At 35.2% G+C, this 265,493-nt stretch overlaps 12 protein-coding genes across 13 annotated transcripts; 7 read left to right on the top strand and 5 right to left on the bottom strand.

The window, feature by feature from the left end:
• Window positions 1-6,124: 6,124 nt before the first annotated feature.
• Window positions 6,125-7,751, top strand: LOC132548389 (uncharacterized). The gene is made up of 2 exons (XM_060212289.1): window positions 6,125-6,171; window positions 7,006-7,751. The coding sequence occupies exon 2, from the start codon at window positions 7,014-7,016 to the stop codon at window positions 7,749-7,751; it is 738 nt and encodes a 245-aa protein (XP_060068272.1). The 5' UTR covers window positions 6,125-6,171; window positions 7,006-7,013.
• Window positions 7,752-8,760: 1,009 nt separating this feature from the next.
• Window positions 8,761-15,576, bottom strand: LOC132546801 (uncharacterized). The gene is made up of 6 exons (XM_060210553.1): window positions 15,363-15,576; window positions 14,026-14,178; window positions 13,712-13,780; window positions 12,163-12,357; window positions 11,291-11,431; window positions 8,761-10,689 (listed from the first exon to the last, which is right to left on the bottom strand). The coding sequence occupies exons 1-6, from the start codon at window positions 15,519-15,521 to the stop codon at window positions 10,498-10,500; spliced, it is 909 nt and encodes a 302-aa protein (XP_060066536.1). The 5' UTR covers window positions 15,522-15,576; the 3' UTR covers window positions 8,761-10,497.
• A 4,441-nt stretch (window positions 15,577-20,017) lies between these two features.
• Window positions 20,018-23,933, top strand: LOC132550154 (trans-L-3-hydroxyproline dehydratase-like). The gene is made up of 4 exons (XM_060214210.1): window positions 20,018-20,489; window positions 20,750-20,902; window positions 23,361-23,500; window positions 23,676-23,933. Exons 1-4 carry the CDS (start codon window positions 20,018-20,020, stop codon window positions 23,931-23,933), a joined length of 1,023 nt encoding a protein of 340 aa, XP_060070193.1.
• A 3,413-nt stretch (window positions 23,934-27,346) lies between these two features.
• On the bottom strand, window positions 27,347-39,300 carry LOC132547294 (uncharacterized). The gene is made up of 7 exons (XM_060211094.1): window positions 39,235-39,300; window positions 37,370-37,533; window positions 34,997-35,143; window positions 31,988-32,056; window positions 30,971-31,171; window positions 30,466-30,606; window positions 27,347-29,971 (listed from the first exon to the last, which is right to left on the bottom strand). Exons 2-7 carry the CDS (start codon window positions 37,529-37,531, stop codon window positions 29,729-29,731), a joined length of 963 nt encoding a protein of 320 aa, XP_060067077.1. The 5' UTR covers window positions 37,532-37,533; window positions 39,235-39,300; the 3' UTR covers window positions 27,347-29,728.
• A 267-nt stretch (window positions 39,301-39,567) lies between these two features.
• Window positions 39,568-53,147, top strand: LOC132550243 (calpain-A-like). Its single transcript, XM_060214320.1, has 11 exons — window positions 39,568-39,795; window positions 41,693-41,830; window positions 42,440-42,580; window positions 43,337-43,530; window positions 45,650-45,818; window positions 46,442-46,522; window positions 46,666-46,754; window positions 50,139-50,308; window positions 51,290-51,406; window positions 51,596-51,732; window positions 52,935-53,147. The coding sequence occupies exons 1-11, from the start codon at window positions 39,568-39,570 to the stop codon at window positions 53,145-53,147; spliced, it is 1,677 nt and encodes a 558-aa protein (XP_060070303.1).
• Window positions 53,148-80,986: 27,839 nt separating this feature from the next.
• On the top strand, window positions 80,987-82,084 carry LOC132548285 (probable G-protein coupled receptor B0563.6). Its single transcript, XM_060212179.1, has one exon. The coding sequence runs from the start codon at window positions 80,987-80,989 to the stop codon at window positions 82,082-82,084; it is 1,098 nt and encodes a 365-aa protein (XP_060068162.1).
• A 14,559-nt stretch (window positions 82,085-96,643) lies between these two features.
• LOC132550437 (uncharacterized) lies at window positions 96,644-106,567 on the top strand. The gene is made up of 4 exons (XM_060214538.1): window positions 96,644-96,669; window positions 104,243-104,358; window positions 104,632-105,271; window positions 106,272-106,567. Exons 1-4 carry the CDS (start codon window positions 96,644-96,646, stop codon window positions 106,516-106,518), a joined length of 1,029 nt encoding a protein of 342 aa, XP_060070521.1. The 3' UTR covers window positions 106,519-106,567.
• A 15,105-nt stretch (window positions 106,568-121,672) lies between these two features.
• On the bottom strand, window positions 121,673-198,851 carry LOC132548201 (small G protein signaling modulator 1-like). The gene is made up of 24 exons (XM_060212063.1): window positions 198,839-198,851; window positions 198,705-198,748; window positions 182,241-182,316; window positions 181,872-182,037; window positions 152,664-152,795; window positions 150,340-150,407; window positions 149,934-150,094; window positions 147,780-147,941; window positions 147,428-147,558; window positions 138,939-139,006; window positions 138,158-138,322; window positions 131,590-131,736; window positions 130,702-130,870; window positions 129,217-129,281; window positions 128,860-129,005; window positions 127,125-127,173; window positions 125,089-125,913; window positions 124,672-124,751; window positions 124,376-124,500; window positions 123,522-123,604; window positions 123,126-123,235; window positions 122,685-122,781; window positions 122,301-122,468; window positions 121,673-121,761 (listed from the first exon to the last, which is right to left on the bottom strand). Exons 1-24 carry the CDS (start codon window positions 198,849-198,851, stop codon window positions 121,673-121,675), a joined length of 3,339 nt encoding a protein of 1,112 aa, XP_060068046.1.
• Window positions 198,852-199,503: 652 nt separating this feature from the next.
• On the top strand, window positions 199,504-214,270 carry LOC132545469 (vacuolar protein sorting-associated protein 33A-like). 2 transcript variants are annotated; one of them, XM_060209262.1, is made up of 16 exons: window positions 199,504-199,611; window positions 201,751-201,816; window positions 202,936-203,063; window positions 203,301-203,385; window positions 203,668-203,772; window positions 204,003-204,119; window positions 205,141-205,315; window positions 206,433-206,629; window positions 207,507-207,597; window positions 208,191-208,265; window positions 208,550-208,629; window positions 209,164-209,250; window positions 209,503-209,634; window positions 210,176-210,344; window positions 210,854-210,976; window positions 212,726-214,270. In XM_060209262.1, the coding sequence occupies exons 1-16, from the start codon at window positions 199,504-199,506 to the stop codon at window positions 212,827-212,829; spliced, it is 1,842 nt and encodes a 613-aa protein (XP_060065245.1). In that variant the 3' UTR covers window positions 212,830-214,270. The 2 variants fall into 2 exon arrangements, with proteins under 2 accessions (XP_060065245.1, XP_060065170.1); XM_060209187.1 differs by lacking the exon at window positions 212,726-214,270 and adding an exon at window positions 212,071-212,250.
• An 860-nt stretch (window positions 214,271-215,130) lies between these two features.
• On the bottom strand, window positions 215,131-228,140 carry LOC132548093 (nuclear cap-binding protein subunit 3-like). Its single transcript, XM_060211950.1, has 12 exons — window positions 227,922-228,140; window positions 226,819-226,881; window positions 226,175-226,272; window positions 225,659-225,816; window positions 224,734-225,060; window positions 222,390-222,898; window positions 221,555-221,744; window positions 220,805-220,876; window positions 220,472-220,499; window positions 219,476-219,633; window positions 218,879-219,266; window positions 215,131-218,286 (listed from the first exon to the last, which is right to left on the bottom strand). Exons 1-12 carry the CDS (start codon window positions 228,138-228,140, stop codon window positions 218,013-218,015), a joined length of 2,484 nt encoding a protein of 827 aa, XP_060067933.1. The 3' UTR covers window positions 215,131-218,012.
• Window positions 228,141-228,295: 155 nt separating this feature from the next.
• On the top strand, window positions 228,296-248,937 carry LOC132546596 (sphingomyelin phosphodiesterase 4-like). Its single transcript, XM_060210354.1, is given in 18 exon segments — window positions 228,296-228,331; window positions 230,877-230,960; window positions 231,237-231,452; window positions 231,838-231,958; window positions 232,073-232,289; window positions 232,412-232,568; window positions 232,920-232,991; window positions 233,301-233,351; window positions 236,602-236,747; window positions 239,053-239,143; window positions 240,807-240,928; window positions 241,267-241,390; window positions 242,553-242,592; window positions 242,776-242,960; window positions 243,437-243,658; window positions 244,710-244,874; window positions 246,813-246,941; window positions 247,284-248,937. Coding segments are annotated over 18 exon segments (2,517 nt in total). The 3' UTR covers window positions 247,623-248,937.
• A 3,500-nt stretch (window positions 248,938-252,437) lies between these two features.
• On the bottom strand, window positions 252,438-259,524 carry LOC132548697 (peroxisomal membrane protein 2-like). The gene is made up of 5 exons (XM_060212613.1): window positions 259,341-259,524; window positions 258,025-258,132; window positions 255,715-255,886; window positions 255,042-255,161; window positions 252,438-253,627 (listed from the first exon to the last, which is right to left on the bottom strand). Exons 1-5 carry the CDS (start codon window positions 259,451-259,453, stop codon window positions 253,544-253,546), a joined length of 597 nt encoding a protein of 198 aa, XP_060068596.1. The 5' UTR covers window positions 259,454-259,524; the 3' UTR covers window positions 252,438-253,543.
• Between the last annotated feature and the right edge of the window lie 5,969 nt (window positions 259,525-265,493).

Genomic DNA, 265,493 nt, shown 5'->3' with positions numbered 1-265,493 from the left:
TCTACCTTAGTTAGAATATCCTATTCTGTATCGCACAATCAAGTTTGACGGCTGACTACAGACATTAAAAATGGTTTATTTGATGATTTCACACTGATGAGTGATTAATTCCAAGTTTATCATCAGTCTTTGTAAATAATGCATCTGATTTCAACCTTATTTTCTGTACAATATTGTAGACAGGTTTAAATATTCAATGTGTGTGAGAGGGAGACTTTGTTATTTAATTGTGAGAGAAGACATGTATTTATATTCGTACATATGGAATCAAACATTTTGCTTGAAACACCATAGTTTCTAGTACTTAAAATGGATGTTGTATGTTGTCTTAAGGAATAAGATGAACTGAGATACACATGATAAAAATCAGATAGCATTTTTAATTCAAGGTGCTAAACACTAATTAGCTTAATAATACTTCAATCCGTCCAGTTCTAAATGAACAATAGTTTTCAATGAAACAATTGAACGATTTCCATTACTTAATCAACTCTTCATCTGGTTAATTTATTATATCAGCACAAACCAGCTTTGTATGATTGTATGAGATTTGCACAGGTCAATGAAGTTTAAGTATTTTTTAATTATTTTCTGCTTCAGTGAACAAAGCATCATACTCTGTAATATGAAACTCTATATGAAATGTTAGTAGGGTACTTTCCTCCATTGTTTCAAGATTCATTGAAGTGTTAAAAACCTCGTAAGATACTACATGATGTACATGTATTTCTTTTATCAGAAGTTTAGGATTTATTTAAAGAAATTATATCTTGACTACCTTTGTAAGTCACTAAGATAAAAAGATTCTTAAGATACTTAACTTTCAGTTTTGGTTCACTTGCCATTAATTTGGCCTTGACCTCTTGATGTCCATGACATTTACAAAGCAGGTGATTGATATGGCCACTTGGTCCTCTAGGTTTTCTTAATTCAAAATTCATTTTTATTTTTGTAATTTTTTTTATATTATTCTAGATTTGATGTTGCACTTTGTTTAATGTTTGTACTTTTGAATTTTTTGTCCTGCTAAATATATTGGATGGATATTTGTCTGGATTTAATTTTGTTTGGTGTGACATTTAACAAACTGTGTATATCATTTATATATAGCTTCCAATCCAGTTTGGATTATTTCAAGTTGTACTTCTGAAAAAAAAATTGCAGAGTTTTGTAATTGTTAATATATTTTACATTTCTTGTAATTAATGAATAATTTCTGTCTTCACAGCGTTAATAATGATGTTACAATGTCACACTACCTCACAGTGTAGTTTATAAATCTTTTCTGATCTTCTATAAGTTTCAGTTTATTTGGTTTGATATTTACAGGAGAAAGATTATAAATTCTGTGACTGCTTAGATAGTCTATCTCACTACATTGTTTTTACTTTTTCATTATAAAGAATAAATCTTGCGTGACGTTTATGGGGGTTTGATAACATGAAAGTAAACAGGAGGGAAAAAGCCATATTGTATATTCCTAACTTTGTTTTTGTTTTCTAAGAAATGTAAAAATAAAATTGGGCTTTTGTGCTAAATAAAAAATCCAACACATCATACTTTAGTATTAGAAAAGCACACACCTGCAATAACAGTGAATTTACCAGGTGAGTACAAAGATGTATAGACTTTCTGTCAGTTTATATGAAATATTTATATGAGAAAATAAAATTCCTTTGATTGTTATACTGTTTTTTGTGGGTAGCACCTTTAATTCAAATACTTTGACCCAGATATTTTTACACAGTATAAACTATGCATATGCATGTCTTGATGTCCTGATACAGATAAACTACATTTTACACGTGTCAAAATATTGATATGATGCAATTTGTTTTAGACTGTATATTTCTAAACACCCAGAAGTCTGAATCTTCTAGATTAGTTAAACAAGTCTAAAAGGTGATGCATTGTTGGATGCACTGAGATCGTAATTCAGCCTGTCTCCTGTGATAAAGACAGACCTGTCCTTCATTTCTACCAACTTGATTTCTTGTCAGTAACAGATTTAATACTTAACATCCAGTATAATTTTCCCTTTATTTTCTTAAAACAAAATCAGAGATAAATCTTGATCACGTGATCGTCATCCTTGAACATAAAATCCATGTTCTCTTTCCTTTTAAATGTAATTACGATTTTGTCATTAATGGATTTTTGTGGTACAATATTCAAAATTTCCTGATGCTTTGTTTCAAAAATTTTAAATGTAATGTAACCATGGCATCTAGAGCATAATTCAACTCTAAATGACTGGTAGTGGACATCTAGAATATCCAATGATTACACGGCAGGCACAATAAATACCCATACTTATCCCTTAGTTTCAAGAACTCTTTCACAGTTCTTAATAAAATACAATAAAATTCCTTTGAATACCCAAATTCAAAATGACCATTTTCAGCCATCTTGAATATCTTATGATGCTCAAAATGTAGCATGCAAATCTAGGACCAATCATGAACATCTTTTTCACTGCTATGCATACATTGCAGAAACACACTTTACGTGTCAATGTTGAAAATGCTGGTGGCAGCCAATTTAGATATCCAATATGGCCCCATAATATGAATGTTCATAGTATAAAAAAAAACAGATCACATCATTAGTTCTTAATGAATATCAGTAACAAACTTTAAATGTTAAAATTCAAAATGGCAGCTAAAGATCGTCTTGAATGCATAACAAAGATCTTAACTGAACACGTCAATAATCTTCGGAAATAGCGGTAACATACATTAAATTTCAAAATTGTGGCTGATATCCATCTTGAATAGCCAATGACGTTCGAAATGTACAATTAGGACGAATACTGAACGTGTCCATAAAGATTCGAGCAGATCGCTGGAGTAGTAATTGGCAGAAACAGCGGTAACAAAAATCATTCTTTATTGGTGGAACGGACGCACCATGGACGAAAAGTGATTTTAAAAGGCATTCGATGATAGTGCTGTAGAAGTTGTGTTCGTATTGGTATACAAAAGTAAGTGAGAAACTTGTATGATAGAAACTGGTTTTGGTTTATAATTTGAATTTATTTGTCATTTCTATCATTGTCGAACGTCGAATGTCTTTAGCTGGGCACAACACCAAGGCTAAAGGGATGTGTTTTAAGGAGGATGAAAGACACGTTACAAAGACAGAACGCAAATTCCGCAGCCCGCTTCACTTGTGTTAGGTTTTTCCTTTTTTATGAGGGGGTGGGACTTACGTGCTATCTAATAAAAAACAATCCGTTCATAAACAGATTTTACATAAACTTCCATTTTACTGAGCACCTCTTAATTACTACAATAAAAGCTGGTACATTGAAACACTTATCAAATTATTGAAACAATTCAATATACAGCTTCTCAACATTGTCACTTATTTCATCACGCGACCGGACATCTGGGGACCCCACTGATGGAAATCGTTCAAAATAACACATCCAAAATAGTCATCTTCCAAAATGGTCGTCGTGGTTGCCATATCAATTTTTTTGTTGCAGACGAAAATAATTATAACGACTTTGTCAATATCTGTCCCTTACCGTCCCCGAGAATTTTAGTCCAATGACACCAGTGGAACTAAGAAGTTTAAACTGTGGCTTTCAAGATGATGACTATGGTTGTCATATATCAGATTTAAGACTTACCCGAAAAATAGCAACACGTGACCAGGGCCGTCTCTGGATCATTTCAGGTAGATCTGAATTAATTTACAATTAAGGATCTTGTGAGGTGAAAGATGTGAAAGGCTTACAATGTTGGCGGTCGACTGATGGCGAACGACGATAAACGAAACACCGTGAATAAAAATCATTTAATCTTAAAAAATCGTGACTATTTTCATAAATCGTATATGTAATGGAAACGAATGTAACATTCAGTTGATCGCAAATGAAAACATTCTCGAAAGCAGTTATTAGACTGTTACAAATTTTAAATGGCGATATTCTCTCTAATCATCTTTTTTTCACGTCATAATGCTTGCGACGCCATAGAGTTGTGACGTCACAATAGAAACATTTGGGAACCGTTAAATTATATTTCACTTATGGTCTAAAACCTAACTCATATGATGGGATACCTGGGTGGTTATGTGATAAAACATGACTGAATATTAGAGTATCGAAGGGATATTATCTAAATCAATGATGTGACAGGCTCTTAGATGTGCGAGGAACATACTAAGCAATTATCAGATGCGAAGAAACCTACTTTGGAGCACAAAGAACGTATTTATTTAATCTATTCATGAAGTCCACTCAAACTGACCTTCTCATGACCGATTCAAACAAATTTTCACTAAAACAGTAACGGCCCAATCTAACCCACTCATGAGTACCGATTCAAACAAATCTGCACTAGAACAGCAACGACCCAAACTAACACACTCATGAGTACCGATTCAAACAAATCTATACTGCACTAGAACAGCAACGACCCAAACTAACACACTCATGAGTACCGATTCAAACAAATCTGCACTAGAACAGCAACGACCCAAACTAACACACTCATGAGTACCGATTCAAACAAATCTATACTGGAACACGTAACGACTCAAACTAACCCACTCATGAGTACCGATTCAAACAAATATGCACTAGAACAGCAACGACTCAAACTAATCCACTCATGAGTACCGATTCAAACAAATCTGCACTAGAACAGCAACGACTCAAACTAACCCACTCATGAGTGCCGATTCAAACAAATTTTCACTAGAACAGTACCCACCCAAACTAACCCACTCATGAGTACCGATTCAAACAAATCTGCACTAGAACAGCAACGACCCAAACTAACCCACTCATGAGTACCGATTCAAACAAATATGCACTAGAACAGCAACGACCCAAACTAAGCCACTCATGAGTACCGATTCAAACAAATATGCACTAGAACAGCAACGACCCAAACTAACCCACTCATGAGTACCGATTCGAACAAATTTTCACTAGAACAGTACCCACCCAAACTAACCCACTCATGAGTGCCGATTCAAACAAATTTTCACTAGAACAGTAACACCCAAACTAACCCACTCATGAGTGCCGATTCAAACAAATTTTCACTAGAACAGTAACACCCAAACTAACCCACTCATGAGTACCGATTCAAACAAATCTGCACTAGAACAGCAACGACCCAAACTAACCCACTCATGAGTACCGATTCAAACAAATCTATACTGGAACACGTAACGACTCAAACTAACCCACTCATGAGTACCGATTCAAACAAATCTATACTGGAACACGTAACGACTCAAACTATACCACTCATGAGTGTATCAAGATGACGCGGCATTAAGGCCTTCAGTAACAACGTAGAGTCTGCTGCTGCTGCTACAATACGTTTATTGCTACATCGAGCATGGCATAGACGCTTGAAATATGATCACATAAATGTTTGACTATTACAGTAGTACTAATTACTGACATATATCGACTAGAACTTGTACATAACAATGACATATTGTTACAATGAGTACCGATTCAAACAAACCTATACTGGAACACGTAACTACTCATACTTACTGATTTCCTAAGTGGATACTACAATAGCTCATGTAATTTATGTAATATGTAGTCGGGAGGTTGTTCACTAACTTTTCTACATCTGATAGCTAAAGATGTTTGATAAGCCGTAGTCCAGCATGTACTCTACATGATTATACAAATATACGGCATATGTGGTATTTGATGATCGAATTCTAAGGCAAAATGTACAAGGAGTGAACTCTAGGAATATTTTGATGCCGCGTTCATTGTAATAATCAACATCAATCATTGGAAACGATATTCGAAACAATTATGCTATACTCTGCATTACTCCATGTTTCGTCAGTTCAACATAGCACCAGGATTTGTAACAATAGCATTCTGTTTGTAAAATTTCCTGCAATGAGAAAAAAAGGAATAACAAATATCCTGAAATTTAAATTTTGGTGTAGACTTGGGAAAGGAATATCATTGTTTTAATCGGATAGCACGCTGATTATGACGTCACAAAGGTATGGATTCTATGACGTCATCGTAATTATTTGACTGGCCCTGGTAACCAAGATCGATGAGACCATTTTTCTTCAACTAACGACCATGTCCTGAGTTTAAGTCTCCGCTGTGAAGTTGCCATAGTATTACAGACGGTGACGTCCAGACGAGTCTAGGCTTGCTGCCAGGTATGTTATGGATAGTAAAGGAGGGGAAGGCTGTGAGAATGTGTAAAACCGCGGAAAGCGGGCCAGTGGTGTAATGGTGAAATTATCTCGATCATTAACAGGTCTAAATCAAATGTGTAATTTAGAGGAGAACAAGGAGGAACAAGGAGGGAGATATTGGTCGTAATAAATGAATAGCAATGTAGCAAAAAGTGAAAGAAATGTCGGACAATGTAACGAGACAATTACAATGACATAGACAACCATAGTCTGTCGGGAAAGTATAATGTCACAGGCGAATATTGTGTAACGGCAAAGTATAATGTCACAGGCGAACATTGTGTAACGGGAAAGTATAATGTTACAGGCGAATATTGTGTACCGGGAAAGTATAATGTCACAGGCGAATATTGTGTACCGGGAAAGTATAATGTCACAGGCGAATATTGTGTAACGGGAAAGTATAATGTTACAGGCGAATATTGTGTAACGGGAAAGAATAATGTCACAGGCGAATATTGTGTGACGGGACAGTATAATGTCACAGGCGAACATTGTGTAACGGGATAGTATAATGTCACGGGCGAATATTGTGTAACGGGAAAGTATAATGTCACAGGCGAATATTGTGTAACGGGAAAGTATAATGTCACAGGCGAATATTGTGTAACGGGAAAGTATAATGTCACAGACGAACATTGCTAAACAGCAGATGAACATTGTGTAACGGGAAAGTATAGTGTCAAAGACGGACATTGTATAACGGTGGAGTACAAAAAACAGAGAAACGTTATGTCGCATATTGCTTTGCAACATATAGACAAGGTGCATCATGTTAAATTGTGTTATTTCTAGGAGTTGCAATGGAAGATACCGGGCGATACTGGCCTGAAAAGGGCAAAAAGACGAATGAGGAAATTGTCTTCTTCGACGCGAAGGCCCTTGCTGAAAAGAGGGCCATGGATACGGAGAATGTGTACAATATTACACAGCTTCCTCCGCCATCGCCCGACATCTCTCTGAGGGAGATAAAACGACGAAACTCGAAAATAAAACGGGTTCAACAAGAGGAGAAAGAAATGTCCAGACAGATGGAGCAGCGCTTGCAGGACATCTCCAACATATATCGGGTCGCCATACCTTCTATGTCCGAGAGTTACAGCAAGCTTCCAAGTGGAAGTTCCGTCAGTCACCTGCCGCCGTTGTCGCCAAGCGGCAGAATGGTTTCGGCTTCTTACCTCCAGACGCGACCTCCAAAGGTTGCCGTTAATCCCCAGTTAGATAAAGGTTCTATGTTCCGGGCAACAATGGCGGGACGCACTCGCACGTCCAGTTCTTACCGGGAATTCGTCGGTCGTCTCTCCTACCTAATCAACCAAAGTAGAGAAAAAATGACCAAGCTGTACGGAAGCTCAGATTTGTCACTGGTCATGGAATTTCTAGGGAAGGAGTCCCCTGATCACTGCGTGTATCTCGACTCTAGTCCCAGCGACAAAATGGCAGCGTTCCGTCAGCAGCAGTTTTGTATCAATACCACAGTAAGAAAAATACTTCATAATGAAGCCAAGAAAAAAGGGCGTGCTCCTCATTCGATAAAGTAGTTGTCACAAAAATTAACTGAATAAACCTTCATGAGCAAAGAGAAAGTCCCATTATTTTTGTAGCTGCCGTTATGGATTTCCATGGTTAATTTAATGACCTAGTACCAAACGTGAACACAGTTTCTTGGGTTTCTGAACCCCAAACTCTGGACATTGACTGTTAATTTGAAATTCGTGGTTCGAACAATATTTGCGGCCGTCAACCTACTTCATCGATGTTTGAAGTTTACTTGGCGATATCCTTACAATAAGGTCAGATAATAATTCGACAGATCGGCGACCTCTTGTGTTACAGTAGTTGTCATAAACATATCTTATCCTATTAGAATCGCTAAAACGTTGCTTTTTACATATGATTTGATAGTTTTGTCTCAATCTCTCCCATTCTATTTCCTCTCCAACATCCCGCTATCTTAGTAGATTATTGTCACTAAACCCATGGTCTGCAGGAATGATTGGCTAAAAACAACTGGCCTAGCTTAATCATGTCTTGTTATCAGACTGTAGAAGTTTACAAGATCGGTCAGATATATATGGTCAGTATAATTGTTGAAATATTGTCTGACTGGGGTAGTAGCAGGCAGAGTTTAAATAACAGTACTACATTAATTCCTTAGTAAGGCAAGACTTGTTTTCTAGCTAGATTGTTTGAAAGGGAGTTGAATTTTTTTTAAATACCAAATAAACATCTCTTATAAATGTACAAAGGTTCTCATCCAACGCTCTATTCCCTTTCTGCAATTTGTGTAGTTGACAGAATTACGATTTTGTTTAAATTGTGTTATGAGGTAGGAGGCCGGGTATTAACATTGATAACATTGTTTGATCTAAATAATTTCCTGGTGGTAAAGAACCCATTGTAAATTATTTTGTCAATCACTGGATTTCACAATGACCAGAACATGTCAAGTTGTCAACATATTCATTTTGGGTGATTTATTAATACCTCTTAATATCCTAATGTGGTAAGTGTTTCTTACCTGGATATATATATAAAAAAAGTCACAAGTTAAAAAAAACTCCTTTATTGCAACAGGTAGTCTTCAAATACAAATATGTTATCTCTCTCAAATAAACATAAATGTCACAAAAACGATTGTTATACCTGATACATAAAGAGTGAGGTTAATTAAGGGACAATGATTCTGCTGCCAATGACAATGTACTTTTTTAACTGAAAAAAATGTATTACAGGAAAATACATGTTACCTCAATATCAATAATTCTGATGCATCAAAATTTTGGTTTATTTCTTATGCCTTATACTGCAGGAAAGACACTTCCTAGCCAAATAAGCATGCTTTACTAAAATAAACACAGGAGTATTTCCACAATTTTCACAAAGGAATGTTACTACCTTTTCATGTATTCAGTTTCCACACACAGGTTGTTGTGAAAATCAAGCAGAGGAAAAAATCACTGCCCTTATTCATAACTGCAAACAGATCACAGACACATGAACATCCATGGTCATTAGACTTTCTGTAGGAATAATGTTTAAAACTGTTTATGGACAAAGAAAAATTACACAATAGCAAAGAAATATATTTGACCAGCAGTAAAATCAAACTTCAAAGGATTATTATATGAAACTACAAATGTACATAAAAAATATTTGATATTATAAATCATCAAGCTAAATGTTTCGATTATTTTGCCAATATTAGTAGCAGCACTTGTCACATAAAGTACACGGAGTGTGGTAATATTACAAAGTAAAATGTCTAACAGATTGTAAAATAAATCTCATTCACGGGTAAGAAAAAATATGTGATAAAATGCCAAAATACAAACATAAGTATTTTGAGGGATAAGCCAGTTTTAAAAACTTCATGATGGTATATTAAATATGAAGCTATTTAAATATTGTAATCACTTCTGTTTTCAAACAGTAAAGCTATCCACTTTCCATTCTTTGTCACTCTATCCAGGATTTGTGACACTGATAACATTTAAGATTCAATAATCTTTTGGGCCAAGACATGAGGTCATTCATCATATTAACAATTTGCAGCAGACAATATATCATAGATATACCTCTGCAAATACTCTCCAGTGAAACATGACCATTCAAAAGTGACATTACATCTTGGATGAATCAGAAATAGCTTGACATCAAATTACATACAATTACCAATCATACTTTTAAAACATGATTTTTGTGCAAAGAAATTTGTATCAAAAAATGAAATCATTGTAACTTGAAAAATATATACTTGTGTCAATATATTTTACATTTGTACCTGACAGTCTAGTCTTAAAACAATGGTAACATCCATACACAGTAGGTGTCATTTAATCTGCATTTCACCTTCAGTTCATTCCTTCATTAATTCTCTTTTACACATTTCTATACAAAAACTCATCCACTTGACTTAAAAGTATAAAAATTGCACTTGTAGTACATTGAATGCTGCCTATTCTTATCAATGCTATTTAAAATAGCAAAATGATTATTTTCTCCCCACTGCGTAGAAATCTTGTAACAGGCTTCAACCTCTATTTTTCTAAAGCAAATTACCTATATCAAAATAAGTAATGACTTTTGAAGATCATAATATGATTTATATCTGAAGTGAAGGCAAGACTTTCATACACAACAATAAATTCATCAGAATATCATCTGTCTCTAGAAAAACATTTTACTTTAAACTCAATACCAAACAAGGTCTTTAACAACTTGAGGATATACAGAGGAAGCTTGAGATACATCCTGTTTTACATGTTGTGAACTGTTGTAGTCATATTACGATGCCTTTGATCTTGTGAAGTATGTTTTAGAGGTTATGGAGGAAGAAGAATCCTCTGCCAAGTAGTACAGTCCTGCAGCAGGTAAAATGCCGGTTAAGCAGCAACCCAGAAACAATCGTACCGTCTCTGCATTGATTGATCCATCATAGAAGGCACAGGCCACACATCCAAGGGTGAGGAGTATTATCTGAAAATAAAAGAAAATACATTCAAGCACGTTCTCCTGAAAAGGATCAATACTGATTTCAATCTGTTATGAAGAAAAGTGTATACAAAGGAATAAGTGGGGACATTATATTTACAGTAAACAACATGAATTGCTTTGTAGTTGTACTTCCTTGAACTTTTCATTACCAAAATTCTTCAAAATTTAATAAACAGATGTTGACAAATATGTGGTAAATACTTGTTTTGATTGTGAATGTATGTAAAAACCAAAAAACATTCTGATTGTTAAAGTATCAACAAATGTTACACAAACAGCCTGAGTTCTTTACATATATTATCCCAATCCTTATCAACAATAGAAGCTGTACTGCCACTTAATAAGTCAATCGAGGAACCAGATTGCCATATGTTAATTTTGTTTGAGACGCCAACCCATCACACGTCAAATGTCTAAATTTACATTTAATTAAACTGACACAGTTCAAACGACATACTAACAGCACAATATGAAAATAAAGAATAAACCCTGCGGATACACAATCATAAAAGAAATTCATACTGGGATATATCAAATCTTTAACAGTATGATGTACATAAAGTGTGGGAAAAGTCTAATTTACCGTGAGCTGCATGCAAAAAAACCTCCTTCTGTCCTCATTTTCTCTAAAGCTTGGGGCAAACCAGGCCAGAAAAATATGACCGAATGCAATGGCACCAGACACACGCTCTTGGTGGACTTGAAAGTTCTTGGGATCGTGTATCTGGAAAAAGATTTCAGTAATAAACCATAGGAAACAGTGAAATAAATTGTTTTCTGGCTCTCTGCCAGTTTTGATACATTGTAGTAAAGAATGGATGAATCCATTGTGTATGACTGCGAAAAAAAAGGTTTCTGGGTCTGAGCTAGTTTTGATACATTTTAGTATATAACAAATTGATCTTTTGTGTATGACTGTGAAAAAATTAGGTTTCTGAGTCTATGCTAATTTTGATACATTATAGCATAAAATGAATTAATAATTTGTGTATGACACAATATGGATTTAGAGTTTCTTTGTTCTGATATATTGTCCCTTGACCTCCAAAACTGATTTACTTGATGTGAAATAATGTGGTTTCACTCTTGTTAGTGAATTTAAAACACAGAACATGATATTGCCAGAGGATTCTTTGGCACATCATATGATCACATCTAAAGTACAGGGTTTCATAGTTATAAGCTGTTTGTTATATTCATCTAATCTGATAACCAATGCAGAAAATGCTGCAAGGCCATTCAGTTATTCAAAGTGATTCTAAATTAAAACTACTGTCCATCCATAGAAAATCAAATTTGAAGCTAAAATCTTAATTGGTGGTTGTCTCCTACTTACAACAAGTATTGATAGACAAAATTTTGTCAATGTATCTTCAATCAATATTGCTGAGTAAAATATGCAAATATGCAGCATATCTGGAGCACTGATGGTACTATGCTTCATTAAATACTTACAAACGACCCGATTGTCACCTTTGGGAAAGCCATTGTCGCTAACCCAATGATAAAAAGGAGCAGGAAGTCAAGTCGTAAGATAACACTGACAGGACCTTTCATTTCTCGTCTACCAACAGAAGGTCTTGTTCTCACAAGCTGGACAATATTGGTCACCATGATACAGCCAACACACAGAATGAAGAACCACATGTTCTACAAAACAATAGAAAAAACATAAACATAAAACTGGAACCAGTATTAAAACATATGTATGTGAAGGAAAAAAATGTACAGGAGGCCTACAAAAAAATGGTGGAGCTGTTTCTCATGTGTTACCTTTAAAAGGATATACAGGCCTTCATGTCTTAAACACTCCAGTCACGTTCCCATGCCTGATAATAAGCTCATTTATATTTGCATACAAACCATTATTCTGTAATAAACCTCGGAGTCAGTTTATTTATTGACACCAGGGTCAGATGTAAAACATTTTTATTTACACATTACCACATTTGGCAAACTTTTTTCCCCAACTGCATTTCATTATCTTTAGATCTTGTTATAACATTTAAAGTGACTAAATGATTAGATTGTGTAACTTTTTCCCATGCATTTGATTTTGGGTGAACGTTGCAATACTTAAAATTAGACTTTTCACAAAATCATAGCAGTTTTTGAGAAAAAATTGATAAAGATTATCAGCTTCAAGCTAGCAATGGTTGACAACCACTGTTGTGTCCACCGCTATTTTAGTTGAAAGTGGCAAAGTTCATTCTGTAATCTTTCAAAACCTCGATTAAATATGTAGCTTTATTGATTTCTAAATTCTCTTTCATCTCGAATGTAGAAATGTATTGTTTATACTCTCAAAATGATAATGGTAATAATAAGTGATTGGTTGCTCCTGTTTTATTTAAGATTTTTGTTGTTTTTAATTACATGATTGAGCAAACTTCTGAATATTGTAATAAAAAGAAAATGAGCAACTTTTAACAGGTTTAAAGGTTATAATGCTTTTTATCAGTCATGAAATGAAAACCAAACCATTTAGTCATTTTAATGAATTATTGGTAGCACAAGCACAATTAACAATCTATACATCTGACCAATAATACAATATAATATCAGGTGGATCTGCTTAATGTATATTATCCTTTGAATCACAGAATGCTTCATACTTGTGTTTCTGTTATCCTCACAATCTATTATTGTATTTGTATTAAGCAAACCCTGTATACAACTTCAATCATACGACTACAAACTGATTGCCACAGTCAGTATTTACAGCAGATTACTGTTTTATAAATACAGACGTGCTTTCTTGATTTAGACTTTGTCTACAGTTTGCTTGCCTTGCAGAAGTGTACAGGTGTAACATGATATTGTTGTAGACATCACACAGCCCAAATGTAATATCAATATCAAGCCTCCTCTGTCCCATCTAGCAAGGCAATGTAAATTATTGTCATCATCATTATAGCTAGCAGTATCCCCTTGATTTAATGACACTTAATATGCTTTCTAAACAATGTATTATCATTACATTCAGTTTGATAAAAATACTTACCCTGTCAGTGAAAGTCTTGGTGTAGGTAAAGTGTCCATGCAACATTACCATCAACAGTGGGAACAGCCCCTGTAAATATTGACAAGTCTTAATATCAACACCCACTGTTAAGTGTAGAATTTAACTTGGACGAACATGACCGAGGAAAATTTAACATTGAAATTTTGTTTAGTTTAAAAAATCAGTTCTAAAAACTGAAATGAAGATTACATAACATTCTAAATACTGAAAACCAGAGTTTAGTGGAAATTCCTTACTACAAAACCATATATATAGTGATCAGCTGATTTAGTAAATATATCAAAGAGTTTTACCAGTGTCCTGGACCACAGCATTGCTCCAATGACACTATCATCTCGTGATTTTCTGCAAGAGTACCACATTACCATAGGAGCCAAAATATGTACACCATACAAACGGTACATGAGGATGTTATTAGGATCCTTGATAGTCTTGTCGCTGAACACCTGCAATACAAACAAAATCATTTGTCAAAATATCACAAAGAAATACTTCAAAAATCGTAATTTGCCAAAAGATCCATTACCAACAATCTGCAAAGAACTATTTCATCAATACATCTGACATGGTCATATCTTCAAGCAGAATCACTTTAGTTACATGTATATCAATATTTCTCTTTGTGGTCTTAGTAAAGGCCTATTGACAAAATGTGAATTTTAAATCCACAGTGCCATCCTGTCACACTAAACATCTGCCCTACAGGTGGGACATTTAAGAACTGTACTTCCCATCACTTTTGTGTAATTCCTAACTGGCCACGGATTTCCTTCAATGACCATATCTGTTAGTAGGATATAAAGCAATTAGGAACCAAACCATATTGAACATACACCAAACCACAATAAATAAATGTCTTATTTCTTCACATTGTCACCAACTAGGAAATGATTACCTTCATCTGACACCAGTTTTTAAATTTCTGCACCTTTGGTAACATATTAGTTCATTTCTGACTACATAAGCTATAATTTCAGTGTGTTAAACTTCTTTAGCAATTAGTTCATTATTATTTAATCGACCACATATAGGATGTAAATTTTGATGTTATTGGCATTTTAAGAGGTGACTACTTTACAACTACATATTATCATATCCTCATCAGTACAGAGAAATTCTGAGTATAATTATGAACCCATGTGGACCCTCTCCATTTCTTAAACCAAGGGCAATAACTCCATCAAAATATCAGACTAAATCAATACATTTAAAATCAAAACTAGAGGTTCTGACATATTTTATAGGTATTACAATGTGCCTATAAAATATTATGCTGTACTGTATACGGACTCTGAACCATTTATTGAATACAACATCGCAACATTGAGTAAGAAACCCTTGTGCTCAAATCTAAACAGCTGCGCCTTCCATAGTTTACTATCATATCAGTAATAACATGCTACTGACATGAATCTGGCTACCGGTCCCTATTCTCCCAATCTTTTTGTTAAATGATAAGTCGACGTCCTCATAAATCTCAAATGAAGTCAAACGGTTAATTGCAACATTTGAAGTCGATCAAGTGGCAATATCTACCAAATGCGAAATGCAATAACGCACGCAACTAATAACACTGAAAATATTTAAGTACGTGACAATATTATGTAGAATCGTTTCGAAAACAACGCACCTGCTGACCCATGAAAAATTGTGGAAATAAGATTGCTCCAACGCCGAGCCATGAGGTGAATACCATATCTGCAAACATGGCAGTCTTCCTGTCTCCAAGACTAACTCCAAACCCCACCAAAAGAGCTAAAGCTCGTATCACGTCGTAAACAGGCACCATTTTTCGGTTTTCAGTTTAAAATTTTCAAAATATACAACCCGAAAATTTCAAACAATGCGCCGCTTTCCCAATGATGCGCCACCTGGAGGACGCGTATAGAGGTCACTCAGGAGTGTTCGACTAGACAAGCTCTAGGTGCGTTCGTTAGATATAAGCCAAAACTAAGCAGGGACAAGTCACGTTTCCTTATCGCCCATAAACGATTCTTACTCGACTTTTGATATACAATGTTGCACACAGATCCCATCGATGTTATTATTATGACATTTCAGTTTTGAAAACCGTATTTTCTCTGGTAGGAATGCCAAGGTAGTTTGATGTTGGGCATACCGACTTTTTAACAGTTAAGAAGAAATAATTTCAAATATCCTTTGGAATCAATCGACAGCAGAATTTAGGAATCGTATTTTCCATGTCTGACATTTCATGTCGAAAGAGAGAGCTCGACGACTGTGGACATAGTGGCTCTAAGTGAAAGATTTACAATGGAATAAAATGGACTAAAAGTTAATTTATAACTTATACTTTTTATGGTTGATTGTCGATTACCGGATGTTTTGAATTAGTGTCAAATCAAAAATTTTCTATTGTGTGGGCTTACAGTTTAGTTGATTATGTCATCTTGTCCATTCTTACATTCGTCGTTTTAAATTTGTATAAGCCGACGAGTACGATAAAGCTGCCAACTTCGTCTCCTGGTTAGATGTGCCGAGTTTCCATGACCATATCTATAAACATTGTGATACATCACCAGCATCATTAGGTAAGAACTATAATTTCATTTGCTGTGGTAACGGTGGGCTAATATTCATAGTCCATCAAAAACTTTGCTACCCTTTAGAAAGTATACCAGACAATCGAATTGTACCATCGGTATGTGTATTCATCGTGTTAATTCTACGCTTCCTTTTCTGATTGGGGTCTATATGTCTACACTCCGGTGTAAAGGAATAAAGTAAAGTCACATAGCCCATTGGAGGTTGCATCAGGTTCTATGCTGATATTATTGACGCCCAATATGATACACAGCCTATTTTGTATTCTGCGCGACGGGAAAAATCGCCATTTCATGAGCCAATCTCCTCAAACAACTTTATTCCAATCAACAAATTTGACATGTGTTCGGGACTATTTTACACTTTTACTCTTCTCTGACGAAAGACCAAATGATTGACTGCATCCAGGCATGAAGAGTCTGTTCCATTCCCGACACAGATATACCGCGCCTGACCACGCAGTTTTGGAATGTACAATCCGAGTGCAAGTGTTCCTTGACACCGCGTTTTCAAAACCTCCGTCGAACGATAATTGAGAACTTGCAATGTTGATAATCTAAGATAGTTCCAACTCACCGTCGACAACATACTACGGAAGCATCTAGACATCGACATAAATCAAAAGCAAGACATTGATTCATTCCATACTATAATCACAGATATTCTGATCAACTGCGCGCGTCACCTGAGGATGGAGTGGATACGAGACGAGAAATCGCGTGGCGTTCAGTATCCTTCTTATCCTCCATACGTCAACACATGTAAATTATCATAGGTACGGACGTAATCTAAAAACATTATTGGGGTCCATGCGCTATATGACAAGTCGAAGTGTAAAGATAAGTGGGGTACGTGCGCTATAAGACATGTCGAAGAAAAACAATAGTGTGGCACGTGCGTTATATGACAAGTCGAAGAGAAAACATTTAGGAGCGATACGGAAACGTTTTCTTACCTAATCTCGTTTTCAAGGGTTTCAACTTGCAGCCCTGGTGCTCGCTCATTAGCAACGCTGATGTGGGTTGTGCACGCGGTGATGTTACTGCTTATGACAGTGTCTATCCGATTTTCTGAATGTATACAAGAGCTATTTTAGCTCATCTAGTCCGAAGAACCCGCAAGTTTATGCTATAGAGCAGCGACTGTCGTCCGTCAATGTTTTACCTGAGAATCGCTACTAGTCATAGAGGACTGAGCGGATTTTGACCAAATTTGGTCAGAAGCATCCTTGGGGTCGAGAAACAAATTTTGCATAAAGGGTGGATCTCGACGCCCAGGGGATTGAAAGCTGGGCCACACTGGGGAAGTTTTGGCTGGATTTTGGCAAAATTTGGTGTGAAGTTTCCTTGCATTGGATGAAAGGGAACCAATTTTGTGTAAACGATGGGTTTTGGTCGTCTGAAGCGGTAGGGGTTGTGACCAAATAGGGGTATATAGTGAAAATTCTTTAAAATCCTACTTTTCCTACAGGAAAGACTGGATTTTGTTTGAAGCATTCTTTGGCGAAGTGGACTAAATTTGGTATAAACGACGGGCCTCTGCCCTCGAGGCTGGAGAGCGGGGTCCAATGTGACCTCGAATGACCTTTCCTGAAATTAATTCGTCGGATATTTGGTATAACCTGGTATTCAAAATCGATGTAAATATTGATCCATTCATTAAACATGTGTAATAGCTCTGTAATTGTCTAGTTCTTTAGGTTCATCTATGTTTTTGTTTTGCATATGGGTTTATTTATCTCAGTACTCCAACTTTCCGGTATTAAACCAGTATCTTGTATAATGTTAAACAGTTTAACGAATGTAAGAGGCATAATATCCTCTATATTATTATATATTCGTTATATACATCGTCTATACCGCATGCTTTGTTATTATCTAGTTTTTGAATCGAGTTTACAACTTCTTCGGGAATAATTGGACCATTATATATCATAGATACTGGCGTTCCTAATCGGTATTTCTGAAGACTTCGTGTTCACCGTTTTGAAGATTCAATTTGCTAAAACATTCATACAGTTCATCGATTTGGAAGTCATCTTTGTGTTTTCATTCGATTTATCGATTCTGTTCAGGATGTTCTAAAACAATTTTGGTTTATACAAGAAATTTTCCTTGTTTCTCTTACAGGTTCTTCATGAAACTTTAAATAATTTGCGTTGATCACGTTTCTGTACCATCTACCTTTCTTGTTTAGTGTTTACGGTTCGCAATACTTTTTAAAATAGTGTACCTTTTCTTAGCGTCATGAAATTCTTTTCGTTTCATGTGACATTCATGAATTATCATTTTTTTTACCTGTATAAGCTTCTTTTATTCCAAAGACCTTTTCGTCGTTCCTTTAAACATATCACTTATAAAGGTTATTAACTCATTTAAAGTGGACTTTCATATTTCTTGGGTGATTCCTTAATGCTGTCAATTTTCGTATTTATTTCTCGTAATTTAAATGGAAGGTTTGCTGCCTTATCCAGGTGAATTCACAGTTCACAATTTAATTAACGGGATGGGAAGGAGCTAGTCTTCGAAGCAATTAGCCAATATTTCTGCCAAATCCTCGTCCGTAATTATTTCTTTTTGCTTAACTGGTGAGTGGTGTTGACTCCGTCATTTTCCACATTTCGCTTGCAATAAAAGTAACCAAATCCTTGATGTTCTTGGACGTACGTAAAGATGATATTGTCCTTGACCCTGAAACTTCGATTGATGTTCGATCCTGGTACCTTGATCCTGAGAATATAACAAAAAGTGGTCAAGAGGGCTCTGACGTGACGCTTGGATATGCCTCTCGTCTTTCTTTCTCTGACGGTCAGTCCTTTGGGTTTCATTTTTTACCCTTCTCAGTATCTCGTAGGCAACAATTACGGCGCTGGATATTGTCACGGTCCTTGGTATGCTGACGATGTATGTTTTGGGACAGAGATCGATCGTCACTCTCGTGTTCGGTCTTGGACAAACTCGGCATTCTCTTGTCGTATTTCGAGTGACGCACACAGCACCTTCGCGGCAACTAGTGATCGATTCGTCCGTGCAAAACCCATACAAGCCGCGTTCGAAGTCTTCTCTCATTTCCGATTTGATGACGTCGTCTATACAGTTGGCAGTCAGGCCACGTACCTGTCCACCTGTACAAAACAAAACGATTAAAAATCTTCCTTATCGAGATCGACGGTGATTCGATCAGCCGTATCATGGTATCCTCACCCATTGGGTCCTCCTACATTTGATAAATCCCTTGAGGGGCAGGCCACTCGAGGAAGTATCCCTCGGGGGAGGGGGTAGCCCCAATAGGGGGATTACCTTTGAGGGGGATCTCTTAAGGGCCGGGGCATGGAACAGGAACATATAGAAGGGACTCGAGAAAGAAGTACATCCTATTCCACTTATAGCCACCATGTTTACACGTAATGCAGGCTACAGTCACATGTGTGACCACGTAATTATCTCCCTTGAACGGTATGCCATAGATTCGGGACCAGTCCGGAAACTCGAGTGGCAATCCAGTGTCCATGTGGACTAGTGGAGACTTTCGTGGAGTATAAGGACTGTAAGGTCGAAAAAATCCGATTTAACAGTGTCCCGGCTATGTTACTTGTCTTCTACACGTTTCTATGTATCGTCACGCTATCATACATACGACAACAACTGCAAGGATTTTAATAGGTTATCGCCTTACTTAGGTCACGAAAAGTACAAAGGTGTGTAGATTTTCCAGAGAGCAATGGCGAAGCCAATACCGAACAATGTTGTCATTAAGACCAGGGAGATGCATACGAGCGGAGAACCGTTGAGGGTAATCGAGTCCGGTTTTCCCTCCCCTCGGGGAGACACTTTACTTGAAAAAATCCGCTACACTCGGGAACATCTCGATCCTTACAGAAAGTTGCTGATGAGCGAACCTCGCGGCCATCTTGACATGTTTGGTGCGGTATTGGTAGAGCCGGATAACAAGGAGGCAGACATGGCCATCATGTTTATACATAATGCAGGTTATAGTACCATGTGTGGTCACGCGATTATCTCCCTTGGACGGTACGCTGTAGATTCGGGACTAGTCCGGAACCTTTCCAGTCCAGAAACTCGAGTGGCGATCCAGTGTCCATGTGGATTAGTGGAGACATTCGTGGAGTATAAGAATGGCAAGACCGGATATGTCCGATTTAACAGTGTTCCGGCTTTCGTCTTCGCAACAGGTAATAATGTGGTCATTGATATATAGGTAAACACTTCAGAAACATTCTATTTATAGGAGAAATATTGATAACATTTACTAGCAATTGTTGTTCAAAGTATATAAGAAGTTTGATATGATTATCTTGGCACATTTTGTATGTATCAGTACAAGGATAATGTAGATAGCTGGGCAGTATTCGCTTCCTGCAGAATGACTTTGGTAAATTCTAGTAATTGCAAAAGCAATCAATTTGTTTATATCAGTACCCCTGTGGTTTAGATGTGTCAGTGGATGTTCCCGGGTATGGTCATGTGGTAGTTGACATCGTGTACGGAGGTGCCTTCTTCGCCTTAGTGCCTGACTGTCAGTACAGCTTCCGATTGGAGGGTGTTGCCCCAGACGTCATCAGACGTGCAGCAGCGGCCACGACAGGTAAAGTTTCTCCTGGAATACGTGCCACCAGGGCAGATACTACGGGGAACAAGTATTCCAAGGATACACGGTACATTTTTTGGGGATTTCCGTAAACAAAAAATGCATATCGAAAAAAATCAAGGCAGTATGTAAGAAAAAGCAAATTTCACAAGTGTTCCCAGAGAACAAGCTCACTCGTTTCCATGCTTGCCACGGACACCTGTTAGCAGGCCATGATTTGCTAGGAAGGGAAAATGGGTTGCTAGGGGCACATATTACCAGACACGCGTGTTACCAGGGACGTGTGTTGCGTTAGTAGGGATATGTGTTACCGGGGAAACAGATTACAAGTACATGTCTGTTACCAAAGAAACAAAAGATCACGTACATTAGTAACCAGGGACTATGAAACATACAGTTGCAGAATCGCTCAACGTTACAAAATGTGTATAAGATCTGCACGATGTATGTATGATAGGAAAACTGGACGAAATAAGCTATCGCACTTCTGTGCGCATGCGCACGTTGCATAGATGTTCGATTTTATCGTGGTTGATATAAATTTTAAAATTCATTATAGATAAGTGTGGTACAGGGTTTATTTACTTTCTAAATATTAAGTACAACTAAGAATATTTCTTTGAGAAAGGAAGAGGTCTTCCGGAAAGCAGCGAACAAACTAAGAAGTAGAAAAAGCGAAGTTATCAGATACTCTTTCATAAATCTCACAAAAGAAAGGAAATTACACGGACATAGACCCATGAGCGACAAGAGAGCTGTAGACAGTGTGAAATACCAGGCAGGATTAGATAAACAAGACACGTACCCTATCAGAATAATTACATACAATTATATGACAGGTCAGGTAGATACTTGTTGATCAATACCTCTCCCGGACAGGTCATGAATTTAAATCATGTCGCAATATGAAGTATTCAGATATTTTTTCACTTTCTTCTTTTATAAAAAATGTAAAACTCCGGCATACAAACATTTCCCTTTGATTACCAGGGGCGGATTTTGAGGGGGGGGTGGGGGGCGCACGCCCCCCCTAAAATTGGCAGAGTAAGGGTGAGTTACGAATTATACTGGATGGTCTTGGTCTTATGTTATGACTATCACTGTTCTAAACAGCTATAGATGACTTAAGTTGGGCTAATTTTCAAGTATACAGTAACTTTATTATAGTTGATCACATAACGACAGAAAGAGTTATCGCGATTATAGGAACTCTTTCGAAAATGAAGGCCATATTAGAGCAAAATGTGTCATTGTTGACATAGTATGAAACTGTAACGACGGTACAGTATCTCGAATATGTTTCAAAAGAAAATTGTGTTTTTTTAAAAGGCGAGAGTAAGTATTTATGCCAAATAATTTCTTTAACTGTCACATGAACTGTAGACAAGCAGGCCTTGCAGCATCCCTCCCATCGCCCCCGCGGTGGATGATATACACACTTTTGTAGTAGCCTTGTGTCACCGGTTATGGCGCACTTAAGAAACGATCTTCGATTACAATTTCATTTTGCAATTTTGAACTAAAAACTGTTTGGATATATTGAAACATGTGTACTATAAAATGCATTCAACAAAACAGCTGTTGAAGCCTACAAATTTCTTAAAACAATTTTCTTTCATTTTAACGAAAATTCGATCACCCGTAATGGCCGGCATGTATTTTGGCGCAGCGGTGGCAAATTTTGGGAAATAGGTTAAAATTTCAAACTAATTTTAACTGCCTAGAGAACCTCCAGAAAAGACATGAATTTTCAAATTCTAGTTCAAATTGGTAACACTTTTCCGGCTTTGCACATAAAGAGTGTTAGTGTTGGCGTGTGTTGCATTTAAAAATTTAAAATACATGTAATTCTTGAAATACATAGCCCAAAAACGACATTTCTTTGTCATTCAAATTTTGAAGTCTTTTCTTTGTTGTGTTCATAGCTTTCCGTAAGTTAACGGTTTCCTTATGTGAAATTCACCTTATTTGTCCGTCTATCCAGAAGTTTAAAGGGTATTACATTTGTATATATTATAGAAATAACAGAGCATTAATAACTTCATACAGGCAGCCAGGCACATTGACGCAAATACAAGTGCAAATACAAAAACATATATCACAACGCTTATTAATAATGTCTAATGACATGCTCATTAGTAGCTTTTCTTACTCCTTACTTTTTTAGTTTTCCTATATATGTATTTTTTCGAAACAACGCCTCCTCAAGTCCCTAAAACCAGTCATTTCCTAACGGTTTTTTGGGAGGTTTAAACCTGTTTAAACCATTTTCCATAATTTCGCTGGCAGAGGGCTCTGCCCTCCCGCTGGGGGCCTAATTTGACAATTGTAAGTTAATTATAACGCCCCCCCCCCTAACTTAAATTCCTGTATCCGCCCCTGATTACAAGTTGATTTTAAGTGTATTGCATGTATTTTAATTAAGTAGTGTTCTTAACAATTAACCTCCTTACAGACGCCCTAAAGGCACAACTCAAGCTAACCCATCCGGACAGTGACGACTTGGCCTTTCTGTATGGAACCATTATTACAGACGGACAGGACGGACAAGCAGATATCCCGTCAACACATGTTTGTGTGTTTGCGGAAAAACAGGTAAGATTTCTTTGTGCCACTACTTTCATCGTGCAGCATCTCTTGGCTAATTAAAACCACTTTTGACTGAAGTCAAGAGCATCATAAATATCAATAAAACCTACCAGTCGAATAAACGGAGTTTGGCAAATCCTCAAACAGTCGACAACATCTAATTTCATCGTATTTCTTTCAGTTTGACAGATCTCCGTGTGGATCCGGTACCACCGCCAGGGTGGCACTTCTGCACCACAAAGGTTATGTCAAACTAGGCCAGTCCAGGAGCTTCAGGAGTCATATCAAATCCGAGTTCAAGGCCAAAGCGGTACAGGAAGTGACGTGTGGTGGACATAAAGCGGTCATAGTAGAAGTTTCCGGAAATGGGTACTATTGTGGTTCTTCAGAATTTTCTTTAGAGGAGGATGACGTCATCGGGCGAGGTTTCCTTTTGTAATTCATACCAAGTCCCCAGCAGTGTGCCGGGATTTATAAATCTGAGCTATGATGTTTGACAGGATAACGTAAGGAACACAAAATAACAAATCGTTAAATGATCAATCTTAACACTGTGTTAAAGTTGCATTGTGTACATGACATGTAAAGCTGTTTCCGAAGTTAATTTATAGGGATTCATTTTCTAATTTCGCTGGCAGATGAGTGTCCGACTGATAATTTGACAATTATGTTTGGTGATCAAAGTCTGTTTACAGTTTTAGGACATGATATAAAATGAATCACATGCCAAATTAAAGAGAGCGTATTGATCTATCAGACAACTCCCAGCGAGACATCTCTGATCTATCAGACCACTCCCAGCGAGACATCTCTGATCTATCAGACCACTCCCAACGCGTTATCTCTGATCTATCAGATTACTCCCAGGGAGACATCTCTGATCTATCGGACCACTCCCAGCGAGACATCTCTGATCTATCCGACCACTCCCAGCGAGACATCTCTGATCTATCAGACTACTCCCAGCGAGACATCTCTGATCTATCAGACCACTCCCAGCGAGACATCTCTTATCTATCAGACTACTCCCAGCGAGACATCTCTGATCTATCAGACCACTCCCAGCGAGACATCTCTGATCTATCAGACCACTCCCAGCGAGACATCTCTGATCTATCAGACCACTCCCAGCGAGACATCTCTGATCTATCAGACCACTCCCAGCGAGACATCTCTGATCTATCAGACCACTCCCAGCGAGACATCTCTGATCTATCAGACCACTCCCAGCGAGACATCTCTGATCTATCAGACAACTCCCAGCGAGACATCTCTGATCTATCAGACCACTCCCAGCGAGACATCTCTGATCTATCAGACCACTCCCAGCGAGACATCTCTGATCTATCCGACCACTCCCAGCGAGACATCTCTTATCTATCAGACCACTCCCAGCGAGACATCTCTGATCTATCAGATCACTCCCAGCGAGACATCTCTGATCTATCAGACCACTCCAAGCGAGACATCTCTGATCTATCAGACCACTCCCAGCGAGACATCTCTGATCTATCAGACCACTCCCAGCGCGTTATCTCTGATCTATCAGACAACTCCAAGCGAGACATCTCTTATCTATCAGACAACTCTCAGCGAGATATCTCTAATCTATCAGACAACTCCCAGCGAGACATCTCTGATCTAACAGACCACTTCCAGCGAGACATCTTGAACGGTTTAGCGACAATCACAAGTTTCCGGAGATTTACAAATCTTGTTATTAGTATGAGTGTATTGACAGACGAGCTTGGTACATGTATTGGGCTTGTAAAGCGAATTGAATGTAAGCAAGTTTATGTACATGGTTGTAAAATTGTCGGGAACAGTCTCCAACACAGAAACAGAAACAGAAACAGTCATAGATTGCTCTGATGCACGATGTAGCATATGGACACAGTAATAAAAAATGTCCCAGTTAAACTTTCATTACTATTTATATGTGTAATACTTAGCTTGATATTCGAGTTCAAAGCATGCGGCAGACTTTAATTAATAGGGTTTTACCCAACTCAATTATCTATTTTAGGTTTTTGGGAACAAGTTTTGGGGTAAGATGTGCACCCTGGTTCACACCCATGACAAGAATCATAAAATACATATAGGTCATAGTACAGACCATAGGTGACTTTTGGATTTTTCAAAAATACATTCTGGGGTACTATAAATGACATACAATAAAGATTAAATCATGAATCAGATATACCAGCTATTATATACACTATATTTTCAATCTGGTTTGTGTTACAACGAGTTAATAGCTGTCTTCCCGCGAAAACACACACATTAGACGACGGTGTGTCGCTGTTTCCGTCCTGTCCGTCCGTCACGATGGTTGTATATAGGAAGGCGAGATCATCATTCTCCGGATGAATTATCTTAACCTTCAGGGCATCTTATTTAAAGATAACATGATTAACGACGGTTAATACATACAGTCCAGGTATATAGGGACATAATACGATACCTAACACTAATATAAGGAGTCTTGCAATCTTGCTAAAATTGTATTCCTAAGTCGTTCTAAATTTCAACAGAATTCGATGAACGTTGAAGATCGACAGAGAGCCTTATGGAACGTGACAGAAAGTGCGAGTCTATCGTGATAATCGTAAGAGAACGTGATGAAATCAGACCAGGGTCGTGCTGACTTCGTAACAAATCGTTACAGAATGTGATAAAACGTATCGAGGGCGAAGAAAAGCGTAGAAAAAAAATCCTACAATAATTCATGGAATTCCATCGTTTTTTGGAGATCATGGCCACCAAGGCCTCTTTTTGTTGGGTCGTGAAGGGACTGGACTCGTGACTAAAGACGGCATTAGTAAATTCCTAGATTACATGACTACATGTAACACGATCACAGAGAGAAAATGGTTTAGTTATCACACGTCCATTCACAATTACCCATCGCATTATTTCTAGGAACACACTAGCATCACCGTGATTTTGTTGAAAATTCGATGAACTTTTATCAAAGCAAATAACTGTAACTGTCTCCGTTATTAAGCACCAATGTGTCCAACCCTAAATTTGTATTGAAAGGTGTTTTTACTTGTGTGTGTGTTTTGTATAATCAGAAACTCACTTGGTCAAAGCTACAAGTAACATACATATGTAGGTCAAAATATTTCGAACATTAGCCGTTTTTAAGGTCAACAAGTGGAAGTTTACCTATGAAACCAATTACCTACAATGGGGAAAACTAAGACATTCTACATCTGTGTCAATATGCTCACGGACATTACGTTCTAATCGTACATTTTTATAATACCAACTACATAAAAATCCAAAACAAAATGTGGATGACATATTACATATATTACATAGACGGTTCATTTTTTATATCAATTAATACTAGTATCGTGAAAAATTGAATACCACCTGTACTCCAATTTTCCTTCTCGGGTGGGGGGGGGGGGTGGAAACGAAGAATTTATTCGTTAGTGGGTTTTTTTCTGTTAGTGTACCTTAAATATCATAAGACACATAACCTGTATTACAGTGTAATATAAGATCACACCTTCAGTATGTGGTTTACACATGGTCCCCAACATTCCTGTGTAGTTTTACGGAAATCGATCCAGTAGTGTAGGAGGAGTTATCCACACAAATATTTTCTACTGACAGACAGGCAAGCTGATTCCAGTATCAGGGGTGTATGATGAAATAATTGCCAGACGAATGAACCAGTAAACCTACTATGATTTAGTCACATTAAGCTTTGGTAAATCAGAACATCACAAAAGCCAATCACATCAACAGTTTATTACTACAAAGAGTTAATTGTTATTACAAAACTAAGTAAAAAAACAAGAAATAAGAAAATCTCAAACAGAACAAAATCATGTGTTATTGTATAAAAATGGAACAGGTCTCTGGTCAGTAATTTTCAGTATAGATGTCTAAAGCCAACATCTCACAAATATCATTTTAAATGCATTGACAGATATAAAAAGTTCATATCAAAGTTAAATCCCTTCCAGGTAAAATACATTAAAACATATGAGACAGATACAATGGACATTATTTCATTTTTATTATATTTTTACCTTACTACCTGCATTGTTTATCAACTACTGCTAACTAGAAGACAAAATTACATGAGCTGGACAACTATCTATTTTCTAATTGTTAATTTTACTTGCCTTCAAATTCAAATTCTTTGTTGGTAAAATTGTCAATTACACCATAACCAAAAGAATTATGGGTGAATGTGTTATTACAGAATTACATACAGTAGCTCTGGCATCTACAAACACCTATATAACATATAAAACCCACTGTTTAACCATCCCTGGGTGACGGTAATCTAAACATTACATATAATGTACAGTAATTAATTGACAGAATGAAAGATACAGCTAGCTCTGATTAAATTATTTTAAAGTGCACAGCACTGTATCAAAAACATATTTCAACATTACATGGCATTATATTGCACTTACAAGGAAACATTTGGTGAGGTTACAGTCAGTCAGATGACAAGATATTAAAAGCAATAAAAAACATAATTTGCGTCCCAATAAAATTACTATGAGTAAACTGAAGACCTCCAAACTTTGACATACATTGGAAAAAAATGTTTATAATTTGGCAATGTTGAAACAGTGAATATGTTGTGCCACAAGAAAAGGAACATTTATGGAAGAAAGTAGAGCAACAGGTTAACACAGGGAGTCATGACTAAAGTACCAGTAGGGGCCATGCACTCCGTACCACTGTAACAAAGGGACATAACTTTGTATAGAACTAGATATAACACAAGACAAAAAGGTACCCGACATGTACTCCCTACCATCATAACAAAGGGACATAACTTTGTATACAAGTAGATATAACACAAGACAAAATGTACCCGACAGGTACTCCCTACCATTATAACAAAGGGACATAACTTTGTATACAAGTAGATATAACACAAGACAAAAAGTACCTGACAGGTACTCCCTTCCATCATAACAAAGGGACATAACTTTGTATACAAGTAGATATAACATATGACTAAATAAAAGAAGGTGACACAGTAACATACATTTGGGGACTAGTATATCAAGGGCAGAATTCTCAACATCATGTTGAAATTTGATTATAGTACAACAAAAATTGTGTTGTCTTTAATTACAAACACAAAGTTCAGGGATTTCCAAAACACACTCACACAAATATTCAGATTGTTTATTGTACAACAAACAGTTGTGATGTCTCTAAATTACAAACACAAAGATAAGGGATTTCCAAAACACATTCACACAAATATTCAGGTTGTTTATTGTACAAGAAACCGCTGTGAAGTCTTTAATTACATACACAAAGATGTCAAATACACAAACATCTAACATTATATACAACAAACAATTCTGTTGTTGTCTTTATCACATACACTGTGAACATGGATTACAAATATACACAAACTGTTCCATATCAGAACTTGAACCTAACTCCTTTTTTCTACCCTAATCCAAGTTTTCATCAATTTTTCGAAAATTAACTTATTATTAAATGCATAGTAAATAAAATTAGAAAACACTTTTTCAATGGATATAATGCTTGCATACAAGTGTATCCCTTTCAAATTATTAATGCATACATTTATTAAAAATGACTTGTACAAAGCCCTCATTCTATAAAAGTGTCTTGAATATAGGGAATAAATTGTACAAAGGACATACAAATGTGTTATACTTGACAGCACCACAATGATATACCTATATAGCTACCGTGGGACTGATGTAATACATTTCCGTGGGATATTAAATAGTTATGATGAAAATATTTCTTATCCAAACTAAAGCATCTTTGTAAGACATGAATACCCCTGCTCTCTGTGAATAGTAATCACTCTCTAATGAGTTTGAACAACAGATTATCAAATATGACCTTTGACCCTTTAACTTGGACTGATAACTCAAAAAACTTCAAGCGGAGTTACTATGGAGTTGATATGAAAATATGACCGTGATTTGGAAAAGGACATGATGAGAAAAATGGAAATGTGTAACACTATATCCCCATCCTCCCTCATAAAATGGTTTGGACATTGAAATAAGAACACCTGTCTATTAAGGTAATTTGTTTTAGGTTCCAACATAATATTGAGCCACCAGACTTCTTCATAAAGACTACCTGCCTATAGAAACATTCTCTGTGTCTTGAGCGATCTTTATAGATAACAGGTCTGACTTTTATCCAATAATTATACCACAATACATTTTATAAAATACGGAGCCTGCATAGTTATCTCCCTTTCTTGGCCTCCTCCTCTACAGTTTCCTTATCTACCCCACTGTCTGTTTCTGAGATCTCAGAACCTGTCTCTGGGGTAGTTCCTGTGTCGTTTCTGTATGTCAGAAGCAAGCCATTCATTGGCAGGAGTAACAAAGGAAGGTACATCATTGTCCACAAAAGAATTTCTTCACGTCCAAGGATCTTAGAGGTGTACTGCATAAAGGCTTTAGCTGTGTACACCAGTAAAACAGTCTGACAAGTAAGAAAAAAAAATCATTATCTATAGATTGGAACAGCTACACATGATATCTTCATGGGATAGAGACTCTCCCTACAGAGTTGGCAATTCTCCTACAAATATTTCTTTTACAGTTTATGTACATTATTATTGTTGACCAATGACAAATACTGAATCCGTCAATGTAAAATTTCACCATTCTGTCAATCTGTCAAAGTGAATTCCATGGTTATGTGTTTGAATTTGAGTGCACCATCATCAAAAAGTTTGCAATGTTTTTTGTAGAAAATAAGGTGAACATTCCCAAAAATACATTAAATCCAGTATCAATATCAGTTAGAAGGACAAGCATGATAGAAAAGTGCCTAGAAAGGAAATGTATTGTTTTGCAAATTATTTCTCAATGAAATCTGTTTCCTCAATATCTATGGACCACAACTTAAAACTATTACTCAAAATATGGGTGGGGTTTATTGCAGGACAGGGCATTTACTATCATATCACTTACTAAGACTTGTCCACTGAACACTGCCCTCACATCACGTTTGTTTACAAATCTTGGCACGAACCACATGAGAATGCTGAAGCCCATGGCAAGAGCCCCAGCACACCTGGCTGTGTGTAGATGGTACTTGTCCAGCTTTCTTCCCTGTATAACATCATAATAAATAGATCATGATAACTACAATTTTTGTTTATTACATGTAAATATCAATAACCAATAACAATAGATATGTAAGAAACAGCATAACAAAACTGTAAACACATGTATTAATTCAAAATCAGGGCTCTCACACCCCATTTTGGGACTGGGGCCCGGGGCCCTTAGAATTGAGAAAAATAGCGCATTTTCCTTAGAATTGGGAAAATTTGGGGCCTAATTGGGAAAAAAAGATACTATTTTGCATTTGGAAAGGGGCCAAATATCGGCTCTAAATCTGGCAGATCGAGAGTCCTGCTTAGATATATTCATGTGATTTGCCTAAAACCAAGACAATTTGAAACCAACATACCTTTACACCTGTTGTCATGAGTGGGAATGCCATAAAAGCTAGGGAAACAAGAGTCAACATCAACAAGTTCAAGTTACACACTAGAGTTATTCCCCTTGACTGTGCATAAGGCCCTCTGCTGACTTTGGGTCGAGACTTCAATAACTGTACAGCATTTGCAAGCCACCACAGAGAGTTACCAAGTACTCCAAACCATAAGTGCTGTAATAAAATGATACTTAATTTGTCTGGAACTGTATTGCTATGATTAAGTCCAAAGCACATTTATAACTGAAGTAATTGGTATTCCTACAGAAAACAACAACTGATTGCCAGGTACTATTCAAGTGACGTAAATATCTAGTCTGGCGATTACTTCGGCCAATATATTATCTATAACAAGATAAAATAAGTTCCAATGCTAACCTATTTTTATAGTTTATCAGTCCTGTAATGATTCTCATTTATTAATACTGTATTTCTAGTCCTGGCACTGCAATAGCAATCCAACCTCAAACATACCATATACTTCAAGCCCTTTTCTATGTTTCTAGTTCTACTTCACAGTTTGAATATTAAACTTTTTCTAGTTCTGCCTCACCATTTAAATATTATAGAAAGCCCTGAGGGATCTTGGCCCCAAACATGTTTTGATCTTTATTAGTTCTTTTTAAAGATCTGTCACCCTTATTTTCTCTTATTTCCTTTTTTTGCTCCTAACTTTATGAAATTTGAAGAAAAAGGAATAATAATCTTTTACTGACAAATTGAAGATAGTCATCTGTTAGCCATGTTTTTGGATCAGCCTTAAAATGGAAAGGGCACAACTAAGGACCAAGGTATTCTGAGATATTCTGAAGATCAACTTTTTTACATAGGTCTTGAGTCTGATTCCTTTGTATTTGTTTATACGATAACATTTGTTTATATGAAGAAGACATCAGTTATTTATAGAATTCTCTTAAAATTCTTTTTAATTTTATACCGTCACTAAATTCAAAAACTCTGACAATAACTTATCTGCAAAGTTTTACTCACCTTATCTGTAAAAAGTTTTCTATTTGCCAAATGCCCAGAAATTACTATGGAAAGAAGGCATATTATACCCTGCAAAATGAAGTTGGCAAAAAAATAATAAGAAATTAAGAAAAGGGAATACATGAAACAATAAGCTTGATAAAATTACTACATTATGTCCGGAGCTTTACAGGCAGAATTGGATAATATGAAGTATTACAACTAGGCTCATGGTAGTTTATTACAAGGATTTTAAAGTGTCAAACACTACAATCAGGCTTATAGTTGATCATTACAAGGATTATAGAATGTCACAAACAACAATCAGCCTCATGGTAAATCAGGGACAAGGATTATAAAGTGTCACATGGTACAATCAGGCACATGGTAAATCAGGGACAAGGATTATAAAGTGTCACATGGTACAATCAGCCTCATGGTAAATCAGGGACAAGGATTATAAAGTGTCACATGGTACAATCAGGCTAATGGTAAATCAGGGACAAGGATTATAAAGTGTCACATGGTACAATCAGGCACATGGTAAATCAGGGACAAGGATTATAAAGTGTCACATGGTACAATCAGGCACATGGTAAATCAGGGACAAGGATTATAAAGTGTCACATGGTACAATCAGGCACATGGTAAATCAGGGACAAGGATTATAAAGTGTCACATGGTACAATCAGCCTCATGGTAAATCAGGGACAAGGATTATAAAGTGTCACATGGTACAATCAGGCTAATGGTAAATCAGGGACAAGGATTATAAAGTGTCACACACTACAATCAGGCTGATGGTAAATCAGGGACAAGGATTATAAAGTGTCACATGGTACAATCAGGCTCATGGTAAATCAGGGACAAGGATTATAAAGTGTCACATGGTACAATCAGGCTCATGGTAAATCAGGGACAAGGATTATAAAGTGTCACATGGTACAATCAGGCTCATGGTAAATCAGGGACAAGGATTATAAAGTGTCACATGGTACAATCAGGCTCATGGTAAATCAGGGACAAGGATTATAAAGTGTCACATGGTACAATCAGGCTCATGGTAACTCAAGGACAAGAATTATTAAGTGTCACATGGTACAATCAGGCTCATGGTAACTCAAGGTCAAGGATTATAAAGTGTCACATGGTACAATCAGGCTCATGGTAGCTCAAGGTCAAGGATGATTAAGTGTCACATGGTACAATCAGGCTCATGGTAGCTCAAGGTCAAGGATTATAAAGTGTCACATGGTACAATCAGGCTCCTGGTAACTCAGGGACAAGAATTATTAAGTGTCACATGGTACAATCAGACTCATGGTAACTCAGGGACAAGAATTATAAAGTGTCACAAACTACAATCAGGCTCATGGTAAATCAGGGACAAGGATTATAAAGTGTCACATGGTACAATCAGGCACATGGTAAATCAGGGACAAGGATTATAAAGTGTCACATGGTACAATCAGCCTCATGGTAAATCAGGGACAAGGATTATAAAGTGTCACATGGTACAATCAGGCTAATGGTAAATCAGGGACAAGGATTATAAAGTGTCACATGGTACAATCAGGCACATGGTAAATCAGGGACAAGGATTATAAAGTGTCACATGGTACAATCAGGCACATGGTAAATCAGGGACAAGGATTATAAAGTGTCACATGGTACAATCAGGCACATGGTAAATCAGGGACAAGGATTATAAAGTGTCACATGGTACAATCAGCCTCATGGTAAATCAGGGACAAGGATTATAAAGTGTCACATGGTACAATCAGGCTAATGGTAAATCAGGGACAAGGATTATAAAGTGTCACACACTACAATCAGGCTGATGGTAAATCAGGGACAAGGATTATAAAGTGTCACATGGTACAATCAGGCTCATGGTAAATCAGGGACAAGGATTATAAAGTGTCACATGGTACAATCAGGCTCATGGTAAATCAGGGACAAGGATTATAAAGTGTCACATGGTACAATCAGGCTCATGGTAAATCAGGGACAAGGATTATAAAGTGTCACATGGTACAATCAGGCTTATGGTAAATCAGGGACAAGGATTATAAAGTGTCACATGGTACAATCAGGCTCATGGTAACTCAAGGACAAGAATTATTAAGTGTCACATGGTACAATCAGGCTCATGGTAACTCAAGGTCAAGGATTATAAAGTGTCACATGGTACAATCAGGCTCATGGTAGCTCAAGGTCAAGGATGATTAAGTGTCACATGGTACAATCAGGCTCATGGTAGCTCAAGGTCAAGGATTATAAAGTGTCACATGGTACAATCAGGCTCCTGGTAACTCAGGGACAAGAATTATTAAGTGTCACATGGTACAATCAGACTCATGGTAACTCAGGGACAAGAATTATAAAGTGTCACAAACTACAATCAGGCTCATGGTAAATCAGGGACAAGGATTATAAAGTGTCACATGGTACAATAAGGCTCATGGTAGCTCAAGGACAAGAATGATTAAGTGTCACATGGTACAATCAGGCTCATGGTAACTCAGGGACAAGGATTATAAAGTGTCACATGGTACAATCAGGCTCATGGTAGCTCAAGGACAAGAATGATTAAGTGTCACATGGTACAATCAGGCTCATGGTAACTCAGGGACAAGGATTAAAAAGTGTCACATGGTACAATCAGGCTCATGGTAACTCAGGGACAAGGATTATAAAGTGTCACATGGTACAATCAGGCTCATGGTAACTCAAGGACAAGAATTATTAAGTGTCACATGGTACAATCAGGCTCATAGTAACTTAGGGACAAGGATTATAAAGTGTCACATGGTACAATCAGGCTCATGGTAACTCAAGGACAAGAATTATTAAGTGTCACATGGTACAATCAGGCTCATAGTAACTTAGGGACAAGGATTATAAAGTGTCACATGGTACAATCAGGCTCATGGTAACTCAAGGACAAGAATCATAAAGTAGGTTACATATTTAATATCCTGATTGTCTGATATTATGAAGAAGCTTATATTAAGAGAGTCAACATACCATGACTCTTGACCACAACATTGCAGCTGTAACAGTACTGTCTTTGGATGATCGACAAATGCACCATATTACAGCTGAGCCAATCAAGAATGATCCAAACACTCTGTTTAAGTGACAATGGAGAACATCAATCTTCAGGTCTTGGGTCTACAAGCAGAAAGAAATGAAATGGATTTTGTCATTCAAAATTATATTTTGGTGGAAATTTTGATTAAATGTTAAAAAGAAATTGGGTTTATCATGTCAATATTATACAAATTAATGGGAGATTACAATAACACTAAAAAGCAAACACAACAAAAGTGATATACGATGTACAAAATTCAACAATTACCATACACAATGAAACTTTACATGACAGTAGTAAACTTTTTTTTGTTTAATTTTTCACATGTCGATTAAGGGATCTCTCCTGAACCTGCAATTTGTAAACATCAATATCAACAGACCACAACTAAGCCAGGCAAATTATATACAGTACAGGTAAGTTATCAGATACACAGCTAAAACAGAAAGGATAGAGTGCTATATTGAGATAGTTTTACAGGCTCAAAATTTCCTGGCAAGAACCAAAACTATGCATGCAAATACATTCATATACTGTATGATATGTATTAAGATAAAAAAAATAAAAACTCTATTCCAATAAATAAGAAAATTAATAAATTGATAAATGAGATCACAGAGAGATCTTGGTGCCAATGTTTGTTTGATCTTTATTTGTTCTTTAAATGATGGATCTTTTACCTTTTCTTTCTCTTCATTTTTCTGTTTTTGCTCTTAATTACAAGAAAGTTGAAATCCTCTATAGGTAATAACGGTAATAATTTGTACATATTAAATCCAAGATGGCCACTTGCAATCGTTTTTTTTTTTTTTTTGTATTGTAAATCCCAAAATCACAAGTGCACAACTTGGGACCAAGGAGAACTGAAATCTGAGAAAGATCTATTCACTATTTCCCAAGAAACAGTAGCAACAAACTTTCATTTTCCAAATCAAAGATGGTCGCACACATCTTTCAGCCATTTTTTTTTTTTTCAGTCCTAAAATCAAAAGTGCACAGATAAGGACCAAGGGGAATGTACATATGAAACCGGAGAAAGATCCAATCCATACTTTTAAAAGTCATGTCACAGTAAAAAAATCTTTTGGCTGTTGTTTTTATTATTACTACATACACATGTAACAAGTTTATCAGCTGATGAACAAAGATAGATGGTTTCTGCTGAAATATACACATAAAAACTAAAAGTTATAAAAAGAAAATCTCATGCCGTTGATCAACTGTCAGTATATGTAAATTTTTGTGTCATCTATGGATATGAATGTTCACATTACACCACATCAGTAACAAAAATGTCTTCCCATGTGAAACAGTCGCATAACTTGTTACGATGTCAGCTACAAAGTAAAGGATGGCCAAATTAGCAGGAAAACCCCCAGAATTTCCTTGGAGAAGCTTACCATTGCAGATGGTAACTTATAAGATGAGAGAGCAATCAAGATGGTACATGTATTCTGCTGCATTGGTCACAGCTTTGCATGTTGTTTATAATGTGTGTATGGCTAGAGAGAAACTTTCAGAGAAACAATGCTATTAGTATTACATTTTTCGTAATTCTGAATTAAATTTCAGTTATCAAGCAGATGTCTACTCATTCAAAACAAATTCAGGTGTCGAAAAACAGGTGTTTACATACGGTGTCACTACATTTCCCTCTGCTATCATTTACAAAGGAACTGTATGATTTTCAAAACTGTCATGTAATGTTATCAGATCTAAATTTACAAGGGGTTTCCAAAATAAATTGAATGGTCAAATTGGAGATTGTAAATTGACTGTGAATATCAGGTTAGCATAGAAATGTACCTAGAAGTGTATAAAACATACATAATCAATAAAAAAATAACATTTTTACCATGACGTCCCTTTAATAAAATAGAAGTAACAAACTTCAACTCTCAAAATCCAAGATGGCTACTAGTCAGCAATTTTGTCATTCTGATCCATTCCAAAGTTAAAAATGCACAACAAGAGATTGTGGAAAACCTACACATCAAGTTTCAGAATTATCCTTCAAGTACTTCTCAAGAAAATTGTGATAACAATTTTCAACTTTGATATCCAAGATGGCCACCTAATGGCCATATTGTTTTCCTTATCATATTCTAAATTAGATGGGCACATTAGCGATAACAAGGATTGTTTATGGATAAACAATGGACCACAGACATAAGGGAATTTGAATAGCCCATCATCATCAATGGTGGACTATCAAAGCAGAGGTGAATCAGGGAAAAAACAGTGAGGATCATAAACAACTGTCAACTACAGGTGCCACAATTCATGGTTATATGATTTTCTCATACCTGAAGTTGGATGGTGATCTCAGGCCTAATGTAAAGTCCAATGCCAGAGAATGCTGTGAATACTGTGTCAGCTATCAGCCAGGAGGGCAGACTCCACACTCCAAGAAGGAAGAAAGCCACCACAAAGGCTCCCCCTCTTAGATAGTCAAACTTGTCAGCCATAACTGAAATTTGATAAAAGCATTACAAGCTCTTTCTCAAAACTGAAAAATACTAGATTTAAAATGACTTTGCTGCAAGAAGATTTTTACTTTTGCTCTCAAATACCTTTATTTATCCTGTATCAAGCTCATGAGGGGACAACGTTTTATTCTGACCCAAAGTCATGGTGAACTTATACAGGGCAAACCATAGCATCAGCTTACATATCTGGCATCCTTCCTGGCTATTCAAGGGTTAAATCAGCTAACAAGCTGTTCATACTGTTAGGCGTATATATTACTAGGTATATGGTATATCACTTCTTGGACAAGTTATATATATGCATTCTAAATGATTCAGGTCATGATCTTGAAACTAGAATACATAGCCAAAGGCAATCTAATCTTTTAGTTACACAGAGTTATCTTCTCTTGTGAGTGTAACATCATGAGAAAATAATCAACACCTGCTGTTATGTATATCTTTATCATTTGTTGTGCCTTGTTTGGATAGGGACAGATTAATCAAGCTAGTTAGTTTGCTTTACAGTAATAGATAGCATTGCGAAGGTTATCAGATAAATTTTCAATCATTTGGTATACTGTTGAATGTCTGGGCTGTAAGCCAGACTGAAATTCATTAATCAAGAAATTTTCTAATAATTACATAAAGTTATACAAACATTTCACGCTACTTTTTTCTTTTTACACTGAGGAGATATTATGTACCCCCAAATACTCAATAATCTACAGGTAGCAAAATGCTTTTGTGTAAACATTTGGCCTGTTTCAGTTATTTCATTTCTTTACATTTACTTTAAAATAACATACAAAGCTTTAAAAACAAAACTTCATTACACAGTGTTTAATGGAACAGAGTTCAACACTTTCTCCCTCACATACTGACATCCAGGCCAACAAGAGTGATTAGTATAAATAATTTGCTTTGCAATTGTTGTACAATAAATAAAGAAACTTTAATTTAGAGAACCACACCATAGTGTAGACCTTAATACTTGAAATGTATCTGAAGATTTTTATGTCAATGATATGTGATGTTGTTAAAGAAAACATAACATAGATTTCCAAAATACTACAGAATGCCTATAACTTGTAACATAGAATAATTTTATAAGGACAACAGGATGTACATTCTATAGGGACAACATGACTTATATAATAACATGTAACATTTTATTAATTTTCAAAGAACATCAGGACATAATTAACACATCACATTGTGCTAATTTTGTGAACAGTGCTCAACTATAACTTAAAATCATTTGAATTTATATGATTTTTTAAAATGGGAGGTGTAATTATAGGTCTTTTTTGTGGCAAGAAAGATGGTTTGTTATGGATCTGCATGTACTTTTGTCATTTTTTTAACTACTCTGTCACGAACTATAAAACAAATTATTCTGTAAACAATGAAATGATTGATGCGTTGCCAACATGTATGCATCTTTAATTTAGTCTTGTCATATATAAAATCATCTGGACTTAGCTTTCCATCATTTTGATATCAAATACGCCACAAACACCTACAAAGAGTTTGCAAATGTAATAAAACATATCTAGAGAAGCACATGTACAAAATGTTTACTTCCATGATTTGAAATTGAAATAAAAACAAGCATTTGAGTGTCTATGACACAGTATAAATATTTCTGTGAGTCCAGCCAAATGCAGGTGAAGCAAAGGAATGCTGTGTATTTTGTTTACCTAGGATATATTCAGATATTAGCTCTGGGCCCAGTCCTCTTCCGCGTCAACCGCCGCCAATTTCACCTTGTTTCCAGTTAATGAATGAGAGTCGACGTGAAAATAAAGTTTTTATTTTGTGATATTAAATGACTATTAAAAGAAGCGTACACAAGACTAAGAAACTATTATTTCCAAATTCAGCCAATCAAAATCGGCTTTACAACAGGTGCTTGTTAGATACAAAATGGTTGCGGATGTAAACAACAGTGAACACTTTAATATCCGTTAAACTGATCGGCCTTATTTTCTGTCGTTTTCACCGAAGGGAAAAGGTTGATATGGGAAAGAAACATGGGATCAAGTCCAAGTAAACACAAGACAATTGTGAGAACTAAATCGGAACCACAGTTGCGGATTCCCCTAAACGGACATGTTCCCGTGAGGAGAGCGATCAGTGCGTTCTCGACTCAGAGAACAACTCTGCCCACGGACTCTTTCAAATTATCCCTAAAGAATTCTGAGGATCCTAATTTCGATATTCCGGAGGAAGAATACAGAGACGGTCAACTTGGCATTTCTGTGCGTAAATAGTCTGTGACCAAATAATAATTTTCTCAATCATGTCCGAATACATTGCATATTGTTAAGTTTCTGTTAATACAAGTAATCGATTCTCGGCATATTATTTCATAGAATGTAATTCTAACACCTTATACATTTCTATTTGGTTTAATGTGAATCAGGCCATGTTGAAAAGAGCACAGCTTTTGAATAAATACATTGTTATAATTACATTGATCAGAGACAGATGTATGTCTTGACTGTAACTGCTATGAAGTTGTATTTCATTTTCTCTTTTTGATATGCAGAACATTTCTGTCGATCCCTTACTTGGTGTCCAATTTCTTAAATAACAAGAGGGTACCTATTTGTCTTTCACACTTTTTTTGAGAAAAATGGCCTATATATTTAGATATCATTAAAGTTGCAATGTTTTGATTTCATTTTTAACAAAGTTTATGTTAGATGGATGAGATAACAGGCATAGCCTATATAAATCTTCTCCGTCTGTGATATCATAGATATTTATAAGTTATTTAATCATTATATAGTCATGATTATATTTTACTAACAAAACCATTCATACACACTTTTTCATTCCCGTTTGTTCATTTGACTCACTCATATTTACAAATTCATAACCTAACAGGTATAGAATAAGTTGGCTTAAAATTCTGCTGAACAAAAGCAACATCTACTGGATGTAGGTATTGTGACTGACTGCCCAGACTGGAAAAATATCTGACAGTGTTGTGAGAATTGATATACAAATATACAATATATAAACATTTTTTTTGTTTAAACCCTCTCTTTTTTGCATATAATGTGTTACCGGTTACCAAATATAAGCTATAAACCAAACAACTCTTTGGGATCAAAAACAAATTGAACAAAGAACATCGGGGGGTGGAGGCACAATGTTCCACAATTGATGATGTTTAGTAAATTCTTCTTGGAACTGCTGTGGATATAAGAAGTATACTGTGTCCTCACTAAAAAAAGGGTAGAATGTAGGTCAAGAGTGAAGACAACATGAACAGCTCATCCCAGATTCATGATTTATTTGTGCTTCAAGTTGCTGACATGTTTCGCATTCACTTGGATACATGTCTAAATTTGACGTACAAAAGCTTCCATATAACCTTGTTGCAATAAATGAAGAAATCTACCGAAAATCACAGCTACACAGACTCGACACAGCTCCGTCGGATACGACACAGCTCCATCAGACTTGACACAGCTCTGTCAGACTCGACACAGCTCCTTCAGACTTGACACAGCTCTGTCAGACTCGACACAGCTCCATCAGACTTGACACAGCTCCGTCAGACTTGACTTTCCAATTCCATCTATTAACCACTCTTCCTTAAAGCTGGCTGTTTAAATTAAATCCAGACTAGAATAATCTCTTATCAGACGTGGCAATTTCAGACATCCTAGAAGCCTTAAAACCATCTCCATACTTCTTCACAAGATTCATTTCTTTTTTGTTTGTTTATAGTACCTAATCTGTAAATTACACACCAATTTATTGATACTATCTTCCATATGATGAAGGAAGTTGATAAATAGTAGAAGGAGTTCTTAATAACTTGCTAAAATATATGACTTGCCCAAGGATAACAAAATTTACAGTCATGACGATTTGGTTGTGCCATGCATATGTGGCTGTCATAGATCAGAGTGGACAGAAATATCTTAAAGTGGGGATTCACACTATGTTTGAAACCCAAGCTAGTAATTCTAAGTGGATAATTCTATTATGGCATAAAAGACACCAAGTAATTACCATTTCAAATTTAGATTACTGCAGCTTAGGTCTGTAATGATGATTAGAGGAAAAGTTCAAAACTATGTAATTCTCAGTTGGTAGGAAAGAGGCTAGTCAGATTAACAATGTCACATTTTATTTCAGAATCCAAAGCATATAAAAAAAAAACTCCGTCGCCTTCGGAATGATGAGTTGTTTTGTGATCAGGACTTCCCTGCTGACCATAATGCCCTTTACTACAGTGACCGGTCAGACACAGGTATCCTGTGGAAGAGACCTAAGGTACTAACATTAATTGGTTTTAGACAAATTCAGGACACATTATTTTTTGTCATATAAAGTTGTTATTACGTAAAGATGAGTCGATTGGTTTTGATTTTTTAATGAAAGAAATAAAATTACCTTCGCTTCTCATAGTTGATTTAAACATATTTTACAAAAAGTAAGATATTGCTGGGGACTGAAGTTTGAGTACTTAATCATTGAATTGCTTTCAGTTGGCATTTTTAAGCATATGAATGCCAACAGGGTAAGGACAAATTCAATGAAGTGTTAGCACTTCATGATTAATCTGCCGTAATTCAGTTAACATCCATAATGCAGAGGAATCCTACATTAAGCAGTTTGAGGCTTATATTAATCATTTTTGTTTCTTGTTCTGTTAATAGTGAAAGAAACCCTGATGTGTTTTACATTACTTACAATATTCCTGTTGGCAGGTTATTAGCTAGCATATAGCAGTAGATATGATAGTATGAACTGTCAGTCTCCTGAATCTTCTTTTAATGAATGAAGTGATATGTGACCAAGGTAGATGATAAAGAGTGTTTACACATTATATATGTATCTATTGCACTAGATTGTCATTATAGCATTTCAATCTTTTTTCAGGACCTTGTTGGAGAGTGGCAGGAACCGTACCTGGTAAAAGATGGTGTTACCCGTGATGATATCAAACAAGGTATCCTGGGAGACTGCTGGTTTCTATCAGCTTGTGCTGCTGTATCACAAAGAGAAAACTATATGAAGAAAGTAAGTTGTCCATTGACTTTATAGCTATTTTACAATAAATGGATTGGTTTGTGATCATTAACACCATAAAAAAACTTTTTTTATCATACTTGCTGTTCCCTGTAGGAAGTTAAAATGTTGAAATGAAGACTTCCTAACACTCAAGAACGGTCACCATCTTCTTTTTCTGATCTAGATGGCATTGACATATTTTGCCTGAAATCAGGACCACTCTTACAACTTTCAGATGCCCTAAAGTACAATTTGTAACTCTCTTTTATATGTGATTGAATATATGCTAATTGGTTAACAAAAATACACTGCCACTGATGATAGGATACCATAGTTAATCATAACTGTCCTACAATGTTATGTATCCATCATATATCTATATTTACCTCACAGCTGTAACCATCTTGAGCTGCAAAATTGTACATGAGGGAGTCTTATGCTGTAAATTTCAAATTTTAAATGAGATGGCATCAGGCCTGACAGCAAAATGTTAAAATGAGGGTGTTTGCAAGCTGGATTAGGATTTAAGAAATATTTTAGACTAAAAATAGCAGTAACACAGATGCAGCTGATAGATTTAATATCAAGTCACAACTGAACAATTGCTTTAGTGTTGTTTTAAGTGATATTATTTCGTAACACCTGTTATCTTCATGAATTCCTGTATACTGATTACAGGGGACATAATTTACTATTAGTGTTGATTATAACTCTTCAGCAATTCCAACAAGAACTTGTTATATTCTTAAAGTACGATCTTGTTAGATTGTTCCTGGAGACCAACCTCTGTTTGGGGAGGGCTACAAAGGAATTGTCCACTTCCGTTTCTGGCGCTTTGGTCAGTACGTGGATGTTTATGTGGATGACCGGTTACCGACCATTGATGGGAAGTTGATCTATGCACAGTGTACAGATCCTACAGAGTTCTGGGTGGCACTCATAGAGAAAGCTTATGCCAAGTAAGTAAAGCTCCTAATTACATTTTTGCCTGTGAAATATAGGAATATAAATTATGTATCAATTTGGTACAAACTTTTATCATCACGGCAGTGATCGTATACAAAATCTGATGTCATCATCATTAGTGATGATCAAACTTTTCCAGTGATGATCAAACTTTTCCAGTGATGATCAAACTTTTCCAGTGATGATAAAACTTTTCCAGTGATGATCAAACTTTTCCAGTGATGATAAAACTTTTCCAGTGAAAAACTTTTCCAGTGATGATCAAACTTTTCCAGTGATGATCAAACTTTTCCAGTGATGATCAAACTTTTCCAGTGATGATCAAACTTTTCCAGTGATGATAAAACTTTTCCAGTGATGATAAAACTTTTCCAGTGATGATAAAACTTTTCCAGTGATGATAAAACTTTCCAGTGATGATAAAACTTTTCCAGTGATGATAAAACTTTCCAGTGATGATAAAACTTTCCAGTGATGATAAAACTTTTCCAGTGATGATAAAACTTTCCAGTGATGATAAAACTTTTCCAGTGATGATAAAACTTTCCAGTGATGATAAAACTTTTCCAGTGATGATAAAACTTTCAATGATTTGACCAACCAGAGCAGTGCTTTTTTTGTCACTGCATTGAAATTTGCTGACTTTCTTGTTCAGATGCAAATGAAGCTCAAGTTGAATAAGTTAATTTTCCATCAAATAATTCCTGTGTGCATTTCTGGTTTTCATGATTTGGTTGTTGTCAAGTGTAACATCTCATGTTAATGAAATTTTGTGTTTATTTTTATTTTGTGTTTATCTTTTTTTTTCCTTTAAATTTTTTTTTTTTTGAAAAATAATGGTTTCCCATTAAATATCATTTATTTTTCACTCTTATGACAAAGTATATATTTATACTTTTCAATCGTTGTACACAAACATGAAAATTATAGATGTTCTGTCATACTTGTGAAATAAATATGATATTAAATAGGAAACAATGAAATATCCTTTATCATTCTATATGAAATATAATTTGTTTTATGTATAAATTGCTAGCCTCGTTCCACTGAAGTAGACATTAGATTGACAAATTGTCCATTGATATATCTGTATCAGTATGTAACCTTGTCTCAGTCATATATCTCACATTTTCCACTGACAATCAACAGCCAAAATTTGCAAATGATGTACACCTAGATCCTGAGGCAGGCAAGGTATCACATACATCATGCTTATCATGCCCAATAACAGAGTTATGTCCCTTTGTACAACCTTTGTAAAACTATGTTGGACTTAATCATATATAACACAAGTGCTGACACACCCACAATTACCTAAGTCTTCATATGTAATGGACGTGTACCTCTTTGGATGATGTAGAACCTCACAACAAAATTCACTTGTTATTCCCTTCTCTATGGTTGTCTGTTTCCAGTGTGAAACCTCATTTGGGACATACAATTCATATGTTACACATAATACTTACATGCAATGGTCTAAGAGATGTAAAATGTTGCCAACTTTGATAAAGTCATGTTCTCTTGATATTGGCCATTTCATGACCTGTTCAGATTCTGAAAAATGCTAGAATTACCCAATATTTCTTTACCTTTGATCAGTGTTTACTATGTTTCAAATTCAATTTTTGGGTTTAATATATAGTTAAAATAATGTTCATATTTAACATAGAACATCATTTAACACATACAGATGTGACAACTTTACAATAGAATTGATCATATGGTCTTTTTACAGGATGACCATTTTAAATGCTCAGTCACCCTTGATTTTGAAGGCCATGACCAAATATATTATTCGATAAGCAGTTTGCAACACTGCTTATAACCTCACAATTTAATGGGTCAAATAGTGTTACCATGTCCCTCCATTCCATTGTATCCTGTCATGTTGTGTATTATGCCATTCTGAATCAATGTCAAATCTTGAGAACCTCTCAATAGATTTGGTTCATATTTACCACATAGTACTCTAACTTTAGAGTCTACACCTGATAAGATTCGGTTTTTTCATTGCAGTAGAGACAGTCATGTTTCATAGGCATTTGCTAGTTTCATATTACTATGCTTCAGTTTTTTTAGCACATGTATATTTTGTATGTTGCGTTACCGCAGACTGCACGGTTCCTACGAGGCTATAGAGGGTGGTCAAGCAATGAATGCCTTGGTGGATCTGACTGGGGGTCTAGCAGAGCGCCACGAGGTCATCAACAAAGATCCAGTCTTGTACCGACTTATCGATCGTGCAATCATGTCTGAGGCTTTCGTGGCATGCTCTAGGAAGGTCAGTGTTGTCAGTACAGGAACCACATGGTTACATACTGTACAGAAATAGCTTTGTGATAATAGTACCTATGGTAGATTGGAGTTCAGTTTGACACAACTGAACACTGGAATAAAATAGCAATGCCTTACTGAGGCATTTATGAATTTTGCTATGTAGTTTAAGACTATTTTACAAGATCTTTTGCTCATAGTCCAGCTTAATTTGTAGATTTGCCATTAATAACACCACACACTTGTAGACATGGGACAAAACAGGGAAACACTGGCTTTTAACCTTGGCATTTCAAAAACCCTGAAAGTTTCAAAAAACTTTATCCAATTATTTCAGGTTTGACATTTTCTGATTTTACACAATCTGAAAAGTTGAAAAAAAAACTGCATTTAAAAAAAAGTTTTAAACAGTACATAAATGGAATATTCACATAAAAATGTTAATAAAATATTCATATCTGATTTTTGTTTTTCAAAATCTATGTCAGAAACAGTTCAAAATGTAAAAAGTAATGAAATTAACACTACGTGTATATTCATAAACATCATTATTTTTAAAATGTCTGTTGAAGAAACATGGTTACCTTGATGTTTTTTAAGTGTTCCATGTATGTGTGTTTTGTGTGATAGGGAGATTGGAGATTAAGTACAAAAGCTGATCCTAATGGACTGGTGTCTGGACATGCTTACACAGTCATAGACATCAGGAAGGTATGTATACTGCATGTATCATCAGACATTGGAAATGAAGAAACACGACAAAAGTCTAATTCGTTAGCTGAGACCACTTGTCGTCTTGGATAAACATACTACCCAGTATACAACCATACTTATCTGTTAATATATTTTACCAGATAAAACATGAGAAAGGTGAGGAAAAATTGGTACGGATCAGAAATCCATGGGCAGACAGCAATGAGTGGAAGGGATCCTGGAGTGACAAGTAAGTACATAAGGCTTTCAAAATGATCTCATGTTTTGGATTTCAATTGTTTGTTTCTGATGATATTCACTGCACTATTCTCTATTGTCACTATATATTATTCAGAATATACTGACACTACAGGTAAATATCTATATAGTACTGACACTAGATATCAATAATATAACATAATGCTATCTAGGCCTACTATCATATAATGCTATCTAGGCCTACTATCATACAATGCTATCTAGGCCTACTATCATACAATGCTATCTAGGCCTACTATCATACAATGATATATAGGCCTACTATCATACAATGATATCTAGGCTTACTATCATACAATGCTATCTAGGCCTACTATCATACAATGCTATCTAGGCCTACTATCATACAATACTATCTAGGCCTACTATCATACAATGCTATCTAGGCCTACTATCATACAATACTATCTAGGCCTACTATCATACAATGATATCTAGGCTTACTATCATACAATGCTATCTAGGCCTACTATCATACAATGCTATCTAGGCCTACTATCATACAATGCTATCTAGGCCTACTATCATACAATACTATCTAGGCCTACTATCATACAATGCTATCTAGGCCTACTATCATACAATGCTATCTAGGCCTACTATCATACAATGCTATCTAGGCCTGCTATCATACAATACTATCTAGGCATGCTATCATACAATGCTATCTAGGCCTACTATCATACAATGCTATCTAGGCCTACTATCATACAATGCTATCTAGGCCTACTATCATACAATACTATCTAGGCCTACTATCATACAATGCTATCTAGGCCTACTATCATACAATGCTATCTAGGCCTACTGTCATACAATGCTATCTAGGCCTGCTGTCATACAATGGTATCTAGGCCTGCTATCATACAATGCTATCTAGGCATGCTATCATACAATGCTATTTAGGCCTGCTATCATACAATGATATCTAGACCTACTATCATACAATGCTATCTAGGCCTACTACTATCATACAATCTAGGCCTACTATCATACAATGCTATCTAGGCCTACATACAATGCTATCTAGGCCTGCTATCATACAATGCTATCTAGGCCTAATATCCTAAATTGATATCTAGGCCTATTATCATATAATGTTATCTAGGCCTACTATCATATAATGTTATCTAGGCCTACTATCATACAATGCTATCTAGGCCTACTATCATACAATGCTATCTAGGCCTACTATCATACAATGCTATCTAGGCTTGTTAACATACAATGCTATCTAGGCTTGTTAACATACAATGCTATCTAGGCCTACTATCATACAATGCTATCTAGGCCTACTATCAAACAATGCTATCTAGGCATGCTATCATATAATGCTATCTAGGCCTACTATCATACAATGCTATCTAGGCCTACTATCATACAATGCTATCTAGGCCTACTATCATACAATGCTATCTAGGCCTACTATCATATAATGCTATCTAGGCCTACTATCATATAATGCTATCTAGGCCTACTATCCTAAAATTCTGTCTAGGCCTACTATCGTACAATGATATATAGGCCTGCTATCATACAATGATATATAGGCCTACTATCATACAATGATACATAGGCCTACTATCATACAATGCTGTTAAGGCCTACTATCATAAATGCTTTCTAGGCCTGCTATCATACAATGCTATCTAGGCATGCTATCATACAATGCTATCTAGGCCTGCTGTCATACAATGGTATCTAGGCCTGCTGTCATGCAATGCTATCTAGGCCTATTATCATATAATGCTATCTAGGCCTACTATCATATAATGCTCTCTAGACCTACTATCATACAATGCTATCTAGGCCTACTATCATACAATACTATCTAGGCCTACTATCATACATTGCTATCTAGGCTTGTTAACATACAATGCTATCTAGGCCTACTATCATACAATGCTATCTAGTCCTACTATCATACAAAGCTATCTAGGCCTACTATCAAACAATGCTATCTAGGCATGCTATCATATAATGCTATCTAGGCCTACTATCATACAATGCTATCTAGGCCTACTATCATACAATGCTATCTAGGCCTACTATCATACAATGCTATCTAGGCCTACTATCATACAATGCTATCTAGGCCTACTATCATACAATGCTATCTAGGCCTACTATCATACAATACTATCTAGGCCTACTATCATACAATGCTATCTAGGCCTACTATCATATAATGCTATCTAGGCCTACTATCATACAATGCTATCTAGGCCTACTATCATACAATGCTATCTAGGCCTACTATCATATAATGCTATCTAGGCCTACTATCATACAATGCTATCTAGGCCTACTATCATACAATGCTATCTAGGCCTACTATCATACAATGCTATCTAGGCCTACTATCATACAATGCTATCTAGGCCTGCTATCATACAATAATCTAGGCCTTATTGATATCATAGGGCCTACTATCATACAATAATGGCCTACTATCTTGGCTATCTAGGCTATCATACAATGCTATCTAGGCCTACTATCATACAATGCTATCTAGGCCTACTATCCTATACAATGCTATCTAGGCCTACTATCATACAATGCTATCTTACTATCTTACAATATGCTAGGCCTACTATATGATATCTAGGCCTACTATCATACAATGATATCTAGGCCTACTATCATATAATGCTGTCTTTGCTTACTAGGCCTTATTGATATCTAGGCCTACTATCATATAATGCTATCTTGGCTTACTATGCCTTATTGATATCTAGGCTTACTATCATATAATGCTATCTTGGCTTACTATCATATAATGCTATCTTGGCTTACTATCATACAATGCTATCTAGGCCTATGCTATCTAGGCCTAGCTATCTAGGCCTACTATCATATAATGCTATCTAGGCTTACTATGCCTTATTGATATCTAGGCCTACTATCATACAATACTATGCTATCTAGGCTTGCTATCTAGTCATACATACAATGCTATCTAGGCCTACTATCATACAATGCTATCTAGGCCTACTATCATACAATGCTATCTAGGCCTACTATCATATAATGCTATCTAGGCCTACTATCCTAAAATGCTGTCTAGGCCTACTATCGTACAATGATATATAGGCCTGCTATCATACAATGATATATAGGCCTACTATCATACAATGATACATAGGCCTACTATCATACAATGCTGTTAAGGCCTATCATAAATGCTTTAGGCCTGCTATGGCTGCTATCTAGGCTTACTATCATACAATGATATCTAGGCTTACTATCATATAATGCTATCTTGGCTTACTATCATATAATGCTATCTTGGCTTACTATGCCTTATTGATATCTAGGCTTATTAACACACAATGCTATTTACTGATTGATTCAGTGACATAAATTGGCACTGGGTGGATGATGAGACAAAGAAGGAGATTGGCTTGCAGCTCAAGGATGATGGTGAATTCTGGATGTCATATAGAGATTTTTGTAAACATTTCCAAGAGGTTACAATATGTCTAACAGGGCCAGACTTTGATGGAGACGGAAGAGCTGATAACTGTGAGTCTTCTATTAATGTCATTGTTGGGTACAATCGGTGCTTTTAGTTTCATGTCTCAGCAGCATGTATTCTTTAGATCTACGACTCTGCAGAACTGATCTTTTTGATGCTAATGTCTTCCCAGAATTCCTGTCAATCTACACATCTAGATCTTTAGAAAATATGCTGTTGAGACATTGATCTTACATATCCACAAGTCTCCCTAGAATTGGTCTTACAGATCAACACGTCTCTCTAGAATTGGTCTTACAGATTAACATGTCTCTCTAGAATTGATCTTACAGATCCACACGTCTCTCTAGAATTGGTCTTACAGATTAACATGTCGCTCTAGAATTGATCTTATAAATCCACACGTCTCTCTAGAATTGGTCTTACAGATTAACATGTCTCTCTAGAATTGATCTTACAGATTAACATGTCTCTCTAGAATTGATCTTACAGATTAACATGTCTCTCTAGAATTGATCTTATAAATCCACACGTCTCTCTAGAATTGGTCTTACAGATTAACATGTCTCTCTAGAATTGATCTTATAAATCCACACGTCTCTCTAGAATTGGTCTTACAGATTAACATGTCTCTCTAGAATTGATCTTATAGATCCACACGTCTCTCTAGAACTGATCTTACAGATCCACAAGTCTCTCTAGAATTGATCTTACAGATCAACACGTCTCTCTAGAATTGGTCTTACAGATCCACAAGTCTCCCTAGAATTGGTCTTACAGATCCACATGCCTCCCCAATATTGTTTTCTTGCACCCCCATATCTTGCAATAATTCATGTTATTGGTGGTTCTGTCTCTCTGTTATATATTACGATACATTTTGTTCCTTATGTCTCTAGAGTCATCTTACCAATTAATTTTTCAAAAAGTTTAACATTTTGTTGAAACTGTTTGGCTGATACTTTATAGTCTTTTCAAGACAAAAGTTAGTTTAAGTTGTTGTATGATAATTGGGCATGTTTTTTCAGGCCATGTAGAGATGAGGAAAGGGGAGTGGGTCCTGGGTAGGACTGCTGGAGGATCAAGAAATGATCTTGTCATGTTCTCCAGGAACCCACAATATGTTCTCACTTTGTCAGAGCCAGGTAAGGTCACAAACATATATAGTCATTTTTAAACAGTCATGACAAAATTTCAGATTGAGTTTTATATTTGAAGTGACATAACATCTGATTGCAAAAGTCAACCAAGGCTGTTTATATGGAATAGAAGCCTTCAACTTTTTTCATCGTATAATAGCTATGTAGGACTCTAGCTTATTGACCTGGTTACAGATGACTTTGATGAGATGAAGGATGACCCGGAGAGGGAGGGACTTTGTACGATTCTTATATCACTGATGCAGGAACACCGTAGATCCAAGCGTAATGTCAAGGTTAAAAGTCTCCAAATCGGCTTCTTCCTTTATAAGGTAAAGTTAAACAAAACAGCTTGCTCATCTATATTTCTTATAGATAGTATCTCGCACAAGAATCTCAATGAGGTTTTCACATGAGGTTCTCACGTGAGTTTCTCACATGAGAACATTGTAACATTGTTACATCACATGAACAAAACTTTCTTCTACATTGGGAACCTGCCTCAACATGTTCCTGGCTGTCCATTGAGTGATGAATTCTAAAAATTCTTTTAAAATCTGGCTGTGAACTCAATTTTCCATATAAGTTTTGAAGTGTTGTATTTTGACTCCTTACTCATATATTTGTATTCAATGTTTCCCTTTCATTCGCAGTCTGCGAGATTGTGACATCAGTTCTCAGTTAGGAAACATCAAAACTACTTATTTTTCATAAGTTACTATTAAATATGACATGAGTTTACATACTGTAATGTGGATATTTTAGTGGCAATCTTATTTTTGAGCTTTTTACTTTGAAAGTATTGCATTAATGTATGATTGCATCAATTGCAATTTCTGAATGCTGTTTATATAGCAATTATAATAGATATGCTAATTCATCATAGTGCTAATTCATATAGCAATCATAATAGATGTGCTAATTCATCATAGTGTTAATCTATATAGCAATTATAATAGATACGCTAATTCATCATAGTGCTAATTCATATAGCAATCATATTAGATATGTTAATTCATCATAGTGTTAATCTATATAGCAATTATAATAGATACGCTAATTCATCATAGTGCTAATTCATATAGCAATCATAATAGATACGCTAATTCATCAGTGTTAATCTGTATAGCAATCATATTAGATACGCTAATTCATCATAGTGCTAATTCATATAGCAATCATAATAGATGTGCTAATTCATCATCATGCTAATTTACCAAAAAGCCATAATTTGATTGTGCCAAATTAAGTATGTCCACAATAATAATATACACTTCGAGATAACTCATAAATGTAAGAAAAAGGGAAAAAATGAGAAACTAAAATTAATGATCTATTTATACAATGAAAATAAGATCCAACAGCTGGGTAGATATTTCCACTGTAGTGGTAGTCATTCACAGATGAATTCCTTGGGAGTACATAGTCCAGTTAAAAAAAGGCATTTGGTCAGATTATGAAATTAGTATAAAGTTTAACAAAGCGAAATATTTCATATATTTTTTTAAATCTGTGAAATGTCTCTCACTGATAGACGCAAGATCCAACTGTGAGGCTGAACATCCAACATTTCCGGTTTCATCGTGACTGTGGTAAATCCGGGGTGTACATCAACTACCGTGAGGTCAGTCAGAGGTTTGAACTAGAGCCTGGTCACTATGTTATCATTCCTTCCACGTTCGTTGTTGATGAATCTTGTTTCATGCTGAGAGTGTTTGGAGAAAAGAAATTTAGTTTTACTGGGTGAGTAATATGCATAAAACATTTGTTTTTCATTTTTCCCCCAAAAATACAACCCTGTAGTATATGGTTCCACATTCATTATTAAACAACTGATGTTGTGGCTACTGAAAAAAGAATCAAGGGAAATAATTCCTAGGTCGGCCTAAATATGAAAGTAAATTTTTGCTCATTCCTCATACCTACTCAGTTATTTTCTTTATCCCCCCCCCCCCCCCAAAAAAGTCAGTTAAGTGTTTAAATCTATAAGAGGAAGTTGTTTCAATACACTGTCCTATTACCTTATCTTAAAAAAAGAAACCATTGTATTTGTTTTAAAATGACAGTTAAGAACATGTAGATAGATAATTTTCTCTGATGATGAAAACTTCTTTCATTACAGACCAATAGAAGATGTAGCTGCACAGTTAAACGGACACAGTGCATCCAATGATGTTAACAGTGGGCCATTCTAGTGTTAAAATATATAGGGTATAACAAAATAAATTAATACCAATTACAAGTTAAGATTTAACACAAACATCACACAATAGAGCACCACACACATAACATAGTGGGGAAGGGAAATACATTAGAGTGCAAAGGACACTTTATTAATTTCATACCATAAACTAATTAAATTTTTTTTTTTTTTTCATTTTTCTTTTATTTTATTTTTGTACAAAGTGACAAGGAACATTTCTTTTGCATCATGGTAAAGATGTATAAAAATTTAATGAAATATGACCCTGAAAAAAGGGATTCGATTTCACAGGAAATAGAAATTCTGTTTTTCTTAGTGTGTCCTAATGATTATATGTTACTACTCAGGGATAAGGCTTTCAGAACATGTTTTGGAATGTTGTGTTACTGAAGATGATGACTGGAATACAGACACTAATCAGTGGTTTAAGGAAATATTCACGACATTGTTCTTTTGTCAAGTTTTTATTTTCTTTTTTTTTTTCTTTTTACATTTTTGAAATCTAATTATTTGATTTATTGATTTACATTATAAGAAAATTATTAATCAGCCAAACATTGTCACTGATGAGAAATGCCCATTAATTAACAAATATAAAGATTATCTGAAGGTCACTTGAGACAAAGTCTCATGGTAACCTAATGCACTCATCTTTTGTCATACATTGTGTGTCATTAACTTAGAACATTTTCTTCTGGAAAACTCCTGATCCGTTTTCAATTTGTCATTTTGCAGAAACCTTCCATGCCCAATGGCAAAACAAAATGTAAATTATAAAGTCCCAACCCCAAAGGGGACACAAGGCAGGACCAAAAAGAGTCAAATTGATTAAAACTTCAAAAATCTTTTGCTTGATACTCAGATATGGTAGAATTAAAATCTTTTCATAGATGGAATAGCTTTCAGAATCTTTATCAAAATTGAAAATTTCATGACCCCAGAGTCTCACATTTCACCCGTGGGATGAGGTAAAATTCACTATAGTTTATGTAGGAAAATACATCCTAGAGCATAATTTGTTATTTTCTTTTGGAAATAGTTTAAACCTGGTTAGAATTATTAGTATAAACTGACATTTTAACACTATACACATCTTAATCCTGGCTGACCCCAGGGGCAGGAGGGCGGGGTCAAAAGGGTCAAAATGACTCAAATTTCAAGATCTTGAATGGAATAAAATGACTATTTATATGTGCCTATTGATGTCATTTTTAAGTTTCTAAACAAAGAAATTATTTCCAATATTGGAGACTGTTACACAACTCGAAGATCACATTTTAATGTCTTTTTTTTCTCATCAGTCATCTTAATACAAAACTGCCTAGCAATGCATTTATCACAATTTCTAATTAGTCAATTTCATTGATCATTTTAAAGGTACAATGAAAAAGGTATGTATCTAGTCACAATGTATATATGCAGTTGCTATCTGAGTTCTTTACCGTTGATGTTCAGTTATGTAGATTTTTGTGATGTCATGCTCTTAAAAGATTGAACATCTGAAAAACTTTATGAAAATCTGTCCTCATCCATCTATTAGAATATCTTCTTATAGTTTAATTTGTTTATGAATTCATTTTATTACTTAACATGATTTTATTTGGTAAAAAAGGAGTGTTGCTTGCGATATACAACACAGATACAGTGCTAGATAAATCAGTTTGTGAGTGTGTTATCATTTTCACAAAAGACAGCTGGGTTTGTACCTGCATCATCTACAAGTGGGGCAGTGTGCTCAAAAATTAGGTCATTCACCTCATAGCCAGTTTTTTTTAATAAAAGTGCATCTTGTTCGAGATTTGTTTTGCCAGATCATGACTTTAAAACTGTTTGAGATATTTGATAAAACTTGGAAGTCAAACTACACATCAGTGTTGTAAGTTCAGAGGTCAAAGTCCAATCTTACTGTTTTACATGATTTCTATTTTATTGTAACTTGGAGAAGTAAATTTGGTGAAAAGAACATTGACGAGTCTCTTGATGAACAAACATGGTCAAAATATAAAAACAGGAAATGATGTTCTTGTCAAATAAGGGAGACATCTGTTTTTGTTAACAAAACTATTTTCTTATTTGTTTATATGTGTGCTTTATGCAGGTAATTAGTTTACATTAAATTGATATCCTTATACAGGTAATTTGTCACTGGACTAAACTGAGCAAGTAGTACATTCCTTATTAGCTGTTCGCAGTCACCTCAGTATATACAGAAAAGTATCGGCTAAGACTATATAAATAATTATACATATGTATATACACTTTCAGAATGACACATTGTATGTTTTTACTTTTTTACAATATTTTTTTACACTTGATATAAACTATGATTGATATAGACATTCCCTCCAAAAGAGAGTTGTGATACTGTTGTTCATTCAGTAACTACTGCTGTGATGTCAGTGTGTACCTCTGAAATTTGAAAGGTGATTAATACTGTTATATTAGATTCATGTCATGTCATGTCATGTCTTGCTCTGAATCAATGTCCTGTTTGGACAACCTTTGTTGTTAGGAATAGGAGTAGAAGCATTATTACAGGTAATTTCTTATGTATTGTAATGTGATGTAAGCATTACATTGTTAAATTTTAAAATATTATCCTTGTCTTTCTCAGTCTGAAGAAACAATTTTGCTTTTAACTGTGTCATGTGGATATAACTATTTTTTTCATGTTTTTATAAATCTTTGACTTAAAAACTCCTATAAGAATCACCATTACTTACAGGAACGTAACACCTGTAATCACCGTTACTTACAGGAACGTAACACCGGTTTTACCTACGTTTGATATATTGGTTGTTACAAACCCAATTTTAGTTTTACTTTCATAAAGTTATTTTCCAATAAATTTTTTTGCTAATTTGTTTAAGAAATATATTTATGTATTTCTTCCCTGAAGATGATAAATTTTGACACACAGGACAGGAATATAGTCCAGCCATTGAAACTATGCCATACTCTCACTGGTTAATCTTACCTTTTTCTTAATTCATGGTTTTATTGAAAATGAAATTGTTATTTATTTAATGATATTGTAACACTGAATTCAGCCATTTTTATTAGATATAACACCATTACATACACAAATCTGACAATACTAGACACTAGACATGTAAGTAGAGAACAAAAAGAAGAGATCTGTACATTTACACGTACCCATAATGTATAGCTGAATTTTTGTTAATCTGAAGAACATTGTATGTCAAAATAATCCATCCCTACCATGGGTATGTTTTTTTTGTATCGTTTTTCTTTTTTAATTACTTGATCTTAAGTAGCAGTAACGTTAATTTACATGTTTTTTTTATGACTATCTAAAGTTAGCGTAAATACATATCTTATGTTTTATCTAAACATGGAGAAAGAAGTCAGATTTTCACCAGTCAGTGTATACATCTTATAATGAGAAGATTTTGTGTCATTTATCACATCATAAAGCACACAATAAACATTGCCGTGATTTATTATTTTGATAAAAAATCTATCTAGGTGAACACATATTTTATTCCTAACACATGTTATTTTCTATTTATCTAACATATACAGTATCTATTTTGTACCATTTGTCATTTTTCTGGTACTTTGCTGGCTCATTGCTTCAAGAATCATTTAAAAAAAATTTTTTTTCTTCTGAAATGGTCTTTATGATTTAAAAGCTTAGATCTGATACATCTCTAGAATTTCTCCAAATAAGTTCAGCAGTTTATTGTTGTCACAAATGAGCACTTTTTCTAATCCATGTGTAATACCTTTTTGTCAGTTGTATGTTGCCTTGTAGAATTGTCATTTTTCTTGAGGAAGCAATCTTTGGAGATCTTGCCTCTTCCTTACACTTTCATGTCCTGAGGGAGGAGGAGACATGTGCTTAATTGTCAATATGGTTATTCTTCCAGTTATATCCAGAAAGTTTTTCATTTTTGATGTACTCTGTGTAACATATCTGTTTTCATTGTACATATTATTTATAACAACATCTTCATCAACAAAGAATTCTTACCTGATTTTATATAAGTTCTATGATGGTGTAAACTAACACTTTGCTATATGTTTTAACACCGTTAAGATTTTATATTATTTTATAAATGATGATTGTAAATTGTTCAAAATAAAGATCATCAAAAACAAGTAGATTGGTTGTTTACTGTAATGATATATAAATAGGGGCCTCCTTTCTGTTAAGTTAGATAGAAAAAGGTAGAAGTATGATATCTAGTCTGTAAAATCCTGAGATATTGTACAGGCTATCTGGAACCTGTTAAAGTTGCTGGGATATTGTCACAGCTGCTGGGATATCATCCAGGCAGCTGGGATATTGTTGTGGCTGCTGGGATATTGTCCAGACAGCTGGGATATTGTCCAGGCAGCTGGGATACAAATGTACTGCCCAGACAGCTGGGATACTGTCATGGCTGCTTGGATATTGTCCAGACAGCTGGGATATTGTCCAGACAGCTGGGATATTGTCCAGGCAGCTGGGCTGCTGGGATACATATGGATATTGTCCAGACAGCTGGGATATTGTCTATACTGCTTGGATATTGTCTATACTGCTGGGATACATGTGTATAGTCCAGACAGCTGGGATATTGTCCAGGCAGCTGGGATATTGTCCAGGCAGCTGGGATATTGTCTATACTGCTGGGATACATGTGTATAGTCCAGACAGCTGGGATATTGTCCAGGCAGCTGGGATATTGTCCAGGCAGCTGGGATATTGTCTATACTGCTTGGATATTGTCTATACTGCTGGGATATTGTCTATCCTGCTGGGATACATATGTATTGTCCAGACAGCTGGGATATTGTCCAGGCAGCTGGGATATTGTCTATACTGCTGGGATATTGTCTATACTGCTGGGATACAAATGTATTGTCCAGACAGCTGGGATATTGTCCAGGCAGCTGGGATATTGTCCAGACAACTGGGATGTTGTCCAGACAGCTGGGATGTTGTCCAGGCAGCTGGAATATTGTCCAGGCAGCTGGGTTATTGTCCAGACAGCTGGGATATTGTCCAGACAGCTGGGATATTGTCATGGCTGCTGGGATACATATGTATTGTCCAGACAGCTTGGATATTGTCTATACTGCTGGGATATTGTCTATACTGCTGGAATACATATGTATTGTCCAGACAGCTGGGATATTGTCCAGGCAGCTGGGATATTGTCCAGACAACTGGGATATTGTTTATGCTGTATACAATGTATGTTTTTTCCAGGCTTCTGGATTTGGAGAACTTCTGTTCGCAGATGATTTGGTATTATTTTCCTAATCAATCAAAGGACTGCAGTCTTTCAAATAGTCCAATTGAGTACTCACATCAATTGAAATGAGTTGTAAATATGGATAAAACAAAACAATAAATATATAAGAAGACCAATTCATTCATCTTGTCCTGTTTATATTTGCTAATAGATTTGATTATATGGTTAAACAAGAAGCAGATTAAGGGAAGACACTTAGAATGAAACTGATTAAAAATAAGCAACAACAGCGACCGTATGTAGCTGACGTCAGAACTAGTCCTCCATCAGCTTGTTCTTGTTCTACTTCTACTTATAACTATGGTCCAACGAGGCACATAGAAACGGGTGATTTAAGCATTATTCAAAATGTTAAGCTATGAGAGCTTTTCAAGAAGGGTCCTAAATATCGTGAAACCTCGTCTGTTAATTTGAATGTGAATTTCAAAATACTTATGGATTCTGTTGAAAACTTTGTCAGATAATGGGCCCTTTGGGCCAGGTGAGCTAATAATGCTTCGGTATTACAATCATTTAGACCGTGTATTAATGACGAGGATACGGACCTCCCACGTTTATAAAGAATCCCTAAACTTCAAAAGAATCCATATAAACAACGCTATATAGCTGGGCCGTCAAACTGTTCAGCCAAGCCTTTGTCTAAACTACTAACCACCATTCTAACTACTATCAAATCTGGGTAACAGTCTTATTGTGACACTGCTTACTCAATCAGTTGAATTAATAATATGTGGGATTTGAAAAACTCAAATTAGCTTTGGACCAATATTCGACATCCTCTTCTAAAAACATTTCGTCTATAATAACATATGATTTGTTTATCCTGTACACCACCATACCCTATTCTAAACTGAAAGAACGTCTTCGTTCTCTTCTGTTTAGAGATTTCTTCTCCAGGAAAGGTGAACGGCGGTATAAACATATGGTTGTAAAAATAAACTGAAGCGTATTTCGTAAAATTTACGTCCAAATTAAAGGAGAAATATACTGAGGACGTAATCATAAAAACAATTGAGATTTTGGTTGACAATTTCTTTGTCGAGATCGATGGTAAGATCTTCCAACAGACTATTGGCATACCCATGGGAACCAACTGCGGACCGCTGATGGCCGACTTGTTTTCAAACGAGGCTGAATTTATTGAAGAGCTTATGAAAACAGGTCAAAAAGACCTTGCAAACTCGTTTAATTTCACCTTCAGATATATTGCTGACGTCTTGTCTCTAAATAACTAGAGATTTATTGACTATGTCCATCGTATATATCCACCAGAGCTGGAAATCAAAGTTTACTGGATTCGATATCCAAGCGCTTGTTGCCATTATGATGATTTTTTTGCAAGAACTCGTCAACTGACTGACTAACTCGTAACACAAGGGTTCAAAGGAGGCAGGTTGATAAAAATGACTTTATGGTCCCCATAATAATCTCATTGAGAAATATTCTATTTCTTTGTGCGACAGGAAGCTGGGCGTATTTGATGCTCATTAGTTTGCTTGTTGGTTCCGGTGTCCTGGTCTTATTCTCCTTGTCAATCTTTCTTTTGTGCATATTTTGCCCTATTTTTTTTGGGAATTTGAGTTTAAATTATGATAATGTTGCCATGTTTATTACATGTATTGACGATGATGATGATGATGGTGGTGGTGGTGGTGGTGGTCATGATGATGATGATGATGATGATGATGATGATGATGGTGGTGGTGGTGTTGGTCATGATGATGATGATGATGATGGTGGTGGTGATCATGATGATGATGATGATGATGATGAGGATGGTGGTGGTCATGATGATGATGATGATGGTGGTGGTGATGATGATGATGATGATGTATAACATCCATACTTTCTTTGTAAGCCATTCAAGAAGAAGTTACTGAAATATTTAATAATTATTTACTATTTTTTTTCTCTGCATACGCCACGTTGTGTTTTGTATCGTGTTTATATTGCAATAATTGATTGCTGGTAATAAAATAACTGAATATTGACATCACGTATACGGCGTATCTAATCTATAACATAACAGAACAGGATGGATAGAGGGAAGGCAGGGGTTTGTACATAGTCAATGGAAACAAAGCCGTAATTGACAGCAAAGGTCGCAAATATATATTGATATCTTTGAACTGCAATTAGTTGACACAACAACGTGATCGACTGTTTATTCGGTCCGACCTTTTGTTAAACAATTGCTCCCAGAGAAAATCATAGATGAGCAAAAAAAGAGATAGATAATGATGGGAAATGATCTTAAGATGAAATGTGAATAACAAGGACGGTAGTAATTAGAAGTGAACAGGGCACGTGTCATGGCCGTGTGATACTTATATAGTATATATGTAGATTATGGGGTTCCAGGGACCATGCGAATGGAAAGGACCTGTTTCACGGTGTATGTAATTTTTCCAACATCTCAATTTAATTTTTTGTGTGTTGTTTATAATACCCCAGTTAACTCATAGGAATGTATGTTTTTTAAATTAAAAAAAAAATTCAAAAACTTATTATAAATAATTAAGTTTGGTCAAATCATCTTCGTTAAAGTGTGCTGCATGTTTTGAACTCAAATATATAGTTAAGAATTACAAATACCAATATTTCACGACGTCGAATTTCTCCAAGATGAGTTGAATTATGAATGCATCATTTACACTACCGTGATAAGGACTAATTGTGTCTAAACACACCCATCATGCAACAAACATAAAAACTTATGAACAGGTTTAGATAACTAAGGTGTTGTGCTAAATGTGCAATTTTAGTGCAAAGTACAATAGTGGATCATAGAATATAACAGCTGCCGCTTGCTAACAAACCTTCTGTGTCATTCAATGATGAATTGATTCCAATGAAATGTGTTTCCTGAACAGCAAGCCTTCACTAAATGACAGCATCAACTACAACAGGTGATTACTTTTATAATGTTTTTGGCTTAGTAGCACTGCTGACTACTTTTGCTCATAAGCAAACAAGAACACAATTCAATGAAATGTGTACCTGGTGGCTAATGGGCAAAGTTAACCAGTTCATGGCCTTCAGCTGCTTACCTCAGCTTCGGCTTAAATGCATTTACGCAAGGAGATACTACCACCTTATTTATTCATAATAATGTAAAAAAAAAATGTCGCTTTGATATACATTTCATATTTTCAAAAACAAGAGCTATTACAGGCCATGTGAGCCTTTTCTGTTTATAATCCAATGAGGCAAAATGTGAGTTAATATTACTTCCAATTAAAGGCACATAGGAATAATGAATGAAATTTAAATAAACATATATTTGGATAAAAACACTCTGTGTAAAATGTCAGAAATAATAGTATCTTCCTGATTATCCCATCACAAGAAAACTGTCCCTGGATCCGTTTTACCTGTCCCAGAACTTGATAAAATTTTCAGTACTTTAAGTATACAATGTATATCATTAGCAAAAAAATGGTTAAATATTTTAGGTGAACACCAACTGTAAGTTTTGTCAAACAGATTTCCAAAAACTTGAATTTGTTGAAATTATGGTGAAAAAGAATAAAAATATTTAAACTTCCATAACTTTTATATTTGTATATTTGAGTTCAAAACATGCAGCACAAAATTTAATCAAACTTAATTATGCATTATCAGTTTTTTAACAAGTTTTGGGATAAGATGTGCACCCTGTCTCACACTCATGACAAGTATAATTAAATAGGTCAGGGTACAGGGCACGAGTGACTTTCGGAATTTTAAACATACATTCTTAGGAGTTTACTGGGGTACTACAAATAACACACAATAAAGACTAAATTGGGATGATGGCAACATTTCATGTACCGTGAAACAGGTTCTTTGCGCCATGTGCTACAATAGATACATTCAACTTGGAGTTGGGAATTCGTGCCTTGTGATCAGTTTAGTTAATTGATAATGGACGCAGGCAAACAATTCTTCATATCTTTAATCTGAGACTACAATTTTTTATGTGGAAATAATATCATTCATAACATTTGTGACGTTTCAAACAAATGAATATTATTGTAGTTGTTTATAGTGTTTAAAGTTAAAAGTTCTGCTTTTTACATTTTAGTATCGATATAAATCAATCATGTAATGTGTTTGTGGTACAGCCAGTGCTCCCTTAATTGTCCCATTTTCAGCTGACGCTCAAAATTTCTTGTTCCTTGATGTCCGCGAACATCATATATTAATATATATCATCAGTTTCTTCAGTTTCTTCGTATGGTTTCTTTTTCTATTTCTTATTTTGTCATATCGTTTCTAACTTGTATCGAAGAAACTAGTTTATAGTTTCCGAGCATTTTGGTGTTTCTAAGCACAGTTTAAACAAGGTTTAGAAATCTGACATCTAATTTGTTTGACGTTTAAACAAGGTTTAGAAATCTGACATCTAACTTGTTTGACGTTTAAACAAGGTTAAGAAATCTGACATCTAACTTGATAGACGTTTAAACAAGGTTTCGAAATCTGACATCTAACTTGATTGACGTTTAAACAAGGTTTAGAAATCTGACACCCAACTTGATTGACGTTTAAACAAGGTTAAGAAATGTGACATCTAACTTGATTGACGTTTAAATAAGGTTTAGAAATCTGACATCTAACTTGATAGACGTTTAAACAAGGTTTCGAAATCTGACATCTAACTTGATTGACGTTTAAACAAGGTTTAGAAATCTGACACCCAACTTGATTGACGTTTAAACAAGGTTTAGAAATCTGACATCTAACTTGATTGACGTTTAAACAAGGTTTAGAAATCTGACATCTAACTTGATTGACGTTTAAACAAGGTTAAGAAATGTGACATCTAACTTGATTGACGTTTAAATAAGGTTTAGAAATCTGACATCCAATTTCCTTGACCCTCCAAGATTTTGTCATTTTTACAAAAAAAAAAAATATTTAAAACTAACTTGAAAAGAAAGTTAACGTTAAGATGAACATGATGAAACTCTTGATCTACAACAACTTTTTTCGGCAGAGTAATGGCAGTCATTTTTGAGCATATGTTGAAAATTTCTTTTGCGACAAATTTGTCACCGATGTTCTGAAAATGTCCTGTCCTAGTAGTTAACATTTTTTATTTCCGTGCACGGCTCTTTGTTTTACTAGGGAATACAGTAATTTCCCTTACAGCAGTATCAGTTCCAGCAGGTATATTTACCTGTAAAATTTACCTCTTGGTTCTCAAGTTCAAGCTCTTTATTCATATTTGAGCTTTTCAGCTCATCAGCATGATAAACATACAATGATGTAGAGTCATGGCATAGAGTGCTAGTATCTGCATATGGTTTATAAAAAATATACATTATTTGATCTAAATTTAAATGTTTCTATTTTAAATTTACATAAATTACATATTACTGTATACTTTTAAATACTAATTAATTGAGTATGGTTAAAAACAAATGACTATATCTACTTCTTATAGGATAAGTAAGAAGTGATATTCATCTTCTGTATAATGCATTGTACAATAGATACACAGTCTCCGAGATCTTTCAATGTTTCTATATCTTCCAGTCTCCACTGCTAAAGAGTGAGACGCCATTCGTTTGTGTATAAAATTATCGATTTTCAGGTATAAATTTTCTCAAATATGATTGTAAAATCAACTATCAACAAAAACTCTGTTAAAATCATATTTCAGATTTTGATATCAATATTTGTAGATTCGAATTAACATAGTAAACCATTACATTACAAGCTGGGTGTTTTACCTCTAATACTCACTTACAGAAATATAGGTGTACCTAACAATTTTACAATTCTTCAACTTCAAAGCATTATAGCGAATACTACTTTCATACGTATCAAACAGATTTAACATGGTTTGAACATTTAAACCTAAATTCTTACATTTGGAATATAATGCACTCAGAGCTTCTACCCTGACCCAATAAGTAGTTCTGAGTAACATTTAGATTATCGTTGTACCTAAACAACATACCTATATAGCTAAATTCACCCACAACTTTAACTGCGATACCATCGTATAACCAAAATTTATTGTTTACAATTCTGTTCCTATTACAAAAAACAACAATTTTAGTTTTTTCTGTGTTCATTGACAATTTCAATTTCCATATCGTTGAGTACTTATGTAATATGTCACTCAACAGTCTCAAAGAATCTTAATGCCAAATAATCAGCACATAAAAACAAAACTAGGGTATAATCACCAAAAGGTATAGTAGTCATTACAATTATCAATAAAAAAATCTAAATCATTAATAACGAGCGAGAATCACAAAGGTGATAAATTTTCGCCTTATAATGATTTCAGTAAAACATTCAGAGCAAGCAACTTTAACATAAAACACAGGATTTGGCACAATTATAAAGAGATTTAACCATTAAAAAAATACCATGAATTCAATTCTTCAAATGTTTACTCCAAAGGCTCACCCTGTCAGTGTAATCAAATGCCTTACGGAAGTCAACAAAACAACAACAAATCTTCTTTTTTTTTTTTGATGAAATGGTTTTAGATATTATGAAATTATTTGCAAAAATGGCATCAATTTTACTAAGCCATGGTCTGAAACTAAGTTGTACATCGCTCAAAATATCATTATTATCACAAACTTTATACAAACGACTGTTCAATTAGGAAGTAAATAATTTACAAACACAACTAATCGCCCTGATTCCTCTGTAATTATTTAGGTCTGAAACGCTTCCGTTTTTATGCACTGGAAAAATAATGACCAAGGACCAGTCTTCTGGATTCTATCTAGATGAAGAGATATTATTGAACATTTTTGTCGGAACTGGGACCAGAAAAATAATTAAGCATATCCCCTTCCTTCTGTTTTTGATGTTTTAGTTCATTGATCTTATGTTTCAATTTATGGTGAATCAAATTGTTTTTTTGGCATGATTAAAAATCCTCAAAGATGACAGACATGAATTCCGTAAGTTAACAATGTGCTCATTAAACTAATGTTTATGATCATCAAAGTGTACAGTGTTACTATACGTAAAATTACGTCGAGTTGAAGATCTATAAATTTTAATTTTAATTTACAAGGCGAAAAAAAAAGGTTTCATAAGATTAGTAAATTCTTTTTAAAAAAAAATTATCAACCATATCATTTAACGATTGTTCACTTTAATCTCCATCCACATTCATTACGCTATTTAGTTTATCGTTGTTGATCTGTACATATTCAACAAGTTGATTTTTACAATCATCATTGCATTTGTATAATGGTGTAAAACAGGGAGCATTATTTAAATCTACACTGGCCCCATCACAGCCATCACCAGAAAAACCTGCTTTAAGTTGTAAATGGAGAGGGGCGTGATCAGAAAATTCTGTGAAATTACATACAATGAATTGGATTGACACATTTAAAAAGAAACGTTGACATAAAACAATAGTCAAAAATACTCAAACCCTGGGCGCCACAAAAAGTATCATAGTTCAAAAATCTTTGTGGGCCACGCCCATAATTAATGCGTTTATCAGTAGATTTACAATCTGTTACCGGAAGTTTTTTACCTCGGTCAGGATTAACACGTTCATGTTGACTTTTGTCACATTCCTCACACTAGAATGCAGAATATCAGACAGGATATAATCAACATCGGTTCCAGTACGGATATTTAAATCTCCAATTGTTATAGTGTAGCTATCATTTAAGTCCTCGGCCAAGAGAGACACTAACAGAAATAAGTCACAATTATAGATTATGTAATACTGCGAACTTGCAGGGGGTAAATATATACAATTCACTAGTAAATCTAAATCTCGAATTAAAACAACAATACCACCACCTTGAGTATGTTTTGTTAGACTCCTTGGTACAACAATAGATTTAAAGTTATCAATATTAAGTTCATAGTTAAGTATCTAACATTCAGTTAGAGATATGATAAGTAGAAAAAAGGTTTAGAAAACACTTTAAATCTTTAAATCTAGCTTCGATATCGCCATCAATATTCCATAAAAACAAGTTAATGTTGTATTTGCAGTTGACAGGTGGTATATAGTTATTAGTGTTAAAACAGTTCCTGCACTGACCTAATTTGACCTAGTATCTGAAGGCTAATGACTTTCAGATAACACTCTGCAAACGTTACTCTATTCATCTTGGCTTATCACATACAAATACAGTATACTTATGCTCATCGCAGATCGTTTTTAACAAACTCCACGACTGAGTGAGACTGAAGGTCGAGATCCTCCTCACTCAGCTGGTCTTTTCTCCTTATAACATGACAAAGTTTACTTTTCACCTTATTCAATTCACCCCCATGTAATTCACTGGTCTTAACCAAATCTCAAAATTTACAAAATTTTGCCTGTTTTCAGCATCATTCACACGGGTTCTAAAACACTTAATTTCTTTCTTAACCTCCCTTACAGAAGTTCCAATTACATCAAGCTTGTTCATTTACTTTGTCAGAATGTCAACTTTGCTGATCAGTGCCTTTGCTCAGTCGGATGGACTGTCCGATAAACATGGCGATCTAGGCATGGCTCGCATCATATATGGAGACCGTACGTTAGAGGAGGAGTTATTGAGATATTGAGCTCGCGGGTTTTTGACCAAAATTGCCAACACTACACCACTGATGTACTCAGTATATCACGGGCATCTTTTATTCTCTGTTTTTAAAACTTTTTGTAAAATATATATATCAAAAATTATATTTTGTAAACACCCTGCTGTTAGATTTATTAGATTTCAAATTATTGATTATTACTTATTTTCCAATGATAATTAATATTATAATGATAGTTCGATTACTTGCATAGTATCCCAGAAATGTATGAAAAAAACGAGTAATTCTTTTTGGTCATATGAAATACGGTATAGCGTTTTTAACCGTTTTATAAGTCACGCCCTGTTATATCATACGTTGTTGCACATGTCCTCACATCCTTCATTCCACATCATATAGGACAAATATTTACTGAAAAAATATTTTGATAACTGTATAGTTTTTTTCTGGGTTCTGATATGACTGGAATTCATAAGTTCTTTAAACTTAATTGCATTAGGACTTATGTAATGATATTTTTCTTATGTTCAGCTGATGACTGGTATTAGCTTTGAACTTAATCTATTTCATTCTCCTTAAAAAATTCATTGAATACAGAGAACAAATTGTAAGATTTTTTAAAACAGGAGTTACCATAGTTCCTTAAGGATTTGACATTGTTAGAATGCATAAGCTCTGTAAACTTAATAATATTAGGTATGAAATAATGATATTTATCAGTGTAGAATTTTCTTTCAGAAGTGAAAAATAGGTACTATAATAGATAATTAAATTCCTTTTCCAGTATGCACTATGAGTTAAAGGTTACTAGCTCTTAATATAACGTCAGATTTTTGCGTTACCATTTACTAGATCAAAGTATTTTTCAAAAATACAATCATTTCTATATTACATGTGACTGCATATTTTATTGCAAACTGATATTGAAAAATGAATTTAAAATATCATTATTCCATTTGGTATATATCTGTATAATAATTAGTTTTAATCATTGTGGGTTGAAATTTTATTGAAATTAAGAATTCTACCTACATCACACCATATTCATTTAAATCATTTTGTGTGAAAATTAAGCACGGAACTACCAAATTTCCATTTATTGATTAACAATAATTTATTTTACATTACAATGGTATATATTCTCTTTCCTTTGACTGTAATATTCTTACCCAATAAGGTATCATTCTTGTTTTTATATTAATTAAAAGTTGACTTGCCTGTTCACAATAAACCATGTAACTTGGCATACTGTAACAAAAACTTGATAATTTTTAGTAATATTAAAATGTAACGTAAGTCATTCCCAATTTACTGTCTAGTTACAATCAATACAAATTCTGCACTGACGCCCAGTATTGATACAACCATAAGTGTTTATAACCAACTCAATTAAGGGGTGTTTATGTCTTTGTTTTAATTACATGAGACTTTATATTCCATTAAAAATAATTTTGTTGTCTTTCTTTGTGTTGAATAGTGGTAAATCATCCAAAAAATAATTTTGTTGTCTTTCTTTGTGTTGAATAGTGGTAAATCATCCATTATAATATTTTCTTTATTTTTAATTGTAACTTCGGGATAAATTGTCAAATTTCTTCTTTAGTGTGAGTGTGTGTGCGTGTGTGTGTCTTTTTTTAATTCATGTTTCTATTTCTTTACATAACAACATTTCAATATTTTTCATTATCGTAAAATGTACGAAATGTATAGCTATACAGTTAAATCAGGTGAAATAATACCGTTTATATGAAACGATATATAACTGACTTACCATTGTTTGCTGAAACAACACCTTCCTATTGCTTAACAAATGTTGACACTTTTAGATCACCCCGTAACGATCCCCAAAATCGTCAAATTTGTGTTCCTTAGATATGATACGGCTTCAGCAGCTAGACACTACAGACATTTTAGCACGACAAAAACAGAAACAGAATAAAGAACACATATTGGCATACTGATATTTATATTTTCAAAAGAACCCGAATCCTTCCTTATTATTTCATTAAAACAGAAACACGATTCATACATACTATTCCTACAACCGAGTTCATAAACATTTTTATGACGCCTACAGGAAACCGTGCATCATCGGTTCAAAAAGTAGTACATCTAAGTATTGTTAATAAATCGACGGAAAATGCAAATCAGTGCATGTACACCAATGAAAATGTATTTAATCTTACACGTGACACCAATCGGTATCCTTAGGTAGGTTGTGACGTCTTAGGTACATAAGCAGGGTGATACAGCGCCAACCTTATTCGGCATTGGATAAGCTGCACCAGGTAACATCAGCGACTCGGAAACAGGTAGATATTGAAATGTCTGTCTATGTCTTATCTAATAAGGTTGTTTGTTAATGAATATACAGTAATCAAAGGATGATCAAATATATCAAATACATGCTTATTTTTTGGTATTTTAAACTTTTCTTCATATGATATCACACCATTTTGCTTTGTTCTTTAATGTTTCATTGTTTATTGGCATGGCGATGTACTATTTTTTCCTATTTTTTAAAATTCAAAACAGGACTTTTTGATAGCACAAGTTTTGAACTATTAGAAAAAGGGATGATCTCGCAACGGCATAGGTACTACCCGAACTATTCCAAGCGTCACTTTAGCTTGTATTAAACACCTTGAGTATTACAGCCTTTAGTATTACCGGTAACAACCATTAGTATCACCGGTAACAAGTAACAAGTTACAAGTAAGAACCATTAGTATTACATATTACGAACATTAGTATTACCGGAAACAGCCGTAAGTAATACCGGTAACAACCGTAAGTATTACCGGTAACAACCGTAAGTATTACCGGAAACAACCGTAAGTGTTACCGGTAACAACCATTAGTATCACCGGTAACAACCGTAAGTATTGTCGGTAACAACCGTAAGTATTACTGGTAACAACCGTAAGTATTACCGGTAACAACCGTAAGTATTGTCGGTATCAACCGGAAGTAATACCGGTAACAACCGTAAGTATTACCCGTAACAACCGTTAGTATCTTTAATCATCATATCTGACCTAATTAATTCCTAACTTCCCCTAAGGCGATTCCACTCGTAGGATGATCGAGGATCTTACAAATATTATTACCTTAGATTAATCTACATTGAGACAATAATTGCACTCCGCTTATTACTTGCAGAGGTTTCAAATAAAATAACACGTCAGGAAACATATGTCTTATATCGATAGTAAGTAACAATGACGGTTCAAATAAAATAACCACGTCAGGAAACATATGTCTTATATCGATAGTAAGTAACAATGACGGTTCAAATAAAATAACCACGTCAGGAAACATATGTCTTATATCGATAGTAAGCAACAATGACGGTTCAAATAAAATAACCACGTCAGGAAACATATGTCTTATATCGATAGTAAGTAACAATGACGGTTCAAATAAAATAACCACGTCAGGAAACATATGTCTTATATCGATAGTAAGTAACAATGACGGTTCATATAAAATAACCACGTCAGGAAACATATGTCTTATATCGATAGTAAGTAACAATGACGGTTTTTAATGGAAATGCTTCGGACGGTAAACATTATTTTCTTTCCGTTGCCCTTTTTTACTTTGTGACCAAGATTTAAATAAACGGACGAATATATGTATTATGAAATACAATCAGTTGTAAGCCCCCGTTGAAATAATATTCCTTGTTATTAGCTGACGTATTAGCGTGTCGTTATACAATGAAATCGCGTGATTGGCTAAAAGGTATTATGTGACTTGAGAGTCGAACTACGAAAGGTGGTGATCACAACAAATAAAATAATTTGACATTAAGCAATACTCTCGCCAAACAATAATCAAAGTCATCATGTTTAAGACACGAAAAACTGCTGATGCAGACTGAAGTGTCGGTGAAAACTAAGTCAACAAGGAAGCAAAAATCATTTAGATATTAAGGCGTGTCAAAGTTGGCGATCGATTGTATTGAAGAAAGGATTTAGACTCCATAGCCTATAGAGACATGACGATGTACACCCTCGTGTCTTTGGCCAGTAATCCTATGTCTTGTGAGGCTTCCATATCACTTACATAGCTTCGTATGATTGGTTACATCAGAATGCGTCCTAAATGCTGCTGGATTTTAGCTAAAAAAAAAAACCTTCAGAATTCCACTTATAGTCATCGGTCAATCACATTGTATACATCCTTGTCAACACTACTGGTATACATTGCAGAATGTAAGGGTGCAAATATGGGTAACATTATATTTTTCAGAATATGTCATGGTAACGATTCACTATCCTTAGAGGGACTAAATGGTAAGAATTTCAGTTCAAAACATAAAAAGCATTATAACACTGTTTTATCTTTAATCTAACATTTTGAATGAAATCATAATTATGTTTAGTTTTCTTACATATGCGAGAGGCATATACTGTACAGGGTCCCGACCAGAGGTCTCTTCGGAAATGTTCACTTTTTTTTAAATTTGCAAACTGATAACGTTAAAAATCAACAAGAACAGTGTTTAGTGAAAAGCTGGAGAAACATTTGTGTAGCAAGTTTGTCACAAATTCACGAGATATTAGCAGATATTCCAACTACCGATTCTTGCGATTTGCCGACATCGATAGGACGATTAATCGTGGTTTTAAAACATCAAAGAATTGCACGAAACAAATCCATGCCGGTTTCCTAGGAATGAAACAAAATCATTCGAAGTTATGCTTTCTGCACACACGGTTCACCAAAGTTTGTAGTAAACACATAAATAAAATGAGGGAACATTGTTATCAATGTTGATAATAAGTTGAAAAGTAAAAAGAGAGAAAAAAATAACCACCGCCAATGGTCCAGTTCATGGGTCATCAGAGACGTCGGTCTGGGTTCATATACCAGTACATTGTATCTAATTCTTTCCGTTCTTATTCCATGTTAGTGAAATCTGCTGGAAAATATTTAATGTAATCCAATTCTTAAACACTTGATTCAGCTAGCAATCTTAACAGTAAATAACTGATATGTTTAACAGATATTCCTGCACGTTTTAATATTTTAGCCCGAGTGTACCCTGCATCTTACACAAAACATTAAACGTTTTCACAGACATGTCTAATATAGGAATCAGAGGAAACCTTGGCATCTGCAGGCCTGAATAATAAGCTTGAGCGAAAGTTACAGTTTTTGAATATTTGAAAATAAAGAAATTAATTATTCAATCGTCCGCTTCCATATATAATGATTGACACTACATATGTATCAATGTTACACATGACCCGGTGATTTTTATCGTTTAATAAGATGGATTTACATTCTCGTCATCATCTTCCTCTCACCTTTGTAAATTCCAATCAGGCGTTCTTATTCTAGCCGCATTCATCCTTCCCTATCCTCAGATCCTTTCTTTTAGCTATTTGTAATGTCCTCCAGTAATATTTAGCAGGAATTTCGACAAATCTATTTGTCCTGTAACAAGCCTGGTAGGAAGCCGTATTAATAAGATATTGAAAAACAATATTGAGAAGAAGTGTACACGAAAGAGAAACTCTCCATTTTCTCTTTCCAAATATTAACAACATATCCTATATATTTCTGTCTCTCTCTTACAAGAACTTGATGGTTGTGATACAGATAACTTTGTCTATCTCATTTCAAACGATATTTTTCTCAGCTTTGAACTATAAATATGCTGATATCATTTATTTTTGTTAAAACCTTTTTTAAGGTTTGAAATAATGCATTTATGGCACATGGTCATTCAGGTAACTGTGATATGCACGAGACGTGTGTGGTCGTACCGTCAAAGTACGTATACATTAGTCATGTCAGATCAATCAAAACCGATACTTATATCATCTTATATTACTTACATAGTCACATTAAACCTAGGTATCAAACCTTTGGTATAGATAGATCCCTCTTAATCGACTAGAAGGGGCCACACAGGAGAGACGGAGGAGAGACGTTGGTCTCAACTAGCGGGACGCACGCTTACTCTGGCTTTTCCCTGAACTACAAAATGTATGTTAGAACGTAATTTGTAAATACATGGATATACTATGTATATATATATATTCTAAAGTAAACATGAAGACTAGAAGTTAGATTGTGTCATTACTACACTAATTCAACAACATCAACACCATTGGACTCTACAACACCGTAAAAATATCTTTCGTTAAACCTGCCTTTTCGTTGACACCGCATATATAGATATTTGAAGAATTATATAACTTTACATCGTTTTAAAGAAGAGTATCACAAACAGGTTTATCTGATAACTTCATTTACTATATGAAATGCTTATCCTTATTCGAGCATTTAAAGGTCACCTGCTATGAAAATAAAAAGTTAAATTTTTGCGCGAAATCGGAAGATAATATCGTGAAAAAGAGATCCGTAGATTACAATCTGTACCGCCAGCACTATTTTTACCTGTAAAAACCGAGGAAAGTAAAATATATAAGGTTATTTCCAGTTGATTTATTGTAATAGAATCCGTGTATTTTGTTGGTTTAAGATGTATTTACCAAATCAGTGACGAGAGGATCTGGCACAAGTTCAAATGAAAGAGTAAAGAAAAAAAGACGTGAACAGCCTAACAAATAGAATAAGTAAATATCGCGGTTTGAAAGAAAATTCGGACATGTCAAAAGACACGAAGTTCATGTTGTTTGGAAGACCGTTTATTTGTTGTCAGTTAAATGGATTAAATGATATTTTTGTTGAATTGTTTCTAATCACACTTCGGACAGTATGGAAGCCCAGTCTAATGAAGTTCCTGTATCAATAATCCACTAATCACACTTCGGAAAGTATGGAAGCCCAGTCTAATGAAGTTCCTATATCAATAATCCACTAATTACACTTACTTATGACTTGTTACATATCAGTAAATACATATTAAATGCTTTATTTACTCATTGTCGGTACTGATGAAATCAAAAGCATCGATCATGGAATACCAGAATTTGTTGCATTTTTTCATAAATTTCCATCCTGCAAAACATTTATGTATTTTCCCTATGAAAATATGTACAGTAATGTAACTGTAAATGTACCCCCATACACAATCCAAAGAGAAAGGGGATTTTCCTAGAGACAACATACAGTATTAGTATCTATGATCCCTTGTTGTGATTTTAGGACAGGATGGTTGGCAGAAAATCTTTGTTATTGATCTGACATTGCAACTCATTTACAACAAGTAATGAATGAGTCAGTTATATGAGTATTAGCTTAAAACAATTAATTAAGACTTTTTGAAGGTAAAACAAAACACCTTTCTGTGATCGTTCATTATATCAAAATAAGAAAAGGCAGAGAGTTCCAGCTTCTACAGGTATTTTTTCTGATGGTAGTCCGGTTTCTTAAAAACCTTAAGCTGGAATTCTCATGCATGACCAGCATGTGGAATTCAGACAAAGGTGTGGGTTTAGGATGTGGTGTTTTATGCGATAAAAAATAATGTTCCAGATTGGCTAAGCATACAAAAAGGTAACAGATTCGAAGAAAATTGACAGTTTCCTACTTCTGTGTCACTGAGCCGAGCTTTGTCCCATGGCTTAAAACATTTCATCACTCTCTACCACTGTCATTTGTGCCTTAAACAAAATCTTGAAGGTTTTAGAGAAAAAGTGCTGATGACCTTTGACAAGGTGATCTTACAACATGACAAAAAATACTTCCTACAACTTCCAAAGGTATATGCCATGCAAAACGTTGACGGGTTTCAAACGAATTGAAATTTTATTGCTATTTCAGTGAAGACCGAATGTCACATCAAGAGACAGAATGTTTTACACGAGTTAATCCTTCACATCATAACCATACTAAATACTTGATAAAGAATTACTTGTCTCAGGGAGAGATATTTAAAATAACATTTTTGCACTGTATTTGCCCCCCTCGCCGTAAACCCCAGAAAGTGGGAGATACAAATTTGTCCCTTCTGGTATTGATGCCAGTGACCAGGTTTGGTTTTAATCGTCTCGGATAAGAAGATATAGATATAACAATGATGACAGGTAACGAACAAAAGGTTCGGAGACCTACAACCTGGTGTTGTATCTAGACTACGATCAAGGGATCAGTCTTCAAAATTAGACCCATTATACTTTCTACATGTTATCGGAAAACCTGATTCAGGAACATATTTCACACACAGTCATTCATAAGTTGTGGACAACACTTTTATAAAAGTTCCACTTTGTTTACTGTTATCAAATTATTTAGTTCAATTATCTTTATCACCATTATCATCGGATTGCCATCGTCTAAGCAATGAATTAATAATATTTAATCTTTGTGAGGAGATGGCTATTTGATGAATATTCCAAATATTCAGTTATTTGGATTTTTACCTTGTTCCTTACGTTTGTACAAATGTCTACTCCAAATTCAAACATAGCAATTCTTATCTATATTCTTTTGGCTATTGCTGGGGATATCCATCCCAATCCCGGTCCTACATCAAACAACAGTTCCATCATCCACTCATTAAATATTCTGCACTTAAATATCAGAAGCTTGAGAAACAAACTTGATTATATCCAAACACTGACTGATGACATAGATGTCCTTTGTCTGACAGAAACACATCTTGATAATACTGTTTCTAATGATCAAATTATAATAGATGGTTTTTGTAAGGAACCCTTTAGAAAAGATAGAAATATGTTTGGAGGTGGTGTAATAATGTACTATTCTTCTTCTTTAGTTGCAAAACGTCTAATTGATCTTGAATGTCTTAACGATGAAATTATATGGGCTCAATTTGTTTTTAAAGGTAAAATTTTTGTTATTGGTAATTTATATAGACCTCCTAATACAAGTAACTTGAACGGGCTGTGGCAACGTATAAATTTCTCTCTTGATCGGGCTTTTGAACTCACAAATAATGTTATTCTATTGGGAGATCTTAATATAGACTTTCTTAAACCTCTCCGAGGTGAACCTTCTACCATATTTACATCTTACAACTTCAAAAATATTATTACAGAACCTACCAGAGTCACGGCTGAATCTTCTTCTTTATTGGATCCAATTTTAATTAGTGACAGCGTGAATATTCTCTACTCGGAGGTTATAACTATCGATAGATCTATTAGTGATCATGATGCTGTCTTTGTTATTATTGATGTACCTAATATTATAAACAAAGTGGTCAAAAGAAAGGTCTGGTTATATAATAGAACTGACACTGACGGACTTAGGAAATTTATTTCTGATATTCCATGGAATCACGCTTTGAATGAGTTAAATGATGTAAATGATATGTGCGAATTTTTAACTACCAATATTTTAATTGCTGCAAACACCTGTATTCCTTTTAAGGAAGCTCAATTACGTACTCATGATAAACCCTTGATGAACAACTCTGTACGTCATCAAATTAGAATAAGGGATAGATTAAAAAAACAATATATTCGAAGAGGTAGTAACTTTAATAAGAACAAATATAAAACTGCAAGAAATAAGGCTAATAATATGATTAAACGGGCCAAAGAATTTTTTTATGAAAATATTGATACTATTATCGATAAAAGTAAATCTGAACCTAAAACTTATTGGAAACTCTTGCGTCTATTGATGAAAGGAAAGAAAAATGTTGAAATACCCCCACTCTACGATGAAAAATCACATGAATATATTTTTAATGACAAAGACAAGTGTGAACTCTTAAACAACTTTTTTTCTTCCATATCTTCACTTTCTGATAATGATAAGTCTGTACCTCACTTCAAGAAAAGAACTAATTCTACTCTTTCTGATCTCATTATTTCACAAAATGAAATTGAAGATGTAATTCACTCATTAAATGTAAATAAAGCTTCAGGTCCAGATGGGATTAGTCATAAAATGTTGAAATTTATTTCCAAAGAAATTTCCTTACCCCTTTCTATTATTTTTAATTTTTCTCTTTCCAAAGGCTCATATCCCGATAAATGGAAATTTGCTAGTGTAATGCCTATCTTCAAATCGGGTGATCACAACAAAGTGTCAAATTACAGACCCATATCTCTTCTTAGCTGTATCGGTAAAATTTTTGAACGTGTGATATACAAACACATATATAACTTCCTTTTTGACAACAGTCTTGTCTACAAATTCCAGTCAGGTTTCTTGCCAAATCATTCTTGCACGCATCAACTTATCGAGTTGTATCATACCCTCCAACTTAGTTTAGAAAATTATGAGCATACTGCATTTGTCTTTTGTGATTTTTCTAAGGCATTCGACAGGGTTTGGCATATTGGTCTTCTTTATAAATTAGAAAAACATGGAATTAATGGTAAACTTCTTCATTGGCTTTCAAGTTATCTTTCCAATAGAACCCAATCTGTCTTTATAAATGATTCTCGCTCTACTATTATGAATACCTCTGCAGGAGTTCCTCAAGGTTCTGTTCTAGGGCCTCTACTTTTTCTAATCTATATAAATGATATCTACACAGAACTTACATCTTTATCACGCTTGTTTGCAGATGACACATCACTCTCCTACTCTTCTCGTAATATAGCAGACATAGAATTAGCAGTTAATAGTGATCTGAGAAAATTAGAAAAATGGTCGAAAGATTGGCTAATGTCTTTTAATCCACACAAAACAGAAATAATGATAATATCTAACACACGACCTGATCACCAACCACAATTTATTTTTAACAATACTTATATAGAACTTACAGATCATCACAAACATTTAGGAGTCATACTGAGTAATGATGGATCATGGAATAAACACGTAGAAGAAGTTACTAAAAAGGTATCTAAATATATAGCAACTTTACGTAGGTTAAAATTAATTCTAAACAGGCACACTTTAGAAAAAATGTATCTCACATACATAAGGCCATTATTAGAATACGCCTGTGAAGTTTGGGATAATTGTGGAGTTAATATGTCATCAAATATTGAAAAAATTCAATTAGAGGCAGCCCGAATTGTGACTGGTTTACCCATTTATACTAGATCTGACTTTCTACTAAATGAAACGGGCTGGGAAGAACTTAAATTACGACGTCAACATCGCAAGTTATCTCTTTTTTATAATATAATTAATGGGATCGCACCATCTTTCCTCACTGACTTTATCCCTGAACATATTGGTAATCTCACTAAGTATGACTTACGAAATGCAGATCAGTTACGACAACCAACTTATCGTCTTCAATCTATGTGTAACTCTTTTTTTCCTTCTACAACTGAACTCTGGAATAGATTAGATGAATCTTTAAAAACGGCTGGTTCACTAAAATTGTTTAAAACCAAACTACGTCCAAAAAACTCCAACAAGCTTAAATCGTGTTTCCTATCATATGGCCCCCGTCAACTGAATATTCTTCATTGTCGTTTAAGAAATAGGGCAAGCTCACTCAACTATGACCTATTCAGAGCCAATCTCATGAACTCAGCATCTTGCTCCTGCGGACATCCCTCTGAAGATTCCTTTCATTATTTAATTCATTGTTCGAACTACATTCAAATTCGTAACACCCTGTTCACCGAACTGTCGTGGTATCAGGGTGATATCTCGATAGATGTACTTTTAAATGGAGACGTACGACTAAGTTCAGCTGAAAACTCACTTTTAGCTAGAGCTGTTCAAAAATTTATTGATGCCTCTGGGCGATTTGGCTAGTATCTGCATTTCTTCCTTTGTACTATATATTCCCTTTTTCCTTCCTCACCTATCCTCCTTTCTTCTTTACATCCTTCTTTTTTTTTTGTTTCAGTGAAAAATATTATGATTCAATATATTGTTACATTGCTTGTATTTAAGTATTGTTTTACCATCCATGTAATGGAGAGGGCTTAATAAGTTGGAAAAACTTGTGCCCAATCCAATTGTACAAAGTTTTGCAATAAAATAATTATTAAATCAATTCAGTTATTTGTACATACTTTTAATCATATCCTTTTAATTCTTACATTCTCCTGTTTTAAATTACACCCGAAGTCTTTATTTGTATAACATTTACAGAATATACAGCATTCACACGATAACTGTTACCTTTTTTCTGTCGTCTGTGTCCTCAGCACTTACATTACAACTGTTGCTCGTAATCAAACGCATGGGAAAATAATGATTTTAACCATTCTGTCCCTTAAAATTTGGGTTTCCACTATAACTGGAACATACTACAGATACGTAGATTAATTACAAATCCAGAAATTGCTATTAATTTGATTATCTTTTTTAATCGATTATTAAATTTGCTGTATCTCTGAGGCTACACAGAACATTTCCAATTACGGATTTTTCAAATGTTTCAAAGTATTAAGGGAAATGGAAATTGATTTCATAAACGAAACAATTGCTTCTTTCTGATAAAAAAAAGTTAAAAACAATCCATACACATCCTCTACGTCGAAAATGGACCCCAAAATATTGATTTTTGTTTTTTTCTGATACAATTCTAACCTTTAATATCGGTTCTATTTTCAACTAGGAAATAGACCTTGATTATGATAACAATATCCCCGTCTCCAATAAATCATTTAAATGGACCCCCACCCAGGTTCCGTACTCTACGTTGAAGACATGCATTTCAATATCGATTATGGGGATCGATTTTTTTAAAATGACGTATCATATGTACATTTTATAACTGGATCTCTATACGTCATCAATGTTCATTTCCGACAATGTTTTGTCAATATCATAATGTTACTTTCTCTAAAAAACAATTGTGATTTTTTTTTTTTTTTTTTTTTAGTTTTGTTTATGTCGGATATATTTCATAGCATCACTTTTTTTCACAAATTAATCAGGGTATTTCAGCCCAGGGTTCTCCAAGAGTAGTGGGCTGCATAACCATGGTCTGTTGGCTAAACTCTCTCCTTATACAATTCCAAACCACTTTCTAACACCAAAGCAACGCCTTTCATTCTTTTATATGCATGTTTTCTTTCTTATTCGTGGAGAGCGAACAACCATTATCATATATATATTTTGAAAATAAAGATATTATTATTAAATTTCTGGTTGGCAATATTGTTGTTGGGTTCAGTATACTTCTATGTTACCTACATACACAGTCTAGTCGTGAATACTTCTGTAATACCTACATACACCTGAACATTTTGCTAGTCGTGAATACTTCTGTAAGAAGCACAGCACAAAAAACAAACAAACAAACAAAAACAAAACAAAAACAAAAATAAAAAAAAATAAAAAAAAAAAAAGGATATACTATAATCTGCATTATAAAGCTGTTTCGTCCTTCTGAAACTCGTCTGGTATTCTTAAGGCCAAATTTGTTATTCAATGACAGTACATGCTCTTCTATATCAGCCGTTTTCTGGGATTTTATATTTATCATAACAAACAGGGATTAGAAAAGTGAACTTCAACTTGTACAAATAATGTGTTAAGAACATGAAGTGTTTCAATTGTAATTACGACTCAGATTATGAATCTCACAAGAAAAGAATTAGGTAGCGTTGTGAGGATTTCAATTCGGATAACATTATCACGCCTATCTGGTTCCATTTTCAACATGGAATATTCCAGTTCTTATTCCAAATATAATGTCCATTTTTCTTGATATATTTATATTTTACTAACATATAATTTGAATTTTCTTTTCAGAACACGTGTGTAATAAAAAGTAACATGAATATTACCGATTTCAACGTCACGGACACGGTTACAATTGGAAACTACGAGCTCCATCCAAGAGATGGTGTTATAAGCAACGCGACTCTCCAAGTGATGATGAAGGCCGCCTACAGCGGTCTTATTCCAGTCATGGCGATGGTGGGCCTAGTCTGCAACATCTTTAGCTTTGTCCTGCTCTGTCCAATCAAAAAACGATCCGCTACAAACTTGTATCTGATAAGCTTAACCGTGTGTGACGTATGCATTCTACTTTGCGCTCTCATCGTTTGCACTGTGACCGTTCTTGACATTTATGGGTATTCATTATTCGAGCGCATTCGTATCTTAATGATACCTGTTTTCCTGTCATACATCAATCCACTCCCGGGCTCCATCAGTAATTATCTGATTACATTGATAGCAGTGGATAGGTTTTTTGCAGTAGTGTTTCCGTTAAAGGTGCGGCTTTTCTGTGGCAGGCGATTCGCCATAACTGCTATCGTAGCTGCTTACGTCATCCCAGCCATCGTCTCCTTGCCACTGGCTTTATTGTATGAGAATAATGAAATCAACGACACAAAAACTGGCAAGATTGTCGATATTGTATCATTAACCGCGTTTGGTAGAGACAAACAAGTTACTAGCATAATCTACGTCACAACAGAAATCACCCTACGGTTCACACCTGTCGGCTTGGTAGTAGCAGCCAGTTCCGGTACTATCATCTCGCTCATCTACCAGTCCAGGAAGTCTCGACTGCGCACGCACAGCATGCCGACAGGCCCACGTGACATGCGGGTGACTAAAACACTTCTGATATTGACAACTGCGTTTCTCCTTACCAATCTGCCAGGTACCATAACCCGCTGTGTGCTGTTCTTGCAGTCTAACGTACATAGGGCTCGACGAGAAGACAACCTGCATTGGATGTTAACTGTGACATGGTACATCTTCTTCGTAGCAAATTCAAGCATCAATTTCCCTATCTATCTCATAACCTGTCGTGAATATCGTCAACAGTTTCAGAAAATAATATGTAAGAATCATCCAAATAAATCGGACAAGTATGTGTGCAAACGCCAGCGCGAATCCATTTCCCACATATCACAGTGATGTGCACACTGTTTTACATCCGTACAATTGAGCATGGTAACTCCTCCAAGGTCTTTGACTGGATGAATCATATGACGCCAACAGAACGCATTTTCCCAATCAAATGAATTTGATTACACAAGTATTAACAGGTCTTTCGATTTCAATTTCCGAAATGAATGTTTTGATACCTAGATAAAGTTTTAACATTTTTTTTAATATTCAGTTTAAAATCCCAGATTTTTTTGGTAATATAAGTACTTTCAATACATACATCAAGACGTCATTCGTTTATGATGCCATAATGCTATTATGATGTGTTCAGTATAAACACATGCATTTCGTTCATTTTTCTTTGGTTAATTTATTGTTAAGTAATATTCCAGTCATTCTGTTGTACACTCAATTATGCGTTTTTAACATTCCAAATGTGTCCCCAACTCTTCTGAATAACATTTCTTCTATGTCGTGGTATTAATTTCAAACTGGTCCTATGTTTCACTATGTTACAACTTCCTTGCTTCGTTACAGTGATGAAGATATTTTTGTTCACTGCCTACCAAGATGAACTTGTACGTATCACAATTGAATGTTGTTTAATTGCTGACTTTTAAGTTTTCAATAACGTGTGATTCCAACATATTTATAAATATAAACTTTGTTTATTTTACAACAATTGCGATCACTCTTTTTGGCCCGGATTGAAGCGCGCGCGGAGGAAATGGGTCCTTACTGTGGAAGGAAACCTAAGTGATTAGACAGGTGACCTCGGATGGCTAAGTGAAAGACGAATTCTTTACAACTGCGCCATCCGACCACACGACTCCGTGATTTGAATGTCGATATCATTCTTTTAAAAGTTTTCAACTTGTTGCTGTAAAAACATTTTCTCATTTTTGTTGATTTTCAACATATTACTGATGAAGTGAACCTTACCTATTGTAGACTGGTTGTTGTTATTTATAGTTTTTTCTTGTTCTATTCCCCTAGTTTCGGTTCAATGGAATAGCCGTTCTCATACTTTTAAGGTTGTATTTCCTCTTTAGTGTCTACTAGAGTAGTTGGGCGTTAATAATGTTATTGTAACTTGTGCCTAATCCTTTTGCTTAACGGCAATAAAATATGTTTAAACAAAAGAGTTGGTGTGGGTCATGTCAGACCTCGCTAGCTATTGTTAACATGAATCGTAATTGCCTTATCGTAAATGATCAAATGTTAAGTGCAACCATCAAGGCATCGACCAAAGTGTGTGATTGTTTGTCGACTTTTTATAAAGGCCTTATTGTCTTTCTAGGATGTCAAGAAATATTTTTGCCATACACCTCCTGATGAACAAGCAGTTTGTCTTTATACTAGACATCATATGACTTCTTCTGATCTGTAGATTTTCAATCGATTTCTTTCAACTTAATTGATTTATTATGATCATAGAATATCTACTGCCATGCAATAAAGGATACTGGAAGAGTGTTCACGACTGTATAAAGCTGAAATTAAACATTGACATTTTATAACTTAATTTTTGAATTCTGAATACTCCATCTTTATTCTTCAACGACGACATATCTCTCGCCAGCAACAACAAGCTGTGGATCAGAGCAAATCACATATTTCAAACATTTATCTTTCTTGTGAGCCATCGTTATTGACAGCTTTTAGTTTGATAGCCAGGAACGCGACAATGTCGGAAAATTCAAAGCTATCGGTTTGGTTTGACCAGCGTCATGGAAAGATTCTCAGTAAATTGAGATGTGTTCATATCAAGGAGATTGGATGAAAATTTGCGATCTGCAATTACATGGTCGGACAAGGACTAACTGAAAAATTTGACACCACATTGTTTGCAACTTGAAATCAACTTCGTCATTTTGATAACATAATGCATGCAGGATTGGAGGAGACTAGGTGTTATTTCGGTCCAGATTCTTTGTGGCTATACTATAAAACACCGACGTAGTAATTTGCTATCTGGATAAGTGTGTGTTTGTGTCTGTGGTAGATTTTGAAGCTTCACGAATTCTAATGATTTGCAATTGAACACAAAAGAACAATATTGAATAGTTTTGTATTAGCCTATGTATCGTGATGTGTTCCATTAAAACATTGATCCTTGGTTGATTGGCTTCATATTATTATTTTATACTTTACATGGAAAGAATTGTAATTCTCGCTAAAATATGTCAAGGTAAAAGTTGTTTTAATGATCTTCTTGTAATTTATAATAACATCTTTTTTATTTAAGAAAGAAAGAGAGGCTGAGTCTATTTATATACATCCGAAGTCTTGGGTTTGATATTCATAGGAAGTGTGGTTCGGGCAGACCCGTAAGGGCCGCTTGCGAAGCAAGGCCTAAATATAATTTGCGAAAAAATGTGAAAATATTTTACACATACAACCAGTTATGAAGTTGTAACACGGAAGTGAAATTCACAGTTATACTTTTGCGACATGGGTAGTAGGAAACAGTTAATTAGCATTTTTTCATGAAATCATAGGTCATATTTGAAATTCAGTAAACAGGTAAAGCAAATTGGTTATGAAACATACACCCTTAGATGTATACATATTTATAAACTAGACTACAATTACATTAAAAGTAGAGAAATACAAATTGTGTTCAGGATTTCTGACATGTGATTGCCATGATTGCAATTTTTAAAAATGCTGAAAATACTTAAATACTACTAATTCCAAGCTAACACTACAACTACATAGAAGACATTTATTTGCGAACTGACATGCTAACACATTACTTATATTGAAGCAAATTCGGAAACTCGGAACGACTTTACAAAATGGCCACGTGTACATACTAAGGAAATTTCACTTCCTGTTTATCTATATTTCGGTGTGTAGACACCGATTCAAAACTGTCCAAAATATTAATTTCCAACACAATGCAAAAATATTATTCTGAAAAAAAAAGACTTCTTTTAGCAAGGATTTTTTAAAAATTTTTATCAAAACTTTTATGATAGGGTAATCAAATGAACAAAAATATCACAATGGTTGACATAGCAACAAATAGTCTCATTCACCAAGACACTTATCACGTGTGCAAATAAGAAGAGTCTTGCTGAATGAGACGCAGCGATTAGTATCCTACTCGGCAAACATACATAGATTGTCCGAAAGGATAAACTAGGAAAAAAGAAAACATGAACTAGTTACGAAGAAAATAAATACAATATTCAAGGAAGGAAGAGTTCCTTAAACTTTAGAAGTTTAGAAGATGTTGTCAATAAATATTTTGTCACGTTTGTTTTAAGCATTGTAATTGATTTTGTCAATTTCATGAAGTGATAAATTGACTTGCTCTTGAGACAAATTTAATGAACTGCCAAACATTTCATGGTGAATGTATTTCAAGGGCTACTCAATTCATCATCCAATGATATCGAAAAAAGCAAGATTCAAAACTTATATTTCGGTTAAGAGGATTTGTTTTCAATATTTTGAACAAATCCAACTTCTGTGTGCTTGCTCTAAAAGGACTGAGGAAAGAGTCTTTACACGTGTTTGCTTGCTTTGATTGGTGAAGGAGAGACAACGCGTGCTGTCTTCCTTGCTTTGATTGGTGGAGGAGAGACAACGCGTGCTGTCTTCTTTGCTTTGATTGGTGGAGGAGAGACAACGCGTGCTGTCTTCCTTGCTTTGATGATTTGGGGAGACAACTCATGTTCACATGCTTTGATGCAATCGGACCAGGTAATCTTACCTATGATGGAAGGCACTGCAATCGAAGTGTTCCAAATGGCTTTGATGGGTGTAGGGGAGACAACACGTGCTTGTTGGCGCTGATGGGTGAAGGAGTGACAACTCGTGGTTACTTGCTTTGACAGTCATTGGTACAACTGAATTTCATATATTCTGTATTCTTTGTCTTACCGTTTTCATTCATTAGTAACAGGATACATAGAAATGTTTCCAATAGTTCTCTCACAAAAACAGAGAACCACAGGTATCTGGCACGAATTCCCGTCCCACGGTCCATACTATAATACAACATTGACCGTAGGGCGGGAATTCACGCCAAATCAATGTGGTCTGAACCCTCAAATGTAAATCTTGCAACGTTATTTGTAGGAACCAGTTTGCTCTGCGTAGTTCAACTCACACTTTGGCGATACAAAAAGTGACAGTAAAGTCGGGAATAAATTATCATCGCTCTTCAGTGAACCGTGGAACAAATCGCTATTCTTAACAATATTGATGATGAGAGTCCACATCTTGGGAAAAAACTTTCCATCATACTGATACTGTTTTGAGCAACTTCTCCTTAAAACGTGCCATTTATAAGAAAATGTTATATTCCTTTTCTATACACGACCATACCCAATTCTAAACTGAAGGACACTTTATTAACTAGGAGAGATATCTTGAAGAAAGGTGAATGGCGGTACAGTTATATAGTTGCGAACTATCCTGGAACGAAATTATGAAAAATAGATACATACGGAGTACGAAATCGTGGAAAAATTCGGATTTCTGGTTCGTCGACTTTGTTAGTAAAACCTTCCAACAGATAATTGCGCCTGACCTAAGGAATCAAATTCTACGCCTTCCATGACTACCTCGTTTTCGTTCAGTTGATTCATGCAAAGTCTTCCTGTCTCACTTTTTATCCATGATGCATTGTTTTAAAAAAATGTCGACCATGTCAATATTATATATTCACTAATCAAGGTTGCGACAGACTCTTCTACATCAGCCGCTAATAACAGAGACGGATTTCTACCAAGCTGTTCGATAAACGTCATCATTTCGATTTCTTTTTTGTGATTTTTTATGCTCCCGAAAAATCGGGGCACATTGTTTTTGTGTTGTCTGTTTGTTTGTATGTTTGTTGTTGACTTTTCCCATAACTATTTTTATTGTTTTTCGCTGTGTGGCCTTGACCGTGACCTTTGACATACATTTGAAAAATGTTAACATTGGCCATAACTTTTGCACCGTGAAAGGTCTTTCGTATTTGGCATATGTATTCCTGTAACGAGACCTTTCTGGTGGTACCAAAATTTTTCACCATGTGGAGATACGTGTAGTGTTTCATAATCTTGTGGGTTTTTTTCATTTCTAGAAAGCAACTTCCTTTTTCCTCAACCTTGTAAGATGTCTGCAGTTGACAGATAAAATTACAACACTTTTTGAGAGATACTGGTTGCTGAAAATTATGGAGAAGTTTTAAAATTTCATAGGAAAAACTACATATTTCCATACGCCATAAGGATGTTGAACATGTTTGATGATCGTTAGTATGTGCCTGGCGGTCCCATTGTTTACTTTATTCACATTTTGGGAGATCATTAGTGAATAAGATTGACCGAAACTTAATGACAGGTGTCGCCAAAAAACATAAGATTATTACTCGTCCAGAAACCTTATCTTATTCTCCTTGGTCAAATTTGAATTTGAAATAAGAAACTGATGGCATGGCGATATTTTCATGTCCGGTTTAATTTATCATTAAGCGCTCAGTGTCATGATCTAATTCTAGATTAATTCGTGCATCTTTTGCACAATCTTTGAGATCGCAGATGGTAGACACTGCTGGTGGACTTTACAACTTGTATGTCTCGTTTTACTTCAACAATTTGAGACTTTGGTGTCCTAAATGGACGAAACAGCTGTATGGTGTAGCATCACTGACACGCCCTAGAAGGACGAAACGACTGTATGATGTAGCATCACTGACGAGTCCTAGAAGGACGAAACAGCTGTATGATGTAGCATCACTGACGAGTCATAGACGGATGAAACAGCTGTATGACGTAGTATCACTGACGAGCCCTAGAAGGACGAAACGACTGTATGATGTAGCATCACTGACGAGTCCTAGAAGGACGAAACAGCTGTATGATGTAGCATCACTGACGAGTCCTAGAAAGACGAAACGACTGTATGATGTAGCATCACTGACGAACCCTTAAAGGATGAAACGGGTGTATGATGTAGCATCACTGACGAACCCTTAAAGGATGAAACGAGTGTGTGATGTAGAATCACTGACGAGTCCTATAGGTATATAATATCATAATGTTATGAAATATATACTAGTATACAATATCATAATGTTATGAGATATGTACTAGTATACAATATCATAATGTTATGAGATATATACTAGTATACAATATCATTATTTTATAGGGTATTTAGTAATATATCTATTCTTCATACTCCAGGGATTTCGCTCAATATCCTCCCCACACCACTGGAACATTTCATGGCAAAATTGAAGATTCTATATGTAACATCTTGTGGATGAGAAGAGAAGGCAAGTTTGGTCTATTGATGTACATATTTAACGGCTTTTACGACATCTATCAAGGTCTTTAGGCTGAGAAGTGCCTCATAACGTCACATAACGGTATGTTCTATTACCTTTGGTGTGTCGCTCCTTCGTACTCTTTGAAGGAAAGTGTCAGTTTGTGATTGGTCAGTTTTTTTTTCTCTTGAAGCCTGTTATAGATCAGCCCCTGGATTATCGAAGATGAAGTGTCACCACATTATAGGAAATATACTATTAACATGCATACAGGACGTTATGGGATATGAACTATTATCATACATACAGGACGTTATGGGGTATGACCTATTATCATACATACAGGACGTTATGGGGTATGAACTGTAATCATACATACAGGACGTTATGGGGTATGAACTATTATCATACATACAGGACGTTATGGGGTATGAACTGTTATCATACATACAGGACGTTATGGGGTATGAACTGTTATCATACATACAGGACGTTATGGGGTATGACCTATTATCATACATACAGGAAGTTATGGGGTATGAGCTATTAGCATACATACAGGACGTTATGGGATATGAACTGTTACCATATATACAGGGCGTTACGAAGTACATGTTGCATGTAATACAAGTATCATTACATACACATTACGTTATGCTGAATGTTACTATGTACCCTGTATCGTGATGTCGTTCCCTAACATGTATTACAGTACAGAAATATATGCACGACCTCGTGTGAGATAGCGTGTCGTTTACCTAGTATCTTAAATATACACATTACTACCGGTGTTCCGTTAATATGACATTATATCGTAGATTGTCTGCATTTTGTAACGTTTATGATTCAGTAGAGATCGATGAACTACATAATACAATTCAGGATGTAAAAGATATAATGTTAGGATAAGAAACATTACCAAAACTACATTAAGCTTTGCAGTGATTTTAAACTTAAAATGGCATTTTATCCAGATTGATAAAAAAAAGACATACATGTACCTGTATTATATAAATGGACTTTGTATTGATAACAATTTCTCATATGACCCCCTGTATGCTATAAAACAGAGAATTACTTTTAAATCCCGTTGACATCGCCTACAGTGGAATGCGTCAAGTTTGTCTGCAAGTTAATTACCGCCCAACAGTACAGGTGATCGAAGGTAAAATGGTATATGTATGATATAGGTGTGCGGTGTCGTCACTAGTCAAGCATTGAGGCGGCTCTCCTGTGAATAGAAACAAACATTAGCCCGATCTCGTTCGCGTCTATAGCAACTCGCAAAGCGAGGCGTCACACATCGGCGACTCTCACACTAGCCGTACAATAACACTACGAGTTATTGGACGGAAGTGGACAACTTTACAGTGATAAACAATAAGATGTGCCCACTAACAACTCTAAAATAACTCTGGAATATTGAACACTTTTGAAGGTAAGTTGTCATTTCTGATTTTTTTTACCTGTGCGTACCTGTAAACGGTAGCTGAGTTTTATAAGTGGTGAATTACCGTTGATCACCTGTGTGAACATGCTTCGACGACATATAACGTCCCCGTTATATTGGCAATACAAAGTTGTAGCAGTAGTGTATCAGACCAGATTTATTACCGGTATGTATAATACTTAGAACAATATGTGGTCTATGATATACCTGTAAAGTTGACTCAAGTTACGCGATCGTGAAGATAACACTATCATACATACATGACTATCTTGTTTAACAGGAGTCGTGTTTCGTACATTAGACTATGCTGGACACAAGACCTATAGTAATATTAACACGGGTCAAGGAACTGCTTGGAAGTTAAAATTCCATACTAAAATATTTGTACATTAAGATGGACACATACGTATACGCGTATTTCGGAAAAGAAATGCTACATATGTCGAAATACATTGAGCTATTACCACATTTTGTATATTTGGTATTCCTGGTAACACATGTATCTCATACTAAAATTCTTGTTCATACTAGTTACTTTTTAATCTTGTGATAAAAAGTGTTTCTCATCCCTCTGCACCCGGAAAAAATATACGGTTGCCCTCAGCTCGGGAGTTCTTGGTATAAGCCTGGAATGGGATTGTAAGGTCCTTACTAAGGCCGTATGGTACTTCCTATGAAATTATAGTAATACTTACTATTGGTCTGGACGAATACTTAATATCGGACTTTGATATTGCTTACTACTGGCACGAGGAAATGATTAATATCCTATGCAGGAGAGCTTATCCTTGGCCTTAGCGAATGCTTAACGTCTGAAAAAGTGTATAGTATCGTCCTGGAAAATGCTTAGATCGAGTCAGAGTGAGTGCTTATTATCGGTTTGGGAGAGTTTGGGTGATTTTTTATTTGCTAGCAGAAAGTTCAGTAGCATCATATGAGAGTGCTTATTATCAGCCCGTGATAGCTTAAGACGAAGTCTGTGTGAGTGCTTATTATCAGCCCGTGATAGCTTAAGGCGAAGTCTATGGGAGGGCTTATTATTAGCCCGTGATAGTTTAAGACGAAGTCTGTGTGAGTGCTTATTATCATCCTGGGAGAGCTTAAGGTGAAGTCTGTGTGAGAGCTTATTTTCAGCCAGTGATAGCTTAAGGCGAAGTCTGTGTGAGTGCTAATTATCATCCTGGGATAGTTTAAGGCGAAGTCTGTGTGAGAGCTTATTTTCAGCCTGGGATAGCTTAAGACGAAGTCTGTGTGAGAGCTTATTTTCAGCCAGTGATAGCTTAAGGCGAAGTCTGTGTGAGTGCTAATTATCAGTCTGGGATAGCTTAAGACGAAGTCTGTGTGAGAGCTTATTTTCAGCCAGTGATAGCTTAAGGCGAAGTCTGTGTGAGTGCTAATTATCAGTCTGGGATAGGTTAAGGCGAAGTCTGTATAAGTGCTAATTATCAGCCTGGGATAGCTTAAGGCGAAGTCTGTGTGAGTGCTAATTATCAGCCTGGGATAGCTTAAGGCGAAGTCTGTGTGAGTGCTAATTATCAGCCTCGGATAGCTTAAGTCGAGGTGTGTGTGAATGCTAATTATCAGCCTGGGATAGCTTAAGGCGAAGTCTGTGTGAATGCTTATTATCAGCCTCGGATAGATTAAGTCGAGGTGTGTGAGTGCTTATTATCAGCCTGGGAGAGCTTAAGTTGAGGTGTTTGAGTGCTTATTATCAGCCTGGGAGAGCTTAAGTCGAGGTGTGTGAGTGCTTATTATCAGCCTGGGAGAGCTTAAGTTGAGGTGTGTGAGTGCTTATTATCAGCCTGGGAGAGCTTAAGTCGAGGTGTGTGAGTGCTTATTATCAGCATGGGATAGCTTAAGTTGAGGTGTGTGAGTGCTTATTATCAGCATGGGATAGCTTAAGGCGAAGTCTGTGTGAGTGCTTATCATCAGCCTTGGGTGGGTTAAGTCGAGGTGTGTGGCGTTCTTATTATCAACGAGGGGTAGATGAAGTCAGCTTCAGTATAAAAATGCATTATTTTCTTATTAATTTCCTGTATATTACAAGTTCCTTAAAAGACGTCTTTACTATTGTGCCTTGTTACCCTATAGATTTTTTTCTAGACGTTTCCTAGAATGCATTGTAATCCTTGAAATTGCAATTCTTTTGTGTTATTGGAATCAATACAAGAAGAAAGTTACTCCAAGTTTTAGACTCAGGTCATTTAATTTACAATAGACAGTCACAAGTATATCTGAAACTTGAGACAATAAGACACCTGTAGAACGTATTGTAATAGACATGATTTAACAGTACTACCATTGGCATTAGTTTCCGACATTAGTTTCCAGCATGGACACTAACATGGAAACAATAACTACCAAGTACTACATGAACATATGGAGTGACCCCGGGATGTATTACGTGTTCATGTGTTAATCCCATCATAACACGACGAAGTTACATAGACCAGTCTAGTCACGAGACTGACCACCAGCCTAGATGGGTCAATGATGTCGAGCACTTACATGGCCACAGGCCGTGTGTGCAGTTAGAACGCTAATTATGTTCATACCCTTATCGTTCTGATCTCCTCTATATGTTTCTGTGTGGTGTTGTCTCCCTTAATACTTCTCTTTTACTTTAAGGATAATTGATATGTTTCTGTGTGGTGTTGTCTCCCTTACTTCTTCCCTTTTACTTTAAGGATAGTTTATATACCTCAGTGAATGATATCCCCTTCTGTTCAATGTAATCAATACCTGACAGTTCTAGGAATTAAGAAGTTAAAGGATTTTCTGCTTGTTGTTAGCAAATTCTGCCTCGCATGAACAACAGAAATTATCTTTGATACAGTAGCAAATAGAACAATAGAGATTTACATAATAGGCATTTGTACATGTAGTTTTTATTCCTCTTATCCGGCGTCGGTCACTGAGGATGAGCGAGATGTACGTGAAATATTCAGATTAAATATCGTAAAAATACGTCATACAAGAATGGGACGTTTTGGTCGTCATGTCAGGAGTTCAACCAGTGCCAAATTATTTGTCTTCAGAGGAAACAAGTCCAGAAACATTAGAAGTAACATATCAATAAGGATGAGAGTTGTGGATAGTCAACATGTGTTAATGCCGAAATTCATTGTGACAACAAAATACTGTACATATTGGTTGTTTTTGTTTATTTCAGGTATCTATAGTATGTACGTATTAGATGATGTCTAGGAGTTTGCGAGCCATTATTGTTATAGAATGGTTCTTATTCTCTCTGTTAGAATCGCCTGACTCAGTGAGATTAGGAAAGCTTGTATAATCGACTGAGAAGGTAGAAAATCCATGATTTATGTAATATAACAATGAGGATTTATATGAGTAGGTGTTTTAAGCTGATGTGATAAGGATAATCCGACCGTATCCACTTCATACACTAGTGTTTGTTTACGTACAGTAAATATATACGGTGTCGTTGGTCCGCGTGTCCATTTCGAGATATCTCTTATTGTTTTACATTTACTTTGATAATAGTGTTTAAAAAGTATTTATAATCCGGTTGGTTTCGTACCGGAATCGACGTGTTGGTTATACATACAGAGGTCACGTGGGCACCCACGTTGTCAGTAAGGCAAAACACTGGTATTGGTATAAAATCAGATAGAATGGTTATCTGTGTTAACGTCCGACGGGTCGCTTATACTCCGTCACCTGTTTAGCTGCTTTGAATCAAACAGAAAGTGTTTTTTCTCATTGCTCCGTTTTTTCTGCAATCACATTGAAAAGTTTGGAACCAATGGTAGGTTCTTATCATTGCGGTATAAGTTGTATATTTGTTACGGAGGTCACGAGAACAAATCCTTTTGTAGATGATATCCACATTTGTCGCCTCCTCACGTGCTAATGACACATTGATGTCTAAGGAGAAAGGCTTAGAACATCTTTCTATCGCACAACTATTTAGTCCATCAAGGAACGTTTCGCGATGTTGTACCATGCCCATTTTGTTTCTTTCATACACGAGGATCTAACTTGCCATTTTGAGACGCCATTACTGTTATTGTTCTGGGTTTTTTTTTCAAATGAACGGGTATTGGGCTGCAGATGCTCTATCATTTTATCGATCTTGACAAATGTTTGATTTTCTTACTCAAATTATAAATATTGTAATCGCTTATAATATTTGGTCAACTCAAGAACGTTTCTGCAGTTTTAGAATAGTTTATACATACTTAATTACTACTTCTCACTGTACGTATCTAATTTCATATGTCATTACCGTCTCACAGACCCCCAAACACCTGGAATAAAACCAGTCAGTACCTAGATGAAATACAGACAAATAGACTGGCTGTATTTGTTTCCGGATATGGTATCCGCGCTGTCCCTGATGTTATAGTGATGGCAGCCGAGTGTCCTAAACAGATATCAGGTTTGTCTACAGTACCCGATATTGACACTATCGTATTCTCTCTTGAACACGACAGCAAGCAGTGTCGGTCATATTTCCGGAATCACGTTATCCGTGTTTGGTTCTGACATTTAGTGGTTTGTCTAGCTGTCATGGTGACAGTATTGACGGGGAAATTCTATCGATGTTTTAACGTTGGTTTTATGTAATCTTCATCGCTAAATATACAGGTACATGTGTATTTGATGGAGTCAGATAAGTACACGATCGAATGATAAGGTATTCAGAACGGAGACGTGTTTCAGCCGATGATGAGCCGAAGAAAACATTGCGTGCGTACTGGCATGGTCATTTCGGGGTTTCACATGTTTTCCTTGATTGCCAGTCTCGATAAAAATCCTTAATTTTGTGTCTCTCGTTTCAGGTTGGTTTATAAACAAACAATACACGTCGATATGAACAATGTAGACTTCGATTGAAAAGTAAAACAATGTCAACAAACACACTTAGATACCCCGCTGTATTCAAACATTTGCATGACTGAGTTGCAATTCACAAGGCGATCGTCAATGTGTTTATGTGGTCAACATTCTATCGGTGATATTTTACCGGCCTTTGTCACCTTACAAAGTACCAGGAAATAATTATTAATATGCCAAGTTTCCTTATACATGGTTTGAGTGTGGAGACCTCTGGTGTCATTGTGCTATCCTGATAATAAATCATTGTACGTTTTCATGGTGTGGGCAATTGCCCGATGGTAATACAGAGTATGTGAAAGATATAAAGTACAATAAATATATACAATAATGAATGACGTGCCATCACTTACGACAAATAGATATAGAATCAATGATTTTGAATTATATACATTATCTCCTTATGTATATCTGCCCTACATACAGGGACTTGGCACGATCGTCTGTATGATTCTTCATAATAGATATACAGGACCATGGAATCTGTAGTTAGAAAAGGTTCTGTTTATCCCAAAAGGCGTGAGGGATATAACCGTCATAAACGTTTTACGTCCGATCGAAGAATCGAACTCAAGTCGACAAGGCCATAAAACAAAATTAATTTTAACCCAGTCGGTGCTAAATATAATACACATCTGGGCCGTAGAGATTGGTAATTTATATCAAGTCCTAGTGTTCGTTTGATATACAGGATATGGCTGTTCTATAGAGGAGCCACGTGATGTTTTAATAACACTCACCATATACACTGACAGGGAAGAAGTTTTAATTTTCTTTATTTACTTATAGCTATTTTTGTTCGATGTTCAAACCAATTAAGAAAACGATCTTTGTGTTTACTCGGCGAAACCCATATCAAAGACAAGTCAAGCATGATGATAGGCACCTAAAACCCAGATATATTACCTATATAGTCACGAACAATTGTAGTTTAATATGTGGGATTTAAATAGATTTTAGAAGCCACTTACAAAAAGACAGCTTGCCTGAATAACTGTCGGTCATTACAACAAGCATTGCTTCTGTTTGATATTTCGAGAGCTGAAATCCAGACTTAAGTGTTGGCTAAACAACCCCCATATACTCTACACGGAAAGAACACCTTGTTTCACTGGGGTGACGTCAAGATTGGTTTCCGCTATCACCACCACGATGGCAACTACTACTGTAAGTTGTTCAAATTCTGACATCACATGTACTCCAATGGAACAACTGCTAAGGCATTAGATAATTTAAATATTTAAGAAAAAATCACATTAAAGGAAACGAAAAACTTATACTTAAGGAGAATTGACTAACCTTTCCAAAATTACAGAAAATTGATGTTTGTCTGATTTTAGATAGGTGTAAAACATTTAAATGTAATTAAAAGTTGTTAGTGAGAATGTTAATCTGTAGGGGATGACCTTGTCTACTCGGAAATCACACAATTAACGCGTCATTGACACCATCATAGTAAAGGAATCAATACCGAATGACTTGTATAGAGTATTAAAGTGTAGAAATTCCTTAGTCAATTAGAAATCACAAGTTTACAAATGTTTGAGTTCAGAATGGCACGTTAATACAGAACAAAGAACATACTGTCATCATAATATCAGATTCATCAAATATAAACACATACACTTGTCATAAACGGTTTTGACATTCGATTCAATGTACCCCAAGGAATGACAGCTCACGGCGGTCTCCTCCAATCAGCCATGCTATAGACTCGCATCGTGTCACTGTTTGGTAGCAACCAAGTCGTTTGTTAAAACATGTTAAACGATGACTGCTGCACTGTCGTACACATGTCATGTAATGTCGTTTGATGGGCAGATTGAGCTTCGAATCTAACTAATTAGTGTTTCCAATATGAAACTCTAAGACTGTTCAGGAATAGCGGAACAGTGAAGGAAAGGCGTTAACAAAATATCACTAGAGTAAAATGTGTGTTTTGTAACAAAATCGGCGTGAACGGAGACCTATTTGTAAAAAACCAACCCGGTGTACAACAATGAGCGGAGAACAGAGAAAATTGAGGTACGTGAATTAAATACACGGCATTTTAATGAAAAGGAACAGCACGAACTGACAGAATAATTTCAATTAACGATGCTATTTCTTTCTTGGTGTGAATAATGATGATGACCGACTCTCTCAAACCAGGAAGAGCGTAGCAAGATATGTGAATAATCCCATCAAATTCCATCATTGTCAAAGGATGATGTTTTACATGGTCAAAAGTCGTAAATTTTACGTTTATTCTGAGATTGTCAATTGTTTCTGTTAGAATTTAGACCTATTTGTTCTTATAAAATGTAACGACAATGTCCTTGAGGGGACGATCAACACAGCCGTTTACATTGTTTGTATGGCTATCCTAAATGTACACATCCCATGTTATCTCTCCCTCATTGAAACAAATACACCCTTCATTTCCACTCGTGTGACATTGGGGTAGATATGTGTACCTTATCTCCTCCTCCAGGTAAATTAATCTCGAACAGGCTTACAGGTGCGACAATATGTCTGATAGTTATATAGGGCCTTACTTATACAGATAACCAAGACTGTCCTGTCAACTGTTTGTTTGCCTTAGACATTTCAAAATGTCTCTCATGCCATTTTTAGATATCATTTTTGATTTGAAGTTGTAAACGTTCCGTCGTTCTCATATCCTGTCTAGTGAGTACTTTTTCGTTCTCCTACCTTCTCTAGTGAGTACTTAGTCATTCTCCTACCTTGTATAGTGAGTACTTCGTCGTTCTCCTACCTTGTCTAGTGAGTACTTAGTCATTCTCCTACCTTGTCTAGTGAGTACTTCGGCGTTCTCCTACCTTGTCTAGTGGGTACTTCGGCGTTCTCCTACCTTGTCTAGTGAGTACTTCGTCGTTTTCCTACCTTGTCTAGTGAGTACTTCGGCGTTCTCCTACCTTGTCTAGTGGGTACTTCGGCGTTCTCCTACCTTGTCTAGTGAGTACTTCGTCGTTTTCCTACCTTGTCTAGTGAGTACTTCGTCGTTCTCCTAGCTTGTCTACTGAGTACTTCGTCGTTCTCCTACCTTCTCTAGTGAGTACTTCGTCGTTCTCCTACCTTGTATAGTGAGTACTTCGTCGTTCTCCTACCTCGTCTAGTGAGTACTTCGTCGTTCTCCTACCTTGTCTAGTGAGTACTTCGTCGTTTTCCTACCTTGTCTAGTGAGTACTTCGTCGTTCTCCTACCTCGTCTAGTGAGTACTTAGTCATTCTCCTACCTTGTCTAATGAGTACTTCGGCGTTCTCCTACCTTGTCTAATGAGTACTTCGTCGTTCTCCTACCTTGTCTAGTGAGTACTTCGTCGTTCTCCTACCTCGTCTAGTGAGTACTTAGTCATTCTCCTACCTCGTCTAGTGAGTACTTAGTCATTCTCCTACCTTGTCTAATGAGTACTTCGGCGTTCTCCTACCTTGTCCAATGAGTACTTCGTCGTTCTCCTACCTTGTCTAGTGAGTACTTCCTCGTTCTTCTATCTTGTTGCTGGATACGCAATATCACAAGTTAAATATTTTGTCTGACATCAGCTGGACAAGGCTTGTTTGACCAATGAAAAAACTGACCGTTCTATCTTGTAATACGTGAAATGAAATATGAATATAAATATATAATATATTATTTGATTTTGTCTTGTGTTTTTGTAACATTTATTGTGTATTTTGAAGATGTTTCTCTCTTTGAATTTCGTGTTGGTTTCTTTGCTCTGTTGTTACAGCTTTTGTTTATTCTTTTGTTCTCATCTGAAACTTTTTTCCCCGATTCAGATTATCTCTCTTGATTAATGTTGGTTTTTTTACATTTATATCGAAGGTAATGCCGGTTGTTATAATGTCCTTTTGTATTTTATATCGCCTTGACTATAATTACTTTGTTGCATTGTTTACATTTGTACAAGTGATGGCTTTAAACTGATAGTTTTATTGCCTGTTGTTTATTTTCCTTGATCCCAACGATTTGATTTACGAATTTTTGAAACCGTCTTATTTCTTTGTAAGTCAACGAGTGCAGAATGGCAGAGTCTTGACGACAGTACACTATTCGGCAATAGGACGAACTTAACTCAGCTTATATATTACCAAAATGTATTTTCGTCCAAATAACACTTTTATGCTGCAGTCTGTAGTACTTCATCCATTCCGACAACCTCTGTTAATCTGTATTTCGTTAGCTGTTTGTCTTCTTATTTCGTTCAGCGATCCGTTATAGTGTACTGGTAATGATGTATGAATATTGTTAAACTACGTTTAAAATTGCCATGCTTAGTAATGTCTGTGAAGGAAAGGATTGTTTGTTAGGTCTTCCAAACAACCAGGTGTATATATTTGTATTTACCTTACACACCTAAACACATTCACCTGACGACCAGGTATGACTTATGTAGGTAATATTGTCGCCCCTTTAAGTCTGTAGAACACACTGACATACGTGTCGGAATACAACACCGTAACAAAGCTTGGATGTGTCTGAAATGTTCACGACTTTTCTATGTATCGTTTGCTAAAACACACATAAGATATTATATTCCGACATATCAGTTATTAGTTGTTGATAATGAAAACACTTATTATTCTGAAATCAAAACGAATTCCTATTTTGTGTTGAAGGGTGTGAAGATTGATTAACAGGGGTAGTAGAAACCCGTGGTAACATTGTTATACAAGAACCTAGCCGAGTATTTACTAATCGTTAAAACATCGACGCTGTCATGTCCGTACACAGATTTGTAAAGATGAGTGAGTTTTAAAACGATGCGATGTGCACGCGATATTTATCGACCGCTTGAATACCATTAACCTCGTCCCTGTACTTCATCGATACCGCTTCATCCGTATACAAATTATTTTGTATTCTGTTCTTGTCTGTTACAGTGTAGGTGGGGAGAGGGTACCGTAAGAGGCTGTCACATATCGCATCGCACACGTTTTAGAATCATTTACGCATGCGTGAAAGAAATATCCCCAAACATTTGAGCTTCCGGTTCTGCGTATTCGTTTAACTTGAGATGTCGCTATCCGAGTCACCTTAAGACAAATGTATGTTTCCCTAAACTACACGTCCCATTTATCCCCTCCATGGCAACCAAACTGTCCTGTCAAGTGTGTCCACAAGATCAAAGAAAGGAAGTTGACTTTCACTTTGTACGTTCTGTATAATTGTTGAGTACTTCCGGTTAATCTGGATGTGTTGCTACAGGCTCCGTCTAAGTTCCGGTTTCGATAATCGCTTTTATCCAACTGACGTGATTTCAGTCATTTGTGACTCCAGAATCTTAACTTTATCGTTACATTGAAAGTTACAGGACAATAAAACTGGAGTTCTTGTAGTTTTATGGCTGGTGTCGAGGATTCGATAAGCTGACGAGTGTGTTTGTTATTAATTATTCACGTAAACGAATGTAAACAATGACCCGTCCTTCCCAAGGACATGACGTTGATACCTGAAGGCAAAAAGGAGGAAGCTAGGACTGTATACCATCATTATTATCGCCATGGTAACATAAACACTACAGCAACCCTTGTTGGCTTAAAAATGTAAATCAACATTTTCCTTCTTATTAGATCGTTATGGATGTTTTAAGCAGCAGCTATTTATTGATCTTTGGTTTTGAATCCTTGTTATAACATATAGATTAATGCTGTGGATACTTCCCGCAGACTGTCAGTCCTCGCCATGGAATCGGACATCACTACAAGGCTCTCAGAGTAGTGGTCATTGATTTTTAATGTCGATAGAAGTGATACCTGTGCTGTTCTTTATCAATATCTCCTCCGCTGATGTGCAAGGTGGAAAATAAAACACCAAACATCCTACTTAACCAGATCGTCACTAACGGACTGGCTCCTCGGACAGTCGCGTAGCAACTAATAGTTCTTAGACATTTGTCAGCAGCATAAACAATAATTACAACGGACAACTTTTTTTAAGTATTTCTTCATTGTGACATTTCACAGCTGGATCATGTAACTGTTATGTTGTTTTAATTCACGTAAACATAGTTACCTTAGCAACGGACATGTGAGAGTGTTTGGTTTTTATTGACCACGCCGCTAAAGTACTACATGGTTATGGCCTGTGATGATTTTGTAGAGATCACACACGTTCCAAGTGGTCTGTATAGAGAACGCTACCTTATCTAGGACCTTACTTACCTCTGTCCTATACTGAAGATTTTATAAATATATAAAACCATTATATGTTTATTAAGAAGCTAGACACTAACGTGATGTGGTTGGTATCATGAGATAAAAAAAATATCAACTTTATTGATGTTTATCGTTTGTATGTATCATATCTGCAGAGATTGTTTAAATGACACATCACAATTATATATAAATATTTTTGAAAACCCGATAACTAGTCATATGACCTTTTAAAGAACATTGCATGTGATCCTGCTTTACAGTACTAGAGTACCAATCATACCAGACCCAGCTGCACACGTTACTGTCCTTGAGAACGAGTCATGTGACTTTACTTTACTGTACTGGAGGAGATGTCATGTGACCCTGTCTTAAAAAAGTGTCCCAAAACCACTTGACAGAGTGTGAGCATGTAGCTCCCGGTGTCGTGTCTGCTGGGTGTGAACTTACAAAACAGAACTTCTACAAAGAGTTTACACTGTACTTGAAATATAAATCACCAGTTTGTTCGCAAGGTAAACATAGCTTATAAATCATACATAGATATAAATGGAATGATATGCAAGGACATGCTGGGACTATTTACATATTAAATGGAAAAAACGATGATACGTCCCTGTATGTACTAATAAACACATTATCATGTTCCGGCATATCAAGTCAAGAATGAGAAACAGCCAGAGAAATGACTTTTTTTTCTTAAATAAAAAGCGACATATCCTTTAGTAATAATCTGTTTACTATCCCCGTACCTCTTAAATCATGCGCATGTCTGTTTCAAATAATGATATTGACATTAATTATGTATGACATGGGTGCTGATTTCATCTTTCAAGAAATATGACAATTCAATAGAGATTTCCATATCGTTGGTACACCATTTAAAACTCATTGTTGAAAATGTTTATTTGCATAAAGTATTCACATCTCGATCGGTGTTAAAATTTATTCCTTATTGAAATACAGAAGTGTAAGTAATATGCTGCGCCCTAACGTTTTTTCCAGGCGGTTGTCGATATTATACAAGTCACGTCCAATTCCAATTTGATCGATTAACATGTAAAGAATTTATTTCAATTGTGAAATCGACAAAAGTGTCATTCATGTGATATCTAATCTTGGGTCCGGAGAGGCGGTTACCTCTGTTCGGAACTGTTTGTCGTCCTTTTGACTCCGAGAGCTGGACCCTAGAAACACAGGACTGCCCCAGATAAACGTGTATATGATATATATTATTAATCGATTTATCTACCATCGCGACCTGTATTGATTCAGTGCTTATATGCTTGAAGTTATGCCAATACCAATCTTCCACCGTTCTGTCTTCTCTTCTCATACTGAATATATGTATCGCTTTATTTACATTAAACATGAGACCAGGCTAACGCCGGACAATGGAAATGTTTCATGCTACAGAAATATTGTAATAATACTTTGTATTCTCTCGACACAGTAACAATTTTAGTTTCCTGAACTGGCCATTTACACAAGTCCACATGAATATATTTTGTGTGTTTGTTTGGTAAATGTACTAACGGTCCAATCCACTATGAAAATAATAGGATATATGGTGATCCAGAATACTTCTATAATTATCGACCTAATGGAAAACGAAAACAAGCCGTGATACCTCCATGGAACCAAAAATCGTTTAAAATATCAACCATGCGTATCGGTCCCTTTTAAATGTGTTTTTTCTTTAATTGAGTTGATATGACTTTCATCCCCCCCTCCCTCCTCCCCACCCCCTCTCTTACATTACCACACACAGGCTAATGAGCCCAACACTTACACGTAATGAGAATCTATATCAACAGCTTGATTTTCTATTCCACTAACTGTATACAACATTAACCATTAAACAGAAAGGACGTGTGATCGTCCTAGTGTGAAGTCAGGAGAGAGTAGTGTATTGTATCACGAAGAACACTTTGATTTAAAAATTCTAGAAATGCATGATCACCTTAAAAGACTTCTAGTACATTGTAGTAGATTTTCCATTACGCATGCACGAATGAATGCACATGCATACATACACTTTCGCGTGATTCGGTTAGTTTGTCTGAGATATGCCATGGCGTAATGGACCTTTTGAAACTGCAGTGTATCATGCACAAAACGAACTCTATTTGTAATAACTATGAATTTAGACCTGTTCGTGTAGTTTATCTCTAACATATCATAAAATATCTCCGATCATTTTTGCACATTTTCTCGTTTTTATTCTTTGTTGAAATCTCACGGAGTCTTGGGTATTCTACAAGCCAAGGAAGCTCTCCCTCAGCGCTCCCGGACAAATATCAAACGTATATATTATATTCTAATTAAACTCTTCCTAATAAGAATGTGCCTAATTGCCCGACACGACTTGTAGTTGTCTGTTGTTTTATCAGTCTATGTGATTTTATCACAGAACCTTGGTATGAGATTCCGGAGTCGATAACATATTATGTCGTGTTAGGGTGAAAATGTCGACTGGGCTAACAAACCATATACACAGGATTCGTCTCGTTGTTACAATATCGCACCAAACAATAAAAATGCGAATGAACTAAACACTGTTTGATAGCCATTGTGTAGATATCGACAATTTCTAAACCTATTAAATAGATATTGGGACATTTTAAGTACAGGAGTACGACCCCGATTGACAATCTATACCACGGTCGATGCACATGTGTGGATATTTATAATCTCATCAAGTTTAATTAAAATCTTTTCATGAATTTCAAAATAATTCCTTTGAGATTCTTGTTTGCTTTGATCAAATAGTTATACTGATTCACATTCCTTCTCTGTGCCCGTAACATAAGCTGTGTTTTATTTTCTGAAAAAAAATGGATATGTGAAATTGTAAAGTGTTTACCGAGGAAATACATCGTTTACATCAGAGACATGGCGTCGCCGTGGGAAATGGAACAAGTAGCGTACGTTATTGTTACTTTGTATATGGTATTGAGATACTCGAGTTTTAATTAGTATATCAATCATGTTTTGATATAGCTGTGTATTTAAGAACTAATTAGTAGTTACGTAAAACAGATACATATTTGAAAAAGAAACCGCTTCACATTGATTGAAATCAGACTGAATCACACGCTATGTAGAATGAAATCTTAAATCACAAACTGAGTTAGAGTGAAATCTTTAAACACAAACTTAGTAGAATGAAATCTTTAAACACAAACTTAGTAAATTGAAATATTTCAACACATGTTTAAAAGATATCTTATTCACAAACTAAGTATTGTGTTTTGAGAGGTCATGATACGAGAATTTCACTGTATTGTGTTGTGCGAGGTCATATTACGGAAATTTCAATGTATGGTGTTGTGGAAGGTCATGTTAGGAGAACTTCAGTGTATTCCGTTGTAAGAGCTCATGTTAAGATAATTTATGTGCTTTTTGTTGAAGTTGCTCACGTTTGACTTGTGTTGTAGGTTTTCCCTGCCTAACCTACCCGAACATCCCGGGATGAAGGAACACACCTATGGATGGTACCCGGCTGTACGGGATGTATACACGGAAAGGAGGCTGGGCATGCCCACCACATACGGTATGTAACTACGTGTTACATCATACATGTATCACCATATATTACCTAAAGATATACAGAGAAGACAGCTGGTATATTAATAAACTCATTAGATAAATAAAGATAGTTTAATTCATTTTTTTTAACGGATGAGAGAAAGTTAGTAAAGTTTATCAAGGCTCGGGCAGGTCTCTTCATTACATTTACGACTAATGAACTATTCGTGTTTTGGGAATATTTGCCTTGCAGGCGATAAGATATATATACCTCCATTAAACATAACTTCTGTTGCAGATCTGGAGGCGATGTACAAGTTCCGGGACAGTAAATATTACACGGCGCCCAACCCGCCATCACCTCGCACACCCAAACCCTATCGACCGACGCCGACGCCGACTAAACACAGACCAACGTCCAGTACGTCGTCAAAATCCGGTCGAGAGTCCGGACTACAGGTGCGTGCAAAGAGTGCGCCCATTTATAATTTTAAAAGGGTACCTCGTTTAGAGTTACCCACACCTCTCCAATGCTGGGCTGGCAGTAGTGTATCAGAGACGGAGGTTGGGGAGACGCCCAGTTCTCAGACTTTACCAACCCCGACCCCTCCTCCTCCTAAACAAGAAACTCCAAAGGAGGACCAGAAACAGGCACGCCGAGACAGGATCAAGAGTGCTGTCATACGACGTGACCGGGCGCAGGCGCCTAAGCGCCCGGTCAAGTCAGCGGGGCCAACTCGTTCACCTGTGGAGGTTTATCAGGCCCCTGTGCCACCAAAGGAAGGCACTTCGCCTGCACCTCCCACATCACCTGCACCAGAAGTATATTATATACCGGAAGAACCTTACTGCCGCCCAACGACGGCGGAAAATTATGACAAAAATGTCAAAGAATACGGGTGGAGATTTGAAGTTCATGGCGATCCGTACAAGTTAAAGTAAGACTAGTTAGCAATGTATACGCCCGCTAGCTTTATCCCACCCTCTACTGTTAACACATTTTATACCACTGCCTGTTGGTCTTGCATGATTCTATATATGATACACATTGTATACAGTATATAACTATATACTATTTTGTACTGTCTCAGTCTTTATGGTTTAACAGCTTCTGCTTTGATCGATTTTCCTAACTTTCTTTATGTCCTCTGTTTCTTTTAAATTCACAACCCATAATCTGTATAAATATATCAAACCACTAATGTCTGTGTTAGTCTGTGTCCTGTGTGTAAGCTAACATGTGTGATTTTGTATATAAGCTAATGTGTGTGATTTTGTATATAAGCTAATGTGTGTGATTTTGTATATAAGCTAATGTGTGTGATTTTGTATATAAGCTAATGGGTCTCGTGTTTATGAATGAGTTAGTTTAGAATGTGTTGCTTTTGGCTTTTTCTTGGTTGACGTTTCATTAACAAATATTAATTAAAACGTGAACATTCTGTGATAATTTGCTGTCGTTTGTAATTTCAATGGTATCGGTTCAGAACCACCAAAGAGCTTTTGTAAATGTTTTTTGGTATCGACTGTCAATCTTCTATAAACCTTGGTGGTTCTTTGCTATTGACGTCAATGTAATTTTTTAATTTGTAACGATGGGATACTGGTTCATCATATGTCGTGAGTTCTTAATTTATACATGTGTTTCTATGGTAACCACGGTATCGCAGGTGTGTTACGTAACGTAAAATGTAGACGTTTGAAAAAAACGCAACTTAAACTAGTTTGACTTTATATCAAACTGATATACTCGGAGATGGTTATAACTGGTTATGGTATGGGTATTTTGTGTTAAATGTTTCGACGTCCTGTGTTGTGCTCGATGGATTAGTCGTGACGTCACAATTGTACTGAGCACAGGTTGACGTACCACGAGACCGTGGCTCTGTTATAGCTATATGTATCATCACTATCTCACGTGTTGTTGTCCACTTGTAGGAAAAAGACCCTCTCCAAGCGGCTGCCCTACTACGTGACGGTTCCAGAGCCGGAGATAGAGAAGGACGGTCCGAAGGTCAAGATGGAAAATATGGAAACCTTCTTCTACAACACTATCCCCAGACGTCCCGCCACATTCACTATACATAAGGAGTGGATCTCTGAAACGATACACGCACAGCGTATGGAACTTCAGAAACGTGAAGGCATCAAACATAGATGGAAGAACTTTAGTTTTGTGTATTAGGAATCTTAGTTGCTCATCGTTTATTATCAATTAATTACTTTAAAACAATTTAAAGACACATTTTTAAAGCAATTGTTTATTTTTCGTTGAATTTTTTTTTCAATTATTTTTATATAAATCTGTGATAAAATGTAATGTATCGCCCCCTATCGGATAAATTACATTGTTTTTGTTTTGAAGTTATATGTATCCACGAGGTGGCGCCACCCGGAAAGATATCTATGAGTTACGTCCTGGGCAGACACAATGGTATTGAATTATTTCTTATTGATAGTTCATTTCTCATTGTTTTCTTTCTAAATCGGATAACTTGTAGTATTTTCGACGTTTTTAGAATCTGTATACAACCCTTTAATTATATTTGCCTTTCTGTTTATCAAAACTCTCGAGGACTTTCTGATCCCAGGATCGGCAGGACACCATGGGGGTGGTGATGGGTACAATATACATGTGTATTATTCACAAGCGTTTACCTCACGGATGTGTTACAGCCAGTTTCGTCTGTATTTCGTGGCTGTTAAAACTTCTGTGATTTAGTAATTAAGGTGATGAACAGGGTTGGGTTGTGGGTCCCCGCACATATCCCCAGAACCAATAACATACATGGATACACATTTTCTACTTCTCATGATCAAGGTCTCGAGTTGGATCAGGGATATTTTTGTAGACTATATTTCGTATATATATATATATATATCTATATCTATATACATATTATCATATTTTAACAATAATTTATCTTTAATGTTCCGTCCAATGTGTCTAACTGCTTTGACACTTGATGTTTCATGAAATTATGTAATTACACATAATATTCCAATGTACTTTACAAATCATGATTTTCCAGGAGATATTGTAAATTGTGTCGACACTTGATGTCCTCGGATACTGTGTAAATGTATCGACAGTGATATTCCCGATGAGAACGTAAATGCGTCCACACTTGATATTCCCAAGTATAATGTAAACGCGTCGACGAATGATGTTCTCGGCAAATATGCAAATGAGTCGACATTTAATATCTCCGTGAATTTCGTAAATTCTCCGACATATATTGTTCCTGGGCCATATTTTAATGAGTCAACGCATGCTGTTCTTTGGGTCTATGTAAATCTGTCGACGCATGCTCTTCCCGGAGATATGTAAACGAGTCGGTGCGTGAAGGTCTTGGGGATAATGTTAAATGTGTCGACACTTGATATCCCTTAGGTTATGCAAAAACGTCGACGCACGATTTTCCCGGGGTTATGTGAATGCACCGTCGACGCTCTATGTTCACAGGGACTATGTTATTGTGTGATGCGATAGTTACTTTGATAAGGAACGACTTTCATTAATGAAAACCACTGATATTTCGTGTCTGTAATGTCATGGCTAGGACTCAATTTTAAGTGCCCGGGGATCTATATCTCGCGAAAAGAAAATTTCCCCAGTATGCATCTACATTTCAGTTGCTGTCCGATCTCGTCTAGGAATAGAATACACATTTGAGCTCCAAACATCTACTGCAATACTTTCATCAATTTTAAGAAAAAAAACATAACAGATACTAAATGTGTCAGTACATTTACTACACATCAGAATCAGTACCACTGTATAAGGACATGGCTCTAAGTACGTGCCATGTCCCTGTGTACCAGCAGGACAATGTTGTTATTGATATTTCAGTCCTTCTCTATGGTGGCCGATTTCGGCCGTTACGCTCTGACCGAAATCAGCCACTATACTATATGGCGGTGTTGTTTTTACTGTCGAGCAGCCTTTGTACATAACCCAAGTATCTGATTGTGTTGTAAATGGTTTCATGATCATTCATGACGCGATATTATAAAATCAATGAGAACTGATTTACATTCATTGGGTGTCTGTAGAGAACGAGATGGTGCCGTCGGGACACCGACTAAGACCACAGGGAACCGACAAAAAAATCCGCACCCCGCGGAATATTGATAACTAAAACATTTATACGGACAATTGAGTTTGGAACTGGCACAAAGTCCCTGTGATTAAGACGTGTTCCGTTGTTGTTTTGATTGCTGTTGTTGTTTGTTGGTGATGCTGTTGTACATATGTAGAACTATTATAGATAAAATCAAAGATAATTTGTACCGCTGTATGTTTAGTCAATAGAAATATTACTATATACCTACTCTCGACATAAAGTTCTGGAAGCTGTACTACGCAGTACACGAGGAGAGCAAATCATACATAGACCTTGGACATTACTATTAGAGGAAACAATGCTTTCACTATACACGTAACTAAGGTTTGTTCTGTGTGTGTCCCTGTTGGAATGGCATTCTTACCTCCAGAATGTTTCTGATCAAAGTTAGACATCATCAATGGACTTTGTTTAATAAAGTTCTAATTGATTCATGATAAACTTGTTTTGTCCTTATTTCAATGACACTATTTACAAATGATTATTTATAGATTTTGTAAAAATATGATGACTGATGTATCATGGTGTATCATATACCATAACGAGAGTCGTATTTACTGATTAATACGTGGCAGCAACTCGGATTGGTTCATATCACAAGTTAAACCAAAATCGACATTTTTAGTAATGAAAAAAATAATAGAAAGATTTATAAGAATATAAATTGTTAAGTTCAGCTGCCAGTGTGAACATGATAAATACGACCAGAGGTTCACCAAGTGCTATCTGCTTCGATGACGACTTCTTTCATCAATCAATCAAGCCATGTAATGTTAATAATAGGTAAAATCTTAAAGATGTCACGCTGTCTATGATATGAAGAACACATGTAGTAACAGCATGAATGACTAGAATGTATAAGCGAATAGAATGGCAATCCAAGTCAAGTGTTGAAAACGCAAACCCTACAATAAAAGGGAGGTAATTCATGATATACAGACAACTGGCTGTCAACCGTGGGCATATTATTAAATAACTGAGCGACAAGCTGAGAACAAGAAATATCTACTTGAGTATGCCACAGCCTTCGAGACAAAATCCTCATTCCTCCTCCGTTGATAAAATCGTAAATTTTAAAGTGGCTGTATCGATCTTTATAATTTTAGCCACCTACAATACTAGTACGAGTATGTCCTTACAATACTAGTACGAGTATGTCCTTACAATACTAGTACGAGTATGTCCTTACAATACTAGTACGAGTATGACTTTACAATACTAGTATGAGTATGTCCTTATAGTACGAGTATGTCCTTACAGTATGAGTATGTCCGTACAATACTAGTATGTCCTTATAGTACGAGTATGTCCTTACGGTATGAGTATGTCCGTACAATACTAGTATGTCCTTATAGTACGAGTATGTCATTACAATTCTAGTATGTCCTTATAGTACGAGTATGTCCGTACAATACTAGTATGTCCTTATAGTACGAGTATGTCCGTACAATACTAGTATGTCCTTACAGTACGAGTATGTCCTTACAATACTAGTATGAGTATGTCCTTACAGTACAAGTATGTCCTTACAGTATTAGTATGTCCTTACAGTACTAGTATGTCTACAGTACTAGTATGAGTATGTCTTTACAATACTAGTACGAGTATGTCCGTACAATACTAGTATGTCCTTACAGTACGAGTATGTCCTTACAATACTAGTATGAGTATGTCCTTACAGTACAAGTATGTCCTTACAGTATTAGTATGTCCTTACAGTACTAGTATGTCCTTACAGTACTAGTATGTCATTCCAATACTAGTACGAGTATGTCCTTACAGTACGAGTATGTCATTACAATACTAGTACGAGTATGTCCTTACAGTACGAGTATGTCCTTACAGTTCGAGTAATTACTAACAGTTCGAGTATGTCCTTAGAGTACGACTATGTCCTTACAGTACTATTACTAGTATGTCCTTACAATACTAGTACGAGTATGTCCTTACAATACTAGTATGTCCTTACAATAATAGTATGTCCTTTCAATACTAGTACGAGTATGTCCTTACAGTACGAGTATGTCCTTACAATACTAGTATGTCCTTACAATACTAGTATGTCCTTACAGTACGAGTATGTCCTTACAATACTAGTATGAGTATGTCCTTACAATACTAGTACGAGTATGTCCGTACAATACTAGTATGTCCTTATCGTCCGAGTATGTCTTTACAGTATGAGTATGTCCTTACAGTACGAGTATGTCCTTCCAATACTCGTACGAGTATGTCCTTACAGTACTAGTACGAGTATGTCCTTACAGTAGGAGTATGTCCTTACAATACTAGTATGAGTATGTCCTTTCAATACTAGTACGAGTATGTCCTTACAGTACGAGTATGTCATTCCAATACTAGTATGAGTATGTCCTTACAATACTAGTACGAGTATGTCCTTACACTACAAGTATGTCCTTACAATATTAGTACGAGTATGTCCTAACAGTACGAGTATGTCCTTACAATACTAGTACGAATATGTCCTTACAGTACTAGTACGAGTATGTCCTTACAGTACGAGTATGTCCTTCCAATACTTGTACGAGTATGTCCTTACAATACTAGTACGAGTATGTCCTTACAGTACGAGTATGTCCTTACAATACTAGTACGAGTATGTCCTTACAGTACGAGTATGTCCTTACAATACTAGTACGAGTATGTCCTTACAGTACGAGTATGTCCGTACAATACTAGTATGAGTATGTCCTTACAGTACGAGTATGTCATTCCAATACTAGTATGAGTATGTCCTTACAGTACGAGTATGTCCTTACAATACTAGTACGAATATGTCCTTACAATACTAGTACGAGTATGTCCTTACAGTACGAGTATGTCCTTACAGTACGAGTATGTCCTTACAGTACGAGTACAAGTATGTCCTTACAATACTAGTATGAGTATGTCCTTACAATACTAGTATGAGTATGTCCTTACAATACTAGTACGAGTATGTCCTTACAGTACGAGTATGTCATTCCAATACTAGTATGAGTATGTCCTTACAGTACGAGTATGTCCTTCCAATACTAGTACGAGTATGTCCTTACAATACTAGTACGAATATGTCCTAACAATACAAGTACGAGTATTTCTTTTATAGTATACAACAAAAAGAGCAGACATTGTAGATCACGTCACATTTTAATTTCAATTAATCAACAGTTCTATCATCAAACAATAACATTTTACATAAACAACCATTAACATTCCTCTCTGTCATACATGTATAGGGTATACACCATACACAGGTGGCATACTCTCCCTAACCAATCATATGACATAACTCAAACGTTTCCAATTTGTAGACTATTAAAACAATGCAACCTTTCAAAAGTCAACATGTGTTTAACATGAAATTTTGAAATCTTGGAGAATACACTAGAAATGGATAAATGTCTTTTTTGGAGATTTCCCCTCCCCTAAACATCTAATCGTTTCTGAAGATTATAAATTATCAAAACTGTATACAAATACCTTTCTTTGATATCAAATTGTACTTGTGTAGGCCACAATAAATCTGAGTAAAGTTACAGCAGGAATTTTAGTGTTTGCATAGTAACTAGTATATAGAATACTTGAATCAGAACAGCGGAAAGCAAAAATAGAAACTGGGATCAGAATGGTGCTGGGTAACCAAAGTGGTAGAAACTGGGATCAGAATGGTGCTGGGTAACCAAAGTGGTAGAAACTGGGATCAGAATGGTGCTGGGTAACCAAAGTGGTAGAAACTGGGATCAGAAGGGTGCTAGGTAACCAAAGTGGTAAAAACTGGGATCAGAAGGGTGCTGGGTAACCAAAGTGATAGAATCTGGGATCAGAAGGGTGGTGGGTAACCAAAGTAATAGAAACTGGGATCAGAATGGTGCTGGGTAACCAAAGTGGTAGAAACTGGGATCAGAAGGGTGGTGGGTAACCAAAGTGGTAGAAACTGGGATCAGAATGGTGCTGGGTAACCAAAGTGGTAGAAACTGGGATCAGAATGGTGCTGGGTAACCAAAGTGATAGAAACTGGGATCAGAAGGGTGGTGGGTAACCAAAGTGGTAGAAACTGGGATCAGAAGGGTGCTGGGTAACCAAAGTGGTAGAAACTGGGATCAGAAGGGTGCTGGGTAACCAAAGTGGTAGAAACTGGGATCAGAAGGGTGCTGAGTAACCAAAGTGGTAGAAACTGGGATCAGAATGGTGCTGGGTAACCAAAGTGGTAGAAACTGGGATCAGAAGGGTGCTGGGTAACCAAAGTGGTAGAAACTGGGATCAGAAGGGTGCTGGGTAACCAAAGTGGTAGAAACTGGGATCAGTGGTGGGTAACCAAAGTGGTAGAAACTGGGATCAGAAGGGTGCTGGGTAACCAAAGTGGTAGAAACTGGGATCAGAAGGGTGCTGGGTAACCAAAGTGGTAGAAACTGGGATCAGAAGGGTGCTGGGTAACCAAAGTGGTAGAAACTGGGATCAGAATGGTGCTGGGTAACCAAAGTGGTAGAAACTGGGATCAGAAGGGTGCTGGGTAACCAAAGTGGTAGAAACTGGGATCAGAAGGGTGCTGGGTAACCAATGTGGTAGAAACTGGGATCAGTGCTGGGTAACCAAAGTGGTAGAAACTGGGATCAGAAGGGTGCTGGGTAACCAAAGTGGTAGAAACTGGGATCAGAATGGTGCTGGGTAACCAAAGTGGTAGAAACTAGGATCAGAATGGTGCTGGGTAACCAAAGTGGTAGAAACTGGGATCAGAAGGGTGCTGGGTAACCAAAGTGGTAGAAACTGGGATCAGAAGGGTGCTGGGTAACCAAAGTGGTAGAAACTGGAATCAGAATGGTGCTGGGTAACCAAAGTGGTAGAAACTGGGATCAGAAGGGTGCTGGGTAACCAAAGTGGTAGAAACTGGGATCAGAAGGGTGCTGGGTAACCAAAGTGGTAGAAACTGGGATCAGAAGGGTGCTGGGTAACCAAAGTAATAGAAACTGGGATCAGAACGGTGGTGGGTAACCAATGTAATAGAAACTGGGATCAGAAGGGTGCTGGGTAACCAAAGTGGTAGAAACTGGGATCAGAACAGTGGTGGGTAACCAAAGTAATAGAAACTGGAATCAGAAGGGACGTAGGTAACCAAGTAATAGAAACAAGTATGTAGTCTACATCTTCACACGTCCGTTGTTAACAAATAAGTAGAAAAAGTCAGAGAAAAAGTTATTTACGTCAGAACAGAGAGTAACTCAGATATCAAGTCAATGCCCAGATTCGTCAGAACGGTGGGTTATTAAGACATCAAGTCAACATCTAGATACGTCAGAATGGTGGGTTAATAAGACATCAAGTCAACCCTTAGATACATCAGAATGGTGGGTTACTAAGACATCAAGTCAATGCCTAGGTACGTCAGAACGGTGGGTTATTAAGACATCAAGTCAACAACACATACGTCAGAACGGTGGGTTATTAAGACATCAAGTCAATGCCTAGATACGTCAGAACGGTGGGTTATTAAGACATCAATCAATGCCTAGATACGTCAGAACGGTGGGTTATTAAGACATCAAGTCAATGCCTAGATACGTCAGAACGGTGGGTTATTAAGACATCAAGTCAACGCCTAGATATGTCAGATTGGTGGGTTACTAAGATATGAAGTCAATGCCTAGATACATCAGAATGGTAGGTTAAAAAGACTTCAAGTCAACCCATAGAAATGCAAGAACAGTGGGTTAGTAAGACATTGTGTCAACGTCTAGATACGTCAGAGCAGTGGAATAATAAGACATCAAGTCAATGCCAAGAAATGCAAGAATGGTGGGTATCTAAAACATGAATACAACGCCTAGATACGTCAGAACGGTGGGTAACGAAGACATCAAGTCCGCTAATGATGAAGATCCCAAAAGTTCTAAACTTAACTATAAAGTGAATTATATGTCTAACCAAAACCTATTCACATGAAAGGAACAAGGCTATTATAACAGGATGAATAACAGAAATGTTGAGGCTACACCAGTACAATAAATCGGAGTCATTGGAAAAGTTGTCATGTGTAGACTAAGAGTCAATGTTGCTGTTCTAATATTTTGAACAGTGAACAATTTATAATCTGAGATAAATGAGATTAAAGTTTTTTATTACTTTGGTAGCTTCCTTGTTCCAATGGTTTCATTTGCCCTGGAGTATTTCTGTGCTAAATTGACCATTTCAGCTTGATAAAGAATGTGGTACACGGTCTTTTTATGTCATATCATTAAAAGATTTGAGAAACCAACATGACCTCTTCCCCTTATAAGTTACTATTAGAGCAGAATGTAGAAATATGTCTGTGTTGTACTTGGATAAAAGATGGGAGATAACTCCTGTAACATTGATGTGAAGATTCAATAAATAGTGAGATTACCTTAGTAAACTATTTCTTAAATGCACAACAGATAAATATAAATATCAGAAATGTATCTATAAATCATTATAAAAAAGCAATGGCGTAAATTCAATATTGGTCAACCAAAGAACATCATAACTTGTGGAAAAGAAAAAGAAATATATTAGAATATCAAATAATAATTGCAGTAAACAAAATCAGTATGATGTAAATGTTTTGATAAGTCTGGAATAATGAGACCATTGGCAAAAGCTTGAAATGATACTAGACAGAACTGGGTAAATGATACCAGACAGAACTGGGTACCTTATACTAGAGAGATCAGGCTAGGTGATACTAGAGAGATCAGGCTTGGTGATACTAGAGAGAACGGGGTACCTGATACTAGAGAGAACTGGGTACCTGACACTAGAGAGAACTGGGTACCTGACACTAGAGAGAACGGGGTACCTGATACTAGAGAGAACTGGGTACCTGACACTAAAGAGAACTGGGTACCTGGCACTAGAGAGAACTGGGTACCTGACACTAGAGAGAACTGGGTAAATGATACCAGACAGAACTGGGTACCTTATACTAGAGAGATCAGGCTAGGTGATACTAGAGAGATCAGGCTTGGTGATACTAGAGAGAACGGGGTACCTGATACTAGAGAGAACGGGGTACCTGATACTAGAGAGAACTGGGTACCTGACACTAGAGAGAACTGGGTACCTGACACTAGAGAGAACGGGGTACCTGATACTAGAGAGAACTGGGTACCTGACACTAAAGAGAACTGGGTACCTGGCACTAGAGAGAACTGGGTACCTGACACTAGAGAGAACTGGGTAAATGATACCAGACAGAACTGGGTACCTTATACTAGAGAGATCAGGCTAGGTGATACTAGAGAGATCAGGCTAGGTGATACTAGAGAGATCAGGCTTGGTGACACTAGAGAGAACTGGGTACCTGACACTAGAAAGAATGGGGTACCTGACACTAGAGAGAACTGGGTACCTGATACTAAAGAGAACTGGGTACCTGACACTAGAGACAACTGGGTACCTGACACTAGAGAGAACTGGGCCCATTATACTAGAGAGAACTGGGTACATGACACTAGAGAGAACTGGGTACCTGACACTAGTGAGAACTGGGTACCTGACACTAGAGAGAACTGGGTACCTGACACTAGAGAGAACTGGGTACCTGACACTAGAGAGAACTGGGTACCTGACACTAGAGAGAACTGGGTACCTGACACTAGAGAGAACTGGGTACCTGATACTAGAGAGAACTGGGTCCATTATACTCGAGAGAACTGGGTACCTTACACTAGAGAGAACTGGGTACCTGACACTAGAGAGAACTGGGTCCATTATACTAGAGATCCAGGTTGGTGACACTAGAGAGATCAGGTGGTATTAGTAAGATTAGGCTAAATATTAGTGTTAGCAGTTTTTTCTTCCATATTTATGTCCTTGGTAGCAAGTCTTCTTGGGTAGGGACAAATTAACATGAGGCATATACCAAGAGGGCTAAATGAATAGTGTTCAACTCACTGATTACTACATCTTTCTTTAATCCTCTTCACCTGATTAAAACAAACAAGTCATCAGAGAAGATAATAAGTTAATAGAGTTTGTTATCATATGAAGATGTAAATTGAATAGTAATGATTTGACCTTGACCTCTTATGGAGACAATGACTAGTTTAAAAGACAACATAAATTAAATGTGACAAAAATAAATTTACATCCCACAAAACCATACAAATGTTTGGTCCAGTAGAGCCTTAATTCTGGGGCTTTTCAGATTCTATGTGCACAAAAGTGTTAGGTAAAGTGGGCAAACAATATGACTTAGATTATAGGAATGATCTACAATAATATAAACAACATGAGTACAAATTTGAAAACAAATAAAACAAGTTAGAAAAATAATATATATTACTAACAATTAACATTGGACTATTATCTCTCTCTGTTTGTGACCAACCCATCAATAGCTGTAGTCACAGAGAAGTGGAGTGAACTACTGGTACAGAGGAGCCCCCTTCCCCAGTCTACCCTATCTGTAGTCACAGAGAAGTGGAGTGAACTACTGGTACAGAGGAGCCCCCTTCCCCAGTCTACCCTATCTGTAGTCACAGAGAAGTGGAGTGAACTACTGGTACTGAGGAGCCCCCTTCCCCAGTCTACCCTATCTGTAGTCACAGAGAAGTGGAGTGAACTACTGGTACAGAGGAGCCCCCTTCCCCAGTCTACCCTATCTGTAGTCACAGAGAAGTGGAGTGAACTACTGGTACAGAGGAGCCCCCTTCCCCAGTCTACCCTTTCTGTTATCATAGAGAAGTGGACTCTGGAATAAGAACATACTTGATGTTACAGTTGTTTTGGCAATAATATTAAATTTTCTGTAAATGTGTACTTTGATATGACTTCATGAAGTAAATCTGCTTTAAGTAAAATGAACCGGTCTGTTTAGAATCTTTCGACAGATTCTTTATCATCACCAATGTACACCATTTTACAAATAATGACCTCACAACTTCCTCACAAAAAATAAAGTACAATGTACGTACATGTATTAACCTAAGATATTTAATAATTCAACATTGAACAACAAAAGTAAGTACACCTTCATTTCATATTCCAATTTTTTTCAAACTTCCTTTAGATGCGGACACTGATATCAGTCTTATCAGACATTTTGTATATATATTTGTATGTATTTGTACGTATTTGTATGTATTTGTACGTATTTGTATATATTTGTACGCATTTGTATGTATTTGTATGAAACAAGATATGAAATTTGTATTCTGATTGTTTTCATTGTATATTTGATTTCAAAATTTACATATCGGTAAAATGTCATACTTTTTATTATTATATTGATATATTTTGTAGACAATATTTATTTTGTTTGACTTATAAGGTAATCAAACATAAAGGAGATTTAGCCTACCAGGTATAATACAATATATCACAAGACATTCATTTGATGCTATACCACAGTATATACAACAGTCTCAACCGACACACGTACACCACCTTATGTACATGGCTACCAAAATAAAATAGGATTATGTGTTTATACAATAAATATATCTCCATTGTATGTACAGGTATATATACAATCTAATACGTATATATCACATTACATTTCAACATCACCTTCATTTATCTTTATAGCTATCAATTGTTTTGTCATAATCCATCAACTTTGTTACATAACAGTTCCATCCATGGATTGATCCAAATCTGAGACATCAACAGACTTTTGTGATTTAAGAGGGAGGACAAGATCAAATACATGAAAAACATTATTTTGATCATTACATACCTCATTTTTTGAAAATGAAATATCTCAGTTTTAAAGAACTTACAAGTTTGTTTAATTATCGATGTGATATATATTTCCATGTCATTGCTCACTCACAACAACACTTTTCATGGCAGCATTTGCGCACACCTATTGCTAGAACTAAGAAACACTTTCAGTAAGTGATGTCACACCTGCCCTCGTAAATGTGACATCATACCTGTCTTAGTTAATGTGACATCATACCTGTCTTAGTTAATGTGACATCATACCTGTCTTTGTTAATGTGACATCACACCTGTCTTTGTTAATGTGACATCACACCTGTCTTTGTTAATGTGACATCACACCTGTCTTTGCTAATGTGACATCATACCTGTCTTAGTCAGTGTGACATCATATCTATCTTTGTGTCTTTGTTAATGTGACATCACACCTTTCTTTGCTAATGTGACATCATACCTGTCCTTGTTGATGTAACATCATACCTGTGTTTGTTAATGTGACATCATACCTGTGTTTGTTAATGTGACATCATACCTTTCTTTGGTAATGTGACATCATACCTGTCTTTGTTAATGTGACATCATACCTGTCTTTGGTAATGTGACATCATACCTGTCTTTGGTAATGTGACATCATACCTGTGTTTGTTAATGTGACATCATACCTTTCTTTGGTAATGTGACATCATACCTGTCTTTGTTAATGTGACATCATACCTGTCTTTGTTAATATGACATCATACCTGTCTTTGTTAATTTGACATCATACCTGTCTTTGTTAATGTGACATCATACCTGTCTTTGTTAATGTGACATCATACCTGTCTTTGTCAATGACATCATACCTGTCTTAGTCAATGTGACATCACACCTGTCTTAGTTTTACAAGCCATTCTAGGGGCATACCAATTTAATCATTGAGACATATTTATGACAGGGATTAATCATATCTTATCAAATATATTGGACTCTAACTGCTGAAATTACTAACAACACTGTATCACATGTATTATTCTGGGCAAGAGCATTCCTGTGTTAAAGATAATGTTGATGTTAGGTGGTAACTATGATCAACTATCATTGTATAATCATTTCACCAGATCAGCATTTAAAGATATGACAAGGAACTACATAATGGCACTAAACACATGTAGACTTACAAACATGTAGATTAAGGCAGGCGATGTGCTGATAATGGTGAATTAAATCAAGTGGGATATTTTAGTTCGATCTGAACAGTAACATATATCACTGTTTTATTTAGAGACATTAAAAAATGAGTGAAATCATGGTTGTAGGAAGCAATGAATCAGACCTCATCATAAACTGGATTACATACTTCAATGAAGAAATAGTGATCTCACAAAAAAACACATTAACAATCATGATCAGTTGATAAATATTTTGGCAACTCAACAAAATTTAAATTATATAAATCCTTTACAATGTCATCTATTGAAATAAGTATAAAAAAACTCAATTTATTTGTGCAATTGAATGACAAGCATATATATACATTGATACATTATCAAGAAGAGTTATTTCCCCTCCATTAAAGCAGGATTTTTTATAAGTTGAAACAAACATTATGTATCTCTCCTAACTCAGAGACTTCAAATAAGTTATATTAAAAATGTTCAAATCTCACAACCAGATAAATACAGGAATACATATGTATAAATAACAGTACACAAATGTAACAAACTGTCACCAAAATAACATGTGTAAATAGGGGACTGGTTCAGCTGCGATAGAAATATATCCTTTATATATAATGTATAGAGAAACAAACATTTTTTTAAAATCCTGATATCATTTCAACTGACAAACTCCAATTGTTTTACAGAAATACATATTATACATACAGATTCACAAGGAAGGTCTGTTGAGGAGTAGTTATTACAAGCCTAACTTTACCCATCAGTAATACATTCTGGTCATCATTATCACTTTTTTCGTTTGCAATAAAACAATGAATTTTCTTATCAACTATAAATAAAGACAATATTTCAAAGAAACATGCATCTTGATTACAACTGGAGTTTAAGCTGAAAACACAATCTTCATAACCAAACAATATTGCACTACGCCAATATCACTCAAATCTATATCAAATAAATCATTGTTAATTTATTATTTAAATTATTAAATTATCTATAAACTATTGATATTAAATAAATTTATATTGGTAAAAATAATTTTAAGTAATAATCAACAGCTAATAATCTATAGAATGTATGAGTTTATATGCTGGCAGCAATCATGATTTCTAATGTGCAATGGACTTTTGAAGGAATGTAGTGTAATATCATGTAGCAGGTTCTGGAGTTTTAGAGACCAAACCAGGAATGTAGTGCTGCCCTTTTAACAGGCTTCATATGTGTTTGGGATCTTCCCAGAAACACCATGCAGTACTGCAATCTAGCAGGCTGCTGATGTGTTGGGGTCATCCAAGGAATGTTAATGCAGTTCTGCCCTCTAGCAGGTTTCTTATGTGTTTGGAATCATCCCAGAAATACAATATAGTGCTGCCCTCTAACAGGCTGCTGATGTGTTAGGGATCATCCAAGAATGTTCAGGCAGTACTGCCCTCTAGTAGGCTTCTAATTTGTTTGGAATCTTCCCAGAAACACAATAAGGTACAGTGCTGCTCTCTAGCAGATTTCTGATGTGTACGGATCTTTCCAGAAATGATGTGCTGCCCCCTAGCAGGCAAGTGTGTACAGCTTTGTTTAAGCATCATCTTTCCGATATATTACAACTTAAGCCTCAACAAACTGTCCACACATACATTCATTCATACATATATATATATACATATTTTTGTGCTATTTCAATCTTTTTTGTATTCAATAAATGCATATTTCTGAGAATTGAAGTCTATACAATATTTGGTAATGATAATCATATACATATTATGTAGCATGAAAACATCATTTCACAATCCAAAGGATCCTAACACCCTGGTGAAATCTCTGCTAAATAAACAGCCGTCAACTAAGTAGAGATTTTACTGCAGTGATCAACATATCTACATACTGGATTTCTATAATATTAAACACATATTGCACGTTGTCCTCTTTGGTAGAACAGATAAATAGTATCCATTAAACCCATCAACATATGTCAAAACAATTCAATGTGTCTTTTTAACAAGTTAAAACCAGTGACAGACACTGTACAATCAAATTGTCTTTATGTACAGAAGTCTTCAAATGACTGATGTGGAGAGATCTCGACAACAATCTTATCCTAACCTGAAGAATCAGAGTTACTAGGTGGAGTGGCCTTCAGAGAATCAAACAGGTGTTGTATTTTAAATTCACCATCTCATCTTAACTGGGACCAGATGAGTTCACATTTACTGTTACTTTAGGTCTTAAATGCAAATTACTGCGACAAACTAGCTTTGTTGAAATGCTATTCTATAATATATGCTGTCAGTGGTTTGTCTTCTCATGATGACTTGTTGTATAGCAGATGGCCACCGTAGATCCTCTGGGTACATGGCTGTTGTTATTATCACTAGAATCACTTGTTGTCTATCAGGGTCTGTAGTTTGTGAACTAGATCTCTGGCTATCTTCAGCACTTGCTTGGCTTTGTGTCTCTCTGCCATTTCTAGAAAGCATAAACAATAATCCAATTCAGAATTAATGGATCCGAAGTTTTTAACAATTTGTTTAGATCACTGGTTCCCCATAGATGTTAAGCATTGAGGAAGATGAGAAAGAATAATACAAAATAAAAACAATCATGATAGTTTACACAACGAATACTGAAACACTACTTCTGATGCTTTCTAGTTCTGTTATACTGACACAATAAAGAAAGGTGAAAGTGAATGTCAACGTTACTAGCGAAAACAATATATTGTACAGCTAGTATTTATCAAAACTGGGTCAAAACTTTTGTGATTTTCTTTACATACAATCAAATAGTATTTTAACTAACAAAAATTTTGCAATCTTGATGTAAAAGGGCATCTATACACACATATCTTATTATTTCACGGAATGTATTTTTGTGATCACGTTAATATACTATGAAACAGCGGAAATATTATCCCCATGAAAGTAACGGGCTATATGGTATTGTTGTCACACAGAATTCAGGAATATAATAGATTGGCTTTATCTTTCTGTGTATTAATTCTTTACCATTAAAGAACTTAATTATGTCGGTGAAGTCCATGTTATTATCCAGTATGATATCTCGGTAGAACTCAACCAGGGCCAGAGCTATGAACAACACGAAGTGAGGGGAGCTGATATATTTAGCAACCCAGATGGTCTCCCACACAGCAAACACATCATCATACAGTAGCTCTGTAACAAATCAAAACATAGACAATATAAACCTTATATCAACTTTCTCAAAATGTTCAACTTTTACAGTGATGTATAGTCTCAGTATGGACTTGCAACTTGTACTGATTTGCATTATTTAAAAACAGAGTTCAACAGGAAAATTGAGAGACAGTAATAGTCTAAAACCAAGAGGAAGTCTCTGGTAACAAATGTCCATGTATGCAGTAATCTTACCCCTTTTGAAATCCAGTAAAAACCATCGATAACAGAAGTAGAAGTGTGTGTAGTCACCATGGTGATGCATGTGTTCAAATAACTCCGAGTCAAGAATCTGAAAATTTTAACATATTTTGAGGCAAATATAATATCACATTAAATGATAATTGGACAATATATGTCCAAAATATGTACATGTAATTGACACTGTAAACACACAAACTCAAACAAATCCGAGCTTCCTGGTTATCAGTTATAACTAATCTGGATATAATAGATACTTCAGATTACTTTTTACTATAGTTAACAATTTATTTCCATTTTCTGTGCTCTTTCTACTGAATTTTGCATAGGAAATGGAACAGATCTGATGTAACATTGCAATCATTATATTAATGAAGAGCTGAACATATTGTCAACATTTCAAAAGAGAAGATAGGTAATGTTGATCATACCAACCTGTATGAGGGAGCGCATATTAGCAAAGTGAGTGTCCATGGCCCCTCCATGGGGGAAGTTAGAGGACATCCTCTTCATCAGTTCACAGAAACAGCTGTATGTCATTGCCTCTGTCAACAGTTAAGCCAGGTTATAACAGGTAAACTGGCCAATACAGGCTAATAGAGGCAAACTGGCCAATACACGTAAGGTTATCAATTCAGGTAAACAGGTAATAACAGGTAAACTGACCCCTACAGGTAATCAGGTATTACAGACTGCACAATACAGGTAAACAGGTAATTACAGGATACTCATCACTATAGGTCAACAGAACTACAAGTAAACTTGTCAACTCTAGAGATTAAGGTAAACAATATTAAACTCACTTTGTCTTCATTATCTATTAACACTTACCATCATCAAAGACCACAAGGAGGGGCGCCACCAGGTCACACATCCCCTGTACATATCCTACATCCAGGTGTTCCCACACAAATCTATAGACAAGCAATGTTACGTATATGACCAAGTGTTCCCACAGAATGCTATAGATAAGTAAAGTTAAGTATATACCCAGGTGTTCCTTCACAGACTTATATATAAGTAATATTAAGTATATGACCAAGCGTTCCTATAGAATGCTATAGATAAGTAAAGTTAAGTATATACCCAGGTGTTCCTTCACAGACCTATAGATAAGTAAAGTTAAGTATATGACCAAGTGTTCCCACAGAAAGCTATATATAAGTAATGTTAAGTATATGCCTAGTTGTTCCTACACAGACATATAGATAAGTAAAGTTAAGTATATACCCAGGTGTTCCTACACAGACCTATATACAATTAATGTTAAGTATGGGACTATATGTTCCCACTCAAGCCTACACAAGAAGATGTGTAATGTTAGTTAAGTACAAATACATAAAGCATATTAAATCACACTTATCATCATGTTAATAAAAAATTTTATCATTACTGCATTGACTTTCATGTTAAGTGTTTTTATTCATTACTTCTGAAAATGTGTAAATACCTATGTACACCTAATATTCCAGATTTTTATGTAGAAAGGCCTATCTCACCAATGTACACCTAATATTCCAGATTTTTATGTAGAAAGGCCTATCTCACCAATGTACACCTAATATTCCAGATTTTTATGTATGACTTTTCAGAACCGCAAAGGCCTATCTCCTTTAACAACCAAATCTTGATGACAAATAACAGGAGTTTATTTAAATCCTACACATCAGGTGACCAATACGTACGTGCACATGACATTCCTGAGTTTTTCCAGGTTAGCGGGAGTGAAGTACCAGTAGTTTCGGTCACACCTCTGTACATCTTTGTCTATTCTGTGCAGATTTAGTGCTACATTGTCCAACAACTCAGCCTAAAAAAAGTTCATATTCATGCGTCAGTTCCTTCAAATTACCATAGAAACAGGGAAACTTTCAAAGAATTTAACTGTCATTTAATGAGTTGGATGTATGGTTGATATGCTGAAGCTAGAAAATGATCAATACAAGATATTTTCCATTGTGTTGTGTATATGAAGACTTACTGAATATATTCCACCATTAGAGGCAGGAGAAGCTGGTGATATCAAGCTTTCGTGAGATGTAGAAAGACGTTTCAAGTTATCTGGAAAATCAATATTTAGACAAAGATATTGTAAAAATAACTGCAATGAACAAATACAATGACTTTGGTTTTACTATAAATTTAATATATTAACAAATGAAATTACTAGTTACAGTCTTAATTTGATGTTTTGTGATCTCATTCTGTTCACATATCAATAAATATTAATCTATTTTAAGCCAACCATCCTGGTATATGTAGTCACCATGATGTGTAGAATTATCTGTAATACAGAAATAACATACCAGTACAAATGATACTATATAATATACAAATTCAATATCTTACTTCATTCATTTGTTTTAAGCAATATTGGACACTATTTATAAAATCTTACCTATATTTTCAGCATCAAATGACTTTCCTGTGTTTTCGACTGTTAAGGAATGTCTTTGACTAGAAAGACCATCTCTGTCATCATCGTCATCATCATCATCGTTGTCATCATCATCCTCTTCTTCATCATCTGACTCTGCCCCACCATCCTCCTCATCAGCTTCAGTACTGTCCATGGAGCAAGACATCTTTGTTACAATGATGTGGCGCTCCATACTGCCCTCACGGTCAGCACGGGAGATATCTGTGCCTTCCGAATCACCTGCTGAATCTAATTTTGACCTTTCTTGTGAACTCTGCCGAGCTATAGAGTCACCAAGCCCATCATCTGGACTGTCAGAAAATGATGTACACACATAGTCTCTTTTCTCTAGTAATATTTCTGTTTGTGTCATCTTTTCGATGACCTCTGCCTGTTGTAGATGGAGTTCCATACTCTGTTTCCTGTCTGGGGTTGGCGTACATGTTGTACCTGTGGCGGAACTCTCCTCTGGTACTGTCTCTGGATGTGAGAAGTCATCCCATTCATCAAAACTTTGTTGAGATTCGAACACATCATTGCTAAGACTAGAGTCTTTACGTACTAGCGGTATTGGTCCATCCGAGCTGTGAGAGGATAATTTGGCCAGATTAGCTGCCATGATTTCCTTATCACGTTGTTTAACAATGGCCTCTATTGCTAACCATTCAGACATTGTCCGTTCATACATTGTACGCATGACCTCGTCAACCTTTTCTCTCTCCTCTGGTGTGCTGCTGAAGGAGTAATGTCCCAGCAGGTAAGGCCACACCTGTAAATAAACATGACAGTGGTTACATGTCATACCTGACTAGTCACACGTCATACCTGACTAGTTACACATCATACCTGATTAATTACATATCATACCTGACTAGTCACATGTCATGCCTAAATGGTCACATGCTATACCTGATTTGTCATGTGTCATACCTGATTGGTGACATGTCATGCATGATTAATCACACATGTCATACCTCATTATGTCATGCGTCATTTCTGAAAAGTGACATGGTATATCTGATTAAACATGTCATACCTGAATAATGAGAAATCAAATTTGAATGGTGATATGTCAAACTCTTTTGTTGACACATCACACCTCAACTGTAACTCATCATATCTGATATGATAAACAGTATACATGCTTGGTAACTTAACAAATCAGACTGGAAACTCTGAGCAAAACCAATATTCAGTGACGTTGTCAAGAGGAACACTAAGGTATCCTATAAATAGTGGAAAATTTTCAGTACAAATCTGCAGAAATGTTCACCTCAGCAATTTCTTTTGAAAAGAATTTGATGATCAGGGAAAGATAAACTCAGTTACATGGAAGGTTTATGAGTTGATGATCAGGGAAAGATAACTCAGTACATGGAAGGTTTCAGAGTTGATGATCAGGGAAAGATAACTCAGTACATGGAAGGTTTCAGAGTTGATGATCAGGGAAAGATAACACAGTTACATGGAAGGTTTCAGAGTTGATGATCAGGGAAAGATAACTCAGTACATGGAAGGTTTACATGGAAGGTTTCAGAGTTGATGATCAGGGAAAGATAACACAGTTACATGGAAGGTTTCAGAGTTGATGATCAGGGAAAGATAACTCAGTATATGGAAGGTTTCAGAGTTGATGATCAGGGAAAGATAACCCAGTACATGGAAGGTTTATGAGTTGATGATCAGGGAAAGATAACACAGTTACATGGAAGGTTTATGAGTTGATGATCAGGGAAAGATAACTCAGTACATGGAAGGTTTCAGAGTTGATGATCAGGGAAAGATAACTCAGTACATGGAAGGTTTATGAGTTGATGATCAGGGAAAGATAACACAGTTACATGGAAGGTTTCAGAGTTGATGATCAGGGAAAGATAACTCAGTACATGGAAGGTTTCAGAGTTGATGATCTGGGAAAGATAACACAGTTACATGGAAGATTTCACAGTGTTTGTATTAACCTAAGATAACACAGTTACATGGAAGGTTTATTTCCTGATTTCATGATGCAACACCTGGAAGGTTGTACACCAGTTGATGATAAACCTCTTGAGGATCTGACACCTACAGAAGTAAGAAGGAATGAGGTTATCAACTTCAGCTTCATTAGAACTTTATTTTTCCTTACAATAGTGCATGATTCAATAATCCATAAATACCGTATGAACACTCAAAATAAGATGAAGTTTATTTTCTTCAATCGAATGCAAACCCAGACAAATTTATGTAAAAAACAGACATGAAGGAAGTTTTTACAGCATCTCTATAAAATGGTGAACTTTCATGTTCCATTCCTATAACAATGGATGTACATAAGATCTGTTATATATAGAGGAAATGGACTCCAGTAGTAAAGGATGGGTACATATGATTTGTTATATATACAGACATGAAGATTTCATGTGTTTGTACTTCAATAGGTACTTACTTCTTTCCTGATTTCAAGGATGGGTACATATGATCTGTTATATATAGAGGAAATGGACTTCAATAGTAAAGGATGGGTACAACTTCATGATTGTTATATATAGAGGACTTGGACTTCAATAGTAAAGGATGGGTACATAAGATCTGTTATATATAGAGGAAATGGACTCCAGTAGTAAAGGATGGGTACATATGATTTGTTATATATAGAGGAAATGGACTTCAATAGTAAAGGATGGGTACATAAGATCTGTTATATATAGAGGAAATGGACTTCAATAGTAAAGGATGGGTACATAAAATCTGTTATATATAGAGGAAATGGACTTCAATAGTAAAGGATGGGTACATAAGATTTGTTATATATAGAGGAAATGGACTCCAATAGTAAAGGATGGGTACATATGATTTGTTATATATAGAGGAAATGGACTTCAATAGTAAAGGATGGGTACATATGATTTGTTATATATAGAGGAAATGGACTTCAATAGTAAAGGATGGGTACATAAGATCTGTTATATATAGAGGAAATGGACTCCAGTAGTAAAGGATGGGTACATATGATTTGTTATATATAGAGGAAATGGACTTCAATAGTAAAGGATGTGTACTTATGATTTGTTATATATAGAGGACTTGGACTTCAATAGTAAAGGATGGGTACATAAAATCTGTTATATATAGAGGAAATGGACTTCAATAGTAAAGGATGGGTACATAAAATCTGTTATATATAGAGGAAATGGACTTCAATAGTAAAGGATGGGTACATATGATTTGTTATATATAGAGGAAATGGACTTCAATAGTAAAGGATGGGTACATATGATTTGTTATATATAGAGGAAATGGACTCCAATAGTAAAGGATGGGTACATAAGATCTGTTATATATAGAGGAAATGGACTTCAATAGTAAAGGATGGGTACATAAAATCTGTTATATATAGAGGAAATGGACTTCAATAGTAAAGGATGGGTACTTATGATTTGTTATATATAGAGGACTTGGACTTCAATAGTAAAGGATGGGTACATATGATTTGTTATATATAGAGGAAATGGACTCCAGTAGTAAAGGATGGGTACATGGGCCATGAATGCCAACTGGCAAAGGCCATGAAGCATTGATACACCTACTTCAATTTGCCTTTGTCCAGTTGGTATTCATAAGCCAATGACTGCCACTCAAAGCACTTTAATGCTTAAATACTATTCACTAGTATTCTAAGATATGTCTTCTACATCTCCCTACAAATAAGTTCCTCACTTGCACCATGCCTTTTATTTGTCAATGTACCCTCTGCCCTTTTCTACTCACCATATTGTCCTTGTTGAGAAACTTCCACTGGTCCTCTGTCAGTCCTGCTGATAGGTCGTAATCGGAATCTGTGCCAGTTAATGAACCAAGAACTAGGCCAGACAAGTGTGTTCTCACTGTCTTCAGGTGGCGACAATGGGCTAGCCCTGATAATATGTAAAGTATCTGGTTTTTGATCATAAACAGATACAGATATGTAAGAAACAAAGCGGTAGAGAGTAAGACATAGCCAGCTAAAAATATGTACACAGAAATACAGACAAAGAGAAATACTTACACAGATAGAGAAATACACAAAGAAATACAGACACAGAGAAATTCTCACACAGACAGAGATATACACACAGAAATACTTACACCCATAGAAAGCTCTTGAGATAATTTGTTTCTTCATAGTGTCACAAAGTTGTTTTAATGTGGTTCTGAAATATAAAATAATATGAACTTGCATATTAATTTTCTTCATTACAAAATGCAGTTCTCAACTGAAAAATGTCTCTATATCAGCTGTATTTGATAACACTTTATTTGCCTTTTACAGCAGGTTTGTTATAAGCAATACCTTGATTTTAAAGACGTACAATTGGATCCATGTTTAGAGAGATAAGGTATGTTTTACCAAGACCTGCAGCCAAAACCCTGTTTGGAGAGATAAGGCATGTTTTACCCAGACCTGCAGCTGAAACCCTGTTTGGAGAGATAAGGCATGTTTTACCCAGAGCTGCAGTTGAAACCCTGTTTTTGGAGAGATATATGTTTTCCCAAGACCATTGGTTCGAACTGTGATAGGAGAGATAAGCCATGTTTTTACCCAGGTTTGCAGTTACAACCCTGTTCGGAGAGAGAGGCATGTTTTATGCAGACCTATGATTGGAACCCTGTTTGGAGAGATAAAGGCATGTTTTACCCAGACCTGTAGTTGGAACCGTGTTTGGAGAAATAAAGGCATGTTTTACCCAGACCTGTGGTTGGAACCCTGTTTGAAAGATAAGGCATGGTTTACCCAGACCTGTGGTTGGAACCCTGTTTGGAGAGATAAAGGCATGTTTTACCCAGACCTGTGGTTGGAACCCTGTTTGGAGAGATAAAGGCATGTTTTACCCAGACCTGTGGTTGGAACCCTGTTTGGAAAGATAAAGGCATGTTTTACCCAGACCTGTGGTTGGAACTCTGTTTGGAGAGATAAAGGCATGTTTTACCCAGACCTGTGGTTGGAACTCTGTTTGGAGAGATAAAGGCATGTTTTACCCAGACCTGTGGATGGAACTCTGTTTGGAGAGATAAAGGCATGTTTTACCCAGACCTGTGGTTGGAACCCTGTTTGGAAAGATAAAGGCATGTTTTACCCAGACCTGTGGTTGGAACCCTGTTTGGAAAGATAAAGGCATGTTTTACCCAGACCTGTGGTTGGAACCCTGTTTGGAGAGATAAAGGCATGTTTTACCCAGACCTGTGGTTGGAACCCTGTTTGGAGAGATAAAGGCATGTTTTACCCAGACCTGTGGTTGGAACCCTGTTTGGAGAGATAAAGGCATGTTTTACCCAGACCTGTGGTTGGAACCCTGTTTGGAAAGATAAAGGCATGTTTTACCCAGACCTGTGGTTGGAACTCTGTTTGGAAAGATAAAGGCATGTTTTACCCAGACCTGTGGTTGGAACTCTGTTTGGAAAGATAAAGGCATGTTTTACCCAGACCTGTGGTTGGAACTCTGTTTGGGAAGATAAAGGCATGTTTTACCCAGACCTGTGGTTGGAACTCTGTTTGGAAAGATAAAGGCATGTTTTACCCAGACCTGTGGTTGGAACCCTGTTTGGAAAGATAAAGGCATGTTTTACCCAGACCTGTGGTTGGAACCCTGTTTGGAAAGACAGGAGTTGTTCTGTTCTTCTTGAGCTTTGGCATAGTCCTGTACTGATGACTGGGCCAATGGGCTTGGCAGGCGTGGGATTCGATTAGCCCAGGAAAAGTTTTCTCCCTTTATCTTAGCTTTTGGATCCATCATCTCAGGAGCTACAAGAGTTAAAGTGTTTTCTGTCAGGTAAAGACAACAATCATTCTAAAGAAACAAAACCTAGTCACCATAGAAACAGAATTACCTATAGTTATCATAGAAACAGAATTACCTATAGTTATCATAGAAACAGAATTACCTATAGTCACCATAGAAACAGAAGTATGTCGTCATGACTTGATCTGAATGTAGTGATGACTTACGAATACTGGGTCTAAATGTAGTGATGACTTATGAATACTTGGTCTAAATGTGGTGATGACTTATGAATACAGGAAGGTCTAAATGTAGTGATGACTTATGAATACTGAAAAGTCTAAATGTAGTGATGACTTCGAATACTGGGTCTAAATGAAATGATGACTTATGAATACAGGAAGGTCTAAATGTGGTGATGACTTACGAATGCTGGAAGGTCTTGATGTAGTGATGACTTATGAATGCTGGAAGGTCTAAATGTAGTGATGACTTATGAATGCTGGAAGGTCTAAATGAAATGATGACTTATGAATGCTGGAAGGTCTAAATGTAGTGATGACTTATGAATGCTGGAAGGTCTAAATGAAATGATGACTTATGAATACTGGAAGGTCTAAATGTGATGATGACTTATGAATGCTGGAAGGTCTTGATGTAGTGATGACTTATCAATACTGGAAGGTATAAATGTAGTGATGACTTATGAATGCTGGAAGGTCTAAATGTGATGATGACTTACGAATGCTGGAAGGTCTAAATGTAGTGATGATACGAAAGACATAGTCAGTGGCTTCATCTTCTTCTGTGCTGGAGCTACTAGTGCTGCCCTCTTGTGAAATGTTAGAGAGACGACTGCCTTTCCGTTTTAGTTTGGGAAAAACTTTCCCTGAAAGAAATAAAGGACATAGTTACAGACTTGATAAATCATTGTGTCACACTGACAAATAAGGATTAACAGAGTATACACTTATCAACATGACTTTAAAAGTCAACAACAGTGTCTTACAAAACATTTACACAGCATAGCAGAACCAAGTATCAAAATTAAAATCTAGTCTTCTTTGTGCAATCCCCAATTTTCTCTGTTAGTTGAATGCTGTTGATTATAACTTAACGAACAATTATTGATGGCAAAAATTTGTACGATATGGATCAAATGATACATTATTATTAACAGCGATTAAGGATATTATTCAGTTATTTTTCTCTATCCTAAGTGTGACATGTAACAGAAGGGTCCTCACTAACTTTGATGAACATGTGTTTAAGAAACATTTCCTTGATATTGTGTTTGATACTGCATTGAATTGTGAACTCTTACTTTTTATATATTTTTTTTATCACTCCAAATAAATGTTATACAAATTGAATTCTACCTTTAAAGATAATTAGCAGGTATCGGACAAATTCTACTAAACAGAATTAAACAGTCTTAGATATAACTACATAAATGTTTTAACTGTGAAGGTAATAACTAAAATATTTCTAACAAATCTAAAATAACTCCATTACACTATAATTTATATCAAATCTAAAAATAACTTTTTCCTTGAAAACTCTAAACAGACAAATGTAACATAAGGGTGATGGTAATAAGTTTCTTTGTAGTCAGGTCATATGTACATTTCATATATATACTTACAGAAGTCATTTAAGGGCAATGGTGAAAGGTTTCTGTGTTATAAGTTGTGCGATCATAATGGGAATATATGTATATATTACTTACATAATTATGCAATTAACTGGTGATGGTGATAGGTTTCTCTATGAGGTCACAATGAGTATATATATAAACTTATATTTGTAATTTATAGGTGATGTGATTGATTTCTGTATTACATCAGTGGCCAGTTAGCTCAGTTGGTTACAGTATCTGTCTAAGGAAGCTACAGTGGCCAGTTAGCTCAGTTGGTTACAGTATCTGTCTAAGGAAGCACCAGTGGCCAGTTAGCTCAGTTGGTTACAGTATCTGTCTAAGGAAGCACCAGTGGCCAGTTAGCTCAGTTGGTTGGAGATTCTGTCTAAGGAAGCACTAGTGGTCAGTTAGCTCAGTTGGATACAGAATCTGTCTACAGAAGTACCAGTGGCCAGTTAGCTCAGTTGGTTACAGTATCTGTCTAAGGAAGCACCAGTGGCCAGTTAGCTCAGTTGGTTTGAGTATCTGTCTAAGGAAGTACCAATGGCCAGTTAGCTCAGTTGGTTACAGTATCTGTCTAAGGAAGCTACAGTGGCCAGTTAGCTCAGTTGGTTACAGTATCTGTCTAAGGAAGCACTAGTGGCCAGTTAGCTCAGTTGGTTTGAGTATTTGTCTAAGGAAGCACCAGTGGCCAGTTAGCTCAGTTGGTTACAGTATCTGTCTAAGGAAGCTACAGTGGCCAGTTAGCTCAGTTGGTTACAGTATCTGTCTAAGGAAGCTACAGTGGCCAGTTAGCTCAGTTGGTTACAGTATCTGTCTAAGGAAGCTACAGTGGCCAGTTAGCTCAGTTGGTTTGAGTATTTGTCTAAGGAAGCTACAGTGGCCAGTTAGCTCAGTTGGTTACAGTATCTGTCTAAGGAAGCTACAGTGGCCAGTTAGCTCAGTTGGTTACAGTATCTGTCTAAGGAAGTACCAGTGGCCAGTTAGCTCAGTTGGTTACAGTATCTGTCTAAGGAAGCTACAGTGGCCAGTTAGCTCAGTTGGTTACAGTAGTTAGCTCAGTTGGTTACAGTATTTGTCTAGGAAGCACCAGTGGCCAGTTAGCTCAGTTGGTTACAGTATCTGTCTAAGGAAGCTACAGTGGCCAGTTAGCTCAGTTGGTTTGACAGTATGGCCAGTTAGCTCAGTTGGTTTGAGTGGCCAGTTAGCTCAGTTGGTTACAGTATTTGTCTAAGGAAGCACCAGTGGCCAGTTAGCTCAGTTGGTTACAGTATCTGTCTAAGGAAGCTACAGTGGCCAGTTAGCTCAGTTGGTTTGAGTATTTGTCTAAGGAAGCACCAGTGGCCAGTTACCTCAGTTGGTTGGAGTATCTGTACCAGTGAAGTGTACCACACATAAAACCACTGTGCAGAAACTAGCATCCAACCATTTAATGTTACAGCTGAAATCAAATACACACAAAACCACTTTGCAGAGACTATCACCCAACCAATGTTACAGCCAAAAACAGACACACAAAACCACTAAAACGGAAACCACATTTTGTCTCCTGTTTCATACTCCGATTGAAGTTAAAAAATTTCTTCCTGGCTGATGTTGGTGTGTCCTTGTAGACTTGTCAGGGATTCTTTGCCTTAATGTGCAGACATTGTCAATTAGGATCTAATTGACATAATAAATAACATTGTCCAAGGATTTGATGTCACTAGCTAATACATCAATGCTATAGATATTCTAGCTTTTGTTACAGGAATATCATTATTGTTGTTAGCATGAACAAATGACTTTGTGTTGGGAATTCTAGCAGACACAGGGTGGATTAACCTAGCTAAGCAGGAAGCTTCATACGTTAATGTATCATCTACACAGCGCAGCAATCCTACATTTACAAAGCATCACACATTACTTAAATAGGTCAATGGTATGACAGGTACTTCACTTTTCACAAAATTTTGTTAAATTAAAATAGTACGGTAACTGAAGATATGAAAAAAAACTTGATATATCAGGAATTTATCCAAAATAGCATTGTTACCCAACAAACATCATCTGTACCAAGTTTAAACTAGCTTTGTAACCCAGGTAATGTTATTTGTATGGTCAATACCAATAAAAGCACTATATGCTTGTGATCTGAAAGAGCAGTAAGCAGACTGCACAGCAGTGTACAGGAAGTGAGGGATGGGGCAGCATGCTACAAACACTCAACTGTTATGCGCGATGACAATAGCGTAGGTTTGGTTCATACTGGCCTGTCTATAGTGTACACCTGTGTCAAAGGAACACACACTCAGTACAACATACACCTCACATGTACCATAACAGAGTAATATCAAAATAAAATCAGAATTCTTCCTGGAATGAAAACCTTAATCAAAAAGTATTTGGGACAAACATCTAACTTACTGGACTTAAATATAATAACTTCAGGAAGGTACTCTGGAAATCAGTTGTGTCTCGAGGTAATATTTTAATATCATAATGGAAATTTCATTTTATATATATATATCAATGTTACGCAGCTAGAATTTTTCTTAGCCTTTTAGTAACTTTTGCCATTTATAGATTTGAAAATTTTGTAGTTTGCAGTATTTCAAAGTTTTAATAGTATTGTATATTTCAAAGTTTTAATAGTATTGTATATTTCAAAGTTTTAATAGTATTGTATATTTCAAAGTTTTAATAGTATTGTATATTTCAAAGTTTTAATAGTATTGTATATTTCAAAGTTTTAATAGTATTGTATATTTCAAAGTTTTAATAGTATTGTATATTTCAAAGTTTTAATAGTATTGTATATTTCAAAGTTTTAATAGTATTGTATATTTCAAAGTTTTAATAGTATTGTATATTTCACAGTTTTAATAGTATTGTATATTTCACAGTTTTAATAGTATTGTATATTTCACAGTTTTAATAGTATTGTATATTTCACAGTTTTAATAGTATTGTATATTTCACAGTTTTAATAGTATTGTATATTTCACAGTTTTAATAGTATTGTATATTTCAAAGTTTTAATAGTATTGTATATTTCACAGTTTTAATAGTATTGTATATTTCAAAGTTTTAATAGTATTGTATATTTCAAAGTTTTAATAGTATTGTATATTTCACAGTTTTAATAGTATTGTATATTTCAAAGTTTTAATAGTATTGTATATTTCAAAGTTTTAATAGTATTGTATATTTCAAAGTTTTAATAGTATTGTATATTTCAAAGTTTTAATAGTATTGTATATTTCAAAGTTTTAATAGTATTGTATATTTCAAAGTTTTAATAGTATTGTATATTTCAAAGTTTTAATAGTATTGTATATTTCACAGTTTTAATAGTATTGTATATTTCAAAGTTTTAATAGTATTGTATATTTCAAAGTATTAATAGTATTGTATATTTCAAAGTTTTAATAGTATTGTATATTTCACAGTTTTAATAGTATTGTATATTTCAAAGTATTAATAGTATTGTATATTTCAAAGTTTTAATAGTATTGTATATTTCAAAGTTTTAATAGTATTGTATATTTCAAAGTTTTAATAGTATTGTATATTTCAAAGTTTTAATAGTATTGTATATTTCAAAGTTTTAATAGTATTGTATATTTCAAAGTTTTAATAGTATTGTATATTTCAAAGTATTAATAGTATTGTATATTTCAAAGTTTTAATAGTATTGTATATTTCACAGTTTTAATAGTATTGTATATTTCAAAGTATTAATAGTATTGTATATTTCAAAGTATTAATAGTATTGTATATTTCAAAGTTTTAATAGTATTGTATATTTCACAGTTTTAATAGTATTGTATATTTCAAAGTATTAATAGTATTGTATATTTCAAAGTTTTAATAGTATTGTATATTTCACAGTTTTAATAGTATTGTATATTTCAAAGTATTAATAGTATTGTATATTTCAAAGTTTTAATAGTATTGTATATTTCAAAGTTTTAATAGTATTGTATATTTCAAAGTTTTAATAGTATTGTATATTTCAAAGTTTTAATAGTATTGTATATTTCAAAGTTTTAATAGTATTGTATATTTCAAAGTTTTAATAGTATTGTATATTTCAAAGTTTTAATAGTATTGTATATTTCAAAGTTTTAATAGTATTGTATATTTCAAAGTTTTAATAGTATTGTATATTTCAAAGTTTTAATAGTATTGTATATTTCAAAGTTTTAATAGTATTGTATATTTCAAAGTTTTAATAGTATTGTATATTTCAAAGTTTTAATAGTATTGTATATTTCAAAGTTTTAATAGTATTGTATATTTCAAAGTTTTAATAGTATTGTATATTTCAAAGTATTTGAACGAAGAGTAGTTTGTAGTATTTAAATGTAGCCTCTCAGTTTCTTTCACTTCCTCAACAAAATAAACAAAATAGTTCTGCTAAATCTTTAAATCATAATTTTTAATCAAAGAATATTACTGTCTATATTGTCTATATGTCAACTTACCATTCAAAAATGAAAAGTCAAATCCTTATTTTATTAGCATGGAGACAAAGCCATTTTATTTAAATGGAAGAAACTGACACTGTTTTTTTCCATGATAAAGTGTATTTGATTCTATAATGAAATTTATTACTTGCATATTAAAAAGTGTTTTATTGTTTTTCTGGTCAACTGTGTAAACCATCCATATATCAGTAGAACCAACAGGGGCTTCTCAGGTCTTCATTGAAAGAATATGGAGTTCAGCATTCAGCATTAAACAGTGTATTGAATGTTGATGTTTCAAATGATACACAAGCAAAATTTAAAACAGACCTCTTTGTTTCATAGTGTGATATTATTTACTAATTATTAATTGATTTGCATTCTTTGATTTTTGATTTACCTCCCTTTAAAGATTTATCTACTTTCATCTTATGACCTCAGATTAAATATACTGAAGTTTGAAAATATCTTTAGGGTGAAGTATACACATCCATGATTCAAAAACATATAAACATGGTGTGTCACCAAATACTTTAGATAAGAATACTTAGATTCAACTTAAAGCAATACATATGAATCAACGAAAACAACAGTAGAAAGCTTAGATACACCATTACAAAGACTTGTTTAGGTAAGTATGGTTTAGTTGAAGGTTTAAATAAACTTAAGGAAAGTTGGAGAAAAAGCTGACAACAGAATAACTTCCATGATGCAGAAAATTTGCCCAGAAACCATTTCACCTGTGAAGCCTGTCCACCTGCATTGTTATTCACACTCCTCATAAAGTCCTCAAATCAAAGGACAGGCTTGCGGTTAACCGTTTGTGGCAGAAACATACTGATAACAGCGCAGGTCAAGGCTGCTTATTTTTTGTTTATAATAATCTTCAAATACAATACAGAATGAAATAGTTTCTCCCCAAAGTTTGGGATAGGAGAGTATGACAGGGTGAAGGTCACACAGGGACGAGGGTTAAAAGTCATGATACACACCTGTAAACCAATTCATTGCTACACTTTTTACCCCAGGTTATAAAATACTGTCAAATGTGAGAGCAAGAATGAAGAGGTTTACACTTAATTGATGAGTACAAAAGAGACATATAGTGACATTAACCCTTCCACCCCGACAACCCTTCCACCCTATGTCTGCCCCTTAACAGTGTGCTCATTTGCATAAAGGTGGGTGTGGCTAGACAGGTGAAAGGGTTAAAGGTCTACCTTTACCGCGTTGTGACCAGAGAGGTGGGTCCAGTTGGCCATGTGGGAGCAGGCCATTTTCCAGGCATGACAGGAATGCAAGTAAGTGACCTCCCTTGGGGAAGTGGATAGGTGGACGCTGTACTCCATCCTGTCCCACCAGTACTATTGTACCACCACAGTCAGCTGGAAACAGAGAGAAATATAACATTGATGAGGGTTATCTCCAATGACCAAGTATAAAAGACGGGGTTAATAGATCACAGATGTCCCTCTTGATAAAATATCGTACCAGGTGAGCTAAAAACATTAATCAAAATGATTTTAAGGAAACCACAAATTCATATCATTGTAATAATCCACACTTCTATAGTAATGTACCTAAACATCTAACCAAAGTCAGACAAGTGGAGACAAGAGGCTGGATAGGCCTGGTTTAGTTCACTGAAATTGCTTCATCTTAACTAAAACAAAAGCTTTTTTTTAAGATTTGTATCTATTTTTGCTATAATGCCCCTCTTTGCCCAAAGAGGATCTGACATACTGCTTTTTACAAATTGAGTTAACTTCACCCAAGGATGCTTCAGGGACATGACCCATGCATTCAAGGATGCTTCTGTATCAAATTTGGTCAAAATCTGCTTATCTGTTCATGGCTGGTAGTGATTTGTAGAAACTCATGGCAGAAGACGAACACTACCAGAAGCAATAAGCTCTCTTGGCCCCAGATTAGCTAAAAGCAATATATAACAAATATATGAATTAAAAGTGTAGCACTAGGGATCTGTAAAAGAGTACTTACGCTGTTGGTGACAATGGATGTAGACAATCTCATCTAGGTAAACAGTCAGTGCATAGTCCCAATACAAACTGAAGCAGATGAACAGACACATGGTATTACAATAAAGAGAACTATGATTTTAATTCTTAAATTTAGTTTGTAAACACTTCATGTTAATCAACTCCAAGTACAATCAGGACTACAGGATAATTAATTGTCACTACTAATGATATTTACCTATCATTAGCCCGCTCTGATCCTACTTGATGACATATGATAATTAACTGATGAGGAAATCTTAACACATGAAACTTAAGAGATAAGTATAATCTTCTCCGCATTGCTATAGATAAAGGTATTGTCACCGCCATAACTGCTATACATGTTGGTTTCATCACTCCCATAACTGTTATGCCTGTAGGACTCATCACTCCAAATACTACCATACATACAGACTGAATCACTCCAAAAATGCTATACATGAAAAATTCATCACTCATGTGACTGCCATACATATAGGTTTAATCACTCCCATAACTGCCATACATATAGGTTTAATCACTCCCATAACTGCCATACATATAGGTTTAATCATTCCCATAACTGCCATACATATAGGTTTAATCACTCCCATAACTGCCATACATATAGGTCTAATCACTCCCATAACTGACATACATATAGGTCTAATCACTCCCATAACTGCCATACATATAGGTCTAATCACTCCCATAACTGCCATACATATAGGTCTAATCACTCCCACAACTGCCATACATATAGGTCCAATTACTCCCATAACTGCCATACATGTTGTTTTAATCACTTTGAAACTGACATACATATAGGTTTAATCATTCCCATAACTGCCATACATATAGGTCTAATCACTCCCATAACTGCCATACATATAGGTCTAATCACTCCCATAACTGCCATACATATAGGTCTAATCACTCCCATAACTGCCATACATATAGGTCTAATCACTCCCATAACTGCCATACATATAGGTTTAATCACTCCCATAACTGCCATACATATAGGTCCAATCACTCCCATAACTGCCATACATATAGGTTTAATCACTTCGAAACTGACATACATATAAGTTTAATCACTTCGAAACTGACATACATATAGGTTTAATCACTTCGAAACTGACATACATATAGGTTTAATTACTCCCATAACTGCCATACATATAGGTCTAATCACTCCCATAACTGACATACATATAGGTTTAATCACTCCCATAACTGCCATACATCTAGGTCTAATCACTCCCATAACTGCCATACATATAGGTCTAATCACTCCCATAACTGCCATACATCTAGTTCTAATCACTCCCATAACTGCCATACATATAGGTCCAATCACTCCCATAAATGCCATACATGTTGTTTTAATCACTTCGAAACTGACATACATATAGGTTTAATCACTCCCATAACTGCCATACATCTAGGTCTAATCACTTCCATAACTGCCATACATCTAGTTCTAATCACTCCCATAACTGCCATACATATAGGTCCAATCACTCCCATAAATGCCATACATGTTGTTTTAATCACTTCGAAACTGACATACATATAGGTTTAATCACTCCCATAACTGCCATACATATAGGTTTAATCACTCCCATAACTGCCATACATATTGGTTTTACCACTCTTGTAACTGACATTAATGTATGTTTCATTACACTTATATCTGTTACACATAATGACCAGGTGAGATAATAAAAATCAGTTATATGGCAAAAAAACCCTGCTAGTAATTCTGAATATATCATAAAGAAACAAAAGTTGTGCTTGAAAGCAATTAATATTCATCATGTGTATCACCATTATGTTATGGTTTCCCTCTACTGATGGAGTTGCAGCTAGACAGAAAACAGTATTCCCTATTTGAGACATCATATTAAATACACAGTAAATTTATCATGATACTTCAAAAATTTCTCCTTTGTTTTTAACAAGAGGCCCATTGGACCTGTATCTCTCACCTGGCTCTTTTTATCTGATATTGCTTTTCCAAAACTAAAGGAAAAGGAATTCTAAATGTTTATTTCCCCGTTGGGCCCTGCCTCTCAGCTGGCCAGCTAAATCTTTTAAACAAAAATCTGCTTCACTAAAGCATGCATTCCACAAAATTCCCATTCATTCAAAGATGCTTCAGACCAAATTGGGACAGAATGAAGGCATTCCTACAGAAAAACCCGGGTTTAAAGTATTTGCTCCTGTCTTCCCTACTGGCCACACCCTTCTGGGACCAGAGGTCCCATTGTTTATATAAAACTGATTTCCCTTCACATTAGGTTACTTCAGAAAAAGATGAGATAGAATCCTGACTTTCCTAAAGAGGAAGGATAATTTGTGCTATTTTCCATTTAGACAAATGGGGCTAACATCCATTGTTTATACAAAATTGAGTCTCCTTCACCCAAAAATATGTCAGACTAAATGCAGGCAAAATCCAATTTATCCTACAGAAGAAGGTTTTAAAGGATTTGAATTTGTTCAATATCCACTTTGGTGTGTTCAAACTCACCATTTATACAAAATTGCATCTCCTTCCCAAAAATATGCTTATGAGTTGATAAAAATCTACTACGTAGTCTATGACAGGTAACAATTTAGAGGAAAAGTTGACAGAGACGAAGGATGTTGCTGTATGCCATAAGCTCACTTGGCCCTTTGGGTCAGGGGAGCTAATAAACTTTAACCAAATCACCAAAAAAAGTGAAAAAGAAGAAACAAACTGAAAAGAAGGGTACCATAAAAAAAATTAACAAAATACAAATGTAAAGAAATGACACTCCGCCACCATTGTGTAATCTAAACACCACCACCATTGCATATGGCTACACTACAACATCATCATCACCACCATATTAAAACTGTTCTGGACACAAAAACAAGGATCATGGGCAAAGGTTATTTTGAAGTTGGGCCTACTTGTAGTTTCTGATAGATGCCTGATACATGCGAGAGGTTCCCCCACATACTACCCAAAGCAATAAAGGTGAAGTATTTTGCTGAAGGACACAACAATAGTACAGGATGGTCTAATTTATCAGCTTCATGAGAGACTATCAAACTGCACATTTCATGTCAGCTTGCAAAGTCCATTGTTCTGACTTTGCTTGCTATCTTGGCTCCTTTAGACACACTGAAGACATGAATGAAGTCTAGACATATTCAAATGGTGAAAATAAGAGCCTGTTTAGCTGCTGATAATACTATGTCAGTGTGACTACTGGTTGTATGCTGTAATTACCAGTTGTGTGCTATCAGTCACTTTTGATTTGTACATAACAATTGCCAGTTGTATGTAATAATTGCTAGTTTATATAATATTTTCTAGTTTTATTAATTGATGTTTAACTGTCTGTCAACAGCCACAGGCATTTTGAGCCTCACTTCATGGATAGTTTAGAGTGATCAAAAGGAAGCAAATTAAATCAAACATAAGGTTTGGTAATTTTACATTCATCTGTTTTTAAATTCTCCAACACAAATTTGAGTTTCGATAAGATAATCTTCAGTTATAATAAATAATCAAATTAATGTGCTCCAGCTGAGAATATGGGAACACCATCAGGTAGAAGTCAGTTCTTCTGCTGCTGGAACTATTTTCCCTATTTATCAGGGAGAAGTCAGTTATTCCACTTCTAGAACTGTTTTCCCTATTTTTCAGGGAGAAGTCAGTTATTCCACTTCTAGAACTGTTTTCCCTATTTATCAGGGAGAAATCAGTTATTCCACTTCTGGAACTGTTTTCCCTATTTATCAGGGAGAAGTCAGTTATTCCACTTCTGGAACTGTTTTCCCTACTTATCAGGGAGAAGTCAGTTATTCCACTTCTGGGACTGTTTTCCCTACTTATCAGGGAGAAGTCAGTTATTCCACTTCTGGAACTGTTTTCCCTATTTACCAGAGAGAAGTCAGTATATCTGCTGCTGGAATTATTCTCCCTATTTATCAGGGAGAGGTCCGTTCTTCTGCTGCTGGAACCATTTTCCCTATTTATCAGGGAGAAGTCAGTTATTCCACTTCTAGAACTATTTTCCCTATTTATCAGAAAGAAGTCAGTTATTCCACTTCTGGAACTGTTTTCCCTATTTATCAGGGAGAAGTCAGTTTTTCCACTTCTGGAACTGTTTTCCCTATTTATCAGGGAGAAGTCAGTTATTCCACTTCTGGAACTGTTTTCCCTATTTATCAGAGAGAAATCAGTATATCTGCTGCTGGAATTATTCTCCCTATTTATCAGGGAGAGGTCCGTTCTTCTGCTGCTGGAACCATTTTCCCTATTTATCAGGGAGAAGTCAGTTATTCCACTTCTAGAACTATTTTCCCTATTTATCAGGGAGAAGTCAGTAATTCCACTTCTGGAACTGTTTTCCCTATTTATCAGGGAGAAGTCAGTTATTCCACTTCTGGAACTGTTTTCCCTATTTATCAGAGAAAAGTCAGTATATCTGCTGCTGGAATTATTCTCCCTATTTATCAGGGAGAGGTCCGTTCTCCTGCTGCTGGAACCATTTTCCCTATTTATCAGGGAGAAGTCAGTTATTCCACTTCTGGAACTGTTTTCCCTATTTATCAGAGAGAAGTCAGTTATTCCACTTCTGGAACTGTTTTCCCTATTTATCAGAGAGAAGTCAGTATATCTGCTGCTGGAATTATTTTCCCTATTTATCAGGGAGAGGTCCGTTCTCCTGCTGCTGGAACCATTTTCCCTATTTTGAATTATCAGTGTACAGTTCAGGCTGTAAAGAATTATTTGAGAAGGTCAGAGTTCAGTTTCTTCGTATACATTTGGTAATGTGGTTAACTTTTTATGGTTCTAAACTAAGTATGAATCAAAGCAAGTAGCAGCAAGAACCAGATATACAGCCCCAAACATTGACAGAGGTATGGTAATGTATATCTTATTGAACAGGTGTATATGTAAATCAGTAATAAGTCAGATGTGGAAGGAAATAGCTATTATAGATCCTATACAGAGGTTCAAAATTATAAACATAACATACTTACTTCCCTTTCTTACGTCTTGCTCTAGTTAAATCAGGACAAACCTTAAATTATATGTACTTCATCTGTACTTCATCCCTCTCCCATCCCCATTTAGGATAAAAGTGAAAGAAATTCATTTTCCAAATTACACATGGAAATAAAATAAATGTGTGCTATCACAAATTCCTTACTGGATAAATTCTGAACAGAAATGCACTCTCCACAACCAACTTCTCTAAAGATGGGTTCCCTTGTACTCATATTTAATAACACATCAGAACATCAGAATGCTTGTTTTAACTGCAGACATACTCTATACTATATAAAGAGGGTTATATCCCTGTTGGTGAGCACGCAGATCAACAGTTTATGGCCTCCTAAATATTAAAGAGGTTTGTTAATGATGGTAAACATGCAATGCTGGAAGACAAGAAAAACAACAATAGGAACCCATCTTTATTCTATACACTATAACTATCACTGTAGTGAAGTTAAAACATTCAGGTGTTAAAAAAGGTAAAACCCACTTAAAACCAGCTGCACTTCTGTTATTACTACATACCAGTTAACAAACACTTTGGATATTTGTTTTACCTGGAAATAAGAGGCACCACAAATCAACATTGGTTAATTGTTCATCTTAGTCTGTATTTCTGGATAAATTCGCAAGGAAAATATAAAGATCATAGGGTGACAAAGAAAAGTAAAAAGTCATAGTACCTGCCCCTGGTCCAGTACACAACATTAGAGACCTAAGAAATATTATGTTCATTTTTCACTTATTTCTTGACAACTACCTTATCCTTCAACAAGTTTTTTTTTTCCTGGCTTTCAACAAGTAATTTTGATCCATGTACTCGAGAATCTTTGCTATTTTGGGAAGAAACTAGTAATATTTGCTAAATCTTCTAATTACTCATAATTTCAAAAATCCTATTTGTCAAATAGAGAGAGCAGCTGAAACATGCTGTTTCAATGTCGGGGGGGGCCAACGTGTTTGGTATAATAAGCAAATATGGTTGTGTTTGAATTTTAAAATCATAGATGAACACGTGCACCAAAATAAAATGGTACTGAAGATAAAGGGGAATTTTCCAAGATGAATCCTGATTTTTAAGTGATTATTAGTGGTTGTATTTGTCATACTGTTGTTCAAATTGAATTAAAGTGCATGTCCAGTGGAAATCATCATGGGAGTGGATGTTTGGTGCTGTTTTCATTCTCAGAATAATATCATGTGATCTGCTCAACAACTTCTAAACCAAAAGTGTCAGTAAATATGTCTGCCACCCATGGGAACAGCAAATTCTATCACTGAAACACAATATTCATTAGAATCTTGAATTCTATATACATTTCTAGTATGGGTCCTCAAGCACCATTCTGCGGCTACATCTGTTTATCATACCAAATTACCCCCGAAGGTATCAATAGTCTGTTAAAGGAGATTTACTCATGCATTTCTGTCATGTTGAAATTTCAAATGTTTGTAATTTTCTTTTTCCATGTGCCCAGAAAGAAAAAAATAAACTAACTCTCACAAAAGTAGATTGTAAATATGGTAGTGGTTCTATGTACTTAAAATGTGTAGTTTTACTACATTGTCAATTCATCTTCTATGTTTGTTTCAGTTCTATGCAGTCAATGTCCCAGGGCCAAATTCTTTCTACAAGCACCTTACATATACATGATTAAATGTAACATAATGTTCCACTATTTTTTACCAATCAATGTAAGGATATTTCACACAGCTATTGGTAAACTTATCAGCGCAAAGTACATCAGTTGTATGTCAAGGGACACATGTTCTATCTATGTAATGCAACTGAATTAACAATATTACTGTTCTAGCCTAGTGTACTATCTAGCATCAAGCTGCATGTACAATGATGGGGACAAGACATCAACGGTTCTAACATTTACATAGAAATATTTTGGTGTGAATTCTAAAAACAGTTTTAATTAAAATAATTTACACATATCTTCATTTTGTAATATTTCCTCTGAATTACTTTAATAAATTTAAAATCTAATTTTTAAAACTTTATTGATGCATTATCTTAATACACGTAAAATTGAAGTATTTTCCTTCTATTACAGCATGAGAGTTTACCCTTGTGTAATAAAGACATCACCAAAATATCTAGCAAGATTCTACACGGCATGAATAGCTTCCTAGGAAATCACTTGTGGGCTGCAAACACATGACCAACAAAGGACAATAACTCCAATATATAACAATTTGAGGGAGCTCACTCCACAGGAAACTTACTGAACTTTGTGGTACACAGACTTAGTAAGTGTGTATTTATATAGAGAGATGCGGGTGGACTGACTGTAACAAAAGATACAACAAAAACAGAACAGAAACAATGAATGCTACAGAAATATTAAAAAGTTGAAAAAAGGGAAAATGTTACACGATAAAATCCAACATTCTTAGATCTATCTTCTAAGTATATTATCATTGTTAGCTACAGGTGACAGAAATGTCTAAAAGTTAAAAAAAGGGACAATGTTACATAATAAAATCTAACATTCTTAGATCTATCTAGTAAGTATAATATCATCATTAATCTACAGGTGACAGAAATGTCTAAAAGTTAAAAAAAAGGGACAATGTTAAACAATAAAATCCAACATTTTTAGATCTATCTACTATGCATATTATCATCATTAAGCTACAGGTGACAGATATGTCTATCCTTCACCCCTGCCCTTCCTCCTGGTTCCCTTTTTACCCGTCACCCATGCCCTTCCTCCTGGTTCCCTTTCTACCCTTAACCCCTGTCCTTCCTCCTGGTTCCCTTTCTACCCTTAACCCATGCCCTTCCTCCTGGTTCCCTTTCTACTCTTAACCCCTGCCCATCCTCCTGGTTCCTTTTCTACCCTTAACCCCTGCCCTTCCTCCTGGTTCCCTTTCTACCCTTAACCCCTGCCCTTCCTCCTGGTTCCTTTTCTCCTTAACCCCTGTCCTTCCTCCTGGTTCCCTTTCTACCCTTAAAACCTGCCCCCTCCTAGTTCCCTTCCTCCCCTTAACCCCTGCCCTTCCTCCTGATTCCCTTTCTACCCTTAACCCTTGCCCATCCTCCTGGTTCCTTTTCTACCCTTAACCCCTGCCCTTCCTCCTGGTTCCCTTTCTACTCTTAACCCCTGCCCTTCCTCCTGGTTCCCTTTCTACCCTTAACACCTGCCCTTCCTCCTGGTTCCCTTTCTACCTTTAACCCCTGCCCTTCCTCCTGGTTCCCTTTCTACTCTTAACCCCTGCCCTTCCTCCTGGTTCCCTTTCTACCCTTAACACCTGCCCTTCCTCCTGGTTCCCTTTCTACCTTTAACCCCTGCCCTTCCTCCTGGTTCCCTTTCTACTCTTAACCCCTGCCCTTCCTCCTGTTCCCTTCCTCAGTACGCACTATTTTTTGAACTTCTTTTCCCTCCCTACCTATTCCCAACCATATTTTTCTTCTCTTATTCTCTCCTTACCTCCTGTCTTTTTCATCACTTTCCTCCTCACAGCATCCATTCATTAGCTGGTTGGGTGTCCACATGATGGTTAGTCCCATGGCAGATTGGTGTAGAGACAGATAACCAGCTAATGCCTCCACATCTTCTTTCTGACCAATACAAAAATATTGAATACATTATGTTTTCTTGCAAATGCGTTGACATCCAGTGTCTATATTTTATGTTCTGGTTGCTAAAATAATACGTCAGCATGTTAATGTAAGCCCCAAGCTCTTTTGAAGCATGAAATGAGTTCACAAAGCAATTCTTCACATGTGAAGAGAATTTACAATGATCAGATAGACATGCACAAAATGTCAAACAGACTTACAGGCTGCACCAGGACATTGTTTTTTCCATACAGAAGTGTAGTTTTAGAGTTCTGATGGAGGCTCTCAACATAGTCTTTGGCAGATAGATGGAAACTCTTGGAGCTTTCCTCACTGCTGGAACTGGTGTTACGTCGGACCTGTAACACATCCAGGTTAGGTGTCTGTAACACAACATGTGAACATTACTTCTCTCCTACTTGGCAAATGTTATTTCTTTCAATTGGTGCGACAAAACAACCAAATGTTACTCCTCATACTTCAGGTGTAATACAATATGCACACGAAAATTCTAACACCCAAATGTTGCTTCTCACCCTTGGTCTAACACAACACCCAAATGTTACTTCTTACTCCTGGTCTAACACAACACCCAAATGTTACTTCTTACTCCTGGTCTAACACAACACCCAAATGTTACTTCTTACTCCTGGTGTAACACAACACCCAAATGTTACTTCTTACTCCTGGTGTAACACAACACCCAATTGTTACTTCTTACTCCTGGTGTAACACAACACCCAAATGTTACTTCTCATACTTGGTCTAACATAACTTGGAAATGTTACTTCTTATTATTAGTGTAACACAACAAGTAAGCCTGGGACATCAACAAAACAATCTGATTTTGAGTTGTTAGGTTAGGGTCAGCTTATTGCAAACCATAAGAACATATTTGTTAGCATTTTCCTGAATAGCAATAGAAATGAGTGGGCTTAATACCATGCATACCATTACTGGATAAATAGGGTGATGCTACTACCACTTAGGAAACTTACCAATACAAGTTTAATAAATTAGGCCTGTATCACTTGGCAGATCCCTTAAAGCTGATTCTAGGTTAGATACTTACCCTCTAGGATATCATCATTCTGTAACTTGTTCTGAAGAGCTATAGTGTCAATCTAGAGTAGCAATACCCTGCTTGTAGTTGTGATGGAGTAAGTTAATAATTTGTCAAAAATCTATTATCTTTGCAAGCTGCAAAGCTGGAATCCTTGGTGTTAAAAACAAGTTCAAACAAATTCTTGTTTATTTCTATACATTAAAACTTCTGTCAAAAGTGTCCATATGAACAGCTCTGACAGCCCCTGAAGATTTGATAATTTGAATTTTCCAACCCTTTTCCCAAAGAAGATATTGGCCAAATTTGAACATCGCTATTAATATTTCAGGAATGATGTCTATTGCTCTAGCAGAAGATTAATGATATTACTTTAGGAAACTTTATTATCCCTGTTGCCTCTTGTAAGCGTCAGACAAAGTATCATAAATTTCAAACTTAATGATCTTTAAAGTCAATTAAGACAATAGATATTAGAACAAGATGCCCACAGGCCTTAACAATCATCTGACTAAGAAGGTCTATATATGAAAGTGGCCAAAAAGGCCTGAGATAAATTGCGCAACTACTCTACAGCTTACATAGAAGACATTGCTGGTTCATTAAGACGTTTTCTGCAAACTTGAAATCATATTCTTTATAAATGCTACTACACAAATGCCATTACTCCAGACCTATTATTTGTTGAAAAAAATATCTCAACTCATTTGACCTAAGAGATTTTAGATATAGGTCAAGGTCAATTATTTGAATAAATTGGTAACCCTCTATCCACTTATGTTAAAGAACCAATATCAACTGCCTGGAACTTTTTATTAGTGAGAAGTCGTTTGAAGATTTAAACACACTTGACCCTGTGACCCTCAAAAAGAGAAAATGTCAATCACATGAACAAAATTGGTAACCCTTCAATCCAGCATGTTACAGGCCCAATATCAGCAACCAGGATCTTTTGGTTATTGAGAAGAAGTTGTTTAAACATTTTATTATATTGGACACCTGTGACCTTGAAAATAGATCAAAGTAATTCATTTTAATAAACTTTGTAGCCCTTCATCCAATTATGCTACAGGCCCAATATAATCACCCTGGGTCTTTCGTTTATTAAGTAGAGTCATTTGGATGGAAAATTTATGTGTAGCAGACAGTGCACAGAGCACAGCAACAGACAAAAAACAATGGCTAGAAGGCGACGACAGGAACCTTTCACTGAAGACTGCCAATGGAGCAATTTTTACAATAAGCCTGTTAGAAGGAGTTTGCTTTATACTGTGCAACATTTCAAATTTCTCCATAAACATATCCATCTGACCAATACCTGTAGTCCTGGACGTTTTGGTGAACCAGGTCCTGCTGTCAGGTGGTTTGTACTGGAGTGGATTCTATGTCTTTGAACAAGTTCATCAGCTGGAGGGTCTGTCCAGTAATGATCAAGGGTCTTCATTTTTGTGTAGTCCAACGCACATGGCCCAACTGTGCAAAATAATGAGTGACATAGGTAATACTAACTCCTCTACTTCAATATCTAAACGAATACAAATATCAATATATATACTTCTGGTTATTGTCAATCTTGGAGCAAATCTGTATGAGGAAAATTCTGCTATCATAATATACACCAGAGATAATAACCAGATATATAACATGTAAACATTGTTCTCTACAATCTTTCATTATGATCTGTATCATTAAGGTGAATGTAACTGATTTTAACATACCCAGTAAAGAAGCAAATATTGGTCCATCCACCGGGTCTGAAATAAGGGCATCTTCCTCATAATATTTACTGAAAATAAATTTTAAAAAATCCATTATTAATCAAGAATAAATAACAACCTTCAAGTATCTAATACTCACATTTATATAACACTCATATTTATATAACACACATATTCATATAATACTCATATTCATATTACACTCATATTTATATACACACACATATTTATATATATAACACTCATATTTATATAACACTCATATTTATATAACACTCATATTCATACAATATAATACTCATATTCATATAACACTCATATTCATACAATATATAATACTCATATTCATATAGTACTCATATTCATACAATACTCATATTCATACAATACTCATATTCATACAATACTCATATTTATATAATACTCATATTCATATAATACTCATATTCATATAGTATATTTATATAATACTCATATTTATATAATACATACATATACTCATATACAATACATACAATACTCATATTTATATAATACTCATATTCATATAATACTATAATACATATTTATATAATACTCATATTCATATAATACTCATATTCATTTAACACTCATATTTATATAATATAATACTCATATAACACTCATATTTATATAATACTCATATTCATATAGTACTCATATTCATATAATACTCACATCAGTAACATATTTGCATAAGTAATGATATTAACATCAGTAATATGATACTCAAACTTGTAATGATATTTGAGGACAAAAATAATAATTCTCCAGTCTGCATGATAATCTCCATGATAATCTCCATGATAATCTGCATGATAATCTGCATGATAATCTCCATGATAATCTACATGATAATCTCCATGATAATCTGCATGATAATCTCCATGATAAACTCCATGATAATCTGCATGATAATCTGCATGATAATCTGCATGATAATCTGCATGATAATCTCCATGATAATTTCCATGATAATCTGCATGATAATCTCCATGATAATCTGCATGATAATCTGCATGATAATCTCCATGATAATCTGCATGATAATCTCCATGATAATCTGCATGATAATCTGCATGATAATCTGCATGATAATCTGCATGATAATCTCCATGATAATCTGCATGATAATCTGCATGATAATCTCCATGATAATCTGCATGATAATCTGCATGATAATCTCCATGATAATCTGCATGATAATCTGCATGATAATCTGCATGATAATCTGCATGATAATCTGCATGATAATCTGCATGATAATCTGCATGATAATCTCCATGATAATCTGCATGATAATCTGCATGATAATCTCCATGATAATCTGCATGATAATCTGCATGATAATCTCCATGATAATCTCCATGATAATTTCCATGATAATCTGCATGATAATCTCCATGACATATTTCAAAATGGTTGCATATCTATGACAATACTTTAATCACTATATTTAAGAAGATGTTTATCTTTAGCACAAAAACTGTTTTACCAGATTATAATGACCAATAACGGACAGAATGAATGAAACATCAGCTGTTTCTCAGACCAGTTGCAGAATAAGAGTGCTATCTATTCTGTCCATTAAAAGAGACAAAGCTTGTTTTGGTTATGAAGAAATAACAAAGATAGTTTCCAATTTCATTTATTTAAATTATGAATATTCGCCATCAACATGGCAACAACATAGTTTATGAAAATATTTCAAAAAAATATCTTAGATTTACAAAGAGCTCATATTGTTCACAATAATATAGGAGCCAAATGCCATCCCATGCTGTGAAACTGACATTGTAAACTAAGTTGCAACATCACACTAATATTACCAGTTACAGTCATGCATAAAATACAAGGAAACAAAAAAAAAACTTTTAACAATTGAGAACAGCTTGATAAGATAGATTTGTATGCTTTACCAAGTCTAGACTAAAGCTGCCTAAGTATGGAATGGAAATGTGTTCCGACAATTTGATAGTTGACTTTACACTTTGGTCCATTTACCAAATAGTGAACTGTCATCAAGACTCGTTTTTAATTGCTATCTGTATACAAGATAAACATATTAAATATTTCTTTACCAAACTAATGAATCTCATTCTGAATATTGAATAACTTCATATTTCCATCTGCATGATAATCCCATCTGTAATAATATTTGCATATCCATGAAGATACTTGAATCATTACAATATTAACATCTACGAGAAAGTCCAGTATGTAATTGATATGTATAAATATTTACATATGTATAATTCTAACTTTGAGACATACATACAGTGTTTACTTAGTAATCAATTTACCTGTTATTCTGTACTAGATAGTCAAGTATTTTTGCCAGCTGTTTTTCAAAAATCGCCAGTCTGATCCAGAGGTAGCGTGGATTGTACTGGGATGGCTTTTTGGTCTGGTTTTTGTTACTGTCCACACTTTTTCTGTAACATACAAAACAAAGAACAATTCAACTTGAGTCTAGTTTTTCTGTCATCAATTTGTAGCAGACATATTTCTTCACACATCCAATTTATGTCATCATGAATGATAGCTTGATATGTTTGGTGAATCATAATCAGTAACTCTGTCAATCACCATCTCTATCCTGAAATGACTCCTGGGCATCAATACATTACTTTTTACTCAAAGTCAGGGGGTGGGCTTATTACATGACAATCCAATATATTACTAATTACAGGGCAATTCAACATCTTACACCTGACTCAATGTCAGGGGTGGGCTTATTACAGGATAATCCAATATATTACTAATTACAGGGCAATTCAACATCTTACACCTGACTCAATGTCAGGGGTGGGCTTATTACAGGATAATCCAATATATTACTAATTACAGGGCAATTCAACATCTTACATCTGACTCAATGTCAGGGGTGGGCTTATTACAGGATAATCCAATATATTACTAATTACAGGGCAATTCAACATCTTACATCTGACTCAAAGTCAGGGGGTGGGCTTATTACAGGATAATCCAATATATTACTAATTACAGGGCAATTCAACATCTTACATCTGACTCAATGTCAGGGGTGGGCTTATTACAGGATAATCCAATATATTACTAATTACAGGGCAATTCAACATCTTACATCTGACTCAAAGTCAGGGGGTGGGCTTATTACAGGATAATCCAATATATTACTAATTACAGGGCAATTCAACATCTTACACCTGACTCAATGTCAGGGGTGGGCTTATTACAGGATAATCCAATATATTACTAATTACAGGGCAATTCAACATCTTACATCTGACTCAAAGTCAGGGGTGGGCTTATTACAGGATAATCCAATATATTACTAATTACAGGGCAATTCAACATCTTACATCTGACTCAAAGTCAGGGGGTGGGCTTATTACAGGATAATCCAATATATTACTAATTACAGGGCAATTCAACATCTTACATCTGACTCAAAGTCAGGGGGTGGGCTTATTACAGGATAATCCAATATATTACTAATTACAGGGCAATTCAACATCTTACACCTGACTCAATGTCAGGGGTGGGCTTATTACAGGATAATCCAATATATTACTAATTACAGGGCAATTCAACATCTTACATCTGACTCAAAGTCAGGTGGTGGGCTTATTACAGGGCATTTTAATACATTACATTTTACCCAATGTAAGAAGGTAGGCATGTCAAAGGACAACCAGCCAGAGTGTATTATTACAAGGCATGGACTTATTGCCAAATAAATATTCTAGCCTTTAAATTGCATGTAACTACATTTTTTTTCGAGACAACTAACAGCACAGATTAGTGTTACTGTGTTTGTACAAAAACATCTCTCAATAAGTGGAAGGAGTTACTGTGTTTGTACAACATCAACTCTCAATAAGTGGAAGGAGTTACTGTGTTTGTAAAACATCATCTCTCAATAAGCAGAAAGGAGTTACTGTGTTTGTACAACATCATCTCTCAATAAGTGGAAGGAGTTACTGTGTTTGTACAACATCATCTCTCAATAAGCAGAAAGGAGATACTGTGTTTGTACAACATCATCTCTCAATAAGCAGAAACGAGATACTGTGTTTGTATAACATCATCTCTCAATAAGTGGAAGGAGATACTGTGTTTGTAAAACATCATCTCTCAATAAGTGGAAGGAGATACTGTGTTTGTACAACAACATCATCTCTCAATAAGTGGAAGGAGATACTGTGTTTGTACCACATCATCTCTCAATAAGTGGAAGGAGATACTGTGTTTGTACAACAACATCATCTCTCAATAAGTGGAAGGAGATACTGTGTTTGTACCACATCATCTCTCAATAAGTGGAAGGAGATACTGTGTTTGTACAACATCAACTCTTATTGAGTGGTAGATCTCTAGGGGTCATATAAAAATTGTCTGATGATGTGTCAATGCAAACAAAAGTATTGTTAACAGTGTGAGAACACATCAACAACAATCAGAATACTGCTGTGGGTGTTTTATATCTTCATTTAATTGTTATTCAACTAAGGATGAGAAAATGACAGATGGTAAAATACGAGTTAATGAAACATTTTTTAAAATAGAAGGCAAATTAAGCTGAAAGGATCAGACCTTTGCAAAATTTACCCTTTCAGGTTTAAGAACAGGATAACTTTTGTTTAAACAAGATACAATGGATTAAGGGGTACCCTAACCTGTCTGGCAGGAGATTCATTTGCAGGTTTAGATATTTTAATTATCAAAATTCATTCACAGCTGTGAAATGTGTATTAATACAGAAGAACAGCTGATCTACTACAGTCATATTTCTGTTATGATATATATGATAACAAGACAGCCCTACACTTCTATTTTAAGATTCTATTTTAGGATGTGTTTTAGAGGAAAGAAATACAGAAACCAAGAATAGATTGCTTCCAATGAGAGTTTATTTAGTTGTTATAATGAATCTGTCACAAGCTTCCTTTTACACCTGATTTATGATACACGTAAAAGCTTTGAATACTTCATTTATGGAAGATTTATTTTGATGCAACATAAGGAAATTGTGGGAGAAAACGAGACCAGTTGTAAATAAAGTCAGTGGTAGTGTGCCCTTGGGAGGCAGTCATGATTTCTAAAACTGTTCCAGAAATAACCCAGCATCTGCGTCTTCTACCACGCATGGCTTAGATTTCATACAAAAATAACTCCTGTCACCATGATTTACCAAGTGATCAGTACCTGGCATAATCAGTTATCAGTTTTCATTAAAACCTCCTATTGTGTTAACCATTGAATTTTACCTTGGCATAGTCATTCCGATTGCTTCACTCAGATACATGTCAAGGATGATTCAAATTAGAGAGTGTATAATAATAAAACATAATGAAAAAAAAAAATCTCAGTGGGATCCTGGTGCAAACCAATGTGCGATCTTTGTTAGGTTTTAAGTTTGATTTTTTCCCTTCTATTCCCTTTATTCCAGCACATCTGAGATAAGAATTCATACCCTGCCAGTGCCAACTACAGACTATCCTGTTTTTCAAGTCATTAACACTGAACATGCGCAGCTGGGGACCTGGGAGAATATCAGACCAAATCAGTCTTGTACTTTTTGAAAACTAGCAATACTAAATGTATGATGGCTAACTGTCAGCCAGTTTGTTTTTCTTATACATCCAAAAATCAAACAGGCAAAACTGAGGTCCAAGAGGAACCTATATATGAAATGAGAGAGAGATCCAACTAGTTATTCTCAAGAAAAAATGATAACAAGAATTGGAAGGAAGGATGACAGACATAGGGTGATTTAAATACAGCATGTGGGCTAAAAACCCAAGACGGCCATCTGTTGACTATTTTGTCTTATTGATCAGTCAAGAAAATGGACTGTGCACAACAAATAATTGGTGAGCTAAAAATGGGGGTCATCATTTTGCAACAAAAATAAATTCGACATTTCATCAAAATACTGCAAAAGCATCACATAACATTGACAGGAATCCATCAGGGAGAGGAATCCAGAACCGTTATTACTGACACATAATAACTTTGTTCCGTCATCATACATTTTACACTTTCGTGCTTATAGAGCATCTAAGAAATTGAGATCCCGCCAACATCACCCTGGATCTAACAGACTGGAAGAGATTGTAATGAGTTACCATGGTGATAACAACTCTAGGCTGATTTCCTGTTTACTCTCTTTCTACATGCATGCCATTTCCCGTTGTCTCGTTGACTGTGCACATGTAAATCCATGTGATTATACAGTTTTAAACTTAAGTCAAAATGTTTCTAAACTAATATACTGTACTTATCATAGGATTTTTATGGGAAAAAAAATAAATAAAAAAAATCCAAAAAACCCCCAAGAGTTCATTTGATATATGTTCAGATAAAAAGTAAACACACATGAAATATATCCAATGAATATTAAATGTTGCATCATATCCACTGACTTACGTCCTACTAGTCTCATCACATTATCCCTACATTTTCTGTCACTCAAATTTGAACTTTTTGTACCAAAAGTAAAACCTTAGTTATATGGAAAATAATTCTCAGTGGTACAATATCACTTCGTAGAAATATTGAACTTGTCAGTTCAATAGTGCAGTTGGCTTATGAAAGAATTCCAAGGAAGAGAGTTTCCACAGCCTTGAGTGTGTTAAAGCCTCTCCTTCACAGTCTCATGCTTATGGTCATCTGAGTGAGATTGAAACTGACAGTATCAGAGTGGTGGTGTAAGAAGGACAGCAGCATTTGTCTACAGTTACAGACAGTTGTCAGTGGTGCCAGAAAAAAGCAATATCCATTCTAGAACCAAGAGAAGCTTTAATGTCAAATTGCTATAGGGAGATTGACCCGCAATGATCATCTCCTTTGGTACATACAACAGAAATCAATTTCTGATGCTTACAGCAGAAGATATGTAAATGTATATAAGCAGGTTGATGATAAATTTTACAGAATTGAACATTAACCATTTCATTCCTGAAGAAATTTATTTTTACTAGTGGATGTTCAGGTAGCACAAAGTTTTTATTTTCACGTCATCTGTGAAAAATATGGGGTCACGTGTCTTAACATGTGCCTTTTTACCAAGTACTCTGAAGACACCGACCTTTAATAACCTAACAAAAACAAAAACAAAAAAATAAATAACATAGCTTAAGTATTATGGCAGGTTGACCTTTCAGAGCAATGCTGCATTTTTTAGTTTAGTATGAGCCAGACTGAAGAACCAGTTAGTAAACAATGCTCAAAACAAAAAAATAAATAACATAGCTTAAGTATTATGGCAGGTTGACCTTTCAGAGCAATGCTGCATTTTTTAGTTTAGTATGAGCCAGACTGAAGAACCAGTTAGTAAACAATGCTCAAAACAAAAAAATAAATAACATAGCTTAAGTATTATGGCAGGTTGACCTTTCAGAGCAATGCTGCATTTTTTAGTTTAGTATGAGCCAGACTGAAGAACCAGTTAGTAAACAATGCTCAAAACAAACAAATAAATAACATAGCTTAAGTATTATGGCAGGTTGACCTTTCAGAGCAATGCTGCATTTTTTAGTTTAGTATGAGCCAGACTGAAGAACCAGTTAGTAAACAATGCTCAAAACAAAAAAATAAATAACATAGCTTAAGTATTATGGCAGGTTGACCTTTCAGAGCAATGCTGCATTTTTTAGTTTAGTATGAGCCAGACTGAAGAACCAGTTAGTAAACAATGCTCAAAACAAAAAAATAAATAACATAGCTTAAGTATTATGGCAGGTTGACCTTTCAGAGCAATGCTGCATTTTTTAGTTTAGTATGAGCCAGACTGAAGAACCAGTTAGTAAACAATGCTCAAAACAAACAAATAAATAACATAGCTTAAGTATTATGGCAGGTTGACCTTTCAGAGCAATGCTGCATTTTTTAGTTTAGTATGAGCCAGACTGAAGAACCAGTTAGTAAACAATGCTCAAAACGAAAAAATAAATAACATAGCTTAAGTATTATGGCAGGTTGACCTTTCAGAGCAATGCTGCATTTTTTAGTTTAGTATGAGCCAGACTGAAGAACCAGTTAGTAAACAATGCTCAAAACAAAAAATTAAATAACATAGCTTAAGTATTATGGCAGGTTGACCTTTCAGAGCAATGCTGCATTTTTTAGTTTAGTATGAGCCAGACTGAAGAACCAGTTAGTAAACAATGCTCAAAACAAAAAATTAAATAACATAGCTTAAGTATTATGGCAGGTTGACCTTTCAGAGCAACACTGCATTTTTCAGTTTAGTATGAGCCAGACTGAAGAACCAGTTAGTAAACAATGCTCAAAACAAAAAATTAAATAACATAGCTTAAGTATTATGGCAGGTTGACCTTTCAGAGCAATGCTGCATTTTTTAGTTTAGTATGAGCCAGACTGAAGAACCAGTTAGTAAACAATGCTCAAAACGAAAAATTAAATAACATAGCTTAAGTATTATGGCAGGTTGACCTTTCAGAGCAACACTGCATTTTTCAGTTTAGTATGAGCCAGACTGAAGAATCAGTTAGTAAACAATGCTCAAATAGCTGATTTCACAGGAACTTCCATTTCAATATAATGAGATTTTTGAAAAGAATGAAAGAAAACATGATACTGTTGAAGTCACCATTCAACCGATGGAATCACAATTCTTTGAGAGCAGATTCATAATACAACTTATGTATTATATCTTGTTAGGGTGGTTGGGTGGTAGGGTGGTGATTCATTTGCAATTGTAAGTAGATGTTCAAGGTTTGATTCCCCGAACCCATGTGAAAAATTATTGGGATACCAGGCCAGCTACATGGGTTTTCCATCCCAGTACTCTGGTTTCCGCCAAAAGACTGGCCAATGGCATATTTCTGTGAGGTCAACAAGAGTGGTATATAAAAAATGAACATTTTTACAGCTGTTATAAAATAGGTTTATATTTTATGTAATTACTCTGATGACACCTATATTTATAACAGATCATTAACTGGGTAATTCACTTGTACAGAGATGTAGGAATCAGAAGGCGTTTCTTCTCCGGCAATAGACTTTTAGAATTAATGTATCTAATAGTTAAAATTCCACAAGTAAACCTTATTTAATCCAAATCAACTTATCATTTTTTGTTGACTGGTGGGTTGTGTGTACTCTTGGCTATCTTATGGTACATGTACTCAAATGCCATCAATAAATTGTGCTGATAAACCCGCAATCACATATATCAGGAAGCCAAAAGAATTGACAATGAAACCTTAAATAGTTGCGATTTTCTCCACAGGGGAATCTTAGGGTCACAAGCCAATTATCTACATAATGGCTGTACGGTCCCTTTAGGCCACTGACAGCTACATTCCATGGCTATATGAAAACCACTATAACTCTCCTCCACACTCCTTCCTAACTTTGTCAAAGCCTTTCCTCTTGGGATTATATTTCTTTCAGTTTGTATAGATGAGAAGTGAGGTCTGGGACCATAACGGGTTGAGTTTAACAGAAAGACTCCATTAAAAGTGATAGTAGAACACAAGTGTGGGTGTACATGTACAAAAGGCTAGACCTGTAAGCATTCACCTATCAAGAACAATTACACTACTTCAGGAACAAGGTACGTCCATAAAAAATGTACAAGTCAAATATAACAAAAGGTCTAATTGGCCTGTTTCACATAGCTGTTATTGAATGTTGTTTGTAATTACATCACTCATGAGTGAAACTTGTTTGTAGTTATGTATCTCATATGTGAAAATTATCCCAACATATTACACTGTTATTTCGGAACAATTTCTTCAGGTTGGTAATGTCAATAAAATGGAATTCTTTATAACACAGCCAACAGAAGATTTGGGTGTGACATTTAGATGACAACACTGTCACCTTACAGATCATTCCACACAACAAAATCACATCATTGACTGGCAATATCCAAAAATAGTTGATCGGGAAAACACTCCTTTCAGGCCAGACTGCTTTTCAAGACCAACTATATATGCCGTAATGGGCCATTATACTAACCAAGGATGAAGAGGGCCAGAGACTTTTGCACATCTTTGACCAATGTGTAGCAGAATCGACCGGTGGAGTGCTACCATCCTGTGTCATTTTTTTTCTAGAATCTTTATACATCTCACCACACCATTTTCTACCTTAGTGTACATAGGATTAAAGTACAGCTGGAAAAAGTCCATCGATTCTGTACCGTCTTGTACAATCCATGTTTCAATGGTAATACACTTCATTCTGATGACATGTCTAATGAAGGGGAAGTGTTGTCATTGAAATGTCACACTTAAATCTTCTACTGGTTGTGTTATTAGAATTTATATCACATCTTATACTGTCTGCAATTGTATCTCGTCTGTGAAAATTATTCAATTATATTTTATAAAACTGAATTAATCTCAAGCATCCATCTAGTTGAAAACATTCACGACTGTATATTCTGGTTAAAACTTATTGTTACATTAGAGCCCATGTTCCTATGCTTCTGTTACTTTCCCCCAGAAAACAGTGTGTTTTATCATAATCGTGAAATTGATCTTTTCCAGGATCTTGAATGTTCTATAAGTCGATATAAAAGAAACGGAAATACGTACGTCACTGGCGACCTTAATGCTCGTACAGGCACGAGGCCCGATTACATAGCTAGCGATGGTCTAAACAGGTCGCGAAAGGGAAAAATTTTTGAATATGATATTGATGTAGAAACCCATGAGCGTAGGAATATCGACAAAAATGTAAATAATTACAGAAGGAAACTTTTCACTTTATGTAAATCAACCGGCATGCGCATTGTTAACGGGCGTCATTTTGGTGACAAAGAAGGAAATTTTACTTTTTATAGAAATAACGGTACAAGTCATTTTGATTATTTACATGTAGATTCTGAATATTTTTCATGTGTGCAAACTTTTTTGTCTGGTGTGTTTAATATGTTGTCTTATCATTCACCATTATCTTTTACTCTTGAATGTTAATTGTGTTGATAAGCCATGCACAGGGAAACCGTGTACAAATGTAAGATGGAATCTGGAAAATACAGATGAAATATCTAATGGTCTGAATACTGTATTAGAAAACCTTATGGATGCCTGTAACATACCTTTTAATACTAAAGAAGATGTTGATAAACCCATCACCAATTTTTGTGACATTCTGCATGAAGTAGTTTTACCAAATTGCGATGTGAAAAAGGTGACAGATAATTTTATTCATAATACATCCAAGAATAAAAACAAAATAGATGACAAACCATGGTTCTCTGAACAGTGTAAGTGTAGATATATAGATTACCAAAAAGCTTTGTCTGATCTTAATAAATATCAGTCTGTTGAAAATCACTATTCTCATCAGAAAAAATCTTTGTATCAGAAACTAGAATCGAGATTAAAAAGGTTTTAAGGAGGGCTGTTCAACAGTAGATGCAATATTTGAACTCCAGTCATTGATCAATAAAACTTAAAAAAATAAACGAAGATTATATTGCTGTTTTGTAGACTAAAAAAAGCCTTTGATCTCATCGAAAGAACTAGTCTATGGAGTAAGCTAATAAAACAAGAAATTCAAGGGAAGTTATTACATATCGTAAAATCATTGTGTGATAATGTCAAATCTTTTGTCAAATATCAAGGTCATATTGTGAAATCAATTTCATTAACCAAAATTGTCCATCTATTGAGTTAGATATGATATCTATATTTTTATTGATGTATGCTGATGATTCGGTTTTCATAGCTGAACAACCAAGCGGGTTGCAATCAATGCTAGATGCACTGCTTATTTATAATGATAAATGGAAACTTAAATTTAATGTACTTAAACAAAAATAGTAATTTTTCGAAATGGTGGGCACATTAAAGATGATGAAAAAAGGTTTTACAACGATGTTGAAATTGAAGTTGTGAACAAATTTAACTATCTGGGTATGCTTTTCAATTTTAATGGTAAATTTAACAATACGCAGCAACATGCTGCGGAAAAGGGGAGAAAATCAAATTTTAGAGCGATAAACAAAATGAAAAATCATAACTTTAATGTTGAAACGTTATGCTCAGTTTTTGATACTTATAATAGTGGTGTATTAACATATGCAATTGAAGTTTGGGGATTCCATAAAGCTACTGATGTACACTCACATTTTTGTAAAAAGATTCTGGTGTTGCGAAAAGTACATAACATGATTTAGTTTATTTTGAATTAGGTAGATTGCCAATGTATATTGTCAGAAAATTGAAAATAATGAAATACTGGACTAAAATCAAAGATACAGAATTGTGTGTTGAAAGTATGCTATGGACAAAGATTATCAGATAACGATGAGTCGATTGTAGATATAAAGTTAGAACTATATAAATTAGGATTAGGGTACTTATGGAACAGCAGTCTTGACAGAAAACTAGTATACAAGTTAAATGACAGTAAGTTTCAGATGATTTAGTTGTATGTTACCTGTATGATATTACACCAGGTGTGTTCGGTGATACTGATTAAGATGTCTGGTGATTTAGATGTATGTTACCTGTATGATATCACACCAGGTGTGTTCGGTGATACTGATTAAGATGTCTGGTGATTTAGATGTATGTTACCTGTATGATATCACACCAGGTGTGTTCGGTGATACTGATTAAGATGTCTGGTGATTTAGATGTATGTTACCTGTATGATATCACACCAGGTGTGTTCGGTGATACTGATTAAGATGTCTGGTGATTTAGATGTATGTTACCTGTATGATATCACACCAGGTGTGTTCGGTGATACTGATTAAGATGTCTGGTGATTTAGATGTATGTTACCTGTATGATATCACACCAGGTGTGTTCGGTGATACTGATTAAGATGTCTGGTGATTTAGATGTATGTTACCTGTATGATATCACACCAGGTATGTTCGATGATACTTATTGGTCATTTTATAGTGCTATCACACTGAAGCACACTATTAAATAACCTTAGCAGGACACCCAGCATACCGTTCCTGCCAAGAGCGAGCAGCATGTAACGTTAAACAGGGAGCAGTAATTAGCATTGTATAGGCTTAATATCTCGGTTATGGGTCAGAACAGGGGTGAACACTCAACTAGAGACCAAATATGAGGCAATATCAAGGGAAACAGAAAAGATGAGAAAGAAAAGAAAAAAACAACACACATCAGTGTATAGTACCATTCAGTTAAGGAATTCATGGAATATGTTGCTATGGCCTCATAGATTCATGGATGCTAAAATAAATATTTCTGATATTCCTGATATTAACAAATCAATAGTGAATATTCAGTAACGATGACTTGTGGAGACAGTATCAGTGATTAATTTACTCAGGTAAGTCAGGTGGGACACATACTCATTATGTTTCTCATTACCACATGCATGAAAACCAGTTGTTTTTTTTCTTCATGAAATATCTGAAGACTACAGCTGCCATGTTTAGAACATTATATATATATATATTAGTCATACTGATTGCATCTAAAAGGCTTTTGAAACTTTTAAAAAAATAAAACCATACATGATATATTGTAACTAATTAACTATATTCCTTTTGGGTCTGTAGAACAGAATGGTATTATGAGAACAGTTGATTGAACACTCGAGAGTCATTAGCCTAATAGACAGCACAGGGAATGGTACTTCAAATGTTTCTGGGGCACATTAATTTTAAATATATTACACCATTAAAGCAACTTGAAACAAAAGTCTTATCCTCCATGCTTATATGACTATTTTCACAATTCCATTCTAAGTTATAAGAGCTATGCTCGTCTGTGTATGTTATAAATATACCAATATACTTGTAACAATAGACACCAAACAGTTAACACCAAAAGTGTGTTTTTTTGTTTGTTGCATGTATCACCTGTGAACAGCCAATTTTGAAGCTGGGTCTCCAGGTACAAGGTGGTGGCTAATTCACTGAACAAAATAAGATAGGCCCATCGCAATCCGTCAAGAGCAATTAGGGTATTTCAGTGTCTTGCCCAAGGATACAACCACCTCATTTTGTTTTTCTGATCAGTCCCAAAATGAGATGAGCACAACTAGGGACCAAAATGAACCTATACATGAAATGTGAGAAAGATCTATACAGTAGTTCTCAAGAAATGTCGGTAACAAACTGGCAAAGTCAAAATCCAAGATGGCCGCCTTTCGGCCATTTTGTTTTAATGATCAGTCCCAAAATCACACAGGCACAACTAGGGACCAAGGGAAACCTATACATGCTATTTGAGAAAGATCCACCCAGTTCTTCTCAACAAATAGCGATAACAAAAATTGTTTACAGACGGACGGATGGCAGACCATGGATGCAGGGTGAACTGAGTAGCCCACATCTGATGATGGTGGGCTAATAATTTGAAACAAATCCTAAATGTTAAAATCACAATATGCTGTATGTAGTGTGCATTTCAGCAATGATCAGCTGTGGACCAAACAAGACTTGTTAACCTGTTTTTTCATTCTACTACCTGTTCAGAAGTCAGGGAAAGTTCTTCAATATTTAAAATAAAATTTGGTGCTAGCAGTGGGAACTGAAGTATATGGATCTTTACAGAAACATGTAGCTGATGAGTTTGCAACATTAATGGGACCATAACAGACACTGAAGAAAAATGCTTCTCTTGTAATAACGGTAAGGCTGGAACGCTTGGGAGTCATCAGAAGCAAAGACTGACAGATTACACTGATCATTTCCCAATGCACTTCTGTACAAATCAAATTTGGATACCCTGTAATATGTTCCTTTTAGAACAACAAATATGACAGTCAGACATGGAGGATGCATAGTGCACAACCTTATTACAAGAACTACAGGAGTGGCTTTCTATCTAACTAAACACTGTTATAATATGTATACTGAATTATTCCCGGTAAAATTCTGTTACAATCCTGTGTGGACACATTAATGTTCACTATAGATATAATTATTGGGGCCAGCAGAAAATCAGTAGAAACATTGTTATGGTTATAAGAGCTAGTCAGATGATAAATATGTGGTTTTATATTTTTTTCTTCTTTCCATTAAAATAGAATCAATAAATTCAGGATTGTTTTAGTTTTATACTGTATTTGGAAACAGGTTTTCCATTTTCTAAACCTTTTATTGAAATTTACGGGGAATTTCTATAGCAGAAGTCAAACTATGACCAAATATACTATAATTATTTTTACTCTTTTATAAAATGTGTTCAAGAATTTGACAGTAATTTCCTCTTTATTTTATACAGCATGAAATTCTCCCTACGTTAGGATGTTGATGTTCCAGACCTTTCATTCAAAAACCCTCAACAACCTTAATAACATCATTTCATTATCATATAAAATCGGGTTTACTTTACGATATCAAAATGTTACATTATTTACATACACCCAAAAACTGAGTAATCATACATTTAGTGCTATTAATTTTGACCAAACCAGAGACTCTGATCTAAAAAACTCAAATACAACATACTACATATCTGGTATCATTAATTCATTAATTCTGCAAATGTCTTATTTCAAGACATATTAGAGAGACTGATGTTTTCAAATGGTGACTAACTTAACACAATATGTCTAGACCTGATCAATTTCCTTTGATCAAATTATCAATAAGCCACATATCTCCCATTCTACAAATATATCTTAATCACAGACATTCCCTATATGCAGACTTCTGAAAAATACATATTGTTCTGCATGTACCAGAATTTCTCAGAAGTATGTGTCAGCTTATCAAGTTATCTCCAGTATCCAACAGACAGACCTATTTCAGGAATATTTTTCACTATATAATAACATAAGAACAATCATGTTAAGATCATTCAGTCAAAACTGAATGAATATGAAATAAAAATCACCTTGAACTACACCGTCTTGGCATATTGCATGAATGGCACAGACAGATGAGGCATCACAAAGATATTTGGAAATGTATATAGCTGTGGACAATACTGCCAATGTTTTCTCAGTTTTGTTACATGTGTAATTAAATTGTCTTGTTTATTCCAGGTTATAATCTCTTCAAGGTCTCCATCCTCCATTCCCCAAACAGACAAGGTGACAGAATTTCCAAGCTGGAGTATAATCAACAAACATGGTAATTTGTATGTCTGGCTAAACAGTAATCAAAAGAGAAACATTAAAACAGATACTAACAAATACGCAAAACATATTACAAGGCAAAGAATAGAAAAGTCTAGAATATATAAGATTTTATGATGTAGCTAAATTGTTCTACAATGTAGTCAAGTGTTCCATGTAGCCACTTGCTAACAACAATTATGAAGCAAGGTCAAGATCTTTGTCAGGAGACATCAGGATAGTGGCATGCCCAAGGTCCTATGGACAACATGACTCTATACAATGCAGCCCATGCCCAAGGTCCTATGGACAACATGACTCTATACAATGCAGCCCATGCCCAAGGTCCTATGGACAACATGACTCTATACAATGCAGCCCATGCCCAAGGTCCTATGGACAACATGACTCTATACAATGCAGCCCATGCCCAAGGTCCTATGGACAACATGACTCTATACAATGCAGCCCATGCCCAAGGTCCTATGGACAACATGACTCTATACAATGCAGCCCATGCCCAAGGTCCTATGGACAACATGACTCTATACAATGCAGCCCATGCCCAAGGTCCTATGGACAACATGACTCTATACAATGCAGCCCATGCCCAAGGTCCTATGGACAACATGACTCTATACAATGCAGCCCATGCCCAAGGTCCTATGGACAACATGACTCTATACAATGCAGCCCATGCCCAAGGTCCTATGGACAACATGACTCTATACAATGCAGCCCATGCCCAAGGTCCTATGGACAACATGACTCTATACAATGCAGCCCATGCCCAAGGTCCTATGGACAACATGACTCTATACAATGCAGCCCATGCCCAAGGTCCTATGGACAACATGACTCTATACAATGCAGCCCATGCCAAAGGTCCTATGGACAACATGACTTTATACAATGCAGCCAATGTTTTATTTAGTGTACAACACTCTACAGTTTAATCATGACTCTAAACAGTGTTTCAGGTTCATTGGTAAGGTTGTACTGCTTCAGCATGTTTATGTACAGAGTCTAAGAGTTTTTAGACTGTACAAGGCACCAGTGGTAATGTTCAAAGTTTGATAGCACAGACAAGGTTCCATGATTCTGACGATGTGGGCAGTGCACAAGTTCTATATTGTATAAAGGCATTAACAACAGGTGTTACTGAAGGGTGAGGGTCACAGGTGCCATTCCTGTCACTCCCAGTAACAACAGATGTTACTGAAGGGTGAGGGTCACAGGTGCCATACCTGTCACTTCCAGTAACATCAAGTGTTACTGAAGGGTGAGGGTCACAGGTGCTATACCTGTCACTACCAGTAACAACAAGTGTTACTGAAGGGTGAGGGTCACAGGTGCTATTCCTGTCACTCCTAGTAACAACAGGTGTTACTGAAGGGTGAAGGTCACAGGTGCTATACCTGTCACTACCAGTAACAACAAGTGTTACTGAAGGGTGAGGGTCACAGGTGCTATTCCTGTCACTCCTAGTAACAACAGGTGTTACTGAAGGGTGAAGGTCACAGGTGCTATACCTGTCACTACCAGTAACAACAGGTGTTACTGAAGGGTGAGGGTCACAGGTACCATTCCTGTCACTCCCAGTAACAACAGGTGTTACTGAAGGGTGAGGGTCACAGGTGCTATACCTGTCACTACCAGTAACAACAAGTGTTACTGAAGGGTGAGGGTTACAGGTGCTATTCCTGTCACTCCTAGTAACAACACGGGTTACTAAAGGGTGAGGGTCACAGGTGCTATTCCTGTCACTCCTAGTAACAACAGGTGTTACTGAAGGGTGAGGGTCACAGGTGCTATACCTGTCACTCTGAGTAACAAGTGTTACTGAAGGGTGAGGGTTACAGGTGCTACTCCTGGGAGGGACAAACATTACATTGACAGTGGTTAGTGGTTAGGAAGCTCTGTTCTAATCAATGACATCTTATATTGTGACTAAAGCTTCCTTATTACATTAGCTACACGAACCTCTATTTCAATTTTAACAACACTCACTACAACAAAGCTATTAGTGGTACAGGTATTATGTTCAGCTTTGTTCATGTGTATGTATTATCTAGACAGGATTTCACAAATGACATCCCCTGCCTCCAACAAAACCTTAAGTTTATTTTCACTCTATAGGGAAATGCACTAAAATACCTTTAAATTGAATTTTATTCTTGTAATACAGATATACCATGTATTACAATCGATATGCATGAGTCATGTTTATCATCTTTGTATGTTTGCCGACAAGTCATTAGTATATTAAATTGTAATACGGTATGTATGAAAATGTTTTAGCAGTGATTTGGTCTGTGTAGGAACAAAAACGACTGCCTATCAATTTAAGTATCTGTATACTGACTTATCTGAAGTCATTAAACTTCAGTTAAAAGGCCTTCACAAAAGTTCAATTTTATGATGCTGTAAAATTATGACAAAACATATTTATTTTTCAAACACCTTATTTGCAACAAAACTGTTATTAGTGCCATAACATACAGGATTACCTAGTTTGTCAACACCATCTGCTAGATGTCCACTTGACAGTCTACTGTCTATTATTGCCATTTATTGGCTGGAGTGCCTTCATTTAAAATTTGTAATGAAAATCAAAGAAATCAACCACATGAAAACATTCTCAAAATAAGAGGCTCAATGGGCCTGTAGCCCTCACCTGGTATATATATTTCAACCAAGTATCATGTCTCTAAGCCCTTTAGTTCTGATGACGTAGAGGCAGGGCGATTTGAATAGCCCACCATCTGATAAAGGTGGGCTGAAAATCAGGTAAGAGTATCACAATTATGTCGGCGTTAGTACTCTCTCAGTTAATGCTCCCCCTTGTTCCATGTGTTTTCTTTGTTGAATGACTAGTACACATTTCAGTGGGTTTCACATGATTCACAAATTCTGCAGTTTCTTCCCTACGGCCTCTCCCATAGGTAGGGCCATATAGAAATTTATGTCGCTTCTAACTGAATTATCTCTAATGGATCCTGGTTTGGTGAAGGCAACCATCACTGTGTGATTTAGTAGCTGTTTTGTATGTGGGCCTTGCCCTTAGTGCTGACACTTTGAAGGCATCAGTGTCGACCCTGAACATCTCTGACAATAGAGTAGAAATAGAGACTGGAGCCTATGAAGTGTCAACTATGTATAGGAATACATGTCAACAATATGTGTTGATGAATGACATTAAGCATTATGCAATTATAACTTTTAATGTCCTTTTTTTTTTTTTTTGTATGTATTGAAGTTATCATGCTTGCAATAATTAATGATTAATTTATAATACCGTATTTACTATTTATAGAATAGGGTGCTTGCTTTTGTGTACTTTAGGTGCAGAAAAACTTAGATAGTTGCCCTGAAGAAGTTTGGTAACAGGGAAACCAGCCAAAAGTAACCAAATGAATGTAGAAACATACTCCGATGCTGTTGTGATTGTGATACTTTCACCTGACTTCTCTACTACTGGAGCACCCAACATAATCCTGGGTGTCCAGCTGAAAAGCAAAGAAATCTCATATCCTCCCCAGTCATGACAAATGGTGTTGGTTCTACTACCTAAATTATTCAGAAAGAAACATCAAAGATGTCATTCAATGTGATTCAGTAGAATCCCTTCTTAATGTGATGTCAAGTTTACAAACAAAAAAGTAAAATTTTGCATTATTTTTCCATTCTTATACAAAAAGATAATAATAACCTTGTTATCTTATTATTTCATAGGGTTCCTGCTTATAAAGAAACAATCTTAAGTAACTTCATCATTTTTCAGTAGTCACAGGTCACCAGTGTATATACAGTAGTCACAGGTCACCAGTGTTTATACAGAAGTCACAGGTCACCAGTGTTTATACAGTAGTCACAGGTCACCAGTGTATATACAGTAGTCACAGGTCACCAGTGTATATAGAGTGGTCACAGATCACCAGTGTTTATACAGTAGTTACGGGTCACTAGTGTTTATACAGTAGTCACAGGTCACCATTGTATATACATATGTCACAGGTCACCAGTGTTTATACAGTAGTCACAGGTCACCAGTGTTTATACAGTAGTTACGGGTCACCAGTGTATATACAGTAGTCACAGGTCACCAGTGTTTATACAGTAGTTACGGGTCACCAGTGTATATACAGTAGTCACAGGTCACCAGTGTTTATACAGTAGTCACAGGTCACCAGTATATATACAGTAGTAACAGGTCACCAGTGTTTATACAGTAGTCACAGGTCACCAGTATATATACAGTAGTCACAGGTCACCAGTGTTTATACAGTAGTTACGGGTCACCAGTGTATATACAGTAGTCACAGGTCACCAGTGTTTATACAGTAGTTACGGGTCACCAGTGTATATACAGTAGTCACAGGTCACCAGTGTTTATACAGTAGTCACAGGTCACCAGTATATATACAGTAGTAACAGGTCACCAGTGTTTATACAGTAGTTACGGGTCACCAGTGTATATACAGTAGTTACGGGTCACCAGTATGTGTACACAGTGGTCACGGGTCACCAGTGTTTATACAGTGGGTAATCACACATAAACTTTTATACCGTACATGTATATTGCTTTGTGGAAAACAATTAATTACATACTTTTGATGGCTTTGGCTTTCATGTTGACATTAATCAATATTATTTACTGAGCACACAATACATATTGGTTTTTGTGTCTTTGATCTAGTCACCACCATATTGTCTATCACTTTGTCAATGACTTTATCGATAGTGTTTAATTCCCTGATCCATTCTATAACAGAGCAGTCAACACAATGTTATACAACAGTCAATTGTGATTACTGATCACAATAACATTGTAGGATATTGCCATTTTTACCATAAATTGGGTTGTCTGCCTGATTTGTTGATACAATTTGTGAGCTATTACATTTGATATTGCTTACAACAGAGGTATGATAAAGCGTTGCTATTTGAAGTGAGAAGAATTGCGTGATCAAGTTATGCTGCTTGTTCCTGTAAATGACCAGCCAAATTTAGCCGTTTCTATTCACAAATTGGAATACTCTGATTATACAGTGGTCCTGTTAAGCTCCCCCTAAAGCTGAATCCGGAAATGTCACAGCGAGTCTGGAATCCACAAATAATATGATTATCTATCTCCAGCATTGATCTGTGGAATGTGAGTAGATAGCCATTGGCAAATATCATTGCTTACAGCCACTGTAACCTTAGGTATCACTAATAGTACACTGTACCAAACAGGTTTTACAACACATACTAAACCCTAATAGCCACTGTAACCTTAGGTATCACTAATAGTACACTGTACCAAACAGGTTTTACAACACATACTAAACCCTTACAGCCACTGTAACCTTAGGTATCACTAATAGTACACTGTACCAAACAGGTTTTACAACACATACTAAACCCTAATAGCCACTGTAACCTTAGGTATCACTAATAGTACACTGTACCAAACAGGTTTTACAACACATACTAAACCCTAATAGCCACTGTAACCTTAGGTATCACTAACAGTACACTGTACCAAACAGGTTTTACAACACATACTAAACCCTTACAGCCACTGTAACCTTAGGTATCACTAATAGTACACTGTACCAAACAGGTTTTACAACACATACTAAACCCTTACAGCCACTGTAACCTTAGGTATCACTAACAGTACACTGTATCAAACAGGTTTTACAACACATACTAAACCCTTACAGCCACTGTAACCTTAGGTATCACTAACAGTACACTGTATCAAACAGGTTTTACAACACATACTAAACCCTTACAGCCACTGTAACCTTAGGTATCACTAATAGTACACTGTACCAAACAGGTTTTACAACACATACTAAACCCTAATAGCCACTGTAACCTTAGGTATCACTAATAGTACACTGTACCAAACAGGTTTTACAACACATACTAAACCCTAATAGCCACTGTAACCTTAGGTATCACTAATAGTACACTGTACCAAACAGGTTTTACAACACATACTAAACCCTAATAGCCACTGTAACCTTAGGTATCACTAATAGTACACTGTACCAAACAGGTTTTACAACACATACTAAACCCTAATAGCCACTGCAATCTTAGGTATCATCTTACAGTCAACCTTAAAAAATTCAAACATTAAAATTTTAAAAGAATATTTGCCAGGTAAAGAATATCTCAATGGATGGTATGCTTGCCAGTTTACCTATACATACAATGACCCTTCTTAATTAATGTTTCAGGCCAGCTGACATTATTACAAATCTAAAATTTCTATTCTGATAACTATAAAATGTTCCTTATTTTATTGATCAATATAATGTAATCCCAAATTGCTTCCTCTTGATGGATGTAATGATAGCTTTTCCAGTTGTCTCCCCTCTTAGACACAACATAATCGATCCCATGGAGCCAGAAGAGTTCCACACTGTATCATTACAGTGCCTGTAAATGTTGCACTTCTCTACCTCATGTCAGAGGTTGACATATACACCTATACTTATCTGACTTTAACAGTAAGACTATACAGTAATGAATTAAAACCTGGAGAACAACCTCGGAAAAAATAACTGCTGATTCTGCATATCTCTGTTTAGTTTCTGAAGATTACACTATAAATGGAACATTCAGCTTATAGTAAGACATATGACTATGAGATCATTTACAATACGATCAAATAGGTTTTTGATTTGGTTGACAATCAAACCCTTAGATCTTTATCGACATAGCATGCTGCCATTGTCACTGGAAATAATGGCCCAGTTCTTTTATGCCTTTATCCAATAATTGATACATTATTGGAAAATGTCAAGAGTAGGAAGGAGAGACAAGCTAATCAGTTGAAGGGAGTCAAGATGACGAGAACACTTTAGAGAGGAAGCTTATCAATTGATACCTCAATAGTGTTCACATTTTAACCTGAGTTTCACAAAGAGGGGAGATAAGTTAATAGAAAAATTAAGAATTTCTTAACAAAACTTAGGGGCTGGTAATCAGTCTACACATTCCCTAGTGGTAGCTAGATATGCTGTATCTGTTCTGGATCAGATTCACAGGTTATTTCTCTAATATGTACAACTGATGAAGTTTTATACTTAAGAATGATAATTACATTAAATCAAAGTACTGAAAGCACTAAGGACACAAACAATAGAAAAAAAATTTAATTGCGATTGATATGAAAGCTGGATATGCTGTAAATGTGATATAAAATAAAGAGTTCAAACATCAACCAAAAAAAACTAAAATTACAAGGATAAAACTGAAATTATGTACATGTAAATGAATATTAGAAATATTGTTAATTCAATGGCACATGCTTAGACTATTTTGATAGAAATAATTGATAACAGTAACCTGAGTGGAACTTTTATGAAATGTGTTGTCCAAAATCTATGAATGACTATGTGAGAAATATGTTCTTGTATAAAGTTTTCCTATAACACAGAGAAAGTATTTGCTTTTGTCAAAGTCTCATCACTTGTTCATAGTTGGATACAATACCAGGACGCCTGATATAGCAACATTCTTGGGTAACTGAGATTTTTTTTTCGTCATGCGTTAACTATTCACATTTTTATCTTGTTCTCAAGAACCGCTAAGCCAATTCAAACCTAACACGGTCACCGGCATCAATACCCAAAGGGACAAAATTTGTATCTCCCACCTTCTGAGGTTTACAGCATGAGGTAAATACAGTAGAAACTGTTATTTGCAATAATCGCTCCCAGAGACAAATAATTTCTTTATCAAGAGCTAAATATGGTTGTGATGTCAAAGAATAGCTCCAACAAAACAGCCAAATTTGTGATCTCTTGATGTTCAGTCTCTAAGGATGGAAGATATTTTGGACAAAGCCAACATACTCAAACAGCAATAACATTCCAATTTGTTTGAAAACAGTCAGCTTTTATATACATATACATTAGAAAGTTTTAGGATGTGATGCAAAGATTTTATTTGCCAAGCTGTAAGACCATCTGAGCAAATGTCATCAACCTTTTTCTCTAAAATCTTCAATTTTTTGTGTGTATAGGCCACAAGTAACAGTGCTAGAAAATGATGCGAACAGTTTCAAAGTCACAGGGTCAAAGCTCATTGACACATAGAAGTAGTAAACTGATATTTTTTCGGAATCTGTAACCTGATTAGTACATTTAGGCAATTTGATACATTTTTTTTCGCATAAAACATCACATCCTTAACCAAAACCTTTGAGTGCCCGAAACTGGTTATATATGGGCATTCTAGTTTTAGGTTTCTAGGATCTTATCGAAGATTGCAGAAAGATCTTGTGTTTGCCACTAAACAATCTTTGTTAATTAGTTTTAGCTTCTAATCATATAACTGTCTCATTCATTACTTGCTGTGAATGAGTGATACCATTCCAATGTAACATCAATAACAAAGATTTTCTGCCAACCATCCTGTCCTAAAATTACAACAAGGGACCAAAGATGCTTATACTTTATGTAGTCTCTAGCAAAATCCCCTTTCTCTTTGGATTGTGGATGGAGGTATATTTACATCTACATTACTGTGCATACTTTTTATGAGGATACTAAAAAAAATGCAACACAGCCTGGTGTTCCATGAGTAATGCTTTCTATTTCATCAGTACCAACAACGTGTAAATGAAGCATGTAAGATGCATGCAAATTCCTTAATTCCAAATATGGAATAAGTCATTAGTAACTTGTGGATTACTGAGACCTTAATTAGACTGAACTTCTATATCTATTCCACAGAGCATTCAGAAATAATTCAACAAAAAATAGCCTGTAATACTTTTAACTTACAACAAATAAACAGTCTTTAAGATAACCTGAATTTTGTGTTGTCATATGTCTGTATTTTCTTTGTTGTTTTCGACCCTCTCTTTACTGATTTTATTTGTGAGGCTATTCACATCGTTCTTGTCTAAACTATTTCCCATAAAACACTTTATCAAATAAAAACACAAATGCCAGGTATGCATTTAGCCTGCTGAACAGCTAGAAAGCCGGCGTTTATTAATATTTGACACATATTTTGTTTTATTGTATTATTCATATAAAATTACTTGAAATACATACTCCGAAATATTTTGATCATATCTACTAATAACTCTTGTTTCTAAACTTCCATTTCCATACAATACAGCCCAGGGTTAAAAACCAGAGATAAACTCTATGAGCTAAATGCTCTGGAAAACCTTCTGGCTCACTACCTACACTCGACAACTTTGTCATGTCCGAGTTACCTCCCATAGATAAAAAATTCTATTTTTACTAAATCTAAATTCTGACATTAAAAAATAAAAAACAGCCTGTACGATATGCTGTCCAAGGCTAGAATGACCCCACCTATACAATACACCTGTATACCTGACTCAGTACAACGAAAACCACGTGCAAAATGCCTTACTCGCCTATTTGGCCTAATGCATATTCATCAGCCTACGCCTATACTATATATGGCAATAAAAACTTACAGACAATATTTTTCTGCTATACTAACGAAACGCAGAAAAAGTTACTTCTTTGTCATTTTAACTTGTGCCAGATCCTTGTGTCACTGTTTCGGCAAATACACATTAAACCAACAAAAAAAATAAATATCTTTTATAATAAATAACAGGAAAATAACTCTATACTTTCCTTGGCTGTTTCCAGGTAAAAACAAGGTATGTTTATGTAACACTATGCCCCTAGTTGCAACAAAATTCTGAAATGGGACATTAAATCTGTATAAGGCATGTGCTCATTGCATGTATACTTTGTGAAACACTTCTGGTAATGACTTTTTTTCTTACTTTCAAATGTAGGTCAAGGTCACATGATCAAACATTTTGGTAACACCAGAACGGTCTTCTAACAAAGAACACACAAACCAAATATGAAAGACCTATCTCTTATGGTGCAATAGTGATGGTCAATGATAATGATGGCCAATGTTAAATTTTTTCAAATGTAGTGTAAAGCTCCTGACAAAATTTATGTATGAAAATAACAAAGGGCAATAACTCCTAAATTATGTAAAAGAGACTGATGTTTCTGGTGCACTGCACTTATCCTTTTTGAGATCTATCTACCAATGAAGTTTTATGTTGATACCTATTAAAACTTTTGCAGGATGGACAAAGCGGCTGCTATACACTCTCCCTGCGTGGATCATATTTGAAGCCCTCCCTCTTATGGTGCAATAGTTATAACCAAGGTTAAAGTTGATAACAGATAAATAGACAAACAATATGAGCTTGACCTTTTGACCCGCGGGCATAAATAGTGCTGCCAGTTCTTCATGCAATATACGAATCTCTTTTCAACAATATCTTCCAATTTCCTGCTAAATAATGAACTTTCAAAGCTGGTGACTTTTAAATGCATGAAAAAAAAGAAAGAGAAAATTATTTAAAGAGAGATTGGCAAAGTCATCTGTGTCATACCCATCCAGTTTTGTAATGACAAGACAGAAAGTTAAAGGTTTAGGATAAACTACATAGAATATGTTGTTAAAACTTGTAAAGAAAAAATGCAGAGCTTGTCTTGCATCTACATTATTTTTCAATATTTGAGTAATTAAACTTCCTAACGAGGTTATTACAAGACAGAGACATTTCTAGAAATTTCCACTAAATACTGCACATTATTCAAAAGATTTTGTATTAGTTTAATCAAACATTTGAAAGCCAGTAAAAAAAACAAAGAAATTTTCAATGAATAACTGCAGACATTTTCTTTTCAAAACCAAACACATAACTATAAATGTACTTTACCTGAGAATGTTACCAAATATCTAACAGTGAAGAAAGGATCAGAATAGAGAGAAGAATAGAGAGGGCAAGAATTAGAACACCTGGATAGAATTCACAAAGGCATTGAGAATGATGATGATGAGAATGTAAATCCATCTTATTTAAATAATAAAAGTCACTGGCTCAAGTGGATGATCTATTTATTTACTTTTATATATTCAAACACTTTAACTCTCAGATCTGTAAATGCAGGTGTATAAATTTTACACATATGATATATGAAAGGAAATCAAATGTGCTTAACATATAAATGAAATGGTTTTTGTCATTGTAGGTCACTGATGTGTACTTGTAGTCTTCTATTGTGTTCAATAAGCTAAAACAACGTCTGCCCAACCATTTCCTTCCTTTTGACAGTACATTCAAACAAACAAACAAAAAAGAGAAGGAAAAAAAAAATCTTTTTCAAATTAACTTAAATAATACTATATGAAAGGTATATTTCCGCAAATGAGTAATATTAATTAACTGCTAAACCTCTTTACACTGCCAGCTTTTTAAAGTCTTTGCACGCATTTTGAAAAATCAGTGAACGAAGTTCAGGTGATGACATTAATGTTTGAAAAAAAATATGTTTCTAGCAAAATCAATATCCATACCACACTTTCTCACTGCTATGATAGCTTTTTTTTCTGGAACCATAATTCAATATTTGAGTGAAATGTTCATTGCATTAACAAATAACCTCCTACACGCAAGATTTCAATAAATAATACTGCAAATGAAATGAAATTTCCCCCTAGTAGGATCAATATATAGGTGTGTTTTCAATTAGAAAATGTAAGACTGAAATGAGGATTTTTTTTTCTATTTAGAGTTAAACATTTCAAAGACAAGTGTCTTATAGGCCTTAATTATAGTTGGATGATATTGCAACATGTTAGGTATAGGTTTACTTATGTCATAATATCTGTTCTGCTTTTATAGGTAGCTGTTGACATGTGTAACAGCTTTATAGACAGAATTTCTTCCTCTTTAAAAAAACAAAAACTCTACAAACCTGCTAATTTATAAAGATAATAATTTATTCATACATAAAATATCTACAAATTAAGAGACAGAATTCCCAAAGAATATCTACTATAAGACAGAATTCCTATAAAATCTGTATTGTGTTTGAAATACATAACATGACTATTTTAATCAAAAAATGAGAAATAAGATACATCATCTGGAATTTAACAGAATATCGTTTACTTTAAAATATTTCATAATGTTTGCTTTTTGTTTTTTATTCTGTGTAATGACATTAAGTGAAGAGACCAATGTATTGATATGTGGATAGTTTTACACTCTATAACTGAGAACTGTGCTGATACGCCTGCACTATCATCAGCTCGGGCTTTGATCAATTTCAATCAGAGCCCAGGTGACTATTAGTGGTTGTAAGATAATGACCATTACTATCAGCTTGTCAGCACAGTTCTGAAAATATTTCATCCCACACATCAATGAAGTAAAAGTATAGTAACAAAACATGCTACGAAATGGACCGAGACCTACCTCATGACAGGAATATCAAATAACATGGGATGTTTAAGACAGTTTGAAGAAAGTCATTATGAATATTTTAATCAATGAGTTTGTAAGCTTACAAAGCTTAGATAAGCTTAACATATGAATCTTGGTGTACATTGCTGATCTCCCAGTGGTGACACTGATAAAGAAATGTAATAATATAGGAAATTAATATCTTATCTATAATGTATAGGATAAAATAGGAAAGGCAACCAGATGTGAAAATTAGTGCATAAATATTTGACTCCATAGCACAGAGTACATAGCATCTCAATCCATTTATCATTAGGATGTACAGGTGTGTTGTAACCCAATTCCCTACAACCTGTATTTTTCTGACTTCAGAACTACTGATTTGTCAAATTGTCCCATTTTATTATGAATCACACTACTTCACAATAATGGCCCTGCATACCAAGTGATGTTTTTAAATCAAACACTTGCCAAGATATTGTTTAAATGCACTCTATTTTTTTAAAGAAACGAATCTGTGTGGTTTGTGTACCTCATATCTCTTCATAACATGTGTTAAAACTACCGGTGTCACCAGACATAAACATATTATGGCTGTTACTGGTGTTCCATCCATTAGTTATTTATCAATATCTCCAAAAACCAGTATAGTTCTGAATTTCATTACAAAAGACTGAAGTCAAAGGTCTGTGGGAACACATTTTAGGAGGCAACACATTATTTGACCAGGACTTTGATGTGCATGCATTATTCTTTACAAAGTTTTATTCCATTTGTAAAACATTGATATTGTTAAAGAAACCTAGAGAAATAGTGCTCTCAAACAAATATTGCTACAGAAACCTAGACAGTGCCCACATACACAAACATTGTCATAGAAACCAAGACAGTGCCCACATACACAAACATTATTATAGAAACCAAGACAGTGCCCACATACACAAACATTGTTATAGAAACCTAGACAGTGCCCACATACACAGACATTGTTATAGAAACCAAGACAGTGCCCACATACACAAACATTGTTATAGAAACCAAGACAGTGCCCACATACACAAACATTGTTATAGAAACCAAGACAGTGCCCACATACACAGACATTGTTAAAGAAACCAAGACAGTGCCCACATACACATACATTGTTATAGAAACCAAGACAGTGCCCACATACACATACATTGTTATAGAAACCAACACAACCACCACATACACAAACATTGCTATAGAGACCAACACAACCACCACATACACAAACATTGCTATAGAAACCTAAACAGCACCCTCATACACAAACATTGTTATAGAAACCAAGACAGTGCCCACATACACATACATTGTTATAGAAACCAACACAACCACCACATACACAAACATTGCTATAGAGACCAACACAACACCCACATACACAAACATTGCTATAGAAACCAACACAACACCCACATACACAAACATTGCTATAGAAACCTAAACAGCACCCTCACACAGATATTGCTACAGAAACCTAGAAAATGCCCACATACAGATATTGCTATAGAAACCTAGGCAATGCCCACACAAACAGACATTGCCATAGAAACCTAGACAGTGCCCTCATACAGATATTGCTATAGAAACCTAGACAATACCCACATACAGATATTACTATAGAAACCTAGACAATGCCCACACACACAGACATTGTCATAGAAACCTAGACAGTGCCCTCATACAGACATTGCTATATAAACCTAGACAGTGCTCTCATACAGATATTGCTATAGAAACCTAGACAGTGTCCTCATACACAGACATTGATATAGAAACCTAGACAGTGCCCACACATACAGAAATTGCCATAGAAATCTAGACAGTGCCCTCTTACAGAAATTGCCATAGAAACCTAGACAGTGTCCACATACAGAAATTGCTATAGAAACCTAGACAGTGCCCAAATACACAGACATTGCCATAGAGACCTAGGGAATAACTACATCCATTGGCATTGCTCTGCAAACCTTGCAAGTGGCCATGAACAAACTTTACTTTAGAAACCAAAACACTGTCCATATATACAGATAATGCTATCAAATCCTAGAAAGTGCCCATATATACAAACATTGCTACAGAAACCAACAGAGTGCCCACATTCAGACTTTGCTACAAAATCCCAGAGAGTGCAATATCAACCTCTCAAGTGCCCACATATGCATATATATTGCTATAGAAACCTAAAAACCTAAAAAGTGCTATGGAAACCACGAGAGTATCCACATATACAGACATTGCTACATAAAAACTTCCACATCCAGGAGCATTGCTATAGAAACCTAGATAGTTCCCATGTAAATAGACATTGATATAGAAGCTTAGAGAATGCCCACATACAGACATTGCTGCATAAAAACTTAGGCCACATCCAAGAGCATTGCTATAGAAATCTAGAGAGTTCCCATGTAAACAGACATTGATATAGAACCTTAGAGTGTGCCCACACACACAGACATTGCTACATAAAAACTCAGCCCACATCCAGGAGCATTGCTATAGAAACCTAGAGAGTTTCCATGTAAATAGACATCGATATCGAAGCTTAGAGAGTGCCCACATACAGACATTGCTACATAAAACTCAGCCCACATCCAGGTCGTTGCTATAGAAACCTTGAGAGTTTCCATGTAAATAGACATTGATATCGAAGCTTAGAGAATGCCCACACACAGACATTACAAAAGATAGCTATTAAGTATCCACATACATGGACATTACTACAGAATTAAAAAAAAAATCTTCACATACCTAACCTAACAGTGAAGCGTTTATTCCAGAATTGCTACTAGGAAACCATAAAGATGACCACTTGAATACAACATAAATTATCCAAACACACCTTTGTGTCTGAGAGATTAAACTCCAAGATGGCGGGTGATGGTCATACGGAATTTCATATCTAGCTATTCATCAAAGTAAGTAATACAGATGATATAATAAGTGTTATCGCACAGAGGAGAAATTGACACTACCAGTGTCCATTTAGTTATTTTTGCCATACTGCAGGTGACACAGAGAGGAATACATGTATGTTATATATAGGTCAGTTCTGCTAGTAAAGACCACTACAACCAATTTGTAATTAGGAACTCTCTGCAACAGATTGATAATAGCTCTCCTTTATTGCAAAAAGTAAGGTGGCACTTTGGGCAAGTTGACATAAACACAGACTCACTTGTTAGGATCGTTGCTGGACTCCACATCAGAGAAGAGCTTCAGGATGATTGCTGCTGGCTCAAAGTTCTTGGAGACTTTCTGAAGGAGAGCAGTAGTGGTACTGTGCTTAAACAGGCCAAGAGCACGTTTTTTGAGTCCATGGAGCAAACAAGCCTCCACCGCACCTGTAGGATAAGCCATTGAAAGACTTTATATTCATGTCTATAAATGGCATGTCTCTACAAACCCATGTTACTTTTATTACTAATCGCATACCTTTCGGTTTCCAGATTATCGGGTTATTGGAATCTACCTATTAGGCATTAGCCTATTACTGAATATCATAGAACTAAAAAAAGCAATGTTAAAAGTTGTATATTGAACTTACCACTAAGTGATGTGATACTGCTACTTTCCTCATGGACAAACTTCCTGGTCACAGCTTCTTCCATAATCTGTTTGACCTGAAACATTACAAGCAAAATACCCCTATAAATAATGTTTGTGTACGAGCTGTAATGATATAATCTAATGTGATATCACTAGCAATAAGATCAGATATCAATTTACATTTCCATCACAATGTAGGTGGGTGTTAATCAACTCCAAAGGCATCAATTCATCATTCCAAATGTTATGTAAACATACATATTATACCACATGGTATAACAAATTAGCATGTTTTGATTGACTGATAGGATGAACTTTGACCTAAAAGGAAATAAGAAAATGTAATAAGTACGTAGTTTATGGTTGTTTTTTTAAATAATTTGATTTTTATCTGAATTTCTATTCTTTTTTGTGGTTTTTAAGGTAACAAACCAAATTAGTTCTAGTTATAATTTGTAATGAGTTACAAGATCTCCATTTATTTCTTGAATTGTCAATTTTGCATATTAATTAGTGACATTTCATTAAGGTCATGTAAAAAATGCACATGGGTACGAAACAGGTCTGCCTATTCAACTTTGTAAAATTTGACTTTTTATTGTTGTAGAATTAGTAACTTTCAAAGAAGTTACAAAACACTCGCTACAGCTTGCATTTCTTTTTTATATCTATTTTGAAAAATAACTAACTTGAGTGAAAGAAATAACAAATAGAACAACCATTGTTCTGAAACTACTATTTATATAGACCAACAATCTAAATCTCCTTTAACAAAAATGATCTTAGGTGTTCAGGTGGTGCATTGGTAACGCACTCACCTTTCAAAAAGTGTCATGGGTTTGATTCCTTGAACAGAAGTAGAAAGGTAAGGGCTCAACAGCCCAACCATGTGGGATTTCCTCTGGTAATTCTCAAACACAAACCTTTTTGATGATGCAGTTTAATGGTCAAAATATAGCTAAGAGTGACCTTGTTTTAATATTTGACATATCCCTTCAACAAGGTGAACCCATCCTCTATGGATGAAGTTCCAGTAACAAGCAGTGTAGGTCATAGGACACAGAAAAGATTATGGAAGAATGAACAGACAAATAAAAAAACTATAACCGCCTGTTTCCTATTTAGGTGTAACAAGAAAGAAGAAGATAAGAAATTAAAAGGTTTGTTCTTTGTTTGAAATTAGTGTGCCGCAAATGTGTTTGACCTGGTTCAAATTTTAGAATGATTATGCATCAAATACCTTCTGAAAAACAGCATTATCAGTCTTCAAATGAATATTACTATATATGACTTCCTGATGGCTATTTAGTTTTCTCAATCAGTTTGAAAATTGAAGTGGCTAAACAACAAACAAAGGAACAGCTACATATGTTATCTGAGAAAGATCCACTCAGTATCTGCTTATCAAGAAATAGCAATAACAAATCCTATCTAGCAAAATCCAGGATGGCTACTTGTCGAACATTTGTTCCCCTTCCACTAAGTTTTAAGACCAAACTAATCAGGTAAGGACCAAATAAGGAAAGTCCACAGATCAAGATTAAGTACAATTTATCAGGTAATTCTCAGGAAACATTACAATTACTAAATGAAAGATTGCTGCCTATCTGGCACATTCTTATTCTGATCAGTTTCAAAACTAAGTGAGTGCAGCTTGTACCCACTAGGGTGAATTAATTACATAACAGACAAGGCAAATAAAAGATCTATTTCACAATTTTCAAGTAAAAGCAATTACACACATTAACAGATACACACCAGTTGTCTATTGATAAAGCATACCTATAAAGCCACTTAAATAAAATGCAAAATTTACCCTTGATGCACTAAAATTTTGCCTCTAGTGAATATTTGTGTTTCAAGGTCATACAATTGATTATTGTCTCCACCATCATGAAAGGTCATAAAATATTTGAACTTCAACAGGCTTTTAACCTAAGTTTAACTTGACAATACTAACATGCAAACCTTACAACAGCTTCAAGAAATAAAAGACACTTATGGTTACATCTAAAGTGCTTGCATAATACTCCGGAGTATACCTAATTTTTATTTTCACATCAATGTGACCATGATGTTGTTTGTTGCTGAAATAATACAATTTTATATCCTCCCCTCTGTACAATAATGTGTACTACTATCACACCCCTATGGATATATTGATTTACAGAGAAATGAAAGATAAGAGTAACCTTTTTGTACTGTATGAAACGTCAGGTTATCAAAGTTATCTACAGTGTTTGAAATCCAATAGATATTTGTCAGTGAAAGGTTATGAAGTATTTGAATAATTAATTTGAAATTAATCAGAGATGTGAAACTGAATGACAAAACATCAAAGAGAACATTGACATATCAACAGAATCTTGAATTTGATGAAATGAAAGATAAATATTAACAGAAAAAATATTTTCACAGAAACTCCTGAAAAATATGGAAGGGAAATAAGACCAGCTGTTCAGTAAGGTTAAGTGTTTTCTTATTCTTTGACAACCTCTGTCAATTGTAAATTTTGTTAAATCTAAGTAAGTAAGTAAGGCATACTAATGAGCATTAAACACATCAAACTTCATATTGCAAAAGGAAATTGAATACTTCAAAATAAGACTATTATGATGACTAAATTTTCCCCGTTATGTTCATCAACCTGCAGCTCTCAAATCCCTATGTTGTGAGTTTGTTTTCCAGTTGCCAACATCTTGCATGGAAATTGTGATATTAGGATCAAGCCCTCGAATATTTCTTTTAATTGCAACATGTAATCATCATCAAATGTTTATAGCTTGAACCATATACGTACATGTTCACATTCAACACTGATAAGTTCTTTATCCATTCTTTTTTTAATGTCATGGCTTTATGAAAAAAGAAAATCTTTGATTCCATATTGATTAATTTACAAATGTTTCTTGTTTGCAAACAAAACAGAATTCTAAAGTGAGGTATCCATAGAATGCTAAATTTCAAGTTATTAGTATTTCAGAATTACAACATTAAAATGTAACGTTAATTTTCGTAGTTATATTAATGATACTGCTATGTATTGTATGCCAAAAAATATCAGTTATTTAAATTCATCTAAACTAATTTTTTTATCTAAAGACTGCTAATTATGCCATAAAATAAAGCAGAAGAAATCTGTTGTCAAGACACTATATTACAACAACACAAAGGTCATTTATTTTTTGTAATTTATTACACAATCAATATGAAGAGATGGATATCTGTGTTGGCGTAATAGAGAGACCGAAGAATTGGTTAAGATATATACAGACTGTTGTAATTTTTTGTCCATGGAGAAGATTATAACCTGTCATTTCTATATATTTTATCTCTTAACTTTATTTGTACAATCCTCACTGTGATGTGAATAAGAAATGTATTCAACAGGGAAAACAAAGATAAATAGGGAATAAAAATCACTTACATCGATAACAGTAGCGAAAAATCCAAGATGGCGACCGAGGATATCGGTCAGGTATAGGCTCTTATCCGGCGATAAGCACACCCCCTACTCTTGACTCAATTTCATGCACAGGCCCCCTGGGCTTATTGGCGGAGAAATACAGTATATTTCTTTCCTTTCCAGATTTTGATCTTGGTTCATTATGTAAAGTGACTGACTCTCTAAATAAAGCCTTTCTATATAAATAAATTCTCCAAAAATCAGTTAATTCTTAATCAATATGGTAAACATTATGATGGTTCCAACACAATCCATGTGATCTAATTTACTGTGTGAAACAAAACAAACAACTTCACCATCAGTATAATAGACCTGCAGTGAGGAAATTTAATAGGCCAGTTGTCACATAATTCCATATAATGTGCTGAAAACTTTAAATCATAACTGACAATTTAATGATGATATAAATTGGTTTTAAATGTAAAAGTAAATTGCCACATGCACATTCAATAGATGTTACAGATATCTCCACAGATACATGGAAATGTTCATGGAATGTGCTAATGTTTCCTAAATTCTACCTTTGCCTTTTTAAGTCACCTCTCTTTTCAATACAAAAGTGATGTCACAAGTGTGATTATATACATGTACATAATTCATGACCCCTGAACAGGAATGTACGACAGGCAAATAATTCATGCAAATAAATAGATTATCTATCTCAAAGAATAGTAGATTATTTTGAAAAAATAAGTAGATTATCTCTAAGGAATAATAGATCATCACAGAGAATAAGTAGATTATCTCAACAAAATAAACAGATTATCTCTAAGGAATAATAGATTATCAGAGAATAAGTAGATTATCTCAACAAAATAAACAGATTATCTCTAAGGAATAATAGATTATCACAGAGAATAAGTAGATTATCTCAACAAAATAAACAGATTATCTCTCAAGAATAACAGATTATCAGAGAATAAGTAGATTATCTCAACAAAATAAACAGATTATCTCTAAGGAATAATAGATTATCACAGAGAACAAGTAGATTATCTCAAGAAAATAACTAGATTATCTCTAAAGAATAATAGATTATCACAGAGAACAAGTAGATTATCTCAAGAAAATAACTAGATGATCTCTAAAGAAAAGAAAAGTAGATTATCTCATAGGAATAAACAGAGGGTAAGTGGATTATTTTTAAGAAAATTTAAAGATTTTCTCTTAAGAATAGCAGATTGCCTTAAAATAATAAACAGAGAATAAGTAAATTTTCTTTGGAGAATAAGTAGTCTCTAAGGAAATAAGTAGATTATCCTTGGAACAAATTCAAATTATCTCTAAAGGATAAGTAGATTGTACTGAGTAAACTGAACAAGGAAATGGTATATAAACATTATTATAGTAGAAATAGATTATCTTTAAAGTAAAAAGAATATGTTTATTGTCTCAAGACATAATTATAATTTTCTTTAGAGAATAAGTATATTATCTCTAGAGAATAAGACAACTGTCTTTAAGCACGAGAGTAAAAAATAGATTATCTTTAAAGTAAAAGAATATTGTCTATAGAGAATATGTAAATTGTCTCTCGACACAATTTGGATTTTCTCTAGAGAACAAGTAAATTATCTATACACATAATTAAAGAATAAGATTGATTTTTTTAGAATACGAATATTATTTGTTGGAAGAGTACAAAAGATGGGAGTCTCAAACTCTAGAGATTTTCAGTACATTATACCTAGAGAATCAGCAGGTTTCACTTCAGATCATGTTCTGTCTCCTAGATATTCTCTAACAAGTAAGGACATTTTATTTTTTTAATAAATATACTCTGTACCAAGATCAAGATGATTACATCCATGGAGGAATGGTTATAGATTATCCTTTAAGAAAAGTGTCAACTTTACTGTTTCATGCTTATCAATATGTAAAATAAACAAAACATCAATTTAGACTATCTCAAAGCATTTCATAAATAGCATCATCTTGTTTCTCAGATGTGTTGTCTCAATGCATTTCGCTAATAATATTTTATCTTTCATCTGTTCCGTCTCAATGTATTTTGTAAATAACAGCTTATTTCTCAGCTGTTTTGTGGGTGGCCAGATGGCTCAATGGTAATGCCTAGGCAGCTAGGTTTTGATTCCCGGAATGGACAATAAAAGGTTTGGAGTCACCTGCCTGACCACATGTCTTCCATTTCTTCCCACAGACATCTCGCAAGCCTTCCATTAGGGCCAATAAGAGTGATTAATATATGTTTGAATGAATTATTCTTTAGCAATTGTTTTAAAATAAATAATGTTTAATTGTTAGCTGTCCTATCTCAAAACACTTTACAAATCTCTGCTGTTCTACTAATACTACATTTGTAATGTTTACTAAACAACTGCATTTCAGCAAAAAAAAATGTTTCAGGATGAAAGCAGTTATAATATTGGACTTATCAATATCCTAAAAAAAGGCTACAATCAAACCTACATGTACTCTATGATTTATCACAACTATTGCTACAACTACTACTAACTGTTCCAGTAACTATACTTTAGAATTACAAATATGACAATCATAACCTCAGTTTTAAACATTAATAAACTTCTTTAACAAACTGAATTGATATAAACGGCAGAATAACAAAAACCTGAAAATGTTCATTCCAGTGTAGGATCTTTGACTAAAAGGACCTCAAGCAACCATCATTTCCTTTGAAAAATATTCCCAATTTACAACCATTTTATCCAATGAAGCAGCTTCCTGGTGGTCTCAGCAATCTTTTCTAATAAAGATAAGTGTTTCTTGATAAAATTTGTAATCTCATGGCCATCCCTAATCACTGTCCTATTAGAAGTAGATTTATGATTACCTAATCACCTTCTTGTTTGAACCAGATTCCTAATCTCACAGTCTCTCCAATAACCAACTCATACCAGCCTTTTCTTTGAAATTTATTCCCACACTCATACCCACCTTTTCCTTTGAAAGAGATTCCCAAACTCATATCCTTCTTCTCTTTTGAAATAATTTCCCAGACTCAACATCATGCTCTCCTTTGAAGAAGACTCCCAAACTCATCATCTTGCTTTCCTTGAAGGAGACTCCTAAACTTATCATCATGCTCTCCTTTGAAGAAGACTCCCAAACTCATCATCATGCTCTCCTTGAAGAAGACTCCCAAACTCATCATCATGCTCTCCTTGAAGGAGACTCCTAAACTTATCATCATGCTCTCCTTTGAAGAAGACTCCCAAACTCTTCATCATGCTCTCCTTTGAAGGAGACTCCCAAACTCATCATCATGCTCTCCTTTGAAGGAGACTCCCACACTCATCATCATGCTCTCTTTGAAGGAGACTCCCAAACTCATCATCATGCTCTCCTTTCAAGAAGACTCCCAAACTCATCATCATGCTCTCCTTTCAAGAAGACTCCCACACTCATCATCATGCTCTCCTTTGAAGGAGACTCCCACACTCATCATCATGCTCTCCTTTACAGGAGACTCCCAAACTCATCATCATGCTCTCCTTTACAGGAAACTCCCAAACTCATCATCATGCTCTCGTTTCAAGAAGACTCCCAAACTCATCATCATGCTCTCCTTTCAAGAAGACTCCCAAACTCATCATCATGCTCTCCTTTCAAGAAGACTCCCAAACTCATCATCATGCTCTCCTTTACAGGAGACTCCCAAACTCATCATCATGCTCTCCTTTCAAGAAGACTCCCAAACTCATCATCATGCTCTCCTTTCAAGAAGACTCCCAAACTCATCATCATGCTCTCCTTTACAGGAGACTCCCAAACTCATCATCATGCTCTCGTTTCAAGAAGACTCCCAAACTCATCATCATGCTCTCCTTTCAAGAAGACTCCCAAACTCATCATCATGCTCTCCTTTCAAGAAGACTCCCAAACTCATCATCATGCTCTCCTTTCAAGAAGACTCCCAAACTCATCATCATGCTCTCCTTTACAGGAGACTCCCAAACTCATCATCATGCTCTCCTTTCAAGAAGACTCCCAAACTCATCATCATGCTCTCCTTTCAAGAAGACTCCCAAACTCATCATCATGCTCTCCTTTACAGGAGACTCCCAAACTCATCATCATGCTCTCCTTTCAAGAAGACTCCCAAACTCATCATCATGCTCTCCTTTCAAGAAGACTCCCAAACTCATCATCATGCTCTCCTTTACAGGAGACTCCCAAACTCATCATCATGCTCTCGTTTCAAGAAGACTCCCAAACTCATCATCATGCTCTCCTTTCAAGAAGACTCCCAAACTCATCATCATGCTCTCCTTTCAAGAAGACTCCCAAACTCATCATCATGCTCTCCTTTCAAGAAGACTCCCAAACTCATCATCATGCTCTCCTTTACAGGAGACTCCCAAACTCATCATCATGCTCTCCTTTCAAGAAGACTCCCAAACTCATCATCATGCTCTCCTTTCAAGAAGACTCCCAAACTCATCATCATGCTCTATTTTAAATCTAGACTACCAAACTCATCATCATGCTCTCCTTTACAGGAGACTCCCAAACTCATCATTATTCTCTCCTTTACAGGAGACTCCCAGTCTCACAACCATTCCCTCCTTTGAAGTAGATTTCTGATATACTAAATTCCAAACCTCACACCATGCTCTTCTTTCAAGAAGATTCCAAATCTCAAACCTATCCCCTCCTTTGTAGATTTTTGATCCTCTGTAACCACCTCACCTTTGAAGACTCTCAATTACTTAACCACCTTCTACAGTGACAATAATTCTGTGTTACGTTAACAAAATGTGTTTTATGATATCTATATCATCACCAAACATTTGGGAGTATAAACATGACATGTCTTCAATGATCAAATATTGGTTTGTTTTGGTGAAGATAAGATTAAAAACAGAAATTGTGGAGTAGAAACCCACTAGCTAATCATATTTGAAAATTTGACTTTGAATAACCTTGACAGCTTTTTCACAAAATACACTATAGTCCAAAAATGCATGTAATAACAAATGTATCTTTTTCATTTTAATAAAACCTGTAAAAAAATCTGGTAAATATAGAAACATTTTTGCTCTATAGCAATGTTAGATCAACATATTTTTTCTCGGCAGCCATGTTAGATTGACAAAATCAGAGACATGTGTTGAGGTACAGCAAACGGATCAAAATGACACCAACACCACAGTGAAAACAAGGTGCCTTGACATCCGTGATAAATAGTGAATTATGTGTGGTTTATCATGTAATCCTGACGCTGCCTTACATGTGTGGGCGTATGAGAAGACGCAGTGAGCCGGGGAGGGTTGGTGACGTATGTTGTGCTGCTACAGATAACATCTCTACCACAGTATTGATCCCTGTCGATGATGGTACGATTGACGTTAGGAGGAAATGACCAATAAAATAAGCCTCACTTACAGTACAAGGACAGAGACCAAGTTAGGGTAAACACCCTACTACTGATATCTGTTCTTTTCTACAGTGCAACAATGTTTTTCCCCTACTTGTCATTGATATTCATCTGAACAGACCGTCAGCTGATATTGCTAGGTATCAGACAAACCTGACAAGTTATAGTGGTCAACTGAATAACACAATGTACCAAAACAACACTCCTACATATAATAAATGTACTAATTAGAACATGTTTTGGCCATGTTGATGAAATCAATACATAATTGGTTTAGGTTGTGTATTATGTGTTTTACGTATACCTGTAAAATAGCATTAACAAAGCCCAAAAAAGATTCTGAAAAACCAGTCCAGCCAATCTGATATATTTATCATGGTCAGTAATATATAATTTAATCAACCAATCCAATCTGATATATTTATCATGGTCAGTAATATACAACTATTTAATCAACCAATCCGATCTGATATATTTATCATGGTCAGTAATATACAATTTAATCAACCAATCCGATCTGATATATTTATCATGGTCAGTAATATATAATTTAATCAACCAATCCAATCTGATATATTTATCATGGTCAGTAATATACAACTATTTAATCAACCAATCCGATCTGATATATTTATCATGGTCAGTAATATATAATTTAATCAACCAATCCAATCTGATATATTTATCATGGTCAGTAATATATAATTTAATCAACCAATCCAATCTGATATATTTATCATGGTCAGTAATATATAATTTAATCAACCAATCCAATCTGATATATTTATCATGGTCAGTAATATATAATTTAATCAACCAATCCAATCTGATATATTTATCATGGTCAGTAATCAAGGCCAAATTCTTCTGTCTCTTCACCCAGTATACAGGCCAGCCTGTAGACAGAGTGTGGCAGTACAATTTGTCCCTGATATAAATCAGGAACACTCTAAATTTCCACAGACCAGCCTGTATACTGGGTTTAGTGACAATAAAATTTGTCCCTGATGAATTAGGTAGACAATTAGAATATTCAGTATTGTATATTTACTGGATTTAGCGACAGTACAATTTGTCCTTTATTTAGTCCTGTTGTATGCCAGGTTTAGCGACAGTAAACCTTTAGGAAAGAGTTCTTTTTGAACCCCCCACCCAAAATGACTACCAGTAGGCTATAATAAGTATCTAAAAGGGTTTATTTTAAGGGGTACCAAGAAAAATTGGGGCATGGTCTTTTTGGGGTTAAAATCAGTATTTTAAAAAAAATGAAAAAAAAAAAAAAATATATAAAAAGAATACACTTGTATCAGGTATAATAACCCATTGGTAGCCACTTTGGGTGGGGGGTTCAAAAGGAACTCTTACCAAACTTTACCCTGATCTACTTGGTAGATACTCAGTATACATAAAGAGTAAAATGACAGTAGAACTTGTCCATAATTTATGAGGTAGACAGTCAGTATATTTACAGGATAAAGAGACTAAAGAATTTGTCCCTGATAAATCATTGTCCCATGTACGTCCTAATTATATTTACAGGGTAAAGTAATAGTAGAACTTGTCCCCCATTTTGTGAGGTAGACACTTGGTATATTTACAGGGTATAATGATAGTAGAATGTGTCCCCCATTTTGTGAGGTAGACACTTGGTATATTTACAGGGTATAATGATAGTAGAATTTGTCCCCCATTTTGTGAGGTAGACACTTGGTATATTTACTGGGTATAATGATAGTAGAATGTGTCCACCATTTTGTGAGGTAGACTCTTGGTATATTTATAATGTATAATTATAGTAGAATGTGTCCACCATTTTGTGAGGTAGACACTTGGTATATTTATAGGGTATAGTGATAGTAGAATTCGTCCCCCATTTTGTGAGGTAGACACTTGGTATATTTACTGGGTATAATTACAGTAGAATTTGTCCCTAATTAATGAGGTTAGATATTCAGTGTATTTACTATGTAAACTGACAGTAGAATTTATCCATTATTAATTAGCTAGATACTCTGCAGATCATTTTTTATTATGAATACCCATCAGCTATTGATGATGCCATACAATACATATCATCTGTTGTCTTGATATGTTTTCAAGACTCACACACGAAATTCATTTAATTGGAGATCAACGTTCTTTTATCTGAAGATATATGTTACAGAGAAGAGTGCACTTAGACAAACCAAATGTGACGACAACAAGTATGTGGGCGTTGTTATTGATTGTGAATTGTGTATGAAGACAGGAACTTGTTCAGAATTCGCTTTTCCATCAGAATTAAAAAAGATTTGTTATTCCAATCGAAACACTTTCCTTTGCTAGGGATGTGCTATGAATGCATTGTGTTGAAGACAGCCTTATCAAGCCCTGTCAGAGACACATGGAGCAGAATGTATTTGACACCCAGCACTAGGAGATGAAATATCTCCTGCAGTATCAATCTAAGAAGCAATCATTTTGATATACCTCTGCTATATTTTAGACAATATGGATATATGAAGCCATTATTAGAAAATGCATGAAGATATATGTATACAGAGTTTAACTTTTTCAATGGGCAGGTAGCTAACAGTAAGACAAGAGTATTTTTAACTCAAAATTTTGAATACCTACATGTGTATATATACTGAATTTTCCAGATTATAAGCTGCAGTGTTTTTCTTGGCAGTGGAGTTTGCAGTTTATAAACTGGTGTGGCTTATATGTGGACGAAAAAAAAGACAAAATGAAAAAAAAACCCAATAATAACCAAGCATATCATCCATTCCTGAGCATTATGTATTTCGAAATGGTGATTTTATTGAGGTGTATCGCATGCACAATTGACCTGTGAGACATCGCACCCTTATTGTTTTTATTGCTGTAAAATGTTATACTTCGAGAAAGAATGAAAAATATAGATTTAAACCAAGGATACCAGTACACCAGTAAGATATGACGGAACCAAGTTTTTTAAGAGTACTTGTTCATCATGTGTTTGTGACTGAACCAAATCGTCTAGAACCGTCATTTGCAACCATATACAGGATGATTTTAAGATTGAATTGAAAATAAGATTAATCATACCTTTTAATATGAATCACAATAATATCTTCTGAACTTTCGTGGTTGCACCAGAAGCCATAGCAGAAGTTTACAATAGCCTTTTGCATCCTGGGATCGATAGGTCATCAGGTCAGATTCTAGGTCAACCATCATGCTTATTTATGATAAAAATGGTTTTGTAGCACTAATAAAAATAATATGGGACTATAAGAATTTCTTCAGCATGCAACGGCTTTCGCTAATATTTAACAGTACAGACACCTATGGAGATATTGTTAGGTAAACCGTATGTAACGTCAGGCCCTTTATCTGTGCTCCGAAGTCAAACAAGTTCTATAACTGCTATTTCATGTTTTTCAAACATATTATCTGTGTATAATTCATTTGAAAACTAATATCAAATGTTTCACTGTCGATCTTGATAAATTGCCTTCCGTTGTCTATTATATCAACAAACTGGTCAACATAATGGTTATCACATCATCAGAAAGCGCTGCTTTTCTTCCAATATGTGAATCAAATTGAAAAACTTGCTAATAATCAGCCATGTAGCTTATACTTAAATGCAGTTTATGGCCTGGAAAATTTCACCTTGCATAATAACAATCATATCAAACGATACAAAGATGCATCAGTAAATGTAGTTAGTTAGTAAGTATATAACCTGCTGGTTTATTTTCTGGGTTCATCGCCCTAAGAACCACCATATTGAGTCATTTTGAGACAGGTTTTCCTTTTAGGAGCTTGTGGCTGCTTCACTGAACAACAATCAGGATGCCCATCACATGTCATTCAGAGTAATTAGGGTAAAGTGTCTTGCCGAAAGACACATTGAACTCACAACAGTACAGACTTCCTGAGAAACTCAAACTCACACAAGTAGGTAGCATTGAACCACACACTTCGGATCTCCACAAGAGGTTACTTAGTCTGATGTTCTACAGACTGAGCAGCCACCAGAAATTGAAGTTGCCTATGGATATGGAATGTGTGGCTCACAGATTCAATTCAGCTATACGATGATCAAACAAACAAAGGACATCCCTATTTCTATGTGTTTAAAAACAAACAAATCATCTGTTAGATACTCAACTGATATGATAAACTCCTGCTAAGTTTAACTAGGGCAGAATTAAGAAGTTCATCTGTCTGGGGTTCACAGTAGAGAAAGTGTGAAAAGATAAGGCTATTTTAATTTGGAAAGTTTTTCTCAATTCGTTATTTCTTCTTGTAACAGCTGTCATAACTGGCATTTTTTAAAAATTGCTGTTGGTTTCATATATAACTGTCAGGTATGGTGTTAATGAAACCACAGAATATAAGAAACATACCTTATCTTAGTGTGCATTAACATTACAGATCTGTTGGACGACACTGTAGGGACAGAGCAAAATCTGGATAACACTGTTGAGGTTCAAAACAATCAACTCCTTACAACAAGATTCAACAGTCAGGATAAGTTCTGAAAAACCTCCTTATAAATTTGAAAAGTAGGTTGCCTCCAGACTAGTTCAACATTCTTGAAGCACTAAGCTTAGCTTTAAATCTGAAACATAATAATCAGCTAGCCTCTCTAATACAAAGCGACAAACAGACTGAACTGTGGGAGATTCTCATCAGTAGATTAATGATATTTATTGATTTGGCAATGATAGCAGGAGCTGGACCTTCTGGCAGCAACAATGGTATCTTTTTTCTAGAATAAAACTGTTAGGTGGGTAGAAGAACAATTGTGAATCATTTGTTATCTATCTTTTAGTGGTGGTAATGGTGTCAGGGGCTTAATGGTAAGATACAAAAACGACAAAGAGGAAAAACAAAAGAGTGGGGAGGGGGGACCTGTATGTTGTAAAAGAACAGCAATAATGATTTAGTCAATATTATTCTCTATAGAAGATAGTAGCTTATATTGGTTTGAAACCTGGCTTCAAGATTTTTATTTTTTCATTTGTTGATGTAAGAGAGCTCTGCATACCACTAGGCATTCTGCTGAAACCTAGCAGACGAACCATATATATGAACCTGGTATGATGTTAAGTCTTGGAAATTTCTCAAACTAAATATTTTTTTGTTTGGTTTTATTAATTGCTGTTACAGACAAGATAAACAGGACAGACTTTCCTGAAAGGTTCAGGACTTGCCTAAATTTTGTCTTTTAAACACCTACCGGTAATCAAAAAAATCAAGTGCAATAAACATGTTTGATGTTTAATGTTATCAACATTGTGTAATACATCTTTATGTCATAGCTGCTAAATAAATCAAAGACCGGAAAACCCTGTAAAATGTGATAATACAGAAATTATTGCTCAGAGTAACAATCTGAAACAGAGATCTAAAACATGAGTGAAAACTGTTCCACTTGCTCTACTTTTTGTGAAATATTGATTTAATTTTATAAACATATTTTAAAAACAGGACAGGTATGAAAATAATATGAAGTGTCTCAGTTCAAATTATTGATATAAAATGTATGTTTAACCAATGACTTTTCATAGTATCTGATTTACTTCTGATAAGGTGCTTTTGATATTGTGTTACATATCAATATTATGATATTTGAAAAGAACTGTTGTAAAAATTGACTGATGTAAATAAGTTATCACAGAGCATATGATGATATTGTTAGACAGACCCACAACATCTGTTTTAACCTGGGATCTCATGATAAACGACAGTTAAAACACAGGTTATGGAGAGGTTTAAGACCTGCCAAGTGTTACAGCATCCCTGAATCCTCAGAACCATCCTTAAACTACAATTTTATTTCACAACAGAACTAGAAAATGTCCACAAGACAAACCCCTTCTCCTTAATTCAAAACAGAATCTGATCAAGTGTAGAACTTAATGTTATGATACTACGGGGACATGAAAATATGATTGTTCTACCATCCTAACATCAATTACATCAATCAAACACTGCTGAAGTCTTCTCGAAACCATAATTTATATACTGGTCACGAATCAATACAAGATGCAGTATCATGTGGAACAATTTGGTGTGAATTTAGAGGGCTCATTCTGCCAATGTTTGTTAAGTCTTGACTCTACAGATTTGGACATTTAGCAGACACATATTACATGTGAAAAATACATTCCTTTCTGCCTACTGCACTGGACAGATTTCAAAGTCAGGATTCTGACATGATAATACCATGGAAATGCTTCTACCAACCAAGTCTGAAGGGCAGCACCCTGTTACATCAAATGTTGAATTAACACAGTATACACTGTATATGCAGGATACAGATGCCAGTTAGATAGAAAAGACAATCATTGCAATTCATAACAAAAATGCTATCTACATGCCACGTTTCCCTTTATGAGCTCTGTGATTGTAAAATCATTGGATGAGAAAGTTGAGGAGAATGATGACAAATATACGGTAGATAAAACTTCACTCAGGAAGTGTTCTTCTGAATAGAAAATGAAATTATCAATAGTGTCCAATAGGTGCATAAATGATGAATCTGACTGGTCAAATCTGATAATGAAATGGACCAAACAAATGAAAATGACTCAAACACATTCATTCATAATGAACAAGAATGAATAAGGAACAAGGCTATATCGGTAAAGATATTCTGAAAATGGTAATTAAAAAAATAAGGCTATACACTGGTTGATAGGAAACTCAATCATGAAAGCAAACTGTCCAAGACAACCACTGATTCTTTTAAGTCAAAATTTTTAATCATCCACACTGACAACAAACGAAATAGCTAAGTAAGATATAAGAAGTCATTATTTAATTTTATAAGTCTGTTAGCAAGCATTTTATGCTCAACTGAATGAGTTAAAGGAAAGATATCTCTAGCTGAGCAGGATATTGATGCTTAGTGTTCACCAATGTTATAACATTTCTATTCATTCAACTAAATCAGTTTCCCAAACTTGCTATAATGCCAGTGTTAATGAAATACATTAAGAACAATAACTGTAGTTTAGGTTTTTATTCTACTCACTTTAAATCATCTAAATGCAAACTATCACCCAGAGTTCTCTACAAACTAGCCAAATTATTTAGTCCCTGTATAGTCCAGTAATTTAGAGTGTTCACCGTATATGCTAGATTGACAGAGCCAATATGATTATATTATGAAAGTGGTGGAGTTTTCACTATCTTTACTTATGATCATGTCTGAATATTTTTTTCTTATTATTAAAATGTTTCAACTAGGTAAATATCAGGTCTGAAAGGAGTATAAAATGGTATGTACTACATTTACTTTTTTATTTAACATTCAATTCTAAAGTTCCACTGAAGCTTCAATGTATCAACTCACTAATTGCAACTTTAATTCTAAACGGTAATCTCATTAAAAACAACTGACAAGCTTTTAAATTCCTTGAAATATAGTTTCAGTACCTTTTATTGTATCTTTATTTAACATTACTACTGAGTAAATGATAAATTCATTGATATCTAAGTATTGTAAGCAATCCGCATGGTCATCATGATTAATTATTCGCAAACCAATGAATGCACACACATACATGAATGTATGGCTACCCATTCACTTCTCATAATAATATTGATTTTTCCATCTCGGAATCATCAATGAAAATAAGAAAATAAGACTTTACCTCTTTTTTAACAGCCCGCAGAAGCTTCTGCCGGTTTTCTATTTCTGAAAATAGATGTAAGTCAAAATAAACTGACATGTTAAATTGAAAAATTCCATCTAAATCGGTTGTCACTGGTTTTCGTATACCCTTACCGTTTGCCATCATCTTGCCCGTCTCCTGCTTCAGCAACTCGACCAAACAACCGCCAATGAAGATCTTTCCGCCGTTTAGAGATCGCCACGATGTTTGGAAATATCAACTCTCATAATTATAAAAATGTAGCAGTAACGAATCATTATCGATATCCTCATATACTCGAAATATCAAAATCTGTAAACAAACAGCCTTATTTCGATGACCATATTGTGCCGGAGAGCGCACTATTTGACGTTTGACCCTTATGTCAATTCAGTATCCTTGTGCGGAAGTGAAACCACACAGTAACTGTTTACATTGGCAAATAACATTTGCACAATGTCATCATTTTCAGATTATAATTTTGACCATCTTCCAACATCATCATACAGAGGGGTTCTTAATTTATTTTACAAAACACTTAAAACGTTAATAGATAGCTTCATAATTTTCCTAGGGATCATGCATTTTTTATATTTGTAATTTCACTTTCAACTTGAGTTTTCATTTTGGCAATATCGAAAGCTTATTATTCCATAGAAAACCAAGTTAAGTAATATGATTCGGGTGCATGTTGGGAACTCGAGTTATACCGTTGAAATACGTATGAAGTCAATTTCTCGTGTTTATAAAAAAAATTATCAAACACTAATAGCTGCTCCCTTCCTTACTTCCGGTTAAAATGTCTGCAGCCGCTCACTTGTCTAATGGAAAGATTAATTTAAGTCTTCTGCGTGATTTCTATAGAAGAGAACTTCTTGAGTCGCTTGACAAATGTTCAGGAACAAAGGTAACTTGACAATATTATTCATTTTCGTTAAGTTATTTCATTAATACGAAAGAGAAACATGTTGGAGTATGGGGGTGGTGCCTCTTGTCAGTTTTTCTGACTAACATCCGTGCATTAAACATTAAATCGGAAAGACATCTGGTGCTAGTGCTACAGGAATAAATTTTCTTCTGCGATGAACAATTTCTTATCAAAATTTGCCTAGAGCAACATTCTGTTTGGATAGGAATAGGAGCCAGGCAGTACCTGGAAAGAGCGAAGCCCACACGCGCAAAGACATTCTGTAGAAAGAATCAAGAAAAACTGGTTAATTAGTGCCTGAAGAAATGAAGAGCATTTGATAGGCGACAGCGAGTGATCAATCTAGCAATTTTTGTGGCAATGACGTGTTCTTGTGCTTGTGTATAAGTTGTGAAGTCATGATATTGAATGGCAATCAATATATTCTTGATATTAAATTGAAGGATAAAGAATTTCTTATTCATGCCAATTTCATTTCTGTAAAATTATCTTTGTATTTAGCAAAAATAAAAAAATAAGTCTGACAAATTCAGGAAAGTAGAATGGTTATCATAGTATTTTTCATTTGCTTATTATTTTTTTTTATTTATTGTGTACCAGACCTGAAAGAATGATCTTGTCCATATCGTCAAGGAAACTTCAGTTACAAACACTTGTACATGGAAGGTTAAGGTGTATAAAAAATGAATAAATTCTGTGACTGTAAGGTAAAAAAGGCATTTTTAGCAAGATTAATCATTGAGAACCAGAAGACACTTGCAGAAACTATGGAAGTAAATATTGCAAAACTTAATGTATGAAAATATTCATTGGGCAAAGAACTATCAATAATTGGAACAGTCTCCTTGATAAGGTTGTTCTGCAAATAACATGAGAGAATTTGAAATAGCGTTGGACAAACGGTGACATAATCAAGAATGGAAATATAACCACATGGCGAGATGGAATTGCATCAAAAGTGGCATTTGAACTTGAAACTTTTTATGTAAAAAGTTGATATTTACATAGAGCCATTGTATACCTGGGTTCATAAGTTATCCTATTAAATCCTATAAAATTGATTAAGAATATTTCAAGAAGTGCAGGTCACCTATGAATTTTTTTCTGTTGCATCAATTCCAGTTGTGTAGATGAAATGTCTTTCAGATGTTTTACAAGTTAAGTTTATTTCTGAATCAGAACTATCAACATCCTGTATGCCAGACCTGAAAATTTTATCATATCTATTTTAGTATAGAGCTTTACTCAGGTGCCTCTCTCTGAAGAGTCTTGCTTTCATTAATTCTATATAAAGCGTCTGACCCCATGTCACTGAGTTGAAGGGATTCATCTTTGTATCCTCTCTTACTTCTATTTGGAGCAGAGAGATTTGGTCCAATACAGGAAAGAGGATTAAACAATAAAAATTTTTCTCCTAAAGTTTTTATAAAGGTAATGTGACTAAACTACTGCAAGTTAATGATATGGGCCCAAGTATTGTCCTCTTGATATGATTTTTAGGTAACCTGAGATGAAGTCTCAAGTGACCTATTGTGATTGCCTTTTGTCCAGTTGTTGTGTGTCATCCATCGTAAACAGTTGACATTTTCAATTTCTTCTTAACGACTACTATGAAAAGTGTTATTACCCATTGCTCATTTTAGATGTGTTATGTTATGTAATTATGAAAATTTCTGTTTTATTTGTCAGTGAGCTTGATGCATACTGTGGTAGTGGTTTACTAAAAAGATAAAACTTATAATATGCAGTTAAATGGACAGGGAGCATCAACATGAGAACTATAGCTTTATTGAAATATATTCTCTTGTTGGTTGATGCACCTGCCTAAATTGTGATTATAGTAATATGTTACGCTGGTAACATATCAACCACAATACACTGATAGGCTAGAGAGAACTCTAGCTTGATTGGTTGAGCATCTGTTACATTATCACCCACAGAGTGACTTAGAAGTTATACTTAAGTCATGCCCCACAATAAAATACTATTAGTTAGATAGGTGAACTTCTCTATAGCTTGATCGGTTTGATGCCGGAACTAGTAAGCCATTGGACACAGGTTTGAATCCTGGTGTGGCATTGAAATAGAATGATAACGTCCTTTTGTTTCCTATTTCAGGCTCTGGTTTGGGATGATGCACTGACAGGAGCATTTGGTCTTATAGCTGAATACTCATTGTTGAAGGCAAGTACACTGATATTAGTTGTCATCAACTTTGTTCTTAAGGTCATTTGATTTTAACTGTTGTTTCATAAGTCTGGCTATCACAGCTCAAGTGTAAACCACACATTTGAGTCATCAATATCTAAGACGGAACAAAATTTTTGAAAGCTTTCAGAAATCACAAATTATTACCTACAACATATTTTAGTATCTTTACAGGCACAAAATAAATGCGTACTGGTACTGGTATTCTGTATTTCATTTTTATTATGTGTATTTTTCCCGAGTCATGTAACAGTTTCCACTTTTTTCTTAGCATGATTTTTTTTAAAGAATCTATTATGTGTTCATGACCTGTTATATATAGATCATAAAATATATTTATAAATCAGCATGGATTAAAAATACCATCTACTTTTGATGAAGAAAGTCAAATGCTAACAAGTCGCAAATAATATGTTGTGAAATATAAGGTTACTGAAATAATATATTGTTTTACCTACAACTGAATTAAATGAGACTCTGGCAGACAGTAGTTAACATTCTGTAACAGAACGTAGACCAAGGCCCAGGCCAAATTTGTCAGTCAATAGTTAAAGATTCTGTAAGAGAATGTGGACCAAGACACAGACAAGACTTCTTAGTTAATAGTTAAGATTCTGTACCTAAATGTAGACCAAGGCACAGCCAGATTTAGATGCTACATAATGTAACTATAATTAGCCCGCTATTCTCACTCAGTTTTAGGCCAGTTGTGCTTGTTATTTGTTTAAAAAGGGATTGAACATAACCATAGATTAAAAAAATCACCCAGACCCTCAAACTGACCCTTGACCTTTATCTACAATACTCTTTTGGTAATTAGTGGTTTTTTCCCCTATACCTGTTCAAATAAGGAAATGAATCATTCTAATGGTTTCTTCATAACTGGAAAAATGTTCTTGATTCTTTGTTGGCCAAAAATCAGTGGTAATAGGCCTATGCCTTATAGTAATGTCAACCCTACACCAATTTGCTTTTTATCAGAAATGTAAACGGCAGTGATAGGCCTCCCGGTACATTGAGGAAAATCTCAGAGTAGCTCTTCAGTAGTCTCTTCATGTGGCCCTTTGATAAAAACACATGTCATGAATTTTTTAGGAACATGAAGTTGAAAAGATGTTTCCCCTGCGGTCTTCTGGACTGCCGCCATCCAATGTACAAAACATCATCTTTGTCACACGTCCAAAGCTCAGTCTTATGGAGCAAATTGCACAAAATCTACTGCAGTAAGTGTTTATGGAAAAGAATTTAATAAAGGATCAATTTCAATTTCAACATATTTAAGTTTGTTTTATTTCTATTAATGCACTTCTTGAAAATATGTAACAGATCATGTTCAGTATTTCCTGACAATTACTGTAACAAGTTGTTTAAAAGTACAGATTTATCAATTTAGGTGTGAGAATGTAAAATACATCATAAGATTTAGTCAAAATTTCAGTAATTTCTTTTTTTGTTTTTAGAGAGGAACAAAAAGGAGGCTTTAGGAAGGATTACCATATTATCTTTGTTCCCAGAAGGAGTCTGCTATGTGACAAGAAGCTGAAGGTAAAAATATACATAGCATGAAACTCAAAATAAATGAGATTATAGTAAGTAACCTTTTACTTCTGAATCTGTAAGGTTTTTAATTGAAGGGTATCAGTTTTTTCTTCATATTGGATAAAAAGAAAGTCATAAGAAATAGTTACATGTACCTCAAAAATAAAATATTAAGAAGGAAAATTGTTGGTTATTTCTCAATTTCAGTGAAAGACAACAGCAAAATAACTTGTGATAGATCCTTCATTTTGAACTGATATTGAATTTCAATTATTTTTTTGTCTACAGGAAATGGGAGTGTATGGTACCATAACCAATTTTGAGGAATTCCAACTCTCTCTCATTCCTTTTGATTCTGATCTACTTTCTATGGAAATGGAATCTTCTTTTAGGGTAGGTCGCCGTACTAGGATCAAATCTTCTTACCTTATAAATATTTCACGGCCATTACTTACACATGTTTTTGTGGTCCTTAGAATTGTTTCATGTTACATATGATGTATATCAACATTTTGCTTTGAACAACCTTGTTTGTGTTAAAAATCTATATAATGTGTTCAGTTTAATGTGTATAACTCTATTTTCACAATTTGACTCGCATCATTTTACCTTTGTTACCACAGGAGTGTTACCTAGAGAATGACTTTACATCAATGCATTATGCTGCACAGTCCCTGATGACTTTACAGGCTCTTTATGGCATCATACCTAACATCTGTGGCAAGGGAGACTGCGCAAAGGTAGGAGTCATCACTAGCCCTTGGTGGCATTATAGCTAACATCTATTGCATGGAAGACTGTTCGAAGATAGGAGTAATAGTAGTTCTGTGTGGCATCATGTCAAACATCTGTGGCAAGGGAAACTATGTCAAAGTAGGTGTTAACAATAGTTCTGTGTGGCATCATGTCAAACATCTGTAGCAAGGGAAACTATGTCAGAGTAGGTGTTAACACTAGTTCTGGGTGGCATCATGCCAAACATCTGTGGCAAGGGAAACTATGTCAAAGTAGATGTTAACACTAGTTCTGTGTGGCATCATGCCAAACATCTGTGGCAAGGGAAACTATGTCAAAGTAGATGTTAACACTAGTTCTGTGTGGCATCATGCCAAACATCTGTGGCAAGGGAAACTATGTCAAAGTAGGTGTTAACAATAGTTCTGTGTGGCATCATGCCAAACATCTGTGGCAAGGGAAACTATGTCAAAGTAGATGTTAACACTAGTTCTGTGTGGCATCATGCCAAACATCTGTGGCAAGAGAAACTATGTCAAAGTAGGTGTTAACACTAGTTCTGTGTGGCATCATGCCAAACATCTGTGGCAAGGGAAACTATGTCAAAGTAGATGTTAACACTAGTTCTGTGTGGCATCATGCCAAACATCTGTGGCAAAGGAGAATGTGCCAAGATTATAGTTAACACTAGTTAACTCTAGTTAACACTAGTTAACGAGTTGCTTTGAATTTGTTGTATAGCTGAAATAACCAAAGCGAGTAGCCATAAAAGAAAGTTGGTGTACAATATATCTTGTAAGATGTATACACGTATGTACATACAATCCAATATGTTGCTTTACAGGATGAAGTGAATTCCTTAAAGCCTACCTCTATGTTACTAGTTAATGACTATAAAGGCCATATGTTCAAATACAACTCATTTCATAATAACTGAATCTCTATTTTATTGCCATCTGAGCCTTGAATTGACTTTACATAATGAGCTTGTCCAATGCCTGAAATAAGTTTTTGTAATTTTTTCAGCATATAGTGGACATGATGCTGCGTATGAGAAGAGAACTTGGCGGCCGTGAACCACAGATCACACCTCAGATAGATAACCTGCTCATCCTGGACCGAAATGTGGACCTTCTAACCCCACTTCTCTCACAGCTGACATATGAAGGTCTTATAGACGAGATGTTTGGTATCAATAATAGTAAGTATAGTAACCCTTTATCTCACAGCTGACCTACAAATGTCTTACGGACAAGATGTATCAATAATACTAATAAAGTGTTGTAAACCCTTATCTCACAGCTGACCTATGAAAGTCTTGTAAATGAGATGTTTTGTATTAAGCATAGAAGTATAGTAAGCTCTTATTTTACAACTGACCTCTGACAGTCTTATAGAAGAGATGTTTTCTATCAAAAATAGAAATAGTTTTGAGCCCTTATCTCACATTTGACATATAAGGTCTTATAGATGAGTTTGGTATCAGTTTAAGATGGTTCATCCACCACCAATCAGTCAGTTTATTTATGGGGACACACTTACCACCAATCAGTCAGAGAGTACAGTCACCACCCAAATCAGTTTATTGATGATGACACACCCACCACCCATTACTCTGTTACTGATGATGACACACCCACTGCCCATTACTCTGTTATTATGATGACACACCCACCACCCATTACTCTGTTATTATGATGACACACCCACTGCCCATTACTCTGTTATTATGATAACACACCCACTGCCCATTACACACACCCACTGCCCATTACACTGTTATTGATGACACGCCCACCACCCATTACTCTGTTATTATGATGACACACCCACCACCCATTACTCTGTTATTATGATGACACACCCACTGCCCATTACTCTGTTATTATGATAACACACCCACTGCCCATTACACTGTTATTAAGATGACACACCCACTGCCCATTACACTGTTATTGATGACACGCCCACCACCCATTACACTGTTATTATGATGACACACCCACCACCCATTACTCTGTTATTATGATGACACACCCACTGCCCATTACACTGTTATTATGATGACACACCCACTGCCCATTACACTGTTATTGATGACACGCCCACCACCCATTACTCTGTTATTATGATGACACACCCACCACCCATTACTCTGTTATTATGATGACACACCCACCACCCATTACTCTGTTATTATGATGACATGCCCACCACCCATTTCTCTGTTATTATTGATGACACACCCACCATGGCCACAATCTTGAAAAACATATTTTAAACTTCTTATCCAGTCCACTGGTTTACTTATTTTCCAGCAAGTGTAAAGCTTCCCCCAGAAAAGTTTCAGACTGGTCCTCAACAACAGGATGATCCTCAGGCAGTGTCATCTGAGCCTAAAAAGGTCATCCTCAACTCTCAAGATGAACTGTATGCAGATCTTCGTGACAAAAATTTCAATGCTGTTGGATCAATTGTTAGTAAAAAGGCAAAGGTCATCACTGCAGAATTTGATGTAAGTTTTACACCTATAAGACTGTAAATCTTGGGTCCCTTCAGTTTCATTGTTTATCAAAACACAAAAGTTTGTACATGTACTGCTGGTATTGTTCTGAGTATATTTATGAAATTGATATCTTAGGTCCTTTAAGTTCCATTGTTTGTGAAAATTCATCATTACGAAATTTAATGCTGGTATTTCATGCCCAAAAGTTTTGTCTGCCAGTCAGTATGTTTGTCTGCACTTAACTTTGGGTCCTGGGATAAGGCTTTCATATTTGGCATGTATATTCCTGAGGATAAGATCCTTCATTTGATATCGCTTTTGACCCTGACCCTTGACCTTTCAACCTACTTATTAGTTTGAGGATTTCTGTGAAATGACTTAGGATTTTCTCATCAGATTGGAATCAAATTTGGTACAATAATATCACAGATGATTTAAAATCCTTGAAAGAGATGTTTTATTTATTGCCATTAATTAGATTCAGTTATGTTATGTTATGGCTTTTGAGATCTAGAATGAGTTTGATATTAATCAAAAGCCATCAATATTTGCTTGAGCAATATACTGGACTTTAAAAATGTTCAGATAGATAAATTTTTTGTTCCCTTAAATATCTTCAATTTTTATAATTAGATTTAAACAAAATTTGATGTATTGTAAAATTTTCTTTCAATAAAAAGACCTAGTCCTCATGTTTACTTAACCTTCATAATTGACATACCTCTGTGGCAATGTTATTCTGAGTCAAATCATGTTTACCTATAAAACTGATATCTTCAGTTGGGTTGCATTGTCTGTAAAAATGATCACACAGAATTTATGTAAATCAGGATCAGACACCTGACTGGTTGCCTGTGTGATTAATGTATTTTAATTGTTTAATCAGGAACGACATAGTGCTAAAACTGTGAGTGAGATGAAACAGTTTGTATCCAAGCTTCCTCACCTCCAGCAAGTCAGGGCATCACTCTCTACACGTAACTTATTTATGTTATATTTACCAACTTCTCACACTTACTTGATATATCCATTGTAAAGATATTGTTGATTATTATCTCATAACTGCTAACAGAAAGAGCATAAATTTAAAATAGAAAAAATTGAAGTCAAATAACGTAAGAAATAAGTATATATAAGCTTTTAACTAATGTGCTTCATGATGACTTTGCCTTTGTCCAGTTGACATTCATAAGCTCATGAATGCCAACTTGAATTCAGTGCAATGCTGGAATAAATTTGAAACTGTGTTAAAATAAGTTTTGTGTTTTACATTATATTGAAATGATTTCATTGATTTAAAATAATAGTTTTATGAAAAGTTTATAATCAGGTGACAAAATATTGATAAGATAGGACAACTACTGTCTTTTTTATGAAAAAAATTACACTTACGTGGCATGGTGTTCATAAGAGAATTGACGCATTAGCATTATACAGTTTTTGAATGCATTTTAAAATTCAGATAATACATTATGCAATTTATATGGTTCAATTTCATGCATTTCAAATGTCTTATCCTGAAATGCAATAGAAAGGTTTGAAATCTAAGAGGAATTTCTCACTTTTACAGACACATCCATTGCTGAGTTAGTGAAAGAAGCCACTGATACAGATGAGTTCATGGACTCATTACGCTGTCAACAAGGTATGATTCAGCACTCGGTTATTTCTAATCTTACCACAGGTGGACTTTATCATCAAATTTACTCTGCATAAAGGTGCTTCTTCTTAAGATAAGATATGAAGATAACCATTTTACATGTGTTTTGATCCTGTAACATGTATTTGTTTCATTTATTTTCTTGTCAAACAGAATACTTGTTCTCTCTTTGTTAAAAATTGCAGTCATGTCTGATTTAACCTGGCTATGGTGATGTTTATATGTAAATATGTCTGTATATATAACCATACTGGTTGCTTCATTTACAGAATTTATTAATGGTATGGAGACAGACAAGATACATCCTTATATAGAGGACTGTATGGGCAGACAGGAACCAATCAATAAGGTAGATTGTTATTAAAGTGATAGCTGTTAATTAGGATTTATGATATGAAATGATGTCACATGTTGGGTCAATATCATACAATTATTGACTTTACCTGAAATCAATACAACTTTTTGACACCATACTATTGTGTACATTTTATGTTATTGGCATGGTGAAATGAGGTTTGGTGTTATAGATTCTGGACATTATCAATCATGTTAGTCAATAACACAATATTCTAGTTAACAGATATCCATATTCACCTCAACCAAAGAGAGTAAGTGTATGATATGATGTAGAGGAAAACTGATAATTAGTAAGGTTGAAGTAATAACAAAGATCTTAGTATGTTTATACCTTCACAATACAATGTTAAATACTAATGTATGAACAATCAATATTCATCTGATAAGTACATTTTGATTGGAGCAATGATATCTAATTGAAATGTTTATATAATCATAAAAATTGCTAACATTGTATTACTATGTATGGTGAGTGTGGAGATCTGCTGTTGAGAGTTGTGATGCATCACACAATACTGTATTGCAGGTGCTGCGCTTGGTGTGTATACAATCCTACTGTAATAACGGACTTAAACAAAAAGTGCTCGACCACTACAAACGTGAAATTGTACAGGTACGTCATTCTGTCAATATTCACTTAACTGGTAGAAATATAACTGATTACGAAATTGATAATGGACTGTGATATTACTATCAAGAAAAAAGAAAAATCCTGAAAATGTATTTCTTTCTGCAGAAATATCACAATTGTAATAGGTAGACTATATATGTAGGTATATGTTTGCAGGATCTATGCAACTTCATAAACAGGTACTTCACAAACCTATACATGTACAGGAAATTTATCTGAATGATTTTGTTTTAGACATATGGATATGAGCATATGGTTACACTTATGAATATAGAAAAGGTGGGACTACTGCGTCCCCATGGCAACAGAACATACCCAGCTATAAGGAAGTCCATGCGACTGATTGTAGACGATGTCAATGAACAGGTATGTCGTGTAAGAGGTGTTCTTTTTTGCCATTTTTGAAGATTGAATAAATTTGTGAAAAATAGATACCATGAAAAAATTAGATTTATAGAGAAAGCCATAATCTGTTTCATGACTTGCAAAAGAAAAAAAAACATGAAAAATTATAACCATAACTTTACAAAAACTAGATAAATACAGTGACTACTGGGGTATGTTGAAATAACATATCTAAGTTTTTAGAGATACTGACATCACTGAATATTAATCACTTGTACTCGTACTGTTGGATAAATGCTGTATAATTGTTAACTTTCATGGAGAAAATATTTCATGGCTGTCCTCCTTGGGACTAGTTTACAAGAATTATTTTCATAGAATTGGACATATGTCGCCATGTAATCTGGCCTTTTATATACTTTTTCTGAATTTTTTATTTATTGTTAATTCACTGGGTATTTAATTTCACACAATTTTAATGAATGCTTATATAGAACCACACAACAAAGGTTATTGTGTGGAGTCTAACGGAAAATTTAAAGATGACCTGTTGTTATTTCAGAACCCACATGATATAGCTTATGTATATAGCGGGTTTGCACCCCTAAGTGTGAGGCTGGCGCAGTATTATGCCCGACCTGGCTGGCGGAGCATTACAGAGGTCCTCAATCTCCTTCCTGGTCCCACTGTAGAGGAGATTCAACAAATCCCTGTAGCTCTCCGCAAACGACGTAGGTATTCTTTTAGATCACATGAGACATATTTTTGAGTGACATTTTGCAAATGTAATTTGTCAATTTTTCAAAATATGCTTGACTGATTTCAATAAAGGTTTGTAGAAAGATTCAGTTGGAAGGAAATAATAGGAAAATTACACTTAATGGTGTATTTTGGTGTCTTTTCGTTAGGAAATTATTCTGATTTACCTAGTATTACTGCAGAGTGATGACAATTTTTTAGTAGTTTTTTTTTCTTATAATTATTCAACATATCTCTTTTGTTGTGTGAACAAGTTTTTTACATATGTTACACTGCTAGTTTCCATATGTTAATCTGCTAGTAATACAATTTATGTTACAACTAAGACCTATGTGTTTCTGGTTTTTTATTCATCTGCACATGTACATGTATTACCATTATAGTAATTCATAAATCTGAAGGCAAATTTAGTATTACATCAAAAGAAAGGAGATATAAATTTCATTTCCACGTTATTAGCCTTTTTATTGTCTGTTTCCAGGGGGTTCTATTGGATCCACCCATTCTAGTGCTGGAGAGCAGAAAGTCACTCTAGTCTTTTTCCTTGGAGGTGTGACATATGCTGAAATAGCAGCATTACGGTTCCTGGCACAGCAAGATGATGGTGGGTTTACACTTTTTCTCTGTGGATATTACATACTAAACCTACTTTCTGATTAATACATGGATGGGTTCCTACACAACTAACTAGCGCAATTCTAGCTTACCAATTCTGTGAATCATTTAACAGTAAATGTCTGCCATATTTTGGGAACCTATCTTTACTTTTTGCATGTTTAGAATTCTGTATGCTTGGAGTGGTATATATTTGCATGACTAAGTATTATTAGCATTTAAACTATCCTGTGGTACTGTATATTGGGATATATTTGCTCTGTGCAGTTCTTGCGAAAATCACAAAAATGTACCTTTTGAATTTTGAAAGGGCTCTTTTGGAGTATCTGAATACCTAAGAATAGGCATTGTTTACATATATACCAGTGCAGGTTCTAACATCAAATGGAGATCTATCTGAGTAGTCATACAAAGATAAGGGATTTATTTATCATAGAAGTATTTAGGACTAGAAAGTGTTCAGGTGCATGTAGGTACACCAACTCTTCATTACTCATCCTTTTTGCAATAAAAATGGAAAGATGCTTATTTCTTGATTTGAAGTTTTCGTGATTTTTGAAAGGGTTGCTGAATTTCGCAAAACTTCAAATCACGAGTAGAAAATTCCCAATATACAGTATTTTATTACATTATACTTGTGATGTTCCTTTCAAAATGTTTGGTACTCACTTTGATTTCTGTAGATTGCCTGCTTGTAGCTGAACTTTTTAACTTTTTTTAAGTTAAAGTGAAAGGGGACATCAATGCAACTCCTTGATAAATGGTATTTAATCATGTGTCCTGTGTCTTCTGGTATATGGTCTCAATATCCTTGTCTAATCTCCTGTCTCAATATCCATGTCCTATCTCCTGTCTCAATATCCATGTCCTATCTCCTGTCTCAATATCCATGTCTCACCTCCTGACTCATCCTTGTCCCATCTCCTGTCTCATCTCCTGTCTCAATATCTATGTCAAGCGCCTCACAATTTTTGTGCCTACCCTCCCCATCTCACTCCTTCCAAAAGATCTATGTTTCTACATGGTGCACTGACACATACTGGCAGGTTGATGTCATCTTTTTTATGGGCATGTCCATTCCAGGAGGAACAGACTACATTGTGGCTACTACACGCATCCTACATAGCCGAAAACTCATGGACAGTGTCATAGAGCACTCCAAACCTGTTGACCTCGTGGATGCCTATGTCCATAGAACACACTGATATTAAGGAGAGATAACTATCACAAACGTAGGATCCATGATAAGATCTTCAATTTAATCTTAACTAGGTTTTGTTCACTTTCGTCTGAAGTTTTATGCATGTGCCTTGCATGACATTTTCCTTAAATGCTTGTCGATGTAGTTTGGAGAATATGTTAACTAACAAATTGTTGAAATTTTGTTTGACATTTACTAATTTGTAAGCATAAGGTAAGTATATATCAATAATTTCTCTGATTCAAACTTTTAATTATCCTATGTGGTAAAGGATTAACTGTACTGACTGATGTTAATCAGAGAGACATATAACATCTTACCTGACATTGAGGTTCTGCATGTCAGGATAAATTTAGAATGTCCATTCAAACACATATAAATATGTACCGAAATATAAGATGTTATTTTTTAAAAGAATGTTTAATTATTATTCAGTAAAATACATCATAAACCCTCCTTAATTTTACTAATTAATTTGTGGCATGTGATTAAATTTGGCGTTTTTAGCTCTAATTCATGGGATGCTTTGTGTTGTAGGAGGAACAGACTACCTGATTTCCACAACAAAGATAATTAATGGGACATCATTCCTTAAGTCTATAGCACAGGAACTCATAGCAGTAAAAATGAATCCATTCTGAAAGGACATGTAGAATTGATTAGAATTACTCAAATATCTAGTGAGGGAGAATCTGGAAACTGTGTAGTCACCAGACACAAGTCCCAGAACATTAAAAGGGATTTCTAGTTACAATTCTCCACATCTCTGAAACCTTGGGGTCTTTTCCTTAACCCATAATACTGGTTGGAAAAATGAATGACAAGACTATTGTCAGATCAAATCTGAGACTGCTTGATCCACAGAATACCCAGTACATGTGGATAAAGGGACCCAGTTGTGCCTGGTCAGTACTATGATAGAACATGGATAGAAGATGCTTTACTGCTATCTGTTTTGGCCAATTCTTGGACAGGAATGATTTCATTTTATATCACAAAATATTTTTGTGTCAGAGATAATTGAATTGTGTAGATTTATATACAGGTGAGATATATCACATTTGAAGTATGAGTGGTCAGTAGCCGATATTGTCACTTTGCATCAACTATATCAAAGTACTGTAAAATATGAGGTAAATGCTATACAACAGAAAACCTTTACACCATTGATGTTCAAGGGGCCAGTTAGACCACCAGTTGGAGAAATGTAGAACATATTAATGTGTTAGAGGGCCCAATCAGAGCACCTGTTTGAGAAATACAGGACATATTAATGTGTTAGAGGGCCCAATGAGAGCACCTGTTTGAGAAATACAGGACATATTAATGTGTTAGAGGGCCCAATGAGAGCACCTGTTTGAGAAATACAGGACATATTAATGTGTTAGAGGGCCCAATCAGAGCACCTGTTGGAGAAATATGCAACACATTAATTGAAATGTTTGAAAATTGCATGGGTTTCGAAGTAGGATGTTTGGTGTGATGAGTGTCTGAATGTTTGGTGTATGTGATTAAAAGTATGAGAATATTTTTTGTAAGTGATTGAATGACAGGAAAGTTCAGTTTATATGGATGACTGTATAGGATTGCTTGGTGTATGTGATGAAGCTTTGTTATTATGTAAGACAGATGTTTCATCAGTGTTTGAATAGTCCAAATTTGTGACCCAAGAAAGTGTACATTTTAAGGTATGGCTAGGTAAAATGATTTTCTCCTTGATGAGTGTCATCTATATAGTATTTAATGAAATTTTCTAAAAAGTGCAATATATTAATGTACATTATTCCATTTCACAAAATCTGTTATTTTTGTGTAATCACTGTTAATTAATCCATTGATGACTAGAAACCATGTGACCTTGTTTCCCATGAAATCTTTAGTTACATCTCAGATAAGATTTCTAGAGCAGTAGATCAAGAGCACTTGTTAGTGATGAGAAAATTCCATGTTTTTAAAGACTATTTGAAACATTTCATTATCCAGGTAAATATTTAGGATGCTTTTTATTATTTTGTGGTTGTTCATGACTTGAAGTTGTCAAGATAAAACAGATAAACCTTCTTAATAAAATCATATAAAAGACCTAAACTCTTTATTTCAGTTCATTAATTGTCTTCATCAGTAAAATCAGCCAAGAGGGTCAACATCTGAGATCTCCTTCAGCTTCGTGCTGGGCTTATTGCAGGGCAATGAAATAACATTAATGCATATTAATTGTCCAGAAATATTGATGGGAGAGTGCATTACCAGGCTTTGAAAATTGGACACAAGTGAACTTTGGTAATATTTTGAATTATATATAGGCTGACCATTTTTTCAATGTCACAAGCACAGAATTAGTTAAATTTTTTCTTCAAAGCTTTCCAAGCAAGAAAGTCTTGAATGTTGATAATTAGTTTGAAGCTTGCTAAAGTCCATAGGTGTGAGTTCATTTGAATGACCTTGACCCATTTCCATGACTTAGGGTTTGATTCAAAATCCTATATGTCCTGTATTACAGGTTTGGTTTGGCTGAAAATTGCTTTATCCAAAGTGAAGGTGAAAGATTTCAAAGGTTTTCATCTATATTTTGTTTCCGTCGCCATGACAATCAGACCTACTGCTTATACAGAATTGATTACTCTTCTTATTACTCTTCAATCGAAGAATGTTCTGAACAAACTTTGGACAAAATTTTGTTATTCATACAGAAGAATTTATCCTATTGGAGCCTGCCCCTAGGTTCTAAACCTACTGTTGATACAAAATTGTTCCCCTTCACAAATTGTTCCCTTCGCAAAAGGAATTTACTGACCAAATTTGATCAAAATCCAATTTATCTTTCATGACTTAGCAGCGATTTCTAGAAAAAAAATGTGGACAGACAGTCACCCCACCATGCCATAGGTTCAGTTTGATCAGCCTGTTTAGCCAGGTGAGCTAAAAACAATAAAGAAATCTGGTCAATGATTAAGGCCAGTGGGCCTTGTGTTTATTCCTTAAACCAAGAAATTCATAGCAATGATGCTTAAAATATCTCAAAGTCAATGTGAGACTGACTGGTTATAAAATCTTAGTACATCTTTCCGTAAAAATAATTTATCATCCCAAGAGGGTGCTTAAAATGAAACAATGCTGAACTGTTGGCTACCTCCTTCATAATCATGGTAAAGACATCCCACCACTAGTTCTTGGCAACGTCTGGCTTAAAATGACACACAAATTATATACAAACTACATTTATTTAATAAATAGAACTTCATTTTTGAGAGAAAGTGTATTATCACATGAGGTTGGTATTATGATTCCTATTTCATCTTACTTAATGATTGCACATCAGAAATTGGAGCAAAAGTTGTCAAATGTAACAAATCAAATCAAATGCAAAATGTCAAAATTAAACAACCAGAAAACATCAGGAAAACATGATAGCCACAGCTTCTATGTAATCCATCTAACCTAGATACAACATGATGTTAAGCCAAATGTGTTGGTAGGTTATCAAGATGTGATATTGATTCAGAGCAAAATGAACAAAACACCATTCAGTGGTTAACACTCCAGCCTCAAACACAGTTATTGCTGACTGAAGTTCAACCTCTGAACACTCCAGCATCTGACACATATAGTCAAAGTTTAATCCTTCAACACTCCAGACTCCCTCACTGATAGCCAAGGTTCAACCCTTCAACGATTCAGACTCTGACACAGACAGCTAAGGTTTAATCCCTCAACACCCTAGACTCCAGCAAAGATAGCCACGGTTCAACCATTAACACCTAGCCTAAGATACAAATGGCCCAGGTTCAATCCCTTAACACTCCAGACTCCAACACAGATATCCAGGTTCAACCCATTAACACCTAGCCTAAGATACAATTGGCCCAGGTTCAATCCCTTAACACTCCAGACTCCAACAGATATCCAGGTTCAACCCATTAACACCTAGCCTAAGATACAAATGGCCAAGGTTCAATCCCTTAACACTCCAGACTCCAACACAGATATCCAGGTTCAACCCATTAACACCTAGCCTAAGATACAAATGGCCAAGGTTCAATCCCTTAACACTCCAGACTCCAACACAGATATCCAGGTTCAACCCATTAACACCTAGCCTAAGATACAACTGGCCCAGGTTCAATCCCTTAACACTCCAGACTCCAACAGATATCCAGGTTCAACCCATTAACACCCTAGCCTAAGATACAAATGGCCCAGGTTCAATCCCTTAACACTCCAGACTCCAACACAGATATCCAGGTTTAACCCATTAACACCCTAGCCTAAGATACAAATGGCCAAGGTTCAATACCTTAACAGTCCAGCCTTCAAAAGATACATGGATAGCCAAGGTTCAATCCCTTAACACTCCAAGCTCCATCCAACACAGATAGCCATTCCAGTTGCTGCATTTTAAGTGAACATGCTTGATATTTATCAAAAGTAAAAACTGGTTTGAGATGGCTGTTACACGGTCTATGCTATAGTAATAATGAAAGTAGGGTTATGAATGTAAAATTCCAATGCAAAACAGAACATCTACACATTGACATTCACAAGAGTGCAAAAATTTAGCCATTTGGCATATGACTAGAGGTTAATGCCTGATAAAACTTCTGCAATATCCTCAAATTGCATTGATCGAATGAATTATATTTTTTTCCTGTTTGTTAAAATGCTAGAACTTTAAAAATAAATCCAAAATCACAGCTTTCATAAGAAATCATAGTATATGTATACATATTTTAAGACGTGTACATATTTCCAGAAGTCTTGCAGTTTAGGCATATACATACATTTATATATCTTACATCAGTAAAAAGCTGTAAGTTTGCATACAGACAGTATTTCATACAAGAGGCCCATGGGCCTTAATGATCACCTGAGCTTTTCAGGTCTTTGGACAGTTATAGAACCTGTTCATAAGTCCCAGCGTTTAGACAGACAGAGCAGAACTGATATTTGCATACTTAAAGTTTTTAAATGGAACTGATAACGCTCTCTGTTAGAGTAGCTTTGCATATTTTACTCCTGTGACCTTGAATAAAGGTCAAGGCCATTCATTTGAACAAATGTGATAGACCTTCATCCCTTCATTCTAGCATGCTACAGGCCAAATATCAGCACTCTTGGTCTTTTGGTACTGAGGAGAAGTCATTTAAAAATTTTGACATATTTGATACCTGTGACCTTTAAAGTAGGTAAATGATATGGAAAAACTTTGTAGAATCCTGTGTATTTTGTTAATTGAGAAGAAGTTATTTCAACAGATTTGACCCCTGTGACCTTGAAAGTGGGTCAAAGTCATTCATTTTAACCAAGTTGGTTGCCCTTCATCCCATGATGACCATGTCTGTTTAAAATACAACTAATAACTTGTCCTATAAAACACTGGTGACAAATAGTCTACATTTAATGGTATTTCTCAACCTGTTTACAAGATGAGTAAAATCACACTACACTCCATCTTAAAAACTTAACCATACAAAGATATTTAAGTTAACTGGTGATTTGCTTGACTAAAATCTCACAAACGAATGCAATTCTTGAAAATTTATACCCATTAAAAAGTACCTTCATCATCATTTCTGATATGTTTGTCTTCTTGAAAATCTTCTTGAAATCCTTTCTTATTTAATCATACAGTAACATAAACAGTCATAAATCATATATTTTGCCTCTAAAAAGGCAGATTTTTTTAACACATTTCCTTTTAAATATCCAACACAAACTCTTTTCAAGCAACAAACTTTCACATATGTCTGCATGTCTTCCTCAGCTTGATACACTGTTTACCCAGACATTCAGTCCTCCAGTATAAAACAACAACCCCACAATAACGTCAGTCATACACTTCTATCCTCATACGCTGATATTTTGAATTGTCTTTGCCTCCATTTTTCCGTCGTTGGAGTTTACTACGGAGATCATTGCCACTCCTGTGAGGTGACCCATCCATGTAAGCACTGCCAAATGTCCTGCCCACACTACGGATCTTCTGTCGCGCATCCTGTACACGAGAAGGAGGCGGACTGTCGTCATCATCAAGCAGACCAACTTTTCTGTCTGTCTCACGGTCAGCAAAAATTGTTAAGTCAATATCACTTCTTTTCATACTGTAAGAGAAAAGTTTAAAATATACCATACAGGTTAGTGACTTTCAGAGCTTTCAAAAATTTAAAGCAAACAAGTGCTCAAATTCAACATAAATTGAGAATACTCCTAGGAATTAATTTGGAAGTATACCTTTTGTAGAAAAACATTTCAATGACTTGTTAAACGAAAACTTTCATTCCAAGGATAACTCTGTGTTATGAAAACATATTACTGTGTCATATATCTGTCTAGAATGTTGTAAATGAGAGTGGCAAATCAACTCCAATAGTGCCAAGGGAATATAAGTCTTTAGTTTTGAATGTTTTCATAGGATCCTCCTCTCAAATGCCTGCTTAATACACCTTCACTTTCAGGTTCAAAAATACTTTCGCAATTCCAAATCTCAAAACTTCTTAAAAAAAGATGAAACTTCAATATTTGAGTCCATCAAAAATGAAGTACGTGTTATGATTGAAAACTGAAAGCTGATGATTCTACTGTCCCAAACCTACTTAACAATTCAGAGCATCTGAACAAGTTGAAGTTATTCAAATAACAGGTTCAAAATAAAAAAACAATAATTGGACACATATATATTTATATCTCTCTTACTTTTTCGCATTCCTCTCATCCTCGATGTCATCTGCATACATCCTCATACTACGTTTCCGTGGTGGTGAAGCTAGGAGAATATCCAGTTCCTTCTCCATCATGACTGCCTCCTCATCCACCTCCTTCACCGGTGGCTTTGTGTCAGCTGTGAGGTCCAGGAAATCATCGTCATCCTCCTGTTGTTTTACCTGGCGACGATCTTCCCTTGGTCGGACATTCCTTGGTCGAATATCTCTTGGTTGGATATCCCGCTGGCGGCTAATAGGCTGTACCATCTCCTCAGATTCGCTGTCTTCTATCTCTCCCTCCTCCATCTCGTGCTGATCCAGATTAACCCGCTGGCCTGTCAGGCCTGCTGTGATGTCTGGTTTCACTTCCTTGGCAGCACCTAGTCCCAAAATGTCAGAAGTAGCATGCTTAATTATTAATCTTTTATTACACATTTCAATCAATTTTTCAATGTAAAAAATTACTTTATTTCTCTTAAATCATGATAATTATCAACCATATTAAAATCACAATGTTTGCAGTCTTCGTTATACAATTAGTGTATGTATTTCCAAGTATCATTTTTATACTAGTCAGTTGATATCTTACCAAACTCCTCAATTTCATCCATATCCACATTTGCAGTAAAAGATGAATCCCCAAAGATGTTGACATCATCATATGTAATAGTTGCACGCTTGGCTTGTATGACAGCCTTAAGGTCCTTAGCCTCCTCACGCTGCTGCGTCACTCGCATCTTCCTCTTTCTGTTTAAATTGGATCAAAAGCAATATTTCTTACAAGTAAGAAATCCAGTTACAGGTAAAATGTTATCCTCTTGACTTTTTTCTTTTTTCCTATACTTGATATTTGATGAATGTTGCCCCATTTTGTGTTCTGACTCATATGCAGTCCTAGGGGAACATGGGCAACACAGTTCATGAAGAAGTAGATATTCTGGTTATAAAAACATGTAATACCAAGTCCCTACAAAGGACAATCCAGACCAAATCAATCATCTATATGGAAAAAGAAAGATTTTAAATATTTGCTATTATTTCTATCATTTGACTCCAAACTTCTACCAAAAAGAAGACTGGTATAACGCTATCTTACACAATTTCTGTCCTCTCCATCAAATACTAACCCAAACCAGCTAACAATGTAGGTCTAAATCCTTTTTGATTTTAGAGGAACAATGATCTTAAAGATGGACGACTATTACCCTGATCTAACTCCAGCTTTCTGCTCCCATCAGGGCCAAACCTTCGATGAATACAAGAGGTAGTCCAATACACCAAATAATGCTCTAAACCATCTCTAGATTGCTCAGAATACATTTGTCTGTACAGAAGAATATAGAAAATTTATCTTTATTTCCATAATTGGGCAAATACTCTCTTCCTCTGCAAGTGACAGATCCTAAATTTATACAACAGTCCTCGTCATCAACAGATAGTCCAGGTTTTGTCAGAGTCGAAAAGCTATGGAGTCAGTGGAAAGCAAAAGTGGACAAATGGATGCTACGCCATGCATCTATAACAGTGAAATATATTTAGAAAGCAATATTTATATGAATCATAAATAACTTTCATCATTACCAACCTGGAATTGCTGATAAGTCCCGTCATTCCTAAAATAGAAAAAAAAAATTTCATAAAAATGACTTCACTAGATTTACGAAATTTGTTTGACAAAAGGAACGAAATTTTCCTGCATACACCATCTCCTTCTCTAACTTTAAACAATACATTCCTTTAATTTTCAAACAGTAAACAATAAACATCCACTATCACAACTGTTTTCATTCCCATAAACATTCTCAAATTTAACCAATTTGATACTGCTTATATGTAAGTTATTATACACAAACTATACAATAACAGAGTAACAGTTTCTTAAATCTATGCAGAATATTAAGATACAGAAAGCACATACCTCCATAATTTGGATTTCCAAATTTCTTGTAATATTCACTCCTTTTCTCTGCTCCTCTCAATTTTTTATCAGCTGTAACAAAATAAAAACCACATGTTAACCAAGCTGGATCTTTTTACTACTAGACCTCAAAGACTTGTTGGCGCTGTCAAAAGTCCCATTGATAAATCACACAGGGATCATTTCTCTTCCAAGATTTGTGTTCATACACAGTTTTAACAAGAAAAGAATGTATGATTTTCTATCCTTGGGCCTAACATTTTGAATATAAATGGCAACGGACTTGTAAATATTAATACAGGCTTTGAAAGGCTTAGTCAAAGCTTGTCAGAAAGCAAGATAAGATTAGTAGATCCTTCCTTATTTCAGAAAATGAACAACGCTGGTTTAACTGGTGAAGCCAAAAAAAAAAACCAGCCCAAGACTACAACCTGTGCCATGGACCATTATGATGAATCGTTACAACACAAGTTCATTCATGATTTTTACATTATTGCCTCAAAATTTGAGGCTCCAGGTTTCCTATGAAGACATTAAATTTTGTGAACAATCCCATCGCTTCATACTGTTATTTTATGATGACCTTGAACTTAATATCAATGCCTTGAACTTTCACTGTGACTCTGATCTTGCACTAAGGAACACATGCCCTAATACCAATAACATGGCATCATAATTTTGTAACAATAACTGCAGAGATGTTTCAAATTTGTCACAACATACTTTTCATTGGTGCAACATAATGCCCACCTTTAGTTGAGTATCGCAGGAATATATGTTTCGCCTTGGGGATGACCTTGCCCAGTCGCCATTTACCCGGAGGCCAGGGTATATTAGACTCTTTGTGGACCTGAAAATGCTTTCGAAGTTTTGCTTTCTTCCTAGCTTTTTTCTCATTTTTTTTCTTCAGCATATTTTGTTTCTTTTCTTCATCCATTTCCTGCAGAAACAAAATTGTTTATGTAAGTTTATCAATGAATGCTTCAAAATGACTTTTTTTCTAACAATTCTTCTCAACATGTAAAAGACTGATTGATAAAAATTTCCAGTTCATGTAAAAGTACAGTGAAGTTTATGCTCTAAATGGTTTATTTTATTTATACATCATAATCAAATCTACTGTGATTCCTAATCATCTTCTTAATTCTACAGTCAAATGTCAGAAAACAAAAGTTAAAACTTTAAATAATAAATCTATAATACAACAGAGTTGATTTAATCACACTACTGAACTTTGTTTTATCATGGTAAATGTCTGATTTCTATACCAGGTCATTATACAGGTGTCAGAAGGATTTGTAAAGGACAAGCATGTGTAACTACATGACACTTAAAGGTATGTGTGACATTGTGGCAAGAGTGCAATTTCCAAGTATGTATGATAATGTGACGCGACTGTGTATTTCACAGGTAAGTGTAAATATGTGACAAAAGTGTAAGAATAAATATGTGTGACAATGTGACAAGTGAAAGAGACATACGTATGTGTGTCCATGTGGTAAAGGTTTGTGTGACAATGTGACTAATGTGTATGACAATTTGACATATTTTTGTGTCATGTGTGTCTTAAAATTTGGCAAATTACCTCCTCTGAACTACTAGAAGAACTGCTCCCAGATGATGAAGACGATGAACCAGATGATGAGGATGAAGAACCTGACGAAGATGATGAAGATGACGATGATGATGAACTACTAGAACTTGATGAAGAGTCTCTCTTTTTTTTGTTTTTCTTTTCACTACGTGAAGATTTTTTCACTAAGCTGTCTGATTGTTTCTCATTTTTACTCTCTGTCTTTTTACTGTCTTTTTTTACAATCTTTGTTTCACTGATGTTTCTGTTTACACTAACAACACCATCGTCCATCAAATCTAACACATCATCATCCTCCATCTTCTCTTCTTTCCTTTCTTCTGTGTTTTTTGCTTTTTCTTTCTTCTTAGATTTCTTCTTTGTGTCATCATCTTCATCACTTGAAGAAGATGAAGATGATGAAGAGGATGATGAAGATGATGACGAAGAGGAACTTCTGCTACTGCTCCGTCTTAACTTTTTGGTCTTAGATTTCACTTTTTTCCTAGAGTTTTTTTTACCTACACACAAATAGAAATCTGTGTAAATAAATCAGAAATAAACAAATGCAAATTAACAACAAAAATTCTATGTCTTAGGCTCAACATAAAGTTCATTCTTACATGCTAAAATCCATAATTGACAAATACCACTATTAATATATCCATCATTTATTTTCTTTATCACAGCTAACATCCCTATATCCAATTCTATGAAGCCTTTCAATATTTATTTATATCCCGATATCTTCATGTTGCCAAGAAATATCTAGAATGTTGTTGCAGGATAGATGTAGATCCCTAATGGTGAGATAACACCTAAGAATAGGAAGAGTCATGGAGAATGAAAACCTATAATTAACTCACAAGTAGTATCCTAACCAACTCTTCGTGTAATTGTCGAGTTTGTCTACTTTACCTACTAACTCTTGAGACTCCACTTCTCTCTAAGTCACTCAGAAGTTTGTCTACTTTACCTACTAACTCTTGAGACTCCACTTCTCTCTAAGTCACTCAGAAGTTTGTCTACTTTACCTACTAACTCTGAATCCAAGTCTTCACTTCTCTCAAACTCACTCAGGAGTTTGTCTACTTTAACTACTAACTCTCTATCTGAGTCTCCACTTCTCTCTAAGTTACTCTGGAGTTTGTCTACTTTACCTACTAACTCTCTGAGACTCCACTTCTCTCTAAGTCACTCAGAAGTTTGTATCTACTTTACTCTGAAGTTTGTCTACTCTGAATCTCTGAAGTCTTCACTTCTCTCTAACTCACTCAGGAGTTTGTCTACTTTAACTACTTACTCTGTATCTGAGTCTCCACTTCTCTCTAAGTTACTCTGGAGTTTGTCTACTTTACCTACTAACTCTCTGAGACTCCACTTCTCTTTGAGTGACTCTGGAATTTGTCTACTTTACCTACTTACTCTGTATCTGAGTCTCCACTTCTCTATGAGTGACTCTGAAGTTTGTCTACTTTACCTACTAACTCTCTGAGTCTTCACTTCTCTCTAAGTCACTCTGGAGTTTGTCTACTTTACATACTAACTCTGTATCTGAGTCTCCACTTCTCTATGAGTGACTTTGGAGTTTGTCTACTTTACATACTAACTCTGTATCCGAATCTTCACTTCTCTCAAAGTCACTCAGGAGTTTGTCTACTTTACCTACTAACTCTGATCCGAGTCTTCACCTCTCTATGAGTGACTCTGGAGTTTGTCTACTTTACCTACTAACTCTGATCCGAGTCTTCACTTCTCTATGAGTGACTCTGGAGTCTACTTTACCTACTTACTCTGTATCTGAATCTTCACTACTCTCCAATTCACTCTGGAGTTTGTCTACTTTACCTACTGACTCTGTATCTGAATCTTCACTACTCTATGAGTGACTCTGGAGTTTTTTTTCTACTTTACCTACTGACTCTGTATCCAAGTCTTCACTTCTCTATGAGTGACTCTGGAGTTTGTCTACTTTACCTACTAACTCTGATCCGAGTCTTCACTTCTCTATGAGTGACTCTGGAGTTTTTTTTCTACTTTACCTACTGACTCTGTATCCGTATCTTCACTTCTCTATGAGTGACTCTGGAGTTTGTCTACTTTACCTACTGACTCTGTATCCGAGTCTTCACTACTCACCAATTCACTCTGGAGTTTGTCTACTTTACCTACTGACTCTGATCCGAGTCTTCACCTCTCTATGAGTGACTCAGGAGTTTGTCTACTTTACCTACTGACTCTGTATCTGAATCTTCACTACTCTATGAGTGACTCTGGAGTTTGTCTACTTTACCTACTGACTCTGTATCTGAATCTTCACTACTCCATGAGTGACTCAGGAGTTTGTCTACTTTACCTACTGACTCTGTATCCGAATCTTCACTACTCTCCAATTCACTCAGGAGTTTGTCTACTTTACCTACTGACTCTGTATCCGAATCTTCACTACTCTCCAATTCACTCAGGAGTTTGTCTACTTTACCTACTGACTCTGTATCTGAATCTTCACTACTCTCCAATTCACTCTGGAGTTTGTCTACTTTACCTACTGACTCTGTATCCGAATCTTCACTACTCTCCAATTCACTCTGGAGTTTGCCTTCACTTGTTGCAGTATCATAACTAATACTACAGCTGATCATTGCACGTGCAGCTGTCAGTGTATCTTGCCATACCACATTACCTGTAAAATACACATTTATAATAGATTGTACAAAAATGCAGATAAGTAATGTCAGAATTTCCTCTTCTAGATTTTAATTAGTAAGTCTAACGATACTCCATTACTAACTCTATTACAATATAATACATCCTTAAACAGTAAAGCAAATCCAGACTTTATAACTATAGCTTTAATTCACTTAAACATATCTAGAACACTACAGGCCTGTCATCAAATCTTTCAATGTTTGATACAAGGAGATGATTAACAGATCAATGATCTTTTATTTACATTTACATCCAAATAAGTAACTATCGTTGTGTAAGGCAGATCATTCGTGTGAAATTGTGCACAGGAGACCAACAGATATACTGATTTTTTTCCCTCCTAAGGACAACTCCCCGCAGGGTAAGCTCCAGATAAGGAACACTTGTGAAGCTTGAATCATTGCTTCACATTGACTAACTTTGTGATCATATTTGAATCAGAGATACTTTGATACTGTTTCAAATAAAAGTTGCAAGTTTTTACTTATCCATATTTCTGTAGCGTAGCATACTTAATCCGTTCCAGCCCTGTAAGTTTTATCGTAGGCTAGAATTCTAACAGCCATACTTACAGGAAGCATCATCAATCCACTCAATCTCCCCAGGGGAAAATTCCTTGAAGTAATCAAACACATCTTTGCTACTCATGTCATTCACACCACGTATATGAACAGCCTCCAGACGAATCCCACGCTCATCATTCTCTGGTTTGTCTTCATCCAAACCCAAACTAAAACAATTCAAAACAGTCAGAAAGTAAGCCATTGAAGTGCTAACAAATTCAGGGGTTATATACCGTATTTAGGCTGCAGAGAGTTTTGAAATTTAGAAACATTCAATATCTCCTCTAATATGAAACAGAAAACAGATATCTTTATTGGTTAGCAGTCATTCTAGATTAGCATTTTACTTAGCGTTATACCTCAGTGTCATTACTGTGAGTTAATTATATTTGTTTTTCCAATGGATCCCATGTGGTATTGTGTGTTATTATCGCATCTTTACAGAATACTGAAACTGACTGTAAATCATGTGTTATCAACTATATTATATCTATACCATCCCTCATATTGACTGTATTTATCTACCTTCTGTATAGTCGTTTGAGATTGACCACAGATTTCTGTTGCACTTTTTCATTAACACCAAATCTCTTTGCCCTTTCAAGTCTTTTCTTTCTCTCTGTCTGAAAAATAACATTAATCATAACATATTACACATATTTCATTACGATCATAATTTCCTGTAGGAATCACTGCCTCAAGTATTGATCTGCCATAAGTATAGCAAGTCTAATGTCTCACAAAGCTGTGGTAAAAAATGTAGTGAATTTGCTATACATTTTCACTACCAGTACTTTAGGATGGTAATATATACTAGGTCTGTGGATCTCTGAAATTTTCTGAGTTTTCCCTAGATAGGGTATTCTCTCCATATCCTTAAAATCTTAGAAGAACTGTGCATTGTGATAGGTATATATACACTGCTTCCTGGCCTATTCTCACTAAATACCCATTCTCACTAAGGCATGTGTTTCATGGGTATTGGTGAGAAAAGGCTCATGACCAGTACATTGCAAACAACAAGGCTACACAATTATTAAGACTTTATTGAAATATTCTTTCTGATAACAGGCATCTTGACCTATACACTATGTCATAACAGCAGACACAAACTTTACTTTGACATATAACTTACTGTTAAACAACAAATCTGACACATAAATACCTACCTTATCTGTGATGTCTACCCCAGTGATGAAATCTCCATCCTTGTTTTTATAAACTCTCTGTGGCTGTAATCAAAGACATTACCACCTTGTATTATCAAATGATAAAATAAGACACTGATTGTCAAAGCATTAACTTGTAACTTTGCAAACAAAATAACACCAAAGAAAATTTAATAATGTGTAACTGAAGAACAAGGACTTGCATTTTCTGTGATGATTTCATCTCTTAACAAATTTTAACAGGCAGGACACTATTTTGGTAAACTATGAATGTGGCTTTATCTACATGTGCCTGTTAAATTTTGAAACAGACCTAAATGGTTTGGAAACAAAATAACACCTAAGAAAATTTAATAATGTGTAACTGAAGAACAAGGACTTGCATTTTCTGTGATGATTTCATCTCTTAACAAATTTTAACAGGCAGGACACTATTTTGGTAAACTCTGAATGTGGCTTTATCTATATGTGCCTGTTAAATTTTGAAACAGACCTAAATGGTGTGGAGGCAACTTAGATGACCTGCATCTAATAATGTTAACTTTATGTTCAGACCAGGATGGTTAGGTTCATATTCATTGTCTCAAATTATTCACTTCATAAACAAGCAATACAACTAACTAGTATACTTAAATAAAATAACACTGTAATATTAGTAATTATCATCAGTGTCATTTCTTTTTTAACTCTTATTCTATATTATCATAAAATGAGAAGCAATTTGGTAAAATCACAGTTGTCTAAAGTACACAATATACAGACACTTAATAGTGATTTTTACATTTTTCATTGTAGCACGAGTCTGGCATGCAAACAATCAATAAAATAATAAATAATCACTATAATATAGTCATTCCTCTACGCTAAAGGGTTTTTTTTTATAAGGGCCATCAAATTATTTCATTGACAGAATTTCGAACACCTGTACATGTGCCTCATACATGCATTTATCAGAAATGTGTAAACTAAAGAGTCCTAACAACAAACAAATTGAAAGCATCACAGAATATCACAGCCACGTATAAATGTATGTGAATTTATGTCACTAACTATGTCCACTAGTAAGTTAAAATAAACACGAAACCAACATCTGCGTAAATCACCTTTGTTAGAGATCGAGTTTTATTTTTGTCGTTCCTTCCAATGTTTCCCAGACGGACATTAAATTCGACCTCATTATCGTCGCTGTCATCACTTGCGTTGTATCTGTCATCGTCTAAATCCTCTTCCTCGTGAATGGAAACGACGTCAGCATTTTCATCGTCCGATTCTGTGTTATCTATGCATATTTTAAGGTTTGGAAACTTATCAGCTTCCGCCATGTTTCAAACCCAAATGATTCCGGTTTGGAAATTAGCCACGCTAAATTTGTAACGCCACTTTTGATTGGTTGTTTTGAATAGCATTTTTTCGGACTTCTCTGCAGCTATCATGAATTCATAATAATAATCTGATAAATACCGAATGGCTAAAAAACATGGCGAGCACCACTGCGGCCGGTACAAGCATATCAGTAAGCTGTTTTGTGTATATCTCATTTTTGTTTGATTTTGTGTTGATTTTTAAAAGAAAACTTATTGAAAAAAGTTTAGAGGTACCATTATTTTTATAGACTGGCATATAGCTTAATTTATGACATGGACGAGGAAGGTAAATTATCTTGATTTTTTTTGGACGGTTTTGCTACGAATGGACTTCTTTCGTCACTTTGTGTCTCTATCGTTACCTTCGGGTCATTGCAACCTCTGTCGAGCAGATTTGACATTACTACGATACGTTAATGCGTAAGAACTCATTCATAAAAATATCTCAAATTTGACTTGTCTTAATGCTGTGTGTTTTTTTTTACTGAATTCTCAAACTTGGACCTGCCTTAGTGTTCTGTGTTCTGAATTCTCTAACTGATCGAGATGCTACATTCACATTATGAAATCTGTTTGAATGATCATTTAAAACCAACATTTAAATGTATGTCTCGAATTGTATTGTATCTTCCACCACTACTGACATTGGTCAGTTTGGAAATCAGCTTGGAATTGTGAGAAAGCTTTCAAAGTTTTTTTTTTTATGAAGATTTCTGTTGGTGGCATGGAAAAAGATATCATGTAGTTATGAGATAAATCTGAAATAGCAGTATCACATGTATAAAAATGATAAAATAAATTAAGACTTAAAAAGATGTTTCTGTTTGTTATAGAAAAATAAAACCTGAATTATTTTTATAAACATTTAAATGTAAGAATATCAGTATTTCAAAAAATATTTTTCTTCTTAAATTTGTTTTTAACAAGTTAGATTTCTAAATTATTCATGGGCAAGTGGATTTTAAAGGGCAAATTATTTGAAAAAATAATTTACACCCCTTTCAGCTCTTATCTTGGATATAAATTTCAGTAATAATTTAAATGTGTTATATCATTTAAACCAGTGTACTAATCTTTTTTTTTTCTGTTACTGTTATGAATACTCCACCTGGCCAATAGAAGGAACTGTAAAAAGATGCACAAGAGAATTTATTACATATTTAGAATAGAGATACTGTAGAGCCAAATAATGAGTTAAACTGTGTCATATAGCTGTTTCATCCTAAGGCTTGTGTGTGTTGCTAAAGGCTTGAAATAATGAAATATAAATGGTGAGAGCTATGAAATCAAAATTGATGGATAGAAATATAGAAATGTACATGTTTTCCCAGAGATTGTTTTAAGTGCAAACATTTTTTATAGTGTGAAGGGAAGAATTACATCTGTGTTCTCTTATTCTACCAGATCAATCAGCTGTTGATTCAGTCTTACAGGAGACAATTCTCGCGTAGAAACAAAAACATGGAGGGATCTTCACTGAGATTAACACCAGCATTTATAAAACCAGAGATATGACCCCATCCAACTCAAAACAAAGTGCTGATATTATGAGAATTAATGATTTAAGGCATAGCCTTGATAACCTGGTATTAATACGAATAAGATAGTGCAGCAATTATAACTGTCACTACAAGAAAAGAATGTAGTAATCGTAACTGACAGAGTTTTATCTCCTGTCAGAGAGATTATACAGTACTGTACTTCTGAAAAGTTTGAAAAAAATTTTACATTTATCAAAAAGGTGCACAAACTAATTAGGGAATATGCATGTGCATTACACAAATGACAGAATTTCACATGAAGCCGTGTCATGCAAAAAGACAAAACAGTGCTATTTGTATGTATTCAAATGTTTCAAAGGACTTGATTATTTTTCATGACTCATTTTCAGTCGTGTTGAAACTAACTGTAAAACTGTCGTGATGGTCTCATAGAAATAAACTAGTAACCTATAAAACAATGATTCAGCTAAGTTTTGTTGATATGTTTTATTTGCAGCAACCACATCTCTGTTCCTAAACTTCATCTAGATTTTAGAAATTGCTTGTACATGTGTATATTGTTCTACACTTTATCAGGGTTGTAACTAATTTCCTTTTATTTTTTGGGTTCACTAATAGAGACATGCATTTCTGTACCTAGGAAGGAAGCACCATTTATTTGTATTTGTTTCAATACTGTTAAATTAAATATGAATCCTGGTAACAATCAAAGCAATATGTTTGTCATGAAGATGAAAAGAATTTGAAATAAAAGACAGAAGACCTCATTTATCATGGTAATCCCTGTAGAAAGGAATGCTGGAGAGTGGATCTCTTTGCAATTACATATCCAGTGATTGATTTAGCAGTAATTTTATAGTCCATTGATCATGTATATACTGTATATATAAAACCATCATAGCCTTTTGATTTCATTTGTTACAAAATTTTGTCAATTAAATTTAGAAAAATATCAACTTTTTCAATATATTTTCTGAGGTTAATGACACCATACATTGGCCTCTTAAGTACAGTGTTGGTGGAATCTATATCAGATGAAAGGATGGGTAGATTTATTGTTTTTCTTACATCAAAGGGAGACAACATATTTTTTCCTCATTAAATACTTAGGACATTTATGTAATTAATATGATATATATGTAATAAAGGAACACATATTTTTAATTTGCATGTACTTTCTTCTGTTTTATAGATACGTTTGAAAAACCTTGCAATTAAATCAATTGCCCAAAGATGTGTAGAAGTAGACTCAATCATCCAGTCATCAGGAGGGAAGGTATATACATTTTTTATCAATAAGTTATTTCCTCAAACTTTGCATTTCATTTAAGAATAATTGTACTTAGTCTCTATCTGTAATATGCACATGCTACCATACCACTTCAAAAGGTAGCCATATACTGTCCAAAAAGGTTTTCATTCCTGTGTAAATTTATAATCATCATGTATAAAAAAAAGTTTAATTTCAACTGGTGAAAATCTGTGGTTATTTTAGATTGAAGATTAGATGCAATAAGTAAAAGTCTCAATCTATGTTTGATGCTGTATATAGGAGCTGAGAAATGCTCTCCCAGACCTGTTAGAGCACATCTTTGGCCTGGATTTGGAGCCTGGATGGGGACTGGACATGCTCTGTCGTTCTACTAACACACATGACTTTGATGCTGTTAGGAAACTTTTAGGTCCTGAGGGTCCACTTTTTACACTGATTAGTAGTCTACAAGGAGACCAGTACATCAGCTATGAATTTCCAACAAGATATTTACCTGTAAGTAGCCAGCATATTTTTCACTCTTCAGTCAGAATGTGATAGTTTTGAGAAACTTTTATCACAATATATGTTGTAACAGTGAACAAATACTATTCCATCTCTTATGTATACATTGAAAAAAGTATTACATATATATAGAAAATTGAACAATATCTGCTTATGTGCCTACTACTTATTATTCCATGTTCTAATTTGTGAATTTCTCCTTATTAACATCAGTGTACCAATATATAAGACAACACTTGTTGTTTTCTATTTTCTTATTATCTATAATCTAATCATCCATTCATATTGAGGTCTTCTCATTGTTCAGTAACTGTGTCTGGTTTTATTTCACATTGGATTAAATTGAAGGTGGTGATCCATGTTTATACTGTTGTAGACCCCTACTAGAAACATCATTGAGGAAGGAGGGATTCCACTATTTTATGCCAATAAGTTACAGTATCAGAATTATGGGCGACCAACGGTGGTGCTAAATATCCTTTTTGGAATATAAACTTGTAGGCATGACCATGACAGTGTTTTAAATGTAAATATATGTTGATGGTGATAATCACCATACATGTTTGTAACCTTGAGATTGATTCACATTCTATGACCTTGACCTTTGTCAGATGCATTTGAGTGTTACATGTTCCACTTTGTGTATTGCCTGGTAAGTCCAGCTTGGCAGAAAAGGAACCCGAGTTGGAACACGCTGACAGACTGTTTATATCCTTGTCTCCTAGACGATTATCTTAACTACTTCTTGCCACTACACAAAGACAGTCTGCCAGCGATCCCCCATAATGTCTCTCCCATGCGAAGTCCAATGGCACACTCAATCATAGGGTAAGCAATGACAATCTATTCTTGCATTCACCAGGAATATATACAAATGGATATAGAAGTGTTGGAATCATCAATGATTTGAGTAACCCACACTTCTGACCACTCAGAGGTTTGTTTTTCAGAAGTAAATCACCAAACAATGTGACGCCACCCAAGACTAGGTCTAGGTTAGGTCTACTGAAGTCAAGCTTTACAACCATGCCGAAACAACATTCCCAGGGATCACCTGTTTTTGGTCAGAGTGAGGCTGAAACATGGCGTTCGGAAACATTGCTCCAGGTCAGTAGTACACCAGTAATATGATTTTACTTAAAACAGAAATGTGCTAGTGTTGTCACCTTATAAAATCAATTTCATCAAGAGTGACATGTTGAAGTTCAACTCTATCACCTGTATGTATTCTAATGTCATTAGATGTCACATAAATACTCTCCATTGTTTGCCTTTGTAAAAGTTTGAGCTTGGATCATCTTGGTTAAAACAATGTTCCCAATATATACTCTATAATGAATTTGTAACAATCCAAAGATGTCATTTTGTATCTGAATTTCACAAATTTTCACATTGCATGTTACCTTAAGCTATCATCAAAGCTGTTTAGAAAAAATGTGTATATTTTTTGAATTCCAGATTTTAGCTGAGTTTTGGCTGAATCAGAACCCAGTGGAGGTAGAGAGACAGCTACTAACAGGCAATGCTATGGTGGGTTTACTAATATCCCATTTTCATGTCGGAAATAAAATCTGAATAGATTTGAATAGATTTAGTTTCTATTTAGACAAAATGTCACAACCCCTGTAGTAACATTTATACTTAGGAATAGATTACAATAAGACTTTTTGTCAAGCATGTTTATGCAGTATTATTATAAAAGATTTCCCAGTCTGCATGCCTAGCCAAAAGAGACCATTATAGAGATTACAAATGAAGTATTGATACCTGTATGTACTGTAGCCAGTAGCTATAGTAACATCTGTGCAATACAACCTGTTTTCCCCACCTCTACCGTAGACAATGTCTGCCCATGCCCGACGGGCTCGAGGACCGTTTGACTATTTGTATGTAAGTATGATATTTGGATGGGCATCCTGAACCATAATACCTGCATAATATACTCTTTTATTGTCATCCTTTTTGTCTGTTGTTCAGCTGTCCTTCATGGAGAGAAACATTTCCAGTAACCACAAAATTGTTTAACTGTCAATCACCAAGTCTTAATCTCATTGTCAAAGAATACAGTGGCCTTTGGATTGTGAGGGTTGATACATAGATGTACCATATAGACTTAGAATTAATTTCTCCACTCGATGTAACTTAGATACATATACCAACTAGAATTGTCAGATAAAGTACATCAACGCAATACCATCAAAATTACAGTGAGGAACAGTAGAAAGTTAAAAGATAGGTAGATTTAACTGAACTGCTCAATTTAAAACTAGAATAAAGTATATATGGAAAGTTTTAGTACCCAGTATGCCAGTATAGACAAAAATGATGACAGTTCTGCATGTATTGAGGAGGAATGGTGAACCTAGTAGAGATGTCACTAGCTGGTACTAGTTCTGCCTTATAGTGTGTACTGTGTGTAGATGTTGTGATATATCCTCACTTTTCTCTCGTTATTTATGGCATTACATTTATTTTACTGAAGATATTTTATCATTGTTACTAGAGTTCAATGCCTTGGTGAATTTTTATGTTGTTTTGAAAAAAGGTGCAGATTGACACAAGAATTTGACAAAGAATTTTGTCTGCACTGTTGTTATTTCTTTTCTACTTATAAGGTTGTTATATGTTGTAAATAAATGTTTTACATTGTTGGATCAGTCAAGGTATCTTTACCAGTTAAATAAGTAAGTAAGAAGTAGATATTAATATAGGTTTTACAGTCTGTCTGTGTGCCTGGTTAACAAGAATTTTGCAATCAATTTACTTACGGGACTAATATCTATGGGTTACGTATGTCTCTAACTGATTGGGCTGTCGGGCCCCCTGTAAGATCTATGGGTTACGTATATCTCAAACTGATTGGGCTGTCGGGCTCCCTGTAAGATCTATGGGTTACGTATGTCTCTAACTGATTGGGCTGTCTGGCCCCCTGTAAGATCTATGGGTTACATATATCTCTAACTGATTGGGTTGTCTGGCCCCCTGTAAGATCTATGGGTTACGTATGTCTCTAACTGATTGGGCTGTCTGGCCCCCTGTAAGATCTATGGGTTACGTATGTCTCTAACTGATTGGGCTGTCAGGCCCCCTGTAAGATCTATGGGTTACATATGTCTCTAACTGATTGGGCTGTCAGGCCCCCTGTAAACTCTCTGGGTTACGTATGTCTCTAACTGATTGGGCTGTCAGGCCCCCTGTAAGATCTATGGGTTACGTATGTCTCTAACTGATTGGGCTGTCAGGCCCCCTGTAAGATCTATGGGTTACGTATGTCTCTAACTGATTGGGCTGTCGGGCCCCCTGTAAGATCTATGGGTTACGTATGTCTCTAACTGATTGGGCTGTCAGGCCCCCTGTAAGATCTATGGGTTACATATGTCTCTAACTGATTGGGCTGTCAGGCCCCCTGTAAAATCTCTGGGTTACATATGTCTCTAACTGATTGGGCTGTCTGGCCCCCTGTAAGATCTATGGGTTACATATGTCTCTAACTGATTGGGCTGTCAGGCCCCCTGTAAGATCTATGGGTTACGTATGTCTCTAACTGATTGGGCTGTCTGGCCCCCTGTAAGATCTATGGGTTACGTATGTCTCTAACTGATTGGGCTGTCTGGCCCCCTGTAAAATCTATGGGTTACATACGTCTCTAACATGCATGATTAAACTGGGGTTCAGTTACAGAACAGAGGTTGCATATACTGAAATTCACCTTTATTTCTTGCTATAGTGACACAGTTCAGGTCTAGAGTCATGCAGTCTTCTTGATGCTGAATTTAGAAACTTGAGTCATGTTGAGTTACAGGATGAATTAGGACATCGGATATTAGGTTGAGCTGTCACTCTAACTCTGATTAGCTGTTAAAGCAGGGTATAATGTTGGCTGGCATACCATGAGGAATACTGTACTCTGTAACAGCTTATAAAATATGGTATAGAAATGAGATGCATATTTTTACAGTACATTATCTAGATTATATATCTTTATGTAGATGCATGCAATGAAAGGTTTCTTTTTTTTTTTTTGCACATCTATATGAGTTTGAAATGTTACATCCCAGTTTGAAATGTTACATCCCAGTTTGAAATGTTGCAATCCCTGCTTGCAGAAACATTCCCATGGTTGATCTTCATTTTTGGTATACTTGTTAGTTTTCAAACATTTTTATTGCCTCATGTGAATGAATTTTAAACATTTTAATATGACTTACATAACATGGGTTGGTTTTATTTTGTTTAATGTTCTCACTTCAGCAACGATTATTAAATGACAAATTGTGCCATTTTACAAATTGCATGCTTCATGATCCCATTTTTTTATCACATGAAATGATTTGCTTTAGCTTTTTTGATCTGCACCATTTGATAGGCAACACATACATAAACTGTACAAATATACCTTATTAGACTGTAGACTTCATAAATATCATGTAATATTTTACTAACATAAATATCAAATACCTCGCAGTGTATGGCATTTTATCAATGTTAACCTCAAACCCTAAGAGTTGTTCATTTATTAATTATCTATGAAAATGAAACCATGCAATTCTGCCTGTCTTCATTCTTTTAACAATTGATTTTCTGTTTGTTGCCAAATATGGTATTTTATACTGAAACTGTTGTCATAGCAACACTTTTTTGTTTTAATTTAATTTTTTAATTTTTGTTTTGTACATAGTAGATTTTTATTGATTATCACTGATCTTGAGGGGGGGGAATCAATGCTATTGTAATGTACTATTGTTTACCTGATATCAAAATTTTTCTTTTAAAAAAATAAGAGATAAATTTTCTATCCTGTAATTTTTCTTGCTATAAACTCAAAAAGTACAGGGTTGCAGTAAATATTCTGTTGAAACAGACATGAAAATTATTAATTATTCTAACATTGACATTGAAGTTGTTATACAACATATTCCTTTTAGCACATACAATTTGAGTATGAATGTCTCTCTTGGTCCCTAATATATGCCTACCAATAATGTATTTTTGGTTTCTTAAAATCATATTTTGTGTTTAATTACAAAACCTGTGAATCCTCGCTCTCTCAATATTTTGATATTCAGATAAGCTTTAGTTCCATGTTTAGAAACCTAACACAGATATAAGGCAATGCACTTTATGACATTATTCTCCACAGGAACACTTCATGCCAAGCAAGAACCACACACGCCTAGTGCGCATGCTCATCAAACATGTCCATAACTTTGTCAATACAGTGCCCCAGGATGTTTTGACATCATCGTACCAGACCCATCTGGTGTCGCCCCTTGATGAATTTAAAAAGTAAGATGTTGTGATTTGTCCATCTGCTAGATTATATATTAATAGATAATAAGTTCTCTAAAGTGAGAGTACTACCCGGTATATGAAGTTTAATGTAATTTGTGTAAGAGTTACTCGCAACCAAACAAATGTCCTTAATGGCTATGTCACTGTATGACCAAACTTTCTTTCTTTGTTAAGGCTACAATGATAACTTCCAGTTGATCACATCTCCACTAGATCATATTACACTTATTTTGATAAGCTTTATGTAATGGGTGTTATGTAATGGAAGTTACTACACTGATAACAGGGTAGTTATGTAATGGATGTTATTACACTGATAAAGAGTAGTTATGTAATGGGTGTTATTACACTGATAACAGGGTAGATATGTAATGGGTGTTATTACACTGATAACATGGTAGTTATGTAATGGGTGTAATTACACTGATAACAGGGTAGTTATGTAATGGGTGTTATTACACTGATAAAGAGTAGTTATGTAATGGGTGTAATTACACTGATAACAGGGTAGTTATGTAATGGGTGTTATTACACTGATAAAGAGTAGTTATGTAATGGGTGTTATTACACTGATAACAGGGTAGTTATGTAATGGATGTTATTACACTGATAAAGATTAGTTATGTAATGGGTGTTATTACACTGATAACAGGGTAGTTATGTAATGGGTGTTATTACACTGATAATATGGTAGTTATGTAATGGATGTTATTACACTGATAACAGGGTAGTTATGTAATGGATGTTATTACACTGATAAAGAGTAGTTATGTAATGGGTGTTATTACACTGATAACAGGGTAGATATGTAATGGGTGTTATTACACTGATAACATGGTAGTTATGTAATGGATGTTATTACACTGATAAAGAGTAGTTATGTAATGGGTGTTATTACACTGATAACAGGGTAGATATGTAATGGGTGTTATTACACTGATAATATGGTAGTTATGTAATGGATGTTATTACACTGATAAAGAGTAGTTATGTAATGGGTGTTATTACACTGATAACAGGGTAGATATGTAATGGGTGTTATTACACTGATAACATGGTAGTTATGTAATGGATGTTATTACACTGATAACAGGGTAGTTATGTAATGGATGTTATTACACTGATAAAGAGTAGTTATGTAATGGGTGTTATTACACTGATAACAGGGTAGATATGTAATGGGTGTTATTACACTGATAACATGGTAGTTATGTAATGGATGTTATTACACTGATAAAGAGTAGTTATGTAATGGGTGTTATTACACTGATAACAGGGTAGATATGTAATGGGTGTTATTACACTGATAATATGGTAGTTATGTAATGGGTTTAATTACACTGATAACAGGGTAGATATGTAATGGGTGTTATTACACTGATAAGATGGTAGTTATGTAATGGGTGTTATTACACTGATAACAGGGTAGTTATGTAATGGGTGTTATTACACTGATAACAGGGGAGTTATGCAATGGGTGTTATTACACTGATAACATAGTTGTTATGTAATGGGTGTTATTACACTGATAACATAGTTGTTATGTAATGGGTGTTATTACACTGATAACAGAGTAGATATGTAATGGGTGTTATTACACTGATAACAGAGTAGATATGTAATGGGTGTTATTACACTGATAACAGAGTAGATATGTAATGGGTGTTATTACACTGATAACAGAGTAGATATGTAATGGGTGTTATTACACTGATTACAGGGTAGATATGTAATGGGTGTTATTACACTGATAACAGAGTAGATATGTAATGGGTGTTATTACACTGATAACATGGTAGATATGTAATGGGTGTTATTACACTGATAACAGGGTAGATATGTAATGGGTGTTATTACACTGATAACAGGGTAGTTATGTAATGGGTGTTATTACACTGATAACAGAGTAGATATGTAATGGGTGTTATTACACTGATAACAGGGTAGATATGTAATGGGTGTTATTACACTGATAACAGGGTAGTTATGTAATGGGTGTTATTACACTGATAACAGAGTAGATATGTAATGGGTGTTATTACACTGATAACAGGGTAGATATGTAATGGGTGTTATTACACTGATAACAGGGTAGTTATGTAATGGGTGTTATTACACTGATAACAGAGTAGATATGTAATGGGTGTTATTACACTGATAACAGGGTAGATATGTAATGGGTGTTATTACACTGATAACAGGGTAGTTATGTAATGGGTGTTATTACACTGATAACAGGGTAGTTACCTGATCAAAGTAAATATAAGATGATGTTTACACTGAGAGTATATCCTTACAGAAGTCTACTCCCACACATCATCCAGAAAAAACTCTATGCCTTCCTGAGACATGGATTTGACCGCTGGCCACTGGATTCATCTTTCAGACTGGTGAGTGAGACAATCTTCAATTGTATAATGCAGATTTATTAAATATGCTTGTATGTGAATGTGTACTTCAAACAGCATATCCTCCTGACAGAATCCTTGGAGGTTGATTCCCAAAAACAACAGGATTTAAGATTTTTGCTTGAGACTAGCAAAATAATACTAAAATATACATTTCAAAGAAGTTCTGCTGGTTACAGAGGATGCTAATGAAAGACATAGTATTTTGCGGTCATTATTTTCAGACATATAAAAAATAAACGAACAATATGAGATTTTAATTTTCAAACAGTCAACCAACAAACCAACCAATCCTTTACTCAGCTGTAAACTCGACATTAAATTCCTTTACTTAAATCCTTTTTCAAAATCTTTTACTTAAGCCCTTCACTAAAACCTTGTTATAAAACCTTCACTGAGACCCTTCACAAAAACCCTGATCAAAACCCTTCACTAAAACCCTTTTCTTAACTCTTCACTGAAGCCCTTCACTGAAACCTATTCTAGACCCTTCACCAAAATCCTGTTCTAAACTCTTCACTAAAACCCTGTTCTAAACCTTCACTGAAGTCCTTTGCCAAAACCCTGTTCTAAACCCTTCACTGAAGTCCTTTGCCAAAACCCTGTTCTAAACCCTTCACTGAAGCCCTTTGCCAAAACCCTGTTCTAAACCCTTCACTGAAGCCCTTTGCCAAAACCCTTTTCTTAACTCTTCACTGAAGCCCTTCACTGAAACCTATTCTAGACCCTTCACCAAAATCCTGTTCTAAACTCTTCACTAAAACCCTGTTCTAAACCTTCACTGAAGCCCTTTGCCAAAACCCTGTTCTAAACCCTTCACTGAAGACCTTTGCCAAAACCCTGTTCTAAACCCTTCAATGAGACCCTTCACAAAAACCCTGTTCAAAACCCTTCACTAAAACTCTGTTCTTAACCCTTCACTGAAGCCCTTCACTAAAACCCTATTCTAGACCCTTCACTAAAACTCTGTTCTAAACCCTTCACTGAAGTCCTTCACTAAAACCCTATTCTAGACCCTTCCCTAAAACCCTATTCTAAATCCTTCACTAAAACCCTGTTCTAAACCCTTCACTGAAGCCCTTCACTAAAACCCTATTCAAGACCCTTCACTAAAACTCTGTTCTAAACCCTTCACTGAAGCCCTTTGCCAAAACCCTGTTCTAAAGCCTTCACTGAGACCCTTCACAAAAACCCTGTTCAAAACCCTTCACTGAAGCCCTTTGCCAAAACCCTTCACTAAAACCCTCATTCTAAATCCTTCACAAAAACCTTGTTCTAAACCCTTCACTAAAACCCTATTCTAAATCCTTCACTAAAACCCTATTCTAAACCCTTCACTGAAGCCCTTCACTAAAACCCTATTCTAAATCCTTCACTAAAACCTTGTTCTAAACCCTTCATTAAAACCCTATTCTAAATCCTTCACTAAAACCCTATTCTAAACCCTTCACTGAAGCCCTTCACTAAAACCTTGTTCTAAACCCTCCACCAAAGCCCTTCACTAAAATCCTGCATTGAAATCTTTCATGAAAATACTAAACCCCTTAGAGAAACAAAATTGTAAGCTGAAAAAAAACACCCACTGAAACTCTCCAAACACCATATTTATTTTCTTCTGAATACATGTATATGTTTTCTTGTTCAGATGTTGGAAACCTGGCTGACATACATTCAGCCATGGCGTTACATTCCCAACACCAACAACAACCGTACCAAGATCCGCCGAGACAGTGATCCCGAAACCAAAGCTGTGGATGAAGGCCGCTGGTTGGTATCTAATACTAATTTTAATTCTGACATTACATTTTCAAAGCATTAATAAGAGCTAAACATCCATTCCAAGTATGTTTGGTTAAGTATTAGATGCTCTGTAATCATGCCAAAATGAAAGAAAAATATTAGGAGTTTTACCCTTTTTCTCTCCTTGGTCGTTTGGTGTGATGTCTTTTGCCAACCTATATTATAGATAATTTCTCTTTGTTTAGGCCAGTTACACCCTCAACTTTTGATGAATCCTTTGATTTACAGTCTGTCAATGATATTTGTTACTCAGTTGTCTGTGAGACACTTTGATTAACATTATATATATTATTTTTGATTACCAGGCACCCCTTTATAGAGGATAACTTGCTGTTTTACACTGTGTTGTTCCAAGAGTTCCTGTGTCGTGTGTTTCGTATGGACCTCACTGCTCCTATTAATGGTCTAATGCTGTACAGAGTAGCAAAGGTATTTATTTATTAAACAGAGAATTATTTTAGCATTGAAACCAACTTACATTGTAGCCTTCCATTTATATACAAGGGATGTAGCATATCTTTTTTCCTCATACAAAATATGACAAGATAACCCCTTAGAATTCAGTTAGTAAATCCACCATCATATTATGAAGGAAATTACACATCTTACTCAGTGGTCCGTGGGAAAGATCGAGATAAGCGACTGATGTAGAGTCTGTCACATCTTTGATTTCCAGTTATGGTGGGGGTATTCGATAAAGGAATAAATTTCTTGTTACATAGATTTAAAAGCAGGAAGTCATCAATATATGTGAAAGTGAAATTAAATGACTTTGCAAGGTCTTTGTGACCTGATTTGATAAGCTCTTTGATGAATTCAGCCGTGTATGAAAACAAAAACAAGTTGGCCAACAGAAGGGTGCAGTTGGTTCCCATAGGTATGCCAATAGTCTGTTGAAAGATCTTCCTACCAAACTAGACAAAGATGTTGTCAACCAGAAACTCGATCATTTGTATGATTTCGTCCTCTGTATATTTCTTCTTGAATTTAGATGTAATTTTCACAGAATATGCTTCAGTATAGTTCACAACCATATGTTTGTACTGCCGTTTACCTTTCCTTGAAAAGAAATCTCTCATATCAAGAGAACGAAGGCGTTCTTTCAGTATAGATTCAGGTATGGTGGTGTACACAGTGGAAAAATCAATTGTTCTTATAACAGAAATCTTTTTAGAAGAGGGGTTGAAGTCATAAGCTCTTTGGACTTCTTTAAAATCCACATACTATTAATTCCAAATAGTATCACAATAAGACTAACACAGATTTGATTTGAAAGACAGCAATTAGATTATGAGGGAAGAAAGGGAGATTTTCACTTTTAAGTTTGTGTACAGACTTTACATAAATATACAAGTAATTAACATTGTGATGTTTGTTGACATTACGTATTGTTTATCTCTCCAATTCAGTTTAAAAACAACAGAAATGCATTAGATTGATCTATACCTTTTATACAATCAATATCAGAGGCAACAGAAACAAGAAACACATATGAATTTGTATATATTTATGTATTTTCTACATAATTATATACCTGTATCTCCTATTTCGTTCAAACTTTCAGTCTTATGACTTTTTTCTTTAAATACAGGTATTCAGCCTCCAAAACTTGTCAGCCATAATACAAACAGGTATGTATAGAGGACAGAAAGATACTTCATGATAATCTATATACAAGTATTGATCCACTCGCTGTAAGCATGATAACCAGGTATATATATTATATCACATATGTGGTTAGGTTGATTTCTTGCCTATATCTCCAGTTTTTGTGTTTGTGAATGTTAAAGAGATAATGATTATGTCCCTTTCAGCTGAGCGTGATCTGTGTACCTCCCTGTACCGATCGTTACGACTGTCTCCGTCCCATGATCTAGGAGGTAGCTATCTGTCCCAAGAGACCAACCTCAGTCTGCACACACAGATCTCGGAGCTTGAGAGATCTGGTTTCCAGTATTCTCCAATGTTTGGACCAGCCGCTGACCCCACAATGCAAGCTGTAAGTGTCATAGTACAGTTATATACACTTATAACTTAACATTAGTGTTGTTGAAGAGTAGGTTTTTAAAAACCACTTTCTGTCTGTGGTCCATCCATCTGTCTGTCCCGCTAACTTCTTACTTTACAAAATTCTTTCTACTGCTGTTTCTAAGAACTACGAAAGGTGTCAAATTAAAAATTAAATGATATGTTTAGATTTTGTTTTACCAGATTTTGATCATAATCAGATATAGAAGCTGTACACAAAGAGGCCATAGATGTAGAGTCAAAATGACTTAAAGTTTGAACTTGAAATGCTTGCTTAAATGATTGGTCACATCATACCAAATTTGTTACTAGGCTGGCTGTATATGTGTTTGTGTTAAATTTGTTACTAGGCTGGCTGTATACCAGGTATGTGTTTGTTTAAAATTTGTTGCTGGGCTGGCTGTATATGTGTTTGTTTAAAATTTGTTGCTGGGCTGGCTGTTACAGGTGACCGATGTGATGAAACAGATATGTCAGGCTAAGACAAGAATCACCACTGTGGAGTCTTCACGGACAAAACAATCCAAGTCTGGTCTGTCTTCACTTTTTGATATGTCAAGCTGGTTTGAGGACCAAAACAAGAGCTTTGGAGACCTTAGTGTTGCTGAGGTGAAGAAGCTTCATGGTTACCTTGAGATGAGTGTCAGAGGATTATGTTCATTATTTGAAGTAAGTTGAACACTAAGACTTATTTTCTTTAACTGTCCATAACATACTTGTCTGAAGTTCAGTTGTATAGTATAGTAAATGAGCCACATTTTATGGTTAGCAAACAAAAGGGAGAGCATATAGTTGCTGCTTTATCCATCTGTCTGTTGCGGCGTCCATTTGTCCATCCTTTTTTCCCTGTGTGCATCTGTTCCTCGTAATTTTGTCTGGAGCATAACACAAAAACTGTAAGAGTTATCAGCATGAAACTTCATAGGTAGATAGATATCAATAAGAAGAGCAGTGCACAAGAACATCACTCTCTTTTGCATAATTTAGGAGTTATTGCCCTTGGTTATTTTTCTTACTTAAATTTTGCCCAGAGCATTACACAAAAACTATAGGAGGCATCAGCATGAAACTTCATAGGTAGATAGATCTCAACGAGAAGGAGGGCAGTGCACAAAAATCATAACTCTCTTATTGCCCTCAGTTTTTTCTCATTCTTAAATTTTGTCCCATTCGAGGAGCAGAACCTGTCTCTGACGGCCCTTGTTTGATTTATATCAGCTGGAAATAGTTTTGTGCTTACTACAATAAATGTACTTAGGGAACTGCACTATCACTTTGCTTTATAACGCATTTGGAAATATTTGAATTTCCCTCAATAAATCTAGCACAAGTTTTCTCAGAGCACCTGCCAAACATATTGCCAAAATAAGCTTCGTACATTGACAGACAATAATGCACAAGGAATTGTCATTGTATGGTGGTGCCTCACTGAATATTTAAATTCACAAGTATGTTTGATTTGGTCCTTAAAACTTCACAGACTCAGTTAATTGTTTAATCTGTCAAGTTCACTATTACTAAATATAGAGTTTCGCTATCAAACTCATTTCAAACACTCCAAAAGACATTTCATCAAGAATTTACAACAAATTTATGATTTGACCTGAATCTCACATATAGGTCTGTAACAAAATCTGTATAATATATTTGTTGTCTTTCCATTTGTATTGACATGTTTTCTGTATTCCTAGCACTCTTTGTATTTTCCTTTACTTGTCAGATCCCACCTATCGAGTACCAGACGTATGGTGTTTGTTCCACTCTGCATAACCAAACCTCAGCTTTGGGACAAACATCATTTCTGGGCAGTCTGTCTGAGCCAGGGACCCCAGACTGTGAGGAGACAGAGAGTGGAGTCCGACTTACACCACTTGGTCGATATCAGGTCAGATGTGTAGTGAATCTGTGCATTTATTTTGTTTTCTTTTAAACAGGTTCTATTTTCTTATTCTAGTTCAGATTTTATTCTGATATTACCAAGTTAAAAGTCCAATTGCTGTTCATACTGATAGATATCCAAGCAAGGGATACAAGGAGCAAACTAAACTCTTCTTATAATAATGGTGCTGGCTGTATCCTAGTATCTATGTTGTCACATTGTATCTAGAGACCCTTTGTCTCTTCAAATCCACCGAGATAAACATGGAGACCTCCGGCAGACCAAATCCTCGTATCTATGTTGTCACATTGTATCTAGAGACCCTTTGTCTCTTCAAATCCACCAAGATAAACATGGAGACCTCCGGCAGACCACATCCTCGTATCTATGTTGTCACATTGTATCTAGAGACCCTTTGTCTCTACTATTCTGCCGAGATAAACATGGAGACCTCTGGCAGACCACATCCTCGTATCTATGTTGTCACATTGTATCTAGAGACCCTTTGTCTCTACTATTCTGCCGAGATAAACATGGAGACCTCCGGCAGACCACATCCTCGTATCTGTGTTGTCATATTGTATCTAGAGACCTTGTGTCTCTACCATTCCACCGAGATAAACATGGAGACCTCCAGCAGACCACAGATCACCATTAAACATAAAACAACCAACCTAGACTTTAAGTTAGCAGCAGATACTCAAACAGACGATTGGATTAATCAAGAACTGAAAAGGGAGAATGGTATAGAAAGAAGTTCTTTACCAGTTTCCATCATACTGCACATCAAAACTCTACATTAACTCCGAGCACAGGCCTTGAAATATCAGGACCATAACATAACACAAAGTTATAGAGAAATCTACAGATAAGGTTAATTACATAAACGATTTGTCGTTAATTTACAAAGCATTCCACTGGCACTGAATCAAAACCTGATGAGGTATACACCATATTTAGCAGAGCAGTCACAATGATTTCATTCTTACAGAACTTATATCAAAGTAAGGACCGGCTTACCACAACAGAATCTACTACTACTCTACTTAACAATAGACATGATCATGAAGCATATTTCACTGAACCTCAAACACCAATCATCTTCAATTCAAACGTTTTCAAGAACCAACCCAATATGACAGGGATTCATGTAATAAGGGATTAAGATATCATATGACCAGCCTTAAGGGAGGACCTTTCCCTCAGCTTGGCCTTAGACTCGTACAGTTTATAATCTCTATAATACATAATTTTTAGTAGGTTTCTCTATCAATAATAAGGACTTTAACCCTGATTTTCTTTGTATGTTGAAACATGTTATGATAAGACCAACAAATTGACCGACAAATCAGCTAGATGAAACTTAGTATTACAAACTTCTAAAGGACATTTCAGTAAAAATAAAGAATTGGTTTTCTCTAACTATTATTGTGTCCTGCAGCCCAACATTTACATTGATGTTGTTTCAGATATGTGTTGATATTGTCTGAACAGAGTTATCTATCTTCAATTACCTATTGATGATGTCACAATACAACTAAGTGGTTATGATGTCATAATTATATCATTGTTAATGATGTCACTATATATACATATACAGGTAGAACAATTCTGTGTGCCCAAAATTTTACTACTTAAGTGCTAGAAATAGAAATATTCTACAATTTTGTTTGAAGAAGCTTAGTTCGGCCGAAACCGGTCGACATATCAATAAATAAGAAGAAACAACATATTGTTGTAATTGCTTCCTAAGTTAAAATTTATAACATCAAAAACACATTATGTATTTCAAATTTAAAAATCACTTTAGTAGAAATGGGTTTATCCAGATGTTCTTTAAAAAATGCAGGATCAGGCTAATAATATGTGAATATATATACTTTATCATATGAAATTGTTTTGACAAAAGTACTAATACAATATATGGTAAAATGTTCCTTGTAGATGATGAATCGGATGAAAAAGTTTGATATTGGTTATCAAGGAGACCCAGCCTTACAGCCGATTAGAAGTTTTGAGAATGCCTTACTTGTACGATTACTCCATCAGTTCTGTTTGTTTATTAACACACATGTAAGTAAAGAATTCTGTTCAGAAATGTCTAGTGTACACAAACATAGACCAATACAATAGTGTAACATATATGTCACGTAATACAGTGTAAAAGTTGTAAATATAATTACTATTGTTTTGATAACACTTCATTTTTAACAAGTTTGTATAATTTTTACTAAGCTAAATGAACGTTATACATTTGATGGTTTTTTTTTAGAGATTTTTTTTATTGTATTCTACATTTTTCTTGTGCATTTTTTATGATCTTGTTTTGACCGGTTGTTTGGTCTCTCTGTTAAAGGCAGTTTGATCCTCAACTCTGATTTAACTGTTGGTATTACTTTTGTTTTTTGTTTTCAGTTCCATTCGGAGATTGTGAACTTATACTACAGAGAAGGGTTCCTAGGTAAGATGTGTCAGGTGTATCTGTCCCCACCCCTCACACCAGACAAAAAACTCAATTCTCCAATTTCAAAAAATCTACAAGAAGAACTTGAAACACCAAGACTTAGTTTACGCTTTTTGGCAAATTATCGTAACTTGGTGTATCTAGGAATTGTGTATATGTTTTTAAGATTTCTGTTCGGACTAAGTCCGATGGGATACTTCTTCTTTCTGTTGTTCTGTGGACTTGTGATTGGGTTCCTTCGAGCGTTAGCACAACCCAGGCAAATGGCACACACAGAAAGTGATACGTGAAGAGGTATTCCTTGTAGTATAGCTAAGTTGTAAAACAAGTCACATGCTGGACGCATTATATGAGTGGAAAATTACGATAGACTACAGCCATGCCTGTCCTGGAACCATGATGTTAACACTTCTGGAAAATGTTGACAATTATAAAGACTACAACAGCTTATGTTTTCCCATCTTTAGTTACAAGGCAGGTCAGAATCACATACCTGTGAAGGTTAGGATTGCGGATGATCACAGAGATCTCACAGAAGATGGTGCAGGGATCGAGTGTTCATTTTCATTTCATATAGCATAACATATATGCATATATATATATATGTATAAATATATGAGGAATTAACACACAAAAAAGAGAAAGAGAAAATTAATTTAGACCAATTACCACAGTGTATATATTACAAAATCATCATTTGCAAATATTGCAATATTTCAATATTTTATTTTCAGGAAAGCAAAGATGTAAAACATCTGTCTTGTATTGAAACATTGTTTAATTGATTTCTGTTGACAATAAGGAATTTTTGTGTTTTCAAAGAGAGAGAGAGTTCCAACAACTTATAACTTACATTGTCTTTTTAGCTGACCATCATTAGATAAAACATTATTTTCTCAATTTCTTTAGAGAATATTTTGAGGTTTGAATAGGTGGTAAAGCTATGCAAATCACCCTACAGCCATGATCTGTCATTCTTTTGTAAACGTGTTTTGTTATTGTTATTTTGAGATTATCAGAAAAATAAAATGGCCGACAAGCTACCATCTCTGATTTGGCAGACAAAAGATTATAATTACTATTTCTTTTTTTTAATTTCATTTGATTAAAAGCAAAAATAGAAGAAAGAAAAGAAAGGAAAGGATCCAACTTTTATAGAACAATTAAAGATCAAACAACAATGGGCACCAAGATCCCTCAAGGATCTTTGTAACAAAAATAAAACAAAATACTCACATACATAACAAGGTGACCAGAAATTCAGCATATTGTGTTGTCGATATTTATTTTTATAAGCAAGATATAGACTGACCTAATGTAATATGAAACCAGACCGGTATTGTGTGAAAGTGGCCTTAATACATATTACAATTGCATAATTATGTATATTCATAGCTGTTAAAGTACCTGTAAAAGTAGAGGCTTGATGCGAGAGTAAGTGATCAAGTGGTGCTGTATACAGTTAACTGTTTGGGAGCCTTGCAGTTAAATTATATTTACATGTAACTTACAGATGATTGGTGAGAAATGCTTAATGATATTACACTACAAGTTTAGCAATATCTTGCTGTTAACTAGCATATCTTGTACACAATTCAAATTAAATATGAGCTGCTACATAAGTATATTTTGAATTGTTGTTTTTCTGTTTTTGTTTTTTATCATTTTATATATTGATGAACTTCTAATATATACAGTCTGGGGTAAATGTTTGTAGTGGCGAGGTTTCATGTTTGGGTAGGGGTGGGTTCATGGGTGGTTTGTGGGTGGTTGGTTGGTAGGCTACAGGTTTTCCTACTTCATCACCCTTTTGTTGCTAGGTGTTGTCTCACCGAGGGACATCAGTGTCCTTTTGTTGCTAGGTGTTGTCACCGAGGGACATCAGTGTCCTTTTGTTGCTAGGTGTTGTGTCACCGAGGGACATCAGTGTCCTTTTGTTGCTAGGTGTTGTGTCACCGAGGGACATCAGTGTCCATCTTTTCTTTTAGAGTGGGGGTAGAACATCCACAGAAATTTTTATTTTAAAACAATTTGCTACTAACAAAATAAAACATTGGAAAGTACAAATTTTAAAAAACCAACAGATGTGTGTACAGTTGTAATTATTTTATTGTAAAAATTGTAAGCCAAGTACAACTTATGGATTTGATTAAACACTGATAGTATTCTGCTTGTTTAAGAAAACTGATTTATACATCATAAATATATACAACAAATGTATCTTACACTTGATATGTAATATATATAGTAAAGAAAAACTTCTGAAATCTGTGTGATGTAACTCTCATTTAGAGAGTGTATACATGAAATATGCTATATAACTTCATACAATTCAATTCATGTCAGTTCCTTCATAAAATCCTTTCTTGTAGAATTAGCATGGAGCAGACAGCCAATATCATTGCTCATGCAGCTTAACAAAACCAGCCATCCCTTGTTTAAAAAATCATGGAAGACGACAACATTAAAATGTTTGCTGTATCAAATGAATTATCACTGGGAACTTATCATATATTAGCTACAATAAACACAGCCAGACACACCAGGTATGTTAATTTAGTTACTGACATAAGTGACATAGCTATAAGCTAAACATACGAGATACTGTACGATTTAATGCACTATGGTGCAAAGTTAGTCTACGAAATTTAGCCTTTCCTATTGGCAAATGTGAAACGGGCAAAAACTGCATCATTTTCATTTCACAGTGAAAATTTACAAGTATAGATTTCCATTACCCAAACGAGGCACATTGTATATAGTACATGTTAGTCCAATACCTGGGTAATTGCATAGCCCAAACATTTATCATAATCATCAAATACATAAATCTGAAACATACAGTCAACATCAACATTAATATATACTGTATACTCTGGTATCATTGAATGTGATCATAAATTAATATTTCATCTATCAACTGATTGATACGCAAACAAGAAAATGTTTATTAAAAAAAAAAAAATACTAAAGGGAGATAACTTTAGATAACACTGTCAATCACACAGTGAATTGGACAAGAGATATAGTTTTACTACTTGATTTCTGTTTTATTGGTTTTCTCTAAAAATAACATGCGATAAGCTGCTGTAACAAATATAAGGGAGATAACTCTATTCTGTCTGACCAACCATTACAGAGCTTTTCTCGGGCACCTGCTCTCTTATATATCAAAACATTCCAATAGTGTAAAAGTATACTGATATATATCTTTTGAATTTATTATTATATAATACCACTATAAATGCTGTATATGATATAGGAATACATTAGATTTTAAAATGAAAAAATGGGGCAAAACCACAACTGGCCAGGTTGCGGGATGAGTGCAATGATGTATATCCTGCTCAAAAAAAACGTTTCAGCTAATAAGTGGCTATTGCGCTCAAAACAACATCTCAACCAATGAGAGGCAAAGGCTGCCATCTTGGATTTTCCATGCCAGACAGTTGAAAATGACTAAGTTCCAAATCCCAAAAAATCAAGAAAACACATCTGGAATGAATCCTAAATTAATAGGTGCACATCTTCAACATATATATAAACATCCCACAAAGTTCCAAGCTTCTACGTCAAAAACTCTAGGAGGATTTGATTCTACAATAATGGTACTCCTTTTCCCTGCCAAAACTGCGGAAAATAACTAAGTTCCAAATCAAAAAAAATCAAGAAAAAACATCTAGAATGAATCCCAAATTAATAGGTGCACATCTTCAACATATATATAAACATCCCACAAAGTTCCAAGCTTCTACGTCAAGAACTCTAGGAGGATTTGATTCTACAATAATGGTACTCCTTTTCCCTGCCAAAACTGCGGAAAATAACTAAGTTCCAAAGCCCGAAAAATAAAAAAAAATGACCGAAATTAATCCACAATACGAGGTGCACATCTTCAACATATATGTAAACATCCTACAAAGTTTCAAGCTTCTACGTCAAAAACTCTAGGAGGATTTGATTGGTATGCGGAAAATAACTAAGTTCCAAATCCCAAAAAATCAAGAAAAAACATCTGGAATGAATCCTAAATTAATAGGTGCATATCTTCAACATATATATATAAACATCCCACAAAGTTTCAAGCTTCTACGTCAAAAACTCTAGGAGGATTTGATTCTACAATAATGGTACTCCTTTTCCCTGCCAAAACTGCGGAAAATAACTAAGTTCCAAAGCCCGAAAAATTTTTAAAAAATGACCGAAATTAATCCACAATACGAGGTGCACATCTTCAACATATGTATAAACATCCCACAAAGTTTCAAGCTTCTACGTCAAAAACTCTAGGAGGATTTGATTCTACAATAATGGTACTCCTTTTCCCTGCTCGTCCAACATTCACCATACTATAGCCCGGATTTGCTCTATGTGCAACCCGGCCAATAAGTATACAACTAGAATATAAGCACAATTTACGACAAAAAAAAAAGTTAAGTTCTCATACTAACCAGTAGAGTGAAAATTTATAAAGTTTGAATAGTCTGAAATGAACAGAATATGGTATTTCAATAACAAAAAAAATGGTAATTCTAAAAAATAAACAAACAAAAACATGAAAAATGATGGTTCCATCCATCAACTTGTACACATTCCATCTTCACAATATTCAAAAATCAATAAACAATCATTTCATATGTAACAAATCACAATAAAATGTCTGGAGTAGATAGGAAATTCAACTCTGTGTAAGGAAACGCCAATCAAAAGCTGTAGTCAGTTACCATAGCAACCACAGCATTTCTGAAATTTCTGCTGTAAGCTGTGGTAATATCTATGATATTATATACATAGCACTGCCACAGGTTTCTGAACTGCTGGGTTCCGATACGTATCGTGGGACCATTATAATGCTTAGTGATTGTCAGTAACTCTGTCTATGATGAATTCTGTATACAATAATTACATGTTACACATTATATTTTAGATTTACCATCCTGGACCGTTAGGAAGACCTCTGTATGTACATGAAATAATCATTTCAATAATCCTGTGATTTAACTGATTTAGGAACCAGATCAATTTGACTTTTTTTTTCTTATTTATTTATTTATTTATTTATTTATTTATTTATTTATTTATTTATTTATTTATTCCCTGTAAAAGTTTCAGGTTTTATTCTCCTTTCTGTAATAAAATTACATTTTTTATAATACCAATGAAAAAAAAATCCTTTTTTAAGTATGTTGATGTGATTTTTTTTATTTGGTCAGTAACAAACATTCTGTGTATGCTACACATAAATGGTAAATACTTTATGCATCAATTAAATAATGGAATGATGAAGATAAAACAGTCAATCTTGTATTTTGCTAACATTTTCCGGCCCAACAGCAAACTCAAGGCACTGTCTTATTTTGATATATATATCTTACTTTATACTGCAATTACATATTTGTCCAAGAGTGCTAGAAATAACAACAAAATACAAAAAAAACTGAGGATAAGCTAAAAAATCATTGTTCCTATAAACAGTTACAGCCTTTAATCAATATATTATAATTACCACATTCTCCATCGAATTTCATAACAACGATCACACAATCATTTATAATCAGTTACAAACCTTGTCTCTTTACTGCATAGTAATTGTTATCCTTAACACTTTATATCATGAACTTGTAAAGTCACTGTCAGGTTAACTGGACTGTAAAAACCAAAAGGAAAAACCATGATTGCAAAAATCTTCATTCTGTTGAAATTTTTGTGTAAACATTGTTTTATCACACTCTACATATCTTATTTGAATGAAAGCAACAATTACCACTTTTTAATTTTCTCAGTTGTCCGTAAATAAGAAATATTCACTTCATGTAAATGCTATACTCTTTGGAAATACAGTGGACTCTGTCTAAACTGGACTCTGCCTAATCCAGTCATATAATTAAGTCCCAATTCCAACAATACAATAACAATGGACTCTCTACAATCTGGAACTCTCTACAAACCGGCCGAATTATTCAGTCCCAAAGGTGTCAGGTTTAGACAGATTCCACTGTAGTAGAATAAACAGTCAGGCCAAATATGTGATAGTTTGAACGCATTTTATACTTCGTTATCCCAAACTATAAAACTGCCGGTATGTAAAGAATTTTGAACTGGTATAACCATTAGATAAAGGACAACAGTTGTTTTGGTCTCCAGCTAACCCAACTCTGATTTACTTGCCCCAAATTCAGGTTACTTGACGAAATGGTTGTCATAGTTTCTGCTATGATTGTGCCATCTGTCTTCTTTTGGTGGCAAGGAAGATGGTCCATACTAGAGCAACGGCATTGCCAAACAACACTCGATACTGTAACAAAATATATACTATATAAACACCAGACCAAGGACATTACGTAACTTATATAACTTAGATATGAACAGACATCAGACAAGAAAAGCTCTAGTGTTAGTTCACAGATTTTTGAGTCAAGATCTGACAGGCATGCCCACAAAAGAAGGTTTTTTTGGTAGACCCGGTAATCTTAAACTTGTAACACACATTTTAAAAGGAATTTTATCATTAAGATATATGAAATTGCTGCTTTGAATTCAAAATAAATAAAAAATCAGACAGCAGCTAGATAAAGAAATTTTGATTCTGTAACTTGACAAATATATGCCCATATATGTGTATACTGACAAATATAAGACCATATAAGGGTAAACTGACAAATATAAGACCATATAAGGATAAAATGACAAATATAAGACGATATAAGTGTAAACTAACAAATATAAGACCATATAAGTGTAAACTAACAAATATAAGACCATATAAGGGTAAAATGACAAATATAAGACCATATAAGGGTAAACTAACAAATATAAGACCATATAAGGGTAAAATGACAAATATAAGACCATATAAGGGTAAACTAACAAATATAAGGGTAAAATGACAAATATAAGACCATATAAGGGTAAAATGACAAATATAAGACTATATAAGGGTAAAATGACAAATATAAGACGATATAAGACGATATAAGTGTAAACTAACAAATATAAGACCATATAAGTGTAAACTAACAAATATAAGACCATATAAGGGTAAAATGACAAATATAAGACCATATAAGGGTAAACTAACAAATATAAGACCATATAAGGGTAAAATGACAAATATAAGACCATATAAGGGTAAAATGACAAATATTAGACCATATAAGTGTAAACTAACAAATATAAGACTATATAAGGGTAAAATGACAAATATAAGACCATATAAGGATAAAATGACAAATATAAGACGATATAAGTATAAACTAACAAATATAAGACCATATAACTGTAAACTAACAAATATAAGACCATATAAGGGTAAAATGACAAATATAAGACCATATAAGGGTAAACTAACAAATATAAGACCATATAAGGGTAAAATGACAAATATAAGACCATATAAGGGTAAAATGACAAATATAAGACTATATAATAAACTATATAAGGGTAAACTAACATATAAGGGTAAAATGACAAATATAAGACCATATAAGGGTAAACTAACAAATATAAGACCATATAATGGTAAAATGACAAATATAAGACCATATAAGGGTAAAATGACAAATATAAGGGTAAAATGACAAATATAAGATAAATATAAGGCCATATAAGGGTAAAATGACAAATATAAGACCATATAAGGGTAAAATGACAAATATAAGACTATATAAGGGTAAAATGACAAATATAAGACGATATAAGTGTATACTGACTTTCTGAGGTATATAATTAATGTTGACGAATTGGAATATGGTCCACACCCTCCAGTTCATTATCAATACAGTCAGGAATGTTTCTTTAATCTTCTTAACTGCTTCTGCATGTCCATGCCCCTGGTACAAAATATATATATATGTAGGTATTAACATGATTTCTTTCAATACATCTGTACATGAAATTCCTAGACAAGAGGCCCATAAGGCCCTTATCACTCACCTGGCTTTGTTTAGTTGAAATTGTATTACATAAAAAAAATAAGGAATTCTGAAGTTTTATATCTACTTTCCCATTGGCCCGATTCCCTTTGCCCCTGGGGGTCAGCTGAACAATTATTACAAAAGTCTCCTTCACCCATACATGTTTAAGACTATACTGGGACAGAATCCTGCCATTTCAACAGAAAGATGTCAAATAATTCGTTCTATTGCCAGTTGCCTATGACTCATAGTGTCAGATAGGCTAAAAATATTAATCACAAGCAGTAAAAGAGATCTGCTTGGTTCTACTATCAATATTTGTCCCATATCCTTTAATACTTTTCATGGTGCCATTGAAGATGCAACAATTTTCACCACAGTTCACTTTATCATACTACACCAGTCATTTACAGTCAAGGGGAGGACTTATTACAAGACAAATAGTATTAGTCACTTCACACGATCTTACCTCTAGGATGGGTACAATGTAGAGGAAGAGCAGAAGGAAAGGTGGAGCACATATCAGACGATCCATTATCACTCTCTTGATACCATCTAACATAGCCGCATCTTTCTTTTTTGGCATTATTTTGTCAAGCATCTCGTAGAACTTGTGAATAAGGGGTCCACTGATAAAAAATCTACAAACCAGACAATCATCTGTACTTCTGTCCAGGACATGGTTTATATAACACTTTAGGCTTACAAGCACAAGTATTCTCCAATAGCATGTTATAGAAGTTCTTATAACACAACCAGTAGGAGATTTGAGTGAGGTTTAGATGACTACATGCTCACCTTCATCAGACAAATGACCAGTGTGAAGTGTACTGGCATAGACAAACGCTGTGTATAACTTGGTAAGGAAAACTATAATTCTATGTAAACTAAGGTCGAAAATAGTGTGGCGAGATGGTAAACAGGTTACAGATCAAAAAATATGCTCAATATGTACTGTAGTCAATCAGGCTATGCTTAACATTTGGTCATAGATGTGCAAGAATCTGTGCCCCACCCCCCTCATCTCTGTTTACTACTGGCCCGTTGCAGCGTATCCACATGGTCTCCTTAACCATCCGCATGAAAAGGTTGTTTTCCTTCTCAACTATTTCAGAATTCTTCCAGTCAATGACATGATTTTTCTGTGTGGAATGATATGTGAGTGCTGATTTATTGATCTGGGACTGAGAACGTTTTCCCTCTGATCAAATATTTTTTTGCCTTCTTGGGATTCTGCATCTTTCCAATGTTTATTGAGTTGGATTCTGAATCTCCTGCCCGAATCTCCGATATATAGTGCATTGTAATTCTTGCATCTGATTTTGTATAGGCATTCTGCAATGTACTCTTTGGATGGACTAGGACATTTCGGAGTGTCTTGTGAGGTTTTATGGCTATGGAAATATCTTAATTCTCTAAACGGTTTCTTACAATCCTTTGATGTAAGGTATGACTTCTTGTCCCTTCAATTTGTTCTTTTCTTTGTTGATTCATCTCTAAGTCTTCTTGCTTTCATCAAAAAGTTAACTTTCTAGATTGCCCAATCAGGGTATCCACATGTTTTCATGGCACTGTGGATGTGATTTTGTTCTTGCTTCTTGTCCTGTTCTCCTGTGACAAACATTTCACATCTGTTGAGCAAAGTTTGCCCAACTTCTGGTGTAAGGGGTGGTGTGATCGGAAGTTGAGGTATAGGTCTGTGTGATTCTTTTTCCTATAGACCAATATTTTAATATCACGGTCATCTTTCTTTACTAGGAGGGTGTCAAGGGATGGCATAGTGACATCAATTTCTTCCTCACAAGTGAATCTGCTGCTGTGGTATGTACTGTTATGACCTGTTTATGACTATTTCAAAAATGAGTAATTTGGCCACAATCGTAGACACTGAGCTGCCCATGACTGTGCCAAACCGTTCCTGGTAACTGGTATCTCAGAAGGCGAAGTATACTTATTTTAATGTTGTTGTAAGCACAAATTTTTGTAAACTCATGATGTCTTGAATATGGAGATTAATGTTATTTCACCATGACTGGCCTTGCTCCTGTTTCCTTTTTGTGCTTCATATGTGTGCTCATATTCCGCAGAGTATCAATTGATAACCACTCAATTAGCATAGTGGCGAGTAGTGTTTTCTTGCTTCTCAATGCTACAAAGTCTAGCTGATTCGACTTAAGTACATTGTTACTATCCTGTGTAACTTTACTATTATTTTTTCTATAATTTTGTCACACTAAACATATCTTCAACCTCAGTGTAAATAGGATTATAGTACAGCTGAAACAGTTGGTCAATTCCTTACCATCTCCTATATACTACATGTCAGTTCCAGTACACTTCACACTGGTCATTTATCTGGCGAATGTGACTATGTAGTTATGGAAATGTCGCACTCCAATCATCTACTGGCTGTGTCATAAGAAGTTCTATTCTACTAAAATTACCAACTTGAAGATAATAATCTGAAAAATAATGTGTAAAGTAAATCCACACTAACAATCTAATCAGGGACAGCTTGGTGATGATACAACACAATTATTTACATTTTTAGTGCAGATAATATTTTATTTGGACCATTTTTCTTAAATCTATACCCTTTAAGATGATTTGTCAGAAGTTACATCTAATTCTTAATGAAAAAAAAAAGTTGATTAAGTCAGTCTTCGAGCAGACATTTAATTAAAACTTCTATGCAGGAACTATTACTGTATATGAAGGTTGACCAGTGATTGCTGATGTCTGCTGACTGTTTTATAAGAGGTATTTACATGATACTCACCCAAACGCCCCATATGCAAAGACACTGCGCCATACAACTTTGCCTCCATTGCCTTGGTTTGGTACAATTAATTGTGACAGGAAGTTCCCCAGGGCAGTAATAGTGCCACTGTAAAAAACAATAGATCCCACAGGAATATTGGCATCCATCATTAATTTGGTCTCAATTATTTCTTTATAATTTTGATTTTTTCCCCCTTCTTCACAAATATATCAATAAGAAATGTATCAAATATGGCTTAGATATAAATATTTACACATATTTCTTAACAATTTGCTTCATAGAAATGAGATAGAACATAAAGCAATATTGCATATTAGCAGTATGTGTGTTATTGTTGATAATGTAAGGTATCCATATAGATGTCAGCATGTGCAGCGTTATGTCACGTAAATAACCTTTTACTATTCTTATATCTGCACACCTAGTTTTTTGTGTAACTTATTTCACCTTTCATCATTGTTATATAATAAATACTTGTTGCATTGTGTCACACTTCTATGTAATTACTTTATTTTCACTGTACAAAATGTAATCCTTCCAAATCTTGGTTAGCAAATATATAGGAATATCAGTGATATGCAGAAAGTTTATAGTCACTATATGTGCACTGACCTAATATCAACTTGTACTCTTACTATTTGTGTTATTTGATTGTTATTTTGATAAGACTTCTTTTTGCACTCCCAATCCAAAAATCTTCAAACTTCAAATATTCTACTCGCCAAATATACCCACCCTTTAAATAAATCTGTATAAGATACTTGGAAACCAAAGTGGTAATGCAAAGGGATTTTTTCTGTTAATCGTACTGATAGTATCAAATTAATTCATGTGATATTGTCCATACAACATTATTCTGTCACCGTTTTGTAAGGGTTACCTCCCTTCCAAAACAACATCGGGAGTCGTCACTTCACAAGAGTAAGTCTTCGTACCATATAAACCACGTTTAAATAATTGTTTTTCCGTCTTATGTGTGTTGTTTGGGTAAATTACAGGGTAGTTTGGTCTTTTGGAGTAGTTTTGGGGTGTTTGGGGATAATTTTGTGTGTTTTGGGGTAAATCGTTCCGCCCCCAACTGCGGATAAACTTCAAGTGATATACCATAACAGTCTGGTAAACAGGAAAAGCATTCTATAGCTGTGGAATTATATGTCAATTAGATATAACAGCTGTATTTTGTGGTATGGTATGGCTGAAAACGCTGTCAAATTATAAATGCTCTCGCAGATTTTCGCGTTATTACATTGATACCCCGATGTCCCGAGGCCTTGTCTCAAACTTGCAGAGTGCTTGATAATAAGAGGGCGTACCTTGTGCAAGCTTTAGTAATAACTGGTCGTTCTTGTAGTGACTTTAAATATGCTCCCATCATCCTCTCCACAGCGCTCGGCTCCTTTTTCTTTTCATCTTTGCTAAGACTCATGATGGACGTCTGATTTCCACGCTAAGAAAATGGCGCAACAGATAAGAGAGCGTCGATCCAAAGTTTACTCTCGTTTACTCAATGGGCGCAGACATATTGAATCTCGTACAACTCTCGCGCAGAGTTGAAATACATTTATCGACTACTTTGGTGGCTGTACTAAAACTACTAAATGATATAAATGTCGTAATCCGGAAAATGTACTTTAAGTGACTTGTTTTCAATTGACGATACAAGTTTCTAGTTTCCATTGCAATAGGATCCAGGTTATATTGGTTGTAAGGTCGTTATATATCTAGAATCTAAAACGGCTACAGCACAGGACATTTTTATTTTTGGACCTGTCACGATGGTATATATGACTAGGAATACACTTACATATGCATGCTTTGGTCAAAAGGCCAATAAACTGAAACATTCGCCAAAAAGTATGGTTAATTGCTTATAGTCTTTACTTGATAAGAATATTGCAATAAAGATAGCCAAGCTGGTCAGGTGATAATTTCCAGTTGGTAGACCAGAATGGTATCACTCGCTGGCCTCCATCTCTACCTATATCATGAGCTTGAAGATGACGATTTCCCTGTTGTTAATTTTCCCTCTGTAACATTTCGGCTTTCTCAACCTGTGATGTTTACAACGACAGTCGGAGTTGATTCGATAACCAAGGGATTGTTTTTATTATCTCAAGGTTAATTAAAACTTAACGATTCTTGAGACGTGGGTCGATGACGACTAGCAGGACGTCGGAGTTGTGATAACCATAATTGTTTTCCTGTTCGATACCCTGTGGTTTTATTCTTACAGCCATTGTCTCTTTATATAGAAACGTGACATTACTGACTTACAAGGATTGACAGGATAATAAAGGTCCTTCCGGAACACCTGGTCTTATTCACCTCCTACAATGTAATTTTCACAAGGGTCTATTCCCAATGACACGATTTTTGTGCAATATGTTGACAACTGACAGAAATACGTGTATTAAAGTTAAAGAGAGTTCTATTAAGGTCGTCGAACTGATCTCTATTTATTGTACTATATCTTGGAGCGACAAAGGTTTGCATGGTGGTTGTTGTCGATGAATTAGAAGACGCTTCCACTTCAGAAATACATATTTGGTGCCTGGTCTTATAAGAAAATCGGTATGGTCACTTCGCGGCACCAATTACATTATTACATGTACGTGATCCTGTTGTCGTGAGATTTCAATTAAAGGGTTACATAACCCCCTCTCCCTCCCTCCAATTTGGTATTTCAGTACAAGGGACTTTGCAATGAGATGGGATAACACGTGTCTTCAGATCTTTTCATAGAATTTATTAACAACTTTTTAATCTTCTTCCTGGGGAGTTCAACCACATACAGCGCATTTGCGGATTTCTCGCTCCAGGTGAACGATTTTTTTTACTATAAATTATATTGCGGCATTTCAGAAAAAATATTAATATATCGTTTTATAGACAAACATTCTAAAATGTATTCCTCTGATCAGAAAATTTAACTTTTCTTCGTCACAAATACATAATCTTAAAAAAATAGATGAAAATTAGTTGTGTCATTTTTTAGTTGAAACTAACACATGAATCTCCTTCATAGTCTTACTAAAAAAATCAACAAAACGATTATTTTGACAACTTCAATGTGGAATGAAAGCAATTTTATGTGTAAATATCCATATGTATGCCTCTGACTAGTAAGTATAGTAACATTCCAACATATTGATATAACTTTGACAAACCTGAATTAAAAAGTATTTGTGTCATTTTTAGGTGAAAATCAATTGTTCTGTTCAAATGTATTTTTCAAATTCTAGATCTTACCGCAGTTTGATTTATTTTAAACCAAATCCAGGGGTGTTTTTATCATACGCCGCGTTGAATAAGATCAGATATATGATCTATATCGGATATAAATCAGATGATTTCGTCGTATATCGACTGCAGTAATTTGTGAAATCATATAGGACATAGATTCGGACAATGAGAAATTAACCCATTAACTCGTATGATAAATTATGACGTTTTTATTCATAAGGTATTGTTGACCTGAATTGAAACCCTCTGATTTTTGCAATAATCATTGAAGGTGGTTATTTTTTGTTTGTAGTTTTGAACATGGATATTTAAGCTATGATGTATTAAAATTCGAAATAAGTCCGACATGTTATGTACCTTATTATTACGGTTTAGCAGATGTGTAACCTCTATGTAGGCTACAACAGATACCTATATAACCATGGCTGCACAGGTCTCCGAGTCCAAGTCGGATAAAATCACTCATCCATGACTGATCCCATTCTACCTGTGCTCTCACGTGCCTAGGCCTCGATAGCGCTAAGGGGACGTAACCTATAGTACCCCGTAGAAATAAATATAGTTGCAAATGTTCCAAATAGCTTCAAAATCTCACCATATTTCAGTTTTTTCGTGAAAATATTGCTACATAATTTGTTATCATAAACATGAATACTTCTCGACAGGTTGGTTTTATTAGTTGTATGAATTTTTAGTGAAACTGTGTACCTCGTATGCAAATGAGTGTATACCCACACAGGCGACTTTATGGAACATACATAAGAAATATACCAAAGGGTGGATGGTGGGAGTGTGCTAGGCTCGGTTATAACCGGACCCTTGCCCGCTTAGTCTTCCGAAAAAAGGTGAATGGTGGGCTTGTCTCTAGTCCAGAAAGAAGGCTGAAAACGTCACTTAGTCCTTAAATGAGGAAAGATTACACACAGTAGAGCCAAATAGTGAATTAAAATGCACCTTACGACAGTTTCGTCCTTATTCATCTCGTCAGTAGTGTTAAGGACCTTAAATATGATGGCCAAGAGGCGACTAAGGCAAATCAAAAGTCATTGAAAGACACTGGGCGATTGTCCCTTGTGTTAAACTTCCAGTGTACATTCTTTTAGCATAAATAATAAGTTTACCAGACAAACAGGGTTTAATTTTCTTTTTTTGAAAGAAACATTGACATTTCAAACTCTACAATTAATAGGTCTAGAATCAATAACGTGACGGTAGCACAGTGGTAAGATCCCGGCTCTCAGCTGCTTAGCTTTTGAATCGAAAGCTTCTGTCGGGTTTTTTTCTTTTAATGAAGGTATTTTTTTTTATTCGAAAGGAAACATTTAAATATGAAACAATTAAATAGATTACTGTTTGAGATGTGAAATTAAGTGGTTCTCAATTATATGTATCACATATACACCCCTCCCACTCCCACCCACACCTGGCCAAATAAAAAATGGTCCACAATTTTATATAACCTATAAAAACGAACACTTAAATACATAAGTGAACCCATGAGTAAATAACCATGTGATGTTGGCATAACTGCCTTCAAATTAGCATATCAAATAGTATACAAAATAGTGAAAGTATGAGAAAACTACAATAACAAGAAAAAACATCCTTACACCATTTACACAATTTGTCTGTTCTGCTCTGAAATTACCACAATCTTACACCTTTCTGATGTCAACACTATTTGTCAAACACTTCAACATTTCACTATATAACAAATGTGACATATTAATCTGGGAACCGGGAGTAGCTTGAATGTCTTGTACACACAATGATTTCCATAGACTTTTTAATGAACACCTTTATTACAGTTTTCGGGAACTTACTGACAAATGAACCAACAGCCTACATACATTGATATTGTATCAACATAAGATGATCGATGGATTTACATCCAGCAGTGAAAAAAAAGTTTTTCAATTACAAAACTATTCAAATACAAATATATAAAGGTTTAAAGTAAGCAGGAACACGTATACAAGTTTACAAACTTTATATTACATCACAATATAAAACTGTTATTACAATTTACGAGTGTGACGACCAGAAGTGAACAACTCAGCTTCATGACCAAGCGCCGTTTCCGAACAACTCATTGCCACTTAAGATTCTTCACCACGTGGTGTTTACTCGGCAACGAGGGGAGATAACACGTGTCTTCGAATCATTTCACAGACATTTTATTTTTTTAATCTCATGACTGGAGAGTTCAACATACTTGTATGGAATAGAATATAATCCTATGTATAATAAAATATTGTGACGCGATGGTAAACAGAATATAGACAAAAATACACCAGATGGTACCAATGTACTGTAGTCAATTCGGCTTGGTCATGGATGATCTTAATCTATGATCTATTCTATAAAGAATCTACTCTTTCCGGTGAAATCCCAAATGTATGTAACTCGCCTCTCAGATATTGCAATACAATGGACTTTATTGACTTTTATTGGCGTTGCAACAGTAACATGCCTTTTACGACGGGCGTCATCCCCAAGGCTCTGCCTGCCACGCTTAAATTCCGCCTCTCACCTTTTCACTGTTGCATATGAAGAGGCATCATTCCCTAGTGTTGCTACCATATCAGTATGGCTATCCTTAGGTGCTAGACCTTTCTTATGCAAATATTGAATCACTGCTCTTTCAGCGATTTTGTCCATTTTTCAAAAGTCACTTTTCTTGTTTACTTTAGAGTGTTATCTCTTCAACATAGCTTCTTCAATACAAGGCCCATAACTTATCAATCAGCCCTCGTATTTTACCAGAGTTACAAATATAGGATTGTCGTTGAACGTACGTGACCTTCTTCAGGTGAGAGAAGCTACAGTTACGACCGAGGTCAATTAACTGACTAAGGTTGATAAACTAACTTTGTCTGAGAAACAACTCTTTGGAAGAAGGTTTTGAACATGCGGATGCAGACCCGCTTAACTAATGTTTGACTGTGTTTCCCCTGTTTAATGAGCTAGGCCTCAATCAACTCATTCACTATGGGCTCACTGTGCCATGAGATCTGCTCAATTGTTACTTCAGTTAGAATCCTGACCATTTTGTGAGTATCATGTAATGATTCGTCAAGAGGTGAAACTTTTAAAAGTTGAAAATTGTTTGACTGTCCACATTGTTTGGTTGTAAAAGGTGTGTAAATCTCATGGTAAAATCGGTACTTCTCTTCCATATTTTCTAACCACTCACTTGGGAATTCCTCGTGATCGACCTTAGCGTTGATCATCCATTGTAACTAGGAAACCTGTGGATTCTGTCTAATGAAGTCAGTAGTAGCTGCTCTTTGCTTTGCGTTAGTTTTAAATGAGCAGTACAGACTGGTCGGTCTGTTATTATTTACAAATAACGTGGCTGGATGTTATGTTATGATACTGTTTACAAGTAATGATGTTTCCGTGTAATGGCACTGTAAAGGGGCCCTTGGAGTCATCTTACCGAGTCTAAATGACATTCCAGTGTGATGGCACTGTAAAAGTTGTTCTGAGAGGCCTCCGATCCCTAGATTTCATATTCAGGTGACATTTGCCATTGCGAGGACAAATTTCAATATTGTGTTGTGAATTAGGATAGTTCTTCTGTAGAAACTCGCATTATTCTTTGCAAATGGTGATCAAAGATGAGATATTGTTCTCTTCCTTTTCTAATTTTTGAAATTAATCTTTCTTTACAAAAGATTTCCACAAGGGAGACAAATAAGGACACTAAAATTCACAATTGCCTCCCTTATATCAATTTACAAATACAAATGTTACACACGTGAATGATTTATCACAGCATATTTATATTTTTAGGAAGATCACTGTCAACATATTCTAAGGAAATCGTCAACAGTCTTGACAATACTCCATAACTTACGACATGTTCACCAGAGAGGACACCTAAGATCGCGTTGATGCGTGATTTTTATCCAGTGAAACGTTCCCTGCTTAGCTGAATGATATGACCCATTAATGTAAACACTTGAACACTGTAACCATTTGGTTATCCGTGGTAAAGCTGAAGAAAATCAGTATAAAGAATTTATCTTCTACACATATTGGGTCAAACATATTAATATCTTCAAGTAACGCCTTTCGGTTAACTAAGATGCTTAGAATAACGACATTTGTCTGTTATGTTGCTGACAAGAAGCCGAGCAAATATTAAGTTTACGGGGTCAAATTTGTTAAAACATTTAAACGACTTTCACACACACAGATTAATCAAAGGGTCTAGA

The sequence above is a fragment of the Ylistrum balloti genome, unplaced genomic scaffold (assembly GCF_031769215.1).
Source record: "Ylistrum balloti isolate Yb309-2 unplaced genomic scaffold, AGI_CSIRO_Ybal_v1 Utg369562, whole genome shotgun sequence".
Lineage (NCBI taxonomy): Eukaryota > Metazoa > Mollusca > Bivalvia > Pectinida > Pectinidae > Ylistrum > Ylistrum balloti.
Note: the sequence above shows the minus strand (reverse complement) of the source record. Positions and strands in the feature narration are given on the sequence as shown.

Excerpts from the sequence above, each read along its gene's own strand:
- LOC132548389 (XM_060212289.1), top strand. The coding sequence starts at position 7,014 with ATGGAAGATACCGGGCGATACTGGCCTGAAAAGGGCAAAAAGACGAAT.
- LOC132546801 (XM_060210553.1), bottom strand. The coding sequence starts at position 15,521 with ATGGTGCCTGTTTACGACGTGATACGAGCTTTAGCTCTTTTGGTGGGG. Across the intron at positions 14,179-15,362 it reads AATTTTTCATGGGTCAGCAG|GTGTTCAGCGACAAGACTAT; the intron begins GTGCGTTGTTTT and ends TTTGTATTGCAG. Across the intron at positions 10,690-11,290 it reads TTTTTTGCATGCAGCTCACG|ATAATACTCCTCACCCTTGG; the intron begins GTAAATTAGACT and ends TTTTATTTTCAG.
- LOC132550154 (XM_060214210.1), top strand. The coding sequence starts at position 20,018 with ATGGCGAAGCCAATACCGAACAATGTTGTCATTAAGACCAGGGAGATG. Across the intron at positions 20,903-23,360 it reads TGCAGCAGCGGCCACGACAG|ACGCCCTAAAGGCACAACTC; the intron begins GTAAAGTTTCTC and ends ACCTCCTTACAG. Across the intron at positions 23,501-23,675 it reads GTGTGTTTGCGGAAAAACAG|TTTGACAGATCTCCGTGTGG; the intron begins GTAAGATTTCTT and ends TATTTCTTTCAG.
- LOC132547294 (XM_060211094.1), bottom strand. The coding sequence starts at position 37,531 with ATGGCTGACAAGTTTGACTATCTAAGAGGGGGAGCCTTTGTGGTGGCT. Across the intron at positions 30,607-30,970 it reads TCATGACAACAGGTGTAAAG|GGAAGAAAGCTGGACAAGTA; the intron begins GTATGTTGGTTT and ends GATGTTATACAG. Across the intron at positions 29,972-30,465 it reads TGTTCAGTGGACAAGTCTTA|ACTGTTTTACTGGTGTACAC; the intron begins GTAAGTGATATG and ends CTTACTTGTCAG.
- LOC132550243 (XM_060214320.1), top strand. The coding sequence starts at position 39,568 with ATGGGATCAAGTCCAAGTAAACACAAGACAATTGTGAGAACTAAATCG. Across the intron at positions 45,819-46,441 it reads TCGTGGCATGCTCTAGGAAG|GGAGATTGGAGATTAAGTAC; the intron begins GTCAGTGTTGTC and ends TTTGTGTGATAG. Across the intron at positions 46,755-50,138 it reads AAGGGATCCTGGAGTGACAA|TGACATAAATTGGCACTGGG; the intron begins GTAAGTACATAA and ends TGATTGATTCAG.
- LOC132548285 (XM_060212179.1), top strand. The coding sequence starts at position 80,987 with ATGAATATTACCGATTTCAACGTCACGGACACGGTTACAATTGGAAAC.
- LOC132550437 (XM_060214538.1), top strand. The coding sequence starts at position 96,644 with ATGAGCGGAGAACAGAGAAAATTGAG. Across the intron at positions 104,359-104,631 it reads GGGCATGCCCACCACATACG|ATCTGGAGGCGATGTACAAG; the intron begins GTATGTAACTAC and ends CTTCTGTTGCAG. Across the intron at positions 105,272-106,271 it reads GGCGATCCGTACAAGTTAAA|GAAAAAGACCCTCTCCAAGC; the intron begins GTAAGACTAGTT and ends GTCCACTTGTAG.
- LOC132548201 (XM_060212063.1), bottom strand. Across the intron at positions 182,038-182,240 it reads CAGTATCACATCACTTAGTG|GTGCGGTGGAGGCTTGTTTG; the intron begins GTAAGTTCAATA and ends CTTATCCTACAG. Across the intron at positions 124,501-124,671 it reads CTAATGGTGGAATATATTCA|GCTGAGTTGTTGGACAATGT; the intron begins GTAAGTCTTCAT and ends AACTTTTTTTAG.
- LOC132545469 (XM_060209187.1), top strand. The coding sequence starts at position 199,504 with ATGTCTGCAGCCGCTCACTTGTCTAATGGAAAGATTAATTTAAGTCTT. Across the intron at positions 199,612-201,750 it reads ACAAATGTTCAGGAACAAAG|GCTCTGGTTTGGGATGATGC; the intron begins GTAACTTGACAA and ends TTCCTATTTCAG. Across the intron at positions 206,630-207,506 it reads TCATCACTGCAGAATTTGAT|GAACGACATAGTGCTAAAAC; the intron begins GTAAGTTTTACA and ends TTGTTTAATCAG.
- LOC132548093 (XM_060211950.1), bottom strand. The coding sequence starts at position 228,140 with ATGGCGGAAGCTGATAAGTTTCCAAACCTTAAAATATGCATAGATAAC. Across the intron at positions 226,882-227,921 it reads AAACTCGATCTCTAACAAAG|CCACAGAGAGTTTATAAAAA; the intron begins GTGATTTACGCA and ends CTTTGATTACAG. Across the intron at positions 226,273-226,818 it reads GGGTAGACATCACAGATAAG|ACAGAGAGAAAGAAAAGACT; the intron begins GTAGGTATTTAT and ends GTTATTTTTCAG.
- LOC132548697 (XM_060212613.1), bottom strand. The coding sequence starts at position 259,453 with ATGAGTCTTAGCAAAGATGAAAAGAAAAAGGAGCCGAGCGCTGTGGAG. Across the intron at positions 258,133-259,340 it reads ATTACTAAAGCTTGCACAAG|TGGCACTATTACTGCCCTGG; the intron begins GTACGCCCTCTT and ends TGTTTTTTACAG. Across the intron at positions 255,887-258,024 it reads TTTGCATATGGGGCGTTTGG|ATTTTTTATCAGTGGACCCC; the intron begins GTGAGTATCATG and ends TCTGGTTTGTAG.